Genomic DNA, 204,773 nt, shown 5'->3' on the forward strand with positions numbered 1-204,773 from the left:
AAAGTAGTTAAAATAACATGTTTGATTAAATTCCCTGGCAAAAATTTAAATAAATGAACAATTAAATACAATTTAAAATATGTTAAAAACTGGGGAGGAGGGGCATATAAGGAAACACAGTCATGCCTATGTGTAGGCATGACTGTGGCCCTGGACTTTGGCAGGTTTTGTTATGCTCAGAGTATTTTTCATTCAGACAATTTATTGCCAACAGTATGTTACTAAATGAAGACTATTAAGAGTGACTGGGCACCTACCATTTTTGTTATTGCTAGCTTTACCACCAACGCTTTGGAGGCGGTGCGGTAGGCAAAGCAGCACTGTCCCTCAACACATAGCCCAACCCACGCCATTCCAGCATGCTAACTGACCTAACAGACCAAGCTTTGCAAACAGGTGAGCAGATGTGGGGGCCTCCCACGCACACACACACATTCACACTAGAGCGTGACAGAGCAGGGATGCTAACAGAGGTCGAATGTGGGATTTGTTTATTTTAGCTGTTTTAAAAGTGCTGACACATCATTTGAGAGTGAGGCACCCCCGTAGCGTGCTTATGAGCGTATTCCAACAGCTTTGGGAACTGATGACAGCCATTCAACATCTGCAGCAGATCTGGAGATGTGTTTTACACAAACCTGAATGTTATATGCATTTGCCATTTCTATAAGTGTTCAAAACCATGTTTATTGCCTCCTTATGTTGTGCTGAATAAATAAATGCCGGCACCTAACAGAAAGCATATGGGTCTGTCAAGAACTGAAGCAGACTCGTATGTGCACTGAAGAAGTTAATTCAAGACTTGCAGAGTTAACTTGATACCAGCTACTTTGCTGAGAACTTGCTGTGTGCTTATCACTCTGTTCTGCATCTCTATGAGAATGTAAAATAACATGAAAGATCATGTCATGCGTCTGATATCTGATTAACAATCACTTAGAAAATCAGATTCTGGGACTGGGCCAGAACTTTCAAAAACCATCTTAACTATTGATTAACATAATGTTTGGAATATATATATATTCCAAACATTATGTTAATCAATGAGTTAACACAATCTATTTCTGGCAAAAATTATTTTAAAAATAATGCCATTTTAAATAATTTTAATCATGACGCTACAAAGAGCATGTGAAAGATTTCAGTATGTCTATCGAACCTGGTTGCAAGGAACCCAATTTAGACAAGACCACTATGCATTTTGTGTCAATACTTTTTTAAATTTCTCTGTCATGTGGTTCGATTCGCCGTTATATGGTTATAACTGCTAACTTGATATGCCAAAAGTGTGACCATCTGAGTATTCAACAAAGCTACTGCCTACCGTAACACTGGCAGCATTAAGGTCACCGAGGCGTAGGTGCAAGCAAACCAGTTAATGCCGCATAGAGAATCCATCCGGAACGGTCCGGGCACATAGGAAAGCCATGTGCGCAGAAGTGGACGCTTGTCAATCACCATAGCCGGGGCTATTTATTACCTGCAGCGAGGGAGAAAACCGTGTTTACAGCTGTGCACGGCTCAGTTTCGCATAGCTGAAGAGGAAACAGAGAGAGGCACAGACCATCTGCCCCAATTTGGCCCCCTAGCTTGTGAGTGAGAGCTTTCCATGAGGTCAAACGAATAAGTGGGACTCCTGGCATGACCGCAGAGCGGACGCCAGTGGAGGGAGAGACACTGCTACTATGTTCCCATGATGAAACTGACAGCTAATGTTTCAGTGCCTGCACCGTTTGATAGGGGTAGGTGCTTGTGACACACCTTGCGTTTATCTGGCACATCTGGGCTCATTGTCTGTAAACGTTTTTATGAACACCTCATAACAGACATATATGTTCATTAATGCAGTACATTTTGGTTAGCAATGCCGGTATTTGATTTGATGCAATGAGGATGTACCCTCAAAATGGCAGCTACTTTTATATTAACAGCCTCACTAATAACCAGTGTCTCAGAGCCACTCGAGTTATAATTAATGAGGATGTACCCTCAAAATGGCAGCTGCTTTTGTATTAACACCCTCACTAACAGCCAGTGTCTCAGGGGGACTAGGGTTATAATTAATAATAATAACCCTTGGCTGGGTAATAGGTCTACTTATGACCTGTAAGCACCCATGAATTCTGAATGATTACATAGCATACTGCATCTACTTTTCACAGCTCATGATGAATGTTTATTTAAATGAAGAAGCACGAATAGATTAACGAGAAACACCGGCGAAAATGACCTTACTCATAAATCTTAATCTTGAATCACCGCTCACGCTCGACGCACTCCGCCTCTAGCACAACGTTAACAAAATCAGGCTAATGGAGTGCTGATAGTTATGACTACGTCCTGCTGAACACCACCCGCTTCTGTAGACACACAAACCCATTTGCGCTCGCAAGCGTGTCTCGTGAGGGACGCCTTAAAAATAGAGTTGGAGGATTTTGTTTACACTCGCGACGCCGACGCACTGTGGTTGCTAAGGAATAGATGATAAGGTCAGGGCAAATACTGTATCTCTTAACCAGTAGAAATCACCAGATTCCCCCACTGATATAAAGAACAGGGATCGGCTTGCGCTTTGTGTATCGTCGCTCTTTAGTCTCCCCATTTCCCGTCGGTGCGTCCGGGCTGCGTGTTTCATTGCATGGTAACGGCTCCACATCTGGAAATCTTGAGAGCAGAGAATCCCTTTCTCCATCTGTTGAGACGTGGTGCCTGCGTCAGGGAAGGGGAGGTGCACCCAAACGGAGGTCTTTCCCGGCTTTATAAAGCTACGGAGACCTCTCCACTGTGAAGCAGCGCGTCACGAAGACCCCGAGTTGCCTGGAATTCAATTAACAACTCCAGAATAGACTGCCTAACAAGTTAGGGAAAAATCGATTGTATTGAGATTTTGGACGGTGACTATCATCATTAAGAATTATGCGCACTTTGCCGTGACTGGAATACAGCATTCTCTGAAAGAATTTAACAGACGCTTTGCTACCAAGTTTTTGGAGTTACGCATCACGCACCGTACCGTGGACGGTTAAACCTCACCAGACTTCACCCTTCTCTCGGCAAGTATGAAATCAGCTGAAGAAGGTAATAGAAGTTATCCTCGGTCACGGATCGCATTCCTGAAGAACTAACTCAGACAATGATTTAGTCTACTCAAGCGCCTTTTACACACACATTTATGCCTGTAAACATATGAGAGTTACGCGTGTTGGATGTTACACGAGCAGTTTCTGTGAAACGGTGCAAGGCGCCGTCCTTGCACGCTGACCCGTCCGCGTGGGCAGTACAAACTGACCAGATTGCGTTGAAGACGGAGGTCTGGTGGGCGTGGTGCACGAGCAGAGCCTAGCGCGTGAGAAGGTAGACCGTTAGTTTTCGCGCTCATTGCTGCGGCGCCTTTGCCTCGCGAAAGAACAGGCAAGTCAGCTAAGCTGAGATTTTGATTCAAAATTACATTTAAAATGTGTAATTTATTTTTGAACTTTCCTGGTAGGTTCTTTGACTTTAATGTCGGATTACTGTTCAGTATAAATTAATTCCAGGGAGGTTGTGTGGTTTCCAAGCCTGCGTGAGCGGAGTTTCGCGAGAGACTGTTATAAATTTTCTCTCCAACTACACGCAAAAGAAAGCGCTTAATTCATTACAGACGAAAGCAGTCTCGCATGTGGGCCCGTTTAGAGAACAGTAATCTAACCAAACTTCTGAGCTGTGCTGCAGCTACTCACAAACAACTCAGGGATATTGCTCCCCATGCACCTGCAGTATCCCTCAAATGCCACCACGCCATGTGTTTTTGATATCTTCCTTTTCTACAACAGGGCTAAGTTTTAGCCTACACGTGTGTAATAGACTTTTTTAAACTTTGCATGAAAGATTTCATTATATTAATACTGTGAATAAGTGTTTCCCCACCCAGTCCTCGGGGAACCACAGACAGTCCACATTTTGTGCTCTGTTCCATCTCCCACGACGTATTTACTGTTCTTGATTGCTTGGTTCAGTTGCGTTGGGAGGTGGGAAAGTGCTAAAATACGGAGTGAATTGAGTCCCTTAAGGAATGGGTTGGGAAACACTACTCTAGTTTATTCTCCCTTCTCCCTTCCAGTTTTTCCTGCTACTTTCTGGTTTCACTAAAAAAAACTCTTGTTCAGAGCCTAAACCATACTTTATATTAAACTGACCTTGTACACAGGCATATTGGCTGTGTGCGTATTAGTTTTCCATCTGTTTTTGTGCTTGCTGAGGTATTTTTAACACACGGTTATTCTTGGCCGAGTAGGTTTTGTATCAGTCACCTTACTTCCTTCACAGAGCCAATGGCCTTCTCCATGGATTTCCATGTTGCTTATGCTATTTTGTAGAAATATGTATTGCAGAACATAACATCTTTTTATTTTATGTTACCTTATAGGAAAACCTTTAAGATGCCTGTTTTGCAGGAAAATGTTGTATAATCCATGTCAGGGTTGTTAATTCACGTCTGGATTCTTACTGTGATTCATCATATGTTTCTCTCTGTAGATGCGTACAGCTTCCCACCAAATGCCAGCCTGTCCCTTCCCCTGAGCAGTCCCTGTCACCCCATCCAGTACCACAGCTTGCAGACCAGCCCCTCCATCTCTGTCTCAATCAGTCAGCCCCCCTCCTTCTCTCCTCATGAAGACATGGCCTCTGTGGCATACTACCACTCCTCTGGCAGTGGCCCTAACGGAGCCCCAGCCTTGGAGAGCCCACGCATAGAGATCACGGCTTACGGCCAATTTCCTGACACTGAAGTTGAGGAGAGCAGTGTGCCTGTAGCCAAGCGGGTCAACTCCATTGTCACCTTGACTCTGCCTAGTGGTGAGGGCTACCGTGACCCCACCTGCCTGAGCCCAGCGAGCAGCGTCTCATCCCGCAGCTGCCATTCGGAGGCCTCCTCGTATGAGTCGGGGTACTCGTGCAATTACGACAACTCGCCTCAGAACTCGCCGTGGCAGTCGCCCTGCGTCTCGCCCAAAGGCTCCTCGCTAATGTCTGGAGCGCTCAGTGCCTCGCCCCGCCACTCGCCCACTGGGTCGCCCCGCGCCAGCATGACTGACGACAGCTGGGCGGGCTCACGCAGCTCGCGCCCCAGCTCCCCCTGTGGTGGGAAGCGGAAGTGCAGCTTCAACGGTGGTGCCTCGCACAAGTTTCGCCCGTGCTCGCCGAACCTGTCGCCAGGGCTTTCGCCGCACACCTCGCCTCGGCTCAGCGTGACGGATGACACGTGGCTGCCCAACACCAACCAGTACACCAACTCTGCAATCGTGGCGGCCATCAACGCCCTCAGTACGGATGGAATGTCAGACCTTGGTGAGGGCATTCCACTGAAGACCAGGAAAACCAGTGTGGACCACAGCGCTTCACTGAGCCTGAAGATCGAGCCCGGGGGTGAGGACACAGGCTCCGCAGAGCTCTGTCACGAGGATTATGCCACTTCACGCCTGCCCTTTAAGAAGGAGAACTACGCCAGCTTCCTTGATGTACCACAGCATCCATTTTGGTCCAAACCAAAGCCCTACATCAGGTAAAAAGCATATGTTTTAAATCAACTGCCAGATGTTTTGGGCCAGATAATGCATTTATCATAAAGCCCAGAAGTTACCCTGGCAGCATATCAGAGGTCTGATCCCAGTTGATAATGTGCCGCCAGTGACACAGTGTTTACGCTTTTATTCTGTGATTCTGATTCATTATTCCAAACCTTTTTTCTTCTGGAGGGTTTACCAAACCAATGCCCTTTCACCCCGATCCTGTCATATTTAGCCCCTCCCTGCCAGCTCTTGATTGGCAGCTGCCCTCCAGTTCTGGGCCATACAGCCTGCAGATCGAGGTCCAGCCTAAATCTCACCATCGTGCCCATTATGAGACCGAGGGCAGCAGAGGGGCTGTGAAAGCACTGGCAGGAGGACACCCAGTGGTTCAGGTATTCATCTACATCTTTGTGTCTCTGTCATCTTCCTCCTGTGATTTGCTCTGCTTCCTCTTTGAAGCTGACTGTGGTAAATGGCACTGTACCAGGGGAGAGATGGAATTAGCCTTTATTCCTACATGGCTGGCATACAAGCAAGCTTCTTTTAAACTCATCAGCTCAAACTGCAAAATATTTTTTATGCTCATAAGGATTATTTTTCTTTAAGGCAGTCTTTGGTCAGGCAAATTTTTGTGTTCTAATTTGGAATCTTGGTCTTCATGGTTATGTCTCATTCAGGGGAGTCAGGCAATTAATCAATTCAGTGTGTACTTTTACCTGATGAGAACTGCTTATTTGGGCTGAAAGCAGTCCACTCACTGTTAAGGGTCCACTTAACAATCAGCAGTGACCATGTGGTAGCTGGCTGTATGTTTTAGGCATAACGCAATGATAAAACTCAGAGGAGTGGGTGAAATACTTAAAGTATTACACAAGACCACAATGTCCTGACGGCAACACAGTCCAGTCAGTTCTGTAACAGACACTGGTGACTCACCCGTCTCCTGTGATCTTTTCTGCTTGTTCATGGATGTCAGCCACACCACTTGGGCAAAGACCGTAATGAATGGAGGTCATAAGTCATAGAGGACAGAAGCAAAAACTAACTACTGGTCGGTAGCTGGGAATTTGACCACACACATCTCCCGGTCTCCTATCTGGAGATCCTATGGCACTCTATCTAGTGGAGCTACACAATACACAAAGGAGAACTGTCGCTTGGATCTGGCCAGTGGCTGCTCAAGCACTCTGCCCCCAACACCTCCGTTCACATCTGCTGCTGGCTTGGACACTTTACTTTGGCTTAATGAGGTGCATATGATGCTAAACGTATGACTCCACACCACTGTCCTGTGAAGAACCCAGCAGACCCCCTCTGTCTCTCTCTCTCTCTCTCTCTCTCTCTCTCTCTCTCTCTCTCTCTCTCTGTCTCGCTCTCTCTTTCTCTCTCCTAACCCCCTATTTTTTTAGGAGCTCACCGCAGTTTCCGCCCCACTACACAGGCTGCCTTTTGTTTAGTAAAAGTTCCCAGTGCAGCGCTGACATCATGGGGGCCGGCACACGGTGGAGGCGGCTTGTCTGAACCGCACACGTTTCTGGCAGCCTGCTGAAAGTGGGGGTGTGGGTGTTTCACTCTGTGTGGGTGGGTGTGTGTGTGTATGTGTGTGTAAGTGGGGAGGAGGTGCCTCACACAAGGCTGTCCCATCTTGTAAACCACCAGATTATTACAGAGTGTGCTCTCTTCTGGATGCTGTCCAATCAGCCTTCATGTACCTCCTGCACTTCACCCTCTTCCAACCCTATGCATCACTCTGATCCTCGGTTTTTCATCCTGGAGCCTACTGTTTAGCTGGGCCTCGTGGGGGTTTTTTGCCAAGGGATGGCTGACGTCCGACCGCATGTGCATTCGGAGGGATGGATGGTAGCTGTAAGCAGCTCCTAAGCCCCACAGCAGCTATGGGCTCCTGTGTGTGCTGTCAGCTCTCTCAGGAAATCCATCTCATTGGAGAGTGGTTCTGTCAACACACAAAATAGTGTTGCTACAGGAAAGAGACAAAATCCCTAAATCCTATGTTGGATAGGACCATGGATTATTCAAATTATCCTGTTGTTAGTGTTATTGGTCTTTAACGCAGGTAGCCTAATCACAGTGAAAACTGAGCCTTAATTAAGTGGATGGTCAGCACATGGTCAGCTGATCGTGGTTATTTTGGTTAAACACTTTAAGAAAATAGTGCTTTAGTACAGTGATTTCATTTTACAGTAACTCATTCCTTATTTCTGATCAGTTCTGACCTGTTCTTTCCCCTCTTCTTTTTTCTGGAAATTGGTCACTATTGAGTCTGACCTAAAAGCATTCTGTCTACAACCAAATTTCCATTTAGCTTGGAAATGATTCTTTCCGGAATCTTTTTTTAGAGGGCGGTGCAGTACGAATGGTCCTCTTTGCGTGTTGCGCCCTACATGCCTCCTTTCTTTACAAGTCACTGAAGTGCACGTGTCTTGAGCGCTCGACACAGCAGGCCTGGGCGGATCTTGCTGTGCCACTCCCTTCGCTACTGCGCAGAGGTGCCGCGTCTAGTGGAATCGGACCGCGTAGAGCAAGAGAACAAGGGCTGGACCCAGCGCAAGGACGTGTGGACAGGGGCGCCTCCGTGCCACGAACAGCCAGAGTCTTAGCATTCCTCTAGTGGGTGATAATGCGATGAAGGGAGGGGAAGGTCTCTCTCTCTCTGCCGCTCTCCCTCCCTCTCTCCCTCGTTCCCTCTCCCCCACATCTGTCTGCCTAAACTGAAATGCCAGACATAAACATATCTGCTTAAGTAAATATACAAAGTTCTCCAGCCTTTTCACCTCGAATACTGCTCACCTCCCTGGAGAACTGAACATGTCAGCCACGCAATGCTCATCTTAAACTTGCCAAAGACGTCAATACCTTTTTATGAATATATTACAGACAGTGACTGTTATTTGGATAATCAGAGATATGAAGATACTCAGTAGATATAAATTATCTCAGTGGTAGCTTGCTGTAGTTATGTTGATATGTTGATAGTGGTTGGATATCACCCGGTTGTGTCAGCAGAGAAGGTTTCATGTCTAGGGGGGTATGAAACAGAGAGAGAAGCCCGTAGGGTTTGAGCACATGTCTGTCTTCCAGCTTCATGGCTACGTGGAGAGCGAGCCACTGACCCTGCAGCTGTTCATCGGCACGGCCGACGACCGCCTGCTGCGACCGCACGCCTTCTACCAGGTCCACCGCATCACGGGCAAGACAGTGTCCACGCCCAGCCACGAGGTCATGCAGGCCAACACCAAAGTGCTGGAGATTCCACTCCTGCCTGAGAGTAACATGAGGGCCATGTGAGTGTGTACAAGGGTGTGTCTGTGTGTGTCTGTGTGTCTGTGTACGTCTGTGTGTGCGTGTGTCTGTGTGTGTGTATGGTGGGGGGCGGGGGGTCGTGAAAGGAACCATGCTTTAAAAAAAGAAGAAAATTTCAGTTTATTTGATAAAGAAAAAGTAAAAAAGTTAGTATTTCTTCTGGTTATAGGCTCAGAGGGGGAGAGAGAGAGAGAGAGAGAGAGAGAGAGAGAGAGAGAGAGAGAGAGAAGAAAAGAGAGCTAAAGAGGTCTAGAATTAGGATGAGATAGAAGAGTTATTTAGAGCTTTAGTTATTTTGTGCTAAACAGACCACAAGTACAACTCTGAAACGCCTAGTCTGTATATATTTCTGTCCAAGTATTGTATGCAACAGTGGTAAAATACATGTAGACATGAACTTTAAAATCAAATATAAAGCCAGTCCTACTTTTATGACACCTTCTTAGTTCCTGGCTGTGAATAAGTGTGTGTGTATTCTGTGTCTGTATGTGGTGCGGGTGTATGCATGCGTGAGTTTGTGGAGCCCCAGCACCATGGGTTTACCACCCGGGAACCAAAGGCTCATGTTACACGAGGCCTCAGGATGGTGTGGGGAGCCTCTAACGGGAATGCGGGGTCTGGCACATGAGCGGAGCAGTAGCGGTCTGCTCACCTCAGCACTTTCCTCCCACCCTTTAATGGGCGGATTACTGAACTCGGGTTCTATAACTCCCCAAGCACCTCCCCGTCAGCCTTCAGGAAGGCGTTCCAACAAACATCTGTCGGCTGATGGTTCTAACGTGTTTGCAACGAAGTAATGGAAGTGAGGAACATTGTTGTTTTTGAAAGGAGGATTTTATGTGGTGAATTTTGGAGGGCATTTAGCACAGACCAAGAACCGGAGTTATGAAGCTGTCGACTGCTTCCTGGGGCCACTTGAGTCTGCTATTTGACATATTAATGCTTCCAGTCCACCTCAGCCATCTTAATTTCTTTATTCAGATTAATCTTACTAAAACAGATATGTAAGAATTTAGGATGATCTCTTTGCTGAGGGTTGATGGTCGTTTCTCAAATGTTTCCCCTAACCTGGTTTTGCCAAAGACCATCATTGCTATGAATGTATTAATACCACTGACGCAAATAGCACTCAGTAATTGCTAGAAATGTAATGGTGATTAAATTGTCTTTGTGAAAAGCTGAGGTTGAATACAGGATGAAAGAGTGAGGACATTTATGAAGTGTTTAATGAATACTCTTGAGTACCATGAAAACCAGGAGAGCCAAAAGAGGAATTTAGGCAGAAAAGACAGTAAAAAAAACCAGCCTGTATCTGCCATTGTTTTTCTGAAATATATATGTTTATTGAATCGTCGTCCAACGGTGTGCATCTCCCTTTTGTCAATTAAAATGGATTTATGTCTTTTGTTTTGTTCAAGAATCGACTGTGCTGGGATTCTGAAGCTGCGGAACTCTGACATCGAACTACGGAAAGGCGAGACGGACATTGGGCGGAAGAACACGCGCGTGAGGATGGTGTTCCGCGTCCACATTAACCAACCCAATGGCAGGACGGTCTCCCTCCAGGCGGCCTCCAATCCCATCGAGTGCTGTGAGTAGACACGCCTCATCGCGAGATCACGTATGCTTTTAACGGCTAACTTTTGGCCGTTGGGAATGGCTGCTGTCTTTTTTTGGTCTTCCTCCATGCACCCATACAACAGCCGTGATATTTAAAAGTGATAAGAATGTGTCAGCCCTGTGGAGGTCACTTCCCACTGTGACACATTAAATGTGGAAGATGCAGCAGAATTTACAGCGGTATTGACGTGACTAGCTGTAGCGTTTGTGAGCAGACTTGGCTAACGTATTTCTTCAGCTATTCAGTGTGACTTTCTTGACCACTGGATGAAAGTTTATCACACATTTTTGTCTTCCAATGGCAGTTCTTGGAACTGCCGTTTGCCAGGAGTTGTCATATACTATGAGGCAAATGAGAAGGATCATTACACGGTGAGCACAGCTCATAAAATAGGAGGGATTTCTGGTGCGTGGCCAGTCGGTTACTGAAAACAGCAGCAATATGAAACATATCAGCAAACAGCGAGCTAGCCAGGCTTCTTTAGAGTTTATTTGTAGAGGATAAGGTTTTCATGAGCTTTTTATGTTCTTGCGTCATGCCTGCTCAGTATCTTAACCAGATTCCAAGACTATTCTGATGCATTTTCTCACTGGCATTATAGTAAATGATTGGTTTTTGATGAGTTGGCTATTGATGATTGTTTATTGATTTTCTTAGTTAAAATAATTATCCCCAGAACGAATACAGCTGTAGAATATTTATCTCAATAAACCCATGTTCAGGACTTTTTAGGAGCACATAAAGTTCAGGCTACAGGAGACATATTTTTTTGCCCAATGTGAATTGTGACATCTTAAAGACTAAACCAGTTTTACTGAGGCCACCTTGAATTCGGCTTTACCGCACTCATTTCGTGTTGTTCCCGTGTGCTGTTAGCCCAGCGGTCTGCGCAGGAGCTGCCACTGGTGGACCGGCAGAGCATGGAGAGTGGTAGCACCTCAGGGGGAGACAGGATGGCTCTCAGTGGACACAACTTCCAACCTGACTCCAAGGTGGTGTTCGTGGAGAAAGCGCAAGGTAGGGGAGCCCTTTCCAACTGTGTGTGTGGTGGTGGTTGGACCATAGAACAGCTGGATGGAGTCAGGCCAGTCTTAATTGACCTAGTCCTCCTTGCTCCATCTAAGTGCTTGGAAAGGCTACATTGGGATTCCATGTGGCTCTAAGCCAGATAAAAGCTTTTCAAAAGTAGGGCATTTGTGGTTTATGGTTGCTGTCTGTCCAGGTTTATCCATTTTAACCCACAGAGATAAAACGTATCCATGTATATATCTGTGGGTCCCCTTCATCCAAAATTCTCTAAAGCCTGTATATATGTGTGCATCCTCATACCCTTGCGTGTGCACACTCTGTCACGCCCCTTCAGACCGCTACTTCCCTCCCTCGCTCCCTTCTCTGCCGTCAAAATATCCCTCTCTCTCTGCCAGAGTACTACATGTGGAGCACATTAATGTGCTGTATTTTTAACCCAACAGATTTACATTTCTAGAACTTTCCATTGCCTGCACCGCCTAGGAATGAAGTGCAAACAGCAAATGTGGCCGTCTCCACTGTCCCTTGTGCCTGGATGTTTGTTTTGATTTTTTTTTCTCTCACCCCCTCTCTCTCTCGCACCTTCTTTTACTTCCTCACCCTCTTGCTCTCTCTCTCTTTCACCCTCTGTCTCTCACTCCCTCCTGGACAATGTAACATCCTGCGCTACTCTAGCAGCAACACATCAAATGTCCAATATATCTCTCAAGGACATAAAAAGACAAGAATAGGTTCAGTTATAACCCCCAGCTGTTGATACCAGAGGTTTACAAACAGTAATTGACTTAGTAAAAAAAGTAAAAATTGAGTAAAAATTAGTAAAAATTGAGTTAGTAAAAAAAAAAAAAAAAAATTAATTAAAAAAAAAAGCAGAGGAAAAACTCACAAGAGGTAGAGGAAGGGAAGAAGCTGAGGGGTGTAAACATGCTGGATATCCCATAGCTCGCGGAGCGAGGCTGGAGGAAGCACCTTCATTGTTCTACCTGTGAAGAGAGGGCTCCAGGACACGCTAGGCCGCTGAGACCTAGAATAACGTCGGCGTCCTGTTTTGGCAGCCATTTTGCTGGAGCAGGCTAGAACAATGAGATATTAATTTCTTCAGCAAGAGCTCAAATTTTCTTGCAGTTGCACCCATGTTATTCTATCAAAACATTTTTGTGATCATCTTCATAAGCAGGCCTTGGATATTTATGAAAGGATACATGTTTTTGTGTCAGTTTACATCAGTTTTTGCGAATTCTGTGATATCAGGGAAAATATAACATTATTTTCAGTACAAACAGCCAAGAACACATTTTCCTTCATTTTTGAATGCCCGCAAGTTGTCTGCATAGACAGTATTTGAGATTCTTAAATGTGCTAGTTCAAACAACATATCATTAAGATTTTCTTGGACTTTAGCCACTGGTTTTGCTGTGGTGTGTGTGTGTGTGTGTGTGTGTGTGTGTGTGTGTGTGTGTGTGTGTGTGTGTGTGTGTGTGTGTGTGTTGGGGCTCATATGTGTCTTTGCTGGCTGGATGAAGGGCGTGTGCTCTTGTTTACGAAGAGGGTTTCCCTGTGTCTGGCACTACATGGGGATTCTTGGGCAATCCTCACATGGAAACTCCCCTCTGCCAGGCCGCCTCCATTAGCCACGACAGCACACTCTTTTTCTCCCTCTCTCACTCTCTCTCTCTCTCTCTCTCTGTCCTGCCACCCAGCATGGAATAGTTCTGCCACTACTTCAGCCAGTGATACAGGGAGGTCTACCATAGCAGTACACACCACTGGCATAAAACACTGTTAGGAATCCCACTTTCCATTTGCATTCACAGTACTTTATGTGCTGAATCGGCGACTGCCGCATGCATCTTTTGCTCTAACTAATGCAGCGAGATAAAGTGGATCAGTACAAATGTGATGACAGGTGAAAGATAGGTGTGAGTGGGCGCTGGGCATGCCTCAGCATGTGAAGAAGGGTTTCTCATAGTCTGACTCATGAGGAAATCTCTCCACCTACCTCACACTCTCTCTCTCACACACACACACCTTCTCTCTCTCCTTCTCGCTCTCTCCTGGGTAACGTTGCACTTCTCTACCCGCTGCACATCCAGTGTATCTCTCAGAGAAATAAAAATACAAGAATGGGTTTAGTGATCAGAGGGCAAAGAGAGATCCTCAAAGTGAAAGGAATTGTCTGCCCTCTTAGTCCTGTCAGCCCTATTGGTAAAAAGACCAAGTTGATTTGAACTATGTAATCATTATGTCAAACTATACTAAGTAAATTAAGGAATCGTTATTTAATGTTTCTCTCTGTAGATTTCTGAAAATAAATTCACCATTTGTTTTTCTGAAGTTAAAGATCCAAATGTAAGATTTGTCTATAGTATTTATTTGGTAAAGGAATGACGTTATAACAGCAGCACTCTGATGTGTGCAATTTTAAAGAACATGAAAGTGAGTGTTTGACTGAGTGCAGCTAGCCTGCTGTCACAGCACAAAGCGAATGTTCACGTGGACAGAAATGCTCACTCGAGAGGAACTTCATCCAAGAGCCATGATTCAGTCTGTGGCTTGTACACGGTGCCACTCATAGCCTGCTCGCAGCCATCGTGCCAAGTCAAGATCCACATCATCAATGGTTGCAGCATGCACGCGCGCGTGTGTGTCTGTGTGTGTGTGTCTGTGTGTGTGTGTATGTGTGTGTGAGCAAGTCTGGGATGACAGATGTCTGTCCTCTATGCCCTCAGACATTGCAGTGTGACCTGATCCCTAGGCTCTCCATAGTACTCTTCCTTTATCCCCGCCCCACTGACAGTTGCGATAAAACCCAACCGAGAGGTTAGCATGCACTTCCTGTCTCCCCAAAGCTGCCAGATCAGACGGGCCAGAGATCCTGATGCAGTTGGATGCCATGTAAAACTTGCTGGCATAACCGTTTGTATGCAAATGTGTAATAACGGATCTGAATGGTGTTTGCATACCCCTCCCCTTTTAGCAAGGCTGATGTCTAGTGTCTTTCTCAGATGTGTGTGTGTGTGTGCGTGTGTATGTGTGAGTTTGTGTGCGTGCATGTATGTGTGCATGCACAAATGTTCATGTGAGTGTGGGTGAGTCTATTAAAGATCAGTGGGGATTCCTAGCACGGAGGGAGAAAGAGAAAGAAATAGTCAGACACAAAGCAACTCCCTCATGACGGAGGAGTGCTTTCACATCTGGACTGTTTGGGTCTCTCACTGGCTGCCCAGCTGCTGAACTACTTTAGCAGTCTCCTCTTGAAAACCATTTAAAAGGAGCCCTTGTTTACTAATAAAAAGGGTATTTTGTCATGGCTGAATTCAGGGAACTGTTGAAGTGCACAGCTACTGAAATATATGAGTAGTGATTAAATTTAAAATTACTTATTGACACCACATCTGTTTCTATAGCTATTTACAAATCCAGAGGAAGCGCTTGCCTAAAATAGGTCACGGTTGTTTTGGACTTCATCTACGGTCCATCAGTCATTAGGAAAGCAAGTTGGTAGTGATTCAGCAAAGACAACCTCCTTGAATGTAAACAGATTTTTTGCATTTTACCTAGAGCACCAGTAACCCAAAACTCTGGCTCTACAGCTAGTTGACCTAGTATCAGCAACAGAAAACTTAACGTGGAACCTACTTTAAATATAGAATGACAGACATGCCAACTTCTGAATTTTGATACAACTGACATAGTCATGCTAGAAAAACAAAAGCAAGACTGAGCTTTCAGCATTACCTGGGGAATCTAGAAAATGCTAAAAAATCACATTGCATCGATCCTGTCAAATCAAGTCAAATGTATTTATATAGTAGTGTATAGTGTTGTCACAAAGCAGCTTTACAAGTGTATGGGTCCAGGTCCCTAATGAGCAAGCCATAGGTGACAGTGGCAAGGAAAAACTCCTTAGGGAAGAAACCTCAGGAGGACCAAGACTCAAAAGGAGGGCCTGTCCTCCTAGGGACATAATTTCATTATTCCATTATGTTTAGTCCAAGTAGCCACTTCAGTGTAGATGTGGGAGTCTCAGCTGCTCCTGTGGGTCCAGGGTGGGTGAGCTGTTTCTGTGTCCACTGGAGTAGATGGAGGGGCAGGATGGAAATGGCAGCATCAGTTCATCTGCTTACCACATTTTCTGGCGTCATCTTGGATTCTTTGTCACTGATGAGCAGGTCTAGTCCAGTGTTGGCACCATCTCCACGGTAACATGCAAATAAAACACAAAGATGTTGTTAGATGTGTAAAGATGAGTAACACATGAGCAGTTCATATTCAGTGGACTCGTGCCAGTGTTCAGCCTGCAGCTCCAACAGGTTTATCTCTAGCAGCAGAACTAAAAGAGGGCCAGAGGGTGACTACGAGTGACTGCATGTCAGCGCCTCACATCACCAGAATCTATGACCAGGGGCTCCAGGGCTCTGTACATTTATATATAGGAAGCTAACCGAAAACTTGAGTGAATAAGTAAGTCTTTAACCTGGATTTAAAAAACTGTCCCAAATTAAAACTGAAAGGCTGTTCCATAACTCTTCCCCTGAGTGTAATCTTACTAATTCTAGGAACTAAGAGAGACCCTGCATTTTAAGAGTGCACTAGGCGAGGTGGGTTATAGTATACAGTGAGTTCACTCAGATACTGTGGGGCCAGACCGTTTAGTGCTTTATACGTCAACAAGAGTATTTTAAAGTCAATTAGAAATTTAATTGGGAGCCAGTGCTGAAAGAACAGGACTGATGTGGTCCCTTGTAAGGACTCTGGCTGCTGTATTCTGTACAAGTTGGGGTTGATTTAATAACTTTAGAGTATCCAATTAGAAGACCATTACAATAATCCAGTCTTGATGAAATAAAAGCATGGACCAGTTTCTCTGAATCTGATGGGGAAAATGTATATCTCAGTTGAAAATCATTTAAAAGGAACTTTTGTTTACTAATAAATAAAAAGGGTATTTTGTTATGGTAGAATGCTTATGAATAATTGTTCTTAACTTTAGCATATACAATAAGAATAATGAGAGGCCCTGTCAAAATGGGGATTGGATATTTTGAAAATGCAGTTTTGAGTGGAAGAGAAACATTTTTACCCAGTTGCTGTGTTTGAGTGATTAATAAGGTCAACATTCCCAATAGTGTGTGTGTGTGTGTGTGTGTGTTTGTGTTTGTGTGTGTGTGAGAGAGAGAGTGCACATGCGTTTGCATATGTATGTCAACCTCCATTAACAGCCATGCAGTAGTCATGCTGAAGACTGGTGTGCATGTGTAGGCGTGTGTGCCCCTGTGTGCGTGAGTCAGCATCCATTAGCTGATTTAGTCCACGTATAAGTCTGAGTGGAGCTCAGCCCCAGACAGTTCAGGTTGATTTTGGCTTTTTCTTGTGTCTGCCACGATGGTTCGACTGAATTCTTCACGGCTAATCTGCCGGGCACCTTGCCCAACCGATGGCTTTACTTACACCGAAACTATATAAATTAACCAGGACAGGGAAAACCCAAGCAAAAGCTGCGAAAAGACACCAAGGTGTTAAATTGCACTGCCATATTTGAAGTTAGTCGCAGCTTTGCATGGTTAAGGCTCAGTCACGCATGCCAAATGAAGTTAGGCACATTCTTAACTTATATGCTTAGGCAAAGGGTGGCCAATAGCCTTATATGGAATTAATCATTCTTGCTTAATCTTGCAACATAAATATGCAGAGAAGTATCATTCTAAGGGTTGGTTGAGAGAGGGAAGTTGAGAGAGTTTATGTGTAGGTGTCAGCTGTGTTCAGGGTGATAGTCTCGCTGGGTGAATATTGTTCGGTGGAACTCCCTCTCAACACTAGACAACAATGGCCTCTCCTAAAACGTCCTGACGTCCGCCTGTCCCTTGACACCTTCTAGAACAATAGCCCGTTTTCACAAACAAACAGTGTACATTAACGGCTCCTCCATAATCCCAGCATTGTCCCTTTTTGGCCTGTTACAGCCCAGCAAATACAGTATGCCACATCCCTGAACATACATATGCAAGAGCACGCAGGCAAGAGCTGCACCTTTTTCATTTTTGGCTGTTATTTTGGTTTGTTTTTTTGTTTTTGTTTTTTCTTTTTCTACTAGTGCTGCACTCTCATTCTGCAGCATTTGAAAGTGCCAAAAGAACAGGCCTTCATCCAGCAGAACTGTCCACAGCTGCACCTCATCAGTGCTCTGGAAAACTGGCGCTTAAGAGCAGCTGCAATTAGGGTCATCCCAGTCTGAGCAGTTCTCAGTTGGTCTGTCTGTCTCTCTCTCTCTCTCTCTGTCTCTCTCTCTGTGTGTTGCATTCTAAAATACCCTGCTGTCTATCTCTCTTTCACTTCTAGCATCTAGTATAAAACTGTGTGTGTACATACATATATATATATATATATATATATATATATATATATATATATATATATATATATATATATATATATATATATATTTGTCTTTTTCTTTTCTTTCTCTTCCTGATCCCTGCACTTGGCGGAGGGTGGCGTTTCCCATTAGGCGCCACTTCCAGAGAACAAGCAGTTCCTTTCAGAGCCCTCCGGAGAGCAAGCCTATGGGGCAGCCTCTGTGCCTGTTTACTGTACGACACTTGGACGGCGGGAGCTTGGCCCCGCCCTTACTGCCTGCCTGGGGCACCGGGCTTTCTCTGCAGCCCACCCCGATCAGCTGCACAAGGGGCCTTTTGATTTGCGAAGCCCAAGCCATTCTGGAAGGGAAGTCTGGCAGTGGCATGCTGTTCCAGGAGCAGCTTCTGACCCCATTATGAATGAGAGCTAATTATGGGACCCCATCACAGCTGCAGAGGACGCACTTAGTGATGAGGATGTTTGGTATCTCTGGATCTTCTACAGGGTTTTTTTAGATGATGTCCTTGACCTTCATGCACGAGCAATAGACAAAACAAGAAGGTGATGGAGAAGCAGTGGGTGGGCATGCTTACCCAATCTCGCACAAGAGTTTATTCACAGTGAGTAAGCAGTTCAGGAACAGTAGCGAAGCACTGAGCCCTAAGAAAGGCTTGATTTTTAGGTATTTATTTTAAAAAAGAGAAGGGGGGGATAAGGGAGGGCCAGAAAAAGAAGGAGAGAAGAGACGATGAAAACGAGTGGAGCATGTGGGAGAGGGAGTGAGAGCGAAAGAGCACTTCAGTGAGGACGGAAGATAAAAGGCAGCCAGGAGGCCAGATCTGAAAAACATATTTGCTCCTGGCAGCATGGCTTAGAGCTCTAATGTTTCACTGCTGGCAAAGTTCTTATGGGGAGAGTGAGGGAGAGAGAAAGAGAGAGAGCTGCCTCTTCTCCAACTTTCATAAAAGAGTTCTGGTCTCAGTGGTTGCCACATCACAGCTGCGTCCTGTCTCAGACTCAAGCCGTCCTCACTGGCTACCCACTAAACCCCAGTCTAATGTCTAACCTTACTCTTGAAACGCAAAAAAGCAAGCCACGGAATTTAATGTCTGAATAAAACATTTGGTAGTCTGAGGAATTCTCAGCCTTGGAAGCCCCTCCAGTTGAAGACTGTAATCTTAAGTCATTTACACTATGCAGGGGATCCACTGATGTCTGGTAAAAGAAACAAAATAAGAGACATGATACCTTCACTGGCTATGGAAACTGCTTTAAGTGGATTTTAATCTGGAGGTCGACTGTAATCTTAATATTTTGTGATGCTTTATGTTATAAACAGGAAGGTGATGATCTGGATCTATTTCTATAAGAGTTTTTTGTTTGTTTGTCCCTCTGAGCACATCTGCCTAAGCAAGAAAATGAAAGTGGAAAGCCATTACAAATTTCAAAATCCCATTCAGATTAAATCCTGGATCAGAAGATGACAGCAGCGTTCCTTCTTGCTGTGCTCAATACTACCTTCGGTCTTTCTTCCTTCTTTTCTGGTACAACGCTTTACGAGTACCACTGTGCAGCAGTTTTCCTCCTGTTTTTTTCCCCTTCAAGGCCAAAACATCTCAGCTGTTGTCTGTCAGATAAAAATAGCAAATGAGATCCTAATGTGCCTTTTATCCCGAGGCGTTCGTCTGGCAAAGCCTGTTGTGGCAACTTGTGGCAGGAGAAGAGTTTAATGAAACTCTTTAATGAGGATGACGAATGGCCTCCTGTTAGCAAACAGCTTGAAAGACATGCCCGTTTTGCCTAAGGCGTGCTGCTCATTGTCGGGACATTGAGTTCGCCGCCGTTTTTATGGGCCTCCCTGGGCACTCCCTCTCACATGTTATGGGACTCCACAAGGTGGTGATGTCAGGGCCCTCTGTAGCCAGGCCATGTCACATGCTCTCCTGGCCCAGCTCACCTCGTTAGGGCAGCTTCAGGATCTCTACCTTCCCAGATGGCTTCATATGATGTAAGGGCGGGGGCCGGCTTCACAGCTGGCTCCACTACGCACATCAGAAGGCCATAGGGGTCATGCAGACTGGCTGGTCGGTTTGAACTCTAGTTAAGGTCACGTGGAGCACAGAGTTTTACCTCAGTGTGATGGTTTGTCCATCATTTTGAGAGGAATTCCATATGCTTAGGCTCTGATTCCACACACTGAATTATGTTAAGGTCAGAGCTTTGTTTTAGTTTTGCTTTGGTCTCACTTTTGTGGTCTATTTCTAGCAGGACCTGAACAAACTATTCAAAATAGATCTCCCTATGTACTGAAGTCCACACTTTCATTTGCCATGGCTTATACACTCTTATCACACACTTAGACACACTTCGTAGGTGTACAGTTAAAGGCTGCCGCCCAGCTGTTGCCATGCACATTTTGTGTTAGTCATACCCCCAACTCTTCATCAGCAATCAGTTTCTGGCCACAGGAGCCCTGTTGGTTGGATGTTTATGGGGTGATGGACCATTCCCAAACCAGCAGTGGCACCGCATGCTAGGTAATCTAGGTAACCTGCTGTGGCTAATGTACGCCTATAGAAACACACCTGTGCCACTACAATGTCATTGTCAACAATGTGGTGCAAATGGTTGAGCGATATCTCATTGTCCTGGGTCCTATGCTCAGAAACTGATCACTGAGGAGTAAGCATAAACTAAGTTGTCTCTAACAAAGTGGTTGGTGAGCATGTAATTCTGTCTCATGTGTATATTATAAAATAAGTGTAAAATGTGAAAAATAATGAGTTCTACATCTTACCATTTTCAGATGGTCATCACATATGGGAGATGGAAGCCAAGGTTGACAAGGACTCCTTTAAACCAGTAAGTCACTCAGATGAGTTCTGCTTGACAATTTTGAACAGATAATTAAACACGTGTTACTGCAGATGAGCAGAATGTTGGGCCAAGGTCTGCACAGAAATATGCGCTACGTATATGCCGGGAGTTTGGTTTGAGTTTGCAGTGGGTTTCAGTCTCTGGCTTACCCTAATGGATACACAGACAGAAACATACAAACACACACACACTTTCTCTCTCTTTCTCTGTCTCCCTCCTGGCCCTCTCACTGACTGAGGCATACTCCCAGAGCGTAGAGACCATGGTTTGGGCTTTGGGATTAGACAGTGTCTATGTGTGAGGCAGTACACCTGCTCCACATGCACACGCACACACACACATGTACACACTAATAAAGTATGTCTGTCTGCAGGTCCTAAAACCTAGTCTGTTGGAACAGGCCCATTCTAAACACTGGCAGCACCTAACCAGTGTCCTCCTAAACAACATGGAATTTGCTTGACTGAACCGTTGGTCTTTTGTCTCTGTCTGGGAATGTGACCAAACAGCTCTGCACCTGAAGCATTGCTCTTATAACCTTTAGCATGTTTTAATAAGGCACAGAAGCTTCCTAATTATAACCTTCAAAGCACATGCTCTTTAACTGGGCCTATAAAATGAGTGACTTTGTCTGTTAAATGATATGCATTAAGATATTGCAACATTGGACTTTATAATCTTGGGCACTGAATCTTTTCAGCACTTTCATCTGTATGAATTATTCAGACCACAGGACTTGTAATGTGTTTAATAGTAATCTTAAATGTCATTAACACTTAAATCCATGTTAAATGATGTATGTTGTTAAACCATATTCAGTGATTAGCTGAATCAGAATTTCTAATCTATACTGGAGCAGTAAGTATCACTGAACCTGCAAATGTTTGAAATCGAGCTTTCCTTTAACTTCTATTGGTTAATAACTTCGTGAGGCTTCCATGCCTGTTTTCAGTGCTCTCAGAGTGAATGGAGACCATCTGGTTGAATGGAGCATTAATGTGTTAAACACTTTTTTTTTTCTTTTTTTTTACAAGGGGCTCTTTGATTCCCTCCCTTCCCTACCCTGCCTGCATTTATATATTTATTTAATATGAACCAGTTTCTGACTCGCCCTAAACCACATGCTTCCTCGTGTCTAATAAGTTGCCTTATGCGTTGTGCCAGGTGCTCGCTTGACTTATCGATGGGATTTTGCTCGCTTCAATCACTTTCATCTGTGTAATAATACCGCACTTATCCTTCACTGGTCCATATGAGGCCAGGGGACAAACGGACTGAAAGCAGCACAGAGCAGGGTTTGAGTACAAACCAAATTGGGGCCCTGGGTAGACACACAGTGAGAAGAGGCGGTAGTCCACAGTGGTGCAGTGATTTCTTTGAAGAATAGAAAATTCACTGTCCATAGAATGGAAAGAGAAAGAAGTAACAGTAGGCAGAGAGCTGAGTTAACAGATGAAATTCCTTCTAGCAGTGTGCGGTTCATCTGGCTTTGCTCGGCTGCCTTGCCGGCGTGCTAATATAAACAGTGGCAGGGAGCTCACCTGCACATGGCTCTAAAACCTGCAAGAAGACTGATGACTTCCTGCCTGGCTACTGTTCAGCGCCTCCATCAGTCTGTTCCCAGCCACACAAGGTTCATTCCAGGGTAGCGGGGGATGGGAGTGAGGGATGCGTACCGTGGTCATGGCAAGAGTTGGTGCAGCAGTCAGAAGTTCACCAGAGCCTGAAGACGAAGAGTGGCAGAGCGCGGGCGAAATGTCCCCAGACGCCCTCCGAGTCAGGGCGCAAGGCAGGAAAATAAGCACGTATGCTGCTATGGCTGCCTCGCGCTCGCCACCGTCGCGCCGAAGCCGCAGCCAAGCGGGGTACCTGTGGTGTTTGGACCCTGCTGCTGCCACTGTGAACTTGAATGGTGGAGACAATGTAGTCAGTGTTCACTGGTGGCCATATAAACCATACATGCATATATTTAACCATTAAACTTGCTTGTTTATGAGTTTCTTAGCAGCATTTTAAAAATGCTGTATTTAATTTATAGTCAGTGGAGTTTAATATAGTCCCAAAGTATAAGGAGATTGTTTTGATTTGAAATGTTATATTCCTTGTTTTTTTCCTTAACAGACAAGCCTACTTGTGGAGGTTCCCCCTTATCGAAACCAAAGGATATCAAGCCCAGTTCAGGTGAACTTCTACATATGCAATGGCAAACGGAAGAGGAGCCAATACCAGCGGTTCACCTATCTGCCCCCGAATGGTAAAACTTCACTTTCTGTGTCTTAATTCAGGATTTCAGAATTCAGAACTTGTGTCTTATTCAGGTTTTCCAGAAAGAGGGCTCAAGCTATATACTGAGTTCTTACTATATACCCAGTTCTTAAACATCTCCTTATCAACATGCTTTAATCATTTGTTGGGTTATAAAGGCAAATCAGAAGCAACACCCAGGTGGGGCTCTCTATGTAAACTCTATTATGCAAATTCACCACAACTGTGAGAAAGAAATTAAAGGAAAGGAAAAAAATGGCCCCAACCTATAAAAAGTTTGAGCTACTGCCCAAGGATTAGCGTGTAACCAGCGGGTGGGTCCGAACAGTTACTCGGGGCCAACCGAATGTAGCCCTGCCCTGTCTCCCTCAGCCTGGCCATTGTGAAGTCTTTGTCCCCTCTTACGGTGCCACACTGTCCTCTCAGGCAAGACACTGAACATCTGGAGAAGTAGAGAGACCATGTGTCTGTCTATGGCATCTAAGAACAGACCTTAAGGCCAGGATCACAGTTGTTAGGGATTAAATATGCTTTGTTTTAAATATTGTTTTGAAATCTGATGCTCTTTGTTTTGTTTGCTCTTACAAAGCTTTTGCCTTGCTTTGCATGTGTTCCTTATGAAGAATGTGCTTAATGAGTGATTTACTCTATAAAATAGATACTATCTAGAGCACTTCCAGACACATGACAACAATCAAGACAAAAGCTTTTGCAAATGATCAGTTTCGATGAACGATATACAGAAATGATAAACAGATCACAGGCGTGTTTCATTTTGCAAGTTCTTGGCCTTCCAGAATAAGGTATTATCAAGACATGCATATGTCCAACCGTGTTGAGGCTAAATCGCACAGCATGGCCATACACCGCTCCTCTCTCAGACAACACATCAGGAGGTCAGATGGCTTACTTCCTCCCGCTGAACCTGAAATAGGCATCTGGATTCTATTTTAGGTGTACGGTCTGTCAGGTCTGGGTCAATAGTTCCTCTCCTTCTGCATTTTGTCAGAAAGAGGAGTGTTATGTGTATACAGTATGTAATGCAAAACAATGACAATAAGCAATAGCATGATGTGTCTTGTATCTCCACCTTCCCCAAGGAAAGGATTCAAAAAGATCATTAGTCTTAAAATCATTAGTTTAAGATTAAATGTAGCTAATTATTGCATAACCAATACCTTCTTTTATATCTTGTCGTGTATTACCTCTCCATATTGTACTTTTGTTTATTCTCCAGGTCAATATGACCATTTCAATCTTCGACATAATGGTTTTCTGTTCAGCTTTCCTGTATAATGTCCATTATATTATAATATAATGTTTTTAATTTGATATGAAAGCAGTGGTAAAAGAGATCCTACCAGCACCTAAACAGAAAAGATCAAATCAGACTTTTATTGCAAAAAATGTTTTACTGTACCAAGAAATAACTTTAATAATTACATTAAAATGATTATGCCTTGGTCAGCACTTACTTATACTACATTATGCTGTATGCATACAGAAATATTTGGATTTTTAATAAATAATCTCTACTAATAAATAAACCTCTAATAATAATAATGCACAGCAGAGCAAATGTTAAATTCTAATTCAGTTCACAGTGCAAGCTGCATGGGTGCAAAGAAATATTAAACTATATATAGTCTTAAATATTGGATTTGAATTGATTGTGGTCTGCCCGTTGTCATGGCACAGTGGCTATCCCCATAAGAGAATTATTCGAGTGCTAGAAACAGACACGGCTTTCAAGGCCATAAATAAGGGGCTCCTAATAATCTACATGACCATTCAGGTCCATCTGAGAGGAGCAAGGCCATTCTCAGAAAGTCCACTGAAATAAATTTAGCATGCTTTTGGCATCCTTGCCTAAGGGCTCACAGGATACAAAGTTTAAATTTTGCTCTCCAAGCCCCTCTATAGAAATGCATTCAAGTTTCAAGTTCAAGTTTGGTTTATTTGTCACATACATAGTCATACACAGTATAACTCGCAGTGAAATGGTGGAGAGTGCTCGGTCCAAACTGAGGAAAAGAAAACGGGTGCATAGAGAAATATAGATATTCTCTATATGTGAAATATAGATATGCAAAGAGAAATATATATATTCTATGTATGTACAAAATATATTAACAATGTATGTACAATATATGTATTATATGATTATATACACAATGTACAATGTATATGGTTGTGTATATATGTACAGAATGTACAGATCCGTTTTGTAGAATAACAACATATTTACAGTTGTGTTACAAGGTAATTGAATATATATTAATATATTGAATATATATATATATATATATATATATATATATATATATATATATATATACATATATATATATATATATATATATATACACATATATATATATATATATATATATATATACATATATATATATATATATATATATATACACAGTTATACAGTTATGTTACATTCCAGTTATGTTACATTCCAAAGAGAGAAAAAAGAAATCTGGAAACCCATGCCTTACTTGACCACTCCCTTTCTTTAATCGGGAGCCCAAAGCCCAAAGGATTACCAGGCACAGGGCCCTGTTCCACTGATTCTATCAAACGTGCTCTAGCAAATGAAACTGTGCTTCAGATGGGCACAAAGAACTGTATGTGTAACACATTGAATACTTTCTTGATAGGTTATCAATTAAAAGCCACATAACTCCATTGGAGAAGATGCTTCCTGTAGCAGCAAAATATCTCATAATGCATGCTTATAGCATATTAGTACTGGAGCACGCTCCAAAGAAAATAGCCTCTTTTATTATAGAAGCAGCTGGAAGTCTCTTGTGGTGATGATTCATTCCTTTTTTCTCCCTCTTTCTTTAAATATTTTCAGTTGGGCGGGAGTGCCTTGCCTTAGACACAGTCTCATTGATGAGAATGTTTGTTTGCCTCTGGGTATCCTAGCCACAAACCCACTCGATCGCACCAGCTCACATGAAGTCACATGAACCCACAGTGCGTGTTTATTCTTTTTTGTTTCTTGTTTTTCTTTCTTGCGATCTCTTTCTCCCTCCCTCTGTCTTTGCTTCTCAGTTCCCACCATAAAGACAGAGCCCCATGACGACTATGACCTGCCCCCGGTGTGCGCCCAGCGCCGTCCTCCCCCTCCCAGCCTCACCCTGCCCCCTAAGCCTTTCTACGCCCCACAAGCCCCACCCACCATGCCAACTCCGGACCACAGGGCATACGCCACCAGCCCCCAGAGACTTGTGACGAGGCCCTCGCCACTGCCCTGCACCTCCCCTTCTAGAGGCAACCCTAAAGTGCACGACCTCTCCCCCACACACCTCTCCCCGCAGGGCCTGTCGCCAGGCATCACGGGCATCAGCCTGGGGCCAAGCACCGCACCTCATGTGTCGGCCATCCAGCCCACGCCCGCCCGTTACCAGCAGTCAGTCCTCTACCCGCCAACTGGCGCTTCCTCTCCCCCAGGCTCCCACCCCCCCACTCCAAACTCCACTGCTGAGCTGGTCTTCGCTCCCAGCCACAGCCTGGCTCGGCCTGCGGGTACCGGCCAGGCCCCGGCACTGCCCAAAGCCCCAGCAAGGAGCGGGTCTTCCCCACTTTTGCAGGACGAGGGAGCGCCTGCCCTGCTATCTGTCAGCATCAAGCAGGAGCCACAGGAACTGGATCAAATATACTTAGATGATGGTAAGTCCCAAAGAAACTCAAAAGCACAGTCAAAAGCCATATGTAGGTCCGCTTCTCATGTTGTGCTGTGCACTACTGAAAACTTGTCTTTTTGAAGTCTTGTGGGACCCCCAAGGTTGATGAATATCTAAGAACTAGCTTTAAGCCAGACATTTAGCATTTTATTTATCACTGTAGTAAGTGGTTAAGACTTACTTTTACTCCAACCATAACATAAACTTGCAAGTAGATATAAGACATTGTTCAGCTCCTTATTTACTATCAACCTTGCCAAAGAGGCAGTATAAAATAAGCACAGGTAAGAAATGGCATTCAATGCTCATATAGATAGTGATTTTTTTTTTAATTCTTACCCAGTTATTATATATATATATATATATATATATATATATATATATATATATATATATATATATATATATATATATGTAATAATTATATATATATATATATATTTATATATATATATATATATATATATATATATATATATATATATATATATATATATATATATATATGTAATAATTATATATATGTAATAATTATATAATACACACATATATGTGTGTGTGTTTGTAATAACTATATATATATATATATATATATATATATATAAATAACTGGGTAAGAATAAAAAAAAATCTCTATCTATATGAGCATAGAATGCCATTTCTTACCTGTGCTGTTTATTTTATACTGCCTCTTTGGCAAGGTTGATAGTAAATATGGAGCTGAACAATATATATATATATATATGTGTGTGTGTGTGTGTATAATAATTATATATGTGTGTGTGTATGTATATGATATATATATATATATATATATATATATATATATATATATATATATATATATGTATATATATATATATATATATAAAATATAACTGGGTAAGAATAAAAAAAAGAAAAATTGGAGATTTTCTTCTTTTTTTTTTTTTGATATACTATATAATCCTCCAATTTTTTTTTTCTGATGTCAAAATTACCAACAAGTCAGGTATAGTTCCATAAAGCCATAAAGATTGCAAAACCTCTCCATATTTATGCTGACCCTTGGATGTGCTCATAACCGGATCTGTTACATTCCACCAGTGGTAACGGAATTTAAGTGCACTGCAGAGACAGTATGGATGTGGTTCTTATTCACAGCGTTGATCTGCTGTGTGTTTGGAGCGACCAGTGTGTTGTTTAAGAGATGTAATGCCAGTGGCAGTTTAAAAGCTCCAAAATATCACCAGTCTACCACTTTTCTCTATATGTATAATGCTCTTATCTTTGTTTACATGGCCTACATTGTGCATGGTTCTTAAAAGAAGTTCACGTGTGTCGTGTACACGTGTGCCATGATTATGTGGACAAAAGGGTTTTATTGTGACTACATTTGCTTATTCAACAAAACCTGTTTGACTAATGACAATAGAATATAATATGAATAGCCAATGCTAGTCAATACATTTTCATGTAGTTCAGCCTTGGCAGTTCTGAAAACAATGCAAGATCAAGAGATTATGTATCTTGGCTCTACACACCCACAAATAACCACATCTGACATGTACATGTTTTCTTCAGTGTTCAGAAAACTACAAGCAAAGACCAGAAAGTTAAAGGTTGATCTCATCACATCATAGTACCTTACACCCAGCAATGTCTTAATATGCTTTAATTTGTTTGATACTGTTAGCAAGGTTTATCTGGCAACCCTTTCAATTTTAGTGTCGACATGGATATACTGTTCCACTGTTGCTATGGATATTAAACAATATTTAGGGTTGCCAGTAAATTGGACATATATTTTTCTTATGGGGAGAGGGCATTTATTAAAGCATTTATCTTCACATTAAATGTAGGACATATATATTTCTTTTGGGGAGAGGGCATTTATTAAAGCATTTATCTTCACATTAAATGTATACCTGTGCTGACTTTATTTTCTTTTTAGAGGTGTATAGTTTTGGTCTGAGGGATCAATTATTGTGGCCATGGCTATATGAATTATATTGAATTAAAGGTTTATAGACTTTGAAGCTATAGTGCAAGTATAGTGAAAGTTTCTTTCAGGTTATAAAAAGCCCTCCATTTCTAATGTGATCTGTAGTCAGTGATCAGTGACAAAGCTCCTGAAACTAACATCCAGGGCTTGGCAAAAGGTCTGATCTCAACACTCAGCTTAGTGCCATGGCGATTGGAAGTCACTAGGAAATCTCTTAATTCCATGGTGATTGGAAATCACTTATTTCCATGGTGACTGGAAATTGCTAGGAAATCACTTAGTTCCATGGTGATTGGAAATCGCTAGCAAATCGCTTAGTGCCATGGCGATTGGAAATCACTAGGACATAGAGCATCCATGCTGGTAGGCTTTCATCAGCATTGTCCTTGATTCCCATTTAATAACACTTCTTGTCAAACAGTGGATCAAATCGTTATCCATGTGGGAGCCTATGTTGCTTTTGCTAAATATTCAGTCTGGAAGAGGTCATAAAAGTGCATTGACCATATCTGTGGCCGCAAATTATTTTACAAAGAACAGTTGAAGTATTGTTTGCATTATTCTAAGATTTGTGGTCAAGCTGTTATGCAGATTGAGAGAGTGTTTTTTTTAATGTATTTTGGCTTGTCAAATTATTACCTGCCGTTTCACATCTGGTAAAACCTGGGAGATTTTACTGACCTCTCAGCTCTAATACGGCTCATTAGGCCCTTGGAGCTGAAGCATGTTAAATGTGTTGGCAACATTTCAGTTTTTGTGAATCCCCTCAGGCATGGTGTTTCTTGTCAGCTGCATTCATTATATGACAGAGAGAATAAACAGGAGCATGCTCATTAGTGATTGGGGGATGCATGCTCTGGACTTGCTACACACTTGGAGTTCCTCTCAGTCTAAGTTTAATGTAGATTCTTCCCAGGTTCTAATTCACTCACATGTCAGTGATGTCGTGATGGTGTGTTTGTGTTTATTTTGTTCCATAATGGGAAGTAATTTTTATTAAATTTTATGGATAACCTGTTATCCCAATACTTGCCCCCTCTCATCTTGACGTATATATCACCATTATCTGGCTCTGTGGTTCAACTCTGATAAGAACCAGTGGTGTAACCAGGGCTCACCTTGTGTTGGTTCCAGTGATCTTTCCTCATGGAAAATCTTGCTTGCACTGGCCGTTCCACTGCTTTATTTCTTCTCTGTGCTTATGAGAGCTGGGGGTCTCTGTGCTTCTGAGAGCTGGGAGTCTCTGTGCTTATGAGAGCAGGGGGTCTCTGTGCTTCTGAGAGCTGGGAGTCTCTGTGCTTATGAGAGCAGGGGGTCTCTGTGCTTCTGAGAGCTGGGAGTCTCTGTGCTTCTGAGAGCTGGGGGTCTCTGTGCTTCTGAGAGCTGGGAGTCTCTGTGCTTCTGAGAGCTGGGGGTCTCTGTGCTTCTGAGAGCTGGGGGTCTCTGTGCTTGTGAAAGCTGGGGGTCTCTGTCCTTGTGAGAACTGGGGGCCTTGGTGCAATGAAGCCCAAGGTCTGCCGCAGGTGAGGACCCAGACCTAGAAGAATATTAAGGGGTTTGTGTAGTCACCTATAATACATATTGTAGCAGTTGTCATATACTTTTTTGTGTGTTTTAAAATTTCACATTTTCTGATTAAACAAACTTTCAGAACTCATACTACCACTCAGTTGTTTGAGTGCACCTGCTTGAGGTGTTATGTGATATATGTATAAAAACTGTGGAACTGCAAACATTGCTTACAGTGGCTGTAATGATTCAGTACCTGGTGTGTCTTCATAGAAGCACACAACTATAACTGAACTACATTCAATGTTTTAATTTTTACACGAAAGTGGAAATCTACTTGAAAAAATGATTAAATAATATTCAAAGAAATGGTTACCAAAAGAAAGGATATTTTAGTCTGAAGTCCATGTCAGTTGAAGATCAAATCGATACATATATTTAGGTAATTTTGTTAGCAATTTTTACCAAGTGAGGCTTCATCCGTACTCTAAGAATAGAGAGAATATGAACTATTGTTATTCTTGTTATTCTAGGAACTATTGTCTAGTTGTTATTCTTGAATCTAAAGAACTGGGAAATAAAATAGCACAGGTTGGTCTGAATTACTTAAGAAATGAACATTAATCTATCTTTAGGACAAACAGGCAGATCCTTGCAAGTGACCTGCTATTGTCAGGACCAGCCAACATGTTTTAAAAAAATGGTATTCATAAAGACCAAATAAATCAAAGGGGCCAAGATTCAAGATTGGTTCAAGAGTTCATTCGAGTCACAAGTCTGAGATTATGATTCCCGGCCCCTGAAGAACAAGCAACGCTGAATAAACTTAATTTGTAAGATTTGTAAGAATCGACTCTAGAAGAGGCTGCATGAAGTAGGTCTTCCTGAGAGAGAAACCTTTATTAACCATGTCGAAAAAGAAGAGGAGACCATTCTGAGCTGAAGTGGAAGTCAGTGCTAGGGACCTGACTCAAAGCTCAAGTATGTGGGGCCAGCTCATATGCCTGTATAACGCAGAAAGGTCAGGCATATGACTTCTCTATGTGCAGTTTCCATGTCATGCAAGGAGTAGTGTCGTGGTCCGGGGTTGTTTAGCTGAAATGTTTGTCATCATCACTAAGTCCATGGAGATCTCAATCTGCTGCTGTAGCACAGAGGCATGTTATTCCACTGTGATTACTGTTACTTGGACTGTCTTTTATTCTTCAGCAAGACAACAACCTAAAATGCACCCTGAAGTTGTGTAAACATTTTCTTGGCAAAGAAGGAAAGTGAAGAATAACTAAAATTAGCAACATGACCTCTACACTTTAAGGCCATGGAATCAGAATGTGCTGGATACGTTCACAAGAACCCTATATCTTAAGGAACTGCTGCAGGACAGCTTGGATGACAGGTTTTGTGGTTTCCTGCTGAAACTTGTTTTCCAAATGCCTTGCATTTGTGAAGGTCTATTGATATTCAGTTCCTTTAATTACACTTATATGTTTTGTTCGGTATATTGTAAAGTGTATTTAGAAAAAACTTATTTGCCATAAAACATTGTCAATTACATGAAAAACAAATTGTTTCCAGAAAGTGAACTTTTGACTGGTAGGCCATCTTATGTGATTAATTTCATGAATTTGGCTTTCAATAAATATAAGTATTAAATTCAAAATCTCTCACTCAAGGGTGAACTAATCAGTCATTAGTGATTTCTTGGAGTGAATAAACAGTACAGTAATGCTAGGCTTGGTAAGCAGATCCAAGAACATCCCGTGGCCTGTGGCTTGGCCCACCAAAAGTAGGCGTTGCTGGAGTCTGACTCAGCATGGTCCTTCCCTTGCACAACGTAAACGATGCTCAGGATGTGTGCTCTCTTTTTTTAGGTCATCTGTTTTTTTGTCATGTGCCGATTAAGGCAATTAGCGCTTGTGGGGTCACTTGCGTTTTTGGGCCATTTAATGAGGCTAGCAATGGCACTGGGGGTAATTGTTTGGGAGTTCCCCACTTTCCCTCTGTTTCCCAGAGGCAGAGACCAGGCGGGGTCTCCGCACTCTATCAGGCTGTTGCAGCTGTTGCTTGTCCGTCTGGAACAGGAAGCACGTCCCTGGATTACCTCATATCCACTTATTCACTTCCAGCCCAAAGTCACTACAGCCGCCTCGCCGATATGGCACCATTATCGCACAACTTAATGCTAACAAATAATTAAGCCTTGCTTTGTTTTTCACATTGAAGAAAGATATATGGGGTTGGCCAGATAGTGCTCATTGGGATATTGTTATGACTATTGTGAAGCTATGCACAAAATCTTTCTACAAATAGGCAATTAGGAAATTGTGATCGGACAAAAGGATTATTTTATTGAACATTGTGGCATTTTATCCACTTATTTGAGCTGATGAGATTTAAGATGATTATGCAAGTATAAAGTAACTGCTGTATCTTTTCACATAAACATGAACTGAATACCAGATGAGATGAGTCACATTGCAGCTTCCTTTAAAGGGGGTGATCTAAATAGATTCAGTGTAATTGAAAACCTTTGTCTCTAGGATTGTGACAATTGTTTCTAGGCAACACAGTTTGGGCAGGCCTTTGATATTCTCTTGTGAAATTCCCACTGGTCCTGGCTGGCCAAACTGACGGAGGCTTTTAGTAGCTGATCTTTGACCATCAAACATGACCGAAGTGATGGAATTCAATCCAGACCATTGTGTTTGGTAAGAATTAGAGACTGTTTCTGCTTCGCCATTATTTCACAGCAGAGCATTATTAAGCCCACTCCAAGATCCACTGCTGAAGACCTTTCATTAGACCCCTCATATGAAATCTGGCAGCAAAACAAAATATATCCCATGGTAACTCATGACAACATAGCCTTTTGATTAGGCATGGTTCATGGCATCCAAATTGCATCAAGTCATTTGTGACTCAGTAAATGTTATGAGCTCATCTATCTTTAACCAAGATCAAAGTGTTGCATTCTCAAAGCAGACAGGATGGGACAAAAGCATTTAAATGTTATTGACCACCACCCTCGGGGGCAAAGTTACATTGTCACTCAAAGTAGTAGAACAAAACATATACTGTCCTTCAGGGAATGTGTTTCAGGATGCTTTCTCAATATTGTGTCAGTACCTTTCTTAGTTAGGCGGAGTCCCTGGAAAGGCTTTTTGCATGTTTTCTTTGTTAAAGTTTGCTCAAATGGGCTTGACGTATTTGACACTGGCTGATACCGTTGAACGCTCGCGCACTGAGAAGTTGGAGGACATAGGGATCGCTTACGTGACTTGGATGGACCGCCTGAAGTTCAGCAGCTCCAAGTGAGTGGAAAGCCAGACTGGGCTGTAAGCGAACGGAGTTGGAGCTGTAATGATACTGCTTCTCAGTGGACATGCGTGGCCAATGATAGAGGGGGAAGAGAGGGGTCATCCCATCCCCAAGGCATAGAGCCGTGCACAGACTTAGACATCTGAATCACAGATGAATATCATCGGTAGTGAAGAGAATAGGCTGAATTTGCCTGTAGAGATTAATTTCTTTCCCATTTGTCTCATCGGTGCTCTCTAAATGTATAGCTAAATCTGCTATGATCAATGTCACATCTGTTTTACCCCCCATTCAAGCATCTACACCTGCAGACCATTCAGTAGTTATTAATGTCTAAAATATGGTTTTGGAGGCCATCATCTTGTAATAAATTATCTGAATGAAATTTTAGTGCTTAGGGACAGCCAGACAGGTATTTCGTCCTGAATTCCTATGGTGTTTTGACAGATGAGAACTTATCAAGAGATCTGAATACTTAAACCATCTAAACTCCCATGAAAGTTACCACTGCTTGCCAAAATTTTTCATGAAGACATATCACTGCAAATTGCTTCTAAATGTGAAGGGCTTCTAATTATTTCAGCCTGGCCAGGTGGTTTAGAGATGTGTGCATGTGCTCACCATAATTCAGCCTTCACTTTTACTTTTTTCCTGTTAAGATATTGGTAACGACCAGTCAGACAGCCAATCTCGGTAGCTCTGAGACTCAAACCCAGGGGAGTCTACAACATTTCTTGAGGTTTTCATATTTATGGCTCCATCGCCATGAGAAAACTCCTCCTCTGAATGCCGAGGGGATTTAACATTACATCTGTGGTTACATACAGTGGACTGCTATTTCTTAGTCACATAGGTATATAAGTAATGCTTAAATTAAACACAGTTCTGTAATTTGGTTGTTTTCCCTATAGCAATATGTTTAATATCTGACGCCAGTGTGGCACAATTTTGGCTTTGGCTGCTCTGATTGCAGGGGTAAAATCTAAACACCTTTGTGGCCTTACACACCCTGTTCGGGCAGAGAATGGCCGCACTGGGAAGAACCCATGTCAGGCCTCGGTCAGGTAGGGCGGCCCGGCTGCGCCACACGAGGAGATGAAAGACACCCTGTGATCCATTGTTCTCTGGCTGGGAAGGCGGCCGGCTCTCGGCAGCCGGTCTGCAGTGGGAGCTCCAGGACCCCAGGTCATTCGGAGGGGATTCCTCAGCAGGCTTCCAGGTCTTGGCTGGGAGGAAATCCACAGCCTCCAGCTCCCATAGCCCTCTCGCTCCTTTTCCCTCAGTTCCTCCCTCCCTCAACCTTCATATAAAGCAGCACTATTCACTGTGGTCTAAGCTTAGAATGGGCCCCGGATCCCTCTTGCAAGAACCTTAAATGACTCCCTTTAGTGTGTAAATTGGCACAAGTTCATTTTATGACATTGATAATGGTATGAACAAAGGTGGTATGAGGAATCTACTAGATTGTGTAGCAAAGCAGTGACCAAAAAAAAACCAGGCCTTTAATCACTAGAAATGCTGCTTTGTATTGTAACTGTTCTGTGAAGTGCTCTGCTTAAGGCTAACTTCATTTTTCTTATCATTAATGATTAAAACACCAGTATTTTATCTAAAAGATAAAATAAAGATTGCAGAAATTAAATGCCTGCAGGTGTTTATGTGAAATGCAAGGAATGCAACAGGCCCTGACCCTTTCCCTGTGCATCGTAATGGAACAGGAATGTGCTGTTTTGAAAAGAGCTATGCTATCTGATACTCATTCCGATGAGGATCCAGAGGAGCTGCTTCTCTAACCACTGAACATGGGTTTTATGACATCTAGTGGGCCATCATTCTTTGAACAGACACCAGTGTCAGAGTTCTTTTGGTAGCCATTCACAGGCTACATTGCAGTGGGCCTCAGAAACAAAAACCTGTCACGCTATGCTCCCGGAGGGATAGAGGGGAGATAGTGAGCCTGCCGCTAATATGCTTACTTGCTAACGCCAAGAGGAGGCCTTATCCGGTCCCCCTCGCTGTCCTCCTGCCTGAGAAAGCCCACAGGGTTTGTTTAGCCTGCGGCCATGCGCTGTGACTTCCCTTGTACGGGCCAAAGAACACAGCCTAGCGGGCAAGCGCGGCACCTCGGGTGTGGGAACACTGCGGGACAGGAAGGGAGAGAAGGCCTCTTCTGCTCGGAGGGCATGTGACGGTGGCCCGCCTCACCTCCTCTCCGCGTCAATCATTTGCGTGCGGTTTGTGTTTTGATAGGATTTGTGCACAAAATATTCCACCCTACATATTCCAACATCAGATGTTTATGGATGCTTGACTGTCTTAGGCCAGCCCAGCATATGAGGAGATACAACTGAGTTTGTTTTGTATATATGCACCACTGGAGTAACATGTATTTTCCCACTGTCCTTTTACAGTCAACGAAATCATACGGAACGACCTCTCTAGCATCTCCGTGCAGAGCCATGCGTAGCAACAATGGGAGAAAGCGGGGCCAGAGAAGACTTTGGATCGCATGTTGAAACTCTCCAAGCAGCACAAAAGCATGAATCACCTGACTGCAGTGTCACTGTTCACACAGGAGAGTGAGTTCAAGAGCTGGCAGGGATTTGCTCACTCATAAACCAGTCCGAGCTAACTGGCCGATTGGAAGCCAGCGCAGAAGGAGTACAGAATAACAACAACGTATTATCAAAACAGTGTGTGAATTCGTGGACCAAGCTTCCTGTACAATACTCTTCTTTCTCTATTTCTTCTTCTGCACTTGTGTAGCTCTTTAACTTATTACCTAAAGTGCAATTTTTTAAATAATTGTTTCATGTCTAAATATGTACTGTTTGCATATATGCCAAGAAGCCTTAAATCCAGTAGTCTTATTATTAGTTGTTTGACAGGAGATCTTTGGTAAATAATCTCGTCTGAAAAGCCATTCCATTGCCTATTTTGTTATTGTCCAGCTATGAAACATTTAACTGGAATTGCAATTTCTTGAAGATTCTAATAGAGTTGTATTTATTGTCTCAACTTGGGCTTGAATGCATTGAACACAAGTCAAGAAAATGAGTACTGCGTGTTGATATCTGCAGTCATTTTATCTGATAGTTTAATTTTTTATGGACAGGATAGCATTACAGTTGTCTTATCTATAATTTTCAATCAAAAGCATTTTGTACAGGTTAACCAAGATCTGATTGCACAACTTGTACAGTCTTTGTGCCTCTATGACCCCTTCAGTCGGGCCACTGTGCCTTATATGACCAGTTGCTTTTAGCCTTTTATGCTCAACTGCATGTTGTCAAAATTTGCTCAGACATTGTATAATCATTCTATCTTTGATGACAGGAAAAATATTTTCTCATTGTCATGTGCTTTTTGTTTCCTGACACTCAGTATTATCATAGCTTTCATGTCATTGTTTTTGTAGGTTAAAAGTCATTAGCTAATGTATGCACTTTACTTTGTACTTCTACTTACTGATATCTTGAAAACTATTGCATATCATTACTTTTTTTTTTTTCCTGACAGTGAATTTATAAAAGCAATATGCCAAAGGCTAATAAAGACACCGGATAATGTTTTACTATCAAGCAACATGTATCCCATTTACCAGATTTATGCAGTAGCACAGTATGCACAATAAACCCATACTTTGATTATTTAGATCACTTTGATATGTGGCAGCAGCAAAAAATATTAACCTTTGTTGTGTTATAGGATATATGAAATGTCCAAAAAAAGTGAGACCTTAAAAAATCTAAACAATATTATTCTTTTACTCCTTTCTGGGAGAAATGTCATTGTAAAATGTATATATTTAAAAATGACAAAACGAATTCTGCAATAATGTTTTGCACAAACCTCAAATTTGTAAGGTGACATAAATAAACATTTTAATGCTTTGGCCATCAGCCACATAATACAATCGTTCCAGTGGTCACCAGACTACCCATTTGGTTTAGCTTGTACTGTACAGGAAGTGCCTAAAGACTGCCACTGTCAATGAGGACATTAGAGCAGGTTTTCACAGATGTGTAGTGTCACTGAAGATGAGTGTAACCCTACTTATTTCTCTCCAAGTATCATTTTGGTGTCTTTGTGTCTTTTTTTTTTTTGCAGCTGTACCTTTAAGCTACATGAACGGCGCTGAATTCACATGAATCTCTAAACACCCATTGGTACGTCTTGCTCGTGTAGGTCTTCTCCACAGGACGAGGAAGGTGAGGGAGACAAGCAGCTTGAGTGTGCTGCTGGAGAAACCAGCTGTTCAGTTCGGGCTCTGTACCAAAGGCCCCTGTGACACCTACCAGAACGGTAGAAATACTTTCCATGGGCCCCAATCCCCACAGACACAGCCATGACGACAAACCCCTCCCCAACCGTTGATTGTGCCTTATCAAATCCACCCCCTAGAAATAACACTTCTATTACTAGGGCATGTGAGCCAAGGATTAAAGGTGCAAGAAACACCATCCAAGCAGGGGAACCAGTAGGACCTGTTTTTAGGGTAAAATTTAGCTTTTGTTCATTTTTATTTCCTATGGTCTGCAAAGAAAATATGGTCTGGATTCTGCAACAGACTATATAGTTTAGGCTAAACTGTGAGATACTGATCAGTATCTTGTAATGGCTACTAGACCAAAAGCCTGTTTTACAACAGTACCAAAAAGTCCAAAGAAAATAGTGAATTCGCAATGCCAAAACCAAGGTGAAGTTTCTTTAGAAACCCAAACCAATGAAGTGAATAAATCATAATGAAGCCAAACACTGCATAGTGGGAGGTCAAGGAAAAGAACTTTGCAGTAGTTGGATTACTACTACAGACCTTTTCAGGTCTGCTTACCATATTATTCATTTTTAATAGTAATGTTTCTTAAAAAAGAGTTTCCATAGTCATTCAAAATACTTTTCAACAAATCCATTGTTCAAAAATTCTATTGATCTTTGAAATGACATGCAGCATTTACCAATAACAGGAAGATGCTAAAAATAGATGCACATTGCCATCAAGTGGTCATTTTTTACAAATAATTATTGGAACATGGAAAACAGGATTTCTGGAGCCCAAAATGCAAGTACTGCAAATCACATTTTCACTACATGTAGAATTTCTGTAACTTATGTTTGACAAAAAGCCAACCAACATGATCCTATCATTTACAGTAGTAGGGTCTTGTATAATACATTCTTACAGAGGCTGGTTGAGGATTCAGTGAATGTCAGTTTGGTCTCCTGACACAAAACTCACCTGTTGATTCAGGGAGCAAAGTTGTGAGGGTGATTTGAATATCCAGCCAATGATCTGTTTTGTACAGCACACATAGGTGAATTAATGATTATAAATAAGCACCAATTATAGAGATATACGTAAAAAAAATGGATAACACAATAAATATATACATTTTAAGGTATGAAATTAGCATTTCCATACCATCAGCACTTCTAAATGTATGCAAAAACAACAAAAAAGTTCAGTTCTATTAAATCCAAATTTAATTCCTTGGATTCTGTGACTAGATACTTTTCCATTAATCATAATATTGATGATAAATCAGATCTTAATAGACACTGTACTACAGATGAAGTTACATACATTTTTTACCAATGTTATTGCTTATGCTCATGCAATAGAATAGAGTTGTCTCAGTAAAAGTGAGTGTCACTCCCAGGTGAACATTTTCCACGTTAGCACCTAGTGTTGCACGGGTCTCCTGAAGTGAAGAAGCTGTACACATTGACTAAAGGGAACATTGTCACAGCCCCGAGCATTGACCCGAACTGCACTATATATCCACACCACACGAGGGCGCTGTGGCCTTCATCACGCAGAATCACTGCGACAATCACTTTCACATAGGACAGAGCGAGAATAAAAATGGTCCAGGCTGCCACCTGTTGCAAAGAGAATTTATTACTACTGTCATGCTATATTAATGTATTTATGGTGTACATGTTTTATGCAAAAATAAACTGGGGTCTCCCAACAGCAACAAAAACAACAAGAACAAACAGCATATTAAAGCATGTTGATTACATTTATTGGGTCATAAAACTCACTATAAGAGCAACTCCAGAGATGTTGTTGACCAGCAGCGGACAGGGACTTAGCACTGCCATTCCCATAATATAAATCCCAATTACTGAGCCGTAAGCAGTGAGAAGTCCCATCAGCACCAGTGACCTGTTGGTGTAGCATTGGAAGAACTGATGAGACTTGACTCTGATAGCTGTCAGCACAGTACATTTATAGCTAAATGTACAAACTCAAAAAAGCTTAAGACTATTAGGAGGATATAGATCATCCAGCAATAAATAATATAAAAGTCCTAGAAATTGTTGTTATTCACCTTTGAGGGTAGAACATGGCAATAAAGCAGGACAAAGGGTTCGCTATGGCAGCCATAGTAGTGGACCAGTGGTAAGCATGGTTTCCATAAGGCAGGCATGAGTATGACTGAATTGAGGGCAGCACAGAGTTGCTCAGAGCATTCACCCAGGCTAGGAGGGTGAAGATGTACACCACCTGCGCCCAGCTGTAGGTTCCTGTTCCGAACCTGCTCCTGTGCATAGGAGCGCCATGTGGAGAACTGATCATGGGTTTCTGCTCAGGCCTTTCCCTATTCGTCATGGCGCCCAAGTTTCCATCATTGCCTTGGTGAAGGCGCCTTACGGGACGCTCTTGAGCCACGACTGGGAGGTAGTTCAGAAGCAGGAAAGCCAGCAAGCAAACAGACATCATGGCTGCCAGAAAGAAAAAGAAGGCCTCGGCTGAGAAGTTGGCTGGCAGGTAGTGCGGTAAGAGATAATCTGTGAATTCTGGAGACTCGTTCCTGCCCTGGAGCCATGCTGTGTCATTGTGATTCAGACTCTGAGTTGCATTGACACAGTGCATGACACCCACTCCCTGGATCAGAGCCACCAGAGCTGGGACGAGCCCACTCAAACCTTCTCCCACATAATAAGTGATGAGATACTCTGGCCTGAGCCGCATCATGAAGGGTAGGAAGGTGACAGAGGAAGTGCAGTCCACAGTGGAGATGAAGAAGGTGAGGAGAAAGAGGGGAATGCTGTGGTCCGCCCCATGCACCACCACCGTCTGCTTCCAGAATAAAGCCAGGAAGAGGCTAGCCAGCACCCCGAAGCTGACAATGAAGTAGATAACAGTTGTTTCGTTCAGCTTTCCTGGCTGAAACCGGTGCATTAGAGTGATGAACAGTGGGCCAATGTTGGCCACTTGGATAATGACTGACAGGTAGGAGGGAAGGTACCAGCCTTCAGGGACCTGTGGAACAATAAGGGGCAGCTCGACCCAAAGCCCACAGATGGTCACCCAGGAGCCCATGCCAAACAGGCAGGCTAACACATGGGTGAGGAGAGACATGGTGGCCTTCAGATCGGAAACTTTTGTGTAAATTCCCCAGGATCTTCTAAAAGATAAAGAATTTTTTTTAAGTCTTTTAGACAAAAACAACTAAATTAATATTCAAATCACAAATACATTCAATACAAAAAATAATAATTTAGAACTAATAGTATAGTTATTTTACAGTAGAGCATACTGTACAAAACACAGACATGCTGAAGACAGACTGATCCAAGGTTATGTTCACCATCCATTACATGAAACTTGGTAAATTATTATTACGCCAAGTTAAAATTTCCCCCTATTGGTTAATCAAGTTTGCTTATCATAGAAGAAACATATTCTTCTAAGTAGAAAATGCTCCAAACAGCCCAACAAATGCAACAAAATCTTGTTGTCCTGACAAGTGTTTCCCATAACATCAACAGGTTTTATCTGCATTTCCATGATAATAATTCCTGTATACAACAGTTTGTCAAGATGTGATGTTTTTTGAAAGCAAACAACATGTAACAGACCACATGCAACATGAGAACCTAGGATTCTCTTTTTTCTGGTCAGCATTGTTGTGAAACACTGGCAAACTATTTTAAGAACAATGTCAGGAAAACATTGCCTATTCTGAGAAGGCCTGTCCATAATACACAATCAGCCCAGCGTTAAGAAGCTTGCAAAACACAACCCATCTGCAAAAATAATCCAGTTAACACTGTTAACTCCCCAGTGTTAAAAAAAAAAAAAAAAAACCTGAAAAAACACTGACACAAACAATCTGTAATGCCAGGAACACATTAACATCACACAGAACACATAGGTGTAATTATACCTATGTAAAATAGTTAGCAAAGGGCATGGAATAAAATTCCTGCAGGTGGAATAAAAAGGTCTTTATAATAAGTAAATGAAAAATCATAATGTAGTAAAAAAATAAATAAAACAAATATAACTCCAAAATATAATGAACAGAATTACTTTATAGAGGTACTCACAGGTGAGTCAGTTGATCTAAGATACCTCTAAGATCTAAAGTCCTGAAGCTATTAGAGGTGGTTTTTATTTATTTTTTTTATACAAGGGGTTGTGCTCTGTGCTACCTCTGACCAACCATAAAGGCCTGTCGGTTGATGTTTCATCAAAGCTGGCTTCACATGACTTTATGCTTTGACTAGTTCTAGTGCAGATGTCAATGAAACCAAAAGAGGCTTTCAGCATTCATCATAATATGCAGAAAAAAACTGATTAGTAGTAATAATTAATTTGATGTGTGTTACATAATGTAACAAACATACTACCGCCAGGATAATTTGTGCACTTGAACGTCCATTTTGTTGGATATAAAAAGGACATGGAAGAACAATGATTTCAGTTATAATATATAACTACCTGCAAACTCCTATTACGTATGAACTGGAATGAAGAGATGCTTAAAAAAACTTTATATTTTTTGTAGAATCTTTCTCCATTTACAAAAATGAAGTTTTCATGGTTGCTTCGCCTCTGCTAGAACTGGTTCAAAATTGGAATTGAAAATACAATGCACTTGTCGAGACTTGGAGCATAGCACAAATCTATTATGATTTAAGCTTTAGTTATTTGGTACCTTTAAAGTGGAGTAAAACATTACTTATACAACATAATTCATGGTGCTAGTGTAACAATGTGCTAGACAGCAACCTCAAGAAATAAGTAAAGCATTTTTTCCCCGTTGTTGGAAGGCCACACATGGCAGGAAATTAAAATCTATATTAAATATGTGATTTTAATTGTAACAACATAGACAGAAAAACAAAGTGTCATGAGCAGCCAAGGTAAAACATTAAAAATATAGCTGGGGAAGTGCAACTGCAATGACACCTTATTTCGTATTTTACAAAGGCTATTAAACACAGCATAACTGTCTTTTGGAAACTCAATACTTTAATCACGGGTAAGTCAGCCATTACAAAGGAGTTCATTTCAACAATGTACAGACAATTTCAAGATTTGAATAAATTTCAGTGCAAAACGCTTAATATTAGTTTGTCACATATTTAGAATGAATATTGTATCTGCCTGTCTAAGTCCCTTGTTGTTGTTTTTTTAGGTATGATGGCCATCATTCTTTTTGGCATTATTTGTGTCACCTAATTCAACCAGAAGAAGATGCAGCAATTCATTTCAATTTAATAAAACCTGAAGACATTAACCTAACTAGTCACTGGGCTCCAAATTAAAATGCTATATAGTAGATATATAAAATATTTAAGGAAATTTAGGGTAAAATAAAAGTTATATCAAACCTGAAAAGTTGTTGTCACAAAAAGGATCTCCAAAAAGGAACGTCAGACCCATTAAATCCAAATATGACCATTAATCCCCAAAATCTTATTTCAACATGGTGCAATCTTTCAACATTAAACATTAAACTATGAAAAAAATAAAAGGTAGAGTGCTTGTAATTGTCCCCAAAATACATTATAAATGAAGTCACATCCTGATCAAATCTCACCCAGAAGAAATAAAAGTCCACATCGTTTTCATGGTCATAACTAAAATAATCTCAATAAAGCAAAATAAGCCAGGATACATTTTTTTTCCTTCAAAGTACAGTTAACACATAAGTAGAGCGATATGTTCAACCTTAAACAGTGGAGCAAGTACAAATTCAAAGCACTCCAAAAATAAATATAATACAGTGATGTGGAACGTGACAACAATAACCTCACAAAAATTAGTGGCGACAACACCATCGATGCAGTTTCCAAGGACATTCAGCCTACACAACTACAACAGCAGTAGAACTGTCCAATTACAGCAGAGATGAAGAAGTGCATAGGTTTGATCAGATTTCAGAGTGAAACCGCTTACCACAAAAAAAAAAAAAAATTTAAGTACACAAATGTATACCCACTCCACCTACTCCAGTGGACGCAGAAACAGCTCGCCCACCCTGGACCCACAGGAGCAGCTGAGACTCCCACATCTACACTGAAGTGGCTACTTGGACTAAACATAATGGAATAATGAAATTATGTCTCTAGGAGGACAGGCCCTCCTTTTGAGTCTTGGTCCTCCCGAGGTTTCTTCTTCTCTGCCTGCTGAGTTTTTCCTTGCCACTGGCACCTATGGCTTGCTCATTAGGGACTTGGACCCATACACTTGTGTGTAGTAATAAGCACTATATAAATACATTTGACTTGACATTTGTATAATGGATATTAGTGGATGGCATCCTGCAATTGCAATATGCCAGTAAGGCATGATTGCCTTTTAGGGGAACAAGTTATTTTCCCCTTTTATTTCTGAACAAAAATGAGCACTAGAAATTGTGCACTCAGAAGCCATTTTTCCAGCTGTTGCACTGTTACCAAACTCTGCATAGACTTCCCATACACAGTATACAATAAAAAGGTAAATATACAATCAAACGTTACAATCATAATCCAAGTATGAACATACTGAGACAATAAAACAGGCTGTAAAATTTGTACATAGTAGCCAAAATATAAGAAAAAAAATACAATTAAAAATGTGCATGGAAAAGTCAAGCAATTTCTTCTTATTATCCCTATTAGCAATGCTTTCTTCAGATTACTTCCCATTTGTGGTTTTGCTCACCACATTATAAGGCATCAACATGGATTAAGTGCTAACATTGGTCTTAACTACAGCTGTCAACACAGTCCTGAGCTTGTTGAAAGACCCGGTAGATGCTGACCAGAGGGAACATGGTGAGCGCTCCAATGAGCGAGCCAGCCTGGATGAACACACCGCACCAGAGCAGCGCGGCATGGCCTGCCTCGTGAAGCAGAGTGCTCACCACCACCTTAAGGTAGGAGAACAGGCCTGTGAAGATGATGCAGGAGCTCACCTGAAGAGAGACATTCCAGTGCATTGCTCATTGTCAACATATTTCAGAAAGGCGGCTGTCCATTCTATAGTCTATTTTTCCCTTTTATCCCATATTTTACTGTGCTGTCAACAATTTAAATCCATAACAGGGCATATTTTCCATAGTTCTGGGATACAGCAAAAATGTGGACCATGTAGAAGGTCCTAAGGACAGGTTGAGAGACTTATACTTGGAAGGGTGTACAGTATATTTATTTACTTTTAAATAAAACCATAAAACGTACCATAAAACCATAAAAAAAAGCCACAGTAAAGTTCTGAAAATGACATTACATAAACACAACTGACTTTGACAAAGCTGCATAAAATTGCTCATTTTACTTACCACCATAACCACTCCAGCATGACTTCTCAAAAGGGGTGGGCAGGGACTGAGAGCAGCCAGAGCCAGGAGATAGACAGCAAACACTCCTCCACCGAGAAACACAGTTCCAAGGGCAGCACTCGACCTTTTACAGGACAAACACATCATTTCAAACAAGTCTGTTACAATAAACATGAAATAAAAAAATTTAATTGTGCTGTTCTAACTATTGTAAAATCAATTTTAGCTGAATAACATATACAGTATATTGTTCTATATTGCATATATATATATAAAATGTACATAAATTCTGCTTTAGACAGAACATATAGAAAAACAATAATTGTGTAGCTTGCTCCATATGAATATTTCGAGACCTTATATTAAGTGATGTCTAAACACCCACACACTTTTGTGAACTCACCTAAGCAGAACAAACATTGCCACAAAGCAAGCTATAGGGTTTGCAATGTTCCCCAAGACGACCGAGAGATGGAAGGTCACAGAGCCATAGGGCAGGCAAGTGAAGCTCTGCACCGATGGCAGCACGCCATTAGTCAGGGCATTGGACAGCCCAAGCAGCAGGAGCAGATAGATATTGCGACAAGTCCAGAAAGTCCCAGAAGGGGCCTGTTTTTCCAGTTGCGCATCCGCCGCCGTGGGTCGCCCTCCATTCTGTAGCGGGTCCTCCTCCTCTGCTCCTCCCTGCTCCACTGGGTGCGCCTGCGCCCCCTCTGCCACTGAAGGCGCAATAGTGCTGCATGATAGAGCCAGGAAGCAGAGGGCAGAGATGGTCAACATCACGAACATGAACCAGAAGAAGTCCTGCGCAGGAAAGTGCTCTTTGAGGTAGAGGGCCTGTGTGCCGTTCTCTGTCTCCACACACTCAAGCTTCCCCACACCCTGTACTAGTGCCACCATGCAGGGGAAGAGGGCACTGAGGCCCTGGCCCACAAAAAACGTACGAATGTACTGTGGGGGAAAGCAGAACATAAAAGGCAGATAGGTGACATTGGAGGTGCAGCAGATGAGAGACAGTATGAATGTCAGCAGCAGGAAGGGCACAGATCTCGGCTCCCCAGCAACAGTGGCCACCTTGTACCAGAAGAGGGCGAGGAAGGCTGAAGCAATCACTGCTACCACCTGCATAGCGTGAATGACCACACGTTCATTCAGTCGTCCAGGAGCGAAGTGGTGGGTTACTGTGACAGCCACTGGTCCCAGATTCCCAAAGGCAATGAGCACAGAGAGATAGGCTGGCAGATTCCATCCTACAAACAGAGAAACAGAGAATCATTAGAATGTATTGGCTGTACAAATGGCATCTTGATTCTACATCTAGGAAAAAATGTGATAAAGCAAAAGCATGCAATGTGTGTTGCCCCTCAATCTAAGAAGATTTTGGCAATAAAATAATTAATTGCTATGATTTACCTTCTGGCAAGGTGTTCACAACCACAGGCAATTCAACCCAGAGTGAGTTTACAGATATCCACGACCCCATTCCAAACAAGGCCACCAGAATATGTGCAACAGTGACATTCCACCAAGCATCTGCCATTTAGCTGTAGGCCTCTGACAAAAAAAGGGGGACAGGGGCAATCACGAGTTAGTGTTTATATTCTGATGGTTTTTGAGACTTGGTGGGTAACTGTTCAGTTGCTTAGACACCATCAGCCTTGCGGTGATTAAGAGCAGGCAGGTACATAATTTAATTCCATTATATTACTGTGGTGAGAAAATGGCAAGAAGCCACATATAATGAGCATATAAACACAAGTATTTGCTGGAATTAATGTTATGTAGCATGCTTGGAATACTGTCCATGCTTAATCTGTGAATGAAGAGCGATCAAACTAGATTTTAAAAATGGTGTGATACTTTATATGCAGTTAATAATGTAGCATTCTGGTGGACTAATTTACACTTGTTATCTCGAATGAAGGAAATATAAAAGAAAATGCAGTAGACCAATACTGAGAACAAAAATCATTTGATCAATGCTTTAAAACTCCATTTTAATTTTTTTCAGGTTTTTATGTAATATTTGATGTTAGGAAAACACTGCATAGCAAGTGGTCCAAAATTACACATGTAAAATCCTGTAAGTTCCTTGGCAAGTAAAAATAATTTTCCTATAGAGACATCTTTCTTAGGAAAGCAATATTACATAATACAACACACAGTAAGTCACATTAGATACTTATTTATACATGGTTTTATTGGCAATAAGCACATATGCAATATAGAAAAATAAGTTTGAAAAGCAAACATGTTACTTATTAAGAATACAGGAAATAAGAATATGCTAAAAAAAAAAAAAACCAAAAAAAAAAACCAGTGACCTTCTACTGAAGCAAATAAGCCCACATAGTGGCATTACCCAAAAAACCCAAACAAACAAAGACTTGTTTGGGTATAACAATTAAAAAAAAAATGTTCATGTTAACATTGATCTATGAAATGGGTGATAACTCATCAAAAATGTTCTCCCTATGGCTCTGAAAGACTACTGCTCTGCCTCTACTCCCCACGTCAACTCCTCTGCTGAAATCCTCATTTGGCTGACTCATGGAGTTTTCCTGTGGCTTTGGTGCAGATGGTGCTGTGGTGCTACATTGATCTACATTGCTCTCAACATGGATGACAATATTTTCAGTTGGTTTAGTGATTAAGCTCGTCATTTTCTCACATGGCAAGACATCTTTCAGTTTGTTTATCATGTCAGACAAAGAGAAGCCTATGTGATTGAGCTGTGTGTCTCTGGAGCCAACAATAAACTTCTGGTAGTTGAGCTCACAGCGGAGGACCTCTCGCGTTTGAGAATTGCTTGTTCCTTTCATTCTCGCAAGCAATCGATCAACATCCTGAATACTCTTGCATGGGCCACCATTTTTAGCCACCGCAGCGAGAACCATTTTCCTGTAAAGTTGGTCTTGCCTTTGAGATCTCTGCCTTTTGTCCATCAACTTCAGCCTCTTCTTTTTCATTCTCTCCAGTGGTCGCAAATTCGCCCTTTCAAACATCACATATGGCTTGGATGCATTACGCCTTAGGGTGGTACCAGCGGGAACTCCAAGTGAAGTGGTGTTCTTCAGGGGTGGAGGAGTAGGCGGCCTATCCAATTCCTCCGATATACTGTCATCAGCATGGACATGAGTTTTATCTGGTCTGTTTTTGCTGTAGGGGTATGCATGACCAAATGGATACTCACCCATTAGCTGAGAAAATGTACAGCTTGCTAATTGTTCCGCAAGTTCCAATGAAGGTTCTTTGCAGTATCTGCCCCCAGGCAAGAAATCTTTAAGATTTTCCTCTACCACTGCTGCAAGGACCTTCATCATCCTCTGCAAACATGCCTTCATTAGTGTCCCATACTGGTTACTTGAATTTGCATGGCAGAACATGAATACCCCTGGAAAATTTCTCTCTTGCACTGGAATCTGGAGAAACACATTGGCCCCACTCTCAGGTTCCAAGAGAACAGATGCATCTTCAGACCACTGTAGGAGCTTGTCATAAAGGCAGAAAATGTACTTACTGAAGAGCACATATTGTGCATCACTCTTCAGGAGCTGCCAAAAGGGACCCAAGACTTTACAGTACACGATAGCAACAACACAGACTAGAGTCTGTATAGCTTCATCACTGGCATCATTACTGACACTATCCAGAATAATATTTGAATCATCAGTCAACAGCTGCAGGTCAGACACAAATAACGCAACATCTCTATAATGGTGCACAAGTGCTGCTGCAGCCTCAAAATAGTTAATGAATCTATTTGACTGATTAATGGGTAGCGTAGAAGGATTATTTCTTTCAATGCAAAAGGCAAGCCAGTGCCGTCGATAACTGTTGTTGGTTTCCCCTTTTGAGCACAAGATTTCACAAACCATATGGATGTAACGGGTGACAGCGCTCTCATCAAAGTTCAGAAAACTTTGGAACCTTGGGTTGTTGTCGCGTCCAAGCTTATCTCCTGTTGTGGTCACAATTTCCCTTTCAAATGACATCACCTGCTTCTCAACGGCATCAACAAAGTCAAGAAGGAAATGGGTGTTACAGTGAAGAAAATGCAATGGAGGCACAGCAGGCTGAGGGTTGTCTTCGTTCGAGGCATGAGACATGACGATCTCATTCAAGGAATTCATTTTTGAATCCTCTTTCAACATTACAGAAAACTGATTTTTGAGGAGATCCATAGACACCACCTTAGCACCTTCATTCTTGTCTCCATACATATCCATAAGCTTTTGCAAAGATAGAACAGAAATATCAAGCAGGGTTAGACAGTCGCCTGTGTCAGTCCGGGGGTTTCCTTCAGGGTCCAGCACTTCTGTCTGCACAGATCTTATACTCTGGATATCATGTTCCTGTTTCACAGTAATTGTTTGGTAGGAGTCAAAAACACTGTCAGATAACAATTTACCTTTGTGCTTTTGAGAACCAGGAGACAAATTATGCTCAGCTTGAGTGTCTGAGATATCAAAAAGTTGGTTTTCCTGTTTGATTTTAGCGGTTTGGAAATTAGATTTTTTTTGGACCAACTTCAGGCGTTTCTTTTTCAAATGTCTTTTGATTACTGCCACCCTCCTGAATTCCGAGTCTTCCAGATCAGGAGTGAGGTCAAACTGACTTTGAAGGAATTCATCAAACAAACCACTCTTCCTGTTTCTGCTTCTCTGGTTGTTTCTGTATTGTATCCTGAACCTTTGTAGACTGGTCTGAAGCAGCTTGTTGGCCTTTTGGATTTTGCCATCACTGCAGAAAGTTGGATCAAAGTTACGAAGCCATGACACTAAGACAATTGGGTCAATTTTTTCTCTTGCAATAAAGTTTGTCAACTCCAGCATCAGACCATTAGTAACATCTGTTAACTTTGCTCGATCAGAAAAATCAGACATTTCTAGCAAATCAGTCCTTCCAATGCCAATGCTATCACATATAGGGCCAACAAATTCAAAGTTAATATCTGACTCCAGAAAGCTTTGTCTGGCATCTCCAGTTAAACTCATAGCTGTTTCAGTATTCCTTTCAATCAAACAATGGAAATCTGCAGATTGGAACATTGGAAAAATCTTTTGAAGCCATTTTACTACATTAACCCATGAAAGATCATTCTCTTCTCTCATTAGTCCAACTTGAACTAGGAGCTGGTTTGTGCAGGGCTTTTCATCTAGATCCAATAAATCACCAGTCTGTGGTCCAAAGAAGTCATCGACAAGCTTGAAGTAGAAGGTGTCTTCTACAAAGATGGAAATATACACAGGCATACAAGACAAGCATTTAAAATTGACACATGTAACCATATTGAAACTTGGAGAACATGCAGCGGTTTCATCACAAAAGAAAAATTATGTACTCTTAATATCCTTTTAGAATCAGTGAAAATTATCTGCTGCAAATCACAGCCCTTATAATACAAGTATGTTAGCTCGATTAAAGCCTTAATTGAAAGTTGAGCATTAAAATGAATTAAACTCTACTTACTCAGTTCTGCAGCAATACTAATGGCACTGGGGCCAGTGAAACTGGAGTCTTGCAGATCCTCCATAATTGCGCATAGAGGCACGGTACGTTGGGTAGTAGATTTTTAAACATCCAGAGAAGCACAATCTTCCAAATAAAGGTCAGATCAATGTTTTAGTACTAGCGGCCATAAAATCGTAGTCCAGTTTCAGGTGTATAGGGGCCGATTCTAAGGCTGGATTGCCGTGTGCATTCTCACGAGGGAGCCGCGAGAGAGAAAGGTCACGTTGGGATTTAACGTATCTTAATAAACTTTACCATCAGGCCTACATGTATGTCTAACTGCAGCCCCAGTCTAGAAGCGGCCCTAATAACCTATGTCATTTACATTAATGGTTAGGCTACCACACAGTCATGAATCAGTATTACTATTGCTTAATGTTAAAAATGGAAGAAGAGAGCACACGAATATTCATGACACTGTGCTAACAATAATAAAGACGTGCGGTGGTAATCCATGTAAAACAAACATGTGCTAAGGAATGGTGACTGATACATTAGTTTAACTATCGTTTGCCGGATAAGAAAACAGATTCGGCTAGCAAGTTGGCCATAGAACTGTGCAAAGGGTCATTTTGGCAACATTAACAGTTAGCTATAAAAATTCTATTACGCTATAATTCAGTCTTGGCTGCAGACTTAATGAATAGTTACCCAATGAACAACTAACTCACAATCTGAATCGAGATTAAGATAATTAACTCTAGCTACTTTAACTATCGCTCGTGCCGGGGTAGTAAACTGGCTAGATTACTTTATGTGTACGTTAGCTAATGTTGGTTAACTACAGTATTAGCTATCGCAACCTAAAATACACGCGTTAAAACAAGGACCAAACCTAGCGACAAGCCACTTTGCTAACACTTCGATTCGTAAACGGAATATTTAGTCACACTGTTTAAACAGATCACATAAAATGCGCCTCACAGTTATCTTTTGTTAAAGCTTTTGTTGGAGCTAGTTAGCGTTCAAACAGCTAAATATATATCTTAGATGTCGCTAGGTTACCTAGCTAACAAAGGCCAACATTTCAGTTTGAACCTGGGTAACTGCAGTTTCTGCAGGTATATCGTTCTCTGAATTTACATGCAGTTGCGTCTAATTAAGAAACGTAAACAAGTGATTGCTAGTGATGAAGATTTAATGTATGCTCACCGATATAGCTACTGGGTTTTATGTAGTTAGCTATACATTTGCCGTAGGGGAAAGAAACTCCTCTGCCTCGTCGTGTTTTGCAAGCGAGGAAAGGGGAACGACTGAGCTGAGGAGGGGGAGCTAGTATTGCCAGGGTTGCCAGATTGCTACAGTGATTTCTATATAAAAAATTGCTCAAATCCGCCAAAGATATGGAAAACCGTCCACACGTACACCGCTTGCAGTATATCGGATAAAACACCATCTGTATTAATTCATGTGTGGCATTCATTCGTATGCCACATAGGTTGCTATCCTGAAGTCACATATCGTCACCTTATTTTCTATTTGGCACAGCAGTCTTAAACACAGTATTCATTCTGCTCACGGTCCCCCAAGGTCAGTGTTGCAGTGCACCTTAGAATTATCCCGTGTAGCAAGTGATATGGCTTTACTTTCCCTTATTTTTCATTGGCTTTATTTGTATTTTTCCCCTTTGGACACCGAGTGCCAAACAGGAGGTAAATCGGTTAGCTTGATGGTTTACTTACCTGGGTGTTCATGCGTTACAGTATAAATGAGCGGAGTAACGTTTCTCTAACATGTCAATGAAGGTTTTGACAGCTGATTGACTGTGTGGAGAAGGTATGCTTATTCAAATTTCATATGCTTTATTAAACAATACAGCTTTTAATTATTTTTTTTTTTAATTCCAAAACCACGACAAACAAGCTCAAATTTTGTCCACCCGCCTTGCCAATTCCGTTTAAATCCGCTATTTTAAGGCTGGAATTCGACCAATCTGGCAACTCCGTGTACGGAGATTCGGGACTGAGTAATTTGATTGGCTATCCACGCCGTGACGCTGTGTACAGAGACTCATGGTATATCTGTTGTAGAAACAAAAGAGTACGTTGCTTGCTGTGACTGGACAGCTAATTATTTAGGCTAGCTAGCTAAGTTGGATTTGTACCATGCCATTATCAGTTTTGATAAAAAGATGGAATAACTGTCAAGGTCCATGATACGTAGTCCGAAGAGATAAGAGTTAGTCATAATACAGATATCTTTGTGGTAGCTGTGAAAAGGGTGAAATTGAATGGATGTAAGTGAAATGTTTCATGGAATAGGAAGTAGTCAAAATACTAACAGTTATAAGATCAAAACGGCTATTGCTAGCTGGCGTTACGTGTAGTTATACTGTGAATTACGTAGCTAGTACACGGACTTGGACTACAGTATTACTCTAGCTTACTCACTAAATGCTGGCTGCCGACCGGGAAACTTGGATGTTCTTTGGTCCCCGAGAAAAAAAATACAGTTTCAACCGCTATAGTCAAGGTGTTATCACATAGCTGTTTAGCTAAAATCATCTTTTTATAAGGTAGTTAAAAGTTGTTTCTTTAGATTTCTACCTCGTATATTTCCTTGGCTTCCGAGCAGGTCTAATTTTCATCAGACATGGATATTAATAGTGAAGAGTTACCGAATCGTCATATACACGAGATGCCCGTTGAGAGCGGTTCTTCACGACACGGTGCTCCAGGTTCCGAGGAGGTGAAGTCTAAGTCAGAAAAAGCAGGGACATATCGGAAAACAACTACCGTGCCTGCTAAAAGAAAACCACTGAAAAGGAAAGCAAATTCACTCAGCGATGCGACGAAGAAGAAGAAAAAAAAGGTTAACGTCAAACGAGCTCCGAGAGCCAATTATACTGTACAGCACGGAGAAGATATGCTCCTGATTATATCAAACACTAACCAGTTTGACCGTGTTTGGAAGCCTAAACGAAAAGGATGCAAGAAGAGGAAAGTCAAGACAAAGAGCACTTCGGTCAAGCTGAATAAACATCCTACGAAACCCAAAGTGTCTAAGGTTACTGGGGAAACAGTGAGTGATGTTAATCTGCAGGAACCAGAAAGCTTTGATTGGGGTCAGAGACTTCCTATAGAGCTGCTGGTTAAAATCTTTGAGTTGATAGTGCTCCAAGATGGTGCTGTACCATTTCTGTGCAGGTGAAGCCTATTTTTTTCCTTTTTAAATAATATTATCATGTCATACCATGACATTGAATCATGGCTCTCAGACTCAAATCCTGGATGTGTGTAGCAGTGCAGCGTTTTGCTAGCTTTCGCCTAGTTGAACTCGTCACATCATTATCAAGCTTATAACAGAAAAACTGCTGAAAACCTCTAGAATTTGTAAATCTCTGTGTTGATGACAGTATGAGTTACTGTTAAATTAACTGTCAAATTCAAGGCTTGTTTTTTTTTTTCCTTTTAAAATGCAACTCCTTGTAACTCGTCCTTTGAAAGGGTTGGTCGAGTTTGCCGTTTATGGAATAGTGCTGCATCTTCACCAGCACTTTGGCGCAGTGTGTCCATTGGCTACTGCTGGACTGAACCTGGTAAGAGTCAGTTACCTGGAACTGAACAGAAGATTAGGAACACTGTAAACTGGCTAGCACAAAACAGGTCAGTATGATCAGTATTATACACAGTTTTAAGCCATATCTCCAGTTAAGTGGTTGTGTTAGAAATTGTGACAACTTAATAACATTTAATCATACATATGCAAAGCTGTATCAAATGTAGACTCTTGATCGAGATTGTTTATCCCATCCCATTTTGTTATCTTTCCTGCATTTTCTCCAAGGTTCTCCGATTTAAGGTATTTCACGCTCTGTCACTGGAAAAAGCATGTTGACTATGTTGTTCAGGTAATCAAAATTACTCTGCTGAATGGTATATACAGTTGAAGTGGCTTTTCTCACAACTGTTAATTGGGAAGTGTGAAGTCTCAGCTAATGCAATAAAATAACAAAGCACCACTTGATACGTTTTCTGAGCAAATCTAACTAGCCAATGATCATTATTAACTGATGCAAATGTTATGTCATCTTTTTCACTACTTCCTCAACTTATTTTTCAGTCTACTTAACTCTGTTTTAGGCAATAGCAGGTTCCTGCTCAAATCTCCAATACCTCAAGCTGTCATATTGTATGGGTATGACAAAAGAGGCCTTCCAAAACCTAAGCACTGGCTGTCCATCTCTGGAGAGTATAAATGTACAACATACAGAGGTTTGTGTGCAAAAATTGTACATGATACACCTGCTTCTTCAGAATCCAGTCTAGGCCTGCTTCTATGATAAAACCCAGATCTACTTTTATGATGTTCTGGTGCCATATTACAATCAGTGCAAATCAGTCTTAGTATATAGCAGTTCAGGGCACATTTACAAAAATGCGTATCATGTTTACTTACACTTCGAAGGTCAGGACTAGGCCTCACCAGATATTTCTTGGTGTAACATTGCAGGATGTTATATTATTTTTGTTTATTAATTATTAAATTATTAATTAATCATTTATTTCTTCTGCAATGTAGTTTCAGGATGATGGCTTGGTCTCCTTCCTTGAGATGTGTGGAAATCGACTAAAAAGATTTCTTTTTACACGCAGCTCAAAAAGTGACAAACTTCTCAATGTTTTGTGCGTAAGTCACATTTCATTTAACAGTATGACAGTGTTAGTCTGAGTAAGTACAATTCATCAGGACATGATTGATCTCTGTGTTGTATGTTCAAATGTGTTTACAGAGGGGGTGCTGTCCTGAACTCAGATTGCTGGAGATCAATACCAAGTTAGACAGTGGGCATTGCACACTTCCAATTTGCATACAGGCTTTACAGCTTGGCTGTCCCAAGCTTCAGGTACAATGTTTTTACTGTTATTAATACTAAATCATATACTGAAATGTATACATTTAATTAACATGTACAAAAATGAATTATTGACAACCATTGTTCCAACTGAGCAAATTATCATGTTGATGCCTCATGCTCAGAAGTAAAGTCATACAGAACTTTGGTGATGTAATTTTGACACTGTAGGTGTGTGGGACAGCTTGTTTTATTTCTTGAATACCAAGTGTCCAAATATGCAGTGTGAACCTTGAAATTATACACTACAATATTACCATAAATGACTGTGGAAGCCTGATATTATTGCACTGTATTTATTTTGAAATGGTACCATTTCACAAAACCTATTGCTTGCAAGGAATCTAAATTTGATGTCAACTTTACCCATCCTAATATTATTTTCCTTATTATTGTTCTTTTATTGGCTTTTTTGTTTGTATGCTTGTTTTAGACTTTTAGGTTGATGAATGTTAACCCAATTCCCAAAATGATTCGTAACACTCCCAGTGCCACTCCAGGCTTCCCCATGCTGGAGGAGTTGTGCATTGCCTCTTCCTCCCATTTATTTATGACCGATCTTGACTTGCTCAATGTTCTCCATGGCTCCCCTCATCTGAGGGTGCTGGATCTGCGGGGGTGTTCCCGCATCACGGCTGTGGGACTCTACGCTCTGCCCTGCCAAGGTAATGTGTTATTGAGGTCAAATTGACTGGACATGAATCTGTATTCTTAGTGGCTAACAGTACAAAATTATCAGTAATATGAATTTCAGCCATAACTGGTGAAATACGTGAATACCCCTACAGTTCGCATACTGACTCCATCCTGAATAATTCTGTAATTTCTGTCATAAAATCTGAGGGGTTTTTTTCTTACTGTCTAATTATTCATATATAAATCAGTGTTTAAGGACCACATTGACCAAGCACATCTAATTGTAAAGTAATGCTGAAGTTGGAGAGCATTTTGAACAATTTGTGTTGTTTCTCAAAGCTGCAGTTCCAGATATTTGCCTGTCAAGTTGCTGTGCAGTCCAGAGGATTCAACCCATGTACACTCACTGTCCACTTTATTAGAAATAACTTGGAGGTGTACAGTTAGATGCTACAGCCCAGCTGTTTCCATGCATAATTTGTGTTATGCTTCTACCAATGTTTTATCATTAATTCTCTTCTGACAACTGCAGTAATTTTAGATATTAATGTGGCAAGATGTGGACAAAAATACTAGGCAATATTGCAACTGTATTACTATCCATTGTGACTGTGATCTGTTTTGCAGTCTATTAATACATACTGGTAAAACCTTGATGTGATAAGCCTGTGATAAGCCTGCATAATTTGAATGTTATTTATATTTGTTGGCTCTTTGGGATGCTGTGATGTATCAAAACGCCCAATTAGTGGGCAATATAGAATTTCTGTCATTGTGATAAGTGATTTAATGTACTCTTATTTAACTCCTGTCTCTATACATGATATTGTTCTCTTGCTGTATCATGTGCTTTAGCTGTATCAACTGTAATTGTCAGGGTGTACACTGTAGTGCCAGAAAAACTGGAACACCAGTCTAATGCTTGGTAAGTCCCTCAGGGGAGCGTAGGACTGCAGAAATGCAATGAGGCATGGACTCCATGAGCTTGCGGAAATATTCTCGAGGCAATATGAGCATCATATTTCACCATACTTCACCGTACTTCCTGCAGAACGGTCCACAATTCTGTTGTATTCCGAGGTGTAGGATTTCTGTATTCCACAGTGCGTTGCATGGCATCCCAGATGTGTTTGATAATGTGAGACCTGGTGACGTAGTTGGGAATAGCAAAACCCCAATCCCAGACAAGTGTTTCTGTAACTATACTTTAGTGGCCCTAGATGTGTGTGGTGGAGCACTGTCCTGTTGCGAGAGGCTAAACCCATCAGAATGAATGCAAGACATGAATGGGTGTAACTCGTCACAAAGGAGGCACACATAGCGTCCACCTGTCAGAGAGGTTTGTAGATGTACCAGGGGTCCCATGGAATGCCAGCTTATCAAAGCACATACCACTGTGGAGCCACCACTAGGTGCTACAGTCCCTTGTTGACGTGGGATCTATGGCTGCTTGGGGTTTTCACCACACACGGATCCTTCCATCTACTTGAAACAATTGGAAACGTGATTCGTCATACCAGGCTACTCGTTTCCATTCATCAAGTGTCCAGAGGCAGTGTTGCCGTGCCCAGGCGAGGTGCATAGCTCTGTGTTGTACCTTCATCGGGGTACTCGAATTGGGTGTGGGTTCCTAAAGCCCATATTTTGGAGGGAACATTGCACAGTCCTCATGTTAATGTTTGTTGAGGCCTAAGCATTGAATTCTGATGTTACTTGAGGCAGTGCTGTACAACTATCTCATGAAATTATTTTTGTTGGCCGACAATATTCACATTCACCCAGAGTCTTTACATCCACACTGCTGTCATAAGGTCAAGTATTTGCTGGAATTCTTGTAGTCATGGTACACCCTTGAAATTGATGTATGAAAATCCAACTTTGTTTTTATCCCCGAAATGCTATGATCCATCTCATGAGATCCAACTATTAAACTGCATTGAAAATCACAAATCATAACTTGCCATTCTCACAGCAGGAACAACTCTAGAAGGTGTAGATGTCTGTTGCTTTTTATATGCACTGGTGGAAACAACCAATGATGTGCATGGGTGGCATTGCTATACATGTTGCGTAGGCTCATTTGTACCAGTTTTTCTGGCATTTCAATGTACTTATTTACAGGGTCTTTTGCATTTACGTTTGCTTATCCATCTAAAGCCTGCTCTGTTAAGAGGAAGCTTGTTGATGAAAAAGACCAACATAGGCCAACATTTCTTGTATAAAGGCCAAGGCATGGCATAGTCTGTGAACTAAATTTGACATGTTACAACTCACAAATGTGTAGGTACACATATTATGTAGATATTCCTAATGTTTTTACATCTTGTTTGTTCTGATCAAGCACTACATTGTTAAACTATTCAGGCATTGTTAAACTATTCCTTCTTTCTCAGTTATAAGACAACCTTTGCACAAGACTGCAATGTACTGTACTCGCTCAACATATATTTACTTACTCTCATTGGTTTTAGATCTGGAGTGCTTATACTGGGGGTTGTATTTCAATAGCAATGTCATGGTGGCATCCAACAAAGGCATACACATGCTGACTGAGAAATGGAGTCATACCCTGCAGGAACTGGATTTGACAAATCAGCCTTTTTCAGAGGAGGACATGGAGATTGCAATGGGGCATCTGGCCAATGGCAGTGGAGCAGATCACTTCCGCTCCCTTAATCTTACTGGGACAAAGATTACATCATCTGCACTCAGGTAGTAATAGCATCACTCCTAGCATGAGATGGGAATAACTGAATAGTTGGTACTTTACTTGTGAGTGCCTTAACAAGCAAGTTTATAGATATGTGGTGGTATAGTACACATATGGCCACCTGGCTATGGTGTACAAAATGTAATTTTGTAAAATTTCACATTGTATGTAAACATGCACACAGCCATGCATCTTTTAAGAAAGATTTTTGTAAGTGAAAGGTTGAGTCATTTTTAAAATTGATTTCAATTTGACAGGTTGCTAGTGGCCCAGTCTACAACTCTGAACTACCTTAATCTGTCTTCTTGTCGTTACCTCCCAAGAGGACTCAAGCGGATTTACCGTGGACAAAAGGACATTCATCAGCTCCTGGAAAAGTTGAGCTAATGCAGCTCTTTTTAATGCTATCTACATACATATTGGTGAAATATATATTTTTTTCAACTACATTTCAGTATTTCAGTTAAATATTTGTTTAGCAGTTTGTGAGGGTCCCTGGAGTAGTCATACATAATATGAATGTCAGGAGTACATGTTACCTTTGTGGCACATTTGGTAAGAGAAGTGACAAGATTTTTAGCTTGTTTCATGTCTTTCTAACTTGAATTATTTGGAGATAAGAGTGATTTATGGGGATATGATATGCATAACCGAATAGACTATTACACATGAAATCACTGCTTACATAGGGGAATAACATGTATAATATGTATAATATTACAAAACAATATTTATGACAAACCCTAAACAGATAAATGTTTAGAAGAAGTCAACTTGTAGCTTGTCAACATGGCTGGAAATGGAAACAATTCCTGAATAAGGTTTTGTGTGTGTGTGTGTGTGTGTGTGTGTGTGTGTTGTGTTGTGTTGTGTTGTGTTTTCCGCATACACAACAGACAAAACAGTTCAAAAAAATTGTTTATTAATGGGGTAAAAGTAAACAGTTCACTCAGGCAGTAAGTAAAAAGTATTTTTCTACTACTGATCTGTTAAGAATAAAGCTTTAAATCTTTTATGATTTTATTGACATGCTCATTCCTTGCATTGTTAATTCTTACCTGTTCAAAGTTCCTAATTGGTTAAATATTTGTATCAAAAATGTAAGAACATGTCCTAAGCACCTACATTAAGGTTTTAAACCAGAACGTTTGGTGTTTCATGTTTTCCTTGCTTTAATGTACGTGATTAAAACATCTGTAAGAAAAGGTAACTCCCAAACTCACCATATTAATTTGTAAAAGCACGGTAAACATATTGCAGTAAAGAAAGAAAAAAAATGTTTTTATAATGAATCACCTGCTTAGACATTAAAAAGTGTAAGCGAAGGAAATGGTCTACTTTTTCAAAAGGAGTAACATAAAACCATTGGCTTGATCTTTCACACACCTTTCAACAAGCTGCAAGTATGTGAGATTTTCCTCCGTGTTGGGATCAAAGAAGCCCTTGGTGTCGTCATCTGGGGTGGCAAGGATTTGGTTCATTTCTTCATCAAAGTATCCTCTCTGGTAGGCCACCTCCACTGGCACACGGTGACTGTGCACTGGATCAATAATGCCACCAGTAGCGATCTGTGCTTCCAGGAGACGAATGCCATGGTCCTTGACAATAAGATCTTTCTTCAAGGCCTGGAACAATGAAATGACGTTTCCTGTGTGGGGGTCGGTATAGCCAGTGACTGCCCTCTCAGCAGAGAGCAGTTTGTTTTTCCATTCAGACCCCACTAGTCCCTGAGCTACTGCTTCCTCTACTGAGAGTTTATTGTTCTTCACTGGATCAATCATGAATCCAGTAGCTGCCTGTGCCTCCAGTAAAACCAGTGAGGTTCCAGGTTTCAATAGTCCTTTGCATTTGGCTTGGTAAATGCTCATTTTCTCTTTAGTGGACTGTACAAACACACCTGCAATGCTGTTAGTTCCTTGCAGATACCTGCGCACAGAATCAATTTGGCTTACTTGTTCCACTGTAACCTTTTCAGCAGTGAGTTCTTCATAAATTTTCTCATTAATGATTTTAGATTTCAGCAATTCCTGAGCTGACACTTGTTTTTTGATGCCTTTGAAGGTTAGAACCTTTGATATTTTGGGTGGGGTAATAACAGGAATGCTAGAGGTTTTCTGCTGTACAATTGTCAGAACCTGCTCCAAAAAGTATTCAATCGTTATTGTGCCAGACTTAAACTGCTGCACCAGATCTCTTCTCTTTTCCTCTGTGATGTATTTAGAGTATAAGAGTTCCCAAAGAGAGACCACCTGTCCCTGGAATTTTCCTCCTGCCTGGTCCGTGGTTGTGGTTTTAAGAATTGTCTTTGTACATTCATCAATAAAGAAATAAAATTCTCCTTTCTTTACTACAACAAGCAGGCTTAGATCTGTTTCTGCATCTTTCACACACCTTTCAACAAGCTGCAAGTATGTGAGATTTTCCTCCGTGTTGGGATCAAAGAAGCCCTTGGTGTCGTCATCTGGGGTGGCAAGGATTTGGTTCATTTCTTCATCAAAGTATCCTCTCTGGTAGGCCACCTCCACTGGCACACGGTGACTGTGCACTGGATCAATAATGCCACCAGTAGCGATCTGTGCTTCCAGGAGACGAATGCCATGGTCCTTGACAATAAGATCTTTCTTCAAGGCCTGGAACAATGAAATGACGTTTCCTGTGTGGGGGTCGGTATAGCCAGTGACTGCCCTCTCAGCAGAGAGCAGTTTGTTTTTCCATTCAGACCCCACTAGTCCCAGAGCTACTGCTTCCTCTACTGAGAGTTTATTGTTCTTCACTGGATCAATCATGAATCCAGTAGCTGCCTGTGCCTCCAGTAAAACCAGTGAGGTTCCAGGTTTCAATAGTCCTTTGCATTTGGCTTGGTAAATGCTCATTTTCTCTTTAGTGGACTGTACAAACACACCTGCAATGCTGTTTGTTCCTTGCAGATACCTGCGCACAGAATCAATTTGGCTTACTTGTTCCACCGTAACCTTTTCAGCAGTGAGTTCTTCATAAATTTTCTCATTAATGATTTTAGATTTCAGCAATTCCTGAGCTGACACTTGTTTTTTGATGCCTTTGAAGGTTAGAACCTTTGATATTTTGGGTGGGGTAATAACAGGAATACTAGAAGTTTTCTGCTGTACATTTGTCAGAACCTGCTCCAAAAAGTATTCAATCGTTATTGTGCCAGACTTAAACTGCTGCACCAGATCTCTTCTCTTTTCCTCTGTGATGTATTTAGAGTATAAGAGTTCCCAAAGAGAGACCACCTGTCCCTGGAATTTTCCTCCTGCCTGGTCCGTGGTTGTGGTTTTAAGAATTGTCTTTGTACATTCATCAATAAAGAAATAAAATTCTCCTTTCTTTACTACAACAAGCAGGCTTAGATCTGTTTCTGCATCTTTCACACACCTTTCAACAAGCTGCAAGTATGTGAGATTTTCCTCCGTGTTGGGATCAAAGAAGCCCTTGGTGTCGTCATCTGGGGTGGCAAGGATTTGGTTCATTTCTTCATCAAAGTATCCTCTCTGGTAGGCCACCTCCACTGGCACACGGTGACTGTGCACTGGATCAATAATGCCACCAGTAGCGATCTGTGCTTCCAGGAGACGAATGCCATGGTCCTTGACAATAAGATCTTTCTTCAAGGCCTGGAACAATGAAATGACGTTTCCTGTGTGGGGGTCGGTATAGCCAGTGACTGCCCTCTCAGCAGAGAGCAGTTTGTTTTTCCATTCAGACCCCACTAGTCCCTGAGCTACTGCTTCCTCTACTGAGAGTTTATTGTTCTTCACTGGATCAATCATGAATCCAGTAGCTGCCTGTGCCTCCAGTAAAACCAGTGAGGTTCCAGGTTTCAATAGTCCTTTGCATTTGGCTTGGTAAATGCTCATTTTCTCTTTAGTGGACTGTACAAACACACCTGCAATGCTGTTTGTTCCTTGCAGATACCTGCGCACAGAATCAATTTGGCTTACTTGTTCCACCGTAACCTTTTCAGCAGTGAGCTCTTCATACATTTTCTCATTAATGATTTTAGATTTCAGCAATTCCTGAGCTGACACTTGTTTTTTGATGCCTTTGAAGGTTAGAACCTTTGATATTTTGGGTGGGGTAATAACAGGAATGCTAGAGGTTTTCTGCTGTACAATTGTCAGAACATGCTCCAAAAAGTATTCAATCGTTATTGTGCCAGACTTAAACTGCTGCACCAGATCTCTTCTCTTTTCCTCTGTGATGTATTTAGAGTATAAGAGTTCCCAAAGAGACACCACCTGTCCCTGGAATTTTCCTCCTGCCTGGTCCGTGGTTGTGGTTTTAAGAATTGTCTTTGTACATTCATCAATAAAGAAATAAAATTCTCCTTTCTTTACTACAACAAGCAGGCTTAGATCTGTTTCTGCATCTTTCACACACCTTTCTACAAGCTGCAAGTATGTGAGATTTTCCTCCGTGTTGGGATCAAAGAAGCCCTTGGTGTCGTCATCTGGGGTGGCAAGGATTTGGTTCATTTCTTCATCAAAGTATCCTCTCTGGTAGGCCACCTCCACTGGCACACGGTGACTGTGCACTGGATCAATAATGCCACCAGTAGCGATCTGTGCTTCCAGGAGACGAATGCCATGGTCCTTGACAATAAGATCTTTCTTCAAGGCCTGGAACAATGAAATGACGTTTCCTGTGTGGGGGTCGGTATAGCCAGTGACTGCCCTCTCAGCAGAGAGCAGTTTGTTTTTCCATTCAGACCCCACTAGTCCCTGAGCTACTGCTTCCTCTACTGAGAGTTTATTGTTCTTCACTGGATCAATCATGAATCCAGTAGCTGCCTGTGCCTCCAGTAAAACCAGTGAGGTTCCAGGTTTCAATAGTCCTTTGCATTTGGCTTGGTAAATGCTCATTTTCTCTTTAGTGGACTGTACAAACACACCTGCAATGCTGTTTGTTCCTTGCAGATACCTGCGCACAGAATCAATTTGGCTTACTTGTTCCACCGTAACCTTTTCAGCAGTGAGTTCTTCATAAATTTTCTCATTAATGATTTTAGATTTCAGCAATTCCTGAGCTGACACTTGTTTTTTGATGCCTTTGAAGGTTAGAACCTTTGATATTTTGGGTGGGGTAATAACAGGAATGCTAGAGGTTTTCTGCTGTACAATTGTCAGAACCTGCTCCAAAAAGTATTCAATCGTTATTGTGCCAGACTTAAACTGCTGCACCAGATCTCTTCTCTTTTCCTCTGTGATATATTTAGAGTATAAGAGTTCCCAAAGAGAGACCACCTGTCCCTGGAATTTTCCTCCTGCCTGGTCCGTGGTTGTGGTTTTAAGAATTGTCTTTGTACATTCATCAATAAAGAAATAAAATTCTCCTTTCTTTACTACAACAAGCAGGCTTAGATCTGTTTCTGCATCTTTCACACACCTTTCAACAAGCTGCAAGTATGTGAGATTTTCCTCCGTGTTGGGATCAAAGAAGCCCTTGGTGTCGTCATCTGGGGTGGCAAGGATTTGGTTCATTTCTTCATCAAAGTATCCTCTCTGGTAGGCCACCTCCACTGGCACACGGTGACTGTGCACTGGATCAATAATGCCACCAGTAGCGATCTGTGCTTCCAGGAGACGAATGCCATGGTCCTTGACAATAAGATCTTTCTTCAAGGCCTGGAACAATGAAATGACGTTTCCTGTGTGGGGGTCGGTATAGCCAGTGACTGCCCTCTCAGCAGAGAGCAGTTTGTTTTTCCATTCAGACCCCACTAGTCCCTGAGCTACTGCTTCCTCTACTGAGAGCTTATTGTTCTTCACTGGATCAATCATGAATCCAGTAGCTGCCTGTGCCTCCAGTAAAACCAGTGAGGTTCCAGGTTTCAATAGTCCTTTGCATCTGGCTTGGTAAATGCTCATTTTCTCTTTAGTGGACTGTACAAACACACCTGCAATGCTGTTAGTTCCTTGCAGATACTTGCGCACAGAATCAATTTGGCTTACTTGTTCCACCGTAACCTTTTCAGCAGTGAGTTCTTCATAAATTTTCTCATTAATGATTTTAGATTTCAGCAAATCCTGAGCTGACACTTGTTTTTTGATGCCTTTGAAGGTTAGAACCTTTGATATTTTGGGTGGGGTAATAACAGGAATGCTAGAGGTTTTCTGCTGTACAATTGTCAGAACATGCTCCAAAAAGTATTCAATCGTTATTGTGCCAGACTTAAACTGCTGCACCAGATCTCTTCTCTTTTCCTCTGTGATGTATTTAGAGTATAAGAGTTCCCAAAGAGAGACCACCTGTCCCTGGAATTTTCCTCCTGCCTGGTCCGTGGTTGTGGTTTTAAGAATTGTCTTTGTACATTCATCAATAAAGAAATAAAATTCTCCTTTCTTTACTACAACAAGCAGGCTTAGATCTGTTTCTGCATCTTTCACACACCTTTCAACAAGCTGCAAGTATGTGAGATTTTCCTCCGTGTTGGGATCAAAGAAGCCCTTGGTGTCGTCATCTGGGGTGGCAAGGATTTGGTTCATTTCTTCATCAAAGTATCCTCTCTGGTAGGCCACCTCCACTGGCACACGGTGACTGTGCACTGGATCAATAATGCCACCAGTAGCGATCTGTGCTTCCAGGAGACGAATGCCATGGTCCTTGACAATAAGATCTTTCTTCAAGGCCTGGAACAATGAAATGACGTTTCCTGTGTGGGGGTCGGTATAGCCAGTGACTGCCCTCTCAGCAGAGAGCAGTTTGTTTTTCCATTCAGACCCCACTAGTCCCTGAGCTACTGCTTCCTCTACTGAGAGTTTATTGTTCTTCACTGGATCAATCATGAATCCAGTAGCTGCCTGTGCCTCCAGTAAAACCAGTGAGGTTCCAGGTTTCAATAGTCCTTTGCATTTGGCTTGGTAAATGCTCATTTTCTCTTTAGTGGACTGTACAAACACACCTGCAATGCTGTTTGTTCCTTGCAGATACCTGCGCACAGAATCAATTTGGCTTACTTGTTCCACCGTAACCTTTTCAGCAGTGAGCTCTTCATACATTTTCTCATTAATGATTTTAGATTTCAGCAATTCCTGAGCTGACACTTGTTTTTTGATGCCTTTGAAGGTTAGAACCTTTGATATTTTGGGTGGGGTAATAACAGGAATGCTAGAGGTTTTCTGCTGTACAATTGTCAGAACATGCTCCAAAAAGTATTCAATCGTTATTGTGCCAGACTTAAACTGCTGCACCAGATCTCTTCTCTTTTCCTCTGTGATGTATTTAGAGTATAAGAGTTCCCAAAGAGACACCACCTGTCCCTGGAATTTTCCTCCTGCCTGGTCCGTGGTTGTGGTTTTAAGAATTGTCTTTGTACATTCATCAATAAAGAAATAAAATTCTCCTTTCTTTACTACAACAAGCAGGCTTAGATCTGTTTCTGCATCTTTCACACACCTTTCTACAAGCTGCAAGTATGTGAGATTTTCCTCCGTGTTGGGATCAAAGAAGCCCTTGGTGTCGTCATCTGGGGTGGCAAGGATTTGGTTCATTTCTTCATCAAAGTATCCTCTCTGGTAGGCCACCTCCACTGGCACACGGTGACTGTGCACTGGATCAATAATGCCACCAGTAGCGATCTGTGCTTCCAGGAGACGAATGCCATGGTCCTTGACAATAAGATCTTTCTTCAAGGCCTGGAACAATGAAATGACGTTTCCTGTGTGGGGGTCGGTATAGCCAGTGACTGCCCTCTCAGCAGAGAGCAGTTTGTTTTTCCATTCAGACCCCACTAGTCCCTGAGCTACTGCTTCCTCTACTGAGAGTTTATTGTTCTTCACTGGATCAATCATGAATCCAGTAGCTGCCTGTGCCTCCAGTAAAACCAGTGAGGTTCCAGGTTTCAATAGTCCTTTGCATTTGGCTTGGTAAATGCTCATTTTCTCTTTAGTGGACTGTACAAACACACCTGCAATGCTGTTTGTTCCTTGCAGATACCTGCGCACAGAATCAATTTGGCTTACTTGTTCCACCGTAACCTTTTCAGCAGTGAGTTCTTCATAAATTTTCTCATTAATGATTTTAGATTTCAGCAATTCCTGAGCTGACACTTGTTTTTTGATGCCTTTGAAGGTTAGAACCTTTGATATTTTGGGTGGGGTAATAACAGGAATGCTAGAGGTTTTCTGCTGTACAATTGTCAGAACCTGCTCCAAAAAGTATTCAATCGTTATTGTGCCAGACTTAAACTGCTGCACCAGATCTCTTCTCTTTTCCTCTGTGATATATTTAGAGTATAAGAGTTCCCAAAGAGAGACCACCTGTCCCTGGAATTTTCCTCCTGCCTGGTCCGTGGTTGTGGTTTTAAGAATTGTCTTTGTACATTCATCAATAAAGAAATAAAATTCTCCTTTCTTTACTACAACAAGCAGGCTTAGATCTGTTTCTGCATCTTTCACACACCTTTCAACAAGCTGCAAGTATGTGAGATTTTCCTCCGTGTTGGGATCAAAGAAGCCCTTGGTGTCGTCATCTGGGGTGGCAAGGATTTGGTTCATTTCTTCATCAAAGTATCCTCTCTGGTAGGCCACCTCCACTGGCACACGGTGACTGTGCACTGGATCAATAATGCCACCAGTAGCGATCTGTGCTTCCAGGAGACGAATGCCATGGTCCTTGACAATAAGATCTTTCTTCAAGGCCTGGAACAATGAAATGACGTTTCCTGTGTGGGGGTCGGTATAGCCAGTGACTGCCCTCTCAGCAGAGAGCAGTTTGTTTTTCCATTCAGACCCCACTAGTCCCTGAGCTACTGCTTCCTCTACTGAGAGCTTATTGTTCTTCACTGGATCAATCATGAATCCAGTAGCTGCCTGTGCCTCCAGTAAAACCAGTGAGGTTCCAGGTTTCAATAGTCCTTTGCATCTGGCTTGGTAAATGCTCATTTTCTCTTTAGTGGACTGTACAAACACACCTGCAATGCTGTTAGTTCCTTGCAGATACTTGCGCACAGAATCAATTTGGCTTACTTGTTCCACCGTAACCTTTTCAGCAGTGAGTTCTTCATAAATTTTCTCATTAATGATTTTAGATTTCAGCAAATCCTGAGCTGACACTTGTTTTTTGATGCCTTTGAAGGTTAGAACCTTTGATATTTTGGGTGGGGTAATAACAGGAATGCTAGAGGTTTTCTGCTGTACAATTGTCAGAACATGCTCCAAAAAGTATTCAATCGTTATTGTGCCAGACTTAAACTGCTGCACCAGATCTCTTCTCTTTTCCTCTGTGATGTATTTAGAGTATAAGAGTTCCCAAAGAGACACCACCTGTCCCTGGAATTTTCCTCCTGCCTGGTCCGTGGTTGTGGTTTTAAGAATTGTCTTTGTACATTCATCAATAAAGAAATAAAATTCTCCTTTCTTTACTACAACAAGCAGGCTTAGATCTGTTTCTGCATCTTTCACACACCTTTCAACAAGCTGCAAGTATGTGAGATTTTCCTCCGTGTTGGGATCAAAGAAGCCCTTGGTGTCGTCATCTGGGGTGGCAAGGATTTGGTTCATTTCTTCATCAAAGTATCCTCTCTGGTAGGCCACCTCCACTGGCACACGGTGACTGTGCACTGGATCAATAATGCCACCAGTAGCGATCTGTGCTTCCAGGAGACGAATGCCATGGTCCTTGACAATAAGATCTTTCTTCAAGGCCTGGAACAATGAAATGACGTTTCCTGTGTGGGGGTCGGTATAGCCAGTGACTGCCCTCTCAGCAGAGAGCAGTTTGTTTTTCCATTCAGACCCCACTAGTCCCTGAGCTACTGCTTCCTCTACTGAGAGCTTATTGTTCTTCACTGGATCAATCATGAATCCAGTAGCTGCCTGTGCCTCCAGTAAAACCAGTGAGGTTCCAGGTTTCAATAGTCCTTTGCAGCTGGCTTGGTAAATGCTCATTTTCTCTTTAGTGGACTGTACAAACACACCTGCAATGCTGTTAGTTCCTTGCAGATACCTGCGCACAGAATCAATTTGGCTTACTTGTTCCACCGTAACCTTTTCAGCAGTGAGTTCTTCATACATTTTCTCATTAATGATTTTAGATTTCAGCAATTCCTGAGCTGACACTTGTTTTTTGATGCCTTTGAAGGTTAGAACCTTTGATATTTTGGGTGGGGTAATAACAGGAATGCTAGAGGTTTTCTGCTGTACAATTGTCAGAACATGCTCCAAAAAGTATTCAATCGTTATTGTGCCAGACTTAAACTGCTGCACCAGATCTCTTCTCTTTTCCTCTGTGATGTATTTAGAGTATAAGAGTTCCCAAAGAGAGACCACCTGTCCCTGGAATTTTCCTCCTGCCTGGTCCGTGGTTGTGGTTTTAAGAATTGTCTTTGTACATTCATCAATAAAGAAATAAAATTCTCCTTTCTTTACTACAACAAGCAGGCTTAGATCTGTTTCTGCATCTTTCACACACCTTTCAACAAGCTGCAAGTATGTGAGATTTTCCTCCGTGTTGGGATCAAAGAAGCCCTTGGTGTCGTCATCTGGGGTGGCAAGGATTTGGTTCATTTCTTCATCAAAGTATCCTCTCTGGTAGGCCACCTCCACTGGCACACGGTGACTGTGCACTGGATCAATAATGCCACCAGTAGCGATCTGTGCTTCCAGGAGACGAATGCCATGGTCCTTGACAATAAGATCTTTCTTCAAGGCCTGGAACAATGAAATGACGTTTCCTGTGTGGGGGTCGGTATAGCCAGTGACTGCCCTCTCAGCAGAGAGCAGTTTGTTTTTCCATTCAGACCCCACTAGTCCCTGAGCTACTGCTTCCTCTACTGAGAGCTTATTGTTCTTCACTGGATCAATCATGAATCCAGTAGCTGCCTGTGCCTCCAGTAAAACCAGTGAGGTTCCAGGTTTCAATAGTCCTTTGCATCTGGCTTGGTAAATGCTCATTTTCTCTTTAGTGGACTGTACAAACACACCTGCAATGCTGTTAGTTCCTTGCAGATACTTGCGCACAGAATCAATTTGGCTTACTTGTTCCACCGTAACCTTTTCAGCAGTGAGTTCTTCATAAATTTTCTCATTAATGATTTTAGATTTCAGCAAATCCTGAGCTGACACTTGTTTTTTGATGCCTTTGAAGGTTAGAACCTTTGATATTTTGGGTGGGGTAATAACAGGAATGCTAGAGGTTTTCTGCTGTACAATTGTCAGAACATGCTCCAAAAAGTATTCAATCGTTATTGTGCCAGACTTAAACTGCTGCACCAGATCTCTTCTCTTTTCCTCTGTGATGTATTTAGAGTATAAGAGTTCCCAAAGAGACACCACCTGTCCCTGGAATTTTCCTCCTGCCTGGTCCGTGGTTGTGGTTTTAAGAATTGTCTTTGTACATTCATCAATAAAGAAATAAAATTCTCCTTTCTTTACTACAACAAGCAGGCTTAGATCTGTTTCTGCATCTTTCACACACCTTTCAACAAGCTGCAAGTATGTGAGATTTTCCTCCGTGTTGGGATCAAAGAAGCCCTTGGTGTCGTCATCTGGGGTGGCAAGGATTTGGTTCATTTCTTCATCAAAGTATCCTCTCTGGTAGGCCACCTCCACTGGCACACGGTGACTGTGCACTGGATCAATAATGCCACCAGTAGCGATCTGTGCTTCCAGGAGACGAATGCCATGGTCCTTGACAATAAGATCTTTCTTCAAGGCCTGGAACAATGAAATGACGTTTCCTGTGTGGGGGTCGGTATAGCCAGTGACTGCCCTCTCAGCAGAGAGCAGTTTGTTTTTCCATTCAGACCCCACTAGTCCCTGAGCTACTGCTTCCTCTACTGAGAGTTTATTGTTCTTCACTGGATCAATCATGAATCCAGTAGCTGCCTGTGCCTCCAGTAAAACCAGTGAGGTTCCAGGTTTCAATAGTCCTTTGCATTTGGCTTGGTAAATGCTCATTTTCTCTTTAGTGGACTGTACAAACACACCTGCAATGCAATTTGTTGATCCAAGATATTTTTGGATTTGGTCAGTTTGATTTATTTCCTCATCTGTTACTTCCTCATTGATAATTTCATTTAACATTTTTCCAGATATAATTTTTGATTCAAAAAGCTCACTTGCTGAAACCTTTTTTCTGAGGCCTTTAAAGGAATGTTTCTTTGTTGTCACTTCAATTACAATTGTTGTAACTATTTGTTTTAATTCCTGTAATGCTAATTTGCCTGACTTGTAATCTTCAATTAGCTGCTCTCTCTTTTTTGTTGTTATGTATTCCGACATTATGACATCCCACAAGGACACTCGGAGTCCTTCAAACTTTCCTGCAATGTTGTCAATAGACTTCTCTTTGAAGACAGCTTTTACTTGCTCATCAGTGTAAGCTGATCTCTCATTATGTTCAGCAACAGGCAAAAGAAGAAGACCTGTGCCAGAACTTCTGACACATCTCTGTCTAAGCTGATGGTAAGTCAGTTTTTCTTTTGTGTTTTGGTCAGAATACCATGTTGTATCATCACGAACATTCATCTGAAGCTGGCAGACCTCCTCATCCAGGAGCCCATGTTTTATGGCATGACTAGTAGGCAGCCGATGGCTACAAACTGGATCAATGATTCCCCCTGTAGCCAGCTGTGCCTCTAAGAGTCTGAGTCCATGATTTTGGGGGATTAGATCTTTTTTCATAGCTTCAAATAAGCATATTAGCTCATCAGTGTATGGGTCTGTAAATCCAGTGGTAGCTTTTTCAGCTAAAAATAAATACTCAAGCAAATCTGGACCAATGAGGCTCTCTTTGGCAGCCTCTTCAACAGTGAGATAATTGTTCTTTATTGGATCGATCATAAAACCTGTTGCTGCCTGAGCTTCAAGCAATATCAGTGCCATATCAGGACTTAGCAGTCCTTTCGTTTTGGCTTCATATAAGCACATCACCTTTTCAGTTGGTTGAAGTATCACTCCAGCAATGCTTCCTGTGCCCTTCAAATAATGTTGCACTGAATCATGTTTTACCACTTCTTCTAAAGCAATTTCCCCATTTTGCAAATCCTGGTACGTAGAGGCTTCAATGATTTCATAATCAAAAAGTTGTTTAATAGAAACAGGTTTTCTCAGACCCATTGTTGTTTGAGGGGTTGCTTTCTTCTTTTCCAGTTCAGCTATAGTTGTAATGACCATAGTGGCTATATCTTGAAGTTTTGCCATATTTGATCGGTATTGTTCTTTGAAACTTTGTCTTTGTTCATGAGTGAAATACATAGAATGAATCAACTCCCACAGAGAAATGGGATGTCCAGAAAAGCATCCAAAAGAAACAGAAACTGTATGTTTTTCAAACTCCTTTTTTATTTCAGAATCTGAGAGGATTTCCTCTTCTTTTTCTTGAAATTTTCCCTTGACAGCCAGTGGCAGAAGGTTCACTCCAGTGTCAGGATCTTTGATGCTCCTTTTTATCATCTCCTTGTAAGTTATGTTCTCCTGTGTATTGGGGTCAATAAATCCCTTCGTGTCATCACTTGGATCCAATAGGGTCTTGTACATTTCTGCATCAAAATAACCCATTCTGTATGCAGCTTCACAAGGCAAATGTAAAGATTTTACAGGATCAATTATGCCACCAGTTGCAATTTGGGCTTCCAGTAAACGTATGCCATGCTGGTACAGAATGAGATCCTTCTTCATGGCTTGGAAAAGTGATATATTTTCTCTAGTGTAAGGATCTTTGTATCCAGTTACTGCCTGCTCAGCAGACAGAAGCTTTTCATATAGCTCTGGTCCAACTAACTGCTGTTTTAAGGACTCCTCAACAGTGAATCTTTGGTTCTTTATAGGGTCAACAATGAAACCAGTGGCAGCCTGTGCTTCTAGAAGGCAAAGTGCAGTACCAGGGGAAAGCAAACCCCTTTTCCTAGCTTCATAGATGCTCATTTTCTGACCTGATGGTTTAAGAATCACACCAGCTATGCAGCTATTTCCTCCTACGGCATCCCTAACAGAATTCCTTTGAAGAAGTTCCCTAATTGTAAGTTTCCCCTCAAGCAAACTTTTGTATGTTTCTTCATCTATAATCTTCAGTTTCAGAAGATCCAAAATAGAGATTGTTTTCCTTAGACCCTGGATGTAGAGATCAGTGTTCCTCACAACTTCTTTGTTCTCAATAATTTCAAGGATTATTGTAATGATTTCCTTCACCGTTACAGTCCCTGACTTGTACCGTTGAAGCAGTTCCTGTCTTTTTTCCTCTGATAAATATTCAGAGTTAATGAGATCCCAAAGTGTCACATGCTTGTTTCTTAATCGACCATACTTCACAGTGACAACAATAGCTTGGAATGTCTCTTTGATGTTGTCAAGTATTTTGATTCCCTTGTCTTTTCCTTTGATTGGCAGAAGTCGGAGGCCTGTACTAGGATCAGTGACACATCTGTCCATCAGCTGTAGATAGGTAAGATTTTCATGAGTGTTCGGGTCAAAGAAACCTTTTGTGTCGTCTGAAGGATCAAGCAGAATTTCATTCATTTTAACATCAAAGTAGCCTTTTTTGTAGGCAATATTGATTGGAATTCGGTGACTATTTACTGGGTCAATTATACCTCCAGTGGCAATCTGGGCTTCCAGAAGACGAATTCCATGATCTTTCAGGATCAGCTCTTTCTGCATTGCCTGGAACAAAGATATGGTTGTGTTTGTGTATGGGTCTTTATAGCCTGTTACTGCCTTTTCAGCTGAGAGCAGGTTTATATGAAACTCAGGCCCCACTACTCTAGCCTTAATGGCATCATCCACTGAAAACCTTTGGTTTGCAATTGGATCAATGATGAATCCTGTTGCTGCCTGTGCTTCCAGTAGAATGAGTGCTGTTCCTGGTCTTAGCACTCCTCTTTGTTTGGCCTGGTAGATTGTCAGAATTTGTGAGTCAGGAAGTAAAACCCCTGCAATGCTTCCCTTACCTTGTAGGTATGTTTGCACTGATTCATCCTGTATAACATCCTCTACAGTTATATTTCCATTTTTGAGTTTCTCCAAATCTTTCATGGAAATTATGCCAGCCTCAGCTAGTTGATCTGCAGTGACTTGTTCTCTGATGCCTTCAAAATTCACAGTGGTTGATTTCTCTGAGTGTTCAATAACCTTCTGGATGTTGGTGATTATCATCTCAGTTGTAAGGTTTCCATTCTTGTACTGCAGAATAATATCCTGCCTTTGTGCTTCAGTGAAGTATTCAGACATCAGTAATTCCCAAATTGAAATGGTCATTCCCTTGTACTTTCCACCTTGTACTTTAACCATAACATCCTTGAAGGTAACTTTGATTTTATAGTCAATGAACTTGTGATTTTGGCTACCATTTTCCTCATGTAGAGGGAGCAATGTGATGCCTGTGGCAGGATCAATGACACAATGATTTATCAGCTGCAAGTAAGTAAGATTTTCTCTTGTGTTTGGATCAAAGAATCCTTTGGTATCATCTCCAGAATCTTTAAGGATGTCATTCATCTCCTTACTAAAGAAACCTCGGTTGTATGCAACATCTACAGGAATTCTGTGGCTATTTATTGGATCAATAATTCCACCTGTGGCAATTTGTGCCTCAAGCAAGCGGATGCCGTGTGCTTTCACAATAAGATCTTTAGATAGAGCCTGAAACAGTGAAATTATTTCCCCTGTGTAAGGATCTTTGTAACCAGTGACTGCACTTTCTGCTGTAAGCAGTTTTGCATGGTGTTCCGGTCCTACAAGTTTGTTTTTGATAGCATCATCAACACTCAACTTTTTGTTTTCAATAGGGTCAATCATGAATCCAGTAGCTGCCTGTGCCTCTAGTAGTACTAATGCTGTTCCAGGCATGAGGATGCCTTGCTTCATTGCCTGATAAATGCTCATTTTTTTATTAGAGGATGGCAGTATCACTCCCCCAATGCTCCCTTTTCCTTCCAGATACTCCTTCACTGTCTCTAAGAGCATTAAACTCTTAGCTGTGGTCTTGCCTTTTTGTAGATCTTCATATGTTTCCTGGTCAATAATTTTTGATTCTAGCATTTCATGCGATGACACTCCCTTACGAAGCCCTTTGAATGTTATAGAGACCGGGAGTAGTAGCAAACCAGTTTGTGAATCTATAGTGCATTTCTCCATCATAAGTGGATATGAGAGATTTTCCTGAGAGTTGGGATCATACAAGACTCTAATTGCATCAGTCTGGTCTGTGACTATGCCTTTTTCATAATGCCCCCTCTCACAGGCTTGCTCTTCTGAAATATAACATTTCTCAATTGGGTCATAAATCCCTCTAGTAGAAATCTGTGCCTGAAGCAGTCTGATGGCATATTCTTTTGAAACCACATCTTTCTGCATGGCCTGGAATATTGAGATTGGTTGGTTGGTATAAGGATCCAAATAACCCAGCCGAGCCTTTTCGGCAAATTGTAGTTTGTCATTCATCTCTGGACCCACAATTCCTTCTTTGACAGCATCTTCCACTGACAGTTTTCTGTTCTTGATAGGATCAATGATTCCCTCAGTTGCTGCTTGGGCTTCTAAAAGGGCCAAACATGTCCCTGGTTTTAGTAAACGTTTCTTCAGTGCTTGGTATATGGTTAGAGTCTCATTTGATGTTTCAAGAAACACTCCAGCCACTGCCCCCTGGCCATGTTCCTGAGAGGGCATTTTCTGAAAATATCTTACTTTCAAACCTGTAAATGAAACAAATATAAAATAAACTATTTTATTGTGAGCCCAGAGAGAATAATATTGAATAATATTTGTTTATAGAAATGAGAAAATGGCAGAACCGTACCACCTATAGGTATGTTTCCTCTTTTTGAACAACATGTAAATCTTGGTGAATTTTGTGCAAAACAGTGATCTAATTGTAACATGGTGCCCCGAGTGTCGATGGGCATAGAGCGAGACGCACGGACTCTCTCGACACGGACAAACATTTATTTACATAAAACACAAAGGACGAAAGTGGCACTCGCGTGTAAACACAAACAATGAACATAAGCACATTAAACACTAACAACTTCCAACATTTAACACGATCTTAAACGAACATAGTCACGACTGATACATATGCTTACAAACAACACGCTACATCAGCAATGACCAACACACTACACACAATGACAAGGGTTTATATACATAAGCACGAAAGAGGTGCAGGTGTGTGCAGGTGTGGTTACAAACAAAACAGCCCTCCCACTGCACGTGGCGGGCCAAACCACGTGACTCATGGGAGGCGAGCATTCCGTGACACTAATGGTATAAAAATAATATTACATAAAGGAACTATGCATTTCAGTTCATGACTGAAGTGAACATCTTGTTAGGGTTTTCTCAGTTTGTCTTTTCCCTCCATGCTGGTATATGTAGACATTTTGAGGGGCTGTTCTAACCATATTACTTCTATAAATGGTGTAAAATAATGTAATAATTTAAGTAACCACCAATCCATATTAAATTAGTAAATTGTTGTTTTTTTTAAAGATGAATGAATGAGGTGCACCTTGTTAGTGTAAATAAACATATGATTGTAGATATAGTCAGAGAATTTGTAGAGAGGAGAATTACCACTCTGTAATATCTTCTGGGTTTGTTTGGAGTTAAATGGCTTATGTCCTTTGGAGGCCTGTCTATAAAAGTAGAAAAGGTTTATATGATATAGCAATTTAGTTTGGTCTAACTTTAGCAATTTTTATGGCCTACTAGTATTTATGAAGCCACAATAGCAAAAACACACTTTTTTGTTCCTACAGAGGGCCAGCTCAGCCAAAGTGGGTAAGTGGGCTGTTGCATGGGGACATTTAGTCTAGCCTTGCACATTTCTTTATGCTTCTACCTTTCTTTAGCTATAATCTTATCTTATAAAAGTAGATTATAAGCCTTAAGAAATGACTAACAAATACTTGGGAGAGGTATTCATATTATTTGGTAAGAACTAGTCTGACCCCTCATGGGAAACATCTATACACTAGCAGTGTATCTAGCAGAGGAGTCGATGGAGGTAGTGATGGGCTTTTCACTGAAGTCTTCATGATACCCAGGCACAGATTTTAGTCTCATTACTAGAGCCAGTCATGTACAGCTGCAGGGTCCATGGGTCTAAATACATCTACTTGTACTCTTTACTGAACAACCAACAAATAGTTAAAATCATGTTACTTTTAATTGTATTGGTGTTTATTTGCATGAATATAGTAGTGTTTGTTTGTCTTATATAGTATTTTTCATGCAAAATAAATAATTGATGCCCAGTTAAATAGCTCAGCATTTCATGGGTGCCAATGACTTGCACAGTAAATCCAATAGAAAGTCTATTTTGAATATGTGCAAGAAATATAATTAAATCAGAAATTTAAAAAAGTAGTATATGAGTTATGTAGTACTGACATTGGAAGACCTATATTTGACTTTTTTGTTTTAATCTGTTCTCATTTTTTGTTGTTTTCTCATCCATTTCAAATGCTGAATTCCATGAGCAAAGTCAGTTAAAGTCTGCATCCTAAAAGGACTCGAGAGGCTCACAAAAACATACAATACCCCATGAAAGCTAAATGAAGAACTGAATTAGACAAATCTGTAGACTTTTTCACAATAACATACAGGTCAGGTGCAAAGACAGGTATTACATTCCATTTGGGATATTCTTTCGCAAGTCACACAAGACATACGATAACTGATAAGATTTGCAGACAGATCAGATTTTTTACCTGTTACACCTTGTCTCACACATACCAGCCTGTCTCACCTCTAGCTGAGTTAGCAAAAATACATGTGTAAGAACAGATGTAAAGAAGGGGAAAACAGGCTCTGCAACAAATAAATTCATGATGGCAAGATTGTCACGGACTGCTCCGCCCCCCATAAGTCACGTGGTATGACCCGCAGGGGGATTCGAAAATGTACTATTTTTGTACACCCCCCAGGATTGCACACACATGTATAAGGTTTAATGTTAATGTCTTGTGTGTTTATTTAACCCCCTGTCTGTGTGTGCTCGTTTTGATGGTCATTGTCGCTACGTATGTGTTAATTTCGTTCATTGTAGCTGTAACGTTGTTTTGTGTAGTCCCGTATTAGTGTAAACGTATTCTTCGTTTAACGTTAAGTGTAGAGTCATGTTTTTCGTCAGTGTTGTGAGTGCCACCTTCGTTGTATTTGTCAAATGTCAATAATCATCCTTCACAGTCGAGGGAGTCTGTGCGTCCTGCCCCACTCCCTGCGGCACTCAGGCCAGCTTCATTAGAGAATGAGCAACCACCACAGGACGCCTACTTCCTCGTGGATGGTGCTGAGGCACGTCCCAACCTGTAGCCTGGATCCCAGGAGATTGGGAAGTTCGCGGAAGTTCTTCCGCTTCTACGGACCCACCAGAAGGATGACTGGAGGGGTCCGCCCAAAGTCCTGGAGGGGGAGTTCCTCGATCCTGCCGCTCTAGGATCGCCCCAGAGGAGGACCGTTAGGGGAGGCTGCACGTACGGAACCAGGGCGGACGTGCACCCCCGCGTGTCCGATGGGCCCAACTACACGTTTAACCCCGCAGGCGCTGTAGCACAGAGCCTTGTTTGTTGGTTGGCGCAACTGCATGTATTTGCACCTTGTGTATTTTTAGGCGCATCACATTATGGGGACAGCGTCGGACTGACCCCAGAGAGGCAGGCACTCTGCTTTTCTCCCTAGCTTGTGAAGGTCTCCTAGGTGGGAGGTTCCTGGGCCGCCTTGTGCTGGGTGGGCACCGGGCAATGCCGTGCGGTGTTTGTTTGTGTGCACAGCAGCCTTGAGTTCGCTATCCCGGAAGGGGAAGCGTCAGAAACCGCGACCTTATGGAGGGGTCGTCTGCAAAGAATGCCCACCGGGATTGCGGACACGTGTATATGGTTGAATGTTAATGTCTTGTGTCTATTTATACTCCTGTCCGTGTGTGCTCCCTTTGTTGGTCATTGTCGCTACGTATGTGTTGATTTCGATCATTGTAGCCATAACATTTAGTGTAGTCCCGTATTAATGGACATGTTCTTCGTTTAACGTTAAGTGTAGTCATGTTTTCCGTCAGTATTGACTGCCACCTTCGTTGTATGTCTAATGTCAAACGTCCTTCACAGTCGAGGGAGTCTGTGCGTCCTGCCCCACTCCCTGCGGCGCTCGTGCCAGCTGCGTTACACATTTGACAGGTACTGCATCAGCAAAGCATGACATTTCACATTGTAAATGCAATAATTGATTACAGTTAAATGGTGCACACTTCACATATTTTGGGTAGCTTAAACACTGGATTCACTCCACGCCGCTCAGTTGTAAAATCATGTGTGATCCACATGATGTCATACACCTGAAGAGACTCAAGATTAGGCAATGAACAAGAACAGACCTTTCATAGACAACATTAACCATATGAGCCTTTTCTAATGTTAGGCCATAAGTCAATACATTGCATATTAATGTCTAGAAGCATGCCCATTGGGGACCTTTTTCATTTTTAAGAGCTAAAAATAAAATTTGAAACAAAATAGAACTGGATTTAAAACGTCAGTGCATGACAACTTCTTGTCCCAGACAAGTACATGCTTAGTGCAGTTTAGCCTTGTTATTAGTGCCTGTGTGAGAGAGGGCGTGGCCGTGGCTCCTTTCATCATCAGTACTTCCACTCCGAGCAATTTGTGAGCATTGGTAGCAGCACTACAACAGGTCACTTGCGTGCAAACTGGCTGTCAACATATCATTCACACGCGCACACACACACCCTCAGTATCTATTCATCAGCGGTGACTGCAAAAGCATGTTTAATGACTACATAACCCGCTTTTTTTGTCAAATGCATGTGTAACAAATAAAGACACGTTATTGTCAAAAGCATTTGTAATGACTACACAACCACTTTTGTCATTGCACAATAATATGATTACCTTTCACTGGCACATGTAAGCCACAGACTCAGAGGTATTGCAAAAATGCATCTTTAGTACAAACTATAAGAAAAGACTGTGAATGAATAAAGGGCTTTGCTGCTAAGGGTCCCAGAAAAGTTTTACTTGTGCAAATGTATTTATTTATTTATTTTTTACTTCAACATTCAAATCATGTTAAAATATAGTAATGAAAATGGAATAAGGTCTGTTCAATTGAAAAAATCACTCTAAGACTTTACTGTTTACTAAATATGTACAGTGATGTACCTGTCCTTTACTCAGCAGGCCAACCCATAAACACTTAGATGCTAAATCATAATGTTTAGTGGGGAACAGTTAGTCTTGACCCAAAAAGGTTAAACCTTGGAGTTTGAGACTTAGTATGAGACTGGTCCTCTCATTGGTCCTAAGGACATGTGATGATTCACCTAATTTTTAGGCAGTTTGGTTTAAGTCCTCAGGTTAGAACATTATTCAAATGAATCGTCATATATTAAGGTCAGAAGGAACTAGAAAACCTTTTATAAAACATGCAGGTGTTATGCTGGTAAAATAAATGTATGATTTGAATATTTATCTTATAACAATCACAAACTGAAATGTTTAAAACAAATTATCTAAATCAACTTGCATTTAACAAAAAATGATCAACAGCTCAATAATAGGGCTGTCAACAAACAACACTGGATTATGTGTATAAGACAGCAATACACAGAAAACCATGATACACCCCCAGTTTAAGTGCTGCCCTTAGGTTAATGCTATAGAATACCTCTAGCATATATAAAAGCTGTATAGATCTTTTGAGTCTTTTGCAGTAACCTTGATCAATTTAAATAATCTCTATTTCTGTTACTAATATACACTGGTGCATATGTATCTTGTGTGCATCTTCTACTGTATTGATTAAGTTGTGCTTGCTGTGCCTTGTGAGGCCAAAGACAATTTTCTTGCCATGGCTGGACAGTGACATTCTGTTATGTTGAAATCTATAGAACACAATGCACAGTCCTTTTGAAACTATATATTTAAACACAATTCTTTCTCCAAAAGAAATACCTGATAGAAATGCTCTTTCACACAGCTGTGGTAATGGGGAATACTTCATTTTACAAAACATTCTTTCCTTTGTAAGAGACTATGACAGAGACTTCTGTGTTCAAGTTTCATCAGGAAATGGTGAATAGCATTCTTTCCTAATGATGTAAAAATATTGTTGCAAACATGGTGACAAAGATGTCAAGGAAATGATATCTTCCTGTACTAAGGTATTTTTACCATAGCTAGTGATTGCTGGGTATGGACCAGACCCCTCTATGGAATTTAAATCTTCTATAGAACAACACATTCAAAGGTTTTGTAATTACTTGTATGTTACTTATGAGACAAGGCTAAACTGAATTTCTATGAAACTGGGGAATGTCCTGTAAAGGAATGGCTTTTCTCCACAAACTGGTAAAAAAAAAAAAAATCTTCTTGTTTTAACCATAAGACATAGATTCACACTTGTGTTTAACATAGTCATTATCACTGAAGTTCCCTGCATCTCATTCTTTTGAGCTGTCACAGGCAGTTAAAGGTTAATGCACCACATGTGAAATGTTTGCAATGCCTCTTTATGGCACATAAATCATGTCAGAACTTGAAAACATCCACAGCACACTGACCTGAATCTAACCCACACTGTGATGTCTTAATACAGGCATGCGGATGCTCTTTTCTCAGCTACTCCCTCACAAGACTCAAGGATCTGATCACTTTCACTATCTTACAATAGACGCAAACAAATCTTCCATCTTGGTGGTAGTACACAGAGCCAATGTAGAGGTCAGATGGTGTTTGGACAGTACTGCTTACCTTGTGATGAGACAGCTTCATTCAGAGAATGTTCTTGCAGACAGAAAGTCTTGCAGAGAATGAGGGGAGGATGGTCACATGTACACCGACACATGCAGCGAGAAAGGTGCACATTCAGACTGCTGCTGCCACATCTTATCTAGCACAAAAGGTTACGCCCATTCCTTTCACACGCCCTTTTCTTTGTGAAGGAAAAAAAGCCACATGGGAGGACAGTGAAAGAATGTCTTTTCCCCCACTGTTGATGTATTTCCAAATGTAATCCCAATTTTAAAGCTTTGCAGATTTTATGTTTACTGCCTGTTCTGCTCTTGCCTGAATCTAGTCACTGGTCACTAGGAGTTCTTTATTTTAATACAGAGAAGGAATTGTATTGAAATGTTATGAAATGTACTGAGGGATGGCAACTTGGTCCTGTAAAGTAAAACTGAACTTTTCACGGAAAGTTACTAAAAGCACACATGGCAAGAAGATAAGTTAGACAGTCATATGAATGTGTCCTTAAAATACCTTCATTGTGTTAACTTTACAATCCTTAAGGGTGGGTTCTCTTATCTCTCTGGAGCAATAATTCTTTCTTATGTTAGAACCATAAAAGAGAAAGGTTTTGTCAATCTTGTAGTACAGGCTTTCCATTACTTGTCCAGCCAGACATGCCTCAAAATATAGTTTGGGGTTTTCTAGCCCATAGCCTGGGCTAAAACACACCCATTTCAGAAAACATCCAAGCTTCCTTCTCAGGACTGTATTCTGTAGCACATTCCTTTTTAAAATCCTGAGATGTTGTTTCTGCATTTTAAAACTTTGTGGACATAGTAATGACCTGGCAGATCAAATAGTGGGGTGACTTTTATTACATTGGAAGTATGATTTCAGTAATCTGATTTCTCAGATCATGTATGCCTTTACTTTGTGTGCGTCTGAAATGGCATACTTATACAAAACGCACTAGAGTCCATTCAGTACATACTGCCCAACCGTTAAAGCAGTGTACTCTTTTAGTATGCGAGTGTGCAGTATTCACACAACCTCGGAATCGTTAAAGCAGTGTGCTCTTTTAGTATGTGATTTTCTGCTCGCCGAAAGGTTTTGGAGGTCACCGAGAAATGCTCAAGATTGGAGGCAAATTGGCGTTCTCTCAGAGCTTGAAAATCGGCTTTCGATTGCTATGTGTGAATTGTTCAAAGATATGATCCAAGATATTACTGATATCACCCCAGTAACTTATTTTGGGGTGTGTTACGACTTACTGCATGTTACAAGTTTCTACTTTGGATCAAACAATGCAAAAACAAACTAAAACAAGGCAGTGGTAGCTCAGTGGTTAAGATACTTGACATAATCAGAAGGTTGCTGGTTCAAGCCCCACCAGTGCCAAGCTGTCACTGTTGGGTCCCTAAGCAAGGCCCTTAACCCTCAAGTTGTAGTCAGTCATAATGGTAAGTCTCTTTGGATAGAAGTGTCAGGTAAATGAAATACACTATTGATTTCTGTTTACTCAAACATATTTCTCCCAATTTCTCTTCCATGACTAGACTTGTTTTGAAAGTTTTGAAACTCAATTTAGCTAGGAGTTCCACAGAAACTCGTTGTGTTGCAACATCTTAAACATGACAGCATAACTTCAAGTCTGCCCACCCTGACCTTTGCAACACTTAGACTGATCAATCTAATCAAAGTCGCTTATTTTCAAAAAAGAAGAAAAAAGTCGACGCTGAGGTGTAGCAAAATTAGATCTACTCCTGTCAAGGATGGCAGCCCAAATGACCATATTCTTATTTTAATCCTTACGGTTTTGCCATTAGTGCAAGCATGACATGCGGTATTAACTAATCAATATTAAATTATGATCAAAATTGTCACGAGTGAAATCCTGAATGTGACATGACATGAGCATGTAAGGATCGATCTCTTGCAACCCAAACATGACTCTACATGTAAAGAATCCAAGTTATCCAACATGCTGTGTCACATGCATGTGAGAGTAACACACAAGTGCGCAGGACTCAGAGCAGGCTGTGATGGCACTGCTGTCAACTTGTGGTCTGGTACAATAGGTTGTTTTTCATTAATACACTTTTCTAGCTTGTCCGGTGTGCCATCATTGACAGAGGCAGATCAAAGCTCGTTTTCCTTCACCTCTGCATTCTTTTTTTTGCAAGCAAAAATAAGCTCGTTTGAATAGTCACGAAATCCATCTCATACCCATTGCTCCGTGCCAATGCACACAAATCAGTTTTGCAACAAGTCTGCTGAGTCCAAGTGTAGCAAATGTCGAGGCAGTCAGATTTTAAGTTGTGTTGTCGTTTTAAAAGGCTGTGAGCTTGAATTTGTAGCTGTAGAACCAAAGATTAATTTGTGTATAGGTTGGGTTTATCTTAATATCGATCACACATTTCTGACCTTCTTTCTGTGACTTCAAGTTTTAAAATACAGTTGTGAGAATAACTGTGTGTATAATAACTGCGAGTAAAATTTTTTATTAATGTTAAGAATTTTGTCTACAATTTTTCACGTCAAAAATACAAATACAAGTTTTACTTTACAAGTTTTCACTTTAAAATACAAGTATCAGTTTTATTTTGCAAGTTATTTTACAGATCAGCTCCCACAAGGTCTCGAGTTTTGCAACATAATGACATCCATATTCTACCCTGTACTTAGCGAAGCTAATGGTACAATGTACATTTTAAATTAAGAGACATTTTAGTCATCAATTAGGAACATTTAACCGCCGTTATGAGTGCTAACCATATTGTAGTCCAGGCGTGATATTTACTGTCTTACCTTAAGATAGTATTTGGTTATATGAAAACTAGAGACTTCAGTACTATACTAGAAGCACGGCTTCAACTAGGATTGGAGTTTCCATGTCCTCTGTGTCTGCGTGAGTTTACACCGGGGTCTCCGGTTTCCTCCCACAGTCCAAAAACATGGAGGTTAGGTTGATTTGATATTCTAAAATTGTCCTGTATGAATGCGACCTCAGGTCCCACAGAGCTCAGGCTTCTGTTGGAATTTATAGCATATTCAAATACTTTTTTAGATCGACATTTAGTGCGGAGCAATATGGAGTATCGTAAGTGCTTGATGTATATCTCAACGGTTATTAGACTGTAGTCTTTTGCAAATGTTTGTCCCGTCCATATTGGTAGAACTGGTCGAAGGTGCAGAATCGGAATATACCAACAACATGCTGGTAGGCTACTAACGTAATGTACATGACGGATCTTTGATTTGACCTAGAGTGCGTTTACGTGCACTTAATAATCCGATCATTTGGATTAGATCAATTTGATTTCTCCAGTAATCTAATTATTGAAGTGCTCACGATTTCTAAACTCGGAGTATAGCCCAGAAATCAGATTAAGAAGTCCGATAAAGAGAGCTGGATTTTAAATCAGTAATCTGATTTCTCAGATCATGTATACCTTTACTCTGTGTGCGTCCGAAATGGCATACTTATATAGAACTCACTAGAGTCCATTTAGTACGTACTGCCCAACCGTTAAAGCAGTGCGGTCTTTTAGTATGCGTTTTTTTGCTCGCCGAAGGGTTTTGGAGTTCACCGAGAAATGCTCAAGACTGGAGGCAAATTGGCATTCTCTGAGAGCTTGAAAATCGGCTTTCGATTGCTATGTGTGAATTGTTCAAAGATATGATCCAAGATATTACTGATATCACCCCAGTAACTTATTTTGGGGTGTGTTACAACTTACTGCATGTTACAAGCTTCTACTTTGGATTAAACGATGCAAAAATAATATATTCAACTCTAAAACTAAGGTTCTGACAAGAAACAAAACAAACTAAAACAGGGCAGTGGTAGCTCAGTGATTAAGATACTTGACATAATCAGAAGATTGCTGGTTCAAGCCCCAACAGTGACAGCTTGAGGCCCTTAACCCTCAAATTATAGTCAGTCATAATGGTAAGTCTCTTTGGATAGAAGTGTCAGGTAAATGAAATACACTATTGATTTCTGTTTACTCAAACATATTTCTCTTCCATGACTAGACTTGTTTTGAAAGTTTTGAAACTCAATTTAGCTAGGAGTTCCACAGAAACTCGTTGTGTTGCAACATCTTAAACATGACAGCATAACTTCAAGTCTGCCCACCCTGAATTAGATCTACTCCTGTCGAGGATGGCAGCCCAAACGACCATATTCTTATTTTCATCCTTACGGTTTTGCCATTAGTGCAAGCATGACATGCGGTATTAACTAATCAATATTAAATTATGATCAAAATTGTCACGAGTGAAATCCTGAATGTGACATGACATGAGCATGTAAGGATCGATCTCTTGCAACCCAAACATGACTCTACATGTAAAGAATCCAAGTTATCCAACATGCTGTGTCACATGCATGTGAGAGTAACACACAAGTGCGCAGGACTCAGAGCAGGCTGTGATGGCACTGCTGTCAACTTGTGGTCTGGTACAATAGGTTGTTTTTCATTAATACACTTTTCTAGCTTGTCCGGTGTGCCATCATTGACAGAGGCAGATCAAAGCTCGTTTTCCTTCACCTCTGCATTCTTTTTTTTGCAAGCAAAAATAAGCTCGTTTGAATAGTCACGAAATCCATCTCATACCCATTGCTCCGTGCCAATGCACACAAATCAGTTTTGCAACAAGTCTGCTGAGTCCAAGTGTAGCAAATGTCGAGGCAGTCAGATTTTAAGTTGTGTTGTCGTTTGACTGAGCAAGGACTTCAATTGAGCAAGCACTTCCACAGAAACTGGGTGTGTTGCAACAACTGTCAAGCCAATCACCACTTGCACGACTCACTCCTAGTCAGTGTAAACACCTCAGATGAAAGTAAATGTTTAGGGTGATTAATTCATGTAGGTGGAATATATTAGTGATAGTGAAAGTGAATACCATCTGAACAAACAAGGGTAAACTTAAAGGTAAAATCATAACTGTAAATGTGACTAACCACATGACTGATTATGTGTTTACTAAATCCCCAGTTAGTGAACAGATCTAGTCCTGAGAGACATAGAGCTGTATATGAGAAATGAGAAGTGTTGCTACTACAATAAAAAAATAGAAGTGGGTAAGTAAATAGGAAATAAATACTATTGTGAAGGAATGAGGACACCCCAAGAGATTCCCCCAAGGAGAAACATTGTGACATCACATAGATTTTCAACAGATCATAGAACCCACCTTCTTTGAACGCAGAATCAACCAGCTAAAATACTTTAAAATAGCTTAGATCTTTGTTGCAGCAATTTGCCTGCCTTATTCTGCAGAACTCCCCTCACTTAATGTACAATGCATCCAATCAAGCGACAGTATAAGAAATCTGGCCTCACTGTTCATAAACAATTATATGATCAGTGTCAGATAAATAAGTCTTGCAAATCTGTAGGGACAACATATTGTTCTCATTTAAATAATGATGGTTCAAGTGTGATTAATAAATTACTTACCCTTATTTATGTTTCTGTCTGCTCTACTATAGAACAGTGTAACAAATGTTTTACATTTTGTACTGATAAATTGAACCATATCAATGTTTTTCTTTGTTTTGCTTTTCTGACCCAGGTGACATCAGTCCTGTCTGTTAAGACAGTCACTTTTACTTCATTTCAGTACCTGTGCATTTATGTCTCCAGGCTGATCATGACGACTACTACTTGCAGACTTGACCCTCTTCCTACTTATCTTTAATCTGCCAGCAATTTGTCCTGTAATCACTACTATTATTCATTATTTTCTCATTACTGTCATTGCTGCACCTGAACTGAATCTAGCTGCTGCCCTTTCTGTTTCAAAGAAATATGGTGGTGCTGCCGATGTGGTTACAATATCCCAAGCTAATCTTCTATTTTTATTTTCTATTTCTGGCTAAGGTCCTTGAAATGTCCTTTTCACTTTTAATAATACCCATATTTATATCAACACTAAGAGCAGTTTGGCATCTGCTTGTGTTCTAATCTCTGACTCCATCAAATAAAAACATAGATGCAATTGAATATTATTAAGATCAATTCTTCTAAGATTGAGATTATTTGAATAAATGCTAAAATGTTTCTATTTTGGATTGTTTAAAAATGTTACTTAAAACATATCTTTTAGTATGGCCTTCATCCATGTTTGATATTTTGATATGCTTATGAAAAGCACATAATGATAATAATAATAATAATAATAATAATAATAATAAATGAATAATAAATAATAAATAATCATAAATAATAATAATAATAACTCACACTAATCCCTGAGAACCAATTTTATACAGTGAGTATTCACTTTACTGGGTACACCAACTGTATAAAATTATCTAGAGCATGTACCTGTCCTATTTACAACTGTAATTTATCACTGATAATTACTTACTGACATGCCATTATCAACTCAAAGGATAATTAATTTATCAAGAAGAAATAACTCTTGGAGCAAATGCCACAAATATAAACATACCTGTCTAATTGTTTTTGGTGACAGTTTTCATGTCTCTCATACTTTTGGTTTTGAGATGTCTTTCTGTGCCATTTTTCCTGGTTGCTCCTGTCCTTACTGCCAAATTTATGACAGCCTTTAACAGTCTCTTTTCATCATTCCTTTTGTAGTGTCTTGGCTAGGGTCAAACTAGGTTCTAACTGAAGAAGTTCAATGCTCTGCTGACTCTGCTTCACAACTGTGATGAATGTTTTTGCATGTTCCTCTTGTACGTGACAAATAATTGAACTGGGCTCTTCAGATATGCTGCATCTGCCCAAACAGGGCTGTTCAAATGCTTCTATCTGTTTGTTGCCCAACTCACTCAGCGACAACACCCTGAGAATATGATCTTCTTCCTCTCCCATCATGTGGAGTGAGGAGTTTACCTGATGTTTCTTTGGATTTGTGCTCAATCCAGAAGTGAGATGAAACTACTCACCGTCGGATCCACTTGGGCCACTCCACTTTGCAGGTGAAGTCAAAAGGCTCCATTGTGTTTTTCACCATAACTGCCATTGTCTTTAAACCATGTGTTGGAAATTAAAACTACTGAAGTATTACAGTGTCTGGTGGTGTGAACTGCTCATTCAGGTTTCACACACAATCCACTCCTCTCTCTAATTCCAGTTCCAAAGGTCTGGCTGTGAATAAACGTGTTCTTTACCACTAAACATTTAACACAGACATGTAGATTACTTGGTACTAATGATTTCTTACAATGCAGCTTTTTACTTTACTATCTACCCAATAACCATATGCATCCAACCCGACACATAGCATTCTGGAAAACATAGTATCCATCAGTACACTGTGCTTATAGTGGATCAAATATCTTACACAACATTCATTTTTGTCTTGATGGTTTGCGTATGGATAACGTGGATAACGTGCGTATTACTGATCACTTTTTCCCTCTGTACCTGAGGTGTCCACAACATTTGGCAATTCAATGTTTATAAAAATGCATATACAGAATATTTAAATAACTAAAATAACCAAAATACCTAAATAAACCACAACCACACTAACATATCTGTTAGTCTAACTTGAAGTAATCATGACGTATACGCTGATGTATACGCTGAGAAGAGCAAGATTAATTAAGGGCAAAACCATAATCAGAGTCGTAGTCACAGTCCAGGGTCATAAAGCCTATATGAATAAAACAGGAATGCATAATTAACACAAAAACAGAAAAAGGGAACATGCTATAACTAAACAACATGAATACAAGCAGCAAAATTAATGCTGGCAATAAACACAAGTGATAAACAAGGCATGGCTAACAAGTAGAGGCTAGGAATCACAAATGGGAAAACAGGGTTTAAAAATATGGTATAATGAGAGTTAACAAGAAACAGATGATACAAAAGAGAGTGAAAACCAAAACAAGGACTGGAGAATATATAACAATAACATGAGACAGCATGGAGACAAGGATGCTAGGAGGGGCCAACCATTAGCAACCTAATATGGTGAATACATAGTCTTTAGAAATAAGTTTTAGCAGAGTCTACAGTCGTGAGCAAAGGTTTTGAGACTAGCACAAATTTAGGCTTTCACAAAGTTTTACTGCTTCAGTTTTATGGTGTATTACCGTTAGATTGTGACGAGTGATCAGATGAAGTCATTCTATGCCATGAAAATTAATTTACTTAATCACAAAAATTACCATTGCATTTCAGCCCTACCACAAATGGCGTGCTTACATCATTTCATTTCCTGACATTCCACTAATTGATAATAATAATAATAATAATAATACTAAGAGGACAATGGGAACAGCAATGCCAAAGGGTGGGGGCATAGCAATTTTTTTTCTTTGCATTTAAGAGCACTTCTATGAAGTAGGTACAAGATGATCATTTTAAAAGCATGATGTTCAAAAGGTTTTTAGGTGTACTTGGTGTACACTTATCAGGTACTTTATTAGACAAAAAAAACTATTCTTCTGAAAAATGTGCAGTGTTTTTAGTACTTTGTGCACTCTGGCTTTTCCAACATCAACAGCACTGATTATTTTACTACAATGCTTGATGAGGTGAGCAAATGCCATGCAGAATCCCTGTAGTATTATATCCTCATTTGTGGACTCTCCTCTTCATCTCACACCATAGGTTGTCAATGGAGTGTAGGTTAGGAGATTCATGGGGCCATGGCAAAAGTTTGATTCTGTGATAACAGAACCTGTTATGGGTGTTTGGAAATATGGTGTGAATCCGTGTCTTGCTGGAACCACAGTGCGGCTCAAGCTCCCTGATAAAGGTAGCAGGATCTCAGTTTAAAATCTCCCTGTACTTAAATTAGTCCATGATACCATATGGGATCACTATATTCAGGGGGGCACATAAGTCATAGCAGTTTTTTAATGACACAGTAAAGTTGGAATTATTCTTCTTTATTTATCTGAATACCAGTGTGACGTTTGGAGGAAGGAGCAAAGCACGAGTGCAGGGATAAGGAATGTTTTATTTGCAGCTCGTATACAAAGAAAAGAGGAAAAATTCCAAAAATAGGTCTCTTGAAGCGTCTTTGCAGCACAAAGGTGAAATGTGAACCACTGGATGAGAGTACCTGTGGGCTTAAAAAGGGAGCGATGATGAGAGGTGAACAGGGAACAGGTGTGTTTGTGGTTGGGCTAATAAAGTGGTGATTGGGATGAAGAGAGCGGCGGTAATGGAAAAAAAGGTTATGCATGTGGGTGTGGTTGTGGGCGTGTCCCTGGACCTGCTTGACTATGCCTTACACCTACCATTTTGTGACAATTGTGGATTATTATGAACTGCCTTGTTTGAGTCGTCACCTTTGTAGTCTGCTAGTTTTTGAATGAAACCTGCTGCAGCTGGATCCTCCCATTCTCTGAGTCAAACTTTGCCCACATTGATCCAGCAGAGATACAAGCTTGATCTGCAATTTGCATCAAATTGCTCTGCCCCTGCTGCTGTCCTGACCAAGAAAAACCACTGTGGCTGCTTGTGTTCCTGGGGCTATTCTAGAAAGGTCTGATGGCTCTTCAGATCGCTGTACAAAAAATTTGATAAAGTGTTCTGTGTACTTTGTGTACCACACCCTGATGTTCCATATGGCTGAGTAATGTTAACACTAAATGTTACCTTTACTGAATGGTGAAGCAGACACCTGGGGAACCACCCTAGCCAAGACCCTGCCTTAAAAAAAAAAAAAAAAAAAAAAAAAAAAAAAAGCATTTGCATTTGGTTTTTACAGCCTGTTTAAAGTGGTTTTCGATCATCTAGCATCCGGAAAGGATCATAGCTACAGGTAGCAGGTGGAGAAAACCCACACTTAAGATGATATTTCATTTGTTGCTGTCCAAGGAAACTGAGCTGGCATGTCACAGTGAGACCACCTCTCTGACACAGCTCATCCAGATGGCTATCTCTGTGGACAATCTTAATCAGGCCACCACAGTCACGCCCACATGCAGCATTCAACTTGAACCTAAACCCATGCAGTTGGGCTCTACATGAAAGTGCTTGACACGACTCCAGAGGCCCAAGTCTTTACTGTGTTGGTGAGGAACACTTCTTTGACTGCTACCCAGTGCACCCTCACAGATTAGAGGAGGGGTAGGCACATTGCCACACTCCCGTAAGTACTTCCTCCTTCATGTTAATAACCATCATTTCTTGTTTGAATAACAGAGAGCCCCATCATTCCAGTACTGGCTTCCATTCTTCATCCAAATGGTGTAAGAATATGTTCAACAAGGTCAAGGCCACTCACCTCCCTGGGTCCTACCCAGCTCTCTCTCTCAGAATCTGTTGCCATGGAAACCTATGTGACCTGAGGCCTGTTGGCAGGGTTTATTAGTGCATGTAGTATTATGCAATATGTGCAAAACCACAATCAACAATGAAAAAATTATTTTACTTGTCTCATTCATTATCTAGCACCTTTATGGTGTTGCCTGGTAGGCACCTGGCAGGCTTCTTCCTGCTCTGTGGTTTTGAACCTGTTTTGGTAAAAAGGGACCTAAAGAATTCATACCCTCATCTTGCTTTTCCTGTTGCAAAACCTCTTACCACTTATTCTACACCCCTCATGTCTCTTCACAGTGCCAAGGTAGGAGTGACTTTTTTCCCCAGGTCTCAACTCATGTATAATAATTCTTTTTTCTGCATGAAAATCTGAATTCAGTACTGCAGGCCCATGCTCTAAAATGCTCATCAGTGCCTTTTGAATCAGGATGGTGAGCAGAGCTCCTAATAAAGTTACCCTATTAGTTTGCAAGAATGTTTGAAACTCCTTACAGACATGAGGAGTTCAGAACAGGGTTGACACTCATCAAACCCTGCTTAAATGAAGTTATGCAACAGTAACAAGATGCCTAGCAGAAAAAACAAGCTACACTTTTCCTGGTGTAGTGGTACAGGTAAATATGCTTTGATGACTTTCCACCACCACTCAGGGAAACATCTCAATAGATGTTTGTGATGTATGTGACAGATAAGCTGTCTGCACTCAGATTGGTCTAATGTGATTAGACCAGAAAAAGACTCACAAGGTGTGGCCTTATAATCATCTCAGGGTGCAGCAGGTGACGTTAGAAGTTGCACGGAGAGGGACAGACAGGCCAGTCTGCGATAGCTGAAAAGGGAGAGAACAAGTCGAGCAGAAAAGTGCTCGTAAGCTGATTCCATGTTAAAGGAGGCTGATAAGCAGATAAACAAACAATGCCCAGGATCTTAGTATTAAGGGGATGAATGAATTCCTGTGTGAGTGGCTTTGCATGTTATCTGAAGTATTAAGTTGATCTCATGCTTAGGCAGTCTCCATGTGTGGGGGCCCTGTTAGATATTTTGCTAGGTTAAGTCAGGAAATGGTAGTGAGCTTAAGATTCTCAGTATTTATTTGTGTGCATGGAGTATCTTCAGATCAGTTTTCTAGCATCAGGATACTGGCCTAATGTCAGCCAAAAGAAAGATCAAGGAGAGAGGGGCGGAGGAGAAAATGAATGAGGCCTTAGAAGCCTCAACCCAAGAGAAGTTATCACCTCTTGACCATCGCATGTTCTGCTACAAAGACACATCATACCCTGGCACACAATGAGAGATTACAAAGGCATTCAGAAACATGCTTAAGCATAAACTTTACCACACCTACGCATAACTTTCTTGCATCCTTATTTTCACTTGCCATGGTGTTAATTAATTTATTGGTAGCTTGTGATGGCAACAGAATTTGAGAATGGGGGTATAAATAACATATAAATATATAACATAGCAAAAAATGGAAGCTGCAACCCAATTACAGAATCTAAAGAAAATCAATACACCTATATAATCACAGTCCTTTTGCTCACTGTATACTGCTTCAGCTGAACCTTGGTAAGGTCACTTGATCTAACAAAATGTGGGCTAACTACATTACTGTTATTGTACACTAGTGTTATTGTCTATGTCAAAACATATACCATTTTAGTTCATAAAAAAGAGAGAGCTTAACATAGAGGCAAAACAATATATTTGTCAAATGAATAGTGAAACCACTGACTTTTTTAAAAAAAATTTTTTTACCTTAGTCATCTCTCAGTATCTATTATGGCCAGACAACTAAAAACAATTACATTAGTTAGGACATTGCTGGTCTTCATTAATCAGGTAATTACTATACAAAACAGCAAACAAAAAAAAAAACATCAAAAGATGCAGCACTAGCATTATAGGGGAGTCGGTTTTAAGCATAGGCTGTACTGTATATACTAGTGGACTGGCCTACAGTGGGTGAAAAGTGAAGTCACTATGTGTCTGATGCCCTCTAGTGCATTATGTTTAACCATTCAACTATGCCATCATCTATCCAGTTCACATTTTACTGAAATTGAATGGGTGAGTGTGAATGCATGGCTTGTTCTTGGGTTTTTGACTATATTTCACAGATGTCTGTTTATAGTAAGTTAAAATCAGTGGCAGTTTGAGGAAGCAGGCTGATCCTCGATGTTTTGCTCTGAATAATTTTTGCTCATGATAACTGTCACGATTGGCCACCCTCCTAGTGTCCATGTCTCCAATGTTTCCTTCTCTTATCTTTATTTTGCTTGATTTCCTTGTTGTGGTTCTGTTGCTTAGTTTCATTTTCTCTGCCCCACATGATTTGCACCTGTGTCTTCTTTAGTGTTCATTAGACCATCTATGTAAGCCCTGTGTTAGTTTAGTCTTGTTGGTGACCATTGTGAATGTAAGCCTGTTTGTTTATCCATGCCTTTGTGTTTCCTAGCCTTGTTTTAATTCTAGCCGCTGTTTGTGTGATTCCTAGCCCTTTGTTATAGCCTGCATCCTTTGTTTGTCTTTGTTTGCTTTTGTTTGTTTATCCAAACTATACATGTTGGTAAACTGCCCCTGGACTATGACTACATCTCTGACTCTGATTTGTACCTAATAAATCTCACTCTTCACATACATTTGCCTCCTTACTGCTCAATGTTACAGTGACATGCCATCAAATCAGTCCATAACTTTAACATTTGGAATTTCATAAAAATGTTGCTTACATTTTTAAAGAATTGCATCTAATAACTCAAACTGAAGGGCAGAGCAGGCCACAGTGTCATCAGATAGATAAACTAACCAATCAAGATCAATATATAAATTCTGGAACATTTTTAGTTTTGCAAATCCATTACGTGCCAACACCTGCCAAATTTTAATCTGATGTCTATTTTATAAACATTTCTAAAGTAACATTACTGGGTCATTTTTGTAATTCTCCTGGGGGTATACCCAAAGACACACCCTAGTAAAGGCTTAGCCCTTATTCATTAATCTATAGTGATATTTGTTTATAAATTCTTTTAAAAACTTCTTTAGTCAGTTCATATTACTTCCATTCTAAAGGGCACTGTTAACAGTGCAGATGACTTTGTCTATACTAATTAAGGGCAATTTAATTAATTTCCTGTGTTAGTTAAAGGGAAAGTCTGCATGCATCCAGCAATATCATCTAATGTAATGCATGTGAAAATAATTTGCATGGAGGAATTGTTACTTTTCATATCTTTTAGAGAACACTTACTGCAGCTATTTTTGAAATAAAAGAAAGGTCCACAAAGTATTAATTTTAGGATATAATAAGCTAAATATGTGAGCTGAAAATAATTTTCTAATGGTATGTATAGTAAGGAAATCCTCAAAAAATTACATGAATTTAATTTTTGTTGTTCATATATGGTTAAAACATTTTAGTTTTGTTTTATATCAATTAATGTCAAATGTCAAATAATGGAAGGTACTGTAATTACTCAATTATGTAATAGTGCAAAAATGATTCAGGTACAGGTAACCTTCTTTGTATCCCTCAAGTAACTAAAAATGTACTGTATAAAATAAACAAACAAACAAAAACAAAAAAACCCCACCTGTGTTCCAAATAGTTTTGAAATAATTGGCATTAAATTACATATGTTACAACTATGTTCTTACGGATATATATGTATATATAAGTGCATGTAACAGATCACATTATTTCAGCCTATACAAATGCAGTGGTGTGTGTTGCTAACCCTTCAGAGTCAACTAAAGGGTTAACAGAAAAGTAAACAGAAAAACATTTTAAATTTCATAAATAAAATTAAAAATAAAACAAAACACACCAACCCATTCATATAGACTTTAGATATTCTTGTTTACTATATGACGCACTTCTATTTGAGCGTGGGACTAATCAAAAGTGCTCTTAAGCAGCAGCATGTCTAAATGGGAGCAGTTTCTGTCAGATGAATTATGAATGAGAGATACGCCTGGCTAACAAGCAGCATGTGTGCCAATTTTCTTTCACCTGGACTTAGTTTTGAGAACTGCTGAGCAATATTTTGGATTGTGCATGGGGTCGCGCAATTATTTTTCTAGCTCATACTGATGTAAAAACAAATGTTGAAATATGAATGCCTAAATGCTATAGCTTACAAAAACACTTTATCATTGATATTTTAATAGTTTATTTACATTATAATATAATCCCATCCTATAAATACAAGCATGTCTCATTTCCCAAAACATGGCAGTCTTGATTCAAATATATCCTTAAACTGCCACAAGAAGCTTACTCACAAAAAGCTTTGTTGAATACAGCTGTTCACACTGCATTATTTGATCCATATTAGCAAAAACATGCAAAGAAAAAACAATCAAATAAAAAAAATTATAAATATATATAAAATGTGAAAATATAGTTGATAATGACACATATGATGACTACAGTATAGTGATCATGTATTTCAAAGGAAAAGTGGGGGGGGGGAGATGGTATTTGAAAAAGCATTTTTCAATCCAAGAGAAAATGAATAAAGTAGAAGACAAAAAAAAGGTACTCTAGAGATTACGAAAGTTATCAAAGGTGCATTATACATGGTGATAAAAACTGTATACTGTTGTGATTTATGCATGAATACTTCAAGTTTTAATTCATTTCTTCTTATTGTGCCATAGATTACAAGTTTAATATGTACAGTTGTTAAAGGTTTATAGAGGACAAACTCTTTTGTGACTTTAGAAATGTACCACTTGTTGAACTACACCATTTTAATTAATTGTTAAGGGCAAGGTGTCCAGTGTTATCCAGTGAAGAGTTTATAACTTGGCAATATAGGATATATAACAGGTCTAAAAACCCTCAACATGTTTTGTTAACCCATAAATTAATCCCATACATGGGTCTGAAGAGTAGCCGATTTGAATTTTGATTTTAATAACTCTAATCAGTTTTAAAAAGCATGATTTTAATAATTAGCAAATAATATTAAGCAATATTATTGCTGAAAAAATTATTAACAAATGAAGGTAGCAGAACATGTATGTTGGTCAATCTATTTGTGGTTCTTTTGATTGGAGCCATCTATTTTATAGGATCTCTCCAGTGGGCAGTGGAACACAAGGAAATTGTCTAGAACAAACCATGAATAGATTAAATGTTCTGAACCAATACATTTATGAATTAATATATTGTATGCAAAACATACATCAAGAAGCAATGTATTATAAAAAAAAAAGCCTGGCATGTAAATGAAATCAATGGAAGGTAAAGCAATATAATCGAACATATGGTGAACCATCACACTTCCGTAAGTACCTACATCATTTGCGTTTGAATGTGTTGATGAGATTTCAGTGTTGAGGCTCAAAGTAGAAACATTTCCTTTTCAGCAAGAGAAAGCTGTTGATAATACAAAAACCTCATTAAGACAACTTTGCTAGCCTAATGCACATGATGCATTTTTGTCACTTCATACTGTAAAATAATTCAAAGCCTTTCAGGATTAAATACTATAATGAAAACTACAATTTTAATCTGTAATCTTGAAAATGTAAAATTTATGATTACACTTACAATATAATAGTTGCAGATATCTGGTGATTTGTGGCTTGGCTGAAGTCCTCTGAACTGGGAGATGAGACAGGAAGACTAGGTATGGATAGGATGGGTGTCTTAGATGATGTTTTAGTGCCATCTTTTGCAGTTTGTTATAGTTTTTGAGTCTACCCTTTATAGTTATAGTGAGCAGTGGTAAAAGAATCAATCCATTTTATTTGATTTTGAACGACTGTACAGTTGAAAGGGCACAACTGTTGTTCTATTCCATATGAAAAGGAGAGTGTGACAAATCCTTTATTTGAAGTAGTAACTGTGGCAGTGTTGCCATAGAATATTTTCTGAAGCATTGTTTCTTCATGTGCTCCCATATTAACAATATTCTTCTTCTGCTCTGCAGATGGTTACCAACTCTTATTTTTAATATGCCAACATAAATGTTAATAAAATGTACATTGTCTAAATAATCCTGCATTCTGCACAAATATTAATCAGAATAACTTTTTCTCTATACTTGAAACATATTTTTCAAGCATTCTCTATATTCAGACAATGTTAAAATGAAAAGTACATTTTTGAATATACCACATTAAGTGGACTAAAGACAGTGAATAACACTGACAACTGCAATATGTAACCAAGAAAAAACAAAATATTCCATGGGTGTTCTTTGATTCATTAAGATATTACAAACTTACTATGTGTATTATGTTATAATATAAGAAAATAATTTAAATATTGAAAATATACAATGCAATATGGAAGAAATATTCTCACAGCCCCATAGCAACCACATGCAGAGCAGATATTCCAGAGTTTAAGCAACCAGTGAACACTGTGGTTGTGATAGTGGGAACATTTTTCTCTCCTCGGTGCAACAGTTCTGGCTGAGTGATAATACTGTTAGAGCCTGCCTTAAGTCATCCATATTCAACCCACTCTGAACTCCTGAACTGTATCGGCGTCCATAGCTTGGGGAGCTGTAGGAAGATGAAGAGAAATTCATGGAAAAACCAGAGCCAGTAGCATCAAAGCTCCCTCGTCTGGAGCCAGACCTTGAACCACTTCTAGACCCAGACCTGGACCCTGAAGTTGATCCAGAGCCACTGATACTGTATGGGCTATAAAGGCCTTTACTGGACTGGGATGATGCCTCCAGTAAACGTAATCCAGATCCCTCCTCAATCATGCTTCTTTCCATAGCATCTTTATAAGAGATCTTTAGCTTGGTTTTGGGGCATGTAAGGTATTTGGAGTATCCACTGACATCCCTCAGTTTCTGTGCAGTGCGTGCATCAAGTGTGCCCTTTTGTACAGCCTCATCCAGTGGAACTCTGCCTGCAACATCAGGCTCAATTAATCCACCTGTCAGGTACTGGACTTCAAGAAAACGCTGACCCGCCTCATAATACAGCCAACCTTTCTTTAAGGCTTGAGAAGCTGACATTTTGGTTTTGGTTCTTGGATCTTCAAATCCTTGGAAGGCTTTCTGAGCTAAGTTGATGCGATCTACCATTATCTTATCTACTAGTCCTTTGTTCATCGCATCAGCAACACTAAACTTTTCTCCAGTGTTTGGGTCAATGATACCTCCTGTGCATGCCTGTGCTTCTAGCAGTCTTTGACCAGTAATGTTGTCAACTAGATTACGATGCATGGCTTCCGTAACGGACACCTTTTCCAAAGTATCTGTATCTAGGATCCCAGCTACTGGGCCTGTCTCCTCTGTAGGGTCATTCCAGGTTGTTGCTGGGGTTCTGATGGATGGAGCTGGACTCATGGGATATGATGAAGTGGACCCAAAGGAAGATGAACGTGATCTACTGCCACACATATTGCCAGACAACATGTCTGCAAATTCAGTGATGGAGAGGGTGCCCGCACGGTACTGATCTAAAGCAGACTGGTCTATAAGACCCTTAGTGATGGCATCATCAATGTCATATTGACGTCCAGACCTTCTGTCAATGATCATAGACTTGACGACTCCATCTGATGATGAGATGGTAATTTCTTCCCATTCACATTCTTGTTCTGCAAGTTCTAAGTATGTCTGATGATCAATTAGACCTTTGCGGTATGCTTCATAAACAGACATTTCTTTCCCTGTTTCTGGGTCCACAATCACTACTCTGCGTTTGCGCACAGATGACTTAGAAGATGTCTTTCTTTCCCGCTTTTTCTCTTTCAGCAGTAAGAGAGCAAGTCCAGTTTCAGGGTCAGTCATGCATCGCTCCATTAGCTGAAGGTAAGTCAGATTCTCCTCTGTGTTTGGGTCAAAGAAACCTTTGGTGTCATCAGAGGGATCGGTCAGAATCTCATTCATCTCTTCATCAAAGAGACCACGCTTATATGCCACTTCTACTGGAAGGCGATGACTCTCCTCGGGATCAATAATTCCACCAGTGGCTATTTGAGCTTCCAGAAGACGAATACCATGATCTTTAAGGATCAGACCCTTCTTCATGGCTTGGAATAGGGAAATTATCTTACCAGAGTATGGATCTTTGTATCCAGTCACAGCTCGTTCAGCAGAGAGAAGCTTGTCTTTAAATTCTGGGCCAACAACTGCCATTTTTACAGCTTCATTGACAGTCAATTTCAGATTTTTGATTGGATCAATAACATATCCAGTAGCTGCTTGAGCCTCTAGCAGCTCAAAGGCAGTGCCAGGCCTGATCATGTTCTTTTTCATGGCTTGATAAATTGATAGACGATCTTTAGTAGCCTCAACATATACACCTGCAATACAACTTGTGCCCTCAAGGTACTTCTTCAAGTCTTTGCTGATTTCTTCCACTGAGACATTCCCTTCTGTGAGCTCTGTGTAGGTCTTCTGATCAATAATCTGAGAGCACAGTAGTTCATCCAAGGTGATTTGTTTTCTAAGACCCTTGAACAACAGTTTTTTGTCTGCAAGAGACAGTAAATGGAGGCCACTTTCTTTGTCAACCTTGCATTTCTTGAGAAATTGAGCATAAGAGAGCTTTTCATTTGTTGTTGGATCAATAAATCCTTTGACATTGCCACTTGAACTACATAGCTTCTCGATAGTTTCTTTGTTGATGTATCCACGTTGCATTGCAACATCATCTGGGAGGCGGAAATTATACTCAGGGTCCATTAGGCCACCAGTTGCAATCTGAGCTTCTAATAATTTTAAAGCATACTCTTCAGGAATTAGATCCTTTTTCATGGCTTGGTATAGGGAAATTACTTTGCCACTGTATGGGTCTTTATATCCTGTGACTGCCCTCTCTGCAGACAAGAGTTTGTCATGGAGTTCGGGTCCAACAAGACCCTTGCGGACAGCCTCATCAACCGTTAGCAACTGATGTTTAACAGGGTCAGTGATGAACCCTGTTGCTGCTTGTGCCTCTAACAATTCAGTTGCTACATCAGGCTTGATGAGTCCTCTTTTCATGGCCTGGTAAATACTAACTTTAGCAAAACTGTCTGAAATAACTCCAGCAATGCTGCCTGTGCCAAAGAGGTACCGCTTAACTTCTGGCATCTCCATAACTTCCCTGATGGTTTTCTTGCCTTGTTTTAGGAGATTGTACGTTTCAAGGTCTATTATACGAGAGCTGTATAGATCTTCAATTGTAACTCTACGTCGGATTATGTCACATAGCATACTCTGATCAGTTTTAATGATTTCTCTTTGCTCAATGATTTCAATGATGATGATGATCATTCTCTCCTTAGTGATTACCCCGGTCCGGTACTGTTCAATAAGTCTTTGCTTATCCTCTTCTTGAAGTAAGTTTGATGACATAACATCCCATAAGGACATTTCCTTTCCTGCAAAACCTTTGTGTGGTATATCTATCTGAGTGGTAGCCAAGTCTGTTTGCGCTTGTTCTTCAGTGTAAACATATGACTTCTCAACTTCTTTTGGAGCTTCTGCTTTATGAAGTGGTAAGAGGAAAAATCCAAACTCCGGATCTTTCATGCATCTGTCTGACAGCTGTCTATAAGTGACACTCTCATCTTTGTTAGGATCAGTGAAACATTTGACTTCATCTGAAGGATCTTTAAAGGACTTGGCCGTTTGCTTGTTTAAGTAACCTTGCTGAATAGCTGTGTCAGTGGGAATACGATGACTATTCACTGGATCAATTATCCCCCCAGTGGCCTCTTGGGCTTCCAAAAGATGTATGGCATGTTCTCTAGGAACAAGCTCTTTTTGCATTGCTTGGAAAAGGGAAATCTTGTTACCAGTGTATGGATCTTTATAACCAGTTACAGCCTTCTCTGCAGACAGCAGTTTTTCATGAAGTTCTGGGCCAACAAGGCCAACTTTTACAGCATCGTCCACTGTAAACCTCTGATTCTTGATTGGATCAACAAGAAACCCAGTTGCTGCTTGGGCTTCCAACAGGGAAATGCCTGTATCTAGTGTCAAAAATTTCTGTTTCATTGCTTGATAAATGCTGAGCTTTTCTTTAGATTTTTCAATGAATGCCCCTGCAATGCTTTCAAATCCTTGCAAGTACCTCTTGACTGAATCAATTTCAGTAATCTCTTGTGGCTTCTTTTTGCCTTCTTGGAGCTGATCATAAGTAGCTTTGTCAATAATTTTAGATTCAAACAGGGATGTGGCAGTAACAGGGCCTCTCAGACCAATAAATGTATCTTGCTGCTTTTTCATCTCTCTTTCTTCAACCAGTGTGATCACACTTCTAATTATCATTTCAATCGTAACTTTTCCTGATCTATACTGACATAATATCTCAATTCTTTGTTCTTCAGTTAGATATTCAGAATTAATAATCTCCCAAATGGTGACTTTACGTCCTTTAAAGGGTCCACTATGTAACTCCAGTGTTTCCCTGTTTAAGGCCTCTTTGGTGTCAACATTCAAAAGCAGATTAAATTCTGTAGACTTAACAGCTTTTTCCGAGAGGGGCAGCAATGGGAGACCTGTCTCTTTGTCAGTGATACATTTTTTCTGCAGCTGTACATAAGAAACATTCTCCCTTGTGTTTGGGTCATAGAATACTTTATTAGTGTCTGATGAGCTGCTTAGCGACTTGTTCATTTCCTCACTGAAATATCCCCGTTTGTAAGCAACATCCTGAGGAATCCTATAACTTTTCACTGGATCAATGATTCCTCCAGTTGCAAGCTGGGCCTGCAGGAGCCGAATACCCTGGTCTTTTTTAATGAGGTCTTTTTCCATTGCCTCAAAAAGGGATGCTGTCTTTCCAGTGTATGGATCCTTGTATCCTGTCACTGCTCTTTCTGCAGACAACAATTTCTCATGCAGCTCTGGACCAACAATCCCAGATTTAACAGCCTCATCAACAGTAAGTTTTTTATTGTTTGTTGGATCAACAATGAAGCCTGTTCCAGCCTGGGCTTCTAGGAGATTTAATGCAACCTCTACTCCAAGCATGTTCTTCTTCATGGCTTCATAGACTGGTACCTTCTCCTTAGTTGATTCATTGAATACTCCAGCAATACTGTTCGTTCCCCTTAAGGCTTTTTTGACAGGCTCCATCTCAGACACTTCTTCCACAGAAGTTTTGCCATTGTGCAACTCATTGAATATATCTTTATTGATGATCTTTGAGTCTAGGAGCTCAGATGCAGGCACAGATGATCTCAAGCCATCAAAGGCAGGTTCTTTATTTTTCTCTTTGTCCTCCACAACAGTTATTACAATCTTTATAATTTTCTCTACAGTAATTTTGCCTGATTTATACTGACGAATAAGGTCTTTCCTTTGATCTTCAGTGAAGTACTCAGAATTGATCACTTCCCAGATGGTCACAGTCTTTCCTTTAAATCTTCCAAATGGCACCAATAGATTTGCTTTCCTGAACACATCTTTAGTTTCTTCATCCGTGCAAGTCCTCTCGATAAATGCTGCTGTCTCTGCAATAGGAAGAAGTGGAAGGCCTGTTTCAGGATCTGTTTGGCATCTTTCCAGTAGCTGACTATAAGTGAGGCTTTCTTGTGTGCTGGGATCACTGAATCCTTCTCTATCATCAGAGAGACTGGACAAGACTTTGTTTAACTCCTCATCCAACTGTCCTTGTTTACAAGCTGTTTGAACTGGCACACGATGACTGTTTACTGGGTCAATAATGCCACCAGTTGCAAGTTGAACATCAAGAAGTTTAGTGGCTTGAGCTTCTGTGACCAAACCCTTGTTCATGGCTTCAAAAAGAGAAATCTTATGTCCAGTGAAAGGATCCTTGAAACCAGTTGCAGCCCTTTCAGAAGAGAGCAATGATGTGTGCAGTTCAGGCCCAATGATGGACTCCTTCACAGCCTCACTGACAGAGAGCCTTCTGTTTTTAATGGGATCAATAATATATCCAGATGCAGCCTGTGCTTCAAGGAGCATCATAGCTGTGTTAGGTGCAATTCTCTTGTCCTTCAAAGCCTGATAAATGCTCATTTTTTGGTAAGGTTCCACTGTTACGCCACTAATGCAATCCTTGCCTTTCAGACACATCTTGACTTTGTCCATCTTACTAAGCTCTTGCACAGTTGTTTTGCCTTTCTTAAGTTTGTCAAATTCCTTTTTGTTCAGCACACCAATTTCATTAAGCCTGCTTGCTGGCACCTTCTCCCTGATTCCATCAAACATCAGTGGTGAGTCTCCTTTTGCCTTTACACCATCAATCTCTGCAGAACCATTGAAAACTTTCTTTGTTTTTTCTTGCTCTGTTGCTGTAACTAATTCATCCTCAGGAACCTTGTCGGTTTGGACCTCAATTTCCTTTGTTTGAGAAGATGCGGGTTTTGTTGTTCCCTGGAGCTGCTGGAGCTTTTCTCGCAATTTCTTATTTTCCTCACCTAGGAGTTTTTCTTTTTCTTGTTTTTGCTTTTCTAGCTCTTCCATCTCTTTTTTCTTATTAAACATCTCTTCCTCAGAATCCTTCTGCTTTTTGACTGCAGCATCCAAGATAGCCTGAAGTTTCTGTTTCTCCTCCTCCATCTGCTTCCTCTGACATTCCTGTTCATCTTTTAGGTCTTTGGCTTTTTTCACTTCATCTTCAAGTTGTTTTTCAAGCTTCATTCTCTCTCCCTCATTGGCCTTCTCCCTTTTCAGTAGGGTTTCTTTCTCTGTAAGGAAGGTTTGCTGAAGAACTGTCTTTTCTTGTAGTATTTCTGCTTGTTGTGTATTGGCCATCTATGATGTAACAAAAAAGATGCATTAATTTTATAAATGTAACCAAGACACTGACCATATGAGTAAATGTAAAATAATGCTTTAATAATAATAATCCCTTGATAGATAGAGAGAGAGAGAGAGAGAGAGAGAGAATTTTTGAATATGACTAAGTTAATAAGTAGATCAGATCTCATTAACATTTTTATACAATTAAGAAAAGTAATTCAGGTTATATTAAAGTAAATTAGCATTTTAGTCTTGCATGACAATACCTGTTTTGCTTTATTTTGTAAATCCATCGCTTCTTGTTTTAGTTTCTCCTTTTCTTTTTCAAGGTCAGCAATTGCTTTGCGCAGGTCATCAGCTTCTTTGTTGCTATGCAACCTCTCCACTTCCAGTTTCTCAACAGCAATGAGTTTTTCTGAAGTTTGTTTTTCAGTATCCATCAAACAGGCTCTAATTTCTTCTGCCTGTTTCTTGAATTTATCAGCCTCCTCCTCTGCTTTTGTCTGGGCATTAGTTAACTGTGTTACCCTGAGTTTTAGCTTTTCAGCCTCAGCGGTTATTTCTTGCTGCTGCTTGCGTTCTGCTTCCAAAGACTTCTGGAAGCCCTCAGTCTCTTGCTCTAAACGTTGCTCCATCTCCTGTTTGGCCTCCAGAAGTTTTTGGGCCTCTTCTTGAGCCTGGTCTTTCTGTTTTTGGAGCTTTTCAGCTTCACCCTTCAGTTTTGTTGCTTCCTGAATGGCTAGCATTTTCTCTTTGAGCATCTTTTCAGCCAGTTCTCTCTGTTGGGCAAGGTCAGATTCTGCAATTTGTCTAAGTCTAGCAGCTTCTTGTGCATCAACACTTAGCCGTGCGGCCTCTTCAGCCAGCTTCTTCATGTTCTCAGCCTCTTCCTCAAGCAATTTCTTTGTGTTTTCTTCATCTTTTTTCATAAGCTGCTTATTTTCTTTCTCAATTTTTACCTTCAGTTTAACTAACTCTTCCATTTGACTCCTGACTTTGGAGAGTTCATCTTCTACCTGAACTTTCTGCTTGACTGCATCACACACCTCACCTTTCAATCGTTTCAGTTCTTCATCCAAAACAGTCTTTTGTTTGTCAGTCTCTTCGAGTTGAAGTTTTACCATTGCCAACTCTTGCTCAACCTGAGACTTCTGCTTCGAGGTAGTCTCAGCAAGCTGTTTCTGCTTGGCCATCTCCGCATCAGCCTGATCTTTTTGCTTTAGTGTAGTTTCTTCTGCTGCAGCACGTTTGGAGGCTTCTGATTCAGCTTCTTTTCTCATTTTTTCAGCATCTTCGTGGGCCTTGGCCTGTCTTGCTGCTTCGGCTTCAGCCGCTCGTTTCTGACGCTCAGCCTCATCTGCTTTTTGACGAAATAGACTAGCCTCTTGTTCCGCTTTCTCCTTGGCCTTTGCCGCATCTTCTGCCAATTTCTTGGCTTTCTCAAACTCCTCCTTTAGCTTAGCTTGAGCAAGGCTGTCCTCTTTTTGTTGAACAAGGACATCCTGAGCTTTGTGCTCAGCAGCAGAACACTTCTGTGCAGCCTCTTTAGCTAAAAGTATTTGTTTCTCAGCCTCCTTGTCAGCATCATCTTTTTGCTTTTTGGCCTCCTCCGCTTTTGTTCTGAGACGCTCTGCTTCTTGCTGAGCAACCTGACACTGCCTTGCTGCTTCTTCCTCCGCTGCTGCAATCTTTTTAACTTTTTCCTCTGCCTCCTTCCGCTTCTTTTCTTCTTCAAGAGCAAGTTTTCTAAATTTCTCTGCCTCTTCTTCTGCTTTGTCTTTAACCTTTTGAGTCTCTTCAGCAAGGCTCTTTAGTTTCTTCAGCTCAAGTTCAAGATCAAGCTTTCCTGCTGAGGCCTTTTCAAAGTTAAGTTTTAGAATGTGAATCTCCTCTTCCACCACTTTCTTTTGATTCAAAGTTTCTTCTATTATTTTTTTCTGTCTGTCTAACTCCACCTCAGAGGACTTTTTTACTTGTCCAATCTTTTCCTCAATATCTTGCTTATGTTGAGCAGCTTGGTCTTCAAGGACTTTCCTTTGATATGCTTCATCCTCAGCTCTTCTTCTAAGACGCTCATTTTCAGCCTCCTTCTCTTTCAAAGCAATTTCTGCCTCAGTTTTCAAACGAGTTGCTTCACTGATGGCAGCCAGCTTTTCTTTAAGGATCTTCTCAGCCTCTGCTCTCTGTCGGCCTGCCTCATCCTCTGCAACCTGCCTTTGTTTCTTTGCTTCTTCAGCAACTGACCTCAGTTTAGCTGCTTCCTCTGCAAGTTCCTTCAACTTGGCTGCTTCAGATTCAAGAAGCTGCTTGCTTTTTTCTGTACTCGACATAGACTCCTTTTCAGCTTTGGATTTCATTTGTATGAGAACTTCCATCTCCTTTCTGACTTTGGAAAGCTCTGCCTCTAACTGTTCCCTCTGTTTCACAGCTGTGTTCACTTCATTTTTGAGGCGCTGCAGTTCATCATCTAGCAGATTCCTCTGCTGCTCAGCATGATCAAAATCTATCCTCAAACGGACGAGCTCCTGTTCTGCTATGAGCTTCTGCTGGGCCGTTTCTTCAGCCTCTTTCCTTTGCTTCTCAAGTTCCTTCTCTGCAGTCTCCTTCTGTTTGAGAGCGACATCCTCAGCTTTCGCCCTTCTCTTTGCCTCTCGTTTTGCTTCTTCCTTCTGTTTCTCTGCCTCCTCCTGAGCGGCGCTCTTCTTAGCAGCCTCCTCCTCGGCCTGGAGCCTCAGACGGAGAGCTTCGTTGGCTTTCTGTCTCCACATCTCCAGTTCCTTCTCTGCTTGTTCTCTTGCCTTATCTGCTTCAGCCTGTTGCTTTTTAAGACGGTCTGCCTCCTCTTGTAGCTGAATAACATTGCCTTGCTCTTGTTTCAGTGACTCTTCCAGTTTTGTTGTTTTCTCAACAAATGTCTGACGCTTACTTTGAAGCTCTGTGGCAGCAGTTTTCTGTGCCACCTCCTCAACCACTTTGATCTGCTTCTCCTTTTCCATTTCAGCCTGCCTCATCCGCCTCTCAGCCTGTTCAGCCTGGTGCTTGAATTTCTCCAGATCCTCAATAGCCTTCTGTTTCTGCTTCGCAGCCTCCTTCTCTGCCTCTGATTTTTGTTTTAGCTCCTCCTCTGCCCTGCGTTTCTTCTGCGTCTCCTCATTGACTTGTTTCCTAAGCTTTTCTGCCTCTTCTTGCGCAGTCTTTCTAAGTCTATCAGCCTCTGCCGCTTTGTCCCTAAGCTGTTGAAGTTCAGATTCAGCAGTTGATTTCTGTTTCACTGTCGTCTCCAGTTGGAGTCGGATTATGCGGATCTCCTCCTCAATCTTGGCCCGACTCTGCACGGCCTCGTCCACCTGCTGGCTTTTCGCCTTAATCTCCTGTTCGGAGAGATTTCTGAGTTCATGTAGCTCCTGCTGGATGTTGTGCTTCTGCTTCTCTGCATCAACGGCAACCACCTGTCTTTTGCTGACTTCCTCTTTCATCTTTTTCTTCAGCTCCTCAGCCTCTTGCTCTGCTTTGGCGATGGCCTTGGCATGAGATTCTGCTAACTGTCGCTGCTTTTCTAACTCAGCCTGCATCTCAGCCAGTTTTCTCCTCTCTTCTTCCTTAAGTTTTTCTGTAGCTTTCTGTATTAGTGGAAGCGATAGTAGACAGGGTTAAGCATTTTAGGTTAGATTATTATCTGTAGCATATTAAAAATAGGCCACTTGTAGCTACACAAGTGAAAATACATGAAAAATTATTTTTGCTTCCTTAATAAGGAGTATATTAGGTGGTTACAAAAGACAATTAAAAATCACTTAATGTATGGACACAGAATAAGACACAGTCACTTCACAACACAATAAAAGAACTGGAAAACTCAATGACATCATGGTAATGATGTGTTACTCCTTTGGATGACTTCAAATAATTTAACATAACTATTAAGATGCATATTTAAAATTCTCTATTCTATAACTATGAATATTGACTAGTAGTGATGTAATCTGGGTAACCAGTGTAAGAACAGTCTATTTTACAATTTCTCACATTTGTGCATTTGCATTTTGAAATGTCATAGTGAAAAACAGCCAAACATTAGTATGCATAGAAATGCAAAAATATAAAAAACTGAAGTGCTTAAATATATTTCAGATTTCATTCCATTACCAAGCTTATGGAAAACTAGCCTAGTGTTGCAGCAAAGGAAGCACAGAACTCAAACTCATGAGAAGAACACAGAGTGAAAACAAATGCATCTGATGAATGTCACTGTAATAAAATGACTTTGCTCATCTGAATTAATCATATCTTGTATTTTCTTCAATACTGAATACACAGTATAAAATCATCTATGAGCTGAGTGTAACAAAATTGCTGAAAGTGTATGCCACATCTACTTGTTTAAAGAAAATTTTTTTAAATATGACAATGCATTGTGGCGGACAATTTACCTCCTTAGCGCCCAAACATGACAAACATTCATCATGATAAAGCACTGGCAAGCAGTATAGAGAAGCAAACAGAAATGCAAGTTAGAAAAGAAAGGGGGAGGGGGGGTTAAAAACTGTGCTTCTCAGGAAAAACAAATACAGAAGGGTGGCAATCAGCCTGAAGCATTCTCTGACTTAAAAAAAAAAAAGTCCAAGCAAAGAAAAATGAAAGGAAGATATGTGATTTCAGTTTACAGCAGTGGTATGCTTGAGAATGGAAATTTCAGGAAAAGAAAAGGGTGTGACACCATTCAGCATTCGATGGTGTCTGTTGGTGTACAATGCATGGCGTTTTAGACTGGTTCTCTGAGTTTGCTTCAGGCTGAGGGATATCTATACATCTCAGGCTTCTTTGCGTGACAGAGCTGCAGAAAATTCACCCCCACATAGTTGTACACACATAATGACGGACAGAAAGTGTTAGGGAAATGAGATGTGCTGCACCACTGGCATTTGGCATTAAATAATGTACTAGGTGAGCACCTTGTCTACTGTCTAGGATGTGTGTGTGTGTCTGTGTGTGTGTGTATAATATATATACATATATAAAACACACACACATACATATTGCCTCCTTTCACAAGGATTCATTTGAGACAATTATGTGAAATTAAAGCATTCTAATTGAAATTGTGTCTCTCATGATTTGCACATTAAACCTACTGAACGTGTTGAGGTTGAGTACAGTGGGAATAAGCTGTGGAGTATGTGGTACTCCTCCCTGCTTTTAGGCTTTGACACTTACCTCCTCGTCCTGTAGGCGGCGCTGTGCATCGATGATGAACTTAATATATTGGCTTGTAAGGGTCATCAGCTCACTGTAGCGTGTTCGAAGAGTGACATACTAGAAGATAATTCACAACATTTTTTAATACCAGCTAAAAATTTTAAATAATAAAAAATTCAAATCATATCATGCAATATCACACAGAATTTAAGAGAAGTAAATTAAAAAAATTTCTGGGATATAAATGCAGAAAATACCTCTTGGATAATGTTATCTGAGGCAGACTCCATTTTGGTTTTCTTTAGAGGTGAGGCGATTGGCTCCACCAAGGCCTTGTATGTGACCAGCTGAAGTTCATAATCCTGGAGCAGAACAGGGTAGGTGATGCTACTAAAATCCTAACATACTCATATCTGTGTGCAAAAGTGTTTCTGGCTTTTTTCTGACCTTTACTGCATCAATGTAGGCCTTGGCACATTTCTGACATTCATCCACCTTCTCTTTGTTCTTCTCAATCTCTTCAAGGAGTTTCTGCTCATAGTTCAGAATTCAATAATTATATAGAGTACGAGTCAGTCAGGAAAAAATATATAATTATAGACAGCATAAAAAAATAATGTCTTGATATTCAGGCCCTTGAAAAATAACTCAAGTAGCATGGCAGATCAACTGGCCAGGACGGACTTGTAGGCTCATGCTGCAGTACCTTCTCCTGGACCAGTTGCTCTCTAAGCGTGGCACTATCACCAATGGGCACAGCCTGGATCCTCTCCTGCCTCAGCTTAGCGTCGGCGGTCCAGCGGATGAGCCAGTCGTAGCTCTGCCGGTACGCGTGCATGTGCCTGCCCAACACGTCCAGCTCACAGAGACGCAGCTCCATCTGGGCGAGCACGGCCTGCCAGCGCTCCTTCAGCCCTGTCACCAGCTGCCTGTAGTGCTCCAGCTCACCATCCTGCTCACCGCGCACACGGGACAGACGGTCGCTCACCGTCGCTGCCTCGCCAAACTCCGCCTCCAGGCGGTCGAACACCGGCTGGTCACCCTCAACTGCTGAGCGCTGTTTCTGTTGATGGGGGGCAAATACAAGGTACATTGTTTTAAAGTCCTTACTGGAGATTTAAAATGATGTACACGCATGGGTGCTTGATAACAGGTGAACAAGGCCCATCATGTTCATACGTGATGCAACATGGGGTTGCAATGTACGTCAGGTCGCACCTTCAGCTGTGCCTGGTCAGCTTCCACCTCCTTCTCGTCAGAAGGCACTTTCTGAATGTCGCGCAGCTGGCTCTCGTACTTCCTGAGGACATCTTCTACAACTTGTGTGCTGCGGATCACTAGGTTGATGGTCTTCAGCCTAAATGGACAAAAATGATTTCCATTAATCCCACACACAGTACAAGTAATGATACTCCATGAGAGCCTAGATCCAGTCTCGATGAGAATCAGTCCAATGGACTGCTCAGTTTCTAGCACACCTGATACGGCTCACAAAGAGTTTAGTAATTATCTGATGTACTCTTACATGGGAGATAACGCAACACTGCACAGTGCAAAGCAGATTCAGAGCAACACCCTGATCTGAAGACTCTTACAATAATGTTTTACAGTAAATGTATATAAATAGTATTTGGGAAGAAAAGAGAATAAACCAGTTAAGAATTTCAATGAAAAAGACACCCCTTAAATACATACAATATGTGTGTGTGTGTGTGTGTGTGTGTGTGTGTGTGTGTGTGTGTGTGTGTGTGTGTGCGTGTGCGTGTGTGCGTGTAATTTATTTAAAATTCATATATTTAAATATATGAAATTTAAATAAATTACACACACACTTAAATATTGCTTAAATACTTAAATACTGCTTGTTTCTTTGTTGGATCCCAAGCTGATCCACAGCAAGTCATGTAGTAGAGGGACAGAAATTGAGGATGAGAAAACAGCATGCTACAGCAAGAGAGCCAGGACACATTCCCAAAACCTTTACTTACTTGTCCAGGTAGACAGAGGAGAGGCTGTAGACGTGCTCCATCTTCTTGCGGGTGACGTCCAGCTCGGTGCGCAGGACAGGGGCGGAGCTGGACTGCTGGGCGGAGGCCAGCGCTGCCTCGCTCTGCTTCCCCACTGTGTCCAGGTCTTTCTTGATGCCCTCCAGCTCAGCCTGCAGCTTCTGTTTGGAGAGAAGAGGTCCAAAGACATGGAACCATCAAGGGGAATTGCTGGAAGGATTCATTTCCATTTTGAGTAAGACAGAAGAGAATTCCATGATTAAGACATAATATGTATTTCCATATATAGGATATGATTGTTATTGTTGAACCTCTAATTTATATTTGTTTGTTTTTGGAATTGCAAATATTAAAATGTAAAATATATTGCAAATATTAAAATGTAAAATATATATATATATATATATATATATATATATATATATATATATATATATATATATATATATATATATCTCATAATGATGCAATTTTGTTGATGAACATATGAGGGAATGTTCAGAAATATTATCAGTGCTTAGTTAAACAATGCACAAAGCATGGTTTAATATTCTGTATGTAGCGATACAAAAGGTATACAAAAAACAAAACAAAAAGTGTGTTAAATGTAATGTATACATTCAATTAAGTCTTGAACAACTCTAATGATGCCTAATCAGAACTTATCCATGTCGGAACCAGAACCAATAACAACCCATAACAGGCCTAATTTTACATGCCGTTTGGACATTGAAAGGTCCTGCTCAGAATTCCTGTTCTGAACATCTGAGTCTGACATAAAGGATGTGTTTGAAAGGGGCTGGTCTGGAGATGCTTGGTGATGTGGTTAATCTCTCCAAAACCCCCAAAACTCCCCAAACCCCTGCAAACCCCCCTTTCCCTACACCCCCCCCCCCCAACTCCCCCAAACCCCTTCCCCTCTGGCCAGCCTACACGTGGTCCCAGTGTAGCCCACCTGATGCTCGCTGGTCCTCTTGGCGCAGACTTCCAGGGGCTCGGCATTCGCGGGCTGCCGCAGAGGGGTGACCATGCGACCCTCGCAGCCCTCCAGCCTCAGCCGGATGTCCTTTATCTGCGTGACATAACTCCTGCACACGGACTCGTCTTGCTCCCCTGTGTGGGCATGACAGAGCGTGTCAACACTGGCGCATGTATTAGAGAGAGAGAAAGAGAGAGAGAGAGAGAGAGAGGCAATCCTCGCCTCCATGCCTCCATTTATACAAAAAAAAGAGAAGAAGAGCATCATAGAGGACTGTGTCATAGAGGACGATCATTCAATCTGCCTTGAACGGTAGAAACTTATTGGTAGTTAGTGTCTCCGTTAATAAGGAACAGATTATTGTGCACACTGGTTTTTAACATTTATTCTTCAATGTATGAACACTTTTCACTTTGAAGGATGCATTTCAACAAGGTCCCAGATAAATAAAATTTCACAGTTATGAACTTTAAGGCTCGTGCATGAGAAAATGGAACAGGCTGTGGTGTGAATCCGGACATGAGTAAGAAGCATTCACATGCTGTGAATCAAATCACATGCTGTAGGATTCAAATCTCCACAGCAGATTTTCTGCATGTTCACTGTTAAGACACACAAAAGAGTGGATGAAAGAAAATGTACTGAAAGACTGGACAGAAGATGGTACGAAAAAAGGTGACGTGGACACCATGCCGAGCCTGATGACAAATGCAGTCAATTTTCAAATCTCTTGTCTTTACCGGTAGCCTTGTCTTTGGGTCTGAAGACAGGTTCTGCAATATGAATGGTACAGTTATCATCTAAAATGTGTTGTAATGGCTATAATCTGGGGATCATAACATAACTTAAATATCCATATTAAGTTCACAACAAGACAGATGTAAAAGTGAGCCCCTGCTTATAGCAGTATAATGTAGGATACTCACATATGGAAGGTCTTGGTTAAATAGAACGCAATTAAGACACCCAGTACAGGTCACAAGGCTTTTCTAAGCAACTTGGTTAAGTTTATTTGTAATACAGGACTGCTCCTGTGATGGACATGAATGACTTACTTACACTGTATACAACACCCTTGTAACAGCATTTAAAGGATTCTGAGAGGCCATGCGGATTGCAGTACAGTAGTATGGAGGCGCGGGGTGGGAGCGATCATGGGTATGGGTGGCACAGGGTGGAAGAGGTCACGAAGTGGGTGGGATGGGTGGTACCACAGAGGCTTGATCCCCTACGCACCTTGCTCCAAAGAGCGTAGCAGACCATCGTAGTGCTGCGCTGCCCTACTGTAAGCGCTCTCGGCCTGCATGCGGTCGTCCGCGCCGAACAGCTCCGAGTCCTGACTGTCGCACATGAAGGCCTGATAGTGCAGCTCCAGGTTCTTCAGCACCTGTCGGTACTCTTCCACCTTCAGCGTCTTGAACTGGGAAGGTGGAGCAAAGCAAGGGCAGGACGGTCAGGACAGTCAGGACAGGGCCCTGCCACAGGCATATGTGCCAGAATACTAAATGTGCACAAATAATTCTCCTTTTTTTATTTTAAAGGAGCAGACCTCTTGTACAGCGTGTCAATTCGATGTACCATCTTACTCCCCTTGGAGGTCATTGTTGGAAGGCTTCTTGCAACCATTATTCAAGGCAATCAGTATGTTACAAATGATTCCTATCAAATGTTGTTGGTGGGAACCATGGTTAGGTCAACTATAATTTCCTTAGTCAACTACAGTTGCCTTCCACATTACGCATAAATTAGAAATCATTATTGTCTTAATGTTAGAGAAAAAAACCCCTCTAAATTACTTCAAAAATTACTATTAAAATTACATCGGTAAAATTAAAATGGTTAAATTCACACATGGTTAAAGTTGCTGTGGTTCATTACAATTCCAAAAGTAGCCTGCCAAGATGAGGAGATTCCTGACTGGGGCTGTAGAATCATGAGGGCTAGGGAAGAGGGCTTGCACTGGCACGATACACATTTAAGTGTATGCAGTAAGCAAGAACATCAGGCTGAAAGAATGAAAGTATGATATCAATCAAAGCCTCCTACCATGATGATGTTCCAGGAACTGATGAACTGAATGTCTCTCATGAGGTACTGCCAGGACAGGAGGCTCTTCATATCCACGTGAAGCTTCTGCCAGAGGATCATCAACTTCTGCAGACCAGAGTCCAGTCTATGGAACAGCACAGAATAAAAGATAACAACTGAGCTGATGCTTTGCTTCTGAGAATGGAAACCCAGGCTTCAAAAATACAGCCTTGAGCCACCTTCTTCAAAGCTAAAGTACAAACAGTGAGACTAAGGTGCTTGGGTATTAATTTGTCACACCTAACCCAAACCTTTGATCATGGCTTTTCCTGACAGTTTGTTTGCTAGGTGTTAGGGAACAGCTGACAAAGCTAGTAGAGCAAGGGCAAACATAAATTCTGATGCACGAGAGCTGCCCCAAAGCCAAGGTGATTAAACATCTGGAACTCAAAGAAAGGAGCAGACTGTATTCTTTTACCCCGAGCTGCTGTCCACGGCCTCCTTGTTGATAGGTGGGATGCTGAAGCAGACGGATGGCACTGTTGCCTCTGCACTGCCGGAGCCTCGCACCTTCCACTTGAAGGGCTGAGAGTTGTTCAGCAGGATGCACTCATCCCCCCTGTGCACTGTGATCTAGATGAGACATGCGGACAAAACGAGAGGCCCTGGAGACTTAGCGAAGCCATGTTTGAGATGTTCTAGCCAAATATGCACCATATCACAGAGGTTAGGACTGATGCATTTGGCCTATTCAATAAATAAGTGGTATAGATATTACGTGTATAGTGATTGGGAGGGAAATGGTGTTTAAATCAATGAAATAATAAAAATAACAGGGATAAATGTATAGATTTTCAGAGTTCTGGCAAAACTGAGCTGAGAAATACAGCATCATTTAACAGCTGAATGCTTTCCTTGCTAGTGTGGATGTTCAATTACTTGCCATTTTTTTTCTACACATAGTGTCTATGATCCCCAAAAGTAGCTAAGTACGAGGTACTGGTCAAGTAGATCTAAGGCTGAGAACCAAAAAGCTGCCTGTACATTCTACAGCTTTTTTCAATTACAGCCTAGGGTCATTACCATCACTTGACAAAGCGCCTTCATCGTACCTCTATCTGTTTGAAGTCACACACCGCCTGAACGGGCAGCTTGCCTTTCACGGGAGTGGCAGGGTGTCTGGGTTTCAACTGGATGATATTCTTGGCCCTCCTGTTCAGGCCGTCCAGGTGAGTCTTGAACTCATTGAGTTGCTCCTTCTCATCCTGAGTGCCACGAGGACAGATGCATGCATGACATTAAGGACATCAACCAGCATCAAGGGACCATTGCTATGGAAGAGAACTATGGAAAATGGAAACTTGAAGAAAGCAGATAGTACCCACCACAGCATCTTGCAAGAGGTCTTCCAGACGTGTGACGGTGATGGAGCGGTCACACACATACTTCTTCTTCATCGACTCCTGCATCTTCCTTATCTTCTCCTCTGCCTCTTTTACATCTGCAAAGAACTGTTGGGCAGGAAACTTTGGTCAGTGGCCAGTTTTGCTTTGATGGGTATGGATGGCAAAGTCCAGCATAGAGGCCCTTTTGCGCTGCGGTAGTGGAGTGCGGGGAAATACCTGGAAGTAGGCGGTGTTCTCCTTCAGGTGGCTTTCGATGCAACAGCACAGCTGCAGCATCCAGCTCCACTGGGTCTGCATGGCAGCCATGAACGCCTGTGGAGAGCACAGGATGACGAGGTCAGACCCGAACAGAACGACAATGATGGAATGACGATGACAGAATGACATGATGGTAAGTTATTTACCTTTCAAAGTACTGTCAGTTGTCAACTGTCAAGCCAGTCAGTGCTATATGTGAAAGTAGCATGAAGCTACTTAAAAGATTTTAAGAGTATGACTATGGGCAGTCTTTGAAAGGGTTTTTGTTCATTTGTAGGCTGCAGACAATTATGAGACATCTACTGGGATTGTGGAGAAGGACTGAGTGCTAAGATAAGCTTTTTGGTAAGCTAAACACAAGCTTACCTTAGGCTTAGCTTAAGCCTTACTTACCACAAGCTAAACTAAGCTAAGCTAAGCTAAGCTAAGATAAAGGGGGGTTGGTGCCTTGCCTCCAGAGTGTTCCTGGCTGGGTGACCTTCTTTCAGCAATTTTTCACCAGTGGCTTGAACGCTGTTCACCTTCTTCTCCCTCTGCTCCAGCTCTCGCATCAGGCCCTGTCACATGACCAGCATTACACCACGCATCCAGTTCAGCTTATTGTCCCATTTCACTGCATCTGCGCTTACTCAGTACAGCCAGTACAACCACTGCCCCATTTCACTTAGGGTGAAAACGTAATAAAAGGATTCTGCAGCTGTAGAAATACTTCATGACACTGGAAGGGAGGGGACAGGCCCTACCGAGTAGTTGTCCTTCTTGGCTGTCATGTTGGTGTTACGGTCACTCCAGTCATAGTTCACTTCCTCTTCCTCTTTCTCGTTCAGCCACATCAGCTCTTTGGTGGCCGCCACAACGAACGCATGCAGCTGTGTGAGGTGGCGTAGACGGGCCTTCGAGGAGTTCTGCAACAGGAGGACAACAAGAAAAACAAGAAGAGAAGAGATGACAAGAAGGCAAACCTTATGGCAAAACTTTTTATGTTGGAACAGTTGCCATTAGTTTTGTAGTCAAAATGGTAATGCCCAAAAAAGATGAAGGTTGCTGTAAAACTGGCAGGGCTTGCAGATGAGAACCTACCAGCAGTTTTCCATACTGCAAGTCCAGCTTGCCCAGGTAGTCTCTGTATGCTCCTTTACTGGCAGGGGTTAACTGATTCTGAAGGGCAAACCAGAGAAAGACATTACTGAATATTATTGGAAGCTTGTAGTAACAAGGCCTGTCCATACTGCTGTTAGTCAGTATATTAAAACGTTAACAGATTATCCATACTGGCCTTCAAAGTTAAATAAAAATGTGGTTGAACGAAATGAATATTCAACACATCCTTTCAAATCACCTCATCTGCTCTCGCACGGTCAATCTTGGACTTGAAGTCCTCGATAGACTGATGTAGGCCGCGATGGCTGCCCAGGTGGGACTCAACGGCGGGCAGGTCGGCTCCCCAGTCTGCGGTGTCAATGCGCCTCTGGTTCTCCTCCACCCAGGCCAGCAAGTCCCGGACGTAACGGAGCGTGACTTCATCCAGCTCGGGCCGTGTGCGCTGTGGCGACTGCTGCAGGCCCTGTGCCACGGCCACCTGGGCCATGGACGGAGCCACGGTCATCGCCGTCACGCCCGACTTCACACGTAGGTTGTACTCACTGCGCAGGTTCACCAGGCGCTCATGGAGGCGGTACACCCTGGAGCGAAACACATTAGTACAAGGTAATACTGTCCTGAAAAGTTTATGCTGGAAAAATGTGTCTAGATAGAAACAAATTCAGGGAGCAATGTAGTAGAAAACTTGGAAGCCTGGAAGAAAATTCCAGAATAGTACAGAATGTTTGGGATGACTTGTAAAGCTGACAAAGATGATATAGGACATATTATTACTAAAGAAAGTCCACCAGAATTTTTTCTTCCATGGAAGCTATTGCAGGAGCTACACAAATGTCAAGGTAGCGTTAGCATACAGAAATGTTAGTCTTGGTTCTCAAAGTACATATTTATTATCACTAGTATAATATTAGTACAGTATGATAAAGTCACTTGACAATGCTGTGAGAAGAGCAAACATTGATATACACATCAACTAGCACTCAGAGCCAGGCCTATGAAAAACAGCTGCAAATTCACCAACCTCCTATACATCTGTTCTGCCTGAAGGTGGCGCCCATCCTTGAGCAACTGCACGTCGTTAAAAAGGATGCGTATCATGTTCTCGGCCTTGTCCAGGTCCGCCTCAGTCTCCGCCGCATGCTGCGTGGGCTTCCCGGTCCCCAGCAAGCGCACGTCCTGTCATTCACAAAGAATACCGTCAGTTTCCACTGACCCAACAGCGCCATCTGCAGGTGCTCTCGAGGGTCACAGCGAGTGGGTATGCTTTTCCACAGCAGGTGTCTCACCATCTGAAGCAGCGTCTCCACCTGGTTGAGCTGCTCCTCACACACGCCAGACTCCATCTGCACCTTCCCCACCACCCTCTGTAGCTTCTCCAGCCTGCACACGGCACACACACACACCATCACTGCCCATATCCACACATTTTGTCATAATGCTGCGGCAACCGCAAGTCTGCTGACCAAAACAAGGATCTCAAAACTCTATGTGGTACTTTATAAATAAGAACCTGACAATTGATGAAATTTAATAAAAAATGCTAATCAATAGATAATTAAATCCTAACAGTGGGTAAAGTCAGCCTTTTAATAAAGGCAAATATTTTCTTTCCATAATTTTTAATGTCAATTATAGAAGGCAATTTTATGTCATTTAAACACGGTTTCAACTATCTTTTTTTTTTTACAATGCTCTTTTTTCATTTTGGTGAAAGATCACAGAGTTTACAAGACAGAGAACACAGCCTGCATGCCTAACAACCACCAAAGCAAATAAACATCAGCTTAAAGACTCATGCCCTCTTCTGGCGAAGCAGGTATTCTAGTCTATGACTGTAGTTCAAAAAAGCCATGGCAAAGGACAACAGATCGAGACACTTCACAGTGTCGTGGTTGCTAAGTGTATCTCTCTCTCTCTCTCTCTTTTTCTCTCTCTGTGTGACCATTGCACTGGTTTCATGAGCAGAAGGAGCAGAGACTCTCAGTCTTGAGGCAAAGGGCCAGCCCTCCCGAAAAGTGCCGTCCTGTTTATTTCTGATTCTCCCTTCCATGACATCCTTATGCTGCATATATTCATTGTAAGATGGATTGCCTTATAATTATGCTACTGTTAAAAAAGAAAAGAAACAAACAAAATGTTTGACCTCTGCCCTGATTTTGTGAAATCTTTCTTCGAGTATAAAAGTGACATAATGAGCAACCAATAAAAAATGGTAAGGCCATACATTCTAAACGAAATCGAAGCTCGTCCGTGTTCAGAGATTTACGAAATACTTACAGCCTTGTGCTGAATATTCATTTCGTTCAACCACATTTTTATTTAACTTTGAAGGCCAGTATGGATAATCTATTAATGTTTTAATATACTGACTAACAGTACTCATAGTGTGTTTTGTGAATCAGTATTATTGTAATCTCAGATCAGTCAACAATGTCCCAAAGCTCAGTATTTATTCATAACAAACAGCGCCACAGCACAGCTGACATGCATTTCTTCTCTCCTATTCCGCGACTCGTCGCTTTATTCACGCTCGTATTTTTGTTAACATAGCCGCGTGCAATGCAATGGATCAGACGCAAACGTTTGACCTCCAGCTGGACGTGACCCAACGATGGGCTAAGAGTCAGCATGTACGGCGGCCTCACCGCTCGAACTCGGCGCGGAGCAGCCGCTCCCGCTCCAGTATGGCCCCGTGCAGGCGGCCCCACTCTTTCTCCACGTCGATGGGATGGTAGCTGGAGGGCACCTTGATCTGCCCTGCCTGCACTGCACTCTACGAAGGGGCAGGAGGCAAATTCAGACACACCAACAAACAGAATACACACAGAATACTCTAGAAATATTTCTTTGCTCTAAATATTTATGCTGTGTAAACACTCATATGCAATGCTCCTAAAATATATGGAGAATTTTGTATTGTGCTGAAGGAGTTATTTTGTGCATGGCTGGATATTTATTTTCTGCACAGAGCTGTTATATACAGACATTCGGTTCGGGTGAAATCCCATCCTATAAAGATAACTGATCTGGAATGACATGGCTTGCGAGTACCACAGTGGTGTATGTCATTTACCTCAAAGGCCTTGTAAATATGTTTGGAGCGGTTTTTGTCTGCCTCCTTTGCTGGCAGCTCTGTCTCCTTGAATTTGAGAAACTGGCGCCAAAGCACCTACGATGAAGAGACACAGTTTGCGGTCGCAGTGCCTCACGCCAGCTAGGTAGATTCTTACAGCAGTCTGCTGTATAATTTACTGGAACTTAGTGTTGTTAACTGTACCTACTGTCACTGTATAAAACAAAACTTGCACACAACATATGTTTTAAACATACATTGCATCTATATACCTACATACCTCTAGCCTCAAGTTTCTGCGTCATGGGCATGTTTGTATCCTGTACTGCAGTCTGAGAGACTGACCTCTATCTCCTCGTAGCTGGGGGGGAACTTCTTCTCCTCAAACACGATGATGTGGTGTCTGATCCACTGCAGAAGCATGGTGACCACCTCGTAGTACTCCTGCCAGCGAAGCTCCAGCTCCTGTCGCACAACCGCCAACAGCCCTTCACCACTTAGTTCAGGGTTCACTTCAGAAAGGGTAGCAGATGCCTGATGTCTGGCATTCTGCTTAACCTGAATAAACTAAGCCATGCTCGTGAAATCGTCACAGATCATCATTCCATGACTTGTTCTGCGTCATTCATGCATGCGAGTAAATATGGTTTCTTATTTTTTCGGGATGAAAAGCACGACTCACATTGGCCTGGACTCCATCCTGTGCATCGGGAACCCTTGGCATGACATCGTACAGGGAGGAGACGTATGTAATGATGGACTTCTCATCAGGGTGCGGCACGTCGACGTCTGCCCACAACAAGAAAGCAAGCGAAGCTCTTTACATTAATGAAGGGCTACAGCAGAAAGGAGCTGCAAAGTGATTGAAGACTTACAGGCAGTACAATCATTATTGCTGAATGCCTTCAAGGCAAATTTATAATTCTGAAAATCCAGCCATGACAGCTTATCAGAAGATCTGACAAGTGTGTTGGAATAAGGATTGTGCGCTTACAAAGGCTTACGAACAAATTACACTTTCATGCAAAAACAAAGGTAAGACTGACTTGCACAGACAAACATGACAAATTATTTGCCGCTTACAAATCTGATTTTTTTTCCTTATACCTACAGGCATAACACTGTACACTCTAGATGTATGACAGAAAAAACAACATTCCTGAGCCTCAGGTAGTGAAGAGGGATTTATTTTACCTTCTGGGTCAAGCAGACGGGTGACGCCCAGTTCTCTGTCTGCCACAGCGAAAGCCTGCTCCAGGTTCTCCAGGTTGGTCTGTCTGTACACCTTATTCATGTCAATGAGACTGGGCCTAGAGAAGAGAGGAGCAACAGGAAGCCAATTCAGAGCTTGCTTCTGCAGGAGACATATGTTTACATGAGCACAGTAACAAGCTGATGTAGCCATAAGAACTCAGGAGCTGCTTTCACCGTGCTGGAGCCGAATAGAGTCAAGACATTTCCAGATATCTTCTCTTGTATCGAGTCTGTCGTTTTTGAGAAGTCTAGTGACGTGATTCTGAAGGGGTTCTTTGGAATTTGGTCAAATGTGCTTTAATTACATAACTTGGCCTGAGGGAGGGTAGGTAATGCTGAAGAATAAAGCTTAAAGTAAGAGCAATGTGATCTCCGACAGGACAACCACCACCCAGTGAATAGATCAGAAATCAGTCACCACAGCAGGTTAAAAGAACATTTGCTTAAAACCTATTTGCTTAAGGATTTATACCCTACACCACATTTGCTCAACAGGTTTCTCCCGCTGGGCTGCCAAGAAAATAATTATGGACAAACCCTCAGGCACATACTGTGTACTACTTCAGTGAATATGAAATATCACTTCAATGCGATTGTGGTACATTAAAGATAATCCAACATCCAACATAAAGCTAAATTAAGTATACAACAACTGAGCTGAACTTTCCCTCTTCGAGAGATGATCAAAATATCGCCTCGTTACGCAAGTCAAACCCTCATCTCTACATGCAGCGCCCGTACACTTGAGTGCCTGTTTGGGTGTAGTAGTAGTACGCCTGAGTCCCGGGAGGCACCTCGGTATAATACGCCCTTCTGTAGAACAAGGTGTCACTGCTCATGGGGTCCCATAGCTCGACACCCCCGTTGTGGGGTATGCGGCCTGCATGGGCCCTTGGGCTTGGGAGCTCGGGGCCAGAGACGAGGGTGCCCCCCGGTGGCACATCCTCGCACAGCATGACCACACGATTGTCCAGGTCGCGGGCGGAGCCATGGACGTTGCTGGGTGCACTGCCACGTCCCTTCCGTGCGCGAAGCTTCCCTTTCAGGCTGAGCATCGGAGACAGAGAAATCCCAGAAAGCCCAATTGATCCAGGTGGCTGCCCTATGGGAAACTTTCTAATGCCTTCCCAATGCCTTTTCCATGACATGCATAAAAAGTGGGGAAAGTCTTTCCGAGGAAAACATTTCCATTCATGTGACGATAATCCGTGCTAATTCCAGCCATCCTTCCAGATCTAAAAATTATATTCCATGTGATGAAGAATCAATTGTAAATTACAAGCGAACAAATGCCATACGCCAGGTTTTTTGTTGTTGTTTTAATTACACGTAAAAGAAAACAAAGTGGTGGTTGGTGTTGTTGCTTTCACTGTCTGATGGGTAATTCGTCTCTGCAGACAGAGGCATACCTGCTCCGTGCAGGCACACGCAGAGCTTTAAAAGCACAGCCTCTGGGAACACTCGGCTACGCCCCCCCATTTAGGTCTCAGATTTCCACATTTATCTTTAATCCCTCACTCTCACTTTCATGTTATAATATGATATCATAGCAAGCATGTGTGTGCATGTGAGAAAGAGAGAGACTGCATCTAAAAACTATGCAGAGAGAAGCTTTTATAGGTCAGTAATAGTTGTGGCACCATATATCTTGCGCAAATGTACAATTATGAGGAATGAGAATAAATCATGAAGACCACATAAGAAACAGAAGGGCTCTGAGGACGTGTTGTTGGCATTAGCCCAGGATCAGCAGTGGGGAAAGGTCCCAATGAATGAATGATGAGTCGCTGTTAAACCGAGCATATTCCGTCAGAATAATTTAAGCACGGAAGTATTAGATCCATTCAGAGGATAAGATGGTCCTTTGAAACCAAATCATTCTTGATCTTACAGCTAGGCATTTAAAGGCTGATGAAAATGAAGCGTTTGCCATGTCTCTGAAACAGAGACATATACGAAACATGGCCTACAAATACAGAGGGTGGAAATGAGGCAGGAGGAAAAGATTCTGCTACATATCCTGAAAACCAGTAACCCCACCCACCCTTACTGAACACTACCTTGGGAGTTCTCTTCAGTCACATGTGCAGTGCACACGTGGCTTCGTGCAGTCCTCACCTGTGTTTGTGGATGATGGCGTTGAACAGTTTGCCGTCTCTCCAGCTGGTGGTGAAGTTATCGCAGCGCATGCCGGGGTAGCCCTCCACCATGCGCTGAGACCAGAGCAACAGCTTCTCCTTGGCTGTCATGTCATCTGACTGACCATTAACCTGGATGTCTGAAATCTGGGGGGTGAAGATCTGGTTTTATGGGACTTGTAGTGCAGAGTAAGTCAAAGTCAGGGGATACTCTGATGGTATTAATTGTTCTTATGGCATGCATCACAATAATGTGTTTATTTTTCTTTTAGGATAGAATAAGAAAGATGTCAGATAACATTCAGATGAATTACATTTGGGATGTTCAAACAGAGTGGAATGATGTAAAATTGATGTACTATTGATGAACTGCACTATTATGTTCTGAACAGTCCATTAGGTTGCACAAAATGTCATCACTCTTCTTAAAATTAAAAAGTAGAGACCATAATAACACCCTGAGATACTTGCAAAGATATGTTGCTAAGATACATTGGTGGGTAAATATGGCAGCTGGGGTGATCATGCGATTCTTACAAAAATATGTCTTATGATCATGGGTTTGGTAATCTTCTGAGTTTTGGGTTGCTTTATGGTTGTGGTGTGTGTGTGTGTGTGTGTGTGTGTGTCTACAGTGATTCATCATCAGGAACCCCCTTTGGCGTAATCACTTCTCGTGGACTAAAGCTGAAACCACATATTTATCTTTTATAAGTGCATCCCTGTGTGCTGCTGGGGAACTTGGCCGGACTCAAGTGGTGAGCCACTGATTTGCACGCACGCATGGTGAGTCAGGCATCACGGAAACACCCTCTACCCTCTCACTTCAGCTTTATGGGAAGCCAAAGAGCTGTGCCAGCTTCCCTCCACTGCGAACAGAAAGCTCCGGTTCAACCGTTTTGCACAATGCATGTGTCCAAAGAGGAAGACATGGTTTTGTTTGAGAACACAGATCACAGAAGTGTCATTAGAAGCTCTAATTAGTTCCACAGTGCTCTGTGGTTACTGGTGTAGTACCGTGTCCCTGACATCAAACATCTACCATCAGATGCAATTCAAGAAACACTTCCAGCTTCTGCAGAAAGGGGTTCACTAACAAAGTGGCATGATGGTTCCAGGTGCAGTTGGTCAGTTTCAGAGCTACAAAGCAGCCATGCCCCTCCATTTGGGGCTAAGGACAAGAAAGGATTGAAGAGAAAGCATGAAAAAAAAGCAAAAGTAAATGAATGAGTATGAAAGCAATGAAGAAATTGGCAGTCTGGTGAGTCATGAAAACAGCCATGCCAAGGTGCCCTCTGCCACTTCCTTATGGGAGACACTGAGTCATTGAGGTGGATGGACACAGTCCCAGACCACAATCCCAGACAAGCCTATTTTAACTTTAAAGGAATCCGCTTCTGTTCTCATTTTCCATCTATAAAATAATGGACTAAAAAAAACAAGGGTGTTCAAGTTTCTCCATTTTAAAAATGGATCACTTTTGCAGAGGTCTGAAGAAAATAAAACGTTTTGGCTCAATAGACCTGCCACAGAGCACTAAATGAAAGAGGCTTTCATTGTCAGTTTGAACTGTTTAGTCTGAAATGGGCTGGAGAAACGAGAAGGATCGCGTGCAGAACTGGTAAAGCTGGGTGTGGACTTGGGTTCATAGGTGGAAGTAAAACATTAAATGGTTTCAGAATACAAACACTGATTGTACTGTGGAGGGTGATGCAGACGTTGAGGCTAATTCAATTATTTTAAAACTGCTGTTCCAGTAGCTCATCTAGATTCTGTAAAGGATTCTAGTTGCTTGCTACACAGCAAAAATCCAAGAACCTGCTTCAAACAATGAGCCCCTTGAATTGCACACAATCATATGGAAAAAAGGGGGGAAAACCCTTTGCATTTGATTGCGCCGGAACACACACCATCGGTTGAGAGGTGGCCACATGGCAACATGGTGTGGGGCTGAAACAAAACTAGCAAAGTGAATGAATTTGCTGCAGACAGGCTTGACTGGCTCATACCTGGAAGTGAAGGATGATGGTCCAGATCAGCCCAAGGGTTAGCTTGGGGTTTCCGTCCGCTATGTCATCATTCCGGATATTCACCAGCTTCACCTGCCACGAGGGATGGAACGTGCTGTCATGAGGAGAATGTGTGCGATCGTGGGTGTGATGCCCAACACGCCAATGCGAGCGAGAGGGCTGAAGGCAGGGGCGTCACAGGGTGCCATACCTGTCTGTGTTTGAGGAAGTCTAGGGCGATCTGCACGTTCTGTAGCTTGTGGAAGCGCATGCGACCCTTCTCCCGGGGCTGGGGGGGGGCACAAACACAGCAAGGGCACAGCAGGGGTCACTGGGAGGCGTTTAGGAGAGCTAAAGCTAAATCCTCTGAACAGGCAAATCCAGCTAAGTGCTAAACCAGGTCAGTATGTTTACACTGGGCAAACTGTACCTTATACTTTAACAATGTAAAACTGACAAAGTAAGAAGAACATTTAAAAACAGCGAATACTCCAGACAGTTCACATTACCTGAAAACTTGTCTTACTTCAAAGAAACAGTACCCTTTGTAATTCGACCTACTAGTCAATCCATGATATTAAAAAAATAAAATAAAATTATATATATATATATATATATATATATATATATATATATATATATATATATATATATATATCACCTGTAAGCATAGTGCTCAATTACATTAACTTTAGTCATCTAATGTACATCTCTAACTCTAAGGAGTTGTATTGCCACATTGAATGCTATGCACAAGATGACATCTGGTGAAATTGTGGAGGGAAATGCAGGATTCTATCCAGGCCATGCACTGGAATGTCAATCAGTTTAACAAACATTTGACCAATCAAAACCAGAGATGATAGAAGCCAGTCTTAGTGACTTGCAGTGTATGATGTCACTCAAAGGTAAATGATCCCATGTCTGAAAATATTAGACATGAAGCAATGCATAAAAATGAATGGTGAAAGAGAGGAATTTGATTTCTGTTAAATGCTATAAATATTCAGCAAGTTTTGCAGTTCATAATTAAATATTATACAAAATACCAGTAAAGCAAAACAGAAAAAAACTTAGTATCTATATCTGCCAAAGTTCATCTATGCATTATTATTCAATCATTACAAGTTGAAAAGTTGACCTCAAAGCAATACTATCTAAAGTTGGTCCAAACTTGTCCCAAATTAAACAATCATAAAACAAGATCATTTAAATATCTTCAAACTCTGACAACTGCCACACCTCAGACTAAGGTTTACCCAGAGGTAACCATAAACTCTCTCTCTCCCTTTCTTTTTTTTGGGTGTGGGAGGAGGGGACATTGTTAACAAGACATAAGGCAAAGGAAGTGACATCATGCACAACCAAGGTCACCTGTGATTGACACATGCCACACCCCCTTGAGGAGGTGAGAAGTTTCTAGACCCACTCACCAACCGCGAGTTCCTGACAACGTCACGCTCCCTCGGCTACCACAGCAAGAGCATCACAAGAAAAGAGGCAAAGGTAAAGGGGGGTCAAGGTCAGGGCAGAGGTCAGCAAATAGGAAGTAGACAAACTGAAAGGTCAGCGGGGGTCAAAACCAGTGCAGAAAGTTGAAACAGAGGCAGAATAGGTGAGATTAACATGTTAGAGGAGGCGCAGCGCTAAAGAAAACCGGGGAAAGTAGTAGGTCTGATCGGTACAAAAAAGAAAACTGTGGTCATGTGCCATTAAATGCAGGTTAAAGAAGGTAAATGATGTTTACACATTAACTAAAAAGCAGCCATTGCAAGTCAGGGAGGGACCGGGGTCACAGGAGAAGGCGGGACAGAAGCAGAAGGCAGTTGTGGCAGTGGTAGGGTGGCCTCAGGATGCCGACTTATGCCGGCTTAGTTTGAGATCTTGCATCTCAGAATGGTTGCTTCCAGGATTGTTCCAGGTCAGAGCTCCAGAACTCACCAGTGTTTCCCCAGACAGCACCTCCAACAGGGAGATGAGATTGTGGCCATCTCGCAGATCCTCGTACAGGTCCGTGATGTGCCTCTGAGCCTGGGAGCGAACGAGTAAATAAACAGACAAAAACAAACAAATAAGAGAACGGGTACACCGGATTCAACGGCGCCAGAAGTTTTGCCCTTATGGCGACCATTTCAGACTCAAAAATTATCTTTGTGTATTTTCTAATTTGTTTTCCTCCATCCCTCAAACCTTAACATGTGAATTCTTTAAAGAAGAATCTAAGGTTGTGTATGAAAGGTCACATGGTTCTCTCAAACATTCTATAAGCCTGCAAGACTCTTTCTGAATAACAATCACACACTGATCTTTTGGATTAACAATCACACACTCTTCATGAAGAACAGACAATAGAGGTCTATTCATACCTCAATTGCCCATGAATGTGTCACCAATGAAGGAGGCAATTTTGAAAACCATTGGTCAGCAGACTGCTAGTTCAAGGAATCAAGGCAAAACCAGGAATCAAGGCAAAACCACAGCAAAACAAAAACAACCACAGCATATCAAATTGAACACGCACACACTTCACTGAGGCTACTAACAGCTAGCACTGGTTGAGAGCCAACTGTGCATTATCCAAGCATGTTAATAACTATGATTAGCATTTACCTTCTGGTGTTGGAAAGCTCACAACCAAAATGAACAAAGCAACTGAAAAACGTTTCCTATCAAAGTTTCTGCTCAGTGCTAAAGGCTACCTGCAGAGGAAAGGACGGATCGACACACAATGCACGACACTGGAGGAAATGCCTTTGTTTGCGATTGCATGTTTTGTGTCACCCAAGTGCAATTTTGCATCATTTAGTACTTTCCTAAGTTAGATCAGGTGACACCCAATTTTGTATTTTCATGAACGAAAACAGTCGACCACCTGTTTTGACTGCAGAGAGGCTTGAGCAGGGTTTGCGAGAGCAGGGGTGTAGTGGTGGGTAGTGGTGAGGAGATCTTTGGGGTGGGGCGTGTGGAGTGGTGAGGGGATCATCAAGGTAGGGGGGTGGGGAGTGGTGAGGGGGTTTAAGAGCCACAGGAGAACACAAGGGGGAGACGTGTGAACTTTAAACACCCGTGAGGGTGAAAGAAATCCATGCGAGAGAGGTTCAGTTGGCACTCTGCAAACCTCCCCTCAGGACGCTCGACCTACCTCAGCCCTCCAGTGCTGACAGAGACGGACGGGGAAAGGGGGGAGAGACGAAATAATGGAAAGACGGAGACAAAAGGGGAAAAAAAGACAGACACAGATGAGATCGAACATCACAGTTTAAAAGTGTGGGAGGGAAATCTGGCCAAACAGATGTGGTAATTAACTACTGAGTGAACAAAGGGCATTTCGGGATGAATTGCACCCACTCCGTAACCTAATGTCCAAAAGACAGAATAACTAAGTGGTTCATATGGGCATTTGATGGTTGTCATAGTAACGATAATATAGGTAATACATGTTATTTGGCCCACCCACTGCAAATTAACATAATTTATATGTAGGTGATCTTGAAAACAAGAAAGCAAAATTTGAAAGGAAAAACAAATCTAAAACAAATGGAACCAATGCACATTCTCATTTGCCTTTGTATTCTGATGCCTAAAGTGCATCCATGATAGAAACTGAAACACAAGCTATAAGTTTACTACTGGTTCATTTCCATTTTGTTTTGTCATTTGCATTTTGTCAGATATGTGGTCTGTTGCTATGGAAAAGAAACGCCAAAGTAAACATTACATCTTGATTTAGTTTTGACACTTAGTATTATAAGAAGAAATTGCAAAGCCCAGTTGAAGACTTAATTTTCTTTTCTATATTAGCCTTTTCATTTCCGTTGAAATACCGTGAAGATGAAAGTGATATTTTTCTGACTGGATTTCCCTTCCCTATTGAAGCTTGATAAGGAAGAATGATTGGAACTGGAGAAGGAGGAAACAGGTATAATATGATTACCACAATGCCCTGATTATGAGGAAAATATCTCCTAACACCATAGCCCTACCATAATACTGTTGTATATGCTATACCATGTTAAAACACACCATGGTAAACACACAAGTCATTTGCACTGTCACAGAAATCAGAAGCTGTGATACTCTGGTACTTTGAAAACAAGCTTTTTTTTCTTACTCCAGTCTCACTCTGAAATCTGTCTACACTGTCTGTGTCTAATTGGCTACCGGTTCACTTTGTCCTGACTGAGGGTAGCCATAGGACACTGAGGGTCCTCTGTGGTTCAACATGTTGTGTAAACTGCAAACTGTGTACCCCTCAAGGAAGAACACAAGACTAAAGATAAGTACAATTTATTTTTTAAAGTCAAAATGATGTTTGCAACATTGTTTTGTGTGTAGTACAGATACCACACGATCCACACATTTCTCTTTTTTATACCTACAGAATATCTACAGAAGATGAAAGGAAAATGCCACATATATATTTGGAAGAGAATTTGAACGGGAAAACAAAGGGCAGAAACATCTCATCGCAACAGCGGAGGAAACCACTGAAAGATGACATCTGTCGGATGTGCACTGAAAAGGGAAACGGAAACTTAACAGTGAATCCTTGGCATGCATTAACATTCTCTTTATTCACCAAGACGGTTCCTCCCTGTGATGAGGGCAGGGCCAGGTGAGAGCACCATGTCGCTGAGTGTTCAGTTATTAGAAATGGTTTTTACGTTTTTGGTGAAAATTATCTGAATGTCGTAATTCATTTGATTATTCAGCAGTTTACTGTCGTGTAAAACAAAGAATCTATACGTTGTTGGATCATTTTGATCCCTTCAAGAATTTCTTAATCATGTATCTAAAATAAACAAACAAAAGTAAATAAATTTGCAGATTGAATAATCTAGATTAGAACATATATCACAAAGGAAACATTAGCTAAATCATTAGATTAATTAGTTAATAATTATATTGATATATTAATATGGATGAATGCTTTTCACTTGTTAAGGTATGTGACTGTATACTACGTACTCCATTAATATAAAGTCAGCCCGTCTTAGTCAGTGCTATCTGAGTTTAGCAGGGAAATGAACGTGTCCTGCAACTGCAGGGCTGACCCGGTCTCCCTCCTGTGGGCCCACCAGCAGTTAACCACCTGTGGAGCAGCTGCCAAAGACCAGAACCTATTCTGCTCCTTGGGGGAACAAACGGCTCACCAGATGGGGATGACTCACCCTCTCCAATATATGCACATAGCAGCACACACATACCAGCATGCAACCACAGACACACGCGCACGGGCACACGCATGTACATGCACATACCCATGCATACACGTGCACGCACGCACGCACGCACACACGCACACACACACACACACAAATGGCATCTTTCAGCAACATGAGGTACAAAGCTCCAAACACGGGGTGAGTGATGCCTTTTTTATGATCAGGAAATTCCAAGTTAGTGGCACTTAACAAGTGTTTTACATTGGCCTAAGACAACGAAAAAAACTTTAAAAACCCAGCAGGACAGTTCCACTACACCAAAGCCTGAATAAATACCCGAATTGATTTATCCAGTACACCATGTATTTTCCAATATCAGAACACTTTGGCAGACAGTTTAATGGCCATGGTATATGTACTTGTGCTATTGTTTGCGTATTTATAAATGTACATTAACATACCGCTTACTATATTGCTCAACCACAAACTATACTTTAGATAACTATGCTATTGACCTGGAATGCCAATGATATGACAGCTATAAACTTTGCAGGGCTAGACTTGCCAGATGCCCTCAACTCTGAACGCCTCCTTTTAAATACAGTAGAGATTCACTCATAACTGTGGTAGGAATGTGGTGTATCCCTACACAACTGCAAAGACTAGCAAACGCTGCCTTGTTTCTGAGTCAGCCGGGCTGGCGATATAATAATACCTTCATAAGATGCTTGTTCACCCATTTTGTGAAGGTCTTTTTCTGCACTCGGTCGCGCTCATCTGTAACAGAGAAATGAAGGGGGGAAAAAGGGTAGAGCCATTAGTAAACACAATTAAACCAGAAATGTGTAACAGCCAAAAGACATTTGACATTAGGAACACGGATGTGAAGTCCGCACACCAAAGGCTCCAGCTAAAATGTACACGGAAGCTGTGTTTTAACTGAAGGCTGTAGGTTGTTTCAGCACTGGGGTTGTCATGTGTATTAGCTGGGGCTACAGAGTCTGTGGATGTTTCTTTATCTCCCCGGCCACACCCACCACTCCCTGCTCTCGCTGCTGAACTCTCCTCCCTAACTAGCTCTAATGCCTAACTGGAGTAGGCACACTACAGAGGACTGCCCTCCCGGCCCTCGCTCTACTGATGACCCCTCATCTCAGTCAACCAACTGAGGATTACAAATGGTTACTAATGACAGATGATTGTTTGGGCCACCCGTAGCACAGTTTATGTGGCTGGTTTCTACATACAGTACCAGTTAACAGTTTAGACACACCTGACTGAATGTATGTTTTAATAGTAATAAAGGCATTTTAATCTAAAGGATTAGTTTTAGGATTGTTTAGATAATTTAGAAAGGTATTTGCCTACATATGAATTCATTTACAAAACACACACACAATTTTAGATACAAATAGTTCTAAACTTTAGCTCCTTGCCCTACAAGTGCTTTGCATATGTGAGAACATATTCAAGTTTGATGGAAAGTGCCTCATGAAGCTAGTTAGGAGAACACCAAGAACAAGCAAAGCTGTCATCAAAGTATAAGATGGTTACTTTGAAGAATCTAAAATCTACGATAGTCAATAAATATCAAAGCATAATCACATAGGAGTTATTTCAGTGATGTGGTATCTTCCCAAACTTTTGACTGGTACTGTACATGCTAACATTCAGATATATCTTTCCTTCCTTTCCTTGACTTTCCACATACCTACTTTCCAATGCAAAGTGCAAGCATGTATCTTTTATGGACAGGGTGTGATGGGTCACATCAGGTCACTGCAAGATCAAAGAAAACCAACAGGAGCTGGATTATGTCTGAGCAGAGAGGAAACCGTCTCCCTTATAAATACATATCCTGCTTGTTCCTAAAGAAAGCGCGTGCCATTTACTGGGTGCTTGCTGGCGCCACTGCAGCAAACACGCATTCTGCAGCTTCCCGCACGCCGACAAGGGCGTGGTGCTGATCGCAGATTACGGGTCAGTTCCTCAGTAAATCAGAGATCTTGTGCAACCCTCTGCACATGACTAACCAAAGAGAAGGATCCATGAATGCCAGTGAAAAAATGCCACTTTCCATTCTCAGATACCGCAATCAACGTTCGAGTACAAGAACGGTGCATCCCTGCTGCTCCTGCCTAAGAGTTCCCAGTAAGAACGTGAAAGCCGTATTGAAAGTGTAAGGTCAGATTAGTCCAACGTGAGACTCAAGTTGTTTTAACATATAAAAGAACATGTGACTGAAAACAGGGAAATCAGTGATAAACTTTTTGTTTTGAGAGATAATTAAGAATGTGTAACAAACTTACACACACACACACACACACACACACACACACAAATATAGACAGGTCAGAGATAAGTGAATATAGGAGATGAGCGCTGATGGGTTGATCATACAGTAAGATTTGTTTGGTTGTCTCCTGTTAAAACTAGGGGTGTAGCAATACATCAGTTTTAATCAATGCAATTCCAAAGCCCTTGATAGGATTCTACAGAGCCAATATATTATTCACCATCCATATCGTGAAAGTCTGAGGCTCCGCTTTAAGGTTTTCCACAATGTTTTGTGCTCAGAGGTGAAAGATGACAGAAATCATTTCAGGCTCATCCAGGCAGAGCTCGGTGAATGTTTACTGCCAGCCTGTGCCCACACTTCTTTATTTCCTAAGCATGCTCCACTAGCTAAGGACACAAAAGGGATAAAGGTCAAACTGGACAAACACTTAAACGTTCAAATGAAAAATTAACCACAGACTTCATAATGGGGTGTTACTGCTAACGATCTGCAAGCCATGTCCTAGACAGATGCTCTGCTGAACCTTGGCAGCAAGAGGTCTACCAATCTATGATACATACACCAATGTTCAGGCATCACACTGGGAAGATGGGAATGCTTCAGGGGTAATGGTGGCTCATGAAATCCGAGCCATGCCTGGAGGAAATGGATACTTGCTTCTCTGCATGGGCTGTAAGTCATTGCTGCTGTGGTGTTAGGTTAATCTCATGTAGAACAGAGCAGCATTTAAAACAAGTTAGTTACTCTGTCACATGATAAGGTTTTGAACATGAACCATATCGATATGCTTGGATTTTTAGTTTCTTTCTATTCTGGCTCATCGCCTGTGCGGCGTGCTGTACCTGTACTCACAGGACCCTGAGACTCGATGCCAAAAGCATGATTTAAGACCTAAACATTCCATTCCACCCCATGCGCTTACTCTGTTAAGTAAATCTACACTTTTTTTAATAGTCTAATCTGTATGGTACCCAGGAGGAATACTAGAGGGTGTGGCCTCATTTAGCCTGATCACATCGTTCATATATACAGAGCAGTTGAAGTTGACATCTCAAGCTCATCACGAGCATCAAGAAACAGTGAGGTCTAACAGATATATAATAATAAAAGTACATCATGTCATATCTGCAGATGCAGCCTAAATGTCTCTTTACCAGCAAACAGTAACTCGAGTGAGTCTTAAGACATAACCAAGCCGCTTATAAAAATATCACATTATCACAGCGTGGCTCTGATCCTCTGTATACCGCACAGAGTTCAAACCGAATTGAAAACCATTGAAAACCGAATACAAGACACAATCTATGGAGCAATATACAGGTTTTCTACCTTTCCTCCCCTCGGTCGCCTTGAGCATCCCCTGATAGTAGCTGTCCTCCGTGAAGACCCCATCGCTACCCACGCTGTCAGTTGAGTAATTCCTAAAGCACTGCTGCAAAGCCATTACTGCCCTCAGCTCGCTTTCACTAGCTTTAAAACGACTACTTTTTTGTTTTTTGTTTTCCCTTTTTTGCACTTTTCCAGCTGCTGCCGTCCTACCCCTGCTTTTTGGCCAGCTTCGACAGCATCTGAGCGTGGGGAGCGCCCCCCCCGTGCCGTCGAGGGGGCGTGCCTCCCAGCCAGCGCTTTGTGCTCTCACTCCTTCACTCGATCTCCCCCCCTCCCACAGTTCTTTCCCGCTACTGGGGGAGGGGAGGGGGGGAGGGGAGGGGAGGGGCAGGCGAGCAGGCCAAGGATGGGGCTGTGGGAGTCGAGCAGGGAGGAGGGTGGGAGGGCCTGCGAAGGCACGGGGAGGCGGAAGGGGGGTGATGAGTGAGCGCAAATGAAAATGAGCAAGTAGGAAGTCGGAGACGGGAAGTGGAATGCGGCTACCCACATGGACACCCCCCCAACCCCCCCCAGCAGCGTTCTGAAATGACACCGTAGCAAACAGCAGCACTCCTGAGCACAGCTCACAGCTTTTTATTAACAATCAGCCCGCATTCATTTATAACAACACAATGCACCAGAAATGTTCATTCGGTAGTCTGATCCTCACATCTGAACTTGGGGGTTCAGGCAGTCCATAATTAGTTAAAGAGTTACAGCAGGGAGAACACTGAACTGTGTAACGCTGTGGTCCTCAGATCTACATACGAGAAGTCTTGCTACCGAGAGCAGGAGCACGACTGCACAACTTACAGCACAAAGGCACCAGCTGAAAAGAAGAGTGATGAGAGTTCTCCTCCTTTCCTTCTCTCCTCCCTCACCCCATGATGGGGAAGATTAAGGCATAGGCGATGGCGCATCTAAACCTGCCTCGGTCTACGCGCCACATGGTGAGAGAGGCCTCTTCCTCCAGCTGTAGCCACAGACAGGAGGGCCGCATGGGGCTCAAATGACTGCAGCCTGTCTGATGAACAAAAGGGCTGCCGAGCAGTAAAAGCAGTGGAAGGCAATGAAACGTACTGTGCCTGAAAGGAACATTCCTGTTAAAAGGTGCTCGTTTCCCGTCTGGCCACCAGAAGACGCTCTACGGGGTTTCAGCCACTGGGAAATCCTACTGGTTTCCATGGAGGAAAATATGACTCAGAAGCCGAAGAGCCACTGAAATGTTTTTTTTTTGTTTTTTTTTATTCCCTCGAGTTTTGTGTTTGTGTCTCACGCAAGAAGGTGCGGTTAAATGTGACCAGTTGTGACTGTGTGGCTTTAAAACTGAAACTGTGCTGAAGAACGTGATGGAAAAAGATGCAAACATGGAGATGTTCGAATCCATCATGGCAGGGTCCCCATGCTGACATGAATGTGGCTCCATACACAGCATGTCCCTTGTCTGTGGGTGGGTGAGAGAGCGATAACACTTTAGGGATGCGGTATGTGACCACAAGCACCCATGTGTAAACACAGATTGTGGCGATGCAGCACTTCAAAAACTCCAACACGCTTCTGATTTCTGACATGAAGATTTGAATGGGTGGCCAGAGAGCAATGCGTCTGCACCTGCAGAGTCGTGCGTTCACATATCTAAGACACCTCTGGGCTAGATGCACAATAACCCGGCAAACACAAATGGAAAAAGCCTCAGATACCTTTCCACCCGCTGGCTCTTATGGCAATCTGTCACTTCCGCTTGAGAAAGACGACAGATCCATGAAATGAATGGCAGAGGATTCCTTGCATTTTACCTCAGGGGGTATGGCCTGTTTGGGCCTGAGCTCATTTCATCACTCTCACTGCAGACAGCAGTCACGGTGAAGATAAGATGCTTAACGCCCAGTCTTGCCTCTCTCATGAGGTAGATACTGTGTGTTTGAGCAAAGGATCTTCACCTAAATGTCAGTTGTTCTCTGGAACAGGGTATCTTTAATGGACTAAAACATATGAATTGGTAATTAAAGTGTAATATTCACCAAAAATTTATATGCACAGCGAAAACCCAGGGAGAGCCTGCTTCTTCACCATCTGGAAACATTTTTTATATTTAAAATGACATTTTTTTATACTTGTAATGACACAAACATGGTGCAAATGGTGATCATAACAAAGACATGTACATACAGGTGTAGCGCATCAGAAAATGCACATTCAGGGGACCCCTGATGTCTGACACCAGCAGACGAAAACAGTGCAAAGACACCAGATGTTGTGCTAATGTGTTAGGTGATGTATCTAATCCCCTACATACCCATGCCACATTATGAAGGAAGGTACTGTAAACACAGCAGGGTGTGGCAGATATCTACATTAGTATACTCGGAGACAGAAAGCTGATATTTCACTGAGGGAAGGTGATGAGCGATGCAGGTGCTAAATGTAAAGGTAAAACTGATAGAGTCACGGGAATCAATCTGCATTAGCTATTCACGGGATGTTGTGCCAGCAACCACACACTGAGGCCTGGAATGTTAGCACAGCAGGAGATAATTTAGGACATGTATATTCTACTCCTCTCTCGCCCACAGACATGGGCATTAAAAGTCCTCGTTTACGATGTTTTGGAGATGAAGTTGGGGAAGCTCCCTGCGAAGCCAGAGGACCACGTGAGCAAGGCCACATGCAAATCTTGTACTGCGCTCTGATGACTAACTTAAGCATAAGATAGATGGCAGGTAATTTAGGGCTGGAGAGGGTTGATCCTACCAAACTGGCACAAACTGACCATGAGGTGGAAAATTACAGGACTGTAGGTGCCCCGCCCTCACGCTGAGCTTGGATGCTGTGCCAATTACCCAAGCCCTCAGGGTAATTTTGTCCTCTGCAGGAAAGGAAGCCTGGGCATCACACTTCCCTTTCTTCCAACGGCAGACTTGGGGGAAAAAAAAAAAAAGGAAAAAAAAAAAAGAAAAAACAGAACCCAACATCACTTTTCTTTGAGAACAGAAAACAGAGAAATGAGAAAATGGGGATGGGTGTGTAATGTTCAGTGGGAAGTTTAGCATTCTGAACTTCGTGAGCATTTTAATTGATAATTAGGCCTAAGGGCTCAACATTGCTTTTCATTTTATTTCAAAGATAGTAATAAGCTTTGATTACAGTGCTAGAGTTGGGGATGAGGATTGTTTTTTAACGAGATGTCTCCCTCTTGTGGTCATTATTGGAAGTAAATTGTGAGCATCAAATACTGTACACTTTACTGTGCATCTATTACAGGGCCTGTTTACTATCCTATAAAATAAAAGTAAAACATAACATTTGATCAAGGCGAATATTTAAATCTTGGATTTGCCATCAACCTAATTAGCTATGTCGTTGCTACAACCAAGTCCAAGTTCAACATCCGTAGCAGTCAGTGAAGTCAGTTAATAGCATTACAGGGAATATGGACTATGAACCGTCAGTGATGTTACCTAGGCAACCGACACAAACACGAAGCCGTAAGCAGAGGAGCCGTCAGTATTTTTAGACGCTGTGGTTTTGGTTCATAAGAGATGTGCAGATTAGCACGAAAGGATTACTCGCTTTTCCACTTCTTCCTTAGACCTGTTCCACTAACTAAAACCTAAGCATTTTCCCCACATAGCACTAAAGGACTACATGGCCTACATGATACTTCAATTGATTTATTCCATAATACGCGGATGTTACTATTTACAGATCAATAAAGAGACACGCACGTCCTCAAGTGTCCCAGCAGCGACGGACTAGTTCTGGCACATAACAGGTTAATTTTAATTCCCCCCACCCCCCCCGGGTGAACGCCTCCTGTCCATCTAACCAAATTGGACTCCCTACGCGTTGGAACATAGTAGCCACTTACCTGCGCAACACATCCGGCTGTACAAATGCGGCCCCACTTCTCCGCAGCGCATTTCGTGAATATAATTCGCGCGTCCGTAAATCACATCCAGACTGAACATACCAAGGCAAGGCGCAGCTGCCGCGCTCATATCGTTTGCGCCAGCCATTTTTCAAACGAGACTGCTTTTGCGCTCCCTCGCCACTCCGTATTTCGGATGTCTCGTCTAACCTGGAGCCCCTTTAGTTTTAAGGGCGCTCTACATTTGCCTTGGCAGGGGGAAAAATGTTTTGCGTCGCGGTGTCGCCTGCACTGAAATCCTCGCTACGAAAGCCCAGCCCATCGACATTTGTTTGGAGAAGCTGCGCGCACTTTTACTGGTGTAGGTTACGCGCCGAAGCTGTGGGACATGTTGAGCTCCAAGACCAAGAGTGAAATGTGATTCCTAAGGACATCCCCGTTTAACAGCCGTCAGAGTTATACTGTTTGCTTTTCCACGAGCAATCTTCTTTTAAGATTACAGATACCAAAAAGATACAAAATACTTATTGTATTTCGGTCGTGTTACTAAACGCTGTTTTATTAACACTTAAAAACTAAACGCATCAAAACAAGTGAACAGGCTGTTTTTCAACTGAGAAAATGGATAACTTGATGAAGTTAACTTAAGAAAACTATATTTTCACTTTAAGCTCAAACCTAAGGCTAAAACTAGAGCAAATCAATACATAATTAATTAATTTTGCATACGGTATTCGTGTGAAATGAAACAAAAGAAGAAAAGAAAAATGCTTTTGGAGTCACTGATTAATATGCATATTTGGAACTAACCAGGACCCCGTTTCGAAAAATCGGAGTGCCAAGATCATCTTAAATGAGAAAATGTTTTCGGCGTTAATGCTCGTTCAAGATTATTTTTTGATCGTTTTTTTCCGATGCTTTCGGAAACCCAACTCAGTACACTTGTGTTATTCTTAGTTTACCTTTAGAAAACTATTACGTTAGGGAACTTTCTTCATTATTTGTTTAGGAAGGCAAACAAATCAGCCAGCACAGAGCTTCGCTAGCCGGTAATGACGTCAGATCTGACCGCGTGAGGATGTGATATGGATTTACATTCTCAAATATGAGCATCAAACCTTGCTGTATTATTACATTATTTCAACCTTCTCCATCTGATAGGCTATGGTATCCTATTGGCCATATTATTCTGTTGTACATATTTTATTCAGGCCTCTATATTATCTGAAAGGAAACAATCCACACAACTGGCAGGAGCTTTAAGAAAATTAATGAAAGAAAAATGTATTTGTCCCACAGTACACAAAGTTGTAACCAATACTGCAAAAGCATTCTAAATCGTGTTGAGAGAACTGAAATCAACATCGTGAGTCACCCGCACCGCATGGCAACATGGTATTGTGGAAATCTACAAAATCAGAGGAACTGACTCACCCACATCTGGACCGTAGGATCTGATTAAGAACTTCTGAACGGAAAAGTTACCAGCCTGAAAGAACCCAGTGCTGGCTCTTATTGAGGCCACTAAAAAGACCCTCATTACGGGGCCACATTCACAAATCAAACTTTGTTCGCCCTCTTACGATAACGCAAATGACAACCAATTTGGGGTTATAAAGGCACCTGAATAGTAGCTAATGGTATGACAGAGCTGCAGTCAGCAAGTCTGCTGGGAAGACCTGCCATTCTAAGAAGACCTGCCATTCTAAGAAGCGTGAAAGGTTCAGCAGTCTGGTAGAAGATATTACAGATGATCCAGGTGTCATGTGATGACCTTGAGCTTGTGGCTATGAAAGTTTTTTCCTGCAAATAAGAGCTGCAAATGCTGAACATATTCACAAATGCAGAAAGTGGAGTTGCCCAACCTGCGTGTTATTACCTTAAGAGTTTATTGGAAATCTTCCTGTAGAAAGGCCTTACAGGCTTTGTGCCAGGTGCTATGATGACCTGAAGATAAAGTAGATAAAACACTAACAAAGAAGGTACTGTGAAAAGGGAGAGTCCCTTCCCTGGCCGTCACTCGCACAAATAAAATCTTAAATACAGAAACATGTAACAAAGATACAGCAGAATACAGACTCTGCCCTTAGACACCTGCGATATAATACAGGATGTTCAAGCTTGTTGCCATGACACCCACTTAGCCTACACAGGCAGATCAGTCACATCCTCTCTGTATGCCAAAGCCAATCTAAACATGAAGCAATTATTTGTTATTTTTTTAAACAAAGAGTTTTGCCCTTTTTGGTAGCACAGCCCTGCATTAGCTTAGCAAACAGAACACTCCTGCATAGCCTCAGCAGCCTGGTTTTGTGGAATGATGTTTGCCCAGAAATTGCTGGCACACATTTCAAATAACTGACATGCCTCCCAGTGCAAAGAAGCACAGCTTTCTGGGGTATCTGCACATGTGTACATGTGTTATGGCGGTAGCCAGGATACACACACCCTGTGCACACGGCCGAGCTCCTGTGCCCTAAGGAGGAAAAGAACAGTCATTATTTAATCTGGTCCTCAATCCCCCGCAAGAACTGTCTAGTGAGCGTCTACTGACAGGTGGACGATGAAGTGCAAGAATGGCGGGTGGTCAGTGTTGCTTCACCTGGGACAAAGGTAACAAAGGTTCTCAACACTTCACTTTCATCATCATCCTTATCGTCCCTTTTTTTGGTGCCATTAAACCAGCAGTCACCTTCATTGCAGTGCCCCGATAATCAAATGATACCTGCACACCAGTTGCAAACAATTAAGTAAACGTGACAAAAATGTACATGAATTGTTGACCTTCTGGTACACTGCATGAACACAAGGACACTGGCACCCATCCAATAGGACGCACTCCCAACGTGTGCGTAACAATGGCACTGTGACTGTGTGGCATCATTCATTACACATTCATCCAGTGATCAAACAAGATATTCAGGTTTATTTTAGTGGGTAGGGGAGCAGGTGACAATGCAAAACTGGTAAGGTGGCGGAGCCTAAACACAAGTTCGTGTTTCTACTGTGTCCGGCCTCCTGCCCAACCATCGCTCATTATATTCCAGTCAAACAAGTCGAGAACCCACGCCCTTTTACTAAGCCTCACCTCCACATGGTTCCACAGACAAAGGGCAAGACAATAGTAGATAATGCTGAAAATGTCTGGTGTAATTATGCTGGTTGCCACGCTAGCACGCAGGATGCACGGTTAAAACTGTAATGGTTAAATTACATGCATTAGTGTTTTAATAAGTTCCGATCAACCGTTGTTGCACAGAATGGGCTAAGTACTCTGTGGAAAGAGAACAAGCACAAGGTTCACAAAACCCCTTTTAATGTGAACACTGAACATTATATGAAATTCATACATGTGATTGTGACACTTCTAATTCCTGTGACTGGTAAAAATGATGATTGATAAGAACCTTTATGTTCATGTTTAACATACTTGAAAGGAATATAAATTAGGGAGAAATTATAAGAACCTGTATCAAACATTTGAGAGACTGCTTTGAAAATCAGGACTATAAGGTGCCATGGACTTTAAAACTTGTTTAGCAAGCAAAATTCGATTAAAAAAAAGTCGACATGCCAGACAAAAATGCTGCTCCACATATACTTACTAAACTATTTAATTAGGACCATCAAACTACCTGCATGTCTGAGACACACCTGTTGACCCCTGCCATTCGACACCTCTGCGTAGGGTGTGGGCTAGTGCAGAAAAAGACTCGGGCCCTCACACACCAAAATACGATAATAGCACTGTCAACACAGCAGAGAGGCTCGAGTTCAAATATTTATAAGTCTTCCTTCAACCTGCATGCCACTGTAAATCTTTAAAAACAGGTGGCTCTTCCATGCATCTTTAACTATTAACATTCTTCACATTCCACAGTGTCATTTCCATCTTAAAAAGAATGCTGAAAGCAGAATTTAAACTTTCACAACAAATGATTTGCTAGCAGGTAGCATACCGGCTATACATCATGTCTTCCCAGAGCAACACATTAACTCTGTACTCTGTAGAAGCTAAGCTGGCCACAGCGCCTCCTACTTCATCATATTACATCAAGCATTTATAGGGTTAACCGCAGCGTTTTAACACAGCAAGAAAAAAAGGGGGCGCGCGTGAGAGAGGGGTGGTGAGGTATCGCATCTGCGTCACACACGCACAGCACAAGAAACACTGAGCAGCAAAGAGTCCCAGCACTTAGATGGCACACTGCAAACACCAGTAGCCCCTGTTCCCTCAGCCTTTGCAAAACAATGTCGCCGCCAGGTAAGTTTAACCTCGCTGTTGTCTTACCTTCACAGTTCTGCCTCTTCCGTTGCCTCCATCTCCACACGACTATCAGCGTGACTATGTGGCCCAAAACCACGAGGGTCGGGAACACGTTTCCATGGGGGCTTACCGGCATCGGGCCCAGAGAGGAGTGTGCCCGTAAGCACTGTGCAGAGCCGCAGAGAGAGGCTCGGGGTGAAAGGTGACTGACCCTGCAGGGACGAGAGGGTGGGAGGGGGCGAGAGGGGTGTGGTGCAGTCCCCGGACTTTAAAAGACCCAGGCGAGCTAACTCCCTCTTGACTACAAGAACAGCAGAACAGCACAGCCCCTCCTTTTCTCGCTCTCTCTCTCTCTGTCTCTCTCTTTCACTCTCTATCTGTGACTCAGTTTTCTGGCAAAACAGTTTCCTCCCCTCCCTCTCTCCCTCCCTCCCTCGCCCTTCACAACCACTCTCTTCTTCCTGTCCGAAAGCCAAGCTCCTGCATTTGATCCTCTTTTTGTCTCTCCTTGTAACGCTCTGCTTTCCCTTTTCGTTCTTCCTGCATTCTCTCTTTCTTTGTCTGGAGACTTTATCACGCCTGCCACCGGCTCCGCTGGGTCTGTCCAGCGCGGCTTTCTCTCTCCACCACGGCTCTCGCAGACTAGGGGCTCTGGTTCAAGTTAATAATACATGAGAGCTTTTTTTTTTTTTTTGGTCAGGACTCACCCACATGTTCATACAAACATACACGTGCAGCACACACACAGGCCTGTTTCTCGCCTTTCACTCCGCTATCAGTCTGAAAGTACAGTACGGTGCAGCACGTCGAACTATTTTTCTTTTCCTAGCAAACGAAGGCGATTCAATCCCCCCACCCCCAGCCCCACACACCCGTACAGTGACTATGCATCTGCAGACCAACCAGACTCATTTTGCTCAGCTGGAGTTCTGCCCATGGTCTCTCCCATTCAGTCACCACAGAGCTACAGCTCTGGCAGTTAACCATTTCCTCATGGCCGAACCCAAACACTTTCCAGAAGCCTCAAAGAACCAGGCACCGTTTTATCAACAACCAGTAAAAGAACCAAGGTGTGCTGGACAAAGGGCCAACCAGACATTCGTCATTCATCTTGACAGTCACTGTAGTGAGGGAGAAAATACTTAAATAAAAGTCCTCTAAGGGCATAAATTCCTCTGTTGGGAGGAGGGGGTGGAACACAAAGTTACTGCCATTGTTTTACAATGTCACACTGCAGTTTTTAGCAATGAAATATTTTCAAAGCACTGTGTGTTGCCGGCAAACCTAGGCAAGTTGTGAGAAAACGTGAAGTGCACTGTAGTGTTATGGAGTCTGCTCGGTCCCCATCTGTCCTTGGTATTATCGCCACTTGCTTGTCATCGTGTAAACAAGCCCTGCCACAGTCATAAAACAAACACACACGCACACATATGCACAAAGAGACACAAGCCTAATAGAAGGTCAAGTCTTTTCTCAGCATAGCGGACACAGACCACCCCAGTTCTGTGTCTGCTTTACCTTGCCTGGCTCTAGCCTGTAAGCGAACATCACATGCACAGACACTACTAGGCACACCGGGGGTTCGAAACCTGACGCCACTTTTGCCCGGTCACACCACCCAGCCACGCCGACCAGGGGAGGGGCGACAGCACCGTGGCGCTCCGGGACGAGCGAAGGTCGCTGTTAATAGGGCGACACGCCACGGCAGAGTCGTGCTCGCCGTGGGACGGGACCACACCAGGGCTTAAAAGTGGAAAGGAATCCAGGGTGGCTATGCGGGCACGCAGCCGACATGTGTCCCCAAGCCCTGTTTCACGGAAACACGCACGCCAAGAGACCTACCAGGAAGGATCTTCATTCCGGAGCTACTGAACAGTTAAAGTGAAAGATCATGAAGGAGGAAGGAGAAAGAGAAAAGACTGACAACAACACACAGGCCCAAAGAGAAAAAGAATGGCCCAGAGACAGACAGGCCGCTGCCTCTTATATGCTCCGGCCTGGTTTTTCCAGGCTCCACGTGCCTGGACTCTCCCTTGTGTCTGAGCTGCAGGCTGTACTTGACTCAGAGCTCCCAACTGGAAGCTGGTGATGGACAGAACCAAAATGGTGCCCTCTAGAGGCCCTGTTAGCTCTCTTTCCCTCACCCGTGACGGATGAGGTTCAGTTTCATGTTCCGTGATTTGCATGAGAAGGCAGAGACGTGTGGCATGAACTGTAATGGTGAACTGTAATGGAATTTACTTAGAAACTTAAATCAGCTGATGATATAGTGTCATTCTCTTACACTCAGTTACACTCAGGCTTATACTCATCAAACATCTACATGCAACCTTATCACAAGCAAAAGATAAAATTAACATAAAGGGCTTGCTGTGTTTGCCATACCAGTGCCTTAAACTACACTATATACTATACAAAAAAACAAATTAGAAGGTACCAAGACACATCCCTCTTCTGGACACCCAAAGCTCTGCCCAAGTCTGCACGCAAAAACCAGCAGGTCTGAGAAAACGCCCCTCGCCACCTACCGTTGCGAAGCGGTCGGCAGCAGCAACAGCAGAGGCTCATGGCGACGGCGCCTGGCCGGCCTTGCGGTTCCTCTCAGATGCAAAAACCCTGACGCCCACCGAGAGCCCGGCACATCTGACCCCGAGACACAATGCGCTGATCAAAACCAGAGGGGCGTACGGCAGGCGAGGCTTCAAGGAAAAAGAAAAAGAAAAAAAAAAAGGAAAATGCTGGAAGGAAATTGGGAGGGTGTGTGTGTGTGTGTGTGTGTGTGTTGGGGGGTGGGAATTATGGTCTACAAAGTTTTACTCAGTTCACATGGTTTTCCATTGTGGAAACTGCATCCCTTATGCCTGGTGTGGTGATTATCCCTTGAGTGGAGAGGGTGAGGGGGAGGTTCAGGACAAGCGCCGTCATACACGTCACTGTGCAAACGACAGTAACGGAGTAGAAATTTCCTTCAAAAGTAGAGAAAAATGACTACGGAGGGACTACAGAACAAAAACCAGCGAACAAAGATCCCATTGTGCCTGGAGGTTCGAAAGCTGGAGCCGTGGGCAGTAAGGAACGCGGATCAGGACAGAATCAGAGCCCTCAATTACAGGGTCGGGAATGCTGCAGTGCTGAGTCTTGGGGGGCCTGTGAAATATTTTAAGATTTTACAGTGTTTGGTTGGGGCCTGGGAATTTCACTGGAAGCTGAGCATTTCCCCAAGCAGCGTTTCCACGGCACTTAACTCAAATCCAACAGATGCGGAAGTCACAGTCACGCCCCAAATTGCTCTCGGTCAACTTCTCATATGCAACCTGGATACAGTGACAATAACAGCATCCATGGTATATTTGTGAGTCTATATATATTTTTACAGTCAGTATATATATATAAAATCTCTGTGCCTTTATTTTTACACTGTATGAGATAAAATATGCATGTTAGTTCCTGTGCTCAGCCAATCAAACTACATGGCCTCATACCAAACAAGCAACAAAGAATACTGTAACTTCCAAAGCCGCCTTTTCTCGGTCAGATTCAAGTGTATTAATGGAGAGTGAACTCCTTGTCTACCAGTATGAGGTAAGATTTAGACCTTGCATGAATGCTCCTTTCAAACATAGATATCAAATGATGCCTACCTTGACCCTGCTGGATCAAATCCTCCATGAAGAATCTACCATCATCAACCTCCATCACAGCTAGTTCTACAGCTAGGTTTACCCTGCAAACCACTATAACTCAAACACGCTGAGGAGAGAGCCGTCACGTTTCGGCTTTCAGGCGGCTAGTCTTCATTTCCTATGGTCCTGGCTGAAGCCAGGAGTGAGAAATATTGGCAGGATTAAGGGTGGCAACGTCTCAGTGTGATCATGGAGACTAAGGGAGTGAGTTGATTTCTGCCCCTTCGAGAGAGAAAGTGGGAGAGAGAGAGGAAAAGCTAAATGTAGGATAATTGGACTCAGATTTCCCTCTTCTCCTTTGCCATTTATCAGCCTGGGAATGGAAACTTCTGGAGTGTTACATGAATCAACTGCCGCTCGGCCTGCCCACATCACTCAGTCACTGTGACCACACAGATTGAGGGGGAAAAGGGAAGTCACCTCAGTCTTTTTATCCTGTGGTCCACTGATGGGACTTTTTATTGAGATCTATGACCAGCAGGTGGCAACGTAAAGACAAATAAAGGCGAAATATTTTGTAATATATATTGGGGCTGTTTGGACAAAATGAGAAAGCATAACCTTCTCTCACAGACAGACAGACAGACGTCCTTTCAGTAAGCAGAGAGGAACTGGGCAGACTCTAACACTGCAGTACACTCCACTCCAACACTGCAGTGCGCTCCATGTTTCCTCAGAGCTTGCCCAAGTTTGAAGGCATTTTACATCAAGTTATTCAAGAGTGACAAGCAGTTTTCATTATTTGTTTATTACAGTGCTCCCAATTGGCTGATTGTTGTGAAATTTCATCACATAGTAGAGGACCTCTAGTCTGTCAAATCTTTGCTGTCAGCTGACTGGCCAGGGGCAGCCATATTTCTTTATCTATTGAATCACTCTTCCATGGATGACAAATTGCTGAGAAACAGCTACTTACATACTGTGGTGTCCCCTACTGAGACATGTGCACCAAACTCCAGCTACCTCAAAGTCAAGTAACGTATGCACATATCAAATGTGGTGTTAAATGTACAGAATCGTTGCTCTAGATTTGTCTTTACGTCCTTATTGCCAGCTTTGTGCTCAAGTACTGTACAACAGTACTGAATCCATGAAATATCTTTCGTCATGTTCAGCCTGAAGGACTTTAAACCTGACAAAAAAGCTATTCAGACAAATCAGTCTGGGTTAATGAATACCCAATTGGATATAACCAGATACATATGTGAAACCAATTGTAAGATAGCTAAAAACACCCAAGTGGGTGAAATTTCATGGTGTGGTCCTTCTCCCTCGAGCCCAGATCTGTGGAAGTCTCCATCTCCACCGAGAGACGGAAGATCTGCATGCTCCTCTGAACCTCATGGCAGGCTTCTCACCATCGACTCTGGCTTTTTATAAGTAATGATGCTGGTCCACTAGTACCTCTGTTTCCATCAGCTCTAAGCTTAGAAACATAAGACGCTGGGCCTTGGACATGGTCTGAACATGACCTGTCCCGTGAACTACATACATATTTAGTGCATGTCTGCATATCCTCAGTCAGTGGCAATGCCTAGAGGTAAAGGTCTCCCAAAGAGTCCAAGAGTCCCCTATTCTGTGGAGGTTATCACATATGGATGCGAGATGTTCTCAGTGCCCAGTCAAGAGGACTAAGTCAATAGCATGATCATAAATAAAGAAATAAAGACCATAACAAAACCAAGACGACTCACTGGGGAGTTCTGATGATACAGATACTGTTACACCCCCCCAAAAAAAAGATTGAAAGAAGGCGACTTTTGCAGATATCAGTTCCAGTAAGCTTAGCGGCATGAATATGTGATGCACTGTATGCCATGGTTCTCTGTAAGGCACACGTCAGATACAGTTTTCAGAACATGGTATACACTGGAGACTAGACCAGCACTGACTCTGGCAGGCTATTTCAAGTTAAGACCCCACCCAAACATCTGTTTTTTTTAATCTAATTAAAAACAGAAGTTCATGGCACATGATCCTCTATGGCTTCAGCACTGGAGACTTGATGACTGGCTAAAAAGGAGACTACAGGCCAATGTGAACATGTCAAATGTGCTAAATTTGTTTAACAAACATTCCCGTAGCACCTAAAACAGAACCTCTCGACTACAGCTCAGGCAGGACGCAGAAGCTGGGGAGCGATTTTTTTTTTCTTCCATTTATTAAGTGGTTATTTCAGAGAGCATTTAGTGCTGAAAGCTTAAGACATTATGCTCACAACATCCAATTCAGCATAGCCAGGAGACGTGTGCAGTTCCAGGAGCTCGGCACACTGACAGGCTATCTGGAAAAATTGGACCATGACGCCATGCTAAAAACAGAACCTTCAGGGGGTCTTTATTTCAAATCTATGTTTACAACTTGGATACACATGGTAAACTGCTGAAAACACAGATGTGACAAATGAAGGAAATGTCACTGGTGGTTGATGTAAATGGTATCACGTACCCAAGTGACTGTTGAGCAGTACATGTCAGTGTCTGCAGCCACAGTATTCTTGTGTACAACGCAACAAAATGTAAATACCATGTAAAACCAGCACAGACACCCACAATGACTATGTGAATATTTATATAACAAATTATTTTAAATGATGCATATTTGTGCATTTGAATAATGCATACATAATTCATACAAAAAATCAACGCAAATACTAAACTGACCAGACTTTTTTCTGCTTCAAAACAACCATTTATTAGGCTTCCATGAATGCATAAGTTTTGATTTATTCTGATCAAATTTTTTCTGATCTAAACATTCTGCTGAGAGTGTGAAAGTAGAGAGAGAGCATAAAAAGAGAGAGAGAGAGAATTTCTGGCAGCACATTACTCATCTAATCTGTTCTACTTTGATCTTCTTTGAGAGCTCTGAGAAGAACAGGTGGTGCCGGAGGGGGAAGAGCAGACACAGATGTACTCTGCCATTCAAACACACTTGGCACAATTACTACAACTACACAGTGATTACAGACATCAGAATACAATTAACTGACAAGATATCAACCAATCAAAACAGGACACGCCCACAGTCCCTGATACCAGATGCTAGATGCCATTGGAAATGCCTGTGCTTAAACATATAATGAGCCAACCGGCACATCTTCTCTACCCAGTAACTGAGGTGTACGTCTTTAAAGGTGAATTAGGGACTTCCCCTTTTGGGCTTTCCCCCAGGATACCCAGACAAAACAAACAACAAATACTGGTCAGTCAAAGACAGCCATGGGGTAGACTGCAGTGGGAGGCAGTCATGAAGGCAGGGAGGAGATCACAAAGCAGGCCAGTATCTGTACCATGACTTTCAAGAGTGAGACACCAGACAGCATTGATTAAACCAGAAAGAGCCTTTTGAAGCACAGATGCCGCAAGCCAACCAGGCATAAAACGGCTGCATGTTCGGATGGTTGATGACATGTCTGCTGTCGAGCATAACTGCAAGGAAGAAGGCCCACGATGCCTGAGAACAAGAGCAGCCACGGCTGTTTTTACAAGTGAAGATGTTTTCATAACACAGAGAAATGCTGGGAACAGCAGTGATAACATTCAGACGTCTATGTTAAGGTCGTTATGTCTCGCATGGGTTTCTAGAGCTGTTGCTATTGTCTCCACCCTATTTCGCCATCGTTTCACTCAAGACCCTTCAACATCAGCTCAGCTCTGAACTGTGCCTGATGACTAAACTGGAGTTTACGGACATTGAGAGGGCACTTGCCCACGAATGAACACACACACACACACACACACAGACACACAGACACACACACACACACCTGGGCTCATGGAAACTCCAGTCTTTTCCCTCTGCGCCTGAGGAGATGCAGACAATCCCCACCACTGTTTCTAAGCCCAGTGGCACTCGTGTCTAAACCTCAACATGTGCTCCTCCAATGGCCAGAGTGGAAAGAAACGTGGGGTAATAAACATGAAGGAACCTGGCAAGAGATGGCAGAAATGTGTGTATACTGTGCATAAAGTCATTTAATGGGTGTAGAGGGAGCAGAGTGCCGGGAAGCCTAAGAGTTTATGTTTCATTTCAGCCTTGGGATGACATTGTAGAACCTCGGGGGGGTTAGCCTGCATTCCAGAGGGGCCTCCAATCAGCTTCACCTCAGTACTATAACCACAGATTTAAGGGGACAGCCAGCCTTTGGTGCACTTTCCTCTGGGATTGTAGGGTACGTGCTCCTCAAATTAGCTTTACACACCTAGACACAGATACAGCTCCATGCCACAGATCTCTCTCAAGACATTTTGATTTAAAATAAAGCACACACAATTTAACTCAAAACAATGTGTTTAATTTATGAGTATTATTACTGACAGCAGAGGTCGGTGGGTAGTGCTAAGGAAGAGGGAGCCGATTGTAAAAGGAAGACATACTGCCACCTTGTGCTTACCCTGGCACAGAGAACCCGGACACACCCCAAAGCTTGAGGTACTCTGTCCTCAAAACTGAAATCTTTAAATTTCTTCCTCATGCACCAAGCTCTAAATCTTCTCACTGCTCAGTAAAACAGTCAATGCTATTTCAATGCTATAAATCCCAAATCGGCCTTTCACAAGACGGGCAATTAATGCCAGGTTCACAAATGTTTTGCAACTGCATGACAAGTGAGAGAAGAGAGCTCGAATAATTTTTCCCTCCTCTACTCTTGACTATTCAACACCAGCATCATGAACTATGCCTCATCAGACAACTGTCTACAAGGAGGCCCATATGACTGTTTGTTTGTCTGTTTGTTTGCTTTTGAGTTATTAAAATCTTGGTGGGGAATTGCAATCTGTGCGACTGGCTTCCCAATCCAAACAATGTACTTCATAACACACCACATCCTACTTTAAATACATGAACTGACTCCAATGCTGCATGGAAGCTAACTGCTAAATGCTAGGGGCCAGTACTACAGTGCAGATGCAACATGAGGGCCCACATGTATCTTCAGGACCTGCTGTGGCATGCTGTTAGAACAGTACACTCTAAGTCATCCCAGCTGTATGGAGAACTACAGCCTGTGAAAAATCACCCTCTCTCGGCTAATCAGCTGTGTGGTGAGATGTAAGGCTACCGCCACAGAGCTATCGGTCACTGTTGGCGGGTACAAACTGGCTGTAGACGAAACTTTTTCTTGGAAAATCTTCCCACAGGAGGCGCGAAGTCACATCTGCAAGCCATCGCCTGTCTCCGAATCTGATTTAGAACAGAAGAAAAATGGGTAAACAAAGGAATTGCGCCGAGATCCCTAAAGAAAAGTGGAAAATCAGACACCTCTAATCAGGCAATTCTCCTCAACAATTCTTCTGCGTGGGTGATTATGTGTCAGCTGGCAACAAGTTATTTAAGCCTAAGTGATGCAGCGAGTAGCTTCTCATTTGTTAAACAACCATGTCGAAAGACACATCCTGTGGTCATGGAAAAGATGTTAATCTGTTTCAGAAGGGTCAAATTATTGGCATGCATCAAGCAGAGAAAACATGTAAGGAGATTGCTGAAACTACTAAAATCAGATTAAAAACTGTCCAACGCATTATTAAAAAGTGGAAGGACAGTGAGGAATCATCATCATCATCATCATCATCATCATCATCATCATCTTCAAGGAAGGAATGTCTTGAATGATCGTGATCAGCGATCACAAACATGTGGTGATATCAAATCTTAGAAAAACAACAGTAGAACTCAGGGATATGTTTAATCATGAAAGTAAAAGCATTTCCATACACACAGTGCGAAGGAAACTCAAGGGATTGGGACTAAACAGCTGTGTAGCCTTAAGAAAACCACTTGTCAGTGAGGCTACCCAGCAAAAACGGCTTCAATTTGCTAGAGAGCATAAAGATTAGACTCTGGAGCAATGGAAGAAGGTCATGTGGTCTGATGAGTCCAGATTTACCCTGTTCCAGAGTGATGGGCCCATAAGGGTAAGAAGAGATGCGGCTGAAGTGATGCACCCATCATGCTTAGTGCCTACCGTACAAGCCTATGGGGGCAGTGTTATGATCTGGGGTTGCTGCAGTTGGTCAGGTCTAGGTTTAGCAATGTTATGTGCCCAAAGAATGAGGTCAGCTTACTACCTGAATATACTGAACAACCAGGTTATTCCATCAATGGATTTTTTCTTCCCTGATGGCATGGGCATATTCCAAGATGGCAATGCCAGGATTTATCGGGCTCAAATTGTGAAAGAGTGGTTCAGGGAGCATGAGACATCATTTTCACACATGGATAGGCCACCACAGTGTCCAGACCTGAACCCCATTGAGAATCTTTGGGATATGATCAATCAATCAATATGGGATATGCTTTGGGACATCATCAATACAAGATCTTGGGGGGAAAATCTATGCAACTCTGGGCAGAAATAAATGTTGTGACATTGCAGAAGCTTGTGGAAATGATGCCACGGCGAATGCGTGCCGTAATCAAAGTTAAAGGCGGTCCAACGAAATGACCTTTTTTTTTTTTTTTTTGCCCAGGCAGTGTATAAGGCAGTTCTTTTAAATCTCTGTGAGACGGTGGGATCACCAAGGACTTGATGGTAGACTGTGAGAGCATCACAGTAGTCACAAAGGTAGAGTAGACTCCATAAGAGGTGCACATTCCAAACTGCTGGCAGATAAGGGGTCACTAAATCCAGATTCAATCCATAAGGGGGTCCTGCTCAAGCATTCTTTTGTTGCTTCCATTGGGTAAAATTTATAAGCCATGGTCTTCTTCCAAACCATTAACCAGACTCTTGCCCTCTCACATTTGAGTGGGGAGCATTGGGGAAAGTGTTCAGGCAAATCAGACAAAAGGGACTCTCTCGTGCTCATGTGCGTGCGTGTGTGCATGCGTGCGGGCGCACACACACTTCAGACAATGCCTATGATTAATATGATTGTGATTAATTTCCCAAATTGATGTGGTTCTGTAAATTACTTCATCACATACTTTATCTAATTATTAAGTGCAGAGGTGCCGATTTCACTTCAACAGTTTTACACTCATGACTCACAGTTTCTATTCTATTTTTTAATTTTTTTTTAACAACTTTGATCATGTACTGTGTGCAAGTGTTGCAAGGCCCTGTTTTCATGTCAGTGGCTGGTCTCACTGAGTGATTAATACACACAAAGCACTGCATGATGCGATCAGAGGAGTCATAAAGGAGCCAGAAGCCAGGGGCAGGAAAAGCACCATGGCAACGAAAGAAAAAGGAGAAAAGATGTCTGGTGAGTAATTAGCTGAGTATTTTGTGACCAGCGTGGACACCCGTAGTGACTCAGTCCTCCTCCAGTCCAAGCAGGGCGTGGTTTCTGCTGGCTGGCATGTGACCATAGCTACTGTGCACCACGAGACAGACCAAGTGAGTAACCGGAGGGGTAACCAAAGCAGAGGTCAAGGCAACAAGGTCTGTTATCAGAAGCAACAACAACAAAAAAAGACCTCAATTCTCTCAGATGCTCTTAAAATAAATTAGGATGGAAACTACTAAGAATGTTTCTGTGCACATGCATAGTATGACTAAACTAGCTTCCTATTAGGAAGTGGTCTGTGTCTTTCTTCTTTAAAAAATGTTAATTTAATGTTTATTTTTGGTCTGGCAGTTTTTTTAAAAATAAAAGTTCTCATAAGTGCTGTTCTTTGGCCTTATACCCAATAAGCTAACTTTAGGCTCAGGAAGGAGAGCAACTTGAAAAACAATTTCCCGTGTGACATGGTGCATGAATCACACATACCAGGGCAACTATTAGAGATATGACGAGAAGCACTGATAGGTTCACCACTTGACCTCTAACCTTTGAGCTCAAACAGTGTTTTACAACCTCTCCACATGCACTGCTGCGCTGCCTTTATTTATGATTGGTATTGGCAGAGAGTTAAAGAACAGCTCCGGTAGAGGAGGTAGTACAGGGTGCTCACAACACCAAGGTTCGATTCCCAGTGTGTAAATGTAAACTTGCCTCACCTATAGGTTCTATACCTAGTAAAAAGATGCTTTAGTTAAAATAAAAACTTACCTGTTCTGACAACAAGATGTGTGCATCCATTAACAGAAGATTGCATGTGGAGAGCACAGTCATATACTGTTTGTCACAGGGACACACATCCTGTCACAATGGGCCCTGTCTGGCCCCAAACCAGATGAAGCTGTCAGCTTGTACAACAGATCATGCACTAAACTCCATTATAATGAGTGTTCTGTCTGTTCTCTGGAAAGCTAGTTTATATACTGACACTGTTCACAAAATGCATCCAAAGGGAGGCTTTGTGTTGGGGTTCCCACCCCATCCTTTGCCTGGCCTACAGGAATGTGGCATTCTGTAAAGCCCCTCTCAGTATGGAGAGTTGGAGTTCATCACATTTGGGGAAATAACACCATAACTGATGAGTTCCAACACTCTGGCCAATAGCAACCATGTACATTAAAAGAACTGTGCTTTTTAAGACTGCTATTGGTAGTCACATGCTAAGATACCTAACTGGCAAGTATTCACTCAGAAAGTTTACCAGCCTTAAGTCTTGTGTTTGTGTGTGTGTGTGTGCGCGCACGCAGTCAGCTGGGACACAATTATCATTAATATCGCTGTGACCTCTTCACTAAACATGGCTGTAATGACAGAGAAACATTTGAATTCTTAAGGCCTTCACTTTGGCAGATATTATATTTGTTATAGCTCAGACACTATAAACTCTGGGAGAATGCTATTTTGCATGTGGCTGTGGAAAGTGTTGTGCAAAACTCTCCTTGGTAGCACAAACCGCCTCTGAAACAGCCTCTGGATCTGGCCCAGGTAGCAGACACCACCTCTGCCTCCCTGTCTCATGGGGTCTCCTCCCCGATATCAGATCCCACCACACCGCACCCGTTCTGGCATTTACAGCATTTGTGCCGAGAACTATAACATTTAATAACTGGCAGCGCTGAATGGAACTTAGGACAGAAATGGAAAACAAATGTTTTGCATTAAAGTTTTGCATGAATGTTCAAAGCAGTGTTGAACACAAAGGAGGGTGGTCAACCTTGTGAAATGCTATACTGCACAGATTATGCTGTGTGAATTTAAATTGCTATTTGCTATTTGGTAATGTATCTGAAAATGATGAAAACCAGTAAATGTGATTATCCAAGTATCCAAGTAATTTTGTGGAAAAAGAGTCCTTTTATAAGGACTGCGGTTTTGCTGTCCAAATACCAGCATCTCTGTCGGAGGAAGAGAGCTCTAACGGATCTACAGGCAGAACGGGGTCTTTAGAACTACAACGTGGGGACAACGTCACTTCATTTGCTATGAAGCAAGAAGGGAGGATTTAGAGATTCCTAGACTTCTAACTTATAGCCATTGCCCTAGACGCAAGGGTAATTAGTCATAAAATGTTTTAAGATCCATCTTAAATTTAATCTACAAAAGTGCTGTCATTTTTTGATTTTGCTTTTTTTTTCTAACCAATGAAAGAGAAACCTTTACGCATAAATTGAGGTATCCACAAGGAAGTCTCATCTAGACTTGCAAGTTGATGCAAACAAAATCACTCCAGCGTGATTTGTAGGTTATAATACCCTTGTACTAATTATGTCGCTTGGCTGTCCAAACAGTACAGCATGTGCCAGCCGCTTTTGAACGGTCTGGTGGTTTGTGAAGAGATTTACTGTCCAGTTCCTCTGTTGTTCTGTAATTTCCTCATGCTCAAAACACCTTGTAGAATCATTACTCGCCAAACTGATGCCAAGCCAGTTCAAGAAAAAGTGTTAAAAAAAGCGACAGTGGTGAACAATTAGAAACAATAGCAACAGCACAGCAGTCACGTTCCAAGGAAGCACAAAGGAAACTGATGAATAGATTTGAGGTCACTGAGACCAATTTATTCATACCTGCCAAAAAAAAAACCCTTTGTTTTCTTTGAATTTATATTCTTTTTCTTCCAGTAAAGCAAACAAATATAAAATCCAGTTTACTGATTTTATTGGGCATTGTTCTAAGGCAGCCCAAATGGGAAAGAGTTCACCTTGTGGTCCATAGAGACTTATTCATAATGGCGCATAACGTCAGGGGAGCAAGACAGGTTAAAGCTTCAGTCAGTGTTCTTACTCTCCTCTGGACACCATCAAACCCCCACCCCCGTCACCAAAATACAGCATCTTACCTGAAAAACAGAAGGGACACACACACACACACCATTAGTTGCAGTTACCCAGCACCGTACCCCGTTTACCAGCCGATCATAAAAACGTACTTTAACCGCCATAAAGCTCAGGTTTCCTGACCCTTACAAATGCGGGTAGAGGTGTTAGCATGAGTGCCACAGGAAATGCTGTTAAAGCCATCAGGCAGGGCCTGTTAAATGCGGGGAAGTGTGGTTGAAAACAAAAGAGGACGCACATAAGGAAAGGGCAGAAGGCGCAGCAGGAGAGGTGTGTTTGTGGGACCTGTCGTTAAGGCGTTTAACCCTTGGTTTAACACCGTCATGACATCCCAGACCTCTGCTCCGCTTTCCCCGGCAAGCGGTAACAGCATTAAGAGCAGATCAGGAGTAGCGTCATCTTTGTGGCAGTGCCATCTGCTGGACGCTTAAAACAAGGACTTCTGCACAACGCCATCATGAAAGGAGGAGCTCCAGCCATGCGGTTAAAAGTGAATGGAAGCTTGGAGCCACAGATGTCATTTCATGCTAAACGGTTGCTGCTCACTTTCAAGTAGCTGTTAGCGATAGTAGTGTTTTGGACTGAGTCATTCCTTTAAATCTAGAGCCAAAATGATTACCACTACATGCCGCCAACTTGTCAGTGCTAAAAACATTAAGCCACATCACAGGTCAGCTGGAACCAAGCTTGTTTAAATGATTTCTGACGGGCTACTAAGAACAGCTCTTCTGAGGTGGCTGTCGACAACAAACGCAGCCTTGAATGATATTTTATTCACATTTAGTCTGGTTCAGATTGAAACCATCCCCTCACACCAATGGAGCACTGGGAAGTCATAATATCCCAGCCTCCCTGGGACTAGAGGAAGACGTAGATGAGAAAACAACGCTAGGTCAGGAGTGCCTAGTTCCGCTCCGGGAGATCTACTGCCCAGACTGTGCCAGTGCTACTAAAGCCCTCGATTAACGGGATCAGATGTGTTGCGTTAGGTATGGAACTAAACTCTGGAAATAGATCTCATGCTAGTTTGCCATAATACAGACATAATTACTTCCACATTAACTAAGGGTTCAGAGTCATATTGTGTACAGTAATACAATTGATTACCGAGTGCTCTCAATAGAGCAAGGTTTCACGCTGCAGCTATGTCCGAGTTTTTATATATATATATATATATATATATATATATATATATATATATATATATATATATATATATATATATATACACACATACACACACACACACACACTTGTTCGTGTGTTTTTGGCGGTATCTCATGAAGTACCCAATTAGTTGTGACCATAGGTCTGTAGTATGGTGTACAAAAGGTGTTTCACGCACTCGTTAGCTCGTTTTTTCCCCCTCACTTTTACAAATGAAAAGTTGCCGAAAGAAGAAGAAAGGCCAGACAGATATGGAAACGGCACGCAATGCCCAGTGAATGAAGAGCCCTCATCAAACATCACCATTTACAACTAATATTTGCATTATGTTTTAGAGCAGCTGGTGGTGGCAGCCAGGGATGTAATGCTAGGCTCTGGACTGCCACTTGGTATCACGACTCTTACATAAACCCTTCTACCACCTGCCGCGACAAACATAAACCTTCAAGCATGTGTGCTATTTAGCGGCACGCCGTGGTCATATGAGACGCCAACTAATCATATTTAAAAAAAAAAAAAAGCCTCATCACTCTCGCCTTCAGAAGAGTGAGTTCATTTATGTGTGGTTAATATACTTCGCGAGCCATGTCTCTTAGAGGCCTACTCATGATCACGCTGTGTTTAACCAATGCTTGGGAAGAATGACCTCATTACCCAAGACAGCTTCTGCCTTAAAACCTGCATCACATGGGGTATTTACATAAGGTTAAATGATCATGAGCTCTGCAGGGAGAAACATTTTCAGTAGGAGAGACATGTGTCTCCTCGACGGCGGTGAATGATTGTCTTCCATAACCCTCTTACTCTGAGAGAACTTGATCTGCCTTCAGATGAGCAGGCAAATGTTAACCATGGCTTTGAAATCCTTACTTTACCCCTACTTGGAATTCATATAGTCTGGAGCAGTGGGCACCTTAAGCTACCCTTACTAATCATCTTTGAAAATGACATATGGGATAAACAACACACTCAGCTTTACACTCTCAGAGCTTAGCCAGGTAATATCACTCAACTGCCCTTAAAATACATATCTTGAAAAGGCTGAATGTGAGACTGTGATTCAGCACACAGTAGATAACAAAGCATGACTGATTAGCGCACAGTGAAAACAAGCTGAGGCCGCACTATAAAGAGACGGAGATCTAGAGAGGAGACCCTCTGATGCGTTGCCAAAAAAGCAGCCCTCAATCACAATATTGTAACATTCACTAAACCTCCCACACTGCACTTGTTTAGCATTTTGTTGTGTGTTTAGCCAGTTCCTCTACACATATGGCCCTGACCCCTACAACACGTGCCAACCGCCATCATGATGCATTAAGAGTGCTATACGAGTTGAAGCCCGATTACTGGTCAGCATTAAACAGCCACAGACTACACCCTCTTGCATTAACCTACTGTTATAAAGCACGAGGAGATGCAGAGATGTACTGCTGTGCACTGGATCTAGACTTGGTCATCTTATAATCTTTAGATACGTTTCATCTTGTTTTTGTTGTGGCAGCATCTCCTTCCGGGACTGTGAATGTGCACTGGTAGTGAGAACAGAAAAGTGCACATGGTAGAAGAGGTCTGGTTACGTATAGTTCTTTACTTAAAAGATGCTTCATGGCATTTTAATCTTGTTTTGGACAGGTAATGTCAAGAGGACAGAACATTTCGATTGTCGGCCACCTTTTTTCCTGCAGGGAGTTTTTTATTTTTTTATTTATTTTTACACTTAGCATTCTAGACACTTTGCTGAGTCTGAGCTGACTCAGATAACTGGTCCTTTTCTCCTCCAGAGATGAAAGGGTCTGGGTGGGCCATTTCTAACAATGTCCTCATCAGCACCTTCAAAACAGTGATGTAATGCCTCTGCTTGCACACCACTCCCCTTCTCGTCAGCTCCCCGGTCGCTGCCCGAACACCCGACAGCTGCTCTGGGATCAGGTTTCCCTTCCAGCAACCAAAATCAAGCCACTAAGTGCAACACTGCAAAAGTCTGGCCCTGCCACAGTTGATGAGGCATCAGCTGTTACTAGGGTGATCAGACGGGTTTAGGCGGGACAGTCCGGTTTGTCAGCTCCCTGTCCTCCGTCCTGCAGGACACCTATTTGTCCTCCTTCGGGAGTGGACTGGGAGTTTCTTTTCATTAGCCAACTTTATTTTAGTGAGTCACTGGCTTGCATAGATGTCAAAGTAAATATCTTGTATTTATTGGTTAAACGTGATCTCATAGCTCACATACAAGCTAACCGTTGAAAGTCTGTGCTCCAAATGCTAGGAGGTCCTAATAACTGCTCTTTTGACAGTGTGAAAATGCCAAAAACAAAAATGACCAGTTCTCAGTAATCATTACATCCTCTCCTTTCAAAGAGTAGGAAAGATGAATTTCATGCCTTCTGTATGCCATGCCAGACCTAAATACTGCAATCAAGTGTCAAGTTTCTAAGCCGAACACAAATTTATATTACAGATTTCTTTGTTCTAACTGGTCAGCTAACTGGTCAGGTTATGGTTTTCATGTTGTAGTTTCTCCCCTATATCTTCCTTTTGGGGGTTGTCAAAGTTATCAAGGATCAGATCTTCTGTGATTGCAGAATGGAAAACAGACACTGGTCCGGGATCAGATGTTTATAGCATATAGGTTATCTGACAGTGGTTTGCAATAGGATCTCCCCTAGAAACCAAACACCTGGCACCTGTCATCGGACTCTTTCCCGGCTTTCTGACCGCACTACGTTTATCCATACGTCCAATCGAGTAGCTTTAAACAAGTTGTCAGTTCCTATGTAAAAACTGCAACATGAAACTCCTTCACTTGACTGGCCCTTTTCCTTAATCCAGCAAAACACAGTACACAGTACTATGATTACACAGTAATCAAAATCCACATAGGTGGTAACATACACATGCAAATATGTAACCCTTTATAGCTAGATGTATATCTATTCAGGGTTTGTATAGGGGCTTTTGATGAGTCAGCAAAAAAGCATGCAGCCTACTTAGTGCACTGGGGGGAGATGGAAGCATGTGCATCTTCAGCAACATACAGCATTCTGATGCATTCATACAGCATTCTTTAAAGCCAACAGACAAAAGTTCAGTTTAAATCCAGTGGCACACACTGGTGTAGAGGAGGGGCAGGGACTGCACACACTGCAGGGGGGCCTCGGGCCGAAGGGGCCACACCCCAGAAGGGGATCGTAAATCAATAATAAAAGAAAGGGTGGAGTGGGGCCCTTGAATTTCGTGCTACGCCACAGGATGGTACAATACAATGGTCTGTATTGGACATAGTCTGTGTTCTTTATTGGTCTGGCTAAACAACAATGCAGAACTTGTTCAACCTTTTGCTGACAGACCCATGAGAACAGAAAGTAGTGTTTAACCCTGAAGAAAACATTAAATGCATATTACATATGTAATTTCAAGAGGCCTCTCAGAAACTCAATATCCTTCCTCAGTCATCCTTTCATTTAAGCAAAATAAAACATTACACAAAGCCATAACTCCTAGTCCACACGCATTTTCACTAAGCATCCATCCAACCTGTTCACTAAAATGCCCTTTCTAGGTTGGCAATGGTTTCAGAGAGATTCCTTCGCATGTCTGAGCAATCTCCAGGATACGTTAATTGAAGAAAAGCATTTAGTGGAACCTCTAGTCTCTTAAAAGAAAGGAGGAAGTACAACGGCCCAAAGTTCATCAATGGGGATCAGAGAATCTAGGCCGAGACCTGCTGGGAGCTCTGGATGGACAACTCTAAAAGCAGAAAGCACAGCCAGTTGGCCAGCCACTGGACCAGCATTCATGAGTATGTTAGCCACCATGCTAAAAACAAACAACAAAGAAACAAACTGACAGCTCTCACAGACCTCATCAGGGACAAAATCGCATTATATACAGAGCATTGTTTTTACAACATATGTGGACGAGATTTTAGCACCAATTACTCAGACATGCCAGAGCCATGGGGTGAACCGGGATCTATTACATTCTGTTGTTTAATCTAGACTTTTCACGGACTTGTTACTGCTAATCACATTTGGCACTGAGGAACAAATGGCTAAATGAAGTTAGGTAAGCAACCGAGACCTGCAGAGTATATCAACTAAGTCATCTGGGAATGCTCAATAGGGTGAGAAGCCTTTGTTTACCGGGAAAACGTTTAGCTGAGCTGAGCCACAAATTACTCCACTTCAGATCAGAGCTGCTTTCAAAAAAGGCTTGAGAGGGATGCTAACGTAGCTGTGTGGGTCTCTCCACTGACCCACTACACAAAAAAGGAGTAGTGAGGAGTGGCCACTTTAATAACCCCCATATTAGGTGAGGACATCACAGCCCCAAAAGGAGGACATATGGGGGGCTGGAATATACAACACACAAAATTAAAACCATAACCTAGTTAGCTAGTTGACAGAGCCGACCAATTTGATCTACAAATCTGTAAGATATAATTGTATACTGGTCTGGCATAGTGTCCCAAAGAAATAAAATGTATCCTTCCTACTTTTCAAAAAGAAAGGATGTGCTGGCCACTGAGAACTGGTTAGTTGTTTTCCGTTTTGGTATTTTCATAGTGTGTCACACTATTCTCTATAATGTTCCAAATAACATCCTAACCGACTAGCATTTGAAGCACAGACTTTCTGCAGTTAGCCAGTAGGGAAGGTAAGAGGTGATCTGTGAAAACTAAGTACTTGCTATATATGTATATGTATATGACCCAGTGACCTACTCAAATAATATCAACGGAAAGCAAGCACCAGTTCACTACAGAAGGATGTTAAATAGATTTCTTCCGCCCAGATGTTCTGCTGGACAGAGGATAGGGAACCGACAAACTGGACGCCTGGCCACCACAACACTGCGCAACTCTGAGACTGAGGTCATGTATTAAAACATCAATATTAGGATGAGGAATGTACAGGTTTAATTCAAAGTCCTGGGGCTGGATCAGCTGGAATCTTGTCTGAGTTTAAAAAAGCTCTCATAAATTACTCATCTGATATTCCCTGTGTTTCACTGAGACACTGTTCTCTTTAGATATCCATTCTGGGGCAAGCAACCAATTCGATCCATCCCTTGCTGAGCAAACAACAAACCTGAAAAGATTATGCTAATGAAGCTCAGACTCCAGCAGGATGTGAGACATCGATGGACAAAAACAAGGCTTCAGAAGGAAAAAAAACAAAACAGCATTTTTAAACCATATCAGTTGATTATAAAAACAGATTAAAAAAAAAAAAAAAAACTTTACCAAGTTTTATTCTTATGACTGTAGTCAAACGTCAAAAGTTACTCAGTACTCTCAAGATGCTGGACTGCTATGTCACATTGTACTGGACAGATATCTTTTTCACCTGATCCCAGCGTTCATCAACATCAAAAGCCTGTGACAGTAATTTTTTCGTGATCTGTCCTGACAACACAAAAAATGTTTGTCCGAATCCCACACATAATTCCCTGTCACTCCACCATTTCTGACCTGCACTTTTGGGAGCCAGAACACAGCATAAAGAGGGACACGACATGATGTCTGACAGTTTTCCTGAACCTATTATCCTTCTTTACAGAGACCCCAACACTAAGCGGTGGCTTACATTTCATGTTTGAGGTGTGATACTTCCAAAGTGCCCCTATCCTAAAGCTATGGTTGTTTCAGCAGATACCCTCCCCTGACTGCAGCACATTAATATGTGAGGAAGTAGGGAGGATCCCCTAAAGTTAAAGCCGTTACGCCAGCCATGCACAGCTTTTTGCCGTCTGCTGCGAGCTCCCTGCCTCTGTATGTGCTGATATTCTCAGAATAGCAGGCAGAAGCCTGGGTGGGGTCTCTCGCTACTGCACCGCCGTTGCCGTGGCGATGCGGCAGCCTGTGTGCTGCATGTGCGCCGCAAATGAGGAAGGGGGGAGAAGAACAAAGGCCGAGCCCCGTGCTGACTTCAGCACTGATGCAGCTGATGCATCCCCCCACCCCGTACAAAAGACAGCATTATCCTATAGCTTCTGACAACACTGGGAGAGAGAGACACAGAGAGAGAGAGAGAGAGAGAGAGAGAGAGAGAGAGAGAGAGAGAGATGGACAGAGAGAGAGAGACAGAGAGAGAGAGAGAGAGACAGAGAGAGAGAGAGACAGAGACAGAGAGAGAGATGGACAGAGAGAGAGAGACAGAGACACAGAGAGAGAGAGAGACAGAGAGAGAGAGAGAGAGACAGAGAGAGAGAGAGACAGAGACAGAGAGAGAGATGGACAGAGAGAGAGAGAGACCACTGATGACGTTTGCGCTATTTACTCCTCCTGCCAGATACTACCTTTTGCGCAGCTCAGTGACAGACTGCCCTGGTGTGCATGCTGAAAAGAGAGGTAGAGAGAGAGAGAGAAAGAAAGAAAGAAAGAAAGAAAGAAAGAAAGAAAGAAAGAAAGAAAGAAAGAAACACAAGCAGTACCTTTGAGAGAGCTGATCTCATACTGGATGGACCTAGACGTGTCCATGCCACTGCGCTTTCCGCTGCGTCGTCAGAGCTGGCGCGCGTTCACTGTGCGACGGCACTGAGCCTCCTCTGCCTCACTCCTTCCCACACTGAGTCTGCACTGCTACTTTCTGACTGCTGAGCTTCTGTGTTTTGATCTTTCACGGCCGTTCCCTGACTCACTCCCTCTCTCTCCCTCTCGCGCTCTCACTTCTCTGCAGGGGAAACACAGGGAGGTGAAAGTGCACCCCTCCCTCTCCTCTACCACTCCTCTATCGCTTCTGCCAAACGTCCCATCCCCTGCCTCTCGCGCCAAGGAGTTTGCAGCCAATCCCATTGCGAGAAAGGCAGTCATCATGTTCATTGATGGCACATTTGGCAGCACAAGATGGTTGCAGATAAAATAAAGATAGAGGGACTGAGTCAGAGAGAGCGAGAGAGAGACTGCTCCCTGTCTTTATATCCTTGCTTGCTCTGTAGTTTATTTCTCTGCTGTGCATTTTGGTGCTTTCTAGAAGAGTCTTTCCATGAAAATTTATATGCAGCCCCATTCAAACACAGTCCATGCTGAGAATACCTGACTCAAATCCAATAGAACTAGCAAAAGCACATATAGTAACAGTAAAAAGACACACCGAGTGAAAGAACACACATTTCTCGCCAAGGCATTTTGCTTTCTTCTTAGTTAGTGGTTGAAATTTGTTGCATTTTTAGAGTAGTAGCAAAACATAATTAGTTCACTATAGTAATAAACAGGGTAAACTGTAACTTCATACATATTTGTGCAGCACTTCATCATTCGCACATTACAATGAATTATGAGTTAAATAAAAAAGTCCATCTGGTTCACATGAACTTCAAGAATGCTACGAATCTCAGCCCTGCCTCTAGGGCTGGTCTGCGCTGCTTGTAGGTGGGTAAGCTGGTCGTGCACACCAGAAGATTCTGTTGCAACCATAAAATCCTGTCACAATGAGAAATCCCCAATTTGCCAATCTTACACTACGTCATGCCAGCAGCCTGCGAGATGTCTTGGAGCAGTAAAGCAAAGTAGCGATGCTACTGCAACATCAGGGTTTGTGTCCCATTGAAAGTCTCCACATGCGCATGTGGGCGACCTAGATGTCAGTGTCGCACCTCATTTCACACTACAGAGCCGTGGCATTAGGCAGAGGCTCTCTCAATCACACAGTCTGGCTGCACAGTCAACAGCATTCAGAAACATACATGGCCTTTTGCAGGATAAACAGTCAGAATTCCACCACTCTACAAATACCGCACTGCTCTTGGTAATGGGTTCTGTTAGGCCTCTGCTGGTTATAGACATTTCAGGAAGGGACTCCCTGTGCAGGCAAGATGACACAGCATTTCAAGAGCAACAACTCAATCGGGGCACACTGCAAAACTCGTTCTCCCTCTGTTTGTCTGTCTGTCTGACCCCTCCTCATCCCACAAGAGGGAGCGCAGAACTAGGACCAGATGGCATCAAAAATCCCTCACAATATACAGCATTAAATCACAAATGGGAAATCACATATACTTTCGGTTTTCTTAAGCTCCAAAACTGAAAGGTGATCCTCTACTATACAGTGACTTTGGGGGAATTTTAACAAACATCCCCCAGGTACTCTGTAGATGGGGAAGGGATACTATTCCATTATTTTATTAGTAATAACATGACTTAGTCACCTGACTTTGGGATTAAGAATTAAATACTTCCCAAGTTTAAACACATTAAATCAGCAGATGGTAAAATCTTCAAGTATAAAAAACACAAGGGTGAAAAGTGGAACTTCTGAATTCAGAACAGACTGCACTTCATAAATATGATCTCATCTGTTTATAGCCTTTATTTATATAGCCTCTATAGTCTTTGTATCCTACAAGAAACTGGAGGATGAAAATACTTAAAAGACACTCGGGAGTCAAGCACTGAATTCAAGGGTCTGAAGTCTAAACTCAGTATAATGAGTGTCAGACACGCTTAATACTTTGTTGTAAATAGACATACCATCTTTTTGAGACGTAAAAAACGTCAAGCCAGGATTACCAGAACGCCTCAAATGCCCAGGACTTGGTTTTCCCTTGATGACATTTGCATGCAACAACTGGTCGATTGTGTACAAACCCTACACAGCTGTTGATCAGACTGCTCTCAGCATTCCCACATGTGGACCACACATCTGCCTTGTTAAAATAGCATTTTCATATCTAAAACAGGAACGCGTGCCTGGGTACAGCAGAACTGCTGAGATGTTTGCAGTGAAGTAGTGGAGTTTTATGGCAACTGATTTTCATTAGTTTGATGACCATGAAAACTAATACTTTTTTATTAACATTTAAATCAGTAATACTTTTTAAATGTTTTTTAAATGTATTTTTGTAAGGGACAGCTAAATGGAGAGGAATAAGATTATCTGGCCATATAGGTTCTGAAGTAAATTGTTATTGGTCCTGTAAGTCTATGGGTCTCGTCCTCTTTTTTGAAAACCAAAATATGGTCAGCCGTATTGGTCCTGTAAGCCTATGGGTCTCGTCCTCTTTTCTGAAAACCAAAATATGGTCAGCCTATGTAAGAGGAGTTTCTTTCTCATAGACAATGAAACAAAGCTCAGTTTGAGCACTAGGACTGTCACAGGCCAACTGATCCTCTGCCACAAAACAAACAAACAAACAAACAAACAAACAAACAAACATGCCCATGCTTTAATTGGATTCGCCAACGTCTCCTGCCATTTGTATTCTGCGTGTACGTGTGGCATGAAGTGAAGTGTCACATGCTCGCTCGCCCCACCGCGAGCACGTGGCTCAGCACATTTCCAGGGCTGGACTGCCCGCTGCACACTCCTCGGCTTGCGGAGGAAAACCATGCCGACGGGCCTGAGTAGCTCGGACGCGGTTTGCTCACTGTCCCCAAAGTTGCCGCTCAGACCACAAGCTGTCAGCAAGACCGAGCTCATGAGACACATCAGTCATATACACATCATCAGTGCCTTGGCTGAATAAGAGTTGCTTTTTTGTAGACAAATGACAGTCCATTTAATATCATAAGCATTTGAAATGCTTTAGTAAATCATGTCCTGACTCTGTCAATGTACCATTACGGTACAAATCAAATGTAATAAGTATTAATACATGACAAGTGACAATAACGTTTACCAGAGCATTTAAATGCTGGATTCATCTTCATCTGATTATCCAAAAATCTATTAACTGAAGATCTCACAAATGTCATGTAGCCAGTAATTCTACAATTGTGCAGTAAATAACTGTAATAGGCTTTAGTGGCAAAAATGCTTAACTTATGTACAAACATCAAAGTGAACATAACAAATATGGTAGACTCACTCTATAGTTACCCTTTAAATATGGAATGTTTAAATGTGCTTTCACACCCATCTTATCTTGCTCAGGTTTCACAGAGATGGGATTTAGTATTACTAATATGATTAGGACCAGGAAAAGCAGATATCCAGTCAAATCAAACTGTGAGGGGCTAACGGTTGTATATAACCGTAAACACTGGCTATTCGTGGAGAAAGGAGGTACTGCCACTGCTTCAGCTCGGATGGCGAATTAGGCAGGGTTCCATGCAGCTGCTGCAGTGTGGGAAATTTTAAGTCGCCTGAAGGGGTTAGACAACCTGAAAAAATACTTTTAATAAACCAGATTTCCATACCCAGATTTGACCCTAGTCCTATATTTAAAAGAATTCCCACTGGAGAGTAGCCAGTAAGAGTACAAATTATTTGAACCAAGTACAAACTCATAAGAAAAGTCAGCACTCACACAAATGCAAGCCAGTAGTTTGCATAACCCCAAATTCCACAGTACAGCCAACTAACACAAGCCATGCTTGGATTTAATTCCCAGAATACCCAGCAACTGACTAGAGAGTGGCATCAACGACTAAGAGTCATCTCAAAACCACAAGGGGGTTGTCTCACTATCACAACACAACAACCATGGTGACCATCACAGGGTAAACTGTAAACCAAGGAGCTAGAGAAAAACAGTATTAACATTAACCACCCCCATGAGTCAATGTGTTAATAAAATATACATCAGCTACTGACAGTGCATGGAAGTGACGATGATTCATTGCTTTATTTAGCTAGATTTCATAAACATTTATCATGCAAGACAAAAGTAGCACTGGTGGGTATCAGCACCATAACTAATCTGTCATTGGAGACACACCCAGAAACTAGCATCTAATCCATGTCACCAATCCTTGTAAGTGAAAGAAGCGATCTAAAAGTAACTGCGAATTTAACATACAGTGCAGGCGTGTTTTTAGACCCATTGAGACGGATTCCTTTGATTTGGCAGGAATGCAGTTTTAATGTGGGAGAGGCTCGTTAAAGAGAACCGTAAGAGGCTGACTGTGAAGCGCTGGGCCTATAGGCCTCTTTCGCCCAACCACTAATAAAGGACTCTTTCATTGAAGAGAGCATCCTCCACACAGCCCCTTTGAAGATCCGCCAAGAGCCATTCTGCAGGCTTCCTCTACCTCCAACTGCCAAATGTCCTCCTTAAACAGAAGTACAAAAATAACGAGCTTTGGTCCTACATTACTATATAAGCTTTTTGTTCTATTGCTGAGGAGCTCTAAGCCACTCAGAAAGATATATGGTGAAGAGGAACCTCTTTTGGTGAAGGACAGCGTGGCTTGATGCATGGAAGCTAAAGGCACTGACGATTGTATTATGCACACACACAAATGTAGTTTAAAAGAAAAACACCACCAGGCAACAGGCCACACCTTAAATGAGAACAGGAGTGAACATTCCCTGCCTCCTACACATTCAGGGCAGCATCAGAGGAAGATAAGGCTGATGGATCGCGGTGCACCAAAACAAGGGCGGCTCTGTAGTGGACAGGGGCTTGGAGTCTCACGGCTCAGCTCATAACCAGCGCATCAATGGTTTGACTGGGCCAGACCATACCCCTGGAGGCCCAAACCTCTTGGGAATTCACATAAAGTGCCAAGAGCTTCTTACTCAAGCAGAACAGCAGGTGGCAGGAACAAAACTGGTACAGTCTGCCCATTCGTCCTTGTAGAGGTGGTGGGATGTGCCATTGGTCAACCTTTGAATGACTCCAGTATGTTTGTCATAAGTCTTTGGTAAGTCTTCCAATAACACTGGTGAAATGGAGCATAAACCAAACATCTGACAAATGACCAGCCACAGTGTTTCTAAGAAGCAAGCTGTACACTTATTCAGAGAGATTATCAAATAGAGCATGTGACTTAAATCAAATGTCGCATTAACAAATGACCACTGTTCTAAGTTCCTGCACAATATGGGCATTGAGAATATCCACTCAAAGTCATTACCATTACTGGATAATCAGTCTTATGCACATAAGCACTGATACAGGGAACACTGATCTGAGACCAGCAGTTCTAATCCAGGACCTTTGGCCCTCTAGAAGATTGGCAAATGCCACTGTTTGTGTGTGAAAGGATAAGACCCAGTGTGGCACAAACAATGGCCTGGACAACATCTCTTCCCACAGACTTTACAAACACCGCCCCCCCACACTTCCACCCCCCCCCCCCCTCCCACTTACACACCCCCCACCCCCACACTCACACCAATGCCAGTGACCCTGGCACAACACTCTTTCAAACAGGCTAGTGTGAGGAGTTGAAAATGCCAGTTTGCACATTTAAACTTTGGGGAATCCAACAGTCTATGAGATGCTGCCTTGGGTTGCTGTATATGTGGTTTTGCTGTTTACAGCATCTTCCACAGCAAGAAAGTAACAAAAAAGGTGTGACTGCAACTCCTAAAGAGACTTTCTCTCAAAATCACATACACATGTCCCATTGTGAAACGTGGGATTTTACAAGAACTGCAATGAACCAAACTTAGAATTACTGTCTCATTCATAAGTCGCTGATGGGTGGGGACGAAGGCCTTGTCACATTTCTTATTAATCCAGGGGTTTATGAACGGTGTTCTCAGTTCCTCATTTCAGTCATAGAGATGGTCTGTTGCAGGTATGTGTCGTATCCTAGCGATAAATATCTCACACCACTAAGCACATTTCTTTCCACTGAGTGACATCAGAGTCAGAGCGGAACAGTAGGCCCATTCTCGTCTCTGTCTCCGAATGATCGATCAATAGTCCTGCAAAAACAAATGCCCTCTCTATCCAAAGAGGGAAAAGTGAACCGTTACCACAGTTCACACTTGCATTCAGATTTCCTAATTCACAATAAGAACTTATGTCTTTAAAATAAGTCTATAAAAATAATAGCACTATCATAGGTGTATATAATATTAGTACTGTATATACTGTCAAAATGCAAAGATCAAGGATTGATTCGTAAAATGGCATTTCTGATGTTTTTGATGAATTTGGAAAACATGCAGTTTGGAAAAAAATACGCAGCAAATTGAAACAATATTTGAACCAATAAGGCAGAAAAGCAGACAGAAGTATTCCTTGTAGACCATGTGTGTGTGTGTGTGTGTGTGTGTGTGTGTGTGTGTGTGTGTGTGTGTGACTTAAGAAAGAACTGCTGTTTTAAAGAAGAATAATGATTCTGCCAGTAGATGTGAGAAATAGCAGAGGTGTGAGAGGAGCCAGTAAACACAGTCTGGTCACTTATAGGTGTACACGTGTGTGTGTGTGTGTGTGTGTGTGTGTCTGTGTGTGTGTCTGTGTGTGTGAGAGTGTGAGTGAGAGAGTCATTATCACATCAATAGTCCACTGTGAGAAAGCACAAATGCATGTGCAACCAGACAGTCCCTTATGAGTTCCAATCACCTGTCAGAATGCCATTACACTACAATACAAACCACTCTCCAATACTGTAAGTGGTTGAAGAACATCAAATAGAAATCTTTCAACAGAATATTTCCACTTACTTTAGACAAACAATAGGACATATCTGTGGGAGTTAGCCTGTTAATAGCATATACACAACATTATTTATTTGTGCAGAAACAAATATGCCCCAGATCTTAAAATAGACATTACTTAACAGAGCAATGCTGATATCTCTTCAGTCTAGTCACAGTCATTGTGAATGGGCATCAGTCTCCCTCAGTCAGTCACTGTCTCCTTCCGTCTTTTTCTTACACGGTCACAAAACACACTAAAAATATTCCAGCACTACTCCCTTACTCCAATTCCAGAAACTCCATTGTCATAATTCCCAGTCCTGTTCCATTACCAGAACTTTCCTTCTCTCCTGCTTCCTCTCAAACCTGTGTTTAGTGCCATGACTGAGGAGGGCAAGCATTCAGAAGAACTGCCTTACTGGGTCAAAAACAGTCTTCTCTTCCAAATTCTTGTTACCTCTCTCAACAGATACATTCTGCACTGTGTTCATGAGGCTGATGGTAATCAGATACTCCTGAGGTTGATAGTGTGTGTGTGGGGGGTCAAAATAATTGCACAATGACAGATAAAACAAGCAATAAGAGTGTAAAGTAAGAGGTTTTTTTAAGGTTAAGGTATTAAAAATAATATTAAAATGTAAGCTTTATATTATAGAAATACATCATTCAATTGATAGTTCAGTGGATAGTGGTCCAACATGAGAGCAATAAAAGATCATGGAAATATTTATACATACAGTGTGTGCATGGTTCTGGCCACCTGTGTGCACATTTAGAAGACGTCACATCACAGGCCCCAACCTTCTACTACCAAAACATGGTATCTGGCACTGCTGTAGAGCTTGTGTGTATTTATTTAGTACATACGTGAATGCCCCTGCATGCAGCCCTAGATGTGTGTTGGCCTTTTTAAAGACACTATTTTAGAACTGGAGGTCGTGTTGCAAGAAAGTGATCCAGCCGTTGGGTTGGGTAAATATGGGAGGGGCAGGGCGGTGCTCCTGAAGCTAATGAGAGCTCACTCTTCACACACTTAGGGTTCAGTTGGAATTCTCTTCACACACTTAGGGTTCAATTGGAATTCTCTTCATACACTTAGGCATGGACCGAAACACTCTTCACACATGTCCAAGCTGCATGGCCTGGGCTCTCCCTTACATAATACAGGACATAACCTCATCAAGCACACCTGATGCCTTTAAGAAAGTATCAGCGCTCCAGTCTTTTGGAGGGGCTGGTCCCTGGGCAGCTTACGTGGTGGGATTCAGAGCATGGCCTGAGAGTGGGGTCAAGCAGAGATGACCTTGTGAAAAATGACATCACCTATCTAGAGACAAAGACACTCAAAAAGTCAATGCAGCTGAGATGTCCATTGGACTAGATAACTACAAAGGTTCATGGGAGTTCATTACTGTCTATTGTGAATGATGCTGGATATCAATGTGGTAAGCTATTTTAGTAATTCCACTGGTCAACATAAGGTATTTATACAGTGTGACATATATTTGCTTTTAGTACTGTTGAGACATGCTCAAAACCACACAGTGTACTACAGTAGGACCTGACATATCAGTGTAACATCTGGAAATGAAAATGAGAAGTACCAAAAAAACAGAGGCCCTTCAGAAAGTACTACTGTCCCAAATGACATCCAATATCCTGCACTTGCTCAAGTCTGGGGCACTCACAGAATCATAGAAACAACCTGAAAAGCCAGCAATATGCAATTAAGATATCACGGGTCTGAAGAAGAAAACAACAGGCCCAACACAGTCTCATGCAGGGGCCCCTCTGTACTCAGCAAGAAAACGAAGCATGTTGTAAATGAGTCTCTGCAGTATACATCTGTAGGTTTTCTTCATGCCATGTCTTTTCAGTGGTGCCATTCTGAAATCCTTTGTCTCCCTGTCCACAGCGGTGTGAGGACTAACAGGAGATCGGGTGAGAATCTCAGCAGGATGTGGGACGTTGGTGCCCCATGGCAGTGCTGGAGAGACTGGAATGCAGTGTTTTGTGCCCCAGGCATCGGGGAGAAGTTGGCCAGCGAGCTCTATGCTCAGGACAAGGCGCATAGTCAACACTCAGCTTTCGTGTCAAAGGGCTCCTAACAGCCCAGGTTCAAATGTGATCTGATCTTGGATCAGCAAATACATACAGCGCTAGAGAGTTTTGTCACCACCCTTCCATCATCAACTGATGTGACAGCAATTCAAAAGCAAATATACCCTACTGTTAAAACCTAATACCTTATAACTAAACGAATAAATTAAGGCATGCTTATGCATCCTTTATGGAGTCATTACCATGGTCTTCTAAAATGCCTCCATACGCCCTCGTTCATGCCCTCATAGTTCCAAACATGCGGGTGCCTAGAGGGGTTGAAGGCCATTGTGCTCCTCCCCGCAGGTCTCTGCCAGCGGCCCGTGAGAGGTCCTCGCTGCCAGACTGGGCCGATATTTTTAGCCCTCTCCATACGGGAGGCAGGAGAAGGGTTTGGGGGCAGCATAAGCTGCACACTGGCTGTGAGGACCTTTTAGAGTGATTACCTCACCCTCTGGGCAAAGCGGACATGTTCCGTTCGTTTAAAGTGATCAGCGGCAATCATTCATAACACCCGACTGGTATGGTTAAGAGCCACATTTCATTCGAACACTTGTTTGTTTCTCCTTTAATCAGTGAGAACCTAACAGAGCTCCTGATGCTAAAGGTATTACAACAGCAGCTTCTTCTCAGTAGTAATGGAGGTGAACGACTGATGTTGTTATGACAACAACAGTGCTTATGTAAGGTTAGCGTTGCCCTGATACGCGATTTGTGCAGGCCTTGTAAACGCTCTTGAAGCAATAAGAATATTTGGGCTTATCGTAAGGAGAAACAGTACAACCACTTGGCAGATGACAAGTTGCAAATACTTGCAACACGGGACACACATTGAATCAACGCTGATTCATGAGGAACGCTGAAACAGCTTCAAACAGAGGCGGAGCCAAGCACAGTCACACTTATGGGCAGCCAAGAAGTCATTGCAGTCTCGCGACTGCTGCCCACCAACAATAGCAAGCATAAGGCAACCAGGCGCCTTATGACACGGGCATGCGCACATGGCTCACTGTCGCATGCTGCAAAACATAGCTGAGGTTCTGAGGGGAATCGTACAAATCCCCAGCGTTTGTACGTCCATGCTGTTCAATATGGAACTATTTGTCACTGGATTTTTACTAGACATGCTCTTTTCACAGATATGCACATGCACGCATGCACACAGACCCACAGATGTGCGAGCACACGCACACACACCACACTTACACATGGCCCCTGCAAGCAGACACAGGCTGCAGTACCTTTGTATTTCTCCCTGACGTTCTCGTACGCTCGCATGAAGTCCTGCTCATCCACGCGAGCAGGCAAGCCGGCGTGGCGATACATAACCCTGAGGGCAGGTCAGCGCGGGGTTCTGCGGTCTTCTCTTCTCTCCTCTTCTCTCTGTTTGTCTCCTCTGCTTCTCTCCTTCTCTGCTTCTTTTATCTGTCAGACGTCTCTCTCTGGTGGCAGGGTTGTCAGAGCAGACTAGCGTGCATGTGTGTATACTGTGTCCCACTCAATCAAGAATGAGTGTGCGTGTATATGTGTGTGTGTGTGTGTGTGTGTGTTGCCTTCCACAGCATTGGCTCTCAGTCCAGACCACCAGTACCACTCCCCATCTAAGCTTGAGAAATAGCAACACATACACAGACAGACAGACACACACACACACACACACACACACACACACATACACACACACAGACACACACACAGACACACAGAGCACCTCCTCTTAAAGGCCCATACACTGGCTCCAGACACAGAGCTGATTTCTAAGAACAAGAGATCTAGCCAACCAGAATGGAGTAAACACACAGATTAGTGCAGCTAAAATCCAAAGGCTCAAATAATAAAAACTCACATAACATCTAGCCTGGTCACATACAAAGGCATACCACAACCTAGCATTTAAAAACAATACACATCAAGTACAAAAAAAACAACTACATCTGTTCAAGAGATTAGGGACATCAAATGTCAGCAAAAGTTTTTAAAAAGAATGCAAATGATAATTGCTAGTTTCTGTAAAACTGAGGTAAAAATTGTCAGTGACCAAAAATAGAAGAGCTGGTCTGCTTCTGTCAAGACACCACACCCTTATTGAGTGAGTGTGAGGGAGTTTAAACGAGGGCAAATGGTGGAATAAGACAGTTCACAAACTAAAATGCATCAGTGCTCAGTACAAATAGTAATTTAGGAGGTAAATTATTGTTACTGCATCAATATATCAGTTCGTCTCAAAGTTACGCAGAACATGTGGCTAACACTGCTGTCATTACTCCAAGAAAGATTGAAAAAAATATCTAAATATTCTATGACCTCATCTAATGAAAAGGAATAAATCAATGACCTCAAAGCATTAAGTCAACTTCACTTGGTTTGCTTCATCCAAAACACCACAGATTATGAATGGGAGCTTCCTGATGGGAAGCTGCGTCAGTTAAATTTCAGAGTCGGTTATGTAATTGAGTGAGAGAGAGAAAGAGAGTTTAAAAGTAAGGGGGGGGGAGGGGAGGATTAAGAGAGAGAGGGAGAAAGCTTATTTCCAGGATTCCTGTTCTATTTGGAATGGTTTTCTTGTAGTCTTTAGTGAGACATGACAGAGGAACAATGTCTTCATCTCCTTTAAATACACCAAATAAAAGAGTCTACCTATTAGATGGAGCATTGGACTTTCCAACAATATCATGCAAATGTTCATGACACAATGTTTGAATATAAAATCAGTGAGGATGAATAGCAGAATACAACACAGAAAAATACAATTCTAACACAACCTCTAATAATGTCAGCAGTGATGTTATAAAAATTACCTGCCATCCACTACCATACAATCATTTTGTCAACATATCAGTGTTTTTACTCCCATGTTGCAAATTCCTGAATTAATCATTTTAACATTGTCCAGAAAAATGCTACAAACTTTAAATTGAAAAACATTACAAATTAGCTTTTGTACAACTTGATAACATCCAACAATACTATAATACTACCTATAAACAGATGGCTCTTAGGGACTGGTCACCTAGATTAGGACTAGATTAAGATTATCATAATTGAGAACTGAGGAGTCTTTTTAGCACCATTCACCAAGCTTCCAGCAACTTTACTAGCCATCTAGTAGCTGACCACCAGTATGTGTGCAATATATATCCGTAATCTCAGGCAAGAACTCCTAAGACCCTTAACTCTCTGCCAGAGCTTCAGCCTCTGAAATAAGTTTTATTGCAAAATACACAATGCTGATTTAGCAAGCATATGCTACATTAGAGTTCACACCTCTGGGAGGGAAGCAATCCTGCCTGAAACTGCCTTGCCCTTTCAGAGGCTTCTTGTGCAACATCTTGAACCAACTCAATCACGCCTTTTATATTTGGGTGTTTCGGCACTCCAGAGAATTCTCGCCAAGTATGGAGCAAGAGCAGCCATTTGTGAGCCATCAATCTAAACGTCACAGACTGAGGTCAAACTGGCCGGGGCAAATTTCAACACAGACTCGTATTGTGTATACGGTCCCTCTCTGCACTCAGTAGCTGGACCAGCGCTGGACAGCATTTCATTGATAACGGCGCCCATTGAGGTTACAAGTGAAGAGCGTTAATCCGGGGGGGGGGGGTGTTTACTGGACTTTGTTTATCTGCACAAATATCAGCCAAGATGAAATACTCCTTGTGATGTAAATTGCAAGGTTACAATTTTACTGGTTACTGAAGTTACTCAGACACATTTTCTGCAGCAAAGGTTAGAAAGAGGAACGTTAACACATGTCAAGTTTGGCCAGTGTTTCTTTGGCAGAGAGGCCATTTAGAGGGTTGAGGTCCAGCAGGAGGTCAGAATGAGCTAGGGCTGGAATCCCAGCAGTCAATCAACAGCCAATAGCCTTATTAGAAGTACTGCAGCTCAAAGAAGCCCCAAACAACCAAACGGCTTGCCTTTGGAAAAACCACCTTATACGGTGAAAACCTTTAATAGCGCTGGAATGAAGCTACCGCAAAAAGCCAGGGATCCATAGGCGTAAAAATCAAAGCCATATTCGTTGCCTGGAGAACATTTGCCTGGGGAAGAAAATATTTGTTTAGACTAGTGACACCATGTGGTGAGTACAGGTAATAACAGTCCAGATACGAGCCGCATACTAGTCAAGAACCAGTCCATTAAGATAAGGAAGCAAGACACTAAGAGCAACTGGTGAACCTGGTAGGTGCCTGTAACAGGATTTCTCTCAACCAAAATTAGGTTAGGAATCACTATTTTTGTAAAAAAAAAAAAAAAAAAATTTAATGTACAAACATTTATTAAAGGTTATTACCCTTGCTTTGTTTTATTCATTTATTTATATTGCTTCTCGGACAGCAAGGGCTCAATAATGTGTTAATTAGCTGCAGAGATGAGCAAGGGGTGTTGTGGGAAACCGACAACTGAGTTGAGCAAACAATGGAGTAAATAATCATTGCTATTGAAGGGACACCAATGGCTGGACCAGACACAAATGATGCACAGAATCCCCTACACAGGTATATATAGTTCAAGCACGAAGTCAATACTCTACAAACACCCATTACTACTGTCACATATATAATACTGCACACTTCCTCTCTTTACATCCACCCAGATACATTATGGATTACATTATAGCAATTGTGCATTCATGTGTATTGTAAAGAATGTAAATTGTCTTGACAAGGTTAGGTTAACAAGTAAGTTTCCGAGCACGTTTTTCTGCTTCTTCTGAATTTTTATCTTCTTGTTTAAAGTTCATCCTGTTATGTTAGCAGTGGTTTCTCATTTTTCCTTTTCAAACATGGTCATTTTCTTCCAGTCATGTTTTGCTAGCTGTCAGAAAAGGACCAGGCAAACAGCAGCAGCTTGGGCTGAAAAGCTCCAAACATTTCATTGCCATGTTCCACTTGCTGAAGTCCTCCCACCCCCTTCAAGGAAGTGACTGAGAAAACCACTCTGTGCTTGTCTGTGATGGCACAGAGAAAAACCTGGTTGAATGTTCCAACAGTGTGTTCCTCCTCACACCACTACACACTTGGCCTTGTAAAAAGAGTCGGAGCATGTCAGCATTTGAACTTCAGACCAAAATGCCCCTAAAGTCTCTTAATTCATTGCACCCAGACGCATAGAAGCAGAGTGAAACCCTAACCACTATTACCCTTATTCCACTATAATGAACTACTTCTTATTGGGGGGGGAGGGGGTCTTAAAATCAATAGGATTTTGTTCCTTATCAGCAATGTATTTGACATGTGACATGCAAATAATGGTCACGAATTCACAAATAACTGCATATAAACACAAAATGTAAGCAATTCATCTAATATTTCTGCTTATGAGATAAAAGATCTAGCAAAGACCTAGCATCTAGCATTTTGCAAATAAGCTTTAAATCTACTTCTATATGTTTTTGAGTAAAAAAAAATAATAACCAGATAAAATTATCCTACTTTCTGGGTAGGTATTTTGAGATATTTCTTAATACATTAGTAAAACATTTTTAATATTTAATTTAAAAATTATTAATATTAACATTTAATTAAAACTATTAATAGGTTTTAAATTTGGCAAGGAGCAGGATGCACAGGCCTCTCTCAACAGAGGCAGACATTCATTCACACTAGACAAGAACAATAAACAATATGGCACTCGCATAACTAGTGCAGCGTAATACAATAAACATGCAACATGCCATGGAACTATACACACACACGCACACACGCACACATAACTGAAACAAAGAACCGGGTGCAGGTGTGTGCTAACAAGGGAGGCGTGGTTACAAACAAGACACAAGTCACAATGAACAGAGTCAACAGTGAACTCCCACTGCATGTGGCAGGCCGTACCACGTGATCAGTGGGAAGGGGAGAGTACCGTGATATCTTGAAGATTAGACATTTATTATCTATATATCTATATCTATCTATCTAATATATATATATATATATATATATATATATATATATATATATATATATATATATATATGAGTGAGAGAGAGAGAGAGATAGATAGATATATTCATCCTGTGGAGAAAACAGGCCTTAATCAGTGAGTGAGATGAGGAAGACATTCAGCAAGTGAGGGTCAGCTACTTTTAAACGTGCCCATGAAAAGCCGGGGAATGGGGAGGGGGGAGAACCTTCGCCAGTCGCATCGACCTTCAGCCACAGGACGGTAGAGTAGAGTACAGAAACGAGTCCAAAGGCCTCCATCTCTGCTCTCTACAGACCATGAATAACTCAGAAGGTAAGAAACAGCACTAAAATAGCACCTTTAAAGTGAAGGGCAATAAAACCGCCTAAAGTAGGGCTGAAAAGAAGTGATGTTCACACACAGGATAGAATTGCACCATCGCTAGTGCAGAGTTTGTTTGTTTTTTACTCTGCATTAGTTCAAGAGGTTTTATTGTCATTTCAGCTATATACAAGTACACAAAAAAAACGAGACAATGTTCCTCCAGGACCATGGTGCAACATAAAAACAACAACAGACAACATGCTACACATTATGCAATAGAATAAACTTTTCAGCCATGTTTCGTCAGTCTGATATGGAATGTTTCCCCCAGTTCCAGAGGTAACTGTACGGGCCGCTAATTGATCATAAAACCAGAGTAACCCACTGATCGGTACAGAAACCATTATCTAAAGAGCCACCATCAGAGGCAGGAATTGCTGCAGGCCGATGGCTGTACATCCACATGGAGATCTGCACAGCATGTGAGAATGAGAGCTATGGCCACCCTCGTGCACTGCTGTCGCATAAATGATGAGCGTGTGCACAGCCAGCGGAGACACATGCTCACAGCAGAAGTGGGGGAAGGTGACAGAGAGAATGCTGAGTTAGGCGTATTGCAGTAGGAAGGGGAGATCAGAGCTGAAAGCACATGACCAAGCTGGATGACAGGACCTGCATAGCAAATTCTCCACCACCTCGCCAAACCTCTCATAGACAGATATACGCTATTATCCTGACTGCTGACATACAGCAAGCCAAAATGACACACGCCAATACTACCAATGAAATTCTTACTATGTTTACATACCTTAAAAAAGCAAGCATTTCAAGTGTATCATTATAGCGAGCTCCGTCTAGCTCTTGAAGAAAGGCAGAAGAGAAAAAGCTGGTCAGGTAGCCTTTGGGAATACCAACTTTTTAAGCAAACAAGAAGCTGGGGTCAATCCCAAACACGAACACAGAGCATAAAAGAACACTACCTCGCCAAACACACATCCGGCTGCGCGCGCACACACCCACAAACCCCAGACGGTGAGCATTTGTACTTACACTTTGGAGTGCAACGTGCATGCAACACACTGATAGGTTAAATATCACTTTTGTGTGCACTGGAAAAGGCAAACACTGTGCACATTAGTTGTGCAAATTTAGAAAATGGTTTTGTTCCTTATCACTCAAAAACAAACACCTAGTGCTTCCCATGTATTCTTCAGAAGTTAAAATTGGTGGTATATAGGATGAGAAGTTGTGAAAGATCTATACTGAAGATGTTGAAGATCAGCAGCTAGTGAACACTGCAGCAGAACATCAGCTCAAATTGCATAATTCCCCCACATGTCCACTTCTGCATCCCCCACCCTGTCCCCGCTCACCTGCAATCCGGATGACCGCCCTCTCGGCCGGGTCCAGCACATCCCCGGAGGCCGACTTGGAACGCTTGACACGCTGGTGCTTGGCCAAGTTCCATGGCAGTGTGTCCCCGCGTAAGGGTGAGGAGGTCGGCTCACTCGGGCTCTCCTCCGATGCTGACCTCTCCCGCAGGCGTGGACGGGCTCCAGACATGACCTGCAGTGAATTGAGGACAGAAATGATAAGGGCACAAGCAGAGGGACAGCGTTTGACCGTTGCAATGTGGCCAAACATTTTCCACAATGGGGAGAAAAAGCTATTTCTGTCAAAAAGGCACTGACTAGAAAGTGAACCGTTTCTCACAACTGCACAGTGTCACAAACACAGACAAAATGCTCCCTATTCACACCTTTCTGACAAGAGCACAATATGGGAAGAGCAGTGCTGACAACTTCAGCTTACACTAGGCAGCAAGGCAAACAAATCAAACCTACCTGAATGCGGCACCATCTTGACCACTAGAGCTTATATATAGATACACTCTCCTGCACGTCGTAGGTTACTTACTGTAAGCCGATAGTCTATAATGTTGACACAAATCAACTAAATCAAGTACACACGCCATATCCATATGAACCAAAACAGTGTCATGGTAACGACTCTGAGATGGAAGTTTGAATTCAGAGTTAAAGGGGGCAATGAAAGGCTAAATGTCAACCACTGCCTACAATCTCCCACTGTGTGCAAGTTCTCTGTAGTCAAACAGTCATTTTTGCAATTTTCAGTAGACAGACAAACACACACAAACAAATTCCAGTCATCAACCACTGAATTTAAAAAATAAACAGCAATTCCTGGTTTTAAGAGACTAGAATCTCATTGTGAATCATTTAAGAGAATGTGCTACCCAACACTGCCTCCCAGATCAGTGGGCACTGATGCTCTTATGTAACTCTCAGAATGTGCTGCAGAGACACAATTTAAAAATGGAAAGTGTCAGGGGCGGCACGACTAGTGAGACTCTTACTGTAATGAGCCCTCCCTAAGATGTCACTCATGCTTTGAGTCAGAAAAATAGGAAAAAACAGGAAAAAAGTCACATAACTATTTATATCTAAGTATTTTAGGACGTGGATTACCATTAAGTAAATTCCCATAATTCAATTAGTGCACCCAGGAAACTGTATTTGTTTCACTGGCAGAAGAAGTGATGTGAAACAAGAATAAAAACCTAATGAGGGATTTCCATCACAAAGGAATGTTTTACCGACCTGCTGGACCTCAGTAGCTTACCATTATCAACAAAAGGGTTTCACCTCCCTGACCAAAAGCATTTTAAAAAGTAGCCCTCTTCAACACAGCCTTTGAACAATATAATTTCTATCCTGTTGCCTTTGCCTCTCAGTCTGGCACGTGTTGACATTCCAATATAAACCTTATTATGCCAGAGTTACCAGGAAACACAGACTAGTTAGAGAGAGCATGTTTGCAGCGGTCTGTGGAATGGAAAATCTGTAGGTCATTAGTCAGTAGATCTGGATGGAGGTTAGACACGCTGATGCTAGTTGGTTAGACTGGCGCTAGGTCCATGATCTCCAGTGTCTATGGGTATGTGAGAGGAGCACCATATCACAGGAAGGATTACCCTTCAAGAACGCTGCAAAGACCCTGAGCACATATCTGTTCAGCAGCCTACTTTCAGTTCCAAAACAGCAAAGGGGAAAATAACCTAGTTGATTTTTTTTACTCAAATTAAACCTTGCTTTCATTTCAATTACAGAAAAGTTAAAACACATTTGACTCAATGTAGCCTACAAGAAGTTAGAAGGTTTCCACAATTCATTGCTTGCTAATAATACCGTGTGTCTGGCCTGTCATGGCCTGGAGGCTATATGCAAATTAGCAACAGATGACTCTGTGTGTGTGTGTGTGTGTGTGTGTGTGTGTGTGTGTGTGTGTGTGTGTGTGTGTGTTATGACAATCCAAAGCAATGTCATATTGTTGCTAAGATTTTAGGTATGCGTAAAATCAGTTTGGTCAGTTTCAAGCGGTGTAATCTTAAATGTGTCACATTAAGTGTTCGCCGGTGTATTAATATAACAATTGATACAGTAACACAATCATAATATATTTTAGCCTAAAGAAATATATGTTGGAAGGTGAAAGGATAGGGAAGGAGAGACTAATTCAATTTCACATTATATCTAAACTAAGACAAGTGCTGAAATGCTACGACAAGGGCTTCGTCCAAGGTCCTTCAGCTATCCATAACGCAGATGCATTCTGGTGGCGCTAGCCGTATACTGCGCAAATGAGTCTTATCGCAGGCAACGATGCAGCAAAACAGAGGCGCGTCAGTGTGAGGCAGTCCCAGGTTGTTAAAGGGACCATTCTACACCATCTAGTTACTCACGTGTACCCAAGAATTCAGCCGTTTCCAATCCAGCTGTTCCGATCTCCTATCTGTCAAAACGCCATGCGTACGCCCAGCACGCATAAGAAACCTGACCGCCGCGCTCGATTAAAATCGTGCCAAACTTAGCAAGTCTCCGGTGAGACTGCCTCCCGTTTCGCGGAAGCAACATTCCTACTGGCGGCATCCATCTGAGCCAAAACCGTTATCGCGTCGCCTAATTAAACCACTGTAATGAGCGATTTACCGGGAGTTGCTTAACCCACCGGGAATGCGAAACGCTGATACGAAGCAGTAGCGGATCACGCCGGTTAATTGTTCCTAGTGGCGTGGGTCTCGACGTCCGTCACGACACAGGTGCAGGAATGGTCAATGGGGACATCACCTCCACGGGATTAAAACAATGCGAGTGGTCACATGTTTTACGCGAGGCTACGTCCTGTTCAAGCGTCACTCAGTGGTGTATCTTAATGCCGTGCCGTATTGTGTACGGTACAATGAGGCGGTCAGTTCTACACTGCTGAATGCCCACTACTGAATATAAGACATCAGCACTGCGATGGCGTGTGGTGGATGTCATGACGACACCACAGCTCCCGCACGCAGCATCACATCGAATTGCGTAAAATGCAGGAGACTAAATAAAAAGAAAGATTTCACTAGAAATTCTTTTAAAACTTTGTCCTCGAGGACAAAGTACTGCGCCCCCTTCCAAAAAAGTAAAAGAAAAAAAAAGTAACAAAAACGCTATATTGGTCGGCGTCTACGCCTGGTAACATCTTTCATAATAGACTTTCAGCGATTAGCGTGGACAAACGACTCCTTAGAAAGTGTGTTGTGTAGCATGGACCGATCAGTGGGAGGGGCACTGGCTAAGTGCGCAAACCGTACAGCCACCGTAACAAAACAATCTCATTGCCAGCTTGACCCGATGACTGCAGCCCACTTCTAGGCCCCATTTAGACATGGCTGAATATACGCATAGACGGTTGTGTGCAGATTTACATCGAATCTAAACCACTAGGAGGGAACCTGGATCCAGTGAGATTTCAAGGTGGAATCTGATGGGTGAAGTTCACCACAAACAGTAGGGGGGGAAAGACTGCAGTAACCATCTGCAGTTATTTCGAAAACTAAATGTGTCTTTTGTTTAAAACATGCTGCCCTTTCCCAAAATTGGGCAACAAATGTGCAAGCGCTTGCTGGAAGCCAGTGGTGCACTGCAGCTCCTGGCAAGTGTAGCATCATTTTGTAAGACTGAAAAGAGTATTTAAATGATAAGACTGAAGAGAGTATTTAAATGATAAGACTGGAGTATTTCAATGTTTCTTAATTGCCTTTGATTTTCATACAGGTGTGATGATGCACAGCTGCCACAGAAAATGGTTCCAACCACTTTATCATCATGTTTTAGGATATTCTATTCATGCCATGTACAGTATGTAATCCACCATGTATCCAATTCTTCACTGGAATTGTGTTTCGGATATTATTCTGGTGGCAGAGCATAGCAATGATCATGGCATGGTAGTAGTGTTGTGCTGGTATGAGTGTATGCGGTACAGTGGTGGTGTTAGTATTTACATGGGTCAGTGTCACTGCTGGGTTGAAAGCATCTTTCCCCCAAAACTAGCCAGCCAGCAATGACCATGTGATCAACAACTTATAAAGTTGGAGACTGACTATGGTTCGAAGAAAGGGCAGCAGTGACTCACCCCCTCTGCAGGTTCAGAGGTCGTGGTACCAGGTGCGATGGTGACCTTCAGGTGCTGCTTGTTCCTCTTCCGCACACTGACAGGTTTCTCTTCCTCTCCCTGTGTTTCCTGCCTCTCCCTCTTCTCTCTCTGGCCCATCTTCACTACCTCCTGCTTCTCCTCAGCCGAGGGGATCTCCATTGCGACCGCCCCCCGACTGTCCTGCCGTCAACCATAGCTGGAGTGACCTTCGGTTTCTTCTCCGCTGGAACAACAACCAATTCAGTGTGACGCTGACAGCCAAAAACTGTTCACACAGATGAAAGTGACTTGCTTGAGTCGAATGCCAGGGACTGCGTAGGACCAAGGCAGCACTGAGTAACAGCACAAAGATATTTTAGCACTGAAGGCCGTGGGCGCCTTTTGGTCATTTCTGGCGCCCACTTCAGAGATCACACAAAGGGCTCGTTGTCAGAACAGACTCTGAATGTGATTGGAGATGTCAGGTAAACAAATGGGTAGCTAGACAGGTTCCTACAGCAAATAAAAAAAACTGAATGCATTTGATTCTAATCCTAAAAGAGCACAATTATCTTCCATTAGTACAATGAATTCAAGGTGATCAAGCACTTCAGTGACTGGGCATCGCACACTGCTCAAAGTACAGTTAATTGTTAGTGTAAATGGCACATTTAATCATACCTGAACCAGTGTTTTACTAACTATGATCGGCCTGTCTGGTTCGGGTATGTTGGGAATCTGGAATAGAGCTAAAATGTGGATTGATGGGGTACTCTGGCAAATTATTTAAAAATATTTCATTTTCAACATGCAAATTCTATAGTTCCAGTACAAGAGAACTGGCCACTGATAATAAATAAAAGTACAAGATTGCATTTATAAAGCTTTAATTTGTAAAAGCATGTCCAGCAAATTTGACTAAATTTTTCCTCGTGTCACAGTTTGCTGTTCTGATTATAGAGAGAGAAAAAAAACATGCATTCATTCTCTCGCTCTTTCAGTCACTCACTCACACACACACACACACACACACACACACACACAAATCTTAGATTATCTCTATTCTACCGTCTCAAAATCATAGTCTGCCAGTGTCTAAGATCAACAGCTTTATTCTAGGGGCAACACAGAATCACAAATCAAAGCCGTGACACAAAGCAACATCAGCAACACTTGCAACCAAAACATTTTAGGTTTACTAATTCCACATATTAATTCATTAATGTTCTTCTCCTACCAAACTCCAATATTGAACTCAATCAGTAGAAAAAGCCAAACTGAACTCAACCAGCCCAAGGGTCATGTTCAGTTACTGGCCTCTAGAGGTTGCTATGGGTAGTGCAGAGTCAATGGAATTAAGCAAAAAACTTGGCCAACAAAATACATAGTTTAAAATAACTGAGCACTTATACATAATACTAGACTCAGTCTAAGATAACGTGATAAAAGCATGTGCACTGAAAAACTCTTAAGAATACAGATCCAGCATAATTATGGTTCGGCTCTTCCTACCTTGCTTTGCTGCTTTGCTTTTACGTTTTCTCCGTGGCTGAAAAAGAGGACATTAAAAAAAACAATCACAATTGGGACATCCAGATACTGCACATCAGTGACCTGGAAAAGGCACGACTGAAATCTGGTATAGAGCATTAAAAGGCAAAAGGGCACAGGGAAAAAGACAGCATCTGGCCAAAGGGCTGTCAGGCGAGGCTCCGCACAGAGAATGGTGGCTGACAGACTGATTGATCTAGACCAGATCTGAAGTTCTGATCAGATCAGGTTCTGAAGCCAACTCTGAGACACCTGTAGCCAGCAAGCATGGTGCAAGCATGTACCCATCACTCCTTGCGGCCTTCGTGTTTCATATAAAAAGGCAGCCGCCGACGGCAGTTCCCTGTGACCCCGAAACGGCACCTGCGGCTATGGAGAATGACGACTCAATGTGTGTGCAGGGGGTGCACTTCTGGAGAGTTAACACCCTCTTCTTCCTGATTCATGTTACATTTATATTTTTGGCATTTAGCGGGCACTCCGAACCAGAGCGACTTACAAAGGTGCTTTGTTACATATTAGATTCAGTACCAATGCACCAGGAACATGTGAATACAAGAGTAAGGGGCATTCCAGCAAGAAGGGAAGTGAACTCTCGGCAAAGCTAGTGCCCTAGTGTTGAGCATGTTTTAAACCAGTCTTCACTATCAGAACTACGCTCTAACTATACTGTCAGGTTATACTGGTAAGAAACCATTTGTATGTATGACTGCTGATACTTCCAGTGCTCTAATAATCCACATTCCACATGACCACATTTGCCTTGTGTATGTATTTACTACAATAAATGAAATTTGGAACTTCACTTCACAGGTAGAGATCAGACATTTCTGTTCGAGTAGTGCAGTGCACACAGCACGCCATGATTTGAGGGTTCCAAACACACCCTTCCTATGACACACCGAGGTAATGATGACTGGCACTGCACATAAGCAGGCCAGACCTACTCCGGCCCAGTCTCCAGCTCCAGCCAGAAAAGTGCTGCCACTTATGGAAAATGTGGGAAACCGGTATCCTGGAAACCAGCTCAACTTTGGATGAATGGGTAGGGAAATGCTTTCCACTTGTTTTTTTCCCTCCCTTTTCAGTGTCTCCTGTTATGTTTTAGAGATCGGCTATTTTACGAGCAGGCCTGAGACAGCTGCCTCATTGTGTGGCTTTATCAGCTATCAAAACATGTGGTTGAGTAAGCACAGCTGACGCCAGGTCAGTAAGTTATGGATGAAGGCTGAAAGAGGCTAACTCCTACCTGAGAGGTATCTCTCCAAAGGGGAGACTGACCCGTGACTCTCCCAGCAGCAGAAGAAGAGGCTCCAGAGCAGCAGGCTGGCCAGAACCAGCACCATGACCCAGAGCAGCCCGGCTTGCGCTGGATCGGCCAGTACCAGGTCCTGCAACGATTCCATCCTCAAAGCCCTGAACGTTTTCTTCTCTCCCTCGCGCTCTGCCTTCCTGTTTAGCGCTGGTGCTCTGTTGCAGATGGGCAACAGCTGTGCGAGATTGAGCCCACTGCCCACGTCAGCTCAGGAGGCGTGTTTGTGCGAGTGTGTGCGCACAGGAGCGAGCGTGCACGCGCACGTGGTTTCCTCCACTGAGAAGCACAGCGACTAAAGGCACGACTCCTGCCGGAATATCCAGATGCCACTCCCAGAGTGAGCACACACACCCTCGTGCTTTTTTTCTTCCTTTGTCCCCTCTCGCTCGTCCTCAGAAACCTGTCTGTCAATAGTAGGGGGGATGCTTAGAAACGCACCCCAGGCAACATGAGCCGTAACGCCACACGCTGCAATAACAAAACTTGCGCAGTGCTTCTGCGGATGGCACTTATTTAGGAATGTTTAAAAGGAACAGAGTTTGTAAATGTTATCCATGGACAAGGAACCCTGATTATATAAACAGAAAGTTTCAACATTTACTTCTTCAGAATTACATGAAAGCACCAGAACAAATGAATCATATTTACAATGTCATCATTGCTTAATGTTTTAAACACTTTAGATTAAGATAGGAACATTTTAACATCATTCAGACAACGGCTCACATCAGATTGTTCTTTCCATATGTCCATTACTTTAGCACTCTAGATCTAACAGCTTTAAGCCCAACCTCAAAAACATTTGCCAGTATGTCTTGCTACTACACCTCAATTACACAGCAGACAAGATGTTTAACAGGGATGCTTGTAGGGTATTCTGTGCATTCATCAACATGCTAACCAGCAGAGGTGGGCTGGAATTGTTGGTTTGGAACAATACTGAGGAAAAAAACCCTCAGGAGTTGAGAGATGACTAAGTGAGTCTCTGCTTCCACCTAGTGGAAAATACACCACTATGACAGCCAGATCTAAAAGTTAGACACTAGATTAACTACAACATTAAAACCAAAAAGAGGTTCCTAAGGTTCTTATGTTTCTCAAAAGAAAATTTCAAGTTCTTAAAGCCCATATTTTCCAGGACTGTTCCACTAATCAGACAAAACACAAGTAATACAAAATGAGTTTTTGTTAGGTTTTTTTTTTTGGGGGGGGGGGGTAAATTTGAGCAGTGCCAATAATTCTCTTTATAACTGACAGACACACAGCCATCTCCCCTTACAAATTTCTTGTCCAATTACTGGCTGAGATTCATTCAGAGGGGAACATTTTTGTGTCATTCAGACGATGGCTCGCACCATAAATCTTTCCATTACGACAGTACACTTCAGCACTCTGGATCGTGCAGCTTTAAGCCCAAACCTCAAAAAATATGTGCCAGGATGTCTTTCTACTACCCCTCAATTACACAGCAGTCAACGAATGCTGTTTCTTTAAGAAGGCAACTTATATGGTATTCTATGCATTCGTTGGTACGATGATCACCAACGTGCTGGGCTGAAATTGTTGGTTTAGAATGATTCAGAGGGAGGAAAAAACCCTCAGGAGTTTTCCACTAACCCCAACTATTGGAAAGTAGGGTAGAGATGCTTATTTTCATTAGTGCATCAAAATGGTCACAACTCGGTCAGCTATACGAATAACATTCCACACAAACTAATCACCTATTTTAAATACCAAATTCGGAGGTGTATAAATGTTCATTTTTAAAGGCTTCATTGCACAACAAATTGACACCAGAAGTTTAAATGGACATGTTAGTTTATTTCAGATATACTGTGTGAAACAGCAGCAGTACGGTGGCTACAAGAAACTGCTCAGAACTGACTGTGTGTACATATTCACCTGGTTGTAAAAAAGGAACGCATTGCAAGTAACGCAACAATCGGGTTAAAAGTGAACTGAAAGGTCTCAACAGGAATGAAGCTAACAAGTTCCTCTCGAACAGGAGAGCAAGAGAGGATGACCACGGAGTCGTCATGTTCTCTTGCCGGTCTAATAGAAGCCGGTGTCCTGGGGAGCCCAGTTAGGCGTCTGGAGAACGAAGCCAAAAAAAACCCACACAACACCACACACACACAAAACAAAACAAAGGTTAATGCTCATCAATGTTGTGACAATCAACCTCAGTTAGGGAAGGAATATAATGCTACATTTCCATGTCATGTTTTAATCAGGATTTTCGCGTTCTTCAGTACATCCTGAGAGGTGTGTGCAGGGTGACTGGAGGCTACAAAAACTCAGCAAACTGAGCTAATGCCAGAATCCTTCGGTTACGCTCGCGTCACTTCTGACTGACGGGCGATGGTACTTTTGGTTCATTCAAGGCCAATTAACTGTTTCAAGGAAACAGGACTTTTGTATTAACAACTAGACGGATTAAAAGACGGCTTCAGGGCAGGAGCGAGTGTGAGGGGGAGGATGACCGAGGCCTCTAGCTGAGCACTCTACCTCATTCCTGCTACCGTGACTGAGCTTCTTCTCGATGTTCATGGCCAGCATCTGGCTTCGGAACGACAGGCTCTTGGTCTTCTCGATGACCTGCTGGTACGGTGACACGGCGTTGTTCCCCATCACCACGTGGCCCTGTGGATAGGGGCAGTGCAGTCAGAGTCGGGGCCACATGCACAGACCTCAAACCAGTCACAGTGTTTGTCTAGAGCAATGCTGCGTTTAAACGGAGCCTCGCTCTGGGTTCCCAGAAAGATGCACGTTCTCAAGGCTACTCAAACATGCTCCTGTGCTATGACATTTCATAAGGTATAACACTCCATAACGTTTAATATGACACAAAATGAGAGCTGCTTTGAGGAGGTGGAATGCTGGCACACGCCTAGAGCTTTTGCTAGAAAGCTTAAACACTTAAGTCAGCATGCCCCTTCACTACCCATCAAGTCGCCTAATCGTGCACGATGGCTCCCCGAAGAGATGCAGGACACTGCTGGGAAGATCCAGCGGCCTGCCAGCCTCTTCACAGGAGCTGCTAGCGTCACGCGTCACGTGGCAGGCTGAGCTAACGGGGACAGAAGGGGCCAAGGGAGGGGGGGCGTGCAGCTCCCTCACCAGTTTGGAGTCGATTTTGGCATCCAGCCTCGCGTTGCGGATGAGATTCACTATCCATCGCTCCGCTTCCTCAGGGGTCATGTTCAGCTTGTCTGCCAACATGCTGCAGCAGAGAGAGGGGTGAGGAAGAGGAAAGGAACGAGAGTAAGAAAGGGGTTGTTGGCTTCACAGGTTCAGGCTGCAAACGAGTCAATGGCACAGATGAAGCCTAGCAGAACATACAACTGAGCCGACAGAACGCAGTGAACATCACCGCCATCTGAACATTGAACCTGAAAACAAAAACAAAACAAAACAAAAAAAAAAAAAAACAGGAGTGACAAAGGCTTGGATCAAAGTGGCAGGCTTGCGTGCACATGCTCACAAAAGATTCTCGGATTTTTTTTTCCCCTTCCTTTTTATCATGGTTTCGTCTCAACGCTGCTGCCGCTGGAAACGCACTCCCCATAGGCAGCTTTGGCTACAATCCTGTTACTCTTGGCAGGCGAGCTGGTGCGCGGCGGGCTAACCCCAATTTACAGCGCCAAGAGGATTAGTGGCCCACGCCGCTGGGGCGTTACCTGATGCTGATGCACTGATGAATCCGGCAAAATGTCTCGAAGATGAACAGGCGAGCGTTCTCGATGAAATCCTCCAAACAAGCTACCAGGAAGAAATCATTCACCAGCACCTAGAAAATATGAATGTTAAATTACCCACAACAGTTTAACAGGGCTATATCTGGCAGTAACTCAAATGCACGGGGAAGGGGAATAAAGTGTAATTAATTTTTCTTTTTATGTGGAGTGTGTAGTGTAGATACCCACTCAGCCTACAGGGAGGCCTGGGGGTGAACAACGGTAATACTGGCATGACTGGACCATCGTAACTTCACTTTATGGCTGTTTTCGATTATCTTAAATAGATTAAAGAAGGTGCAAGTGTTGAGGTTCTGTGTATGTGGTAAAAGAAAGCAGGGGAGATGCAACACAAAACACCTATGTAGGATGTCACCAAAATACTAAACCCTATACTGCAGCTGATCCCATGTCAGTTCCCTATAGCCACAGTTGCATGGCTGAAAGAGTAGGACAGTGTTAAGCAAAGTGTTAACTTACTGACTCACACTCCCTGAGTTTCTTCTGAGCACTGTCAAAGTCAAAGTTCACATACAGGCACTCCACAAACTCTGTGATGGGATCCTTGTACGTGTAGGACTCCTGCGGTGAGAGGACAGAAACATGGCTCAAGCGTAACCCCTCGATGACCCCTGGAGGCTAGCGACACGCTGTCGTGGCGCTTGTCATCTCACAGGGGGAGATGGGCCCACTCCTCCTCCTCATGACCACACTTTAAAATGGAACATTTCTAGTTTATACACTAAAATGGGAGTTTATGGGACCTTGGGAGCAATAAACAGACAAAACCAATCTACGAAATTCATAACCATAGAGAGCGTTTGTTTTAGCCAATATCAGAACAGGTTGTAACAGCAAAACAATGATAAAATTCCTTCACAGGCTCCAGGTTTCGTGACCAGGAGGCAGAATGATGGCCATGCTGCGGCTCGGGCCGGGGCTGCGTTCTGTGATACCTGCTGGATGACTTTGACCAGGTCTTTGAGAACCTGTCTGCGCTTCCTTACGTCCTTGTTGGTAATGACGGCCGTGGTGAGGTAGCGCAGGATGTGCGGACACATCGTCTGAATGGCATTCAGGTACCTGCAGAACAGGAAGGGATCAAAGTTACATTCATATGCTGAGGAAGCTTGTGTCACAGACTTAGGGCAGCAAACTCATTAGACCCTTTTCTGCACCACGGTTATTCCAAGCACGTAGATCTTTCCCAAGAGCCGACATGGGGCCGTGGCGCTTGTTAACCCGCCGAGCGAGCAGGCACCGCTGCCTCCCCGACCTTCTGGAATGGGATGAAACTAAAGGGACGAAACTAAAGGGGCGCCTCTTCAGCAGGCGCGGTGATGGCATACTCACTGGGGCTGGTAGAGGAAGAGCTCGATGATGTTGTCTCTGCCTTTGGGATGGTTGAAGAACACAAAGAGAGACCAGTGAATGAGCCATGTGCGCTGCTGCAGGGACTGGAGAGGGGAGCTCACAGACTGTGGAGGTAGAACATGAGCACTTATGGGCGTGTGGGTCGAATTATTATGAATTTACTAAACGATTAACCCCATTTATGACTAAGAGCAATGTCACCTTGTTGCTATATTCAAGTCAGTATGTAATCTCTACCTCTGATCGGGCTACTGTTAAAGCCATTACATAGTAGAAAATACACTTGGATGAAGTCCTAAAATGTGAATAAAACCTTACATGTCTCTTACTGGACTGCAGAGACTGAGCCAACACCCCATCTAATGCTGTGCCCTACAGAACTGACTAACCACAACTACGCCAGTGTAATTAATACCGTAGGCGATGGCATGACCCCAATAAATACAGAATAAGATACAGTAATAACCTCCTGACAGGTGGGCTGGACCAGCTGAAGGTCAGCCGCCATATGAGAAGGCTTACGTTGTTGTCAATGGTCTCCCGGAGGCGGGTCAGGTCCTCCATGGCTGCCTCCCAGTTCTGCATGAGGATCTCGGAGGCAAGCTTCCCCCACAGCGAGCTCAGGGCATTCCTGTCCGTGGAAGGGACCTGGCAGGGCGTGGTTACACAGAGGCCGGTCATACATTTTAGGCAACAGGATGCATGGTGTCTTTAGAATGGAGGGTGGTGGCAAAGCTGTGAAGATGGAGAGCTCAACATGAAGCCTCCCCAGAATGCTAAGGGGAAGGCCAGGCTGCATGAGCTTAATGTCCCTGGCTCCTGCTGACTCCAATTCCTGAGCCCAGAGGCCATAAAATCCCAGGCTGCGTAATGGCCTGAATGTCATTAAAAGGGCTGTCTGTGTCTGGTGTGTCTGTGTTGTTCCCAATCTTTGTGGCAATCGTTTGTCAGACTTATGAAACTCAATATACTGCCATAAAGTCCGCCTGACCACCGTATTAAGAAGAGCGTACACTTCTGGTCTCAAATTTCTATCCCCATTACTGTTTAAAACATACTGAATCATTAAGAAAAGTAATGTTTAGGGGTTTTTTTTATGTTACATCCTGTTTTAAATAAGAAATACTCATTACAGTTCAAATTACAATTCAAACACCAATACTTTGCTACAATTCTTAAGGTCACCAAGTATCCTAAAACTCATCACTAATACTCTGGACTCAAATATATGCTCCACATACACTCTCAGTACTGTTCACCATGTCATCCATTGACAATCTAAATACATTTCTGCCAAAGAGAAAGAAGTGGTGCTGTGAAGAGCAAGAAACTCACCAACACACGAAAGAAGTAGAGATATTCCGCAGCACCAGAGTAGTTGCCACACTCATACTGGAACTTTGCATAACGGTAAAGTGTGTCCAAGTACTCCTGACGAAACTGTGGGTCAAAATACAAGAGCAACTGACAGGTTATTCTTGTATGAAATGGGATGCCGTTAGGAGTAACTCTTAAGTGAGTATTTCACCTTTGTTGAAAGCAAAGCCCTACAACCCTAGTTTCCATTTAAAGTAGCACTCCCAGTCAGTGGGTTCAGAAGCACACTCTGCATGCAGCAGATCTACCAAAACACAAATTACAAATGGGAGGTAGTGTCACACGTGAGTTACTCACATTGAGTTACTTACATTGTGTTTATCTGCCAAATAGTCAAACAGCATCCTCCCATCTCTTTAAAAAGAACAAAAATAAATAAATCTTGAATTACCAAAGTAAAAGTTTGCTGTGTATTCAACACCCATTATAACAAGAATAAAAAAAAAAACAATCATATACAACCAAAAAAACCCAAAACACCTCATCCGTATTACATGCCCACCTGGTAGACTGCATTTGCCGGGTGGTCTCAGGGTCTTCAAACATCTTGACAATGGGCTCGGTCTCCGCCTGGAGCTGCTTCAGCTGAGCCACCACTGCCGTCCTCTTCTCTCTCAGTGCTGCAGGCATGAAAGAGTCAGGAAGGCCGCGGAGAAGCATCTCCCGGTTGAAGTGTCTTAGCTGCACCTCAGACCGGATTCTAAAGCGTTTTCTAGTTCACCTCGGCATTGCAGTTCCATTTCAGATTTACTAGCATTTAACAACTTGAAGTACACGAACGTGCCGCAATAACCCAAGTTCCGGTTATTAGGCCTAAACAAGTCAAGCAAAGGTTAACCTAAGATGTGGCGATATCTATGAGACATTAATCTACGCTTGCTCATGTGAGAAAGGAGGCACGCTTACAGTGTGGAATATCTTTGTCGGGATAAAGATTCTTATACACATCCATGGCGAAGTCCACCATGTTTGTGTCACTAAGGAGGTCCAGCTTTCCTTGGAGGAGTTCCTTCTCATTGTAAATCTGAAACGAAGATAAATAACAGTCACACGGAATTTTACAGCAAGCTAGCGTTAGCTAACAGCCACCCAGCCATTTCTCCCAGTAACCAGCTAGCGCTTTACCACGCTCCTAGAAAAGAAAAGATTAACTAGCAAGATGCTAATGACATCCGCTGTTTTATTTCTATTTAAATACTCGATCAGGTCATGTTTAAGTAAACAGCTAGTTAACAATTTGACAGGGAAACCTGCTTCAGAGGCTGAAATACAAACGATAGTAGCTAGATGTTTTAGCTGTGAGCTGAAGAACTGACTCAGGCTAGCTGGTCGGCTGCGACACGTGGATCAGAGCAAACAAGATAATGCTTTATAAAAAAAAAAAACACGACAAACTTTAAACTGTTTACCATTATCAATTCCCTACCTCTTTAACAGAAAGAAATTCCAACAACGGAAACACAAGATGCCGGTCTAAAAAATGTGCGATCTTGGTAGTCAGATCGTACTCCGCCATTTTGAAAAGAGAACTGATTGAAAAAGCTTTATTGAAACCCCTCTATTCGTTCACTTTTCAACTGAGCACACAACCCGTATCGTTATAATGGAAATGGATTCGTTTTCCAGAGGTCGTCCACACAGAGAAACAAATACCCCTGGGCCTCCGCTTAAAAATAGGATGGTGAATTTTTTGTCAAGGAGAAAGGTTTTTTGTTTTGTTTTGTTTTTTTGCTTGTTTATAAAACAAGCGTCCAGTGCGTTCGTGCTTGCTTGGTGTGTAAGGTGTAGGTTACGCATGTGGCCAACTCTTTGAAGCTGCAATTGTACAATTCAAAGCAAAGGATACATCAGAACTTTACGGCATACATTATTTTCAAAACTACTGCTCCCTAAAGTACAAACAAACAAATTAATTAATTAATTAACTTGGAGTTTAAGGTGAAGCAAGTCCAATAGAAATCCAGGAAGAGCTCACCACGGATCTCTCAGATGTTCAAACATCCCAGCTACCATAGTCGAATAATTGCCGTAAAAAAGCCCCACTTAAGACAGATATTATACACTGTTTTCATTTTAAGCTCTTGAAAATGACATTCAGGTCTACTGTGCAGTTAGACTAATTAGCTTTTGTCATAATTGGAATGCATCTTATTTTATACACATATAACTGATAAAACTGGTTTTACACTTAGAGTTTACAGCACTCTGACTGTGTCTATGGATAAAATCTGACCTGCTCAATAAAACTAAATAAATAAATAAAAATAAAATAAAACAAACTGTCCAAGCTAGTATCCAATCCAGTAACGTCTGTCTGTATATACATATAAGCAGTAACAATGTTACTTTTCAATTCTTTAAAAAGTATTGCAAATGGAGACATGATCTATCTAACTTGGAAAAGTCACTTCTGGCATAGGTTTCAAAATGTATTTATGGGAGGTATAAACCACAGCAGCAAATGCCACTATATCATTTTGCATTTGTTATGCTCTAAAAACAGAACCAAATGCCTCAACAAAGTGATAGAAGTTAAAAGCAAAACGCATATTTCAAATTATTCCATTTCCACTACCTCCATTGTCTGTTTTCATTTTTGTGAGATATAGTCAACCACGAATATATAAAATGCACTAAGAAAACATCAAATACCACACTAAGAAACATTTCTAATTAGGAATATTTACTGAAAATGACTAGATTTAGGCAATTCAAAAGATACAGTGCTGTATGTGGTCCCAAATGAATTAGACTAAGTAGTTGACAACTTCACAGGGCATGTGTGGACCTGCAGTTAATACATACATTGTAACATCTGCAATTTCTCTTATTCTGTGCCCATTTGAGTAAACTGGAGTACACTACAATTAATTAAATTTTTAAAAATTACATTAATAGATACTTTTATTTGTGCTCATGGGGAAAGTGGGTTTGCCGCATTTCATCACAAACTCACAGCATTACCTATAGACAAACTTCTACACACCTCATACAACATCACAAAGTCATCAGTTGACAAACCCACACATATACACATCTGGCACCTTGCCAACAGATTAGGCAGGCCAGATCAGCTTGACATCCTCAGTATTATATACATATCCTGTTTAAGTAAAGCAAAGGATGACGTTTCTTATCTGTGAACACAAGATGTTGTTTCAGGGAGCTGGAGCCTAGCAACTCTGCAGCAAAGGTCACAAGAGCGATCGGTCTGCCCTTCCCTGGTTAATTATTGCAATAAATGTGACAGAAATCATTCCCAACTTTGATAAGAACAAACACCCCCCCCCCCCCACACACACACACACACACACATGGGTAGGTGACTGTGGTGGGGTGTCATTGTGGCATTTTCCCATTACATTACCGAAGCTGATTTATATGAGACAGAGGCGAAGGAGGAGAGGTGAACAGCAGGAGTGATAAGAGGAGTCTCCATTACTCGGGAGGCCAAATTGCTCTAACCTGCACCTATTTTAGATCCAACTAGGTCTTATGATTCCCCAACGCCACTCTCGAGGTTTTGATGGGGCGCCTCCTCGTCGTATTGCTCCCTGCTCCTTATGAGCACACGGCTTTGACAGACACTCTCCTTTATTCTAAAACGCTGTAGGAGCCGGTTGCGGGCGTACCGCCACGGTAACCAAAAGACTGTAGAAGCTCTGTCTCCCAGGGAGAGTCCCATGTTGCAGCGTTTGTCTTCTGACTTGCATTATTGATGTCGAACTCTGGCTGACAATCATCTGAATAGAAGAATATTAATAGACCGTATCCATGCATCCATCTGTGCACTCAGTTCTGCGTCCCAAAGTGTTGTCCCTCGCATGCTTTGGCTGTACGTTTCAAAGTGTTAGCACAGGTTAAATCATGCGGCTCAGTCATCCGTCAGAATAGAGGCTTGCGACTGAACTTCTGATGATGTAGTCATATAGTTTTTTTCCAGCCTTAACCATGGGGGCAAGTGTATCGTCGCTGCTTTGAGACTGGAAACAAAAGCATGCTTTCATCCAAAGTTGCATTACCTAGGGAGCTATGAGCCTTTTCTCGTCTTGAACCCGGCAGGACCCGATGCTTCCCTACAAACGGCTTGGTGCGGTAGTTACCAAAGCCTCGGCGCCCTGTGCACTTAAAACAGGCAATCGATACAGGAGAAAAACTTTTAATCTCCATGCTACAGCACTGTCGACGTAAATGCAGTGGGCCTTGGTGTAAGAGCAGTATAAATCAGAGCAGAGAGAAGGGAAGCCATTCTGCCTCCAGATTAACCTCATCCCATCCAGTGGGCTAAATCATGCACAGAATTATGGGACATAGGTTATGAGGCCTCCACTCCCACGTACAGCCTCCTCAGATGCCCAGCAGCCTCGGCCCCGCCCCCTTGCTGATGAGTCGGCACTTTTCTGTGCGATGTGTAAAAAAGTGAACGACTGGCTCACGCTGGCTGACAGATGGCCTGTGCATAAAAAGTCACAGAGACCTCTTCTGTGTCCGGAAAGATCCTTTGTGACTGAGCAGGTGGAAACCTGTGGGAAAGATTCGGAACTAATGCTCCAAGTTGGACGACATAAATAAATCTATTCCATGGACTATGTACAGTATCTGCTTTTGCATAATATATTTGTGTGCTGGTGCCGAGGGGCTGTTCTAGAGCAAAACAAACTGCACCTGAGTCCCGGTGATCCACAGCGCAGCTCGGAAATTTACCAAGAGGTATTACTCCCACCGATGCGTTGCGCAAACTCAGACCTCAGCCGAGATCTCTCCTTAGCAACAGGGGGACTTGGTTTCTATGGATATGTGCCCTGTGCGTGCTTGCACAGGACAGCTGAGAGACAAAAGGACACTGGTGTGTGGGCGACATGAGCCCGATCACAGCTGACACTCATCAACTCATTATCTATGCAACGGCACTCTATTCACACAGGGAGGAGTGTATAAGCAGGGAAGTTAAAAGGTGCGTTTGGAAGATAAGGCACTTGTTCTGAGAGTGAGAGCAAGAGAAATATCACCACTACTGAAGCTGTGGCTCTTAGTAAGTCCATTTAAATCTGATTATATATGAGTAACCACTGTGTATTGTGATAGTTGTAGTAAAAAAATGCACTGAAATACACACAGAATGTTTCAGAGTTGTATCTTTGCACTTTGCTTGCACAGCTGTTGAAAGTGCTGTGTCCGAAAAGTCCTGTTTCTCTGGAAACCCCATGTACTTCACAACACACACACTCTCTCTCTCTCTCTCTCTCTCTCTCTACATATATATTCATATTGAGTTTGTTTATATATTCTAAGTATTTTTAACTCAATACCATTTGTCTCTTGGATGTGTTGCGTTTTGTTTGTATGTTCTAGAGGCCTATTTAAAGTTCTCTTGCTCAAACACAACTCCCTCTTCCTGTCATTCACTCTCAAAGGAGGGGGAACAACCTCACCAGCCCTCCTGGGGCTCATTACCTTCAGAATCTGGGCTAAAGGAAAGTATGAAATCCTTTGAAAACATGGCCTGTTTTTTCTGTTTGCTTCACCTACGGGGCACATGGAAAAAAAAAACCTCCATACCTCCATGCAGAAGCATGCTACACCCCATCCTATTGTGTCCCTCTGTTTCAGCTGCCAAGTTCTTAGAAAAGGCATAGTGAAATTGGCAGTGGAGACCTATTTTTGCAGAACTCAATGTAAATTGTACATGCGGTCATTTGTTTTATTAGCAGTACTAATTCCTTCCCTCTATCCCATTTTATAATCTTTTACTGGACTGAAGTGCAGTTCATTTGCAAATCCCTTGCCAGAAATGCACCACCCCCCACTTACTGTCATATAAAGACCTCTTTTGAATATTCATTAACAGAGAGCAATTACTGTATCATTCATCAGTTTTACATTACTGCTCTTATTCTGGTTTATTAAATGTGTCTTCTGGAAATTAGTTTGTATAACTAAATGCTTCATATCACTGATAGAACTGATCTCACCATACAAGAGGCAAATTACTATGTCAGGTCAATACAATACCTATCTATAGTGGTGTCTCCAGCAACATTGACAGTGTGTTTAATTTTCTTATTGAGAAATGGATTTCACTACTAATACACATTCATCTAAGCAGCAAATGATGGGTGGGTCCTTTTTCGCTTCATGGACATTTCTCCACATTAAGTCCTACTGACTTTTGCCTTGCCTTCTCATTTTGCCATTGCTATGCGACAAACTCTGGGTAACAAGCATTACTTTGTTGAACAAGAAATTAAATGTCAAGAACCTTATATCTGTGGTCATCCTATCCATGACCTTACCATACATGGAATAGAAAAACAGGGTAAATACAAAATTAGCTATTCAATCTTTGGTGTCTGTGATAAAAGTGTATGCATTTACGACTGTATCTTTGTATGTTGGCTCCCTTGGAATGGCCACACCCATGCCCTTGACCCCCTAGTGACCCCATCATCAAGCCAATCTCATTTCCTGTTGCCAGCTGCCCTCACTGATTACACTAAGAGAGCGTAGAGAAGGGGGGGGGGGAGATAGCTCCTACAGTGTAATATCAACAACAGAGAAGCCTCTGGGTATTACTGGCTAATCTCAGTAACATACATCAGTCCTTGTTAGTACAGGCAGGGAAAAGACCACGCCACAAGTATCTATATAACATTTCACTGAGTTAAGAAATTTTGGATTCCTCAGTTTAATATGATGTATGTATTGCATATTCCATTACAAATTTCAGTTAAGGAAACAAAAACACCTCAGAAACAGAACTAATAATATTTTAAAAGTCACCATTCAGTGTATAAGTATTTTTCTCTCGCTCTCTCAGTCTCTAGGCTCTCTTTCAAAGCCACTCACAGAAAGCCACTAGGCTTTCTTACAACCTTGGCTTATTAGCAACTGGCAGCTTTACATACCATTAGCTCTCATCACTCACCATTTGTATGTGAATGGCAAATTGTACCCTTAAGTAAAGGGTCCACATATATAGCTATTAAAGCACACTTCTAATGTGATAGCCTGACCAAAAGGCTCTTTGATGTGGCTTGTACAACAGTGTTGCTGGGAAGGGTGGGATAATCCGATCTAGCCGACAGGAAGCATTTCTCATTTGGAAGTTGCCGCGCACAGCATTCCTCAGCAATGTGAGAAAGGCTATTGCTTTTCCACGGCCTCTGAAGCCACAGACCTGCAAAAGAGCCCTAGTGGTAACAAAGGGCAGGTGAAGAGCAATCAAAGTCATAGCAGCCTGAAACAGACTACACACATACACACATGCAGTGCAAAACACACATGCAGTACAAACACATTTGTCTTTTTTTCCCCTCAAGAATGGGAACACTTCCAGTAATTGCTCAATCTTTTCTATTCGTTCTAATTTTGCAGTAAAGGACTTAGTATTTGTAAATACAATAAATTATGTTGCCACTTTGAGAGTGTTCTTTCAAGTCATACTGTGTCTCCAAAGAAATTAGTTTGTCATGGTAAATGGTATGGTATTCCCACAGGAATAGTGCACTCAGAGGGTTTACTGATTAGTGAAATGAGTGCATTCGTGTGTGTGTGTGTGTGTGTGTATGTGTACATGGTAACACAGGGATTGTGCACTCTGTTCATTACAAATGTAAGCTAAGCATTCATTCCTATGAATGTGCACTTATACACTGGATGTACATGCAAATGCAGAAGATAATTTGACTTAGATATGCAACATCTGCATGGTGAGGCAAACCAAACTGGAGGAGACAAAATACAAAAATACTGAGGAAATATCTGTGTGGTATTTTTCATATAATAATTATGTTGCAAAATAGGTTGTGTGTGTGTGTGTGTGTGTGTGTGTGTGTGTGTGTGTGTGTGTGTGTGTGTGTGTGTGTGTGCACAAAAATGCTAGATGGTCCCACAGTAGCTATATTATTCCCACACTGTATGTTTACTATGACACATATACCTCACAATCACCACTCTCATGCAAGGAAATGATTCACAGGAACTTGACATAGATTCCATAGTTAGCTGTTTCTCCAAACATTCATGGTTTAGCATTTAGTTTACTTTCAGGGTTCATTCTATAACAAAGCAACACCACACACACATTTAATATTTGGTTTCCTTGTCCTCTGAAGAATTATAGGACTGTTCAAAAAATTGTTTTATTTGGTACTGACAGTTATTGTCAGTGACTTGCCTAGACCAGAGCATGCACACACGGTTACCGCAGTACAGGTTCAGGTCGAGATTTCAACAGGTATTTCATCATCATCAAGAGACAAGTGTGACGGAACTCTGCTTGGACTCCCAACGCCACCGACGCTGATTGAACCATAGAGTTTAGCTGAGTGCTTTGAGTAGGCAAAAGCCTGTCTCCTGATCATTTCGCCTTTATATAAGGAGATCATCAATAAGGTTGAGAGCACCACACCACCAAGGGTGAGGAGACAAAGCCCAGCAATTACACATCTATCCAGGTGGGCGCCCACCCTGGCATTCTCCCGCTCGAGGCGTTCCATTTCACGAGCCGAAACGCTGTCGGGGTTCACTCTGACGTCACGTGGAACAGTATAGGAAACCACCACCAAAGATATTCCCGTAACTAAAAACGTTACAGCACTTATGAATCCGTAATCCACCGATTTTTCGGGCGTTTCCGCTGCAAAATCGTTTTCGTCCAATATGGAGAGGTCCGAGGAACTCTCCTGGCGATAATTCAAAGCGCCGCCGCTTAAGTTATCAGAGTCAGTATCTCGTGAGTGTTGTGGACTGTCTCTTTGGCAACCGACGTCGTTCATACTGGCGAATTCCGTCTCAAACTCCTTATCGTGGCATATATGAACTTCTTCGTCTGGTCCCCATTCGTCAAACATGCGAAGTCTTCTGTTAGTCTTGGGCGCTGTCCACGGTGCTGAAAAACCCTGCGCGTCGTTAGCATGCTCCTCCAATTCTGATTCACAGTGAGCCTTTTCATCCGTGCCAGCTGAATTGTAACTTTGCTGATGGTTCAAAGTCCACTCGAGATCCTTGTTCTCGGATTGGCCACTTAGACGCTCCAAGCAGAGGACCTTTAGCTCAGCCATTTGATACAAGCTGCCACCGTGCTCATGTCAGTGAATGCTCAGCAGCTTTAATATAAAAACAAAACAGCAGTCGATAAATGAATTAGTAAAGCGTATTTGCTTTAAGCATTCGAGATATATAGTGTACCACCCCGATATATAACCCACATTTGTAAGGAACAACAAAGCAACAGAGCAACATACCTTGCAGTTGTTTACCTAATAGATGACATTTTTTTTTCATTTGATACTATTACTAAGGTGTTAGTTTAAACCTTTTTCTCGAGCCACTTCTAAACTAATGGAAAACAACACATGCGTAATAAATATTAAGTAAAATATTATAAAAAGGGGGTTCTTCCCAACATCTGCAATAGTTTTCAGTTGGCATTCCTGATTCACAAAAACGTGTCCTAGACTTCAGCGCATATCATTGTAAACTAATTAGTTATTAGTGGTTCGATTCATAGTGTACCATTTATTAAAGTATCTAAGATGCAAGCCATTGAGATGGTTCCTATATTTCATTTAAAATTAAGAAACGTGTTTTAAATCACTTACCTTTTCTGTGCACCTTCTTGCGTCCGTCCCTGGCTTGTCACTGCCAGTAGTACAGTAATTAAAAGGAAAGAATCGACGAGTGCCTCCTACGCACAGCGCTACCCTGCTCGCAGTGGCCGTGATGGATTGAGGTTTTTTTTCGTCTGCGCGCTCAAAGCGCCGTGCGTTGTCAGCGAAGAGTATAGAGAACGAGACGACCGAGGCGAAAGGCAGGCACGTATTGTCAAAAAAAACGTCTCGCTCAGTGAATTAATGTGAATGGAGATTTATTATGTGTCGTTGTAAATAAGCAAGGCATATAATATTACATGATATAGCCTACGGATTATTTAAAGGATCGAGACAGCAAATAGATTGTTTATTTATATCGCAGCCTGTTTAGATGCCGAAGCCACTCGTGTATGTTTGCTACAATGCACTTTTAGATACGTATACTTTTTGAACACATCGGAAGGTATTCATTTTTGTTTTAAGTGTAAACTACTGCTACGTTATGCCTACGTTGATTATCTCATAATCGTTGAAGAAATATTTTCTCTCCCTGCGATTGCATGAACCACGATGAACCACCGCTAAAACTCTGCTGTCTTCTGTGATTTCACATAGCACGGGAACGCAGTGAGCCCCTGTGCTTATCAGCACTACGCTCAAGCGTTCAGTTAGCTGTATGTCACAATTGTCGCGCATCTCGTTGATGTTCTATTTTGCACGTGAAAATAAGATCAAATTCACCCTTTGCTAACACGCCACTTGCTGCGGACTAAAGCCTGGTGACAACCACTGTTAGGGACAGCTTACAGTAATAAATAAATAAATAGAATAAATAAATAGGAAGTTT

At 42.1% G+C, this 204,773-nt stretch overlaps 8 protein-coding genes and 2 long non-coding RNA genes across 32 annotated transcripts; 2 read left to right on the forward strand and 8 right to left on the reverse strand.

Annotated features, from left to right (window-relative positions):
• The first annotated feature begins 2,775 nt into the window (after positions 1 to 2,775).
• On the forward strand, positions 2,776 to 37,112 carry nfatc1 (nuclear factor of activated T cells 1). Its single transcript, XM_027019544.2, has 10 exons — positions 2,776 to 3,078; positions 4,516 to 5,542; positions 5,782 to 5,941; positions 8,649 to 8,851; positions 10,289 to 10,461; positions 11,368 to 11,508; positions 20,684 to 20,739; positions 22,876 to 23,008; positions 26,089 to 26,706; positions 35,943 to 37,112. Exons 1-10 carry the CDS (start codon positions 3,060 to 3,062, stop codon positions 35,996 to 35,998), a joined length of 2,586 nt encoding a protein of 861 aa, XP_026875345.2. The 5' UTR covers positions 2,776 to 3,059; the 3' UTR covers positions 35,999 to 37,112.
• A 2,013-nt stretch (positions 37,113 to 39,125) lies between these two features.
• On the reverse strand, positions 39,126 to 41,889 carry si:ch73-196l6.5 (riboflavin transporter 2). Its single transcript, XM_027019574.2, has 4 exons — positions 41,875 to 41,889; positions 39,870 to 40,949; positions 39,580 to 39,703; positions 39,126 to 39,414 (listed from the first exon to the last, which is right to left on the reverse strand). Exons 2-4 carry the CDS (start codon positions 40,901 to 40,903, stop codon positions 39,208 to 39,210), a joined length of 1,365 nt encoding a protein of 454 aa, XP_026875375.2. The 5' UTR covers positions 40,904 to 40,949; positions 41,875 to 41,889; the 3' UTR covers positions 39,126 to 39,207.
• Positions 41,890 to 42,784: 895 nt separating this feature from the next.
• slc52a2 (solute carrier family 52 member 2) lies at positions 42,785 to 53,322 on the reverse strand. 7 transcript variants are annotated; one of them, XM_027019562.2, is made up of 5 exons: positions 53,233 to 53,322; positions 46,515 to 46,655; positions 45,505 to 46,351; positions 45,102 to 45,225; positions 42,785 to 44,735 (listed from the first exon to the last, which is right to left on the reverse strand). In XM_027019562.2, the coding sequence occupies exons 2-5, from the start codon at positions 46,639 to 46,641 to the stop codon at positions 44,526 to 44,528; spliced, it is 1,308 nt and encodes a 435-aa protein (XP_026875363.2). In that variant the 5' UTR covers positions 46,642 to 46,655; positions 53,233 to 53,322; the 3' UTR covers positions 42,785 to 44,525. The 7 variants fall into 7 exon arrangements, with proteins under 7 accessions (XP_026875363.2, XP_026875362.2, XP_026875365.2 ...); XM_027019561.2 differs by having other exon boundaries at positions 53,162 to 53,242; XM_027019564.2 differs by lacking the exon at positions 53,233 to 53,322 and adding an exon at positions 52,298 to 52,370.
• Positions 52,509 to 59,664, forward strand: fbxl6 (F-box and leucine-rich repeat protein 6). Of its 2 annotated transcripts, XM_027019566.2 has the most exons (10): positions 52,509 to 52,851; positions 53,190 to 53,761; positions 54,062 to 54,220; positions 54,402 to 54,465; positions 54,698 to 54,829; positions 55,137 to 55,244; positions 55,348 to 55,461; positions 55,904 to 56,135; positions 58,578 to 58,818; positions 59,074 to 59,664. In XM_027019566.2, exons 2-10 carry the CDS (start codon positions 53,208 to 53,210, stop codon positions 59,201 to 59,203), a joined length of 1,734 nt encoding a protein of 577 aa, XP_026875367.2. In that variant the 5' UTR covers positions 52,509 to 52,851; positions 53,190 to 53,207; the 3' UTR covers positions 59,204 to 59,664. The 2 variants fall into 2 exon arrangements, with proteins under 2 accessions (XP_026875367.2, XP_035381609.1); XM_035525716.1 differs by lacking the exon at positions 52,509 to 52,851 and having other exon boundaries at positions 53,165 to 53,761.
• Positions 59,665 to 59,721: 57 nt separating this feature from the next.
• eppk1 (epiplakin 1) lies at positions 59,722 to 81,610 on the reverse strand. Of its 2 annotated transcripts, XM_035525711.1 has the most exons (3): positions 81,540 to 81,610; positions 61,208 to 75,467; positions 59,722 to 60,202 (listed from the first exon to the last, which is right to left on the reverse strand). In XM_035525711.1, the coding sequence occupies exons 2-3, from the start codon at positions 75,439 to 75,441 to the stop codon at positions 60,151 to 60,153; spliced, it is 14,286 nt and encodes a 4,761-aa protein (XP_035381604.1). In that variant the 5' UTR covers positions 75,442 to 75,467; positions 81,540 to 81,610; the 3' UTR covers positions 59,722 to 60,150. The 2 variants fall into 2 exon arrangements, with proteins under 2 accessions (XP_035381604.1, XP_035381603.1); XM_035525710.1 differs by having other exon boundaries at positions 59,722 to 75,467.
• Positions 81,611 to 95,941: 14,331 nt separating this feature from the next.
• Positions 95,942 to 97,339, reverse strand: LOC113583293. The gene is made up of 2 exons (XR_003411263.2): positions 97,093 to 97,339; positions 95,942 to 96,902 (listed from the first exon to the last, which is right to left on the reverse strand). It is a non-coding gene; the product is annotated as an uncharacterized LOC113583293 (long non-coding RNA).
• A 185-nt stretch (positions 97,340 to 97,524) lies between these two features.
• pleca (plectin a) lies at positions 97,525 to 185,185 on the reverse strand. Of its 15 annotated transcripts, XM_035525712.1 has the most exons (37): positions 184,980 to 185,185; positions 180,875 to 181,067; positions 131,795 to 131,856; positions 129,057 to 129,071; positions 128,281 to 128,346; positions 127,856 to 127,945; positions 127,348 to 127,383; positions 126,126 to 126,203; positions 125,915 to 126,007; positions 123,886 to 124,052; positions 121,708 to 121,823; positions 121,196 to 121,302; positions 120,859 to 120,978; positions 120,514 to 120,609; positions 120,086 to 120,213; positions 118,727 to 118,820; positions 118,462 to 118,616; positions 117,679 to 118,021; positions 117,420 to 117,497; positions 117,083 to 117,244; positions 116,792 to 116,896; positions 116,298 to 116,393; positions 116,061 to 116,186; positions 115,788 to 115,940; positions 115,154 to 115,308; positions 114,694 to 114,820; positions 113,884 to 114,067; positions 113,388 to 113,420; positions 112,624 to 112,781; positions 111,651 to 111,829; positions 110,881 to 111,019; positions 110,369 to 110,725; positions 110,110 to 110,193; positions 109,920 to 110,024; positions 109,681 to 109,779; positions 104,733 to 108,086; positions 97,525 to 104,478 (listed from the first exon to the last, which is right to left on the reverse strand). In XM_035525712.1, exons 1-37 carry the CDS (start codon positions 185,157 to 185,159, stop codon positions 98,146 to 98,148), a joined length of 14,166 nt encoding a protein of 4,721 aa, XP_035381605.1. In that variant the 5' UTR covers positions 185,160 to 185,185; the 3' UTR covers positions 97,525 to 98,145. The 15 variants fall into 15 exon arrangements, with proteins under 15 accessions (XP_035381605.1, XP_035381606.1, XP_026875348.2 ...); XM_035525713.1 differs by lacking the exon at positions 127,348 to 127,383; XM_027019547.2 differs by lacking the exons at positions 180,875 to 181,067; positions 184,980 to 185,185 and adding an exon at positions 174,515 to 174,896.
• Positions 156,383 to 156,920, reverse strand: LOC118241267. Its single transcript, XR_004775949.1, has 2 exons — positions 156,780 to 156,920; positions 156,383 to 156,689 (listed from the first exon to the last, which is right to left on the reverse strand). It is a non-coding gene; the product is annotated as an uncharacterized LOC118241267 (long non-coding RNA).
• Positions 185,186 to 189,645: 4,460 nt separating the features above from the next.
• Positions 189,646 to 195,873, reverse strand: eif3eb (eukaryotic translation initiation factor 3, subunit E, b). Its single transcript, XM_027019577.2, has 13 exons — positions 195,760 to 195,873; positions 195,240 to 195,357; positions 194,836 to 194,953; positions 194,645 to 194,687; positions 194,292 to 194,396; positions 193,479 to 193,604; positions 192,936 to 193,060; positions 192,539 to 192,665; positions 192,063 to 192,164; positions 191,526 to 191,635; positions 190,966 to 191,068; positions 190,354 to 190,488; positions 189,646 to 189,936 (listed from the first exon to the last, which is right to left on the reverse strand). Exons 1-13 carry the CDS (start codon positions 195,847 to 195,849, stop codon positions 189,898 to 189,900), a joined length of 1,341 nt encoding a protein of 446 aa, XP_026875378.1. The 5' UTR covers positions 195,850 to 195,873; the 3' UTR covers positions 189,646 to 189,897.
• Positions 195,874 to 202,305: 6,432 nt separating this feature from the next.
• LOC113583301 (transmembrane protein 74) lies at positions 202,306 to 203,967 on the reverse strand. The gene is made up of 2 exons (XM_027019576.2): positions 203,936 to 203,967; positions 202,306 to 203,440 (listed from the first exon to the last, which is right to left on the reverse strand). Exon 2 carries the CDS (start codon positions 203,393 to 203,395, stop codon positions 202,550 to 202,552), a length of 846 nt encoding a protein of 281 aa, XP_026875377.2. The 5' UTR covers positions 203,396 to 203,440; positions 203,936 to 203,967; the 3' UTR covers positions 202,306 to 202,549.
• Between the last annotated feature and the right edge of the window lie 806 nt (positions 203,968 to 204,773).

This window comes from Electrophorus electricus, chromosome 4 (genome assembly GCF_013358815.1).
Source record: "Electrophorus electricus isolate fEleEle1 chromosome 4, fEleEle1.pri, whole genome shotgun sequence".
NCBI lineage: Eukaryota > Metazoa > Chordata > Actinopteri > Gymnotiformes > Gymnotidae > Electrophorus > Electrophorus electricus.

Bases quoted from the DNA above. Each gene is read 5' to 3' on its own strand.
- nfatc1 (XM_027019544.2), top strand. The intron at 5,543-5,781 runs GTAAAAAGCATA...TGTCATATTTAG, and splicing joins AAACCAAAGCCCTACATCAG to CCCCTCCCTGCCAGCTCTTG. The intron at 5,942-8,648 runs GTATTCATCTAC...TCTGTCTTCCAG, and splicing joins GAGGACACCCAGTGGTTCAG to CTTCATGGCTACGTGGAGAG.
- si:ch73-196l6.5 (XM_027019574.2), bottom strand. From the start codon at position 40,903: ATGTCTCTCCTCACCCATGTGTTAGCCTGCCTGTTTGGCATGGGCTCC. The intron at 39,704-39,869 runs GTGAATAACAAC...CTACACCAACAG, and splicing joins GCCATGTTCTACCCTCAAAG to GTCACTGGTGCTGATGGGAC. The intron at 39,415-39,579 runs GTGAGTTTTATG...TCTTTGCAACAG, and splicing joins TCTCTGGAGTTGCTCTTATA to GTGGCAGCCTGGACCATTTT.
- slc52a2 (XM_027019558.2), bottom strand. From the start codon at position 50,637: ATGGAGGATCTGCAAGACTCCAGTTTCACTGGCCCCAGTGCCATTAGT. The intron at 50,329-50,573 runs GTAAGTAGAGTT...CCATCTTTGTAG, and splicing joins TAGTATTGCTGCAGAACTGA to AAGACACCTTCTACTTCAAG.
- fbxl6 (XM_027019566.2), top strand. From the start codon at position 53,208: ATGGATATTAATAGTGAAGAGTTACCGAATCGTCATATACACGAGATG. The intron at 54,221-54,401 runs GTCAGTATGATC...ATTTTCTCCAAG, and splicing joins AACTGGCTAGCACAAAACAG to GTTCTCCGATTTAAGGTATT. The intron at 54,830-55,136 runs GTTTGTGTGCAA...TCTGCAATGTAG, and splicing joins TAAATGTACAACATACAGAG to TTTCAGGATGATGGCTTGGT.
- eppk1 (XM_035525710.1), bottom strand. From the start codon at position 75,441: ATGCCCTCTCAGGAACATGGCCAGGGGGCAGTGGCTGGAGTGTTTCTT.
- pleca (XM_035525712.1), bottom strand. From the start codon at position 185,159: ATGGAGATCCCCTCGGCTGAGGAGAAGCAGGAGGTAGTGAAGATGGGC. The intron at 115,309-115,787 runs GTACGATGAAGG...TGTCTCATCTAG, and splicing joins GTGACTTCAAACAGATAGAG to ATCACAGTGCACAGGGGGGA. The intron at 104,479-104,732 runs GTATTGTCATGC...GTTACATCATAG, and splicing joins TACAAAATAAAGCAAAACAG to ATGGCCAATACACAACAAGC.
- eif3eb (XM_027019577.2), bottom strand. From the start codon at position 195,849: ATGGCGGAGTACGATCTGACTACCAAGATCGCACATTTTTTAGACCGG. The intron at 193,605-194,291 runs GTGAGTTTCTTG...ACGCCCTGCCAG, and splicing joins TCTACTTCTTTCGTGTGTTG to GTCCCTTCCACGGACAGGAA. The intron at 189,937-190,353 runs GTAGAGTGCTCA...TTCGTTCTCCAG, and splicing joins GTCACGGTAGCAGGAATGAG to ACGCCTAACTGGGCTCCCCA.
- LOC113583301 (XM_027019576.2), bottom strand. From the start codon at position 203,395: ATGGCTGAGCTAAAGGTCCTCTGCTTGGAGCGTCTAAGTGGCCAATCC.